The sequence below is a fragment of the Talpa occidentalis genome, unplaced genomic scaffold, assembly GCF_014898055.3.
Source record: "Talpa occidentalis isolate TD23 unplaced genomic scaffold, MPIMG_talOcc4v2.1 talOcc4.7, whole genome shotgun sequence".
In the NCBI taxonomy this organism is placed as follows: Eukaryota; Metazoa; Chordata; class Mammalia; order Eulipotyphla; family Talpidae; genus Talpa; species Talpa occidentalis.
Genome location: NW_023605083.1, coordinates 2,145,320 through 2,422,890, shown reverse-complemented (window position 1 = coordinate 2,422,890; position 277,571 = coordinate 2,145,320). Strand labels below are relative to the sequence as shown.

Below are 277,571 nucleotides of genomic sequence, written 5' to 3'. Positions count from 1 at the left end.
GGGGGGTGGTTTGGGGCCCTCCCGGGCTCTGGGGCCGTTGAGAAGCAGAAGATTTAAAGGGAAACAATCTCAAAGGTCTGGGAGGTTGGTGACTGGAATTTAAAGCAACGAGCTGGGGGAGCTGGGGCTGGAGTCAGAGAGGGAGCCCGGATTAGGGCCCGGGCTCTGGAGGGGCAGGTTCGGGCAGGCCCAGGCCCTGGTTAGTACAGTGGGTGCTGGGAGCTGGTCTTGCGGTGCCCTGCTGGGCACACTTCCCTGCCCCAAGCCCCCACCGGGCAGCCTCCTTCGTGGGGGGAGGGGGCCCAGAGGGTCCAGCCTGGCGGGAGGCCTAGGGCTGGGGATGGAGGGAGCCTGCCTCCTGCAGCGCAGGCAGAGGTCTCGAGGTGAGGTCACCCAGCTTCACAGGACCCCAAAGCTCCGGTACCAGTTCAGGACCAACCAGGCTCCTTTCTCCAAGGGGAGGTGGAGCACCCGCCCAGGAGCCCCCAGACGCTCAGAAAAATGCCAGTTCCTGGGCCCCTTCCCAGCTACACAGAGCCCAGGGAAGGCCCACAGATACCCCCGACCCCACCCCAGGCTGCAATCAGGCCAGGCCAAGAGGTCAGGACCTCGGAGGATGGAGAAGAGGAGGAGGAAGCGTGTGTCGGGCGGGAACTCCCCCCACCCCAGGAATAACACGGTGGTCGTGAGCAAGCGCGGAATCCTAAAGTGACTCTAAATGAAATCACTCGCACGGCACGTTTTATATCGCAACAGACTCGCTCACTCGACACTGATACTAACAACCTGTTAAAAACCCTCTGACTCTGAGGAGTGAGGCGAAGCGGCCAGGGCTGCAGGAGACAGGGGCTCACACCGTTCTTCTCAAGGAGAGGGTCGCCCGCCCCACCCCTCCAGCTCAGCCTTTCACCCCGGGGCCCAGCTTCCTGAGCTTTGCTTCGCTGGGCCCGGGATCCAAAGCCTCCTCGGATCCCAAGGCCAGCAAAGGCTTGAGCTGCCAGAGGCGGTCTACCCTGAGCGGGGGCTGCCCAGCCTTCCTTGGACACCGCAGGACAGGACTCCCCTGCAGCCCGTCTCGTCCAGGGAGTCCTGTCCCGGACTCTGTGCGGCCCAGGCGGGGTGTCCCGTGGACCTGAGCTGGGAACGTGGGTATTCCAAGGAGCTCGGGTTTTCCCGGAGATGCAAACATCGGCTGGGAGAAGTAGGGGTGGGGTGGGAGTGGAGAGGACAGCAGGGTCTCCCGGGGCCCAGGGCAGGAAGGAGGCCCGAGCTGAGGAAGGCCCGGGGCAGCCGGAAAGGTCCTGGTGATTGATGCCTCAGCGCCAAAGGAAAATGCACCGCGGGCCCCATTCTGGCTCTTTGGAGCGAGGGGCCCAGTGCAGTGGCCGCCAAGCCAGCGCAGGGGCTGGTCTGCACGCAGAACCTCTCCGCCGCCCTCCCGCCTCCCTGACAGCTTGCAGCCGAGCAGCCCCGGCGGTCCCCGGGGAGCCGTGTCCCAGCCTTAGCCATCGTGGGGCCAGCAGCAGGGCCGCTTCCAATCTGCCGGCAGGCGCAGGGGGCGAACGGGAGAGTGCCGGAGCCGGGGATGAGGCCGCTGCCGGCCTGGCAGGAGGGACAAGAAAGTTTCTATTCTGTCCGGTGGAGCAAAGCTTCGCTGATCTCCAGTTTGGTTGATGCGGGCGCCCCATTATTCAGCTGTGATCTTGGAAACTGAGCTCGAAACGGCACCGGGGGTGTTTTCCGGGGCTGGGTGGGAGCAGGAGGCCAGACTGAGAAAGCCTGGGCACCCCGTGGGGCGGGGAGAGCGCTCGGCCCGGGCACTTGCAGGTGTGTGGGCTCCGCTCCCCGCCGCGGGCCAAAGACCGAGTCGCCATCCCCCGCGCTGCGGAGAGGATCCGGGACCCAGGGCGCTTCAGGTCTGTCCGCAGCCGGCCCGGGCACCCCTGGCCAACTCCTGAAGGGCGCAGCGAGAGGAGGGCGAGGGGCATGTTATTCACGGCAGAGACCACACTCCCAGCGCTGCCTTGAAAGCCATTCCCCAGCGGGCTCCGGCTCTGCGGGAATAAACGCCGCTCCCCTCGCCCGCGGGCGCTCCAGCGCTCTCCTGGGCTCCGCTGCCACCTTTTTAAAAACCATTGTTCAAGAGGACACAGAGGTACAAAAACACCCGACCGTTTCGGGGGCTGTGGGTTGAGTAGGGGTCACGGCCGCCTTTGTCTGTTGGTTGCCTCCTTCGGGCCACACGGATTTCTCGGATTTCTCGGGGTCTCCCCCAACATCCCCGACGCAGCCGTCCCCTGTTGCCCACCCCGCCCCGGAGTGGAGCAGCCCCTGGGCCGGCTCGGGCGGACACCAAGCTGCGCCCTCGCCCGCGCCCCGGCGGGGCCGAGCAGGGCAGACAGAGCCGCAATTTGTCGGACGCGGGAAACCACAGAAGCCAACGGCAACGCCCCCAAACAATGCAGCTTCTGTGAAAACCCCTTCCCCGCGCCAGGAAGGGCTTCGCCAGCCGCGTGCGTTTCCCCTGGCTGAGTTCAGACCCTCCCTGCTGCCGGAGGAGGAAAAACTGCGGAGAAGAGTCCCCGGCAGCCCCGCGGACGGGGGACATGGCCAGCGCCGAGCAAAGTAGGGAAAACTTTTCAGGGAGCTCCCGGCGCAGCCGCCCGCCGCGGAGCCAGGCTGCGCCCCCCGCCCCGGGCCGCACCCCCCTGGGCTAATCACCCTCATTAGGAGCCTCATCGCCGGCCTAATGAAAGCAAACCGTGTGGAAATCGCCGGTAAACAGTTGGGTCTGTGCTGTAATTAATTCAGTGTCTCTTTTAATCAAACTGAAAGGGATCGGGCCGCGGCGTGCCGAGCCGTGACATCACCCCCAAAATCGGCCGGAGCCAATCAGCGTCAACACTCCGGGGACACGTGGGCGCGTCCCCTGGAAAAAAACACACACACAACACAACGAAAAAAAAAAAAAGAAACAAAAAAAACCCAGCCCCAAAGTAAAAGTGACACAAGTTGGCGCGGCAGGGCCGGGGGGCGCGGGCCGGCGGGCCGGGCGGGCGCTGTCCGCGGTGCTGACTCGGCGCTCCGGCCGCTGCTCTCCAAGGTGCTGACGCCGCCAGGTGCGCTCGGGGCCCGCAGGTGCGCGACGCCGGCCCGCCCGCCGCCTCCCCGGGCTGCCCCCGCGGCCCCGGCCGCCGCCCGCCCGGAGGACGCCCGCGGTCGGGATTCTGCAGAAGGCTGCTCCCGCTTCGACTCCAGCATCTCCGCATCGCTTCTGCGCCAGAGGGGCGCGCAGGCTGTCGTCTCCCCTTTTGCTTACCCCAACTTGGCGCACCCGCCCGCCCTTCCCTCCCTGACACTCCCACCACCCCCCCTGGCTCGGAGGCTCAGCGCGATGCTGCAGAAGACGCGCTGAGCCCTTTTGGATCTAATGCGCAGAGGAGGTTGGCCCAGAGCTCCCGGGCTCCCCCAAGGCTGAACTCTGTCCAAGGTGCCCACAGGCTCCCTGCCCGCCTTCCCCATGCCAGCCCGCAGCTAGGGGCAGGGGCAGCGGTGGTTGGGGGTGGGTGGGGAGCTTTTGGGGAGGACAGGTCGCAGCTTGGCTATGGAAGGCTCCAATGGCTTTGGGATCGACTCCATTCTCTCCCACCGCGCGGGCAGCCCCGCCCTTCCCAAGGGGGACCCCTTGCTTGGGGACTGCCGCACGCCCCTGGAGCTGAGTCCGCACTCGGAGAGCAGCAGCGACTGCTCCTCACCAGCCTCGCCGGGAAGGGACTGTCTGGAGGCGGGCGCCCCGAGGCCTGCTGGGGCATCGGGCCCAGGTCTGGACTCCCACCTGCAGCCTGGGCAGCTCTCGGCCCCAGCCCAGTCTCGCACTGTGACTTCCTCCTTTCTGATCAGGGACATCCTTGCTGACTGCAAACCACTCGCAGCCTGTGCACCCTACTCTAGCAGCGGGCAGCCGGCCACCCCTGAGCCTGGGGGCCGTCTTGCGGCAAAGGCCGCGGAGGACTTTAGAGACAAGCTGGACAAAAGTGGCAGCAACGCCTCTTCAGACTCTGAGTATAAAGGTAAGAAAATGGGAGATGAAAATGCAGGAGGGGGTGCGCTATTTCTAAAAACTGGCATTAAAACTTGAGGGCTCACATTTAGGGACACACGCATGGTGACTGCGAGTTCCTCCAGGGTCCGGCTGAGCAGTCAGGTCCAGACCTTTCTGCCTGTCCGGTCGGTCTGGTTCTGGTTGTGTGGCTAAGCCTTTGAGCAACAAAGAGACCCGTCCCCGCAGAGACAGTGAGCAGGAAAGAGGGATACTGTGTACCCAAGGGAGACAGTCCCCCAAATTCACAAAGCAAACTTTCTAAACGTGGGCGGGGGGGCACCCTTTCAGGGGTGCTGGTGGGCAGGAGCGGGCTCCTCAGACCGCTGGCTCTCAAGAAAGATCTTTCGGCAGCAATGGAAGAACCGGAGCCTCTGACTTCAGTGCCCTTTCTGCAAGAGGGAAAGCCTAGCAGGAAATTTCTGCTGGAGCTCTGAGAATAGTCAGAATTTTCCCACCTTTACTCTGATTTCCAGACGGGAAGAGGAACCGGGCTTTCTCTCCTGTGGGGCCCAGTGCGGTCTGGGCCCCCAAGAATCACTTCAAAGTAGCCCCAGCAGCAGGGCGGCTGGCTGGGGGCAGGTCCCGAGGCCCACTGGAGAGGGGAAGACCCTGCACCCACACAAGGTTCTGGCTGAATTTGATTTTAGGGGTATCGAGCGATCAACCTCGGGTTGTGCAGGGGACCTAGATATTTCTCGGTCACCAGCCCGGTGCCCCCCACATTGGGCTGGCGGCCCCCTCCTTCGCTTTGTCACCTCCGTGAATCTTTTCATTGTTGCTGTTCTGTTTTCATCTGCTTAGCGGGAGAGGAGAGGGTGGCAGGGGAAGCGAAAGGGAAGGGAAACACCAGAGTTTCCTTATTTTGTTCCTCGCCCGCAGCCACTACCTTGACTTCAGGCCTTCGTTGAGGCCAGGGGCAAAAGTTCTTTCTATGAAGAAGTCAGGACCCTGAACAACCCCCACCCCCCGCCCCCACCAGCAGAAACCTAGGGGCTGACAGAGGCTGTTCAGGCCTCTTTCAGTCTTGCAATTAACCCCAGGGCCCTTCATGAGACAACCCCCCTAGGCAGCAACTTCTTCCTGGTGCTAGAAGCCCTGCCTCTCCCGGCCCCTCTCTCTGCCTCATCTGCACAAAATTTTACAGAAGCTCATTTAGCGCTCTCCTCCCAACCAAGACTTTATTCGCAGGCGTCCCCTGACCTCAAGCCAAAGTCCATTTGGGGCCTCCCTCTACCGCTCGCTCCCCTCCATTCTCGCATGAAAAGGGCCGGCTGCGTCTCCTTCAGGGAGACTCGGCCAAGGGTGCCTGGAAACCCGGCAGGTCAAGTTGCAGCGCCCAGGAAGAAGGTCCAGGGGCAAGAGGCCGGGTGACCCTCAGTCCCCCGCCCCCAGGCCTGGTGAGAGGCGAAGACGTGCCCTGGAGAAAGACAGGTGTGGGCGGGGGCGGGGGAGGGAGGCACATAATATATATTCATGATGTCGTGGTTTATTATTTATAATCCCCAACAACACCCCAGCTTTGCGGCGAGGGTCAGGGGCAACCATCTCCAGCGTTGCGTGTTAATGGCTGGTGGTCAAAGAGTTTGGCTCCTGCCTCCTTCTATGTCTTTGCCCGTAGGAAGGATTTTGAGGAGAGGTTTCATTTAAGATAATTGGAATATCAATTTTCTTCTCCTGTCCCTGATGCTACCTGATCAGGGCAGCCAGGCGAGTCGGCTGTCCACGGATCGCCTAAACAGGTTTGGAGGGGGACGCGCTGGAAGGGAGCCCCAGGCCCCACCCCAGGTGCTGCCGCCTTTGCACCCACAAAACCCCCTGGGGTGAAAAAAGATAGGACTCTGCCCTGAGACAAGGTCTGGGGTGTTTCTCCAATGTGGAGGCGACTTTTTTCAGGGTCTGAGTTAAGAAACCGTGATGAGAGAAACAGACACACAGAGCCAGTTGGGGGGCGTCTCGGATCCACCCCCACCCACCCACCCACCTTCTGTGCGAAGGGGCATTTCTTCCAAGGAGGGCTGGAACGGAAGGTCAGTCCAGGCCGAGGAGCACCAAAGGTTCCTCAAACATAACATTTAAAAGCTGGACGGCTTGGAAGTCAGGCCTCTGCAGCACCTTTTTGTCGGCGGGAGCTCACGTCCATCCGTCCATCCGTCCATCCGTCAGTCTGCAGAGAAACCAAACCAGGGCTTCCCTCCAAGCAGGGGGCTGGCGGGGGGCCTTGAACCCTGAGCACGGAGCCGAGACCTCCAGGCCGCAGTTGAGGCCCCTCTTGGCGGAGCCTCTTCCCGGAGACTGGCAGCAGCGAGCGAGCGCCCAGCTTGCACGGGAGCCGGAGCAGCATTAGGGAAAGACCAACAACGAACCTGTTCTTCCTGACACCCCAAACTCAATCCCCCCTCAGACCTGGGCCCTGAGAAGTGGGGGATTTTTTGTAGATAGTGGGGCAATTACGTCAAGAGGGAAAATTCTGGAAGATCAACTTTGAGGTTTGGGTAGCTGCTTCCTCGCACTTAGCTAAACTTCACCGCCTGCCGAGGCAGAACTCAAGTTCCCTTCAGCCCAGCACGTCCCGGCCTCCCGGGGTCTGTGTCCAGCGGTCCGGCCCAGGACGGGGCAGTGCGGGCAGGCAGGAGGGAGGCAGGGGCGGCCTCTGCTCCCCAGCGCTCTCCCGGAGGCGCACGCCTCAGCGCACCCCGCGCCCGGCGCCCTCCCTGCTGCGAACCGCAGCCTTCCCGGTGGAGAAGTCTCTCTCCCTGGTGGCTCAATTAACCGGATTGTTTCCTACAGAGAAAAATCAAGTCGCGTTCAGCTGAACACCGTCACTGCCAGCGCCACACACAATGAAACTCACCATAAAGAAAAACAGAGGGAAAAAGAGGGGTGGGGGGCGCCATCAATTTTGGGGAGTCTTTGGCTATATTATCGAGGAGGAACGTCAGTAAGTTTGTTTGATCGAGGGTTTCCATAACCCCGAAGGAAAGGGGGGATCCTCCCCAGTTAGTTCCATCCTCGGGCCTCAGGGGCAAGACCGTGCTGGGGTGTCCCAACGGGGGGGGGGGGGGGGGCAGGAACTGGGCCACATGGGAGAAGCGGGAGCCAGTGGGTCTGGCGGTCCAGGGGCAAACGAGGTGCTTGTTCTTCCAAGGGCCCGAAGCTCCCGGGTCTGCATGCGCTCACCCTCGGGGCTGCCCGGTGCACCGAGGACTGTTGTGGGGCGTCCCCAATAAAGGGGGGCCCCTGCTACAGTCCCACCCACTTGGGGCCCAGGCGAGACATGGGTACAGTTCTTTGTTCTCCAGTCGATCGTCCTCTGCGGTAAACGGGCTTCCTCCCCAGACTCCAGCCCTCAGCTTCTTTCATTCCCGGCCCCCGTAAACGGGCTTCCTCCCCAGACTCCAGCCCTCAGCTTCTTTCATTCCCGGCCCCCCTCGGGGCCCAGATGCGGAGCACAGACCCGTACCCCTGAGCAGAGCCACCCTGTCCTGACCCCCGGTGCCCTTCCCTGCTCCAGCAGGTGCACCGGCCCTGGGCTCACCACCGTGGCCCCGCCGCTCCTCACCCCTCCAGGGAGCGCAGGCCGCGAGTGTGGCTGCCGGGCCACCAGGAGGAGGAGCGGAGTTTGCTCCCGGCAGGGAGGGAGCGAGGTAGCTGCAGGGAGGCCGCCCTGACTCGCTGCGCTGTCTCCCCAGTGAAGGAGGAGGGCGATCGGGAGATCTCCAGCTCGAGGGACAGCCCCCCAGTGCGCCTGAAGAAGCCCCGCAAGGCCCGGACGGCCTTCACCGACCATCAGCTGGCGCAGCTGGAGCGCAGCTTTGAGCGGCAGAAGTACCTGAGTGTGCAGGACCGCATGGAGCTGGCCGCTTCGCTCAACCTCACCGACACGCAGGTCAAGACCTGGTACCAGAACCGCAGGTGAGGCCTGCTGTGAGTGGGGTGTGGAGAGGGTCCCCCCTTTCACTGGTCCTCCCAGGGACCTTGTGGCCACAGTCTGACAGTAAGGGAGGCTAGCTGAGTTTGTGAAAGTGGGGAAACTGAGGCCATGAGGGAAGACTTCACCCAGAGTTCCTCGGGTAGGCGTGGGAGAGAGCCCAGGCTAGCCTCACCCTTGGGGCCCTGTCACCCCCTCTAGGACAGGTGGACAGACACCTGAGGTCTGAGGCCTCCCCCACCCCAGTCGGCATGCCCCCACCCCCAGCCAGGGGAGGCGTGGTGGTCTCGGGCCAGTCCCCAGGGGTGGAATCCGCACAGCCAGAGGTGAGGGAGCCCAGCCCAGCCACACAGCTGCTTGTGGGCTGGGGCCCTGGCCCGCCCGGCTCCTCCGGCCTCTGCGGCCTTTGTAGTCCGGAAACCTGAAACCTGCGGAGGGAGGGGCCGCCCAGCTCCTTGGGGACCCGGAGTGTGTCCGACACTGGCCCCGGACCTGGTGTTTCCTAGCCACCCTCCCCAGGAGCTCGAGGGACGCAGACCCACTGGCAACACCCACACCCCCACACCACCCGCCGCGGCCACACGGACCCGCGTGGGCCCTCGGGGAGGCCGGGACGGTGCTCTCCATAAACAAGCGCAGAACACATCGCCCCATTAATAATAAATACCGATTACTTCTCCGGGCATCAATAATTAAGGGCCGTTACAGTAATTACAAAATTATGATGAGGATGAATAATTCAGGGAGGGGAAGGGGGTTGGTGTGGCTGAGTCGGCCGGGGTGGGGCCGGGGCCTGCTGGTCCGACCTCCCCGGCCAGGTGCACGCAGGGGTCCCAGCCGGGAAGTTTGGCCAGGAGCCCACGTGGCCCTCCGCCTGCCCCACAGCCCAGGCAGACACTCCCCCCACCCCAGGGTCCTTCCTCCTGACGGAGGGCCAGACCTGGGCTCGGGCGCCGGGGCAGCAGGTACGGCCACGGCCGGGGCGCCAGCACCCGTGAGAGCTTCCGCAGAAGCTGGGCCCGCAGAGCTGCGGGCGCTGGGAGAATCGGCCCAGCCCTTTGGGACGACTAGGGCCCCGCCCCACCGGCTCTCTCCAGGCCACTGCCCTCGCCTTCCCCAGGCCTCCCTGGGGTCTGGTGCACGGGGGTCTCCACCCAACGGGATTCCAAGGGCCGCACCAGCCCCTCCCCAGCAGTGGGGCTGGCGGTAGCTCTGGCTTTGGGGCGCACAGCCTGGCTTCGAATCCAGGCTCTGCCCCTTTGCAGACCATCCCCAAACTGGCCCGGGCCTCGGCTTTCTAGTCTGTAAAATGGGGATAAACAAACGCCGGAGGCCGCGGGAGAGCGAGCGAGGGGCTGCTGGGGCGGGTAGCACGTGGGCGCGGTGGGGCCGGGCCGGGCCCTTCCTCCTGAACACATCCGTGGGATCCTCCCTGCGGGCGCCCTGGGCCCGGCACTCCTGAGGGGGGTCTCGGGGAGCCCTGACCCCGAACGCGTTTATTTCTTCGGTCCCCAGGACTAAATGGAAGCGGCAGACGGCCGTGGGCCTGGAGCTGCTGGCGGAGGCGGGCAACTACTCGGCGCTGCAGAGGATGTTCCCGTCGCCCTACTTCTACCCGCAGAGCCTGGTCTCCAACCTGGACCCCGGCGCCGCGCTCTACCTGTACCGCGGGCCGAGCGCGCCGCCGCCTGCCCTGCAGCGGCCGCTGGTGCCCCGCATCCTCATCCACGGACTCCAGGGCGCCGGCGAGCCGGCCCCGCCGCTGCCCCCGCTGGCCGGCGTCCTCCCGCGCGCCGCGCAGCCCCGGTGAAGCGCCCGCGCCCCGGCCCCGCCCGCCCCGGCCCCTGGGGGCGCGCGGGCTCGACCGCCCTTCCCGGGGCCCCCGTCCGGTCCTCCCTGGCGCCCCCGCCCAGTGTTCCCCGAAGGGCCACATGCCAAGTCTACTGCGGCCCGGACCCCTGGACCGAGTCCCGAACCTGCCTCGGCGGCCGCTCTCCAGCCGCTCCACCGGGGCCGCCCGCCGCCGGCCGTGCCCACGGGCGAGCCCCGCCAGGCTCCCCAGGCCCCGCGCCCTCCAGGAGCAGGCGGGGGCGCCCCCGCGGCTCCCCCCACGCCCTCCACGCTCCAGGCCACCAAGCCCTGACGCCCCGGTCGCGCCGCCCGGCGGCCCCGCGCGCCCCACTCCCCAGCGCCGGCGGGAGCTGTACATACCGTGTGCAAAGTGTATATTAAGTTATTTATTCGTGACCATGACCCGTGACCGTGTCGTGCATCCGTGAGTCCGTGGCCCGTGGCCTCCCCTCCCCGAGGGGCAGGACGGGCCCAGGGGGCTTGCGCGCCCACCCTGACCCCGGCCCCCGCCCAGCTGCCCACCCGGCCAGCGGGCCCCTGGGGTTCTCTCTTTTTTTAAATGTGGAAATAAACTTCTTACAAAGACCAGGCGCCTGCCGTTCCCACCCCCGGACCCGCTCCCCTCTCGGGAGGTCTCCCGCGCCCCTAGGGAAGCCCTTTGCTCCAGAGCTTCCTTGCCCGGCCAGGGCCTGCTGGGGCGTGGACAGGGGTCCCCTCCGGGGCCTGAGTCTCCCCATTTCTGCAGCGCGGCCTGCAGCTCCATCCCCCCTCCCCCCATCTGGTCCGCGCCGCTCCCAGCGGGCCCTGGCCGGGCGGGGTGGGCTCGGTGGCGGGGTCAGCGCCTGGGCTCCCTCGACTGCGGGCCGGGCCGCGGTGCCCTCCCCGAGCCGGCTCATCTGGCCACAACAAGGGCGCCGGCAGCTGGTGATCGGCCCGGCGAGCGGGGCTGACAGATGGGCTCCGAGGCCACTCGCCCCCACCTCCTCCGCCCCGGCCCGGGTTCGGTCGCTCGGGGGTCGCCCGCGCCGGGTAGGACACGACAAGACTCCTCTGCAAACTGGACGCCACCTCGGGCAGACCCCCGCTCCCTCCCGCACCGTCTCGCTTCCCCCGCGCCCCGGGTGTCTGCGGGAGACCCGGCGGGAAGGCCAACCCTGAGGGCGGCGCCGGGACCCAGCCTGTGGCGCCAGGATCTTGGGGGAGGGGGTTACGTTTCCAGCCCCACTGGAGGCCTCGTCTTCTCGTTCAAAGGGCCAAGGTCACCTCCTGCGGCCCGCGGCCCGCCCCTCCCTGGGGAGGTGGGCACAGGTGCTCCCCGCCCCACACCACCTGCAGCTGAGACTCACAGGGGTGGGAAGAAACGGCAGGCGGGGGAAGTTTGCCCCCCCCCAAGCCGACCCCCATCCAGTTTTGTGGGGGTAGGACTGCTCTGGTCGAGAGGCAGGGGATCGCTTTCCAACTCTACCCTCCCACCTAAGCCAGGACCCCGCTACAGTTGCCCCCCCCCCCCCCAGCCCCCAGCCCCCTCACGCCACCGCCTTTCTTTCCCGGGACGGTGCGGGTATTATTCTAATTTTGCAAAATGCACAGCAGCTAATTAAGTCAAGCAGCCCCTCGGCTTTCGAGTTCTTTTGCATGTGAATGGGGGCTGGTAAATCCCCGGCTCCGGCGGCGGTGGGGGGCGAGGGGGGCCTGTCCCCAACTCAGGGTTAATGAAGTGGGAAAGGAGTCTCTCAGAGTCTCCTGCAAACAAAACCCCTATGCAACAAACCCGGCCCAAATCCTACATGGATTGACTTAAACCCAGGGGATAAGTGCTTTAAATTAATCTCATTGAATAAGAATGAGACCAAACAAAACTCTTTAAAATCATATTAAAAATCTATCAAAGGACAACTTGCACTGGTGTGCTTTTCATTTTGTGAGAGTGGAGGAGGGAGCCCGAGCAGCCGCCCTCACATTTACACAGCGCAGCGCAAATCACAGACACATTCTCGACTATGTAATTGTCCTTGTACCTCCACGGCGACTTCATATCTTACATTAATGAAGAACAAGGCTTCCCGACAAGTTCATAATTACGGTCTTTTAAATTGTCCTGCACGTCCCACCTGCAACAGTAACTTCACAGCCTGGGAGCGAGGTGGGCGCTACCTGCATCCGCTTCCAAGGCCAAAGTGGTTCCTCGCCCAGCCCCGGGCGGGGCGCGCTCTCATCGAAACAGAGAAGAATGACTGGGCGAGGCCCCAAGCGGGCGGCACACAAGGAGAGGCACCTCCTCTCACTCCCGGCTCCCCCACCCCCCTCCATCTAGACCCGACGGGGCCAGGGCCACAAAGTTAAAACGCAGCGTAGATGTTCCGCTGAGCCAGGCGGTGCGGCTTCTGGAGACTTCTGAGAAGTCGAACTGCTTTCAGGGACGGTGCCCACACGCAGGCCTTGCTCCGACCTTCCTCCGGTTTTGGAGCAGACGGAGACTGGCCGGGCCCTGCAGGCCCGACCCAGCCAGGGAATCGCCCTTTTCAAGCAGGCGGCGTCCCGTGCGCAAGACCTTCCGTTTCTGTCCCCAGGACGCCACGGAGAGATTTTAGTGGCTCCCACTGACTGGGTTTCGGGGCGGAAGCGCCACATAGCAAGGCCTCCAGCAGTTTGGAGCACACTTGCCTGAAGGGGCCCTCATTTCCTGCCCTCTCTCCCAAAAGCCCGCGCCCAGCGCTGCAGGGAAGGGAACTCCACTGAAGCCACGGAGCCTTGTCGGAGTCGCGGAGAAGTGGGGGCTCCTTGCGTCTCTAAGCCTGGAAAATGCCACTTGCATTTCGCCAATGCTGACTTGGCCACTGGCCAAGGGCTCTTTGCCCGCCGGTGCCTGAGACTGGGGAGCCCTCCGAGGAGGTGCAACTGCGGGGAGGGGGGGGGAGGGTGTTCCCCACCAATACGAAGATGTACGGGATGCCAAAGCAGCGCTCCCCGAGCCGGCGGGGAAGGGGTGAGGCACCACCAGCACCCAGGTTCTCTGTGACTTTAAACACGGGACTCAGGCCTGTGACCCAAGTTTGGGAAATCAGAAAAAAAAAAGAGGCGCTAAAGCTCTGCCTAATGGATGCCGGAGCTGCATCACCTGCCAAGAGCCATCCTAAGAAAGATTCACGTTCAGGTTGTTTAGATTCAGAGAATGTTAACCCTAAATGTGCTAAATCTACGTGTCTTTATTAACTGGGGCAACAGACCGATTCCCAGACCCACCGGCGGCAAGAAGCCCTCACCAGGCGCGGAGAGCGCAGAGAGCGCAGAGAGCGAGGCTCTGACCCCGAAGCCGCAGCCCCCACCCACTTGGCAGGGGCCAGCAACGGGCGCACTTTAAAGGAATGCGCTGGGGGTGGGGTGGGCTTCCCTTTGATCGCCCCCAATCACTGGCATTAATCCTGTTTCTCACGCAGCTGGGTTTTGTCTATAAAGTGAACCTTCCTTTTCTCTTCCGAAGCAAGGCAACCATCACCGGGGACGTGGGGGGCAGGGAGGGGGGCAGCTGTGTGTGTGTGTGTGTGTGTGTGTGTGTGTGTGTGCGCGCGCGCGCGTGCGCGCACATGTAGGTCTCCATAGGGCTGCAGCTCCAGGTTCCCGAATGTCCTGACTCAGCCCTATGCCACAGCCACTCCCTCTCCTGGCTGTTCAGTTCATGGGGTCTATCTGGGGGACCCTCACCCCACCCTGTGGTTAGAGGAGGCGGAGGCGGGAAGGCAGGGCATGGAGACCAAGTGGCCCAGTCAGAGGTGGGGAGGCCTTCCGCCCCACTCCTCTGGACCCTCTGGAATGACCCGTGTCCAAATCTTACATTTATTGGAAAATCAATACGCCCCAGGGGTCCTCTTTCAAATCTCCCAGAAAACACAATGCGGGAGGGGCCGCCCTGGCCCGGGTCACAATACAAAGACCCTCAGACCTCTCTGGAAGACCAGATAGGATTCCATGGGAGAAAAAGCTCAGGGCATTCGTGCCTTTTGACTTCAAAGGCAAACCATAAAAAGGCAACAGTAAATCAATTAGGCCTGGGAGAGGAAGCTTCTGGAGGACATGAAAGGGAGCGGAGGCCCAGACCAGCCACACGGAGCAGCACAGAGTGCAGCACCGTGGAGCTCCCGGAGGGAACCCTGGAGGAGGCGGCCCACACCCAAGGCTCCACGGTCCTTGGTCATTCTGAACTAAACAGCTGCGCATCAAGAAAACGATTTGATAAATACTTTTTCTCTTCTCTTACAAATTCAACTGCATGTTTTAAAATCCTGCTTTATAAAATTCATGCCAATATATGCGTGGGTAGGGCTAAAGCAAAACGAAGCGTCTTCAGAACAGGGCAGGCGAGCTCCTCGGGGACGCAGGTGAGCCGGCCAACCCCCACCAGGCCTCCCTGCTAAGAGGCGGCGGCGGCGCAGGCTCAGGGGGAGGGAACTCCTCTAAGAACAGGACCACTGAGGCCCCGTCCTCTGAAGCAGAGACGAAAGCCGATTTCTGGTTAGTCCTGCGGCCCCCCAGGAAGCCCTTCGGGGTTTCTGTTCCCCGGAGAGCCTTTTCTCTTCTTCCCCGGGGTGCAGGCGGGGCGCGGCTGGCTGCCGGGCTCGGGGCGCTGGCTCTGCGCAGTGACCTTGGGCGCAGCGGCCTCCATCCCACTGGAGTATTCCGAGCGCAGGATTTCAGCAAGGCGGTGCTTGCCGAGGGTCTTCTTGTGAAGGTCAGGCCTGAAGAAGAGTAACAGCACAGGGAGAAGAAACTTTATTATTATTTTTCTTTCCCATTCGGGAAGAGGCTGACAGCAGCTGGTTCCGAGACCGCGAAGCTGACATTTTTGTATGAGCAGCGCACCCCCTTCAGCAGCGCCTGTTTTGATATTCCGCGCGCCGCAAGATTAGATACGGCGCTGACAGATTTTCCTAACGGTGGCAAAATATCATGGCATTTTTAAAAGTGAGGCTTTGTTCTGTGTTGTTTTCATGGGAAGAAAGGAACACTACACACTCGTACTCTGATGGCAAATGAGGTGTGTGATGCAGCCGTTTGCCAAGGAATGGGGGGATCTGCCTGGGACTCGGTGGCCCGTGGCGGGGAAGCAAGTTGGCAGCCCCCGGGTCCCACGGGAGCGGTGAGGACAGGGGATCAGTCTTTATTGGCTGAAGAGACTCTCCTGACCCCACAAAACCCGGGGCGAGGGCATGCTTGGCAGAGCGTCAGCGCAGGAACCGAGGCCCCGACCCAGCGCGACGGGGGGTTCTCAACTTCAGGTGTGACTCCCAGGAACGGCTTCCGACAGGCACCAGACTTACCACCTGCCCGGGGGCCACAGAAGGAACGCTGCGGAAGTTCAATCGTACATGGGAAAATGATTATGAAAACTGAAAAGTAAAGTAAGTTTAAGACAGATTTTAGCCAGACGGCATCAGCACCGCTGCCAATGCCCTGCCCCGGGCGCCTCGCGGGAGGCTGCCCACCCCTGCGGCGCGCGCAGGCGGCCAGCAGCAGTGGACATTCCCCAAACCCGGGATGGGGAGGTAATACAGCAAACACCCTGCAGCCGAGAATCCACAGCTGGACTAACACGGTGTCCCGGGGCCGACCCTGCTCCAGCCAGTCCCCGGGGCAGGCTCCAGGCCACAGGCCACAGGGCCCAGACTCCGCATGGCAGCCACAGCGGGGTTTCCTACGTGACACCAGGAGAAACTCAGAGTCCACCGGGGCTGGGAACAAAAGACTTGAGGTGAGGGGATAATTAGCACACTGAAGGGCACTGAAGGGCCTGGGGTCTGTAACACCGCAGGAAGGTGGCGCGGGTGTGGGAGCACTCCCGGGCTGCGCACAGTCCCCCCAGCCCGTCGTCCGGCGCCCTCTCTGCTCAGTGAAGCAGGTCAGATCTCCGCCTGCACTTCGGCACCAAGGAAACTAAGATGGGAGGGCGACAAGTGACCGCGGCTGTCCGGGGCCCAACCGGAAGCGTGGAAGGCAGGACACAAACGAGGAGAGGACTCGAAGCCCACCTGGCCAGGGAGGGCAGTCGGGCATGACGGGAAGGCCCAGCAGCATCCCCAGAGCCCATGGCCAGGATCTGACGGGTGCGTCCACGTGGACTCATGGGAATGTTTGGTGGAAGGATGGGGTAGAGCTGATGACAGAGGGGTACGGGGGAGAGGCAAGAGCAGGGGCGAAGACGAAGGAGACGACGCCTGCACCTCATCAGCTGAAGGACACCAGAGGGACTCTGGTTTTCTTGTGCCTCAGTTTCCTCATCTGAAAAACAGGACCAATACTTACAACAGAGTTTATAAAGTTTGGGAAGGATGAGGTAAGACATCGAAGGCACTGGCAGGTGTCTGGCATGAGCCGTAGCCCCTCATGGTTAGAATGGAGGAAACTGAGGTCCAGGGAGGTGACACGACTCTCCCAGGGCCACCCAGGAGCCAGAACTGACCCTGGGACCCTCAGAGCTGGGCCGAGGCCCCGGTGGTTGCCCCCTTTCCACAGAGCTGTGATGCCAAGAGCCCGGCCCCAGCCCCTGTCCCATGGAGGCCCAGGCCAGGCCTGGCATGTGGGCGTGACATGGCAGGGGCAGGTCTGCCACCGAGAGCGCCAACCTTGCTCCTGCTGAAGCCTGCCAGCTCTGGTGCCTGCAGCTTATTTTTAGCTGGGTTCCATGGCAGACGGAGCAAGAAGCTTCTGACAGGGAGGGATGCTTTTCCTTCCCTCTTGTTTGAAGCCAGGTACTCACAACGTGTATAATTTTAAATGCAACAACCTGAATTTCAAAATATGCAAAATTTCAGTCAAAATATCCTTCCAGTCTAACTCTACCACTTCAGAGGTTGCTCCTGCTGTTGCTAAAGCAGAAATAACCAGGCCTTATGTGGGGACTGACCGCGCAGCCGCCGGCAGAGGCACCCCGGCGGTGGTGGCCTGTGCGCCCTGCTGTGGGTCACCTAGCCAGAGTGGAAGAGCTGGGGGCAGGGACCAGCTGGGCCTATGGGCAGACGCACCTGCACTCTGCCCTGTCCACTTCCAAGCAGGGCAAGACCTGCCCCTTCCCCGACAAGCCCGCTGGCTGGGGTGTGTCCTAGCTGGTCTATGATTTTATTCCAGTCAATAGACTTGGGACCCAGATCCCAGGACAAAAGCTCTCGGCGGTGCAGGAGCAAGAAGGGGCTCCATTTTCCAGACCCAGCCTTCTTCCTTGGTAGGGGACCATGTCGAGGTCGACCACAGGGGCTTGACCTGCTGCCACAACAGCCACCCTAAGGGGACGCCCCCTCCACGGCCAGCACCGCCACCTTTTCCTTTGTTCTGAGGCCCAACGTATGGAGGGCAAGAAGAGAGGGTTTAGCCCGAGCCCGCAGCGGTGCACAAGGGCAGGGCGTCTCCTTCTGAGGTGAGGCTCTCCCAGGAACTTGCCGACTTCCTGGCCTCCTTGCCCTCCAAATACCCAGGTCCTCTCCAGTGGGCCTCCCCAGCATCCCGGGTGGTAATCCTGCTGTTACCAAGCAACAGATCAGTTTATCTAACCACAGGGAACCCCCTTGCAGTGAAGGCTGAGTGCACCCCACCTCCCCAGGCCGGATTACCCAGCAGGACAGGCAGATGCCACTTACGCTGCCAATCAGGTGAAATCACAGCCTAATTAGTAAATCAATATGCCCACAGGAGGACACTGGAGATCAGGACCTTCTCCCAGCCTCCTTGACAACCCACAGGAAGGTCCTGCTTACATGGCCCGGCCCGGCCCCCACTAAGGCCCACTCCGCAGGGCAGGCCTGGGCTGGGTGTGGCCTAGCTTCCGTGTCTCCAGGCCGAGCAGTGTGGCGCGCCTCCCTGCATCGATCGGTGCAGAGAAGCCCGCCTCACCTAGGACTTGAAGCCCCACAGCACTTGCTGTGGCCTTAGTTCTCTCCAAATTTCATTTGGGTTTGTAGTAGGATGCAGGGAATTCAATATTTCTCCTCAACCGAGACAGTCACTCAACCATAACTCTTTCCCCAAGGATTTGCAATGCACCTCGAGAACGTTCTTACCAGTGTCCCAAGCGCTTCCCGCGGGCCCTGTTTACAGAGGGGATAAGGACGACACCGGAGGCCCAGATGGGCGGGTCGACCACGTAAGACTAAACACACATTCAAGCAAATGAGGGTCAGGAGTAGATCCTCATATGAAACAGGTAAAATCAAAGCCATTCACATGGGTGTGGGCACTCGAGCATGGCTCTGCCACGAACAGGCAGCACCTTCTGTGTGCCCAGGTGCTGTTCTGTGCCCCTGTTGGGCACGAGCCTGTTAACCCTCCACCCCAACACCCCCGGGACATGGGTCTCGGCCAGGCCAAGGTGAGCATGGAGGGGCGCGGTGTGAGCCACGACGCCACCCTGGGGCCCGGGCAAGTGACGCTGCGCCCGAGAGTTCTCATCAAATAAGCCGCAAGCTCGCAGCACCTCGCTTCCCGACACAGGCCCGCAGCGCCCACGTGATCGCAGGCCTGGAAGGCTTCCGGAGCCCATGATGAAGGACATCTTAAAAGGAATAACTCGAGCAAAAGTGCAGTTAAAAAAAATCACAGGATTTGCTTCATCTCATTAAAGACCCCCCCAATACTCTCTCCGCCCCCTCAAGACTCTGTGGAGAAAGCCCCAGCACGTGCGCACCAGGGCTAAGGTGGGCTCTGAGCTGGGGGGCACTTTTAAAGCTTTTCTGTTTCCTGGATTTTTACAATGAAATGTATTATTTTTGCAATCAGGAAAAAGGCATATTCACTTTAGGTGGGAAAAGCAAACGGCGGGATTTAGGCCTATGTGGAACTACGAATGTATTATACTTCTGCTTATCCAGCCTTGGCTTCCAGTTGGATTTCATGAGGGAATTTCCTCTCGTGCTGTAATTAAGACAGACGGGACTGGCCAAGTGGGTGCCTTTCCCTGACCAGAAAGTCTCTGCTGGCAGGCCGGGGCCCAGGGCAGCAGCCCCGCGTGGAGGAGGCCGGGGTCCTGAGCGAGGGTGGTGTGGCGGAGGGGACGGGTCCTTGCGCCTCCAGGCCACCCCAGGGGTTCGCTCACTCGGAGTTGGGCTCGGTGGCTCGGTGGCTCAGTCGAGAGACAGCAAGGGGAACAAACAACTCCAGGGAGAAGGTGACAGACAAGCAGCCCCTCTGGTGCAACCAGCTGCTGCAGGGGGCCCAGACCCAACCTCACGGAAGGAAAACCATGTCAAGACTGCCTGGGACTCTGCTTCGGCAGAGAGGTCAGCAGGCAGGCTGGCCCTTTCAGGGCTGCCCTCCCTGTGATTTCTTTTTTTTTTTTTTAAAGATTTATTTATTTGTTATTCAAGCACTGGGTACAGTCAGAAGCGTGGGAGGGCGAGAGAATTCACCAGAGCCAGAGGGGAGAGCAGAGCAGGCAGAGTGACAAAGAAATACACTGCTGAGGGGAGCAGCGGGCGTGGCAGGAGAGGTTTGTTGCGCCACGTGGGACCCTCGCGGGCAGCCGGGGACCGAACTGGCGCTGCAGAGGCTGTGGGCAGCCTAGCAGCCCAGCGCTCAACTGCTGCACCACCAGGGGAGGCCCTCCCTGTGATTTTGTAGTGGCTCCAGGACATCACAGTGACATTCCAAGGTGGCTTTGTGGACACACACCTGATAAAAAGCAGGTCTTGCTGTAGGAGGCTTGGGCCAGGGTGGGCCCAGCACTGCACCGCGCAGACCACAGGCACTAACAGGCCGCTGACGCCCGACGGCCTCCTCCTGCACCGTGGCGGGGAGGAAGGAAGCAGCGCTCAGAGGCGGCCGATGTCTAACCATGAACCTGACTCAGATCCAGAAGAGCTGGGAGCGTGGGAGTCGGTGGCCTGAGTCAGAGACCTGGAGAGAAGGCCTGCCAGCTTGGGCGCAGGCAGCAAGTAGGCAGGAGTCAGCAAGCAGGACCAGGACGGACGGCCCTGCTTGGAACCCAGCTCTGTCCTCCCCAGCAATGCCCTTGCAGAGTCAAAGGCCACCGGTGACCCCTCCTCACACATCAGAAAGGACCAGCCGCAGGGGCAGCAGGCATGGAGGCGGCGCGGCCAGAACTGTGAGTAAGATGGAAACAAGGGCATTTGTAATTGGGAGGATTCTACCCTGAAAATACTGAGAGTGCTAAGCCGGGGGCAGAAATCTGGCACAATTCCCAGAGCTCAGCACCCCGCTCCCCCCTTCCCCCCCACACCACTGCTGCTGCCCTGGGCGGAATCCCTGGGCTGGGCGTTTCACCACACCTGCAGAGGAGAGCAGCCTGGGGGACAGCCCTCCGGGTAGAGGGCGGCGCTGAAAGGTGAAAAGGAGCCTGGACACATGTAGAGTTTGCTCTGGGGTCAAAGTGGGGTGTCTGAGCAGGCAGGGCATCGCTCCAACCTGAGCCACAGGAGGACCCTGAGGCAGGGCGCAAAACACCCCACCCCCAGCGGGTTGAGACTACCTGGAGCCAAGACGTGGGAAGGAATCTGGGCCCATCCTGGGAAGAGGACACAGTGATAAGAGGAGGGACCCTCTGCAGGGGCTGCATCAGGGTGGCCTGGTCCTTGCTGCCACCACTAGCCTCACTGCCAGAGGTGACCGCCCTGCTCTCTGTGCGGTCCTCTGACAAGAACCTGGGCTGAGAGGCAAGCACCCAGCACCCACACTGGCACCAAGGGGCAGCAGGAGGCGCGGGGGCTGCAGGGACAGGCCAATGGGTAGAGCTGGCCTTTCCCAGCAAAGAGCCTGCGCTGTCCATCACCCTTCCCCACGCACACTGCCACCCTAGGGTGCCCCATTTGAAGTAAGTGGCTGCAGAATGCCAGGGGTGGGGTGAGACTTGGGGGTGCCTGGCTGCAGGCGCAGGCTGTGTCCACCTCACAACTCTGCTCATGGCCCCAAAAGGAGCCACAGAGCCCCATCCGGGTGAGGCCTGAATCGTCTCTTCTCAAGCGTTTTTTTGAGACGATGTCGCATGAATGCAGCCAACGTCCGGGCTGCGGGTGCTGCCCTGCTGGTCTCCACTCACACTCTCCCCTAGAGGCAGCCGAACACCTCGGGCTTTACGTCTGCTCCTGCCCACAAAGCTCATATAAAGAAACACCCTAAACTCAATGCAAGCACCCTCGAGCTCACGTGAAGTTAACACCTGCTACTCGGCCCCACGCTGAACCCGGAAACCAGAAGCTTCCAAAATGGGCTTGCAAGGACGCTGCCAAGCGCTGTGACAGTGAACCCGGGTCTCTCAGATTCAGCCTCTCCTCACGCCGGCTCCTGGGGACGCTGCCTTGGCCACAGGGGCCTGGGGGTCTCAGTGCACATGGATGAGCAGAGGGGACACCGAGCCCGTAACCAGCGAGGCCCAGGCTGCCACCCCCGAAAAGTGTAATAAATAATAAACCCTATTATGCCAAGAGCCACACGCTGACCCTCGGGACCTGGGTTCGCACAGCGCGTCCCTCTTCTGGACTATTAAGCAGGTGAGACACGGCTCTCCATTTTGGACTGTTGCTATGACATCAGGACCAGAAGGAAGATGACATTTGAGAAAGACTTGGAGTCATTTCGGATAGGTCAGCACAAGATGGAAGGGCTCTGGCATCATTAAAGTAGACAGTTGGGGGCTGGGGCTTCACCCACCTACCGCAGGAGGCAGAGCAGCCAGCTAGACAGAAGAGGAGTGGTCGCGACTCTCGCAGGAGGGGCTCAGGAGAGCCTCACCGTGACAACAGGCTGCTGGGAGGGCTCGTGCGATCCTTCCAGATTTTTCAAATGGGACGGACTGGAGGAGGTCCATGCAAGGACCTGTGTTTTCTCCAGCACGCGGCCCCATCTGGCACCTGCCAGTTCACGCCAGGCCGGAAGTGCCTCCTGCGTCCAGGGCTCAGACAGCCGGCTTGCGTCCTCCCAGGAGAGGCGGGCAGGCTCCTGCTCTTTGTTGTCAGCCCGCCCGCCTGACTACAAGCGCGCCCTGTGCTTCCCGCCGCCTGTAGGTGACCCAGGTGTGGAGGAAGCGCCGGGTCACTGCGAAACCCCTCTAATCGCCTCATTAGCCGGATGGGAACGAGGGTGTGTTTGTTCCACAAGGAGGCAGAAAGCTGGTAACTGCACGGTGCAGGAGAGAAAAAGGGTGGTAGACGCAAAAGGCCAAATGAGGACGCTGCGTGCGCACAGCGGGGACGAAGCCAGTGCCCCGACGGCTAGAAGGGACGGCACAGACTTGGGCATGGGTCGGGTTCGCCTCTGGGGGAGGGGCCCGCTGCCCCTGGAGCCTGTGGGAGAAGTGGGTGGGCCTCGTCCTCAACAACCAACCACTGACAGACAGTCCCTGAGTATCCTCCACCCAGAGAGGAGGCCCCGCCTCGTCCGATGCACTCCCGTGCCCCTGTCCATCTGGACACGCCCGTCTCCTCAGCACCAACGGTCCAGGGAGAGGACATGAGGCAGACTCCAGTCCCTGCTCATCTGCCTTGACCACGGCCTAGGAACATGCCCTCTCTTGCCTGCGCCTGGCGGCCCCCGTGTCTACACAGCAGCGTCACCTTTAGTCCTAACTCATCTTCAAGCCCCAGCCAGCGCCTCGCTGCCCTCCCCCGTGTCGAGGACCACCTGGCCGCTTCGAGCTTCCAGGGGCTGTGCCTGGGCCTGGCTTTAGCGTGGCAGTCAAGTTCACGAGCACCTCAGCCCACGCTCCATGAGTTCAGATTTCAAGGAAGCAAGCCCCCTGGGCGAGGCCTGAGCACCTGCGTCCGAGAGCTCTTGGCAGCTCCTGCGGGCAGTGTCTGGTCCACCCTTGGGAGAGGGTCACCTGCCTCTCAGTTGCTGCTGGGGCCCAAGTGGTTTCCTTCCGGCCTTTGGGCTGAGGTCAAGTGACCTGACCCCTCAGCCCAGGCCTCAGCTCTGGTCTAGGCTGGGAGGGTGGCAGGTGGAGACCCCGATCCTGAGCGCAGCACGCCCATGTCGTGTGGGCTGAGCCCCAGCCTGCTCTAGCACAGAGGGAAAAGGCGGATGTGGGTTCTTCCTGGAGACTGCTGCTATGCCGAGGCCTGCCGTCTTGGGACAGACCGAGAGAGGCCGTGTTCAGAACAGCGGTCGCTCCGGGTACCGTTTGTCTCCTGGGTCACTAAATCATGCGGCGCTCATGCCAGAATGACCCCTTTTTCTTTCTCTCCCTTTATGCTCTTCCTCCCAGAATGGACAGCTTTCGCTTTCCGTTCATTTAGCCAAAAGGATTTCCTGAGCACCCACTGTGTGCCAGGTACTATACCTGGTGCTGGGGATGCAACGAGCAGCAAACCAGATGGAGCTTCCACCCTGAGATGCCTTCGAGAGAAGAGACAAAGCCAGAGAGCTGAGCTGAGTGAGGACAGTGGGGGCCCGCCTGGGGCATCAGAGGAGACTTCCTGGCAGCAGGGACTGAGCGGCAGAGATGAAGAAGAGCCAGGAAAGGCCTGGCCGCTGAGGAGAGAACAAGCGGAGGTGCTGGGGGAGCTGGAAAGGTCAGCAAAGGCCAGGCGGCCGTGAAAATGGGGCGTGCTTGTTGCCGTTTGTTTTCATTGTCAGAGTAATGTGACGTCACTGAAAGGCGAGGGCACGGGCAGGACGGGCCAGGGGTGCGGAGGGGCCAGTAGACTCGGGCAGCCACAGGCACAGACTGTTCTAGAAGTGCCGAGGAAGTGGAGGGCTGAGAGCAGAGTTCCGGAAGCTAAGGCAAGAACTGTAGTGAAGGGCGCCGGAGGGCGCAGCGGTGTTGAAAGTTGCCCCGGACGGAGCAGGAGTGTCCCCTGGCATGTCTTTGTCCAGCCTCTGCTCTCACGTTTGGCCAATCTGCCTTTTATAGGATAACAACTGGCTCAAAGAAATAGAGAAAATTCTCAGAGTGGGCAAGATTCCAGGTTTGCCTTCAGCTAATTAAGTGATATTAGGGAGGTTGTAAATGCCACATAAAAACTGGCAGGCAAGCTGCTCGTAATGACGAGAATATTGCTTTACAGGGAGATGCAGCTGCAGCTTCTGAGGGCCGGTCTTGCAGGGGACCAACTGTGTGCGCTCAAGGTTGTTTCCTGGGAAGAGAAGTTCAAGGGGGCTAAGAGGTGGGCGGTTAACAAAACTTGGGCCACGTCTGGTTCAGGTCGCTCTTCAGGTGAGATGAAGGCCAAGGGAGGACCCACGTCACTGGTGCTGTCCGGGAGCGGGCGGGATGCCCGCGCAGCCACATGGGAGCCCCGGGAGACACACAGACGAGGACTCGACCCTGACACGGCCTCACCATAGGGGCCTCTCGGTGGGGGCCATTTGGGAAACAAGAGGAGGGCAAAGGTGGTAATGACTGGGTGGAAGCTTCTCAATGTCCTAACTCTGACTAGTTATTTAATAATTACTGAGCAGGCAGGGCTGAGAATCCGAGTGAAACAGCAGGTTTTTTGAAGACAAAAAAACGCCTCCACGAAGCTGCGCAAACTCTGCTCTGAACTTCACCAATGCAGCAGGGGGCACTTTCAGGTGGGAAGTCCGAACACCCACCTGCGCCCCTCCCGCCTGCGGCAGGCTCTTCAGCCACTTTGGAAAAGACACTGAGTTTAGAACTTGCAGGCGCCAGAGGTCAAGGAAGCGCCCAGGCGTGTGTGGTTCTGAGGAGAGGGTGGGCCCCTGCCCTGCCCTGGGACTAGCCGCAGCTGCAGAGCACAGGCCGCACCCAGACCCAGGGAGGACGAGGGGCTAGGGAGCCCTCGTTTTAGACTGTTTACCTGGTTGAGAAAATGGCAAACTAGCAGGTGGCAGGTAAGCTAGACTGGCTAGAGAAAATTTATACAAATTAAACAAAACTGTTAACGAACGGCCAACCCTTCAGAAGGTTGTAACTCGACTCGTTTTTGGAGGGGGCTGATTCTTAACTTCAACCTGTACCACAAATGCTTAGCAGCCAGGCGGCTCGTCCGTGGAATGCAAACGCAGAGACCAGTGACACGGACCTGAGCGTGCAGACACAAACTCACATGTCTACGGACGACACACGACAAAACCGCCAAGACAACACGCGCCGCAACGCCGAGACACGACAGGGAATCCTCCCAGGACAGGGCCGGGGAGACTGGACGGCCGCGTGCGGAGGAAGGGAACCGAGGCCACGACGCCACACCATGTGCGAAATTCACTCCCAAGTGGGTAAGGACTTGAATGTAAGACCAAAACCACAAGCCCAGAGAGGAAACCAGGGCGTGCTCCGGACGCTGGACTCAGCGAGGTCTCTGTGCACCCGGCACCCCAGCCGGGGGGCAGAAGCAAAGGAAACACATGGGCCATGACCTGACGAGCTTCTGCAAAAACAAAGAAAAGAGCAGCAACACGAAACGCCAACCCACTGATGTGCAAGACAGGGGCTAGTATCCGTGACACAGGGAAAAAAACTCTTAAAACTCAAAAACAAAAGCCCACAAACAACCTGACTTGAAGAAGGGCAGAGGCGCGGAACAGACGTCCCCAAAGGAGAAACGCTGCGGGCCAAGGGCGCCAGGAAAGACCCCGCCCCCGCCCCCACCCCCATCCCCCAACTAGGGAAACGCAATTCAGAGCCACAGCAGCACAGCCACTCCCACCCGTGAGGGCGGCCAGTATCAGAAAGACAGCAAATAAGGCGAGGACGTGGGGACAAGGGGACCCACAGAGACTGCAGGTGATAGGTGAACTGGGGCGGCCATGACGGAAAACGGCGGCGAGCTTCGAAAAGTCAGTGTGCACCTGCCAGACGATCCAGCCGGTCCACTTCTGGGGGCCTGCACAAAGCTGAATGCACCCCGATGTTCACTGCAGCCTTGCTTACAAGAGCCAAGGTATGAAAACCACCCGGGTGTCTGTATCTCTCTCTCTCTCACACACACTGACATACTATTGAGCAATGAAAAAAGAGATGAAATCCTGCCAATTGTAACAACATGATGGACCACGAGGGTATTATGCTAAGTGGAATAAGTCAACAGAAACACCATTCACGGCATGACATTACTCCTACGTGGGGTATAAAGAGACAAAGCAAATGAACAAAAAACAAAATTAAACTCTTAGATACAGGACGGTTCCTGATAAATATGTTTCAGATGTTTCCAACTGCATTAAGCACATCAGAAAGACACAGATGGCAGAGCCAAAACTCAGACCAGTCAGCCATCTGAGGTAGCTACAGACTTGGGGAGCAGCGCTTGGGGAGAGCATGTAGCTCACACAAGACAGGGAAGCTCAGACGCAGACTCGCCCCTTCAGTCATGGTGTCACCAAGACTCAGGCGTCCGTTTCTACGTTCTAAACCCACCCACAGTGTCTGGCAAGAAGAGAGACTCCCAGGCTCCTTGGGTGCCAGCTCACTCTTCCTGTATGTGCTCTGCTCAGGGTGCCCCCGCCCAGGCAGACCGGCCATGGAAAACGCAACTCCGCCTCTCACAGCAGAGAGTGCTGGGTCTCAGCAGCTTGCGGAGAGACCGCAATTTTGGAAAGCATGTTACCTTTGCTTCGAAATAGCTGCATCTCATGGGAGCAAAACACTGTGCTGGTGACGGATGTTGCTGAGGGGCCATTCAATATTTTACCAACAGCACAACTACCTGTGTACACGCCTGAAGGCACTGGGTGGGGGGGTACTCCACAGGTGCGTGTAGGTGTCACAGAGGTTTTGCGCCTATGACTGTCTTTTTTTTTTTTTTAAGATTTATTTATTTATGCATACAAGAGCTGGGGTATAGGCCAGAGATGCAGGGGGTGAGAGGATTCACCAGAGACAGAGTGGGGAGCAGAACAGGCAGATCCACTGAGATACACTGCTGAGGGGAGCAGCGGGCGAGACAGGAGAGGTCTGCTGCGCCCTGTGGGTTGCTCCCTGGCCGGCTGGGGATGGAACTCGTGCTGCAGAGGCTGTGGATTGCTTCATAGTGTGGTGCTTAACCCCTTGCACCACCAGGGAGGCCCTATGACTGTCTTCTGCGTCAGGTGGGGGAAGATGTTTAGTGTTCCCTCCCCAACTGAGGACTGAAAAAGAGACCCAGTGATTAAGACCTCACTGGGGGACATCCACTGTCTTTTCTGAAAAGTGATTCAGTAAAGAAATAAAGGCCACTGCGGAGGGCCACCTCCTGCCCCCTGCCCTAACCCATCCTGACCTCATACTCTGCCACCAGCCGTACTCCTTGCCCAGCACCTGACAGGTGAGGTGAGACTTTGATCCGCAGATATCAGAAGCCCGCATAGAATGTTCCAGGCAGCAAACACCATAAAATGGAACGTGGACTGAGAGCATTCAGGGCCATTATTTTATCACCCCATACAAAAAACATAAGGATCCCATTCTCTCTCCTGACAGATGGATTTCAGAGGAGACGCCTCAGCTCAAAACAATCACCAAGGCCACAGCATAACTCGCATACTTTTTAATGGACCTTTCTTTCTAGTCCTCAAAAAGCAGCAACTGGCACTGGCGTGAGCCCTGATCGAGGTGTGGAAAATCTGTCAAGTTCTCTTTGCCACCTGCCCTGACAACAATGACACGGTCCATGTGCAGATTAGCTGCAAAGTCATTCTTGCTCCAGGAGCGACAAGATTTCCCCCAAATAAAAAAAAGGTACCTACTGTATCCGTGAGCGCCCGTCTGCGCGGGCAACGCAGAGCTGGGCGGGAGGACTTAAGGAGTGTGGAGAGAAATGCCTTCAAAAGAAGGGCATGGCCACAGAAAGTAGCTGGAACAGAGTGGTGACATGGCAAGAACAGAGAGCAGCATTGTCGCGGCAGAGTAATCCTGTGACACGCTGCTGTCACTCACCAGCCGCTCCCCGCCGCGCCAGCCAACATCAAAGGCTGCCCCATACCATCTTACATGCTCTTTACCGGCTAATCAGCCCATTCTTCCCCGAAGAAAGCCCCGCTAAATCCCCCGCTCACAGGGGGACGGCCGTCCTGGTGCCCATCTGCTGGCCAGGGTCGGCCGAAGCAGGAGGCAGAGGCTCGCTCCTCCCTGGTGGCTTCTCAAGGTAAGAACAATGCTGGCGCCCGGCCCCCTCCCCTCTGCCTCCCGCCTCCCACTCTGCCTCCCTGGATCCGGGACGGGCTAAGGACCCGCGTGAAGAGCCGACGACTGGGCTAACGCTTGAGAGCGAGACCGCAGTCATAGGAGTACCTCATCTGCTGACAACACAACACTGGGGGCGCATGCGGTTATTTGCAGAGAGAGGAAGAAACAAAATGTATCAGTCTCTCACAGGCCCCGTCCTCCCTTCTCAGAGCATCAGCACCTTAGAGATGGTGACAGAGGGTTGGGGTCCCAGGAAGTCACCGGTCCTGCGCCCCCCTCCCCCCCGGGAGCTTTGTGGTCATCACGCACTCATCAGGGTTACTCTGTGCAGACGCCACATCTGAAGACAGGAGCCCAGCTCTGCAGTCCAAGGTCACCTCGCGGAGGGCCGGGCTCCAACAGAGGGTGCAGGGAAGACCCCGGCTGCCGGAGCAGGAGGTGTGTAGCTACTGCACCTCCCACAACCCGGGAGAAGCCAGAGCCAGACGCCCCACCCTCGCCTGGCTCTGCAGAGCAGCAGCCCGGGGAAGAGCATCTGCCTCACAGAATCACCCCAGTGCTGTTCTGGGAGAGGTATCGACATGAGAAAAGCGTCAAGCAGTTCAAGAATTCTGCAACTTGACCCACTGTGAAGAGCCTGGGGGTGGCAAGGCCCCAACAGGCCAAGCTGCAGGTTCCAGCATCATGACTCACCTGGTCTCCAGCTCTCCGTCCTACGTCATGTGATCAGCATGGCCCTTTTCTGCGCAAAAGGCCACCGAGTCACCTAATTTTGATTCTCTAAACTAGTGAAAAAGCCTAAAATTTCCTTTTCCCTTGAGCGTGCAGCAGGCTGAGGCTCTGTGTCGTTAAACAAAGACAAGGTCCCAGCTCGCAGCAGAGCAGTGTGGGGCTGCAGCCCCAGGCCTGCCCCCAGAGCAGCGCCACCCCACAGCAGGTTCATCTCTGTGCCCCTCGTGTGCCTGCACGCCAGACACTGGGCCCACCCTGCCTGACAGAGTGGGCGACACTTTCTGGAGACTGAGCAGTCACACTGTGCGGACCGCGTAGGGGAGCATGGCTTTGCTGTAGGTTCTCAAGTCTGGGCGGGCAGGTTTGGCATGTGTGAAAACCACATAAAACAGAGGACACACGACGCCAGGTAGCTGCCCCAAGCCTTCGAGGCTCTGTGTCAAGCGGGGGTGAGTGAAAGGCAGGTCTCTGGTCCCAGACACCAGCTGAATGTGTCCTCCCAGCCCCCGCCACACACTCAGTAATGACTCTCAGCCCCCAACGTCCCACATGAGCAGCTCGAGCTGTCTGATCACTCTAGGGGTCCTGCGAGGGCTGGTACTGAAAGAACACCCCGTGTCTGAGGAGAGACCTTTCCCGTACGTAGCCTGTGACAGAAGTTGTCTCAGGATGCCTGGAAATGGTGGAGATGGACTCAAGGTCCAGCAGGGCAAAGCTCCAAGCTGCAGGGCAAATCTCCTCACTCTGACTGCCCATCACTGTGACCCCTGGGCAGGTCTGAACGTGCCTTTGCCGCCGGTGTCCAGTGAGCTCACGTTGAAGAATGCTGGGCACTGTGGGCACATCAGCACCAAGGAGAGCAGCCGGCAGTGCTGGGCGCCTCTGGACCACTTGGCTCTATTGGGGACAGAGCCTGTGAGGCCAGAGCAGGGCGCTCAACCCCTCCCAGTCTGCTGGCACAGGGGGAGACCGACACGAGCCTTAGAGCTGACTTCCCCGAACACACAGCTTTCCAGGGTGGACCACAGCACACGCGATGTTCTGGCCGGGGGAGGTGGGGGCGAGTCCCTGCCTTACTCTGCTGGTGGGCAGTGAAGACCACCCAACAGATGTGTCTTGTTGCTCCCATAACCCCTAATGCATCTGCACCCAGCAGGAGACACCACCAAATTTCCCCAGCACAGATGCCTTAAAACATTCCGAGGAGGCAGGTCTCTCTTGTTCCACTCAGACTTACTAACTGCACGGACAGAGGGCAGAAGCTGGTGGGCTGCAGCTCTCGGCAGCTGACGTAACAGAGCTCTCCACACGGGACAGCCACTCGCCTCAGAATACACCCAGCTCGCCTTACCTTTTCCCATTTGCTTTCCTCCTCTTTAGAGCAGAGGTGCCAAGATTGCGGGGGGCATCTCTCAGCCCGAAGCTCTTCGCCACGTGCCCAAGGTGGAGCAGCCGGACATGGAAGATGTGCTTCAGCCCCCGGGGGTAGGTTGTGTAAGCCCGGATGAAGGACTGCAGTGCTGGAAAAGAAAGAGCAGCAGGAGGATGCAGAGCGGGCCTGGGTCACCTCACCTGCCCAGCCAGGCGGCTGTGCTACCCAGGCAGCACCTGGCACACCTGGCACACCCAGCACAGCACACACCAATTGCCAAACCCCCAACCACTTTCTCGGATTCCTCAAAAACGTATCTGTGGGCCACAGTGGTCACTGGAGGAAGCCAATGTCGCTTCAGATTTTATTGTGTGGCTTGCAGCAATCCCAGGCGAGGGCCCTGTCATCCTCACCATCACAGCCACGGCCCGAACACAGTCCCAGCATGCAGCACAATAAATACACCGTAAGCGGACAGACGCGAGGAAGAGAGAAGAATCTGAGACATGGTAATGGAGGTTATCATCTGTTTATGAACAATGAGATCACTAGACCTTTATATTGCAACATTTTTTTCCTAGTTAAATTCTGTTTAGGTTTTGAATAGCTAATACATGCAAATGTGAGAAAATTCAAAAGGTTCAAAGGATTCTCTGCCCAGCCAGCAGGCCGCCTCCCCGGGGAGATCTGGCACCAGCACTATGCTGGAAAAAACAAATTCATCCTCAAGTCCCCAAGACTGACCGATACAGTGTATCTTATTCAAAGGAATGAAATGAAAACAGAATTTTTGAAAGGAGAAAGAAAATGATGAAATTTCTAATATAGTCCATGGACAATTTATTCTTTGAGGGCTGCTAAGTTTAGACAGCCCAGCACAGGCTAGACCCCAGCGCCAGCAGAGAAAGGCCAGAGACAAGCCAGAATGGGCCCCCGGGGAGTGGAGCTTCCAGGACACCTTAACTGGCCTTCCTTCGGGGAGAGATTTTCCTATACCTGGTTCCCCTTGGAAATCTTGCAATAACCATGAAAATCAGGTTGTTGGCCTGTTTCTCACTTCTGCAGGGCAGCAGGGGACTGCTCTGGAAGGCATCCCCATCACTGCTGACTTATGTGCAAGCCCTGCTCTTCTGCAGCGGCTGCTGGCAGCGGGCTCTAAACACCAGCCTCTCTCACCCTCGCTGGTCGAGCCACTGGACGGGCAAGTTTGCCCACAGCTTAAACCTAATATCCCACCAGCACCTGGAGATTGGCGTTTATGAACAGTAATAAAAAGTGTCATTTTAGCAGATCAGCTCCTGGAAGGATCCTGGGAATCCACGAAAGCTCTGTTTACTGAGCAAAGTGAACTCCTTTTCCCAATCGATGAGAAATAATAACCAAGGCAACTCCTCTGCACCCCTCTCTTAAGTCTGTGCTTACTCCCCTTTTTAATAACCGGGGACTGGCTTTCTCAAGGAAATCTTTCACACTTCAGATGGCCTGTGCTGTCTGGAGACTCCTGGCAGCCAGCGTCCCACGCAGAGTTATGTGTTCAAGCCCCCGGAGAGGAGTTTGCGGCCCATGACCCAGGAGACCAGCGCCTTCCGCAACCTCCCTTTCTGCCCCTGACCCCTGACCCTTTCCTGGTCTAAAATAAACCAGGCTGAAGCCAACACCAGCCAAACCAAAGCAAAGAATGCGGCCTTGAAAACCGCTTACTCAATTCCTGGCCAGCTCCCCATGACACCCCGTGCTTAAGCAGAGCACCCCGCGATTCCCCCCCCCTTCTCCTCAGTCCTGAGGGCTGACGAGGGAGCACCCTGTCCCAGGAGATGAAGGTGCCCAACTAACAGCTTTACAGGAATAATGAGTTTGCCAAGAAATGGCAGGAAGCGTTTCCTCCCCGGAGGACTGGCCAGGCAGCACTTCGCGCTGCAGATGTTTACGCAACCCGGGCCCTCAAGGCGGCCATCTCGCAGGGGCAGCGACATTCGGTGGTCCCCGTGTGCTTGGGTGACTCAAAATGTGGGTAATTCAGAGAAGAGTTTCAGATGCGGCAGCAGCTGTGTGTAGGCCTGTCCCAGGGGCAGGAGGTGGCTCGTGTGGGCAGGGCCAAGAGCGTGCAGAAGCAGAGCAGGCGGCTGCTCAGGGTGGCGGGAGAAGGCACGGCCAGTCAGCGCAGGAGCTGCGAAGCCCCGATTCCTGGTTAGTGGCCAGAGGCAGAGGAGTGAAGGGATGTTGATTTAAAAATAATCTCCATGGCTATTTTGCCCTTCTTTCATAAAATCACATTTATTCGTAGCCATCCGATCTGGCAGAGGGTGTCTCAGGGATGCCAGTGGGTCAAGGCCACAGGAAGGAGCGAAGTCCTGCCCAAAAGGTGTGCATGATCTTGTTCCTCCCAACTCAGCCCTGAAGAGAGGCACGTGCTCTTCGGAGACAGTCGCCCAAAAGGCTGAGTGTAAGAACGGGAGCTGTGGGGGCCACCGAGCACAAGGAGCAGGGGACGACCGCCATCACCGGCTTGGGCTTTCTGGACCCCAAGTCAGGTACTGCCCTGCACAGCTGGTCCGCTCGTCAGGGGCCCAGAGGCCTGAACCCTGTAGCATTTGCACACAGGGCTCCATTTTCTAGGGTTTTTGTTCAGGAGTCTGGAATTCAAACTTAGGGCACTTGCAAAGACGCAAAAAAAGACAGAACAGAGGGCAACTGCTTCTGGAAACTGATGACAGTGAAATGCTGGTTATTAACCATGGCTGGGTCAGAAAACGCAATAGGAAAACAAATGCATTCTCAGCCCAGTTTCCACCTAATTTCAGCCACAAAGGCAAAAACCAGCTGCTTTGTTAATTATTCATGAGGTGGGTTCTGAAAATGGCATAAAAGGAGGCAAGTCAGTGGCGGGGAATTTGCATATGCAGATCGAAATGCAGAAAACCCTATCAATTTGTGGGGTGCAGTGCTGTCCCTTGTTGTGACTTCAACACCTTTCGTTAAGTGGGTGTCTATCTCCCCAGACCTCCAGAATTCACAATCCTAAGTAACAGGAGTGACTGTGGAGAGTAACAGGAGAACTGCGGAGCTTTATGTCTGATGGGGAGACCGAGACCACAGGTGGCTGCCTCCCGGCTGTCCCCAGCCTGGTGTGGGGATCAATTAGCGGAACAGGAGCGGAGCTTGCTTCCGGGGTGGCTGCCCCGCAGTGCTCCTTAAAGAGAAGACTGCACCTGGGCCAAACACGGAAGGCAGCAGTAGAGACAGGAAGCACCAGCCCTGTTCTCCGTGGGTCACTGTCACCTTCCCTCTGACCATCCAGACACCCCAAGACAGGGGTCACCAGAAAACCCCAAACACTTCTGACACCAAAATGAGGGTTTAATCTCTTTTTGCCGTAGTCACGAGCCCTGGGGCCACAGTGCCACAACCTCTAGGGCGCGCAAGGCCGGCTGCATCGGCCTCACTCTGCACAAAGGACCACGCTCTGAAGCTGCACCGTGGCCCGTGCTCCTGAGGCAAGCTCAGTGCTTCTCCACGGTGGGTTCCTAGGAACCCCTAGGGGAGTGCCAGGCGGGACGGCACTTGACATCAGGTGGCAGATTCAAGCAGCAGCTCTGGGGCGGCTGGGACAGTCTGTTCAGTGTAATGGCAGCACCCAGGAACTGCTTTGATCATGTGCTACTGCACCGGTTTGTCCTCATCTTCCTTGTGACCACAACAGCCCACACCCATTCTCCCAGCTGTCACGCACAGTCAGGGGGTCCTGCCCTCTGAGACCCTCCCTCCTTCCAGCCATGTGGCTGCCGGGAGCCATCCCTGCAACACCGGTCCGGTCTCTGCGGAGCCTCACAGCCACGTCCCCTCAGCTTCTGGCCCCATTATCCTTGCCCCAGCCCTCTGTTAAGATCCACTGAGCTCTCTCACCGTTTCACCCACCCCGCTCTGCTTGTTCTGGTACCCACCGTGTCTCACCAAAACACCTCCGGCCAGTGTCACTCACTATGCTCATCCACTGCCCCCCGACCCCCCGTGAATGCTAGAAAGGTGAAGGTTTGTCAATTTTGATCCCTGCTGTGCACCGAGCACCTAGAACTGGGCCCAATTCCATACACGTTCATTAATGGAATTATTTAAAGAGAAAGACATTTCCATTTATGAAAAGACCAGGGATACAAGGCGCTCAGATGGGGTGAGCCGCCTGGCGTGGTCATGATCAAAGAACTATGGTCCTCACAGAGTGGCCTGTAGTGCACAGGCCTGCCACTGGCCAGGACACGGACATCCGGCCACAAACACCCCCCACGTTCTGCTCGGCATGCCAAGTAAACCATAAGTCCAGACCTGATGCCTGGGATCCCAGGAGCCCCTTCACCCCACAAACCATCCAATATTCAGCTAATGCCCAACGCGCGTGACTTTCCCAGGCATCGCGCTCTGGCCGCTGGCCCTTCCTCAGCGCTGCTTCTCGCTTTGCTTTGTACTTACGAACAGGAGCTGCTTGTGTCTAACGTGTCCAGCCCTTACCTGCATCTTTAGTGTCCATCTCTAAACTATTTCTACTAACGTGTCACTCTCCAGTTTTCAAAGGAAGGGAAAATGGATCCCTAAGATCTGCAGGGCGGGTCAGCTCTCCAGTCCTGATGTAAAGCCAAGATAAAGCCTCATTTGTGCGAAACACAGGGAAGGATGAAATTAACATTTAATATCACTTTAAAGCCTTCCGTGCCTGTCTCCAAACCCTGCAGAATTAGTGAGATTGAAGGCTTTTGCTGGTGGGCAGAGACGCCTGTTGGCTTCTCAGCTGCCTGGGGGTGTTTGGAAGAGGTGGGCGAGCTCTGCGGGGGAGCCGGGGGAGCCGCTCCACAGTCACCTAAGAAACCCACCCACCTTTCTTTGCCCAGGAGATCCTCTTCTCACTGGAGTGCACGTAATCTTCAAACACCGTCTGCAAGACTGTGGCTCGCTCTCGGATTTCCTGGGGGCCAACGGCACGGGATTGCTGGGAGGGCGAGGGGAGGATTAAAGGAGTGACAGAGTGAGAGTCAGGAATAATGAAGCAGTTTATAATAGATTTAATAACAGTAAAATCACACAGTAACCACCTAGGGGCCAAAGAGGGTAATCCTTTCAATATTACTAGGGAAAAAGAGGGAGGTATAAAGATGTTAAAGGCAAGCAAAGATGAGGATGGCTTTGTGAGGGAGCAGACCAGGTCTATTTATTTATTTACTTATTTACTTATCTCTCTTCCTGGCCTCTTACCACTCTCGTGCAAAATGAAAGACCACCAGAGACACTCTGGAATTCTCCATGTCCACTTCGGATATTTAAAATATCACCATATATAAGCTGTTTGCAAATGGCTCCAGCACCTCCCGCTTGGGCCTACATCACTTCCCTCTCCCCCCCCCCAGGGAACACCGACAACCCTAGGCGAGAACATTCCCCAGAACCTGCCTAAAATACAGCCCACCCTTGAGTTTCGGAGCACGCCTCCTCCTTCCTAGGGAGGGTCACCTTCCAGGGTTCAGATTCATTCTTTCAGCCTAGAACCACTGTGCTGAGGTCCAGTGGCCCACCAAGGACGGGCTGTCCCTGCAAGCCACATTCGCAGACCATCACCGGGTCTGGCAGCGAGGGGCCTCTGTAATAAGTCGCATCTGTATGCACCAAGACCGACAGATGCAAGAGGTGAATAGAAATAAATACCTTCTTTTGCCTCCTTTAACAGCCCCGGAGAAGAGACCCTATCCTCCCATCCCTGTACCCTGAAAAGCGAGTGGGTCTGGTTTTTTCTCTCTTGAAACAAACAGGCATGCTCTATCGAACATGAAACCAAGACCCCAAGAAACAGATTCTCCAATGCAGTTTGGCTAACATGCCTCCCCAGGGACGCAGCCCCACAAATGCGCCATCACACCTCTGCTCTCCCCCTTGCCTGGGTCACCAGGATAAACCGGCTGAACCCCAGGTCCCAGCTCCTTGCCCTCAGAGGACAGGCTGTGAGCACCTGTACCTGGCTGACCTGCCCACCCAGCGTCCTGAGTCTTCGCACTGGGAAAGCTACCAGAGGAACAACAAAGGAGAAAAAACACCTCCTTCTGGGGAGCAACACTCATCTCCGTATTAATAGAGACTTACAACCTGAGACTGTTTTTAGTTTAGTCAAATCATTCCTGCCACCTGTTTGGTTGATGACAGTCTGGCTGATTTCACGGTACACGGTCCCCCTAAGGGTTTTTATCTGCTCAAATGTCAAGAGAAAAGTCACTCAGGAGCTGTGTTCCCAAAGTGGACATTTGCTATTGTCATTAACGAGGATCTTTTTTACCCTCTTAACTGATGTGAAATGCAAACTTTTCTTGCTGCCCTCCTTTCCCTAAGCCACCTCAGCAGCGCGACTGTCACCTTCCCCGCATTTTTTTTTAATATGAATGTGAAATTAGCGAGGATGCCCTTTCCCCTGGCGGACAGAATCCTCTGTTATTAAAAAGTAAAGCACTTTAATAATGAAAACTTTTCCCTCTTTTTCCTGTGTTTTAACTGTTTAAAATTAATGAGAAGGGCAGAACGGTTGTCAAAGCAATACTGAAAGCCGGGCAGCCAGGACCGAATAAGCACAAAATCCCTCTAGAGTGTTAAATAAACAGAGCTCCAGCCCTCTCGAATCCCTCTGTTGGTTATTGTATACATTCTGTAACAGCTCTCAGAATAGATCTGAGAGCCGGGGAGCAGAGAGGTTTCAGAATTCCAATAAAGGCCTCAAATTAAAGACAGCCTGGCGCGAATTCCGGGAGAAAATTAAAGAGACCTCCAGCTTAAGTGACAGGTGACTTGCTTCTGTGTCACGACTGTCAGGGGATTTAGTGATAATATGGCAATATATTACAAAGGGCTTTTCTTATTCCCCCCTTTAGGTTTCAAAATGAGGCATCTTTTCTTTCCAACAAAAAAAAAAAAAAAGGGAAAAAAATTACACACACATATATCTAATGTGAGTGTGTGTACAAGTGAAATATGTAGAAAAAAGGCAAGAAAACCAGGTCCACACATTTGAAAGGATGAGGGCAGTTTCAGTAAAATACAAGAAAAAGTTAATGGCAGAAAACATAATTTGCTTAAGGAAAAAGTCGGTCTTACTCCCCCCCACCCCTACTTCCAGAAATACTTGATTTTAAAATTGCCCCTCCTGAGAGTGAATTGAGAGGTCTTTTTCAGTTGTCTTCTGGGGAGGACAGTCTAAATTTAAACCGAAGACTGAGGGCCGAGTGACGCAGCACCACCTCAGCACAGACAGGTAAAAGCTCCCCTAATGAGCGCGGGGCAAACCCCGGAGGGCACAGGAACACCCCGAAGGGCCGGCTCCCGCCCTCAGAGAGGCAGGCTCGGTTCTGGCTAATGAAGCTAACTCGCAACTGGTGGGCCACGGTGGTTTAGAAGACACCCCAACGGCCTTGGCACCCACTCCTTTGTTGGAAGAGCTCCAGATCCTGAGGGGCACCCCAGGGAGGTGATCAAGAAGAACTAAGCCGGGGCTACTCAGATGATTCCAATACCTCGCAAAGCCAGTGACAGCTGAGTCAAGGTTAGCCGCCTCTTCCAGGAAAAACTGTAGGAAAAGCATGCCCAGACGCGGGTGTAAGCTTTGAAGAGGAAACGTCACATCTATCAACAAGCGGCAGACAAGTTTAAGACGAGGCCAGATTATTTTTGTTATAACAGGTTTTAGGGGGCAGCAGCAGTGGGGAGGGCCGCCTTCTTTTCCTCGACACCCACGTCTTGATATGGCATCTTCCAGGGTCTTTTTAAACTAAATGGGAGAGTTTGGTTTTAATCACTATGGCCAGGCTGAGTTTTACCCCCACAGTCCCTAGAACCTTCGGAGTGCTTCCCAGTAAAGCTGAAAGATCAAATTTATTCTCTTTGTAGGTGGGTGAACATTCACACACCCAGACGTGGCTATATATATTTTATATACCTAAATATGAAATATACATTTTACAGATGCTTCACTCGCTTTCATTCTGTTCGCAGAAGCCTAAAAATGTGCATGCCAGAGGGACATCTGCGGTGGACGCGGCCCAGCCGGGGAGGGGGCATCCGTAATGAGGTGCCTGGCTCTGCGGGAAGGGGCTGCGTGCTGGGTCTGCTCCCCACACCACGTGGCGAGGCGACCGGACATGCACGTTCCCGGCATGAGACAGAACTGGAAGCTGTATCCGGTGTGTGCTTCAACCTTCCCACCACTCACACGGGCTGCGCACATGAACCACACTCTGGCTGAACACCTGCGTGGCAGTCAGTAATGGAGTTCGGCTCCTGCTTACCACAACCCGTCAGTAACGCCATCTACACAAATGCAGAGCCTTCAAACAATCCAAGAACTGTCTTTAATCCCTCTTCGCTGTGGTACCATTTAGTGACCAGATTTCACCTCTGAAAATGGCTGACGTAGCAGGGCACAGCGCAGCTCACGCTCACTGTGTGCAGGGACTGGTGTGCGGCAGCTCTGAGGCCAGATCCCCAATTCTAAGGCCTCTGTGAGCCTCAGTCCCCTCCTCTATGAAGTGGGACAACGTCTGCCTTCAGGGCGTGCTGGGAGGACTAAGGGGCCCATGCATGCAAACAGCACAGGCAGTGCTAACAGACGCTGGAGTTCCCTCTCCTGAGAGCAGGTTCCTCAGGTGCTCTCCCGACTGGAGGGCTCAAGTTAGGGCCAATCACGCAGGGCTGCCTTGGCGAGAGCCCAGGCCCAGGCAGGACAGGGGGTGCCTGGAGGGAACTCAGAAGCTCTGTATGTCTGGCGCTGACTCTCCAGTCTATCCAACTCAGTCGTAAGGAAGCGAATGCAGAATATCCAAACAATTACACTTCGCAGAGGGAGCTCGCCCAGCACCCCACCCATGTGCAGTGTGCCTGACGCCCGGCACGGGCTGGGGCAGCTGTCCAGCACGGCTGTCTCAGGGTCTCCAGGTGGAGCCGCTCAGACAGGACAGACTACTTCTTGATGACCTCGTCTTTTACTCTTCCTCTTAACACACACCAAGAAATGACTCCAACAAGTATGCGTGAAGGGAGGCCAGAGAATTCCTTTACCCGCACTGTCTGGGGCGGACAGGCCCGACCGCGTGTCCCTGCTGGTCCTCTGTGGCGTGGACCACCACTCGGCGCACTCTGGCCGGGAGCGAGCCCACCTCTCTGGGAAGGCTGCGGGCAGACCTCCAGGGCGGCGCGGCCCCGTGACTGGACGAGAGCAGCAAACACACCCAGAGCAAAGGAAAGGAAACACACAATTACGTGTTCACAGTCTGTACGTTTTGCTTAGGGGAGAAAGTGAGTCTCCTGTGCACAAACCTCTACTCCCCAGTCAGGAGAGGGTCATGGCAGTTATCGGCAAACACGGTCAGTAATCAGACTCACCTCGTTTCCCTGCCGTCTCCCTTTGAAACAATCATCCCGCGTCAGAACAGACAAAATAGCCTCCATCTTCATCTCAGACATGCTGCAAAAGGAAGGACAAGTCCCGGTGAACCTCGCATTCTCTCAGGAACACCCAGGACCTTGCTGCATGAAGCCGGCCCGTCTCAAGCTGACGAGAGGGCGCAGAAGCTTCGCCGTCACTGAAAGTGAACACTCTCCTGATCTTTCAGAATCGGAGGCAAGGAATGTCTAGGATGTTGCGCGGTAGAAGGGGTCATATTCCCAGCAATGTGCTTCCTCTCTGCTGAATCTACAGTGGGCTCCCTCTAGGATACCCTCCGTGGAGCTGCTTCTCCGAGTACTCGCCCCAGGTCTGAGTAACCATCTACACCCTGACTTGACCGGATCACGAAGCAACAAAACATCCCATTGTTCCTTCGGTTTGATAATTAAACCATAAAGGGGGTGGGGAGTGGCTTTTTCAAAAAGACCTTCAGCTGTTGGGGTAAACACCTCAGTGGAAGTTACCGAGCACCCATCACCCCATCCACACGCCCGCACCCTCCTCTGCTCCACCCCAAAAGGCCCTCACTGCCATCACTTGTGACTACCAGGCTGTGAAGCCCATCGATCTCTGGTGAAGCAGAGCTGCATGCAAATGGCTGAAACCAGAATTGGGGCTTCACTCATGAACAGAAGCCACCAGAGGCCGAGCAGAAACCAGCACCCCACTCAGCAGTGAAACCAGGAAAGCCAGACCCTCACTTGCCATCTTTCGAGGTCACAGGCGGACCCCAGACCCACGTGGCTACGCTGAGGGAGGAAAGCTGCTGGCTGTAAACAGATTCCCAGGGAGGAAGGGGCAGGGAAGGGGTTTATTGGGGGAGAAAAACAGATCATGAAAAGATAAATGACTTTCCTGTGTGTTGTTTTCTTCCCTAACAGTAACAGCAAATTAAAACATGAATGGCAGCCTCTTATGCATTCCCCTCCCCCAAAGGCTACTCTGACAAAGCTATGAATGAAAACGTCACATCTCTGACAGCCACTCACCTGAAATCTGTCACCGCTTTCCCAACACCCCAGCCCCCTCCCAACCCTTCTTGGCTGCCAGCTCAGCCTGGACCGTGGATCCTTTTCCAGCATCAGAGGCAAGCGGAGGGCGCGAGCTGTGGGAGAGGGCAGGGTGGGCGCGAGGGGTGCTCGCGAGCTCATGGAAAAATCTATTTTTCATAAGAGACAGAAATGCAAGGCGACTGAATTTGCCTCATACTTATGCCTGGGAATCTGAAGGAAGATGAAACCCTATCCTTTCCTTTGTCTGACTGACCTGCCTCTATCCGTCCCTTTTCTTCTAGAAGAAAAAAAGGAAAAATACAAAAATAAAAGAAACGTAAGAACCTGGGGGTCAAATCTTAAGGTAGGAAGAAAAAGAACAGGAATGCCATTCACAGTCAGGCACAGGGATAAGCAGGCCACAGGAAGGCGGACCCCAGGCAAGCTGAGAGAGCTGGGGGGGGGGGGGGGGGGGGGGGGGGCAAGTACATCTACTCTGCCCGGAGGGGGCCGAGAAGGGACTCCAATGAGTCACAGTTTAAAGGGGCCTCACCTAGGCTAAGAAACCTTGGCTTCTGAGGAAGAGGCAAACCTACCCTGCATTCAGGGCCTGTCTTTTGCTGTTCTAAGAAGGGTTGGTTTTGCTGAAGCATTTCCATTTTAACACACCGATGACGGCCTTCATTAGAAGAACATTTAAAGGGGAAGTGGGGAAGAGTCAGGACGCTGACAAGGAGGAAGAAGTCAAAGGGGTGGAGAAAGCCTCCGCCCGCCATCTCCTGCCTCCCCCCACCCCCCCCCCCCATCTCCTGCCCCAGCCCCTGCCTGCCTCCTAAATCTGGCCGGAGGCGGGTGGCGACTTGTTGGGAAGGTCCTTGCTGCAGAGAGCCTCAGCCTGCCACCTGCACCTCCCACAAAGCTTCAGGCCGCTGGTGCCCCGCTAGCGGCACACAGATTCTTAGGCACAAAACACACTCACACTTCCACCTGCTTTTTTTTTTTTTTAACATTTCGGAACACACCTTTTGAATTCCAAAAATGCCCAAGTCTGCTTCTTCACCCCATATACTTTGCAACCAGTTCTTACTAGATTTATTTTTGGTATTAAGTCAGAGAAGCAGTCTGTACATACATACCTAACATCTGCCCCTCCTGACTTGGAGGAAAATGCACAGCTGCCCACACACACAGGCTCCAGGCCTGCTTAGGTCAGTTCTGTCAGCCCATGAGGCCGTCTGGTACCAGCACTTAGTGAGCCCATGAGGCCGTCTGGTACAGGCACTTGGTTTTCAGGGCAGAAAACAGCAGGCGGGACACCGACAGGGCTCGCGCCCTGTTCCTCAGCCGCAAACCTCCTCCCCACAATGTCTCTCTTGCCCCTTCTGGCTTCCTCGCCCAGCCCAAGCCCTCGGCCTCCTGAGCTGTGTCCTGAACATGAGCACCACGCTGGAGTCTCACGAGTGCTGTTATGCCTGAAACTTTCCCCACAAGCAGTGTGTTTATTCAGGCAGAGGTGCCCCCGTCACCCACCACCCACCACCGGCACACACCTACAACCACTGATGAGGAGGTTGTATCAAGGTGGGCGACCCAGGAGAGGGGGCACTCAGTGAGGGAGCTGCTGGCAGGATGGGGTACAGGGACATGCACCCACAGGTCCAGCATGTATTGGCGGGGGTGGAGGGAAGGGAGCTCTGTGATGGCTACACAAGTCTGAAAACACTTCCCACAGGTGCACAAGCCCCCGGGACACACAAGAACCACTGCACTGAGGACATCGGTGACATTGGGGAATCTTCACCCCCATGTGTATCTGGAGCACGGCTGCCCACAGGGTGCTGCATAGACACAGAGGGCCACGTACATGAGTGCCAGCCCGGGATTTGGAATCTAGTGGCAATGAAGCCCTCGGGGACAAGTGACTGACTGACCTGCCAGACTGCTCTCACGAGTAAGAGGAATAGGCCATCCTCCTGAGCTAGTCTACACCACTGTCAGTCAGCAAAGTTAAGATGAGACATGTTAAGTGGTAGCGCAAAGCACTCCTGAAACCACAGAAGGAAGCCCCTTCCTAGTTCGCTGGAGCAACCTTGAGAGCTAGGGGGCGCCCCAAAGTCAGCAAGGGGAGGGAAGCGCCGCAGGGTGGGGCATACGGGACGAGTGGTGGGATGTCACGTCCGGTGCTCCAAGCGGGCACCTGTGCTTGGTCCCGTGGCCCAGGCCAGGTCCTCATGCGGCCCAGCGGTATTTCAGTATTGGTCAAGAACACGCGCCTTTCCCAGTTCTGGACTTCAGGGGGCGAGTCTTGCGGGCTCACTGGACACATCACACAAAGAGCAGAGTAGAGGAAGCGTGGCCCTCAGGTCCAGTGCACACCGAGGTATGTGCCCAGGTCCGGGTGTGGGGTCTGAGCGGCCACAGCCCCTGCCACACCTGTGGGGAAGACACACGGCTCTGTGCCTCCTGGGACGCCGACAGTGTCACCAGTCGGCTCACTTGTCGCTGAGCACAAGATGTCTGGACAAGGTCAGCGTGAACGCTGCTTGCCCTGTGACACCTGTGATGAGAGCTGCTTACTTCAGGTGCCGGAGAGTGTATGGAAAACATGAGAAAAGAAATTCATTCTTGGAGCCTGGGGAAATCGCTCGGCCTTTGGAACATGGCTCCTGGCCCAGCTGGACGGCTGCTCTCTGGATTTGCTTTGTGTATCTTCAGTGAGACCGAGATTGGGGGAGCCTGACTAAGTGTGCTCACACTGTGACCAGCTGAGGCGGTGCCCGGGCGACATGGGAGCTTAACTGGGGGCAGAAAGCGATGTTGCCTGTCACCAACACACAGCACAAGCTCCCGCAAACCTCCTCATGACTTCTCCCTGGGCCGGTTTTTCTGGGGAGATGGGAGTTGTGTGGTGAGTAGAAAGTATTATTCTTCTCAACTTTAAAGGTGGACAACTTTAACTGCAAGAAATTAAAAGCATCAACAGGAAAGGTCTTTCTGAAGGCCAGAGAGGGCCACGCACACGCTCCAGGGGGAGGAGCGAGCACAGCCCTCGACCCCAGACCAGGCACGACCCGCATGGCCCTCGACTCCGTCTGCCATGCAACGAAAACTGTCATGTGCTGATGGCATTAAGGGTTTTAGTTTTTGCCACTGGCTATTCTGGGACTCATTTAGGGATCACAAGGGTTAATGGCTCTTCGTCAGCTTACAAGGCCCTTCCGCTGTAAAAAGCGACAGAAAGTTAATTAGGTGAGATCAGCCGAAAGCCGTTCAGGTTTCTGACTCACTTGATTTTGTGAGAAGCCAACGAGTTGACATATTCTGCCTCCGAAGGAGCCAAAATGAGCAGGCTGCTCCCCTGGCAGCCAATCCGGGCGGTTCTCCCAATCCGGTGGATGTATTCGGCAGGTGAAGACGGAGCGTTGTACTAAAAAGGGCAACAAAAATGAAGGCATTCACAGATCAAGGGATTGCCATTAATTGGAAGTGCAATACCCCTCACCTGCCTCCAGGTATCCCAAGAATTAAATCCTGGTGCTATGGTTACCCTCACGCAATCACAAGGAGAAGTCACTCAGCCCTGAAACTCCTGGCTTCATCGGAAATAACAAGGCTCTGACACGCCAGCGTGAGCAGCGGCCAAGTTTCAGAGAAACGAGACGTCTCCTTGTCCCAATATCGCCCTTTTAATTTTACTTCTCCACAGGTCTCTTCACGTTCCCATTTGCATTTTTTCACCGTGGTGACCGAGCAAGGTGAACAGGCTGGCAGGTGGGGTACAGTTCTGCAGGCTGACCACACGACCTTGGCCTACTTCCCCAGCAGACAGAGCAGCGGGAATGTGGCTGCTGGACAGGGAGAGGCAGCAGGGGCACAGGATCCCTGAAAGGCTTGCCGCCACCCCTGCTGCACCCCACCCAGTCCCATGAGGAGGAGTTGCCGGGCCATGAGAAACAGGTTCCCTCACACTGGACCAGCGACGGTGCCTGGGCCTGCTGTGGGGCGAGGGCAACCTACACCGCAGCAGGATGGATGACCACAGCCTCGGACGTTCTCCAGGCCAGTCTTGGGTCATCATGAAGACAGGCTGACCACATTCCTCCTCTCCGCCCCTTCCCTCTGCGACCACGGGGAGCAGAGATCAGAGGACCATGATGGCTGCAGCCTGCGGGAGGCCAGGCCTCGCGCTAATCACAAGCAGGTGCCAAGCGATCGACTGTGCGTGAAAGGCCTCTTGCACATTAAGGCCCCACGGCCTCCTTATCTGCGACGCGCCCAGTGGCCAGCAGAGAAGGCAAAGCATGCTCCAATGCAGTGAGAACTGCAGTGAGTAGACCAGGTTTCCCAGCCAGTGGCAGGCGTTCAAATGCACGAGAACATGACTAAGCCGTAACTCACGTAAAGAGCGCACCCCCGCCCCCACACAGAAGGGCTTGAAAAATGCCATTCTGTGGACTAACAAAAAGAAAATCCAAAAGAAAAACCACCAGACTCTGGTGCTAACACCTGTACCCTCTGGCAAAGCGTGCAGCACTAGATGTATGTGTAAGATGCTGTCAAGGACTTAATTGCCCCTGGAAGTCACTGTACATGGACACGGCTCTCAGGACAGCTGAGGCCTCTCCTCCCGGACACAATGAGGCTTCCCGGGGCCTGGGCTACTCCCACTCTTTTCAGATTGGACACTGCATGTGACATGCATCAGTCTGGAAGCAGGGCCTCCTCCCGTGAGGGCGCAGGCTGGCTGTTTGGCTGCAGCAGCGAGGAAGGCTGGGTTAGGGAAAGAGGATTGTGCTGGTAAGGATGGTTGCTGCCTGGTTACCAGGGCAACGCCCAAGAGGGTAATAATAATTATTCTACTTAAAGGCAATGCACCCACTTGAGATCATATATTCCTGTTTCGAGCTCACACTTGAACAAGTAAAAAATTACCTGAACAATCCATGTGACTTGCGGGAGATCTAAGCCCCGAGCTGCAACATCCTTCAAAAGAGAAAAGAACATTGTTAAGACTGAGTTTCTAAACCTTTGGTCATGGAGCTGTTTGATACTTTAACGCAAACTAGGAGGGCCCACGCGTGCATGTATACACACACACACACACACGCACGCATGCACACACACACACACAAACTTCAGGCACCAAGAAGTCCATCTGTGGCTTCAGCTACTTCTGACGTCGGGGAAGGCCCCTGAGGGCCACTGGGGAGGCAGGCATGACCGCTTCCTAGAGGACACCACGCACAGCTAGGAAATGAAGTGCTCGTCACTGTCAAGTAAGAACTTGGGAAACTTCAAGCATGTTTTACTACTTTCACAGTTGATCTGAAAACCGTGCCACTATGCAGTGCCTTCGCTCATACCTGTCAGCAGTGTCCAGCAATGCCCGGCTCTGAGGCGTGCTTCTGGAGAGCGCCAGGGTGTCCCCTTGCGGAGGGGGTGGCAGAGTGTGACAAGGACTGTGCTCAGCGCCCCAGAGAGCAACAAGGAACAAGCGAGGGCCGCCAATTTCAAAGGCTAAACTTGCAGACCAAAGCTTGACTCTACAGATGGAAACCGTCAGAGCAACGGCACTTTATTTTCCTCTTGAGCGCGTCACCAACCAAAGAGCCAAGACTCTCTGCTTCCTTGAGTCCCTGGCTCTTCTGGCAGAGAGACTAGAAAGTGGGACTCCTCCAGTCCTTAGCAGTAAATTTACACTTGGCCTTCGCCCCGAAGGTGACCATCACCCATCGGCATTTCTGTGCACCAGATACTGCACGGGGCACCTCGCCTTTGCTACCTTGACTCAGCACCAAACAGCTCAAAACGATCGTGATTTCCTTTTGACAGAGGTTCAGAGAGATTAAGCAACCTGCCAGGGACACACAGCCGAGCAGTGGCCCTCAAATCCAGTCTGCTTTACTTTGCCTTATTAGATCACCTTGTATTCCACCATCAAAAAGATGCTGTGTCCCTAATATACTGCTGGTGGGGGTGCAAAATAGTACAAAGCCCCAACGGCAGGAAATATGACAACAGCCAGCAAAATCATACCACTTGCCCTTTGACACCCCAGAGATACACTGGCAAAAATATAAAGCGATATGTGTACAAGCTTTCCCTGCAGCAAGAAGCAGCATCCAGAGGGGTCAGGCTGACTACGGCATGGCCACGCCCGCCCCTGGAGCCCTGGGAAAAAGCGGAGGCGCCCGTGGACGGGCGTGGAAGACCTCTAGGGCGTGCTCTGAGTATGGACACTCTGCCTTTGTGCAAAATGGGAGAGGTTAAAATAAACTGTTCATATTTGAAAAAGAAATGAGAAAGTGAAAACCTCAAAAGCTCACAAGTCACCCACAAGGGAAGGAAGAGGGGAAGGGGTCAAGGACAGGCCAGACTTCCTTTGCTGGACCTTCGTACTCTGACCGGAACCAGGGAAATGTGCTGATCCAGTGGGAAGGCAAACCAGCGGTGATGCGGCGCAGGAGCCTAACTCACCCCTAGGCCTCATTCCTGCCAGAAATAAAGAAGCAGACACAGCTCAAGAGCCTGAATCTGACCAAGAGTCTCCACCCGGCTGCCGGCGGACAGTCCGTGCAGGGAGGGGGACCCGCGGAGCATCACGCGGACGACTGGCCAGACCCAGATCATGGGGTGTGCTGAAGGACAAAGGCCGTCCCGCCAAAAACCCAGGAAACAAGAGGGTGACGGAAAGAAAAGACTTTAAAGAGCCGGATGAGCGGGGCGGAACCAGCAGCCGCACGGATGCCAGGCGGCTCACCTGCAGGAAGGGGCTTCTACGTTTCTTTTCGCACTGTCCTATGTGCTTTAACAATGAACTCACATCATTTCCAAGCAAATTTTTATTTTGAAAACTTACACCCACAAAAACGCTGAAGATGACGAGTTCAGCAGCCCGGACACCTGCGTGGAAGCCCCCCAGTGCACACGGGCTTTCTCGACATACAGATGCTTCCCGAGCCATCTAAGTTGCAAAGGTCACAGTTACTGTGAAGTGCTTTTTAGCACATACCTCCTAAGTAAAAGGAGGTGCATGCACATCATCGCCCCTGAGAACTTTAGCACCGAAACGCCCTGTTCCCGAACAACCAGGTCCCAGGCACGTGTCTGCCCTGCTGATCACGGTCTCTCCTGACCCAGAGCCGAAACAGAGAGCACACACTCCATCCGCAAGAGATCCTGCTGCCTTCCGCAATCTAGAACAATACCCGGGTCCCTGATTTACTCAGTGCTTTGAGGACTACCCATTTTGAGGGTCCAGGTGCCTTGAAGAATATCCCAGAGCCTGGAATTGCACGAACGAAGCTTTTTTGAAAAATACTAACCCCGCAAAAAGGTCCCACAGGAAGCACCGTAACCCACTGGCTTCCCCTACCACCCAGGGCCGAGGCAGGACTGGAGGGCCGTGGCCCTCCATCAGATACCTCACCCGGGCCCCCGAGGTCAAGGTCTGCCTGCCTCGCTGATCACACCCAGGCTGGCTGGCTTCCTCCGAACCGTGGCTGGGTTGCGCGCATAAAGTGTTACACAGAAGTTTAAGGTATTAAACGTGTGTCAACCACCCACGAAGTGTTCAGACACTCCCACGTGCCCTGAAAGCTGCAGGCGGATGTTCCAGAGCTGATGCCTTTGAGAACACAATTCACAGTGTTCTCCACACAAACCACGGTTGATGTCTTGAGACAAACTGACGGGTTCTTAAATCTGCTAAGCTCCTGTGAAGACGTGACTTATTTTATGTAAGTGCTCTGCAGTGGGAGAGCGTGTAGACAATGGGCTGCCTGAGCTTTACAGACAGGCTTTGTAAAAAATTTAATGCTCGTCAGTTTAGTAAATTCAACCAGGAAACACAGATAAAACTCTTAAACCAGCACACGCCGGCACGAGACCTGCAGAACACGAGCGCGCGGCAGTGCTGAGGGAGAACTAGCCACCCGGCGTGGGGACAGCTGAGGTTCCCTTTCCCACTTGGGCGCCTGTGACCAGGACAAGAGGCTGGGCGTGATGTCCCCGTCCCGACTACTCATCTTGAGGCAGGAGAGCCTCCCAAGTCGCCACCCCCTACTCATACCTAAGCCAGCCATTTCCGTAAGTCCTTCTTTCTGTTCTCCATCAGGGCCACCAGAGAGAACAGGAGAAAGGCGCCATCTTCCTGGTTCAGGAAGAGAGACAACCGGACTTCAGGATCACTCAGAGGCCATATAACCTGGGCAGGTCAATCTATCTCTCTGAGCCTCAGTTTACCCACCTACAAAACAGCTGAGAGAGCCACCCTGACGAAGGTGTCGATCAGAAGCCAAAGCATATGTGAGGTGATTTGATTGAGCAGTGGCCTGGGATTGCCCCACCCTCCCTCCCTCCCCCCCAGACAGAGGACACAGAGGAGCAGGCGTCCGCTCTGCCTTCCCAGAACGCTGGCCGCCAGCTGTGTGCCAGACCGCAGGACACCGTGACCTGCCAACGGCTCAGCAAAGCCTTCGGTCCTCTGCCCACTCTCAGAACTTCGGTCCAGCCCAACTGTATTCTGTTAACCTAATTAGGGCAAAAGAATGGCTAAAGTCAGTTCTGAAAGACACGCAACGGTGAGGCCTTGAAGCCGGGGCTTGACAACCGGCCGCCTCCGTGAGCGCGAGCAGTACAGATGGAAGGCAGTGTGCTCAGGTGCCAGCCTGTCAGTTGGATTAAAATGACTCATTTATTTACCCAAGAACCTCACAAAGTGCTTTTACTACCAGGGAGAGGGAGCCTGCCGGCGCTCTGAGCAAGGGACACGGCAAACCTGCCTCTGCCGCTTCTCGGCCTGCCAAAAGTCATTATTGCCGAGTGTGGAAAGCCATCAGCGGGGTACAGGCCCCTGTTGTCCGGGTGACAGATTGGGCTGCGTAATCAGAGGAGGAAGGGGAGAGTGCAGAAGCTGTCAGAGGCGCGAGATCTTGGCTAGAGCCGCCAAAGAACTGGCAACATGAGTTAGTGTAACTGAGTAAACAGCCAGCCATCTCCAAATGATCTCGCCATTAACACGGCTGAAATCAAGTGCGAGAGAGAAACTTCACCGAAAAGCATACCCTGGAGAAAAGCAGGAGAGTCTACCACTCATTTTGGGTGGTGAGCTGACACTCTCGTCTCTCTTAGGTCTCATCTCCTTTGTCTCCTGGCCTCCTGGCACAATGGGAACTCCCCGGGAGAGGAGACGAAGGCCAGCAGACGTGACAGCGTGTTTCGGGCAAAGCAAAACCCAATCGGGACCGTGCAAGGCAGCCCGGGCGACCGGGGATCGCCTGGACAAGGCAGCACGTGCTGGACAACCACAATTGGGTCCAGCCAGCAGTCCCAGGTGGAGCGGGACGGGCCTCTCCTCACCCAGAACGGCCACTGCTCCCCATTTAACCAGGGACAAGCAGAGAGCATGGAGTCAACCTCCGAAACAGGGAGCCTGGGAGTAGCGTCCCCAAGCACTCGAGGCGGTCTCTTCGCCGACCATCAGCCTGCCGAAGGCGGCGGGCGCTCCGGTCCCCTCCCTCGGCTCAGAGGAGTTCTCTGCCATCAGCAGGAGGAAATATCTGCGGAGAGCCTAACGCCTTCTCTCTGATTCCTCTCATTTCTTAATTCCGCCAGGGAAAGCGAGCTTTGAACTTTCAACAACTCCCTCCTCCTCATCCTGGCTCCCTACTCAAGCGGGCTTCTCAGATCTAGCTTTCTTGCGGACACAAAATTCCATCGTGGGTGTGTAAAGACACTCCCAAACAGACCAGTCTCTCCTGCCCACTGGCCGCCTGGGCCCCTGCCCAGGCCCCTCTCCTCACGGCCACGTTCAGAGAGACCCAGCACCGCCCAGGCCCCGAGAGACCACCCAGCATCCTTAAGCCCCTTGCTGTCAAGATGTCTGTAATTAGATGAAAGGACACACAATGACGTGTCACTTCCTAAAACGAGAAGATAATGGAGGACGAGGCAGGGAGGGGGCCCTCCAGCAGGAAAGGAAATAGCAGGACCGGGAGCTTTTGTGTGGAGCCACAACTCCCAGCTTTCATCCAGACACCCAGCCTTCGAGCCCCGTTCAAAGGGCCCTCCAATGATAAAATGGCAAAAGGAGCAGCAGAGAGGGCGGGAGAGGCCCCCGCGACAATTAACAACATGATTCCTCTTTATCAAAAGAAGCCGGTTCTCCATCTGCCTTGTCCTGACGTGGCCCTCGTTCCTCATTAACACTAAGGAGGCTCCTGGAGCGCGCTCAGAAGGCCTGGCAAGCAACAGGCTGCTGGGAAGTGACAGCCCTCCCCCACCCCACAATGGCCTCCGTGTCTCATATGCTGCCCAGCCCTCCGACACCAGGAGCGTCAGGCTGAAGCAAGCAAGTGTGGCAGGAGCGGAAGGGACCCGGGGAGAGTGAGTGAAGAGCCCTCATCCCTGGACACCTGGGCTTAGCTCCTGAGAAGTGGGGAGACGATGAGCCTCCCCCAGTTCTTCCCCGGTAGCTGACTGCATGAAAAAGGGAACTGGCAAAGGATCGGGGTACTGGGAGGCCCCGGACGAGCGGCGCACACATGGAGAGGCCAGAGGACCGACTCAGGCCAAAGTGAGAGCTCGCGTTCCCTGGGCACCATCCAGCAGGGCGGGGCTGGGCACTGGGATCTGCCCACCATGGGGCTCCCTGTCTGGCTGTCACTGGCCTGCACACAGCAGCCAGACAGAACAAGTCATCACATGGTTCAGACCCCACTGAGAATTACATTTCAGGAAGAATGATTCTTTTCCTTCCATGTCAATCTACTAAAAAACCAAAATCCAAACTAAACAAACCAAAATCCTGACTTTTCCATTCCTGGAGTTTTCTGAAACGTCATGCTCGCTGGTATCTGTAGAAGATGGCAGCACTGGCACCAGGAGACGGGGACCAGGGACAAGCGCCAGTCTTAAGGGTGAGAGAGACCCCATGCCCCTAACCTAGCCCAAGCTCCACACATATGTTCCCACTGTCTCCCACCCAACAGACTCGGCCACAAGAACGCTCTCCTCGAGGAGCGACACGGAAACAGAGGCCTTGTCCTCAACGAGCCGGCAGCCTTGTCTCTACAAAACTGCATGCGGGTGGTTCTCGGCACCGACTTTCTTGGGCCTCATCCACCCAGCCAAGCCACAAACACCGTGGCCCACTGAGTGCCCGCTCGGTGCCAAACTCTGGATGGAACAGCAAACAAGATGGTGCCTGTTTCCACAAGCTTGCGACCTGGGGGCAGACACCCAGACTGGGGCAGAGCATCACCCTGTGACCCAGCACACAGTGGGAGAGCCCGATGGAAGAACTGGAGCTCCCAGGGACCTGCTTCCTGAAAAAAATAAAACTGAAGCTGAGACCTAAATAGGGGTGAGTCAGAGTGGGGTGCCCCAGGCAGAGGGAATGCATGTACCAAGGCCCCCAGGTCAGAAAAAACAAGACCACACATTCAGGGAACTGAAAGGGCTGGAGCAAGGGGGAGCAGGCACGAGAGGACAAGAAGGGGTGACGCTCCAGAAAGGACTGAGCATGCAGTAAGGTTCCTGGCAAATTTCAAGTACATTAGCTGGACTCATGACTTCAGATCCGGCATTTAAAGATGTTTCTAGAGCAGACGCGAGCATCTGCCTTGAGGTTGGACGGACGGTGAGACTCAGACCTCCTTGGGAGGTGAGCCGGCCGGCAGGCTGGCGTGTCTGTGAGCATGCAGGCTCACACAGCAGAACAAAGCTGCCCTGGCTCACGGACTCTTGACACAGAGCGCGATCTCTATTGCCTTTAAGACGCAACACAGAGCAGCAGAGCCTTAAAAAGTAGTCGCCTTAAATGAGACCTACACAGGCTGCCAACAGCCCAGTGTCTTTGTTCCCATCCAGCGCTGTCCGCTGGAATTCCTACTTTTCTTGCAATTTCACTACTGCATAGACCACATAGGGGTTTCTCAAACAGCCAGTTGGAGATTAAGTCACATCATCCAAGATGGCACACACAGAAAAGGCATTTTCATCTCGGGAGCAAGCAGGAGCGAAGGGAAGTGAGTCCCCAGAGAAGCGGCACGGGGAAGGTGTGTTTCAATCTCGAAAGAGCACCAGAGTCGTGCATTAAAAAGGTCAGTGCTGAGCTGGAGGAGGGGCCGGCCCAGCCTGCAGATTTGAGGCCGGATGAACTGGCCCTGAAAATTGCAGGGCAAATGATAGTTTTAGACAATAGCAAATAAAGCCTGCGCAAGTGCATCTGTTTTCCTTTAAGGAGAGGTGAGCAGAGGCAGGCAGAGCGAGCCTGTTGTGGGAAGACTTTCTCAGCTCTAATTACTCCCGATAGCTGTTAATTTACAAGTTTTTGGTAGATAGAAATCGCCGAGATTCACACATTTTCAGACCAACAGCTGCCACTATTAGTGAGCAAATCGCCAAGTCCTGTGCAGGGTGGCAGCGACTGTCTGTGGCAGTCAGGTAACAAGCAGCAGTGGAGACCAGCCACCGAGAGGCCCGGCTGACGGCGGGGCGGGCTGCAGCGTGAACAGCCGACAGCCGGCACCACAGTCTCCCTTCACATGCAGAACAGGGGATACGCACCGTGCAAAGGAGGACGCCTGTCTTGGAGTGCGCGAACTCCTGAAACACGGCTGTTCTTTCCTACAAACACAAGGGAAAAGGCCTTACAACTCTGACAGGGAATCTGTGAGGCAGGTATAGATCCCTATCTCCCCGAGTCCCACCGCTCTCAGTGTCTTCAGGCAGAGGTGCTGTCAAGAAAGGGGAAGAAGTGGACGCCCCGTCTCCCGCGAAGACCTCACACTGACGGGACCCGACCTCGCAGCTCTGGCCCGGTGTCGGGCGGCAAGGGGTTCCCTCAAGGCTCGCTAAGACCAATGCTGTGCGGGCACGGCATTCAGAATGGCCCATGCCAGCAGCCAGGGAGGCTGAGCAGGCAGGTTCCCAACTGGGTTCTGGACAGCTTCCTTCAGAAGGATCCCAGAATGAAGAAGTACCTGCTTTCCCTAGAGAGCAATTTTTTTAAATATGAATTTTTAAAGGGCCTCCCTGGTGGCCTAGGGTTTAAGTCTCAGCACTACTACAGCATGAGTCTGATCCCCAGCTAGGGAGCTGATCCCACATATGACACAGCAGACCTCTCGTCTCCCTCGCTGCTCCCCTCAGCAGTGTCATTCAGTAAAATCTGCCTGTTCTGCTCCCCACTCTGTCTCTGGTGAATCCTCTCACACCCCACACCTCTAGCCTACACCCCGTTTCATTTCTTCTACACATAAAAATAAATGAACTTTTAAAAAGAACAAAAGGTTATAAAAACTATTTATTTTATGTGTTGAAAGCTGTAAGTCAAAAGCGGAAATCAGACCACATCAAGGCAAACCAGTACTGGCAACACGCAAGGGTTTCCACAGCCCTTTCCATGCAAAAACATCACCAGCTCTTACCACACTTGGGCAGGATGTAGACATCTTTCCATAGTGACAAATACCCCCAAGTCACATTGGCCCCCAAGACTTCAGTGGAATGGGTGCTTGTCACTGGGGGGATCCAGGTCCCACACTGGAGATGGACATTTCTATATAGCAATCATGCTTAATTACCCCCTTGAGATAAAATGCCAAAGATGGACTGGCAGGAGCGTGCCCAGGGCACACTTCAGAGGGTGCTGAAAACATGGCATCGCCAGCAGTTGAGACATGGCTATGACCACGTTCAGCAGCAAGCGATATCTACCTAAGTACTAGAAATGTGCAAAAAAGAAAAGAGAAGTGGTCTCTCTTTCCATTCTGACAGAGCCACTACGCCGCTGCCTGGTTTCTCTGTCACCTCACTGGGACCCAGCGACCTCACTCAACATGGCGGACAAGGGCAACCAGCGAGGACCGAGAGCAACCCCACACCAGACACCGCCTGTACCTCACACGTCCGGACCTATCCTCCCAAAGCCCCTCTGAGCAGTGCTGTCAGCACCTCCAGTGCAGAGGGAGAAGCCGAGGCCCAGGGTCAGGTCTGAGTTATAGGCAGCACTGAATCCAAGCAGGGTACCATGTGCCCAAAGAGTCGGGCTCAGACCCTCTAATTAGAGCTGCACCTGCCTGGTGGGCCACGTGTTCCTTTTAAGGTTGGCTTTTAAAAGATGCACTGTAGGGGCCTTCCCTGGTGGAGCAGTAGTTGAGCACTGGGCTGCGAAGCTGCCCACAGCCTCTGCAGCACCGGTTCGATCCCCAGCTGCTGGCTAGGGTCCCACATGCCGTGCAGACCTCTCCTGCCGCCCGCTGCTCCCCTCAGTAGTGTATTTCTTCGTCAGTCTGCCTGTTCTGTTCCCCACTCTGGCTCTGGTGAATTCTCTCACCCTCCCGCGCTTCTGACTGTACCCAGTGCTTGTATAAATAAATAAATAAATAAATAAATAAATCTTAAAAAAATAAAAAAAGATAAAGGCTGCACTGTGGAATCAAAATCAGAAAAACTCAGGGAAGTTGACAAAAGCCAGCGAAACATCTTAAAGACTGGACATAATGTACTGAGCCTTGGGGTGAACCCCCCAACTCTTGACTTTCATTACACGATCATGCACCGTGTCTTAGGAGAAACTTGGCGACACTAAGGTCAGTCACCTCGGGAGGCCAGAGCAGGCCTGGGTGACAAGCCAGAAGGGACTGATCAGCTGAGTCTAGGCCAAGACACTGAAGCTCACTATTTACAAAATGAAGTACGGAGACAGCCCTTCCATCTGCTGCCCACGTCATGGGAGGGCGTGAAGGCTGAGTACCTAGCACAGCAGTGCAAGCAGAGTAGCAATGACTAAACTGCGGGAGAGCCCAACTACTCCTGAGAGACACAGTAAGGCACCCAACCTTTCCGGATGCTTCCTGCTGCCAGGCCTGGACTCAGCACCCTACCTGCATTAACTCATTGTCACAGCAACCCAAGGAAATACTCTATTAGGCCCAGTTGAGAGACGTGGAAACAGGCTCAGAGAAGTGAAAAGCATTCCCGAGGTCACACGGGCTATAAATGGCAGGCTGGGGACCAGCCTTCAAGCAGTCTCCCCTGAGCCCACGGCTGCTAGAAGACCACCCTATTGTAACTCGAGAGAACAGGTGGAAATAACTGTGGAATCTTTTACAGGATCTATTCAAACTCCTGGATCCTTCTGTGTCCACACCCAGCTGGTCTCCATCCTCAGACCAATGCTGCAGAGCACTCTGGTGAAGCAGCCCAGAGAATCAGGGAACCGAGACAAAAAGTCAGACCCCACAAACAGTACCGAAGCGGGGATCCTGAAGGCAAAACCAAGCATTTATCAAATCCACAAAGCCAGACTACTGGGGAAATTCTATACAGGACGACAGAGAGGAAGCTGTGTCCTTGATTGACCTTGGGCGAGCTCACTCTTCTAAAGGCTAGACTTGATAAACTTTAATGTTTCTCTAGCTCTAAAAATGTTAGACTTCTGAAAGCTGGTTCCAGGTAAACGTTATTCCGATTTCTGGCTTCCTTTCATGCCTCCTAGTTCTCCAAGCTGCTTGGTAACCTCTCTTCTAGGACAAGATGGCTCCTGCTTCCAAGCCCTGTTTGTCCTTCCTTTCACCACCCCAGAGAGCTCACCTCATGCTACACTATGCCCCGATGCCCTAATGGATGGCCTAGTTTCAAGTAGTAAAATGGGCAGCAGCTCAGTACCTAAAACAAAGGGAACGTTATTCTCTTCTTCTTAAACAAAAATATTACCCAGAGTTGAGACATAACTGAGACCCTGAAGCCCCTTTGATGCACGGTGCTCGCTCCCAAGCACAATGCTAAGAGAGCGAGCGCTGTATCTTGTTGACAAGGACAGCAGTCGTGCTCAGCAGTACCATATGGGAGTCACAATTTAGCTCCATTAATGCTCTTAATTTGAAGACATCAAGCCCTAATTACACACTGGGTACTAAAAAGGCAAAACCCTTCCCTGGTGCCAGCTACTTAGTGGTACTCTGTTGCCTTAACAGCTGGCTGAGGTAGAGTCAGGCCAAGCCCAGCCTGTGAGCTCTCTCAGGTGGAAGAGACCAGCTCCCGGGGCTAGCGATCAGGGACAATGCCTCCCTTTGCCTGCCTTGCCACAAAGTGGACTTTTCCCGTTCCCGTAGGCTGCCTCCACCGGGCTCATTCTGCCCTAGACCCGTGAGGTCTGTGAGGGAGGCCAGAGCTAGCTCTAAAGACAAGCTCAAGTTCACGGGCCCAGGGCGGCTCCATCCTGCTCGCGGGAAGAGGCGCGGCGCTCACCTCCTGCTCCAGGGCACCGTGTAACCGGTAGAATTTTAACCTCGCAGCTGCAGATGGCAATGGCCCTGAGTCCGGGGCCCCTGAGAGGCTTGGGAGGGTCTGCACGAAGAGGATGTAGTGGAACTCCACCAGTTCACAACTTGACAAAAAGATAATCATCTTCTGATCCTCTTCAAACTGTGGACGCAAAATGGGAAAACAGTCACACACTCGTAAGATGAGGTGACACTAAAACGAGTGCATCTCTAAAACACATCGTCACGCTGCACCATCTCGGAAACACAGGTAACAGATGGCTTGAGTTATTTTTAAAAATAAAACTGCTACTCCACGCTACAAAGAGCGCAGGAAAGGAAAATGACATCGCCATCACCTTGAAAGTTTCCCCTATCTGAGAAAAAGAAAGGCACTTGGAGAGAAGGGACGGGTCCGCTCTGCCCCAGCACTGGGCTGGGCTCCCCACACTGGGCCACCGGCTCATACTCTGAGGGGCCAGGGCCCTTCCACCTACTGTTCCCCCATACACCAAAGAGCGCATCACAGACTCGAGCACCAGGTCCTTTAAAAAACAAGTGCACAGGCCCATCTGCCTGGCCTCCGCTGCCCACGTGGTGCCAGCAGCAGTCCCAGGGGGCCAGCACGGCTCTAACTCCACACCACGCTGGAAGTGCTCGCTGGGACGACCTTCACGGGCGCACCATACAGTGTGGGAGCAACTCTCTGCCATGTGCCTCCACTCTCCAACCCAGTGTCCGACCCAGAAACAGGCACTTGCCGGGGTCACGAGGGCCAACCTCAAGCCTACCTGGCATTTCTGCAGGATGAAGGCCGCCAGGCAGACGAGCCTGAGTTTGCTGGGAACCAACACCACGTGCTGGTCAAGGCTCACGGGGATTGCAAAGCCGGCCTGCTGGTCCCCAGCCGGTGCAGGACAGGCTGCCGGCATCGCTCTGTCCCCGCAGGTAGATGGGGCGCCGCTGTCATCCTGGACAGAAATACTGACTGGGTCATGCAGACTGATATTGGCCAGCCGGGTGACGCCTGGGATCAAGTGAGAAGGCACAGGAGACATCAGGCACAGATGGAAAGAAACTCCAGAAACTTTTGAGGATGGACTTCCTATTCGAAGTCAGTCCATCCTCCAGCCAGTCCATCCTCACCAGTCTTTCTAAGCTGATGCGCGCAAGACCCTCAAGAGGACACGTGCAGATGCCTGCACCAAAAAGGGCTCCGTGGTCCACAAAGTGCTGAACCCCCCCACTAGCGGGCCTGATGGACACTTCCACGGGCTTGGGGCTTTACTGTGCCGAAGTGCACCGACGTGCACCGACGTGCACCTCTCTCCAAGAGGAGGAGCTAAAGCATGCCATTCCCAAACCCTCTGGGTCACAGCACCCCTCTTCAAGGACTCTCTTATAACGAGTGTCTCTGGGAACACCCCCACAGGCCCGCCGTGGGTCACGGAGCAGCAGCCGGCGTGTGCACAGCGACGTGCCAGTCAACGAGCAGGCCAGCCTCGGACACATGACGCCGCAGCCCGCAGAAGGCGCGCCAGGCAAGGGGGACGCGTGGGCAGCCCTCTTCCGCCCTGCGGCCCCAGCTACAGAACGGACAAAACTGTCCGTCTTGCGAGGGCGGAGAGACAGAAGTGAGCTCAGGCTGTTGCCAAGGGTCACATCTCTTCAGGAAGGGTGAGCACTGCGCTGACGCTGCACCCGGCGAAGCCCCCGTCAGCTGGGTCCCCCGCGCCGCCTCCGGCTCCCGCAGCTCCACGGCCGTCCAACCTCCTGGGCCCACGGGGCTGCTGGGGCTCAGCCCCTCCTCGTCCCCTAAACCTGGTGTGGACACCAGCTCCCGTCTGCCCCTTCTCGCTCTCCCATGCCCTGGGGACACAGCAGGGTCTTGGGAGGCGTCTGGAAAGGCAGTCCCTAGGGATACCCTGGTGGTCTCTCCACACCCCTTGGTGGTCGAGAACCACCGCTGGCAAACGATGCAGGTCAGGCCTTGGACCTAAAGGTCACTTCTTTTCAACTCACCTTCTGTGAGCGTCGCCGACAGCAAGACATTCTGTCGCTTCTGGCACTGGGCATTCAGAGCATTGAGTATCACCGTGACATCCTTTTCAAAACCCAAATCCAAGATTCTGTGGTTTCAAGAGAAGGAATTTTATTCCACGTGTGACATAAACATGCCATGTGGGCCACAAGAGCTGCAAGGAGGGGCAGAAACTGCTCCCTGGATGAGGCTCACCTGTCAGCTTCATCCAGAATCAGCCACTGTATCCGACTAAAATGAATGTTCTTTGTGGATTTTATATGATCCACCAGGCGTCCAGGAGTTGAGATAAGGATATTTATTCCTTTGCGGAGTCTGTTTAAAATCACACATCATAAAAGAAAGTAAATCAAGTGAGGCTGGCCGCCTGGAAAACAGGGACGTGGCAGAGGCAGAACCAAAGCACACGGCTCGGAGCCAGACGCCGCACGGCAACACTGGGCACCAAGGTGGTGTGAGTTCATTTTCCTCTGAAATGTCTCTTCCCCAGAGTGCAACTATCAAGATCTGAAGTTATGTGAAAATCATAAAGCCTTAACGTTGAAAGAAATCCTTATAATCCAATGTCCTTTTCCTCATCCATATTCTTTCAAGAACATTCCAGACAGACGGTCCTCTAGCCTGTTCTTCACAGGCTTTTACCTGAATACATTGTCAGGCCTATATGTTGTCAGAGCCAGAACCTTTTTCTTATACTGAATCCTTTTGCAACTTCTGTGCAATGGACATAGCTCTGTCCATCCCATATGCTCCAAACATCTTTTACCCCATTACTCCACAATAACAATAGTCCCCAATTTTTAACTGAGTATACTTTCCAGGTTCCCATGCAATTAAGAATGGCCATGTGTCTATAGCCCAGCTCCAGGGTGAGTGGATAAAGGGAATACGTAACCCTACAAGTCCTTTAGAGAGAGGAGGTACGATTATCTTTGTCCCTGTTGGCAGGAAATCAGCTACAATGGTGAGAGCTCCAGAAACGATCTAACACTACGAGGTAATCTTAAAAATGGAAGCCTTACTCAGTGGCACAGAAAGATGAAAGGAGGAGCCTGGGTCCATACAATGGAGGACCATGCCAGGCCTGGACAGGCTACTGTCAGGTTTTCAGAATGTAAAATAAAAATAAAACTTCCATATTGTTTGTGCACTGCTCCTTGTTATTGATGGATGAATCTAACCCTAAGAGGTATGTACTCCTCAGTGACAGACTACACACACAGCTGGTGTTACTAACGAGTATTAAGCTATAAGATAATGAATGTGTTTTCAAAAGAAAGCAGCGAATTTTGGATTTACTTGTTGCAATTATTCTTCACTGACAACCATTACCAGTCCTTACAGAATTAGGAATCAATGTATTTGGGTATAAAATGTAAGATGCAAAGCAGCATGTAAGTTTATGATCTTAGTTTTGTAAAATCAAACAAAACAGCATCCCAAATTCAGAATGTATGTAAAAGGAAGTCACCCTGAGATGTCTTCTGAACAGGGGGGCTGCAGGGTGCTGGGGTTTAAAGGTAAAGGGCATTGTCAGTGACCACCCCAGTCCTTGCAGGTTCATCACTGTTTTGAGAAACAGCACTATCAAAAGGTGACCACACCCTGCTGACTCAATCTGGCCCCACACGCTGGGCCTCAGAGGCAGATCTCAGACAAGGCGCTCTCCAGGTGTAGAAGGAGCAAATGGGATCGAGTAGGAAGGCAGGACAAATTCTAAAAAGAATCAACAACAAACCAACCTCCCCCTACCTGGCTTTTTCTGATTTTCTCTTCTCTCCTCCCATCAACACTCCGGGCACAATCCAGGTAAATGGCTAGAGAAAGACATCAGACCAAATTAATGCAAAATCCCCACGCTGAAAACAGAGACGAAGTCTAAGTTCCTTTTCCTTTAAGAAGCTGAGCTTCCCAGGAGGACCCAGGCGCCCACGAAGAGGTGCCACCACACAGACACCACGGCCACCCCAATGTCACCATCAGCATTGACTGAATTACAGTCGCCTAACTAGCCTCCAGCGCAGGGCGAGAAGAAGGTGCCTTTTTAAGTGATTCGGGGAGCTTCTCTGCCTTTCCCCGTGGACCCTGAAGGGAAAACACATTTCAATAAGCCTATTGCTTTTTTTTCTTCCTGGTTAAGAGAAAACCCAAGCACAAGCCTTCCCTGCTCTCTACGCTGGGTAAGAGGAAGATGGATTCTCGATCTAATCTGCTCGGTTGGCAGGCTTGGGCTCTGCCTCCTCTCTCTTCTCACTCAAACACACCCTACCTGCAGCTCTTTAAGTTACTTTGCCCTCGGTCATCTTAAGGTTGCACCTGTGAACCTCTGCATGTGGCTGCTCGTGACGGTGATGAGCAGATTATAGGAGTTTAAGCCCAGGAAACCCGAGTAAGCTAGCTAAGCCAGAAATCAGCCGCTATTAAGGTTTGATCAGATCGTACTGGGAAGAGCAGAGACATCCGGGGTAGAGGGAAATGACAGTAATGTCTTGCTCTTTGAAAATAAAGACAAGACAGTGGTATATTTCTTTCCTTAAAAGTCAGAAAAAAACACAAAACTGAACTTATGGCTTGCCTTACCTTCAGCAGCTTCTGGACAGTGTCAAAGCTTTGGAGAGCCAGCTGTAAATATTAAAGTTACAGATCATGAGCAAAGTCCTTTCTTCTCTTTAGATTTTTTTCACTTAGACAATGGAAAGTGCTTAGGATCCAAATGTGGATCTCACCTAGATTTAAGAAACAAAAAATCCTATACACAGAATCTACGGGAAAAATCCTATTTGGGGAGTGCGGGCAGAAGCATCACATTCATTTCCTGACAGGCACAAAAATAGTGTTTTGTGCTCCCTCTGCTGGCTCAAATTCCCAGAGAGCCACACTGACAAAAATGGAAGAAAAGGAAACAAAGTCGACCTGAATTTGGCTCTTAGAAAGAGAAAGAACAGAAAAGCTCAAGGGATAAACTGGAACAGTGACACGACAGGTTCACCTTTGGGGACGTAGCTGTAAAGGTGTAGAGACAGCATCCTCGGAACATGCAAGAGAGGAGCAGGGCAGAATGTGAGGGGGCCGCTCCCCGTGCTTACTAAGGGAAACACCCGAACCCACAAGCCAGTGGAAACCAGAGAAAGTGAAAATTCGGTGGAGGTTAAAACTCTCAACCACTATGACAAAAGCTCGCACGCAGCCCTTCACACACGGAGATGCACAGACTCCACGTGCGTCGTATTCACGCAGCATCCCAGGAGGTGGCAAGTTTGCCGCCGTAAACACCCCCAAAGCCTGGATGCCCCCCCCACTGGGCTGAGCTGAGAGGGCACCACAGGGGCTGAGCTGCAATGCCCGTGGCCATGATCAATTCTTGGTAAGGGGAGAGATAAGCACTTGCTGTAGGAAACAGCATCATCTGGAATTGCCTCCAGGGGCAGATAAAATCAGATAGAAGAGACCCACCAAGAGAGAAGCTTAACTTAAAAATTTTAAGCTTAAGTTTAAAGTTGCTGGTATAGCGGCGTGTTAAAAAAACATCGAAAAGTCCATTTTGGATTAGGTCTCATTCATTTTTCATTAAGCTGAGCAACAAAAAGTACAAAGTATAACTTTAATTACACAATATTATACCTCATGTCACAAAACATAAAAGGTGAAACCACTTTTAAGTTCAATAGAAGGTTACCAGAGGCACTTGCTTAAAATTGTCCCAAAAGCGCTTACCTCTCTCGTGGGCACCAGCACCAGGGCGTAGGGGCCATCGCTGCGCTGGAGACACAGAAGGAGAAAGGTGCTGTGAGTGAGTTGAGCAAGGTCAGCAGAAGGCAAGTCAGGACAGCCACCCGCAAAGGCTCAGATGCAAGCCCACAGGCAAAGGGAGGACATGCAGCCCCTCACCGTGGTGGAGCGCGGCCCTAGGGACTCTGGCCCGGGCAATCGGACAAGAGAAAGAAGCACATGGAAACCTGGAGAGAAGGGGCCACAGCCTCGCTACCAGAGAGCATTTTATACTGGGCGGGGGAGAACCTTAAAAAAATCAATTAAAAATCTGTTACTAAAGATAATTTAGTCAAATAGCTGAATGCAAAATTAATCCTGAAAAATCAATAGGCTTCCATCATGGAACGTTAGAAAATAGATTGGAGCACTTACAATACCAACAAAAAGTTATAAAGAATAAACCTTATAAAATGTGTATGACAAAAATTTTAAAACATCTCTGAAGGACATAAAATAATATTTGAACAGAAAGATGTATCTTGCACTTGGATAAGAAGACTTGGCATTATAGTAAAGCTAATTACTCTTAAGCCAATTCATAAATATAATGCAATTTTTTTAAAAAATGCCACAAATACATCTATATGTATACGCAAAATATATAGTATCAGGCAAACTGATTTCCAAGCTTATATGAAATGTAAATGTGCGAGAATAACCAAGACATTTCTGAAAACATGTTAAAACAGTTAAAAGTAAAAGTGTCAATAACTTGAAATGAAAAACATCTTTTGATACCAGCACATGGAGATGACAATAGTCAACGGAGTACAGAACAATCAAATACATACAGAAATTTAGGGAAGAAAATAAGGACCATTTTATATTAGTAGGGAAGATGGATTATTCAAAAGTCCTTTTAGGAAAAATAAATTCAGAAAAATAAAATCAGAATTACGCTGGCTTTTCTATAGATGGCATAAAACTCAAAAACAACAAAATACTGATTAATTTTATTAAACAAAAGATACAATTTTCAGAATGGAAAAGAAACATCGTTTTAAACAACATCAAGAGCTAAAGGACAAAGTGGGGGGGAAACAGGCCACACAAAACGAAGGGCCAGGTCCCTGAGCTCACACGGAGGCCTACACTTCAATTACAAAATAGAAATTGAAAGACAACAACTCAGATAGAAAGATGGGAAAATAGGCAACGTACAGAGAAATGCAAAATGTGACTTGTACACACATGAAGATGCTTAATTTTACTTCCAAGAGACATTCAAATTGAAACTACAACACGCCAACCTTCCCCTGTCCGGAGGGCCAAACCCCATGGCTGACTGCGCGAGCGAGGGCGTGGGCAGGCAGGAACGCTGCATTGCTGGTGGGTGTGCAAACTGGTAAGATCCCTTTAAGGTCACTTTTGGCATTATCCACCCAATGAAAAGGCACATTCCATTCATGGTGATTTCTCTCAAAGTCACACGCACAGGCGGGCATGAAGAGCTAAGCATAAGATGCCTTTTATAGATTGCAGATAGAACAGCAAAATACTGGCCACAATGTAAACCCCACCCAAGAGGGTCAGGCCCGGACAGAAGCGCGTGCAGGTGAGCACCAGGCAGCCAGCGAGCAGAGGGCAGGTGAGGCCGGCACCGAGCTGAAACTGACCCGGAAGACACTAGGTGTGCGAGAGAAAACATCACCCCTGACAAGCAGCCATTTCCACGTCAAACCAAATGAAGGAGAATCTGAAATTATGGGGGTCAGGGACCCTGCATACTCACATTTGCTTTACGTGAAAATAATATCCCTGGAGGCCAGACAAGGGCCAGGGCACCCTGAGGGAGGCTGGGCCCCTGGGGGCGGGGTGGGAGAATGACTTATTCTCGGGACTCTCCTGGATCAGAAAGTTGTAACAGTACTAACAACAACCAGCAAAGGAAACAAAGTAACCTGCTAAAGGCCTGAAGTGGGGCGTCCTGTCCCCAAGTGCTCAGGCCCCTGAAGGAAGCACAAGGACGCCAGGGCAGAAGCCAGGGCCCCCCTGGCTGCAGATTCAATTACAGGTCGGGTTTTCACAGGAGACATTTACCCACCAGGAGAAAAGGATTTGGAATTCAAGCTGGAGTCGCGGAGCCCAATATCAGCTTTGTGAGGCTGAGCTGAAGCCCGGGGAGGAACAGTAAACATGTCAGTACAGCATTCCGGCACCGCACTAGGAGGTTCTGACATTTCAAACGGTGTTACTACACAGCGGAGAAGAAAGCAAATCAGTTCCTCGCAGGCAGAGCGAGTGAAGAGGATGGATGTGATGATAAAAAATCAGAGCCAAAATAACAGAGGCAGCGGAAACACAGAAGACACCTGTTCCCGTCCACCCTAGAGTAATTTAAGACTGCTGGGCGCCTCGAATGCGCTGCTCCCTCCACGAGCGCTTCTTCTCAGGTCAAATCACTTTACGATCACCTGGACGGGTCTACACTGAGTATTAGTTTAAATAAGTGAATATAATCCGGGCGTGGAAAAACGGTTCCACAGACTATTTCAATCTTCAAAAGGATGAGCTATTACTGACATTAAGAAGTGTTTGAGCAAATAAAAGCAACTCCATTATGGCTGAGGTTCTGGATATGGCAACGAATCCATCAGCAGCCCTTCACACTAGCATGTGGCGGGCGGATGCCGGTGCCAGGTCACAGGAGATGAGCTGGTGCCCCTCCAGGTGCCACTTCCCTGCTGTCAACCCTCACTCAGGGGCTCACTCGGGGCTCACTCAGTCTTCTTGGTGGTGTGGGAGCTGGGCACTCGCGACACAGTGGAGGGAGCGGCGCAGGGGATGAAGTGATTCACCAAAGTCCACGGAGGCCAGGGTGGGAGCAGAGCGCCCCGCCCTGGCCATGAGCTCGCCTCGCTCACCCCCAGCCAGGATCTACAAACACGCGGCCAGGCCACAGCCCACAACCGTTTCACTCCAATCTCCCCAAACTCCCACTTCGCACGAGACAGAGACCTTTACTAGCAGAGGGTCTCCTGGAGCAGAGGAACGACACTTCACCACATTATCATTTTCTCTCCTTTACCTGTAGGAATTACCTCCCTGTGAAGTGCCTAAAGGCAAGAAAAATATCAGCCACCTGGAGGAAATAAAATTCCTCACTTATCTTCCTCAGAGAAAACCAGCATTAGTAGTTTGATCAATATCTCTGCCATCTCTGCATGCTTACACACACACACACACACACACACACACACACACACACACACACACACGGACGATTCATGGCGTGGAGTCACATCATCTACACTGCTTGGTAACCCTCCTTTCAATCCACAGCAACAGAGAACAAATGGTAAATTGAAAAATGTCACTTTTAATGGCTATGCAGGAGTCCATCATTTGGATGATTGTTTTTTTTTTATTAATTCAAAATTATTTAAAGTTAAATAACTTCCAACTTACATAAAGTTGGACGAAGAGTACGAAGAGCCCCCTGGCCCTCCCGGCGCCTCTGCATGGTGTGGGCTCTCAAAACCACAGGCCAGTGAGCCAGGCCGGGAAATCAACACAGACGCGACACTACAACTACAGATCTGATTCGAATCCCACTCACTGACCTGCCGCGGCCCCTCTTCAGCGCAGGACCGAGGGAGGTCCTCATGCCGCAGGGAGCTGGCACCACCCTTCACCTCTGTGAGTCTGGGGGCCCTTCGCAGTTGCCCTTTGTGACCCTGTGCTTTTGGAGAGCACTGGCCAGTTACTCAGTGCTGAAGGTCCCGGAACCCAGGCCTACCTGATGTTCACTTGTGATTAAATTCAAGTTACACAGTTTGGCAAGGAAACCGTGGAGGTGACGCTATCTGCCCCGCGCGCGCCCTCCCTGCCAGCACACAAGGGCCATGTGTCTCGTACTGGGGGCACCAACTCTGATCCCTGGGTGAAGGCGGTGAGAGCCAGGCTCCCCAGTGCGAAGGTGCTGCTTCTGCCTCCATGGTTAAGAGGCACTGTGTGGGCAGCATCCATGAGGCTGTGTAAATACCCCTTCTCATCACACTTCCACGCCTGTGACGGCTCACGCCTGACCGCAGCACTGCAGCCCGTGCCATGTGCGGGAGTTCCAGGTCCCTCACTCCTGGCCCGACCAACAGGGCTTCTACCACACGAAGGGCTTTCTCTTCTCCCCACGCGGTTGCTTACTAACTCACTTCCATCAGCCTGCACACACGGAGGCGGTTTCAGTCTGCGGGCACTGACCCAATACTGTCATAACCGTCCCGTCGCCTGAGTGCCTGGCAGGCCTGGCACACTTCTGACTCTAGGTGCTCCCGTGCAGTCATTAGCTCATGTTGTCTGTTCTGGACACCAATCTCACTTCCTATTTCCGACCCCACCATTTCCTCTCAGCTGAGAATAACCAGGGCTGCATGTATTTGTGGGGCTCCGGGCTGGGTTCTGAGGTGATGTCTACAGAACACCGCAACTAACAGGGTCCCTAGCTCCCAGAGGACACGCGGGCTGCAATTCTGCCCCCCTGGTCCAGGCACGAACTAAATGCTTCACAACCAAAGATGGATGCTACACACGAGGCACAGAGCCGGCAGGCTCCCCAGCCGGGCCCATTCTGCAGCAGAGCACGCTGCTGGAAACACGACGCTCGGCCCTCCTCGCCGGTGCACGAGGAAGCTCGGTCTCTGGAGCCAAACAGAAGCGGGGAGGAACCCAGTTCCACAGCCATCACGAGCTCCTTAACTTCCCCAAACCTCCATTTTGGGGCCTACGGGGGCAAAGAGGCGGGAAGGATTCAGGAAGGTCGCAGGCACAGCCCACAGCGCAGTGTCCATCCCACTCCAGACGGCCTTTCCCGAGATGCAACGTGCGCAAGAAACACGCGCATTACAGAGGTGAGAAGGCCGTGCTGAGTGAAAAGGGACTCGATGTCCACTCGCTCCCTGCTCCACTGTGCAGCTGGGTGACGCACCATGCACAGCAACAGAAGCGCCTCATACTCACTTGTATCTTTGCTTTCATTGCTTGAAGGGACTGGACCACAGGGATGCAATACGCAAGAGTTTTACCTTTTAAAAAAGTACAAAAGCAATTAAAATGACAGCCTCTGTAGCCGGAAGAAAGCAGGGAGGGAAGGGAGGGACTCCACGACCTCGGGAGGCGCCGGTTTCGGGAGGGAAGGCAAGTGCGCTCACATGTCCGAGGGGGAAAAGGATTCACCTGCCCGCCACTACGCAGTTTTGCTCTGCAAATTCAGCTCTAGTAGGAAACCTGCAGCCTCAGTCCCTTTAGCCACCTAGGAAGGGAGTCATGACCCACCTCCCAGATGACATAAAAGCTCAACCTGATAACTGTCTCTAGAAGCCAGAAAATTCCTTCTCGGAAGTCGCCCTTAACCTCTCAAATGAGCTTCAGCAGTCAGGGACGTGTCCTCTGTGCTGCTACCGTGAGCAGGAGTCGGTCTGAAGCCCGTGTAGCCGCTGAAGGCCAAGGATAAACCAGAACTTCAGGCTGCCATGCTGTGAGTGTTGGCCGGCTGAGGCAGGGAGCAGCGCTGACTCCCACTGAGGGTGTACGGCGGTCGCAAAGCAAGTCCAGACTACTCTGGAGCGTGACAAAAACAGCGTTCCATGTCCAAGCCAAATGCCTGGCCTCGGATCAGAGTGCCCAGTCAGAGCTGTATTTTGATACAGAAGGTACACGCCCTTCCCCAGCCGGAAGGAGGGGGGGCAGGTCAGTCCTAGGGGCGGGGCGGGGCAAAGCAGGAGACAGGAGGCTGCCTCCAAGGAATGAGCGTAGGCCTTGACTATACTCCCTGTCCGGCTCTATCCCCTACGCCCTCCTCTCCCTGGTGAACAAGGGTGCGCTCACTAAAAGCAGGCAACTAAAAGCAGGCACGGCTTTCCCTCCCCCCACCAAAACAAAGCGGCCCCCACAGACACAGCGCACACTGACCTGAGCCCGTCTGGGACCTCACCAGGGCATCTCGACCTCCCAGCAACACGGGGATGCTCTGCTTCTGCACACTTGTGCCGGCAAAAGAAAGAAAACACATTTATCTATATCGCTTGCCTGCCCCCCGCCCCCCCACCCCAACCAGCCTGCACAGAATGCAAAGGCCCCGCACTCTGGTCTATCAGCTGCCACAGAGACGAGGTCTCAACATTCAAGTGACGGTGCTGAGAGACTTTGACAAGTGGAAGAATAAAATCTCTGTTAGATTCTGGAACTTAAGCTAATTAAACTAATTAAGAGAAAAAACAAAACAGGCTGAGGGCAACCTGGAGCTACCAGGAAAGCACGCCGCAGCCCCAGCTCTGTAAGAGGGACGCGACACACCCGCCGTGAGGCAAGAGCCCCGCACACAGGAGCCAGAGGCAGGCAGGAGCTGTGGAGCTGGGCTGGAGCGGCTCTCTTCTCCAGAAAACCAGGACTGGGTTGCCATGCACGCACCAAGCTGTGCGTGGACCCACAACCACTAGCGCAGCGGTGAGGGTCCTTGTTTCACTCACTATTCCTATCAGCTGCGCTCCAGGTACGCAGCAGCTGCTGCTGGCACGCAGCAGCACGTTCTCTAGAGGAGGAAGGCCGCCTCGCACCACACTCTGTGCTCCACGGTACATAACTTTTCAGCGCTCGCTACACCCGCGGGGTACCCACTCCTGCCTGCTAGGGGAACTCTAAATTCTGACTGCTAAGAAATGGGATGATGAATTCTCTATTCCGGCAAGCTACTTGCCAGCAAGCACGGCTAGCAGTGGGAGCCTATGGGTACCGAGAGCAGCTCAGGAACCAGAGAGAGGTACGGCTTCGGGCTGAGAGCAGGGCTCCCGGCCTCTCCTTTTAAAAGCCAGGTTTGCCGAGAAGCTCAGGGACAGTCGAGTCCTCATGGCCAACAGCGGGGCCCTGCTTGCCAGTGCCAAGACAACATGGGCTCTGTCCCACACGGCTGTTCAGATCCCTCCTGCTTACACCTGCTTAACAGAATCCAAACTGGCCTGGAACGCCTACCTGGTCATACTGGACATTTTTAAGACCGTATTTATCGTGGAAATCTAAAAGAGAAAACAAAAAATTCTTTCCTTTATCATCTTTTTGGTACAAATATGTTTAATGCAAATAAAGATGCAAAAAGGGGCAAACTACTGGGATGAAATTGATTAGCATCATCAAATCAAGTTCCTCCAACCCAGGGGTTCGCAGCTGGGGGTGGTCCTACCGCCCAGCCCCAGGACATGCGGCAAAAGTCTGGAGAAACCGCTGGGAGTCGCCACCGGGGGCGCAGATGCCACTGGCACCAAGTGAGAGGCACAGACATGGCTACAACCTCCAGTGCACAGGGGGGCGGAGGCACCCACCCCCGTGTGCACAACACCGAGGCTGAGAAACGCTGCTCAAGCCGGAGGTGAGAAAACAAGCTTCAGCAACCCAGCCCCAAGGAGTAGGTAAGCGATGATGGCACGAACAAAGGAAATCCAGACGCCCCAAAAGCGAATGTATTTTCCTCTCCTTACTAATCGTTAAGCCTGGAAAGCTCGTTGGTGACGAACGCACAGGTGTCCATCTGTCTGTGAGGGCGGCGTGTTAACAAAAGCCGCCTCCTGCTTCCCGTCTCTCTAGCTGCTCTGCCCCTTCGCGGCAGACACCAGCTCGGTTTCCTCACTGCGCTGCTGTCGCATCTGCCACTCAGCACAGCCTCGGTGTCACCTCTCTCCAGTGACGAGGAGGCTGTCCCAAAATATATTCAGTGAGGAAAGTGTTTCCATCTTTTAAAAATGGGTGGGGGGGAACCACGGGTAAGAGCACGGGACAGCAGGTAGCGTAAGCCTGCGCGCGCCCTGCAGAAGTTTCTCGGCCATCTCAGTTCATCCCGGCAACTTGGAACAGGAATAACCATGCTTTGATTTTTCTAGCTAGACTGGCGCTTCATAGACATACGGAATGAGTCAACACCCCCCAAAACAGGCTGCCGACCGGAGATACTCACTAAGTGTGGGTGGAGGTCCAGTTCGTGGAAGGCATCCGAAGTAAACACCTCCTCCTGCACCTGTGTGACCGCAGGTCTGCAAAGCATGAACACCCCCAGGCGTCAGGTGCGACCGACAGGGAAAAGGGCACCCGGTCTACACGTGATCCCTTTCGTTCCGACGAGGGTCTGCCCCCGGACATACCTGTCGAGTTCAGGGATTTCGGGGTTGTTCTTAAACAGAGATGAGGTCTTAACGCCGGCTCTCTGCTCGTGGCTTCTAGCACCCGCGCTGCCTGGAGGCTGCTGCTGACAAGATGCGCCCGGTGCCTCTCCCTTCAAGGTCTTCCGCGCCCCCCTAGCAGCGGCATTCCCGGCAGGCAGAGACCACGCCTGGCTCCTCCGCTTCGCTGGGGGAGCCTCACTGGATGCCTGGCATCTTCTCTTGGTGGCCTTTGCTGGCTGCATCATCCCCGAAAGGAAATAGCAACAAGAGGTGCATCAGCCCATGAAGACAGCGCCAGGAGCGGAGCCTGGCTGCGCAGAGAACCGCATCTCCCCGCAGGGATCATCAGGCCCAGATGCCACGCAGCACTTGAGGGTCTGCAAGCAGAGTCTCTGACTGGCTTTTCCAAAACCCAAACAAAGGACCCCACAAAATCCCAGCTCCTCCTCTACCAGACCTCACCATCCAGCTTAACTAGCAGCTCCGCCAAGAGGAGGGTGAGGATCAAGAAGGGAGAAACATTATTCGGGTTCCATGTGAACAAACGGAGCCTGCTCCTAGGGAAGAGAGGCTGCCTGGTGGCGGGTGCCCCGAGTCAGCCCGCGGGCCTGGCAGCCCACGGACCCGAGAAGAACAAGGGGAAATAAATCTTGCTCCCGACAGACCCCACGGGTGACTACACCCGGGAGGCAGATATGCCCAGGAAGCGGAAATGCTCATTACCGCTCTGCCTCAGAGAGCTGGGAGCGCTGTCACGCCCCCTCAAGCTGCTCCCCCAGATTCACATGGCCGGGAGACAACCGCTCCTGGCCGTTTCCATTCCAAATGAGAATTCTGCTCCATCCATCACTTCCATTGCCATGATTTCCAGCCCTCCTTGCCTTGCAATCCCTGCCTGATGGGCAATCCGGCAACCGCAGACTACAAGGCTGGTACCTTCTCGCCTGTTGCTTCTTATTTCCAGAACATGAACGTGGTAAAGCGCCTCAGGTCCAAACTTCCCCCGGGAGATATAGCCCCTTCCTCTACCTGCTTTGGCCCTCTCTCCCCCCAGCACGAGAATACAGAAACATCTGGCAGCAGCCAGGGCTTGTTACGCTGAGTTGTGGCTTCTCCCGGAATACGAAACGGCGGTGGCTCCCGGGCTTCCACATCAGCACCAGCAGGTCGGACCCACCTCCAGGCACAAGGCCTCTGCTCCTGGCTGCCACCAGAATCCCCACAGCTGAGCGACTCAACAAATAAAGCTTCAAGTATTTAGTATTACCCAAGAGAGCACTAACCAATCGCATCTTACAAATGTCTTTTTTACAAAGTCCCGGGTTCATGAGTTTTCCGACTGAGGAAGAGACGAGGTGGTGCTCAGGTCTGCCAAACCACTTGCAAGACGGAGGGAAATGCGCCATCGGACCTGACTTACAGGACCCCGGACTCTGGGGCTGAAAAGGCCAAAGGCTACTCCCACCACACAGGGGTTTCCCATCACAGGCTCCCCCCCTCCCCCAGGGGCCCGCAACTGCTGTCGGCACAACCTCCTCCTGTTCTCCATTGCTCAAGGCAGTCCATTCTGGTCTTGACCAAATTCTAGAAGCTGGGGAGCTGTTTCTGACATTCAGGCAAGATCTACTTGCTGGAACGCCCACCCACTAGTCTGAGGCTTGCTTCTGCAGCAACACAAACTCACTTCCTCTCCTATGGATGCTCCTCATTCATAAAGCAATGCTTTCCCTCCTCCTTCCTCGGATTAAGTATTCCGACAGGACACAAACTCTAGATCCCTCATCATCCTGGTCACTCCATGCCCATGTCAACTTCTTTTAAAAGCAAGTACTAGAGTCCAGCGCAGTATTAGACAGGTTTTCTGCTGCTCTCAGGTTGAAACCCACTCTGTGCTGCAGAGCCCTCCAGAATCTGGCTGCGTTCCGCCTCAGCCTCGGCGTCACCTCTGCCCTCCTGGTCTTTACTTCCTGGAAAGCCCCTCTGTGCCCACCTCAGCGCCTTTGCACAAGTAGTCCCCACACCCCAGCCCCAGCCCCCACGTCGGCTGGCTGACTCGGACTCATCCTTCACAGCGAGACTTGGTGGCTCAGAAGAGCCTTCCCTGACCTCTCCCCCGGCAAGGAGGCTCCCCTCCTGGCTCTCCCACGCCCTTCTCCTCCGCAGCACTCAGTACAAACACAGGCACAACGTGGAAGTCATCACAGAGTGTCTGTCTTTCCCATTAGAAAGAAGCTCCACCAAGGAGCGGCCGTCTGCCCAGCACTGCACTGCAGCCCTCCCCGTGGGGCCGGCGTCTGCACAAAGTAAGTGCTCGTGAAATACCTGTAAGGTGACTAAATGACACACAATGGAAGTATCGCTCCCCGTGACCAGGACACCAGTCTGGTACCTGTTGGTTGGTTGTGCCCCCCACCCACACACCCCTCATGCCATCCTTAACAGCTCTCCAGCGGTCTGGCTGTGACGTCACGGAGCTGAGCGACGGGCACGCCCTTGAGGAGGCCACAGAACAGAGACACGATGTACAGCCGGAATCCAAGGCTCCGTCTGTACAGAGAAGAGGCAGGGCGCGGGGTTGCGGGAGCACAAGCTAGAGAAGAAACGCCACTGTGGCCTGCAGGGTTAAGGGGGGCAGAGCCGGGAGGGTGGCCCACAGTGGGCATCCGGGTCTTCTCAGAGTCAGCTGCACGACGTTACGCAAGGCCCGTCCCTCTGACTTGCTCCCATGCCTGTAACCGAGGGGACGACAGCAGGTGACCTCTAGGGCCCTAAGGGACTCGGGAGTCTGGGCGCCGGTCTCTGGTGTTGAGGAAGACTTCGAGCAGGCACTCCACGCCAGGAGGAGGCTAAGTCCTCACAGGTCCTGGAGTCACGCCACTTGACAAGCGTTTCAGACGGGAACACTGAGGCCGAGTCTGAGGCCATCTCCGGGCTCCGCCCAGGCTCCGACTCCGCAGCCAGGGCCTGACAATAACACTGTGGGCTCTAGAGCTGTTCTCTGGGAGGGAAAGCCACCAGAATGTCAACCGTCATCCCTGAGTATGGCTCTTATGGGTGAGTTTTTTAAGACTGCCTTCTGAACTTCCTGAAAGAAGTTTGTATGAACTTACTAATGCAAAAACCTTTCTAGAAAGAAAACATTCTGCACAGCATTCAAGTCAGCACCATCTAAGCCATGACGGTCTGTCCAAGTCCAGCATATTACCCCCTGGCTCCTGGCAACTTTGCTCAGCATACCCCCGATTCTCCACGCCACAGTCAAAAAAGTATCTGCACACGAGGCCGCGGCACTTGGCAGCACCACCACATCTCTGATACCCTCTGTCACAGGGGCTCGGCTGGCACACAGGCGCCCCGGGTGTCTCTTCCACTCAGGCAGCAGTGTTAGTGAGCACCTCTCCACACACACAAGCACCCCCAACGCAGCAACTCCATTACCCGAAATGGAGTCAATAGGACTTCACTTATTCTTTACCACTGGCCTTTCCTAACTGCCCTATGGGCCAGAAAACATAGTCTATGCATATTTTCACGCTCTCTTTATTATAACCTTAGAAAAAGTATAATTGATTGACCCCGTTTCACGAACAAGAATAGTAAGGATCAGAGAGGTGAAGTAACTTCCCGAAGGTGACAGAGCAGGGCTGGCCTCTAATCCCAGCGCTCTCCTCCTCCAAACCCCACCTGCCCAGAGGCTCCCACATCCCCTTCCACCCCACCCCACCCCCAAAATGCAGCCACAGCACTGGCTGCCAGAAACGCCTTAGTCCCAACCTCCGACTCCTACAGCTAATTATCAGCAAAGAAGCCAAGGAGAGAGTCCAGGCGTGGGTGTCAGCCGACCTGACCTCCAACCTCAGCTCAGTACACTCGCTGGCTAAACCGAACGGCCTGGGCCTTGGCAACAGATTTTTCCACGGGATCATGTGTTGCCTTCGAGAGGAAACGCACAAATCTTCCCTGGCCTGAGACGGTACTCCCAGTCGATGCAACTTGTGGTTTTAGGAGACTTTCACCCCTGCAGCCTCTTTTTCTAGGAGCAAACCAGGCATCCCCGCGAGCGGGCTTTCGGCTCAGGCTTGGGGGTCAGTGTAGGCCTCACCCCCCTCCCTGGGAGGGGGCGCCACCGAGGAGCGGCATTTTCTTCCCCATCACGCACGGAAGCCTCTGAAAGACGCGTCCAGACTCTCCGGCGTCGTCGTCCCCGACACAAGGGCGCTCGCGGCGCGGAAACGGGCCGCGAGGCTGAGGGACGTGGCGGGCCGAGGCCGGACCCACCCAGGGCAGCGCCCACCGCCACGGGCAAGGCCCCCCGCCCCCCTGCGCCCCCGCGGCCCGCTCCGCTCCCCCCGGGCGCGCGGGGAGGGCCCCCGCCCCGACACGTGCTCCTCCGCGGCGCCTCAGACGCGGGCCCGGCGCGGCCTCGCCGCCTCCCCGCGCGCTCGCGGGCCCCGCCGCGGCCAGGGGCAGGCCGCGCCGGGCCGGGGTCCGCACTCACCCGCCTCGCCGGGGCCCGGCGGGGTCTGGAGGCGGCGGCGCGCGGCTCGGGGAGCAGCGCCCCGTCGGCGGCGGCCATGGCGGCTGAGGCGCGGGCGCACGCGGGGCCCGGGACGGGGCACCGGCGCCGGCTCGGCGCGAGGACCCCGCGGGGGCCCGGGCCGGGGCCGCGAAGGACACGCGTCCCCGCCGGCGACGCTGCCTGAACGGCGCGGGGCCGCGCGCCCTGCTCCCCGCGGGCGGCGTCCCCAAGCCCGACGCGCAGCGCCGGGGCCGGAGCCGGGTCCCAGCAGCGGGGCGCCTCGGGGCCCGCCCGCCCAGGAGGCGCGTTTTCCAGACAGGCAGCGCCGCGGCCACCCGGCAGGGCCGGGTCGCCTAGCAACGCGGGGTCCTTCCTGGCTCGGCGGCGCTTCGGGCTGCGGCGAGAGCACCGCCGCGGAGGGCGCGGGGGCCGGCGGGCGGCGGGCGGCGGCGGCACGGCGACGCGGGCTTGGCGCGCCCGGGGGTCCGACCTCCGCCTCTGAGGGGAGATGAGCGCGGCCGACAAGGCCTGGGGGGGCCCCGCGGGCGACAGGCCCGCGCCGCCCGAGGAGGGGGGCGGCGAGGCGGGCGGGAAAGAGGCGGACGCGGCCCCCGGGCCCAGCGCCGCGTTCCGCCTGCTGGTGACTCGGCGGGAGCCGGCCGTGAAGCTGCAGCACCCCGTGAGCGGCCTGGAGCCGCTCGCCTGGTCCGAGGACCACCGCGTGTCCGTGTCCACGGCCCGCAGCGTCGCGGTGCTGGAGCTCATCTGCGATGTGCACAACCCCGGCCAGGACCTGGTCATCCACCGCACCTCGGTGCCCGCCCCCCTCAACAGCTGCCTCCTCAAAGTAAGTCGGCCCCGCGCCCCTCCTCGGGGTCTGCGCTCGGCTCGCGCCGCGGCGGCGGCCCCGGCCCCCGGGGAATCCCAGCCCCGCGTCTCGTCCCGGGATCCCCGCCTCGCACCCCGCGCCAGGAGCTGGGAAAGGAGAGTCGCCGCGGCTGGAATGCAAACAAAAAGCCTCGCAGCTGTTTGGGTCCAGTCTCCTGGATCCCCCACGCCCCCCTCGCGAGAGGGGACACCACACACGCGCGCGCACACACACACACACACACAATCTGTGTCTTGGGAGGTTCATAAGGACCCTGGTCCTCCTCTGGCGGGTGCGTCTGGCCTGTTACCGGCGCAGATCACCCTTGGTCTCGCCTTCCGAGACTCCACCCCTTCTTGACCCAACCCCAGACCTGCCTGTACCGCTGCTCCCATTGTCTGGGGCTGACTCCCCGAGGCCCTTGGCTGGCTTTGTTTACGCTGCTGCGCCCTCCTCTTATGCCTCTTTCACTCCGGAGAAGAAAAAGTGATCCTCCCATTGTCTTAACAGTTTCAGCGACTGTATTATAAATGGTTCTTGCTTCGCACCCTGGGCAGAGGGGAAGCTACCGGACCTCAGCGTTTGCTTTCCAGTTTTTCCTTAATGGCAAGGAATTGGGATGGAGGAGAGGGGTGGAGTTTGGAAATAAATGCAGTTCTTAAAGGTCAAGTCCAAGTCGCTGTACATTGAGTGCTTTCAGCTTCATGTAAACTGTTTGCGGTCCGAACTTTAGGGCTCCGACGATTTTACTGTTTTAATAATCACCATTTTCAAAATCACTGAAAAGCAGCAGTGAGTCAGGTATTTCATTTTAGTGGCTTAGAAGTAGAAAAGTTTTCTCTATCTCCTTTGTGGATCTGTGTGCACTTATGTGGTCTATCAAAGTGTAGTCTGTGTGCAAGGGGCTGCTGTAGGTTTTGGAAATAAAGCTGTGTTGAAACAAAGTCCCCACCCTCACAGAACTTACAGTGGACAAATAACAATGTAAACATCATGCGGTGAGACACACTGAAAAGATATGTATCTATACACAGAGAAGTATCTTCTGTGTTAAAGTAGGGAAGTATCCATGTTAAAGTGTTGTGGGTTTTTTTTTTTAAGATTTATTTATTTATGCATTCAAGAGCTGGGGTACAAGCCAGAGTTGGGGGGGTGTGAGAGGATCCACCAGAGACAGAGTGGGGAACAGAACAGGCAGATTGACCGAAGTACTTGCTGAGGGGAGCAGCGGGTGAGAGAGGAGAGGTCTGCTGTGCCATGTGGGTTGCTCCCTGGCTGGCCAGGGATCAAACTCGTGTTGCAGAGGCTGCGGATTGCCTCATAGTGCGGTGCTTAACCCCTTGCACCACCAGGGAGGCCCAAAGTAAGTGTTTTCTTTAACTGTTAACTGTAACTCTGCACAAAGTAGATAGGGGGCGGGGAGCCCAGCCACTTTATGGCATACTTAATTCCAGTTTTATACAGACAACTGTTGAATTAGATCATTGGTGAACTTGTATGACTAAGGCCTCCAAGATCCTGGAGAAGATATGAACAAATCGCTTCAAGTATAAACAAGTCAGGGGGACAGATGTAGGTGATGCTATGAAATTAAAAATCACTCAAGAAAAATGGGAGTTTTAAAAGGTGTATCCTCTGCTGAAAAGGAACTTGCTGTTTCTGGAGTGTTCATGCGCACATAGAGTGAAGTCCAAGTGTTAGGGGGAAAGGGTGTCCTGAGCAAACTCCATGCAGGCTTTGTGGGCTGCACCCCCACTCCATCAAGACACTGGGAACTACACATCCCACGATCCCCAAAGGGAGGGTTGCGAGGACCTGAGGGCAGAGTTAAGCAAAGATGTTCTCTGAGTATATAACCAGCCAAGTGGCCTGGGGTCGTCACCTTGGCCACATGGCGTGCTCGGTTTTTCACCAGCTCATTGGGATTCCAGGTCCGCAGAACAGGTAGGACGCATTTACGAACTTATCTCCCTCTTTTTCTCCCTGAGTTATTCATTTCCCCAGTTCCCCTTCCCTTGTAAATAAACCTTTTATCCACTTTTTGTGTGTGTCTGCAGTTTAGCATTAAGTCCCCTTTAAGCTGGCGGGTGAGGACCCACAGTCGGGCAACCCGCGTTATATCGGTGCAAAATGGAGATGGAGAGACTGAATGTCAGAGCAAGAGCAAGAATAGACCAGTCCCTTGAAGGGGAATAACACCTACCTTGTTTAGAACTTTTTTGAAGATAGAATGCATGTCTGTGGATACACACTCAACTGATGACATCCAGGTCACAGTTCCTGCCGCACCGTGAATGCTCGAGGTAAAAGACACAGCCACACAGGTATAAAGGAATAAGAGTCTGGATTGATGCGTCCCTGTAGCTGTGAAGAGCTCCAGAGTATTCTGAGAGCAGCTTGACTCCATCAGTTCCACAGCTGCCATCAAGTGATAGGAAATCTTTAAACAGGTAGCCCCTGCTTTTCGAAAAATGCCGTAATGATACTTCACTTTTACGAGTGACCTACATTAGTGTACTCATTTTTGCTGATAGAAATACAAACAGAATCTTCACTTTTACAACAAAAGGCAAAAAGTGGAAATAGCTTTTAGCTTTTGTTTTGCCGCAGCCATTTAGAAAATGCTAGTGGCGGCAGCAGTGCACACCTCGGCAAGTGAGGATGCGCTGCCAGGTTTTCTTGGGAATTACTTTGTACAGGCTTGTCCTTATGCCAGCGCTCCTGCTTTTACTCTGTGCTATTGTTACTTTAGCTTTTGTGTGTAGTTTGATGTGATTCGGCAGGTTTGCAGGGGTGGGAATGCTCAAAACTTTTCCCACATAAATGAACAGCAGTTCCTTCTTTGCTGTATGCCATTTTTGCTTGTGAAAAGTTTCATAGGAACTCTGCTTTCAGATACCAGGGGAGATTTGTCTGTCCCTCTCATTGTTGATAGGTAGCCCGACTGGTAGTAAGCAGTGGCCTCTGCCCCTCTGTCCCGCTCCTTAGTATGCACATCACGCAGACCGTAGTCAGTCAGCAGACTTGGTAGACCGGGCTGCTGGTGGATGAATGCCGGCTTGTCCCTGCAATTCTCAAAGAGGCCTCTGTGGGTTAATGCTGGTACCCTGGGGGTGGGGGTGGTGGGTGGTAAAGAAGTCTAAATCAGTATTTTGATGGCTCCACTGTGGCCCCTCCCTGGGGATTTAAATCTACTTGGTGCTGTCCAGCTTGCCTTTGCGCCACCCAAAGATGCAGGTTCTGGGCCCTCTGTCACGATTCGGGCAGAGACACTTCTAGAGGGCAGGATGCTGAGCCCCCTTCAGGCTTTGCTTCCTCATTCTGTTACATAGATTATAATCTTCTAGGAAAACCTGCAGTTATATAGTAATGCTAATTATCAGCTCTTTGCAAGTTACTGTTTGGACTCTGAGGTCATGTGGCATAAAGGGGCATAAAGGTGAAAGATCTAAATTTGCAAAGCAGTAAAATAGTGGTTTAAGAATAAGTCGCAGTTAAAAAAATAGTTGCAAATTTTCTTCTCATTGGACTGATTTAGTAAATCATCTAGATGTGTTTAGTTCCAGATTCTGTTAATGTATAACTAATTGTATTGTGTATCAGTGATTAGTAGCATTGGAACGTATTAACTCCATTTACTACGTGAAGTTAAATAGTTATTATCTGTCTTGGGAATCATCATCCTGCCCTCAAGAAACATACTATCTAATAGCTCCAAATACATTATTTGCTGGATGCTAGTTCCTAGGGTGAGGGTGGCCAGCTGGGTGGGGGGGTAGCGTGCGGTGAAATGATTGGCTGGGATGACCTCTGGGTGCTGCACTCCTCAGTGGTGTGCTCCTTGCACCTCTGAGTACTCTCTCAGAGTTGGGGGAGGTGCAGCAGGCTAACTCAAACTAATATATGCCTTTTGCATTAATCCTAAAACTATAAGGACTTTCCCTACTGGTCAGGACCCACACTGCTCCGTCCTGCTACGCATCCCGCATCCCGACTCCGGTGGGACCAGCTGGCGGATCCTCCTTTATCTCACCCTGTGCTGCTGGTTTGGGTTATGGGGTCTGTAAGTCTACTTCCAACTCAGTAGTAGTGTTTCATTGTAGCAAGTTTACCTATTCTGTGGATCATTGCTCAGTTTACAGTTTGAGGAGATTTGATGGACTTTGTATCGCCCCTGTAGTTTACATCTTCTTAAAGGTCTCATTGACATTTACTTAGCCCTTCAGAGAGTATTAATAAAAATCATCATAGCTAACATTTATGGAGCACTCACTAGTATATGCTTTACCTGTTATTTAACCTTCCTAACTGTTGACCTGTTTTTGTTTTTATAAATGAGGACATTCGGGCCAGGAGGGTTAAGCAGTTTGCGCAGGCCCAGAGCTGATATTGCTAGAGCGGGGACGTGTACCAGGCGTCTGTCAGCGCGGGTTTCCCATCACGGTGCTGTGCTTCACTGTGTCGTTTGTCACATTTCTCTCTCCATGCAAAGCTCGGGGCTTTGATCAACGTTATTTATTAACGGGCATGCACACTCTGCCTCTATTTTATTGGAATTTCCGGCATGACCTTAAGTGTATCAAGAGACTGTCTTAAATGCCTTTCTAAAATCAAGATGTACTGCCCAAGACATTATTTCCAGGGTATTCTCTAGGGTGATAAAGGATGACACTTCCCAAATAAGGTTCTATCATTTAAAGAAAGGAAACATTAAAACGAGTTTGGAGAACTCTGGTTAAGTAAGTCGCTGCAGTGGCTCCCTGGCCATGACATTTATTCCTGCCTGTTCCAGGGAGGTGAGGAACAATATGTGACATTTCCAAACTCCTCTCCAAGGGACAATCAAGGGAGCATTTTCTGGGGAACAATTTCAGTAAAGTTAGTCATTCATTAATTCGTTGGATCAGTTTCACTTTGCATGTCTAGTCTGTCATCTAGGCTTTAGCGGGAAGAAAGAACGTGATTCGGTAACCCCAATTACCCTCGCTCGCGGCCCTGGATCGCTGCAGTGTGCACACAGCCGTCACCTGGTGGCGTTGACAGATGTGCTTCCCTGTCAGGCTTAACGGTCTGCCGCTTCTGTTACCTGTGTATGATTTGGGGTCCTTCTAAACTATTGCACTCTGGTTTTCTGACACATTCTCTGTTGTCCAGGCTTTAGCAAGGAATGTTGCGAGAGGTTCTGAGGGCAGCATCTTCCAGGTTCTCGCGGTGTCTTGGAGAGGAAGTCCTCTGGGCGTGGGGACTTAGACTTACAGTGACTATTAGTGCCCACGTGTCACGGCTTGGATTCCTTTGTCATCCTGTTTGCCGTGCCCTTTCCAGTTTGAAGCTGGGCTTCTGCGTACAGGGAGACTGACACCAAAGTGCACTGACGGCTTCTGCTTGCTTTCTGTGAGCCTTTTCTCTTCCTGCTTCTGACATGACAGACACAGTGTTTCAGCTGACCTGCTCTTGTTCGGTTTTAGCCTCTTTCATGACAACTCTGGGCCACTTTCCTTTGGTCATTATCTCTTCCTCCGTCTCTCACACCCCTTGAAGCTCTTCTTAAAGAGCGCGCCATGCTTAGCCCTAAGTAAGGAGCACTGCCCGTGTGTGTTACAGACACGGAGGGGAGTGACCGGGAGTTAGGTCACTGGAGGCCTTGGGCTGCATGAGAGGGCCGGGCTCGGGCAGGAGGAGAGTGCACGGTGCAGGCCAGGCTGGGGAAGCACCAGGGTTGATCGGCGTGGGCGCTGTCCTCGAGGCGGGGTGAGCAGAACGGGCGGAGCTGGTCGTCAGCATTATTTACAAATGAAATTCAGTTGGAAAAAAGCTGGCTTTTATAGCACACAAAAAAAGTTCTAAAAGTTGAGCTATCTAATTGTATCAGACACCTGCGTAGACAGATGTGTTCATGACTCTTTTAACACCTTTGTTGTTTTGTGACTGGGTCAGCCAAGTGCTCTGTCAGCTCTCACGAGTCCAGTCCAGAGGGTGGGAGGCAAGCTGTGGATAGGGACATTCACTCGGATGCTTAAAAAAGTTGCCATTCCTGAGTAGATGCTCATTGAGCCCTTAGACATGTGCTTGGTCTGATCAAAGCACGTCTCAGCAAAATGAGCCGAACTGATACAAAACAGCGCCTATGTGGCAGGAGCGTTCCGTCCACCCCAGGACACCGAACCTGTTCCTCCTGGAGTGGAATATCTATCTGAGAGTTTTCTCTCTTCTTTGCAGGTTGGCTCAAAGACGGAAGTGGCAGAGTGTAAGGAGAAATTCGCCACCTCCAAAGACCCCACGGTCAGTCAGACTTTCATGTTGGACAGGGCATTCAACCCGGAGGGGAAGGCCTTGCCGCCCATGAGAGGGTTCAAATACACTAGCTGGTCCCCCATGGGCTGTGACGCTAACGGCAGGTGCCTCCTGGCCGCGCTGACCATGGACAACCGCCTGACCGTCCAGGCGAACCTGAGCAGACTGCAGTGGGTCCAGCTAGTCGACCTGACGGAGATTTACGGAGAACGCCTGTTCGAGACCAGCTACAGGCTCTCCAGAAGCGAGGCCCCGGAGGGCAACCTGGCGGATTTTGCCGAGTTCCAGAGGAGACACAGCATGCAGACGCCCGTGCGGATGGAGTGGTCGGGCATCTGCACCACGCAGCAGGTCAAGCACAACAACGAGTGCCGGGACGTGGGCAGCGTGCTCCTGGCGGTCCTCTTTGAGAACGGGAACATCGCCGTGTGGCAGTTCCAGCTGCCCTTCGTCGGGAAGGAGTCCATCTCTTCGTGCAACACGATCGAGTCGGGCATCAGCTCTCCGAGTGTCTTGTTCTGGTGGGAATATGAGCACAACAATCGGAAGATGAGCGGCCTCATCGTGGGGAGTGCCTTCGGACCTGTGAAAATTCTTCCCGTCAACCTCAAAGCAGTTAAAGGCTACTTCACTCTAAGGCAGCCTGTTGTCCTGTGGAAAGAGATGGACCAGCTGCCAGTGCACAGCATCAAGTGCGTGCCCCTCTACCACCCATACCAGAAGTGCAGCTGCAGCCTGGTGGTGGCCGCACGGGGCTCCTACGTGTTCTGGTGCCTCCTGCTCATCTCCAGAGCTGGCCTGAACGTGCACAACTCCCACGTCACAGGCCTTCACTCGCTGCCCATCGTCTCCATGACTGCAGACAAGCAGAACGGGACGGTCTACACCTGTTCCAGCGATGGGAAGGTCAGGCAGCTGATTCCCATCTTCACGGATGTTGCACTAAAGTTTGAACACCAGCTGATCAAACTCTCGGATGTGTTCGGCTCAGTGAGAACACACGGGATCGCAGTGAGCCCCTGCGGGGCCTACCTGGCCGTCATCACAACGGAGGGCATGGTCAACGGCCTCCACCCGGTGAACAAGAACTACCAGGTCCAGTTTGTTACTCTCAAAACTTTCGAAGAGGCAGCTGCTCAGCTGCTGGAATCTTCGGTGCAGAATCTCTTCAAGCAGGTAGATTTAATAGACCTGGTGCGCTGGAAGATCCTGAGAGACAAACACATCCCTCAGTTTTTACAAGAAGCTTTGGAAAAAAAGATCGAAAGCAGCGGGACCACCTATTTTTGGCGTTTCAAACTTTTCCTTCTGAGGATATTGTATCAGTCGATGCAGAAAACGCCTTCCGAAGCCTTATGGAAGCCCGCCCACGAGGACTCCAAGACCTTGCTGGTGGACTCTCCTGGGATGGGCAACACCGAGGATGAGCAGCAAGAAGAAGGCGCGTCTTCCAAGCAGGGGAGTAAGCCAGGCAGAGACGGGGACCCGGACGACCCCACCGACGACTCCCTCGCCCAGTCTGGCGATGCTGGGGGCCGGGAGCCCATGGAAGAGAAGCTCCTGGAAATCCAGGGGAAGATCGAAGCTGTGGAGATGCACCTGACCAGGGAGCACATGAAGCGCGTGCTGGGGGAGGTATACCTGCACACCTGGATCACGGAGAACACCAGCATCCCCACCCGGGGGCTCTGCAACTTCCTGATGTCTGACGAGGAGTACGACGACAGGACGGCGCGGGTAGGTGTCCAGGCTCACTGCCGCTGAAAGTGTGTCTCGCGAGAGAGTGCCCGGAGCTGAATTCTTGGAGTGCAGCTTTTGCTTTGATTGTGTAGATAACTGGGGAGTGTGAGGTGCCGGGGAGTGCACGGGAAATGCGGATTAGTGCTGGGGACACCCTACTTCTGCCCCTCTCTCACTGCTGCCTCATTTGATGTGCAGTTTGCAAGGTGAGGCTCGTGGATCCTGGAGGGCCTGGAGCAGAGCTGAGTGCTTGGGGTCACCACAGCAGGGGAGGTGGGTGCCCAGAACTGGCTCCCTGCCCCTGCTCTTGCCAGAGGGTTTTGGCGGGTGGAGAGGATTCAATTTGAAAGGACTTGAAGAGGCCTTCCAATTTAGTCAAGGCGCATATAAATTACTGTTTTTTTTTTTTAATCTTTTTTTTTTTAAGATTTACTTATTTATACAAGCACTGGGTACAGTCAGAAGCGCGGGAGGGTGAGAGAATTCACCAGAGCCACAGCAGGGAACAGAATAGGCAGACAGACGAAATATACTGCTGAGGGGAGCAGCGGGCAGCAGGAGAGGTCTGCGCGCCATGTGGGACCCTTGCCATCAGCCGGGGATCTAACCGGTGCTGCGGAGGCTGTGGGCAGCTTCGCAGCCCAGCGCTTAACCGCTGCGCCACTGGGGAGGCCCACTTTTTTTTTTTTTAAACAAAACTAGGCAGCACGATTGTATTTGATGTTGAAACAATGAGAGGTATTCAAAATATGTTTCACAGAACACTAGGGTTCCAAATGTGGGGAAATACTGCACACCCTGTACCTCACTTAAAGGTTCCCAGTGCACCCTGCTGTTCTGAGAGTCCCTGCAGAAAGGAACCCTTTGAGTAGCACTTTGAGTAGCTCAGTGTTAGACATACATGTCAGTCAGGGGCCTTTCAGCTGGGGCCTTACGGCTGCTGAGTCCTGAAGCGCGGCCCGGCACCACAGAAGCCTGCGCTCCTTCTTCTTCCGGGGTGGACGCGGGTCCTCATTGCCCAGAGTGTCTCACCCCAGTCACTGAAGGCGGTAAATTTACATGTCTTCGTCCCCAGCCCAAACCTTCCACGCGCCACTTGTCGGGGGCGGGGGGAGAGAGAGCGTGTGTGTGCGTGTGCGTGTGCGTGCGCGTGCTGCTCGGAGGCTGTCGGCTGTCATCTCAAGGGCGGCCGAGATGCTCTGTTCACGCCCCTGACTTTCCAGCTGCGACGGCTTTTAAATACCAGTTCAGTGTGTACTGCATCTGGTGAGAGTTTCCTGGTTCTTGCTGTTTCATAGGACTAGCAAGGATATTTTAAGAGTCGATGAAATGTCAACAGAGATATTTAGAAAATCGGCGGTGGGCGTTGGTCGGGATGATCGGCCGCGCCAGGAGCCCAGGCCCAGTGCCTCTCCCGCCCGGCGCCCCTTACCAGGGGAGGGTGTGCCCAGCCCGTCGGTCGCACCTGAGTTTTGACCTAAAAAAATGTATTTCATGTCTTAAAAATTCCCAGCGCGTGCATGAAATGAAGACTGTCACGCCTTCCCCGGGGAGCATAAATTGTTTCTGCGCTACTCAGCGCCGCGTGCCGTGAGAGCGCGGCGTGTTGAAACTCATTGTCAGCCGCCACCACGTAGACATCGTCCCTGTCACTGCCCACGGCATGTTGGTGCCGCAGATGCACTGCGCGCCTGTGTATGTGCTCCAAGAACCTCTACTTTATCCATAAAAAGCGTAAGAAGTTTTTGTCCCCCAGGAACCAGTATGCGCCCCAGAGGACGGGCTGGCGCCCCACCGCAAAGGCAGGGTTAGCGTGGCCCAGCGAAGGGCATGCCAGGCAGCAGAGGCAGTGCTTCCGTAGGTACAGGGTGGGCATCGACGGCAGGATCCTGAGCCGTGTCTGTCCCCTCTCGGGGCATTCGGTCTGTCTAGAAAAGGCGGGGGCTGGTGGTTATCCCTGCCACGAGGACCCCTAAGTCCACATTCTTTTTTTTTTTTTTAAGATTTAGTTATGCACACGAGAATGTGGGTACAGGCCAGAGGTGTTAGGGGTGAGAGGACTCACCAGAGACAGAGTGGGGAACAGAACAGGCAGATTGACTGAAATACACTGCTGAGGGGAGCAGCGGGCGAGACAGAAGGTCTGCTGCGCCATGTGGGTAGCTCCCAGACTGGGGATCAAACTCGTGCTGCAGAGGCTGCGACAGCCTCATAGGTTCGTAACCCCTTGGCGCCACCAGGGAGGCCCTAAGTCCACACTCTTAAGGCTAATGATCAAAAAGATCAAAAATTAATCCGCTTCAGATTTGCATGTTCTGTGCAGCATGGGTAAGTGACTGTCATCCACTTCTGAGCTCTGGACAGACACTCTCAGAACGTCAGCGGGCTAGTGTCGGGTTCGTGGGCTCACAGGGCTCCCCCAGTGCTGAGGTGCGCGCCGAGTCTTAACAGGGATGGCAGGTCCGCTAGCAGGACCGGGTGGTTCTGAAGGGTCAGTGTGGCCCTCGCCTCCCAATGGTAGAGCCCGCGAGGGGTTTGTCAACAGAACAGCGATGCGGGCAGCGAGCTCACGGGCCGGGCCCGCCCCTTCCCGCTCTGCGTGGGGCTGCGGCCCAGCTCGGCCTCTGCGCCACCCAACGGCAGCTGCTGCTTTTTTGATCCTAATCATCTTTTCACTTTGCACATCTTCCTTGCAGAACAGGCATCTGTACAGCTCTGCAAAGTTAGTATCTCGTGTAATGCTTTGCCTATACAATTTTGCTTTCCTCCTTAAAATCAAAACTATAAATAATAGTTAACTTTGTCTTCTCACAGAACGCGGAAGTCTTTGTTTCGGAGGCAGCTAGAACAAGGCAGGTAACGAGGTGGCGGGTTTCAGAACAGGCCCCCGCAGTGGTCAGAGCTCGCCCGCACCGCAGGCCTGGCGGGGTCGCTTCTCAGCCGGCGAGATGCGTCGCAGGTTGTCCAGCGTGCCAGGCCGCGCGGCGCTGCCGGTCTCCTGTCTCGGGCACGCTGCGTGCGCCCTCTGTCCTCGTGCGGGTGGGCTGCTGCCGCAGGACGCCACCCTGGCCGCTCAGGCACTCACCGCTCCGTCTTGCTAGGTGCTGATTGGACACATCTCGAAGAAGATGAACAAGCAGACGTTCCCCGAGCACTGCAGCCTGTGCAAGGAGATCCTGCCCTTCACAGACCGCAAGCAGGCAGTCTGCTCCAATGGCCACATCTGGCTCCGGTAAGCACAGCCCGTGCCTGGCTCTGCCCCGCTTCCAGCTGTGGGCATGAGCCACCGTCAGGCCGACCCGGCACCCGTGCAGTCCAGGGTGAGTGGGAGGAGCTGGGAGGAGCTGCTTTCTGCGTCATCCGTATGCAGGCGCGCCCCCGGGAGGTCGGTTTATTTTGGCAACACTTTTTCTTCAGGATAGCATTAATTTTTTTAAAACTTATTGGGAAAGTAATACCTGTTAGAGTAGAATAGAAAAACGCTTATGCCTGCTTTTAATTTTATAATAAAAGATAGGCGTTCTCATTCTCCTCAGCCTCTCTGAGAGGCGGCCTTGTGTCCACCTTGGACGGGTCTCTGAGCTGCTTTTGAGATGGGGTCACCCCTTCCTCCCATCACCTGGCTTCCTGGACACAGTAGCTGCCCGACGTGCGTTTGTCATGGTCCAGTGTCTCTTCTGGGACAGCACATCATCTCCACGCTGGTGGCTTACCCCAGAGCTTTAGCCCACATCTCCTCCCCTAGCCCACAGACACCTGCCACCTCGCTAGCGTTGGGAAGTTACTGGGCATCTCAGGCTCAAAGCCAGCCTCTCACTGCCTGCAGTCCCAGTCTGACACCCCGTCATCTGCTTCCAGAAGGCTCAAGAATTTTCCCACATAGATGTATGGCAGTTGCTTCTTTGCTGAGCGCCACTTTGCTTCCTGCCTCCATCTTGACCCTCTGGTCTTCCCTCAGCAGCGCTGTGATAGATCCTGCTAGAACTCATCAGCTCACCCCCGCTCAGAACTCCCTGGGGCCACCTGTTTCTGATGAGGAGAGTCACGGAAGTCTTCCAGTCACTGACGAGACCACACTGCCCGGCCCCACCCCGTGGCCCTGTCCAGGTCTTGCTCGCTTCCCTCGGGCGAGATGGCCTCAGCCATTCCTGGAGTACGCCCTCCAGCCCCCGCTCCCTCCCTCCCTCGGCTTCAGGGTGCTGGGGGGTCCTCCTCTCTGCCTCCATGCTGCGCCAACGGTGTCTGCCCACGCCTCGGGCACCCTTGATCGCTAGGGCCTTCCTGCCCTGCTGCCTGGGCACCCCGCTGACCCCCGCCATTTCTTCCCCCTCTGCTTTATCCTCAGTAATAATTGCTGTAGTCTTTACTTTCTGTGTTTCTTTCATCTGAACTGGAAAGTTCCATGAGCACAGGAAATTTTGTTGTTTTCTTCCTGTTTGTAGTGCAGTGCCTGACACGTGGTCAGCACTGTTTTTCAAATTAATTTTTAATAGAACGGAATTGTGCTACACACACTACCTTAAGCACTTGCTGGTTTTTAGCAAAATACCGTTGATGTTCTCCACACCGACACATGGGTCCCATTCTTAAGGGCTGTAGAAACTTCCATTGTGTGGACGTTCCAGTATTTACTCCCTCACTGATGGATGTTTGAATTTTTTAGACTTTTTATTGTGTTCCATAGTTTTCCTAATTTGACTTTTCAGACTTTTTTCTTAAGGGGGAAGTAGGAAACAGGCCGTGTTGGAGTAGCTGCAGTGGTAACAGCCACACACGACCAGTGCGACCGCGGCGTAGTGTGCCTGGCTGCCTGCGCAGTGCCCCGTCCAGTGTGGGCATCCTCACGGCCAGCCTGCGTGGGTGGTCATGACAGTTCCACGGGGGAGGGAAGTCATTCCTGAGTTCTTGGTAGGTGGCAGGGCTGGGTCCGGGTTTACGACACATTTCTGTGTCTCAGGTTCTTCCACAGAAGTTACTTCCATTTTTGCTGATTGAAGTTGGTGCCGGAACACCTGGTGGGTTTCTCCAGTGAGCAGGGGTGCTTGCTTTCCCCTAGACGTGACCCTTCTTCGTGAGCCCAAGTCTGGGCCCTGGACCATCCCCACTTCTCCTCCCCTACTTTTCTGGTCCTTGCTTATGTGGCTTAAGTGATTAACAGCTTTCGGGAAACTGTCCCCGCAGAACCCAGCTGTGGCCCCTCGTTGGTTATTCCTGCTCAGACTTGCCTGGTCCTTGAACGGTCATCACGTGGCCTTGAACTCGGATGTTGTTAAAACCCCTTTTATTGTGCCACTAGTTTTGTCTGCTGTGTCCTTTGGGTTTCCCCACTGTACTGTCAGGTTAAAGAGAGTGCCAAGACCACTAACAAGAATAACTTTTAATATACGTTGCCAGGTTTCTTAACATATCAAAATGCAAAGTACATCGGGGTCCGGGACAGACCAAAGACTCCAGGCTGCACGTGCAGGACGGAAGTGGCAGCGCCTGCAGGATTCGTGGCTTTGTCTCTTCGCTCTGTGGCCCGACATAGCCCCTTCCCCTTTACTTAATGGGGGCGGGGGTCCTCCGAGCTTCGATATGCACAGCGACACATTGCTGCCCCGAATCTGTGAACTGTTTTGTCCTTTCCCTTGTTTAATGAGGGGTATTTAATTAACTGCAGAGTCCCCAACATTCCCCTGCCTTCGCAGTGCTGGCCGAACTAACTGTAAGCCCTCTCTCCTCAGGTGCTTTTTAACCTACCAGTCCTGCCAGAGCCTGATATACAGGCGGTGTCTGCTCCACGACAGCATCGCCCGCCACCCAGCTCCAGAGGGTGAGTGCTTGCCCAGCGGGCGGCCGAGCGGCCAGCAGCGCACCTAGCCTGCGGGTCCCGGGCCCAGCTCTGACCCCACCTGCTTGGCCTCCTGCCGTCAGGGCTGCGAGCAGGTTCATGCTGCTCTTTGCCGTGTCACTGGAAGCCACAGTGATGACCGGAATGTGGTGTGTGAGAGCAGGTGGGGCTGCACTTGCCGTTCTGTTACTGTTAGCCACCCCTGAAAGTGTCCCTTTGTCCCAGGTGGCACACGTTCCGGTGAAAACTCAGCAGAGACAGTGCGTGCAGAGACGCTTCTCCTGGGGTGGGCGTGGAGGGGGTCAGTGTCTGTGGCTCTGCTTCCTCTCTCCTGAGAGCACACTGGCGGAGCCCATGTTTCTGAGATCACTAGTTGGAAATAAGACCGTAGACGTGAGCAAGGAATCAGTGATTCAAATAGCCATGAATGTCATATTTACGAGCTGAGATCTGTTAATCATACACTAACCAAATGAGCTCTCAGTAGTCAGACCCCAGCACATAGAAGTGTGGATGCACGCCCAAGTGTTAGTGGAAATTTGTGGTCCAAGTAAACTGAAACACGCATTCTAGGTGAAACTGTGTCCTTATTCGAAATGGTTGTCTAAACTGACTGCTACCGAGGTGGTAGCTTCCGACTCCAAGCTTCGTGGTGGCGCCTGTGCCATGTTGCCTTTGTGCGCTGGAGAGCGCTGCCTCCTAGAGGGCCAGCGGTGGGAGCCAGCCCCGGTGCCCCCGCCAGCTCCCAAAGCCGCACCTAGTCTCCCGTGGTCCCTGCGCTGCCCCTCTGACTGCACTGTTTGGAAGCTGTTTTGGGACCTGCCAGAGGCTGGCTGGGCCTGTGTGCCGTCTAGGCAGGACGCCGGGAGGAGCTTGAAACCTATTTAAAAAGCACCGCACCCGCCGAGTGATGGCTGGGCCTCACGCAGCCTTGAGAGAGGGAGCCCATTTCCGCCCAGAGTCGAGGGGGGCTGTTGCAAGGAGCCGGCGTCCACAGCTTTTACTTCTAAGAGTCTCTGTTCACCTTGACAGTGGAAGGATGTGCGCTGATGACAAAGTACAGTTGGCCCGTGGACAGTCTGAACTATGGGCTCCACACAGACACAGATCTTTTCAGTGAATAGGCCAGAAATTTTTTGGACAAAAACTTGAAAGTACTCGCACGAGAACTTGGTAGCCTGAAAATATCACAAGAATGAAGAAAAGGCTAGATGTGCCACCGACGCTGGTAGTCTGTTGCATCCTTCACGCGCTGCAAACGTCAGAACTCACCAGAAGGCCCACACAGACACCCCACTCGGCACCCGGTGCAGCCCCCAGCCGGTAGCCACATTATCGGCAGGCTGTTCATGGTTAGGTTTGGGGGAGTCAAAGTTACATGTGCATTTTTGTCCACACAGCATTCCGCACCCCGCCCCACAGGGTCAGCTGTGTGTTGTTCTCTCTCCATTTCAGGCTTGCTCGGAGTGTCCGGGTGAGGCGCTTTGCCCTGGGTCATGGCTGGGGCCAGAAGGCCCACGGCTCAGCCCTCAAGCCCTGCACTGCCTTCCCCAAGCTAACACTCATGCCGCTTGTCTCCTCCGCAGATCCTGACTGGATCAAGAGGTTACTGCAGAGCCCCTGCCCTTTCTGCGATTCCCCCGTTTTCTAACGTCGGAGCGGGGCAGCGGAGAGGGCCGGTGTTCTGCCACCGAACATGCCCCGAGCCTGAAGAGCCGGGCCACGGAGCAGCCTGGTGGACGTGGACAGGCCTCTTCCAGACTGTCAGCAGGGCCTGGGACTTACTTCTGGAGTCATGCCCTGTCTCCAGGGACTAAAGGGGAGCTTCGAAACGGCTGAAGGCAGGGATTTTAAGTCATTTTGAGAGGAGCATTAGGCCATGCACGCTTCTTAGCCAGTGAGGAACACTTATTTTTCAAGTGTATTGACCGAAACAGTTTGAACAAAAAGAACGCCCTGTTGCTTGCAGGGGCAGGAGGATTTCCTCCAGAGGGTCGGATAAGCACGTGGCTGGGCCGAGCAAGCTCTCATCCTTCCCTTGGTCTGGAACTGCCCCGTGGCAGTTAGATGACCTCGTACGTGGTATTCCGTGTACCGACAGCTATTAAAGTTGTGTAAACAAAGCCTGGGCCTGAGATTTTGTTCTTAACAAATAGCTGCAGACCTATAACCGCCCCCCGCTGTCTCCATGTATATTGAAAATGTTTTCCTAAAACTGTTTTTAGGAGGTTGATGCCAAGGCTGTAGACAGCTTTAATGTGTCCAAAAATCAGGTGACTCTTACAAGTCCCTAAGTTGTGGCTTGTGTTTAACAATCTCCGTGTTTCCAGACCTCCTGGCCCAGCTCCTTTGTGTGCGTGACCCACAAGTGTCCAGTCTCCAGGTCGCAGCCCTACTTCAGACTGGCTTGTGTTGACCTAGAGGAGATTTGTAAAAAAAATAATACTTTCCCCTTTTAGTTTAAATGAACACTTCCAGGATTTTTAAGGTGGACATTTCACGACATTTCACTTCTATACGGTACAGTAGCATACAGATTCCAGAGACTTCCAGAAAGGGTGCTCACAAGCAGATGCTGGGACTCTGGTGCCATCTCTGCAAAGGTGCTGGGGCCCATGATACAGGTTGTTGCCTGCGGGCTGTGAGGTGGTGGTGGCGGATGTTGGTCTGAAAACCGAAAATAGAAGCTGGGCCCTGTGGCGTTCCAGTGCCCCATTCCTGGGTTGTTTAAGGACGTGCCTTGGGGTCTGTGCTGGCCAACGGGCATGTGACACGCACGTCTTGAAGTGGCGCTTATCTCTGGAAAACCTGGTGGGAAAGGCAAGAAGTGAAATTCTGAGTCATTACCAACTGCTGTCGTGATTCACTCTTCAGTGCTTTCCTGCCCTCCTCAGCCTCCTCAGTGACCCGGTGTCCTCGCTGTAGGACCAGTGAGCGTTGGGTGACCGGAGAGCTGCGCCCCTTCCTGGTGCCAGGCGCCCCGCATGAGGATGCCTCGTTTCCTGGCCGCGTGTGTTTTGTCTCATGTGTTTGTGTTTGCCGGTGTCTTCTGCTTTCTCGCCTTGGTGGTGATTTCAAGGATACTGAGTGTGCAGGCTTGCTGGTCAGCGTGTTCAATCGATTTTTGAGAGAGAACCAGGCAGCGTCGCAGTCAGTCCCGAGTCCAGCGGGGGCCGCGGTGGTGGTCATGGTGGCGAGCAGCGTCTCCTCACAGTGAGGCTGCCGTCGAGGCACCGCTGCAGGCTGGTGATCCTGGCATAATCAGTTTCACTATTTTGTTCTTAATTGTTGACCTGTTCTTGTCGGGGAAGGTTGTGCTGCCACCACTATAGTCTTTACTTAAAAGAAGCTGTGCACTTGGGGGAGCATTTAACTACTAGGAACTAAGCTAAAAAGGCTCCCCCGAATTACTCATAGGTCCAGGAATAAATGTGGCAACCACCATGCCGAAGACTGGATCTCCCCAGGGGGCGTATTGCGGTTCGCGGGGCGGATGGCAGTGGTGGGTGTGACCCAAGTGCAGACTAGCCCCTCCAGGCTGTGCGTTCATGCCCTGCACGCTTGCCCCACGCCTGCCTGACCTCCGTGCGGGTCTCAAGTTTATTCCAGCAGTGGCTGCATGGGCGTGGGAGACGCGGCGGAAGCGACGTCGCTGTCTGCGGCAGCTCGGGAGCAAAGGTCCCGAGCAGTCAGACCTTCCAGGCGCCACCCGCCCCGGGCCCGCCGCCCGTGGTTCGCTTGTTCCCCTGTTCTGGATGAGAGGCGGATGGCGTGACGCTCATTCCGAAGTCCTCGCGTGTCTGCCGCCCGGACTTCCAGCAGCCTCTACCTGCTGTTACAGCTGCCCCAGCGACCGGTCACTTTTCAGTGTCAGAAGCATCAGAGCCACTGGCGCAGCGTGACATTTTTCTGCTTCTCCCGCCTCAAAAGCTTGAGACCGTGGCTGCTGAAGTGTGTGGGCTGGGCCCGTCCCGGAGCCTGACGGCTCAGTTAGGTCGAGGGACGCAGGGCGGTAATGGAAAGGGAACACGTCCTGTGGTAACTGCCGGGGTATCGGCCATGATGAGAAAGAAACGGGTGCTTGGGGGTCCTGTGACGAGGAGCGCAGTGCTGGTTTCAGGGGCGCCTGCCCGCCTTGCAGCAGTGAAGCTGCTTCGGAGTTTAGGGGGCTGCAGCACTTCCGGGAATGAAACCAGGAAATCTGCCCCAGGTCCGTGTCTGGGGGCCTGTCCTGTCCCTGACCCCCCCTTGCCTTTTCAGGGCCTTCAGGGATTCCCCTTCCTTTGGGCCCCTCCCCTTGAGGACGCCCTCAGAGCTAACAGTGCGTCTGACGTCGCGGGTCTCCCTCCCCAGAAGAGAATGTTTCAAGGTGGTAGTGTCAGCTGTTAACAGCATCTTAGTAAACTGTCTGGTTTTCTCCAAAACTCACACCCTTCCTGCTTCCCTGTCAGGGTGTCCATAACCCACAGCTGCACGTGGGACTGGCGTGTGCTAGATTTCACCCTGGCCAGCGCCCCGCCCCAGCCAGTGTTCTTGTCAGGCAAGAAGTCCAGGTAGAGCGAAACAGCGGGGCAGAGGGGCAGAGGCGGCAGACCGAAGTCAGGGGAGAGGTGCTGGCGTCTTTGGCGGTGGGGCAGCGCCCCCGGGCGAGCGGGATGGCGGCCGGCGCTCCCCCTCCCGGGACGGCCGCGGCTCTGCTCTCGCTGCCTTTCTCGGACCTGCTGGAGCTGAGCCGTGAGCGGGGCTGAGCCGTGGGGGAACCCGGCTTTCCTCCTCGCGACGTCACATGTGGAAACTGCCTCTGAGGCGCTAGCTGAAGTGAGTTGCTTTCATGTCAGTTGTTAGTGAACGTTCTAGTTGGCAACGCGCAGCAGAATTAGACTCACTCTCGGGTTCCTTGTTACTAAACCCAGCAGCTTTTTCTGGAAGCTAAATGAGGATGTTGGAGTTAAGGCCGTGACATCTGCTCTGCATGCCCACCCCAGCTCGCGGGATGCCGTCTGTCTTTGGGAAGCGTAAGCCCACCGGGCGCAGCAAGAGTTGTTCCTGAGGCGCCCGCGCGCAGCTGGGCTCCCCGCACAGGCGTCAACCCGTCACCAGGGCTGGCGGCCGGGCCGAGGCTGCTGATAAAAGCAGCCTCCTGTCTGCATGCACAGTTCTTTAGACCAGACTGTTTCTGGAAGTTGGCTGTGGAAAGCAGTACATGAATCGGGAAAGACGGTTATAAAGATGTTCTGTAAAGCAGTTCGTCCTTCTGGCATATGGATATTTCTTCTCCAGCGTCCTTCTGATTATATGACCCAACCTGTTTAAAATTATTTTTATTGAGGTAATCCAGCTATTCTTGTCTTGCATGTTCTTGGCATTATAACCATACTCTAGAGGGGAGACAACATATAATCGAGGTGCCAGTCAGCCTGTTCACTTAACAGTGACGTCACGTTGCTTATCCACACGGTGCTGGAGAGAGGGGGAGGGTCTTCTCACGCTGGTATAATTAATTACAGGTGTGGACCATCGGGTTGAATTAAATTTCACAACGCTCAATCTTACGTCGAAGGTAAATTCATTTTCCTCACCATTATGAAACCCTTTCATTAAGAGATTCTGTGAAATGGTCACAGTGGTGAGGGCTTGGAAACCTTTTATACTTTATCAATTTTACACTTGACTAACAGGCTGGTAAGGTTTAGAGCGTTTTGTTTTAGGCACTAATGCAAAATTAAATGAATTATGTCCTTTTCAAGGCTCCGATTTAGATTTGTACCTTAATGGATGAAAGGAAAGTGAATCTCAAACTTGTTTATACGGAAATAAGACTTTATAGGAAAATAAGTGTGTTGTGCATAGTGATATATATTTTATGTTTACCCAGTGCCTGTGCTAACCTTTACACTTGGCTTCACATTCTGTGGATGTTTACAGATGGCATTTTTAAAATAAAAAGAGGCATCTAAAAGCTTAAGGTTGTAGAAAGGAGATGGTCTTTTAATTCTTACCATCTGAGTAGATGGTGTGTTTTTAGACTTTTAGTGCTTAAACTTTAAAAAAAAGAAAAAAACACTTTCATGATACATTTGGGTTGGAATACCCCCCCAAACCAGATCGGCTGTTTCTCTTCTTTGTATATATGTACATAGCGTTCACGATTAGATTGTAAGCTCCTCAAGGGCAGGGACTGTCCACCTCATCTTGGTAGTTCCTGCAGCACCTAGTGTAAAGTGCCTTGCACAGAGCAGGTGCTCATGATGTGTAGAGCGAGTCACTTCCTGCCACCTTTAAGATGAGGCATGGCTCGCTCTTGCCAGTGGGTTCAAAGCTGCAAACAGTTAATGACCAGAGGAGGGCCACATTCTCTCTTGGCCTGAACTGAGTTTGTGGGTTGCACCAGACCATGCCATATTGTTAGCACTGTTTAGCCTTCTTCTCCAGTGCGTAAACTTCGGCCTAATTTTAGGACAAAGGCTTTAGGAGAAATTTGAAGTGGGGAAGATGATCAAGAAAATAAAATGAAAATTTGAGGTGTCTGTCAACACACAGTTGTGGGGCAACCTTACTTTATTTTAGTTGCAACTAAAGAAAATGATAACAGATCCTCTTTCTTTGCCAGTTATCTGGCCAACCATCTAGTTAAAGAAAACTTTAACTTGTTTACAGTTGGATTTCCCCTGCATTGCGCATACGATTCTGGTAAGAGTCTAACAGAGTTGCTGCGGGTCTCCAGTGCTGTACATAGGGCCATTTTGTACATGTGAGATGACTTGGAATCTGTTGTGTTTTGTATGCAGAGCCATCAGTATTGTTATCTTGGCCACTTTTTTATTCAAAATAAATAAATAACAGGATTGTTTGTACATTGTGTGCATATTTTATCGGGTTCACCTGGTTTGTAGCAAAGCTTAGAAACATCTTTCAGCCTGCCCTTCACCACCAATGTTAAATGAGGCCCAGCAATGGCAGAAGTCAGTGTTAGAGTAACAGCCATCAGCAACCACTTCAGCATTCATTAAGTCTTTGGCTGTTTACTCCAAAAAAAGTATGAGAAATATAAAGGGGAAATAACCAACAGAACTTCAGTAGCACATCAAACCACGTCATCTTAGCAGTGTCAAGTAATGTCTGGTGAGTACTTAGATGAAGTACGGATTGCGGGGATTTCAGCAATGATAAGCATGTCATTCAGACAAACACCAAACAGGATAAGGAAAATGAAAAACAGCACTGCACATACCATAGCAAAACTGCTGAAAGTCGAAAAAAAAAATTAAGCAAAGAAAAAAAGACTAGTTACAAGAGCTGTAATGATGATGAAAGTGAAAGCAATAGATGATGTTTACCAGGTGATGAAAGAAAATCACTGCCAACGTCGACTTCTATACCTAGCAAAATATCCTCTAAGAATGCAAATATAAACATTTGCAGACAAATGGAAATGGAAGCGGAAGGAGTCTGAATGCATAGTCAGAAAGTCTAGAACAAAATCAGGTTCCCGATGAAGACTGACATCTGGGATGGGATTCAGAAACATTGAATCCCAGGCCTGCAGATGGTTCCTTCTCCCTCAAAGGAGAGCACCTCTCACTGCCTAGACATCAGTTAAAACCACCTGAAGTCTCATAAGATGATATTTTCCTCCTTAGGGCCACCTCCACTTGCCCTTATTAACCTCTTGGTCAATAACAGGCTAGTTTCAGTCTTGCCCTTTGAGAAGTTCCGTCCCTGGTATGGAAAGACATTAGGTACATACCAAAGAGCTGCACTGGCTCAGTGTATTGTGTGAACTCCAAATGGACTTTTGCTACATTACAGCCTCATTCAATGGCAATCTTAAAAGGACAGTGATGAGGGAAAGTCCTTCCAGTGGGTGGTGCTTTGAACAATACACTTAGCTCTTTCCCTCATGTGGAGAGGGAAATGGTCTGACACAACGGAGAATGGGCTTTGGTTGGCTAGGCAAGGCCATGAAAGAAACAAAATCAGATGGGAAGCAACAAATGCTGGGGAAGAGGCCATGTAACCTCAGACCATGTAGCCACATCTCTGGGAGCGAGCCCAAAGTGAGAAGATCGCTGCATCTCATACCAGTACTCACTAGGGAGCACTGCCACAGGGAAGGCACTGACACCCAGCTGGACAGACAACACAGCCCGTGGCAGTTAGCCAGCTTCCTGCACCCAGGATGGACACCATGGACCACTCATAGCTTTGATGGCAAGGATGGAGGATCTTATGGCCCAACAGCAGGGGTTTTCTTACACCAAGACTGATGTGGCTTCTGCTGCTGAACACCCAGTGTATGGGGAGAAGCCAGCATGAGCCTCAGAACTTGCCATCCTCCTGGGCCTCCCTGGTTGACCGCAGCACTGTGAAGCTGTCCGCAGCCTCTGCAGTGTGGGTTCAATCCCAGCCGGCCAGTGAGGGTTCCACATGGCGAAGCAGACCTCTCCTGTCTCACCCGTTGCTCCCCTCAGCAGTGTATTTCATCAGTCTGCCTGTTCTGCTCCCCACTCTGTCTCTGGTGAATCCTCTCACCCTCCCACGCATCTGGCCTGTACCCTGGTTCTTGTATAAAAATAAATAAATCTTTAAAAAAAAAAAAAAGAACTTGCCATCCTCCTGCAAGACTAGTCAGCCACCAATGGCAAGTTGACTGTGTTGCTCCCCTCCCACTTTGGAGTGAGCAGCAATTCACATTGGAGTCATTGTATTCTGGAGGTGGGTTTGCCTTGCCAGAAGTGCCACTGCCAGCCCAGTGACCCAGGAGCTGACAGAGGGCCCAATTTACTGAAATAGGATGCTGTACAACCTCACTTTGGACCAAAGATCATGTGCAACATAGGCATGTACCCGTGAGATCCTCTGGTCCTACCACCTGCCCTGTGGACTCAAAGCTGCCAGCCTGACAGAACAACCGAATGGCCTTCCAAAGACCCAACTGGACTTGATACCAACCCTATGGGTTGGGAGCTCTGCCTCCAGAATGCAACAGCCATTTAAACAACAGCCATTATTTTGTACCATGTGCCCAATAATTAGAATTCATGAATCTGGAAACCAAGCAGTGGAAGGACTGACCCCTCCAGTCACCCATTCCCCAAGATCCACTTGAACTCATGCTTCCATTGCTGCAATTTTAGGTGTGGTGGCATTTGAGTTCGGAACCCATAGGTTAGGACTGTTTCCACCAAATAACACAGCAAGAGGACTGTGGTTGCTGCTATCACTTGGGCCCTCACACTGGCAATCAGCCAACAAAGAAATGCATCGTTAGGCTAATGAGGTTGAGTCAGATCACAGGAAGGCGGGGTCTTCAACAATGCACAGAAATGGGCTATAATATATCAATTTTGACTTTGTGGATAGCTACAGCAGGTGAGAACTGGGGCAGCTTCTACTAATCCCCTGTGGTAAAACTCATGTTAAAGATAGTGCTGGTGATGGCGCTGGCCACAACAACAAATATGGCTCGATGTGGGTGGTGTAAAGGGCAGACAGTAGCAAAAACTGTTTGCACCTCTCACAGCTTTCCCTTGGCTCACCTGACATGCCACAGACCGCCTCAGTATTTGACATCTTCTCCACTTGAGCATTTGTGTCTCTGTCCTCCGCTGCCTGAGGGCTTCCTCTGCACTCCAGGGACCGCTTGGTTGTGAACTGGCTGCAGCATTGAGGCACCAGCTCCCCTTGGGGCAACTGCAAAGCAATGGGAAATGGTGGCTACATACCCCAGCCTCTGGGAGGGGTGGTCATGAGGGTGTGCTACACGCTGTCAGGGTCCCTGGTGGGATCACGCACTCTATTCCCGAGCAGTATCCTGCCTGTTACCTAGGTTTTACTGGATTTCTCTCATTCCCACATGTGCATCCTGGGATCACCTCCCAAATAAACTGCTTACAGCCACATTCTCATTGCAGGGCCTGCTTTGGTGGAGCCCAGATAAGTCAGCCAGTCTTACTACTAACAAACATAGCTGCAAAAAACCCTAACAAAATATTATCAAACTAAATTCATTATGTTTGATTAAATAGTTAACAGTCATTAAAACTTGTAGCACAACCAAAGTGGTTTACTGTAGGAATCAACCTGGAAAAACCAATCAATGTAATTTTATGAATATCATTCATTAAAAGAAAAACTATCTCAACAGCTAAAAAAAAGATAAAATTTATGATACTTGAAAAGATAAACTTAGCAGTCTTAAAATAGGTGCAAATTTCCTCATTTAATAAAGTGTATCTAAATTTTTTTTTTACAATGAATGTTACACTCAGTGGCAAAATATTGAAAAACCTTTCTTCTGGAATGAGGAACAAGAAATAGACTTGATATTAACACTTCTATTTAATATTGTAGTGAAAGTCCTGACCATTGCGATAAGATAAGAAAAAGTATAAAGGCTGGAAAGAGTATATCATATTCTCAATGATGAGGTATGACGTGTGAAAGAACCCAATGATAAAATGGTTGAATTAAGTGAAGTTAACAAGGTTTGTGGATACAAAGAGGACACTCAAAATTAACCAGCAATAAATTACAGAAATGGTAGTTTCTCCTAATACCCCCAAAGCTGTAGGTAGCTCAAATGCCATCAGTAGAGAAACATAGGAACAAAGTGTAAAATACTACTCAGCAGTAAAGAGAACAGGCGCTTGTGCCTCCTGCTGACACAGCGCCCGGCCCCGCTCTGTTGTGACGGGCCGGATTCTCCCAGCATTTCCCCCCTGCAGAGACCCAGTGTCTAGCGTTGCCAGTAGAGGGTGCTCCAGGGACACCCAGAAGGGCGGGGATTCTCGGATCTGGTGGGTTTCCTCCCTCCCTCTCTCCCTGTTCAGGTTCTTCCCTCCTCCTTCCTGTTCCTGCCAAGGGTGTAGAGGCCCTGCCCCCCCCACCCACCCCGCCCCACACACACACACACACCAGCCCCCCACAGGGTGCCCTGGCCCAGGCTTTGCTGATGGCCCAACCTGGAAGCAGCTGGTTCTGGGATGGTGCAACTTGTCCCAGTTTGCCCAAGAGGAACCCAGTTTATAACTGAAAACCCCATGTCCCGGGCACTCCCGCCCCCGGGACGCTATTCACCCTGCAAACCAGACTCCTCAGATTGATTAAATTGCATTTTAAAGGGGGGAAGTGCAGAATGTCAGCGCCTCTCGCCTCCGTTGGTGGGAAGGCCCTCCCCACCCGCTCCCCCTAGCAGCCCAGCGACACTGGCGGTGACACGGCCGCCCTTCCGCATCAGGCCCGCCGCCTCCCCGTCCTGAAACAGTGCCGTGGGGACGAGGGCAACCGTGTGACGCGGGACGGTGCCCAGCGGAGGGCAGGTCACCCTGGGTGCTCCCCTGTGCACACAACGGCAAGACGGCTCAGGCCCGGGGCGCGGCGGGGTTTGCTGAGCGGGAGACAAAGCTCCCCAGGCCGCAGGAGGCCGGCGCTCGAGCCCGAGAGCGCCCGCGGTGCCCAGAAGCCCAAGGCCGCTCATCCAAGATGGCGCCACCCCCCCCACACACACACCAGGGCCTGAGCCACAGCCTCGGGCGGGATCCACTCACCGCGGCGAGAGGCGCCCAGACGGGGGCAGCCCCGGCCCTGCCCGAGGTCGGGGTGGACGGCACCGACGCTGGGCCGGGCGGCCACGGGCAGCAGCCCAGGGAGGTGGCGCCGGACCATCAGGAGCAGCTCTCAGAGGGGCCCCGGACACTGAGTGCTGGTCACCCGTCCATGGTGCTGGGCGCGCTGGCCAGTAGTGCCGGTCACCAGGCTCGCAGCTCCGGGAGACTGGTGGGCCCGCATCACCAGCAGCGCTTGGAGCCCCAGGCGGGCCCAGAAGCAGGCCGGGCCTCTGCGAGGCGGCTCGGCTGCTCTCCTTCGTTGGAGGTCAGCGCGGGAAGCGTCCTTCCTCGGCAGAGGCCGGAGGGGAGTGAGCGCGAGAGCCCGAGTGTCTCCACCTGGTGCCTGCCCCCTGCATGCTCTTTCCGCCCCCTCCCCAGCCGGATTGGAGCTTTCCAGCCCCCGGCTGATGGGCCTTTGACCCACCCGCTCCCAGCCGCACCTGGGGGGTCCCTCCACGCCCCCGGCGCCGAATCCACCAGCCCCCCTACAGCCTGCAGCTGGAGGGGCCGCGGCACTGGAGCTGGCAGCGCCTCCCGACGTCCATTACCAGGATGAGGTGCGTCTGTTCTCGACGCCGGAAGCGCCGGCCACTCAGCGTGTTCTCTGCACAGACGCTGGGCTCGCAGCCACGAGGCCGTTGTGGTGCGCTGTACCCTGGGATGGTGTGGCCGGCGCCGCGGCCCTGGACAGGTGCCCGCTGTTTGCCGTTTGGGGCCAATATTGAGAGAACGGCTATTACCATCCACGGATGGCCCTGGCACCCGTGCCCTCGCAGCCCTGGGTGTGCCGGGGCAGGAGCCGACCCTGGGCTGGGTGTGCAGGGTCCACACTGGCTGTTGCCACTAGGGGAAGCATTTCCATAGCCAACTGACATGTCCCTCTGTCCAGGCAGCCACACCTGGTCCCACGTCGCCTTTGGTTGCTTACGTTTGGGTGATATTTAGGGCAAGACCCTAAACATTTAGGATCTTGCCCTCAATATCACATGTGGCCGTCAGTCCTGTTTCACTCACTGCATCGTGACTCGTCCAGTGAGTCTCTGGGCCAGCGGGGACTCTGCCGTGTGACCCACCAGAGGCCACTTCAGCGGTATCCTGGGTCACCCAAGGGCACAGACCGACCCCCGGGCCTCTGGCTGCCGCTGACTCTGTCCCTCCGGAGCCACTTTTTCTTGCCAGTTTGGTTATAATTTTAGTAGCTTTTTTTTTCATATTTCATTCATAACTAGTTGGGTCTGTTTTGTTTTTTTTTTAATTTTTTTTTTTTAAGTTTTATTTATTTATACAAGCACTGGGTACAGTCAGAAGCGCGGGAGGGTGAGAGAATTCACCAGAGCCAGAGCGGGGAGCAGAGCAGGCAGAAGGACCGAAGGACACTGCTGAGGGGAGCAGCGGGCGGCAGGAGAGGTCTGCGCGCCATGCGGGACCCTCCTCCGGGGGCCGGGGAGCAGCCGGGGATCGAACCGGCGCTGTAGAGGCCGTGGGCAGCTTCGCAACCCAGCGCTCACTGTGCCACTGGGGAGGCCCTAGTTGGGTCTGTTTTAAGAGGGGACATGTGTCCATCTGATCTGCCTCTTTACCAAAGGGGAAGACTCCAGTTACTTTTGAATGTTCCTATTTCCCCAAAACAACTCGCGGTCTTCAGGTGCTGGTCCACAGGCGTGGGGGCCCCGGGGCTTGTGGCCAGTAGGTCCAGCCCGTCCCCCTGAATTTGTTGCATCTCCAGGAAGGGAACCCAGGAATCTTCATTTCCATAAGAATCCAGAGGATTCCTATGTGCTGAGCCATTGCCCTAGAAAAAGCACCTTGGGGGGCGGGGGCTGCCTAGAGACAAGTTGACATTCCTGCAAGGGCACAGTCCTGCATCAGCTCACAGCGGGTGGAGACTGAAAATAGGCGCAGGTCTCTGTCACTTGGGATCGGGCACAGGCTTCTTGGATGTGACCCCAAAACAAGAGACAAAAGAGAAAGACCATTTGCACGTCATCAAAATTCAAAACATTTGTGCTACAATAAAAGGACATGTTGGGCTTTCCCCCTCTGCTGTGTTCCCGTTGCCATGCACATAGTAGGTCCTCAAAACTGGGCTGCATGAAGGAGGAGCATGTGCCTGCATCACTCTCCACCCCTGGGGGTGAACTTGCTCTGCTGTGCTGTGCAGTGAGGGCCAGACCCCAGGGGCCTCTTCTCCTGCAAACCTCCAGGAGAGGGTGGCCAGTTCCTGGAAGGGAAAAGTTGAGGGGCCCAGCCTGAAGTAACAGCCGGGGTCACCCTGGTGGCAGCTGCAGCCAGGGTGCAGGTTCCTGTTATAGGGCAGCCCCGATATTGAGCGGGTTGCCTGGCTGTGGGTCCTCACCCGCGCGCTTAAAGGGGACTTACGAATACTCCACTACAGGCGCACACAGAAGGTTCATAAAAGGTTTATTGACAAGGGAAAAGGAAATAAGGAAAACGGACAACTCAGGGAGAAAATAGGGAAATAAAGTCTTTCATGCGTCCTACCCGATCCGACGACCTGGAAACCCAAAGGCACTCTCCGAGCTGGCCGGACGCTGCGAGCTGGCGGGGAGCCAAAATGGGGGACCCCTCCAAAGCCCACGTGTCTGGCTTTATCCCAACCTGGCTGCTGAACCCCACCCTCAGGTCCCAGCCACCTTCCCTTGGGTGGGGATGGGATGTGGAGTTCCCAGTGTCTTTGGCTTGGGCCTGGGGTGGGGGTGGCGTCCACAAAGCCTGTATGGAATTAGCCTTAGGACAGCCTTTCCCCCCTAACATTCCCACGTGGAAACACCTGGGCAGCTGCAGGGTGGGGCGGGCAGGTGTTGCCGCCCCAGCATTTTCCCTGCTAGAGATGGGGTGGAAGGGGATGGACGAACCCCAACATCATCCGGGAGGCGTGCTGGGAGTGGCGTGAAGGGGGTGCTCGTGGAGAGGCTCCTGGTGACAGAGACTGAAAATGAACCAACGAGCCGCTTTAGAGCCGCTTCAAGGATGAGCGTTGAGAATGATTTGTTCTCTGGCACGGCAAGCGGTCAGACGAGGTGGTCAACTCCCCTGAGGGGCTGATCTGGCAATTAGCAAGATGTTTGCCCTCCAGCCACAGGAGAGGGTCTCACTGGGCTGGGAAGCCCTATAACACTCGGACCACCCTCTCGGGGACCCAGCCTGGGAGCCGGGAGAGGGGCGGCCGTGCTGGGCACAGCAAGGGAGGGGCACGAGGTGGGACTCAGTGGCCAAGTGCTCCTGTGGTTTCCAGGGGGCACGATCTACACCAGCCTGGGCCTGTCGGGCCAGCCCTGCGCATGCCCAGCGCATCTCAATGAAGCCAGGGCTGTCCCCGTGGCCACACGGAGCAGGAGCCCAGAGGCAGGCAGGCCGCCAGGAATCGTGCCGCCTGGAGCTCCTGCGGGTGGGCTGCGGGAAGGCAGGGCCGCTCGCTGGCCAGCGCGTGCAGTTCAAGGGCAGGCACAGCTGGCAGGTCCTGTCCCCTCGCTGCCACTTACCAGGTGGGGTCTGGGGCTAATTACTAGACTTCTCTGAACCCTAATTTCCCCCCTCGGGGAAGACCCCAGTGCTAATCTCGGGGGAGCTGTGAGAGTTCGGTGAGAGCAGAGGTTGGCATTTGCTGAGCAGGTGCCAAGCCCCAAGGTGCTCCAGCCCTTCCCGCAGCGCTGGCTCGGGAGGGCCGGGAGGCAGCGCCCGCTTCGCCTCATTGTTCAAGGCCCTGGAGAAGTTCAGTAACTTGCCCGAGGCCACAGGGCAGCAGGAGGACCCACCTGGGCCTGAGGCCCTTGGCAGCGACATGGTTCGCCTCACAGGGCGGGTACGGAGGCGGCGGGTAGAGTGGGGGGGCTCGTGGCCGGTGCGGGGGTGGCGGGGCAGCTCAGAAGGCGGGTGGTCCCAGTTAGCCTGGCTGGGGCAGCTGAGTCGATGTCTGGTGTCCTTACTCAGCTCTCACGGCACGGAGAGCCCGTCCAGGGAGACCACATTCTCCAGCGTCGCAGTGACGGGCAGGGCGGGGGGCGGACACGGGGGAGGGCGTGACCCCTAGCCAGGCCTGTGCTGCCCCCCAGTCTGGGGCGCTGGTATACACGGCAGGACTTTCACTGTGAGCACTGGAGGGTTTGCAACCCGGCCAGGGGGTCTCAAACTGAACCCTCTCGGCCCCGGGGGGCTCAGGGGCGAGGGGACCTTCGGGGGTAGATGCCGGCTTCAGGAGGTAGGGCCTGCCCAGCGCATCCGCGGGGGTGGGGGCAGCTCAAGCACAGGCAGCCCGGGGACTCGGCGGGCAGCCCAGGGTCACCCTGCCTGTAAGCGGGCAGGCTGGGGGCAGGCTGGGCTGGGGGCTTGGCTGGGCTCACCACCCGCCGGCCGGCAAGGTCACAGGTGACCATGGCCAGTGCCAGGGTCAGAGGTTTGCCGGAGGGCCGCTGGGCCAGCGCAGCCTAGAAGGGGCTTTAGCCATCAGGCCCTAGTCCTTGCATCCTTGGGGACCCTGCATCCTCGGGGACCCCTGCGTCCTTGGGCCCAAACAGCCGGGCCTACAGACAGCACCCTGGCACCCGGGGCGGCCCTGGCCATGGATTCAGATGACCGTCAGCAACTCACACCCTCTCCCGCCTCCTTCGATGGGGGACTCCCTAGCACCGGCCTAACAAGGTGACGGGAAATGACCAGAGGAGGGCGAGGGTCTTGGAAGGGGCCCGAGAGCTCAGCCCGAGGGCCCACCTGGCTGGCAGCTCCTGGGCGGCCCTGAGGCCCGGGAGGAAGGACTCGGGAGGAGCTGCAGGCCGGCCCCTCAGGGCCTGTGGTGTCGGCACACTGCTAGGTCCTCCGGAACCGCAGGCCCAACAGGCAGTGAGTGGCTGTTTCATTTAGTGAAAACCAAGTGAAATCTACACGCCATCTCTCCGGCGGCAGGAGCCGCCCCCACCTCCCCCCAGCACCCCCTGCCTCCTGCTGCGAGCCCCTCATCCCCAGCACCCCAGGAGGAGGCCGGTTCAGCCCCACGGCGCCCCCGTGAGGCGGCTGCTCTCCTGGCCCTTTTTGGGTTATGAGGAAAGAGAGGCCTGGGGGTGACCGCCCGCTGCCGCAGGAGCCCCCAGCTCAGCGCTCTGCCCACTGCCCCCTCTCCTGGGCCCCCAGGTGCTGTTCCCGGGCCCCTCCCGGCACCTCCCCCTCAGACACAGACTTGACCCAGCACTCTTTATTGGCTTGGCTGGGGCTAGAAGTTGGGGTGGGGGCTAGCTCTGTTTCTGGGGTGCTCCTGGCCTGAGCCCCTCAGGGGACTTTCTTGGGCAGGGGGTTAATGATCCCACTCTCGATGTACTCGAAGACCGTGTACGGGTCCTGGTCCCCGTTGAGGGTGATGGCCTCCCCGTAGAAGCGCTCCAGCTCGGCGGAGCTCCGGTAGTACAGGTCGACCTTGAGCTTGACCTGCTCTTCCGAGTCCTTCGGGTTCTGCAGCAGGCGGCCCTGGACCTCCATGGTCGGCGGCGGCTTGTACATGAGGTGGTACCTGCAGAGAGGGGGAGCAGGTGACCGCCCTCCGGGACACCGGGCCGGCCACCCTCCCGGCCGCCACCGAGCCTTTCCTGGCACCAGCTGCACCCGCCCTCGGCTGCGCCCTGGAGCCCCCGAGGCCCCCCGAGGCGCCCCCAGGGAGGGGGCCCAGCCCAGTCCTGGGGGCGGAATATGGGAACATAGCAAGAGTCATGTTCCTTTCCCCCTTTCTCCTTCCTTCCAAACAACGTCTACGACGCGCCTGCTGTGGGCGGGCTCCTCGGCCCGGGTGAAATGCGCGAGGGGCACGGAGGACACCGGCTGGTGGGGAGAGGCCCCAGGGGCTGGGCGCCAGGGACTAGGGCAGCTGGGAGGAGGAGCAGCCGCCCTCCCGTTGGGGAAGCCTGCCCAGTGCGTCCTGCGCCTCCTGCAACTCCGAGTCTACACCGGCACTCGGCACTCGAGGGAGGCGCCGCCGGCTCGCTCAGGGCAGGACTCGGAGTGGAGGCTCAAGCAGAGCGCGGGGGTGCATTGGTCAGGCTGCAGGGAGGAGCTCGGAACCTGCCCCTGCACGACGGGGCGCTGGAGAGGCCCCGGGGCACGGCTCCGGCAGGGGAGCAGCACGCGGCCTGCCCGCCCGCCCGCACACACCTTTCTCCCGTGACGGGGTCCGTCCTTCGCAGAGTGAGCCGCTCCATGACCGAGTCAAAGGGCACGTTCAGGAAGAACACCCTGCGGGAGGACAGGCCCAGGTCAGCGGGCGCCCGGGGGGCTCCTGTCACCCAGCCAGGGCGGCCCCCCAGCCCGGCCCGGGCACCAGGCCATAGGGAAGAGGCAGGCGGGGCTGCTGCCGGGAAGCTCTTGCACCGGATCCAGGGACGCCCCGAGCCCCATTCTCCCGGGGGTCCCGGCGGGGCAGGGGTCTCTTCCAGGGGAGCCGCTCGGGAGCAGACGCATCCTTGCCACCTGCGCTCCGCAGTCACGCGGGCTTGGCCAGACTCTCGCCGCACCGGGGACTTGGTGTGACGGGCACTGGCGCGCTCACCCAGACTCAGCGCCCCCCACGGCAAAAAGCGGCCGACACAGGTGCCTGGTGGCGAGGTTGGCGAGGCGCTGCGGGCCAAGCGGGTCCAGAACCAGCAGCGGCGCTGGGCTGCGCCCCCGCTGTCAGGGGACGCCCTTCCGGCCCAGAGGCCCTGCCCTCCCGGAGGGGGTGGTTCTTCTCCCTCGCCAAGGAGTGCGGGACCCAAGCCAGCAGGATGCCCGAGGGCCTGCGCAGGGCCCGGGTGCCCCGGTGACTGGAGGGAGAGGCCAGGGCTGCTCAGGCACTCAGGGGCCACCCCCCCAGAGAGCGCAGTGCAGGTGAGGGGTGCGGTGGCTCGGCTGGGGCCGGGGCCGGCCCTCAGCTCTGACCAGCATCTTCCAGCCTTGGGCCATCTTGGCTTGTCTTAACAATAACTTCTGGAACAGTCCCTCCTTCCACCCTGTCCACTCACCCTGTCCTTCAGTGGAGGTCCACACGCGCGTCCGGAGCGCCGGCTGGGGCCAAGCTTGCAGCCAGCACCCCTGTCCAGGAAGGACACTGACACCCCATGATCTGCCACTGTTGACTGGGGGACGGGTGTGGGGTGTGTGTTCCACAACCGATGTGCATTCCCCCCAACCCCATGCCAGGGCCACGCCCCCAAAGCAAGCACACACTGCCGGCCCGAAGCCTGTTCATGTCACGTCCCAGAAAGGAAGCTCAGTGAGCAGCGCCCCCAGGCGTACGAGAAACACGCAAACATGGGATCCCCACCTTCCCCCTGGGGCTGAGTGTGAGGGAGCCTCGGACGTGGCCAACTGTGTGCCGGCTCCCGGCTGCAGGGGTTGGGTCAGGACGCAGGGCTGATCTGACACAGCCCATGGGAGGGGGTGGTGTCTGCCCTGGGCTTGCTGGAGAGAAAGGAGCTTCGATTTTGCCAGGGCTGCCCTTGGGGAGCCCACCCCGAGAGAGCAGAGAGGTGGCGAGAGGAGCAGCTGGGTCCCCGATCAAGCCACGCCTGAAGCCAACTCCCCTCCCTCAATGCTTCCCTGACAGGGAAGGATCGGCCTCTTCTGTTTCAGGCCTTCGGAGCTGGGCTTCCTGCCACTGCTGTCTGATGAAAACCCAACACACCAGCCTCTCCAGTCTGCTTCTGGAAAATGTGTGAGCTGTAAGAAGAATGGGGGTCCCTGAGCCCACAGTCCCCTCCCCCCCAAGGCCAGCTTCACCCAGTGCGCTCTTCTCCCTCTCTCGTTCTGCCGTGCTGTTTGCTGGGCCCTGCTTCTGCCCAGGCTCCAGGCCGCCCCCAGCTGCAGTGGCCCCCCAACGAGCTTCCTCAGCAGCTAGGGGGGCGCAGGGGCCACAAAACCCATGTCTTCCCTGCCACGCTTTCCAGAGTGATTTCCCTTGGCAACATGCTGCACAATAACAGCCTCCAAATAAAACATGTGAGATCGGGGAACGTGCGAACACGGGGAGAACAGGTGTTTCACTGCACTTTTATCCCTTGCACTCGGAACACGCTGGGCCCCCCGCACTTCCAGAACGCGCAGGGCCTAACAGCATCACCAGCGCAGGGCTGACGCCGAGGCTGGCGGCTGGCGGTGCCGCTCCGGATGCCGCCGCAGTGGAAAGGGAGCCAGTTTGGAGATCCTGGCAACTGAGGCTGCTTCACAAACAAACAAGCCCCAACCGCAAGGTTTTCACCCCAGCCTCTCAAGACCGCTTGTCGTCATTCAAGGGGATGGCTGGCGAGAGGCTGGCAAGATCAGAAGCACAAGGGCACCAAATTGGTACTTGAAACACATCGCTGGGAAGAGCCTCGCTGGAGAGGAGCTGAGCTCCATGCTGGAAGCTTCTGATTAGTCAGGCTCGTGGCGCCCGGCCGCAGGCGGCTGCTCAGAGTCAGACGGCCCAGGTGCCCCCCACCTGGCTTTTTGTTCTCTGCATCTCGTTGGCAATAACCATGGGTCAGGGAGACTGGGGAGAGCGGAGACAGCAGAGGCCCCTCAGGCAGGGCCTGCAGGCAAAGCACCCTGGGGTGTGTGGGGATGGGGTGCGGGGCTCACCTGGGGTGAGTGTAGCATTCCAGGCAGGTGGATGGCCCAGCAGGAGGTGGACGGTACCCCGGGAGGCCTCTGAGTCCCTCACTACTCAAAGTGGGGTCTCAGAGCAGCAGCAGCACTGCCGGGAGCTCCAACACCCCGCCTCCGTCCGAGGCTTCATTTTGTGAAGAGCTGCTCGGGCACACACACAGCATGGCTGAGGCGCTGCTCTGACCTGCGCTCCGCACCTGCCTGGTGGAGGCGGTCATCTGGAAGGCTTGTCTAAACCCAGACCCCGGTTCCCTCCTAGAGCTACAGAGAAACCCACAGGCCCCAGGGGGGCTTGTGTCACAAGCCAGCAGCTCGGCGATGGGGAGCCAGGGCTTTCCCCCAGGGTCCCCCTACAGCCACTGGGGGGACTTGAGAATACGGAGGCCTGACCCTCTGTGTCCCTGGCCCAGCTGGGACCTTCTAACCTGCCCTCAACCTGCTCCTGCCGACCAAACTCCTCGTGGCTCTGTTTACGGAGGAAGGAGCCTCCCTCCTCGGAGGCCTGGGCGCTCACCCCTGATTCACTGACATTGAGGGGCAGAATTTTCTGTGGGCCCAGGGACAGATTTGGTGGGCTGTGAGGTCTGACGTACACTAACTGACTTCAAAGAGGGCAGGGCCCAGCCCTTGGTACCCCTTGATCTCAAGCAACCAACAAGTCTCCCGCCTGCACAATGCTCCATGCAGGCACCTGGCGTGACTCCCGTGAGCTTGCGCCCTTAGATGCTAGGATAAAAAACAAAAACAAAAAGCCAGCGAGTCCTAAGTGCTGGCGAGGATGCGGGGGAAGCGGGCCCCTTGGAATATAACAGGGAGCAGCCCTGCGGGGGAGCCGGCTGCCCCCCAGGGACACACCCCCAGTGAGAGACAGCAGGGGCGGGGCGGGCGGGTGAGACCTCGTTCACAGCAGAGGTGGTCCCAGTAGCCCGAGGGGGCGGCGGCTCGCGTGCCCACCGGTGGGCCTCGGGAGGGCGGCGCGGGCTGTGCTGGCACAGGAGGTCCTCACCGACACAGGAACCAGCCCCAGGACTGGCCCTCGGCCTCCGGTCATCTTGACCCCGGAACATCCGGTGGCGCCAGCGTCCGGCATCATCCGGGCATCCGGGGGCGGGAGTCTCAGTTCAAAGCAAGAGTTTTAGTTTGAAGAAGACAGATCATCGGGCACACCGTGTGCCCGTGCAGCCGCGCTGTGTGCCGGCAGGTTCCTGCGCCTGGTGTGCGCCCGCCCTGTTCCCGGCCCTCTCCAAGAGGCCACATCCTGGGGAGAGGCGGGAACGTCGGGGGAAGGCCTCCCTCGGTGCGGGTCACAGACCTTGGCGCTGGGGCAGGAAGCGGAGTCCGTGCCCGAGATGCCACCTCCCCGGGCCCACGACGCCTGCCCACGGCAGGAGGCATGTGTGTGACCCTGACCGGCCCCAGGCTACCCGGAGGAAACATACCCTGGTGCTTCTGGCCGAGGTCGGCGTTTGAATCAAGGCCGCAGGGAACAGATGATCCTCCCCAAGGGGGCTGGCGTCCTCCAGCCCACTCAGGGTCTCCCTCCGTGACAAACGCTGCCTCGATGCCTGCCCCTCGTCTCACGCTGTTCCTCAGCCACGCGCCGCTGCCCGCCGGGGCTGCTCAGACCCCGCCACTCGGTTTCCTCAGGTGCCGCAGCAACGCTTGGCTTCAGGCCTTTCCACAGCCAGCATTTTCCCTCCGTGAACCGCGGAGCCTCACTGCTTGGCTTCACTTTTCACCCTGTGCTTCCCTTCAGCCGGCACCGTCACCTCCACCATCGCCTCATCGTCACTGCAGACTTCACGCACCCACTCTGACGAGCCACGCGCCGGCACGAAGCCGACCACACACGTGTGCGCCCCGTTAGCCCCTGTAAGACGCACGCGGCCTCGGGGGTCCTGACATCCTGCCCCTCTGGTACGCCAGCCGCAGGCCCCCGCAAGGCCGGGTGGTGGCCCCGGCGGTGCGCTGGCCCAGCTGCCCCGAGAACGCCTTTGCTGCCCTGCTAACCTTCCAAAATGCGAGATCACTTTCGGGAGAATTCCCGAAGCCTCCGAGGCAAATCAGGATGTGGAGAGTGAAGTCTGAAGCAGTTTAGAAGGAGAGCTAGTGGAGTGGGGGGGCCAGTGCCTATGTACCCCCCCCCCCAAGGCTCGCTGGACCCCCCTCTCGGAATCCTTGGGGCCAAAACCACCACCTCATCTGGGTTCTACATCACCTAAGGGAACACCCAGCTCCCCGGGGGGGCAGGACCCCATGCTCCTTGGGGGCAAGACCCCCCCTCCAGCAGCTTGCCTTACCAGGGACACTGAACACAGCTGCCTGTCGGGCTCAAGATAAGTCATGCAGATTCCAGATTCTTCTGGAATCTCCACAATTGCAAGGGCTTGCTTAAGGAATCCGCCGCCGTGTTTGTTAAACCCACACTTTAATTACTCCAAAAATTATGTGAAATCCTTGCATAAATACGGCAGCGACTGGCGTCTCCCAGAGGATGGCATTTCAGGGGGCTGGGGGCGCCAGAGCTCGCGACGTTAAAAGTGAGGGGAAGAGGCGCACGCAGAAAAGATGGATGCTCTTCGCAAAATCAAAAGGCGAGGCCAAGCCGTGCCAGGCAGCCCCGGGGTCAGGGCGCCGCCGTCTTGGCGGGCGGAGGCCTCCCCCTCTCCAGACCGTCCCCCCGCATCGACTCGGTTTTACTTCTCGAGAAACCCAAATCTGATTAAATATTGATATGCAGTGGTGTTAATTAAGGGGGAACAGTCCATCAAGAGAACCTCAATATGTTTACAGTGTCCCCGGGAAACTGGGAAAATTCACAATCAAGTGTGTAAATGTTCTAAAAAAGGGTCCTGAATATTTTATGAATATTTGTCATAAAACAGAAATAATAACCACTGTGCAGAGCTATTAGAATTAATATTTATGCCGCCCGCCATGAAATATTCATGGGGACAGAGAAAGGGGGGCCCGTAAGACAAGAATTAATTTACACCGGGCTCGCTTTACCGCTGGCTTGATGTTTAAAGCCGCCTGACAAGCCCGCGTCGGACCCGCCAGTCACTCCCGCGCCAGGGCGGCGGACGGGGGCCGGGGGTGGGGCCGGCCGGCTGTGACAGCCCGCAGATGGAGTTTCTGACAGCCCTTAAAAATCCTAAACGGCCCCCCACCTTCTTCCCCTCTCCCATCGCCCAGGGCGCTCTGGTCCGCCCGCCCCGCTCCTTCCAGCTGCTGAAATTAAGGAATTAATGAGCGCGATTCGCTTTACAGCGGGGCCTATGAATGTTTACGGGCGATTAAATTATAATGCGGGCCGGCTGTATAATTCATGAGCCAATTAAAGGAAGTGTTAGTTGATTTGATGGGATGAGGACGTACAAAATGCATTTAACTAATGGGGAGCCGCGGGCTGCCGAGGGCCGGCTGGGCTCTCGAATTACGCAGCTAATTGCCGCGCTTTGCGGGGCTGTCACCGGCCGCCATGCATATTTCATTGTTCTCAAATACTTGAGTCGGGCGGTCCGCGGGTCCGCGGCGGCGGCTGTGATGTGGAGAAGCCAGGCCAGCCCGGCGGTGCTTGGGCTGAAGCCTGAGCTCGGCTCCGGTGTCCCCGCCATTAGGTGATTAAAAGGGCGCCGCCCGCGTCGCCCTGTCTCGCGAACATTCCGGCACTGGCTTTAGCACGGTGGCAACGCTGGGGGAGGCGGGCAGTCCCCGTTTTGTTCCCACCATGCGGGGTCCAGGGTAGGGGCCCCCCCAGGCCACCCAGAAGCCCAGATTCCCCCAGGGCAGATCACCTGGGGTGCCACCGGAGTTAAGGGCCTCCCCAGGCCTGACTCTGTCCACTCACAGGACATGGCCACTCAAGGCTTCATGAAACGTGGTTAGTGGCAAATCGGACCTAAACTCGGGCTCTGTCACCAGCCCCTTGGAAAGGAAAGCGTAGAGGAGAGCAGAGAAGGGGCCCGGATGGCGGAGCCAGGTCACCCTGCTCTGGGAGAGAGGGCTTGAGCACCTCCCTGAGGGCAGGGCAGACAGGACAGCCAATGCCGCTGACCTCCCTGCTGGGCGGCGGGGAGTCTAGAAGCCACCACCTTCCCATCAACACCCCGTGCGCTCCACAAGCCCCGGGGCGGGTCCCCGCTCAGCCCGGGCAGCCAGAGCCAGGCTCCCGGCCCGGCCCGCCGGCCATCTGGAAGTGGCTCTGTGCATGCTCCGGCTTCTCAGCCAACTTCTGGCCTCACACAACACTCACACCACAAGATGCACGAACTAAAGACTCCATGGTTAGAGTCTCCCAGACCCGTGAACGCCTGGAATGAAAGCCTTTTGTCCCCTGCTGGCACCCAGCGCTGTGAGGAGGGGCTGGCCGGTGGTGGCCGAGGCGAGGGCTGGGGCTGCCTCCCGATGGACACCCCCCTCCTTCCTGCACGCCCCGGAGCCACAAGATCCGCAGCGAGCGGAAGGCCACCTTCCTCCTGTACAAACACACACACACCGGTGTGGACGCAGCAGAGACCCTGTGAGGGACACACCTCCGTGGTCTTCGCAGCACAATTCAGAGGACTTTCTAGAACATTCCACCTGGGGAAATCCCCTCTGTTTCCAGAAAGCGTCTCCCTGTCTCTCAAATTTCTAAGCATGACAGGCAGCCTACGGATGGACTGGTAAAGGCCGCTCAGAACAGACCTGGTGGACCCATGACCAGCCTTCCTGCGGGCAGCTTCCTGCCCCGCCCCAGCTGTGTCGGCCCCGGCTCCGGCGGTTCCCAGCCTGGGGTGTGCCCCGAGCAGGACCGAGGTCCACGCTGCCCCGGGACTTGCCAATGTGGTGGGAGCAGCCACACGGGCCTCACCCAAGGACCAGCCTGGGCTGGCGGGGCTGAGCGGGGACTCCCTGACTGTCCCTGCCAGGAAAGTCGGGGTTAGACTGTTTCTCTCCCGACGCCCCTGCGTTAACCTTCTCACGTGGCCCTACCAAGAGAGCGACCCCGAGTCTCCAGATAACGCCATGCCCGTGTCCACCACTGGACACCCAGGTCTGCAGCTTAAAACTGGGTCCCGGCTGTCATCTGCCAGTTAGAGCCGCGATGTCGGTGCACTGGGGGGCCCCGCCCAGGGCGTCTCCCCACAGTCATCCCGGGCCTGCGCACGGGCACCTGCGGCTGCCAGCTGGGCTGGGACGACACCGTGAACGCGGCTTCACAGGTTGAGAGTGGGGGCAGGGCAGACAGGAGGTGAGCGGGACGGCTGTTGGCAGAGCAGTTTTCAAAACCTTGGACCACAGGGCGCCGAAAAGACACCAGGACGCCTCGTCCATCTCGCGGGCCCGCTCGGCTGCAGTTTAACTTTTCCACAATAACTGGGATCTCTGTGGACTGTCCCATTCGAAATGCACAGAGGTGCACACACAATAGCCCCGGCCCCGCCCCACTGCCCCCGCTGGGACCGGCTGCCCCAAAGCAGGAGCACCAGGCACATGTCCGGCTTGCAGGCCATGGGTGGGACACTGCCCCACAACGTCCTTTTGGCTCCAGGGCGGAGCGGCTACTTGCACGTCCTGTCTTTGAGTGCTTCTCAGACCCCCCCATGGAGTCTTATCATAGGGGAGGGACCAGGTGACTTTGGGGACCAGAGGACACCAGCTTGTGGGCTGGGCCACTCACCCTGATTCTGATGGAAGAAGTTTCTAGATGAGTAAGCATGCAAACTAGGGCGCCACAGGGCCCCAGCCCACCCACTAGGTGGGACTGTCCCAGAAGCCCCGCCCCTGTGACACCTCGGGGCACACCCCACTCCCTGCCTCCCGCCTTCCCAGGGCTGCTGCACCAAGGCTCTCTCCTGCCCCAGCCAGGCCTGTCTCGCGCGACAGTCCATCTTTTTCCAATTTGATGCTATTTTCCCTCCAATCACTTAAAGAAAAGGCCTCGCAGCCCGGAACACCGCTGACCCGACCAGCCGTCCTCTGCCGACATTCTGGGGGCATCGCCCCCGGCCTGGGCGGGCGGGAGCAATTGGACACAGCTCGGTGTCCTGAAATGCTGAGTGGGTTTTCATATTTTCCACACATCACAGCCTCACTGTGATGATCTCATCAACTGTTTAACCATTCAGACTTTTACTCCAGGGAACACCTGTCACCTAATTTATTTCTCACCATACCCTGGGGCAGCCACCGTTTATTTCAGGCCCGTTTTCAAGAGTAGGTCAGTGACTTACCCAAGGTCATGAAGCTAGTAAACGACAAAGCAGGCCTTGAACTTGGGCAGCCTGGGCCCCTCACGGCCACACCCGGTGTGGGGCAGGTGCCCCATCCTGCCCATGCAGCTGCCACACCCAGCCGAGGGACCACCAGCGGGTGGGGTCGGGTGGGGTGTCAAGGCCTGTTCCCCGCCTGCCAGCTTCCCTTGCTGCCTGTGGCCTGACTCCGCACCGCGTCCCTGCCGGCTTCCAGTGAATGCTCCCCGGCCAGTCTGATGTGCAGCCGGCTGCACCCCCGCCCCCTTGACTCACTATCCGGAGGGCAACTTGCTGAGAGGTGGTGTGATACAGCTACGGGGGTGGTGCTGCCCTCTGCGCCCCATAAATTAACGTCTGCAGCCCATAAAACGGCTCACTCAAGATCATTACCGACCCAACATATGTAACTCGCCAGATTGGTATCTGGAGAATACTGCCTGGCTGATTTCCTCTGTTCTAACTACTCCACAACTAAATGTTTTACAAAGCCATTTCCTCCCCAAATATTTATGTTCTCAAATGTTTATTAGCCTCTTTATCATGATCTAGGTTTTACGAGCACTCTACACCGACTGTGAATTAAAGACCATCATCTCGTATCCATCGAATTCCAGTTTGGCGCTACATTTGTCTCCATTATGCCACATCAGGCGTGGGGGCGCCCGGGATGGCAACGGAGCGGCCCGTCCAGAGGCAGCCCGAGGGACGGACCTTTCAGTCCGGAAGCGCCACCGGGGCGGGGCGCGGCGCTGTGCAGGGAGAGACGTTTCCACAGTTCACTGCTCAGGAGCGATCTGGCTCAGGAGGGCCCCCCATTTCCCCAGAGCCCCCTCCAATCCAGCCCTCTCGGGAAAGGAGGGCCCCCCTTCTGTGGAGACGGAAGAAGAGAACAGCCGGCGCCTCCCCGATGAGCCGCACCAACTCGGCAGGCCAGGCTGAGCCAAGCCTCTGCCGAGCAGCGCCCCAGGCCCCGGCGAGGGGAGCGGGAGAGGAATCCGGGTTGCAGCTCGCCTCGCCCGGCGCGGGGCTGCCTGGGTCACTGCTGCTGCCTGAAAGCTCTTCATTTTCGTGCAGTTTTCAGACTCACTGTTGGTGCTTTGGGCCTGGGCTTGGGACGTCTCTGTTCCGGGATCAGAAAGATGGTCCCCGCGGAGTCTTCCTAGCACTTTCAAGATTTTCCTTTCACACTTAGGGTTTTTAACTGGAACTGGCTGACCGTGTAGGGCGAGGTGGTGCCTGATGTCCTTCCCGTGGATACCCCGCCGCACCAGCGCAGGGGCTGGCGAGCTGGTCAGCTGCCGCCCATCTGGGACGGACCAGTCATTACCAAGAGCCCGGACAGGGCGAGTCTGTCTCTGGGCTCCCGTTCCCGCCCCCTGGTCAGCGGGTCTTTTTTTGGTAAAGAAGTGGGGTGTAGGCCAGAGGTGTGGGGGGAGAGGATTCCCCAGGGACAGAGTGGGGAGCAGAACAGGCAGATCCACTGAAATCCACTGCTGAGGGGAGCAGCGGGCGAGGCGGGAGAGGTCTGCTGTGCTGTGTGGGTCCCTGGCCGGGGATTTACCTCAGGCGCAGCGGTGACAGCACAGAGACGAGTCCCTGGGCCGCCGGGGAGGCCCCTGGTCCGCGGGTCCTAATCACCAGAGTTTCACAGAGAGTGGGTCTTGGAATTTGCTGGGGCACAACTTCCTCTCGTCTTTCTCGAGGAGTGACGGCTGCTTCTGGAGATTTTACCCACCGGTATAAAACGCGGAATCAGCTTAGCAGGTGCCACCCAAAAAATCCAGCCTATTTTGGGATTTTAATTGTGATGTTACTGAATGTCACTGCGCTGTCACCGACTCCACTGGGGAAGAGGCGGCATCTGTGTGGCACCAGCTCCCCCGCTGCCAGCTGCGCCTCCTTCCGGGGCCTCCTCGCTGCTTCCTAGGAAGCTTTATGACTTTCTCCATAAAGTCTCACACAGATTTTGTTGTGCTTTTTATTAACTCTTTCACTTTGCTCTAAATATAGATGTAAATCAATTTCATTATAAATTGTCGATTTTTGTCTGAACAGATGTTGATTTTGCATCTTCCAATTCTTCGTCGCCAAAGAAAGTGTGACTGATTTTGGGCTCCTGATATCATAGCCGGCACCTTGCTGAGCTCACATTGAAACCAGCAAGTCTGCCAGAGCCGCACTTTGGCCGCGTCGTGCAGACAACACAACATCGGGGTTCTTCCTCCCGAGTCTCTGCCTCACTGCGCTGTTTGCCGCGTCTCCTGTCCCCTGCCTGGCTCTGAGGGCGGCTGCTGGTGCTCACCACCAAGGCTTCAGTCTGCTGCGATGTGAGGATACTATTTTCTCAGGCTAAGGATACTCAATTTATGGATAGGAAATTTAAAAATAATGAATGGCCACGAATGGTTCACCCAGTGTGACGCACACCCCCCGGGAGGGAGGATGTCCACTCTGTTAAGTGACAAAGGGGCAGATGCGTGACTTCTCTGCCAGCTAGACTGAATCCTCTCCCCGTCCACCCGGCGCGGTGTGCACAGCAGACGTGCCAAAAATGGTTGCTCTTTGGTTACGGCTGCTAAACAGGTAGAAAGGATTTGAGAAAACCATAAGCTTTACTGGATCTCAAGGCAAGAGACTGTCAAGTGATGGAGCGTTTACATGTTTCATGTTTATAAACAAGGTTGGGTTAGAGATTGCTAGAAGGAATAACGCTTATGATAAAGACAGCGTTTTGAATGTTTCTTGAAATGGTCGTTCTCTGACAGGGAAAAAGAACTGTCTTATTTTTTGTTAATAAGATTCGGTATGTTAAAGCTTATTGGAAAAGCACACGGGTCTGAGCGCTCACCGCCCCGCTGCAGCGGTTCCTTAGCTGGTTCCAACACCTGTTATCGCGGCGAGCACAGCGTGGGTCCGTCTCCCGGGCAGGAAGGATGGCCAGGGGGCACCTGGACACAGCTTAGGGGTGGCGAAAGCACCGGGAGGGGTTTCTGGCACTTTCTCCTGGGAAAGAACCCCTAACCTCTCAGAACACAGCCCACAGGGACTCAGCTGGGTGCTGAAAAGCAGAACAGCACTCTGGCCAGGGGCTGGAGGCAAGGCCAGGGGCATCGCCCCTCCCTGCCACGTCCTCCCTTCCAAGTGTGTTAGAGGAACTGAGAGGAGCAAACTCCACGCTCACGAACCATGTCCTAAGCGGACGCCACCCCCCGACACCTTCGGGACCCCAGGCCTCTCTCCATGCCAGTGAGATCTCAGGCCCTAAGGATCACAATTCCCAGCACGCCGTGAAGCGCTCGTCCTGAAGAGGAGTGGCTGCTGGGAACTAGGGGTGAAGGTCAGAGGTCATGTTGGGCTTAAAAGAATGAGCACGTGTGTGGCCACTGCTGCTCTCACAGCTCAGCTCACTCCTCGGTCTCAGCTCAGACAGTGCTGGTAGGACAGACGGCACCGGGCCAGGGCCGCGTACTGGTCACGAACTCTCTCTGCCTCTCTCTCCTCTCCCTCTCCTCATTCCCCCGTAAACAAAGCTTTGAAAACATTTCTCTCTGCATATCTGCTTTGATTTTGTCCCAAGGTCTTAAGCCCGCAGGGGAGGACTCAAAACCCTGCTCACCCCTGCTGCCCCTAGCAGGGCCGTGTAATGTGACCTTGACCTCCAGATGCTCGGCCTCTCTGAGTGCCACATTTTTCCGGGGTTAAAATAAGAGACTTAAAGTAGCGAACATACTGTGGAGTATTCTAGGCGCCTCCCCTCCCCGCCAGTGCAGCAGGCAGGAGAGCCCCGTCCTCTGTGGAGACGGAAGTCCGTGCGGCAGTTATGCAAAAATCGTGGTCTGCGGGAAAACCAGCATTTCCAATCCCCACTAATAACCCAGCAGCAGGTAAGGATTTAAACAATGGGAACCAAGCTTGCGTCTCCACGGGGCGTTCTTCAGAAACCAGGGAGGTAACTAAAACCCCAGCATCGCCTTCCTCTGTGTGCAGGTAACATCAGCCTATCTTCAGGTCAAAATAACTTAGGGCCAGACCACCGCCCCCCACCCCCCCATTACATTTTTGTGATCAGTGAGTCACTGATTCAGTCCATCTACAGGGCACTCAAACGCGGGTGTTTGCTGGCTCGGCTCTCACAGAGCAAAGTCGCCGACTGCTCGGGGATGGGGACCCAGTCCTCGTTCTGATTGTCTCACGAACGCTGTCGAGCATTATTTCAGCCAACCTGACCTCACAGGATTCCTCAAACTCTGGGGTTCTCTGTAGACATTTGCCAGCAGCAGGGTTGACTCGGTGCCACATCTGAAACCTCTGGGGGATTTGGGGAACCAGCGGTGGTAGGTCTCTGACCCTCAAGCCAAAGGATCCCCCTCCCCAAGCACTCCCGAAGGCAGGCGGGCCAGACACCCCCATACACGCGTGTGAAACGAGAGTGAAAGCACGAGATTTTAAAGGAAGATTTTTCTAGAAGAGTTCTCCAAGGCAAAGACCAGCTTGTCTCAAACACAGCCAGACGCAGGGAGAGGGTCAGCAGAGGGGCCGCCTCTCGTCTCCCACAAAGTCCAGCCTTTCCGCCCGGCCCGGCCACTCCTGCCAGGTAACCAGGTCACTGCTCGTTAATAAAGCTGTGAGATGCGCCCTCCTCGCCGGCCATCAGTGTCTTCTGTGAAAGAGGATCCTGCCGCCACCACCCCACCCGCCCCGCTGGCAGCACAATTAACTTAGTGCTATGCAAATGAGAGGCTCTGCTCCTCATGAGCTCATAGCCCGGGAATGTTAATCACATAATTGGGCCTTTGGCAGGGTAATTAGACGCGATTTCATCCATTAGTCTTACAAGGCTAATCACTGTCGAGAGGAGGCAGGGACACTCCCAGAGCCCCACGTGGAGGGGGCATTCCTTAGAGTGAGCAGAACAGAGCTCCCCCAGGTCCCAGCAGGGTGGGAGGGGCAGGGGGAGTGGGGGGACCACACTGCAGGGTGGACACACTCACCTCTTTGCACGAGGGGCAGAGAACAAGAACCTGGCGTTTAAAAGCAACATAAGGGGGCCTCCCTGGTGGCGCAAGCGGTTAAGCACCCTGTGAAGCAATCCGCAGCCTTGGCAGCACGAGTTCAATCCCTGTCTGGCCAGGGAGAAACCCACATGGCGCAACGGACCTCTCCTATCTTGCCCGCTGCTCCCCTCAACAGTGTATGTCAGTCAGTCTGCTTGTTCTGTTCCCTGCTCTGTCTCTGGTGGATCCTCTCACCCGCCGCATCTCTGGCCTGTACCCCAGCTCTTGTATGTATAAATAAATCTTTAAAAATAAATACATAAAATAAATAAAAGCAACATAAGGGCCCCCCACTAACTGCATGCAGAAGCACAGTCCCTTGGGGCCTCAGCTGCTCCCCCTGTGACACTTGAAGTCCTCGCAAGGCCCCGCAGGGCCCTCTGGGCTTGCGGGCATGGATTTGGATCCCAGAAGGAAGAACAGAGGCCCCGAAACCAGGGGCTCGGGGGTGGGGGGGGGTGGGGGGTGGGGGGTGTGGGAAGCCTGGCCCAGAATGGGGAGGGCGTGCAGAGAGGCGGGGGCTCCTCAGGAGTTCATCCCGGCTGCACTTGCTGCGCAGGCGGCGGGCACAAGAAGGCTCACTTTCCGGACCGAGTCAGCGCAGCAGTGAGTCCTGTGCGGTGGTCAGATGAGCTCGCTCTAACTCTGCCTCTAACTCCGGCCTCCCTTGCCTGGATGGCGCCAGCGGCCCCGACCTGACACCCTTCCTGCCGCCTTCAGTCAGTCCATCTCCACCGGCAGCCTGAGCAGTCCTTTAAAATATAAATCAGGGGCCTCCCCAGTGGCGCAGCGGTTGAGCGCTGGGTTGCGAACCTGCCCGCAGCCTCTGAGACGCTGGTTCAATCCCCAGCTGCTCCCCGGCCACCAGAGGAGGGTCCCACATGGCGCGCAGACCTCTCCTGCCGCCCACCGCTCCCCTCAGCAGTGTACTTCGGTCCTTCTGCCTGCTCTGCTCCCCGCTCTGGCTCTGGTGGATTCTCTCACCCTCCCGCGTTTCTGACTGTATCCAGTGCTTGTATAAACAAACAAACAAACAAATAAATAAATAAATAAACATGCCTCTATAAAATTAAAAATATATAAATATAAATCAGATCTCCTCGCTGATATGCTCAAACCCCCAGGGGCTCCAGGACCTTCAGGCCATCTGCTTCCGCCTCCTGTGTTCCAGCAGCCACAGACTCCTGATGCCCCCAATGCTTGCCAGTAATTCGCACCCCAGGGCCTTTGCACTTGCTGTCCCAGGCCTGGGTAGCTCGCTCCAGCTCCCACGCTGCAGGCCCCTCGCTGCAGTCAGGCACTGTGCAGACACCTCTCTCAGCAAGGCCTTCCCTGGCTGCCTTCTGTCCGTGCACACTGCGCTCCCCTCCACTGCTTCCTGCCCATCTAACCGTCCCTCCTGCCCCTACTCGACAGTCTCCACGGGACCCGCCACATTACAGACCTGTTGTGTATTTACTGCCTTTCTCACCCCAAGTGGAGTGTGAGCCACGTGATGGCAAATGCTTTAGGTTTTGTCTCTTTTTGTGTTCCCAGCATGCTAGCCGCACCTGCTTGTGACGGAGGTGGACTGTAAACTTCCGCTACATAGCCAACTAAGGTCATGCCCATCTTTCCTGAGAGGACACTGAGGTTCAGAGGTGTCAAACAGCCTGCCACCTCACACAGCCTGTAGGGGCAGAGCCAGGATTCCAGAGGCTCTGTCTTAGCCACTATTAATGACACAACTACCTAGCCCGACAACAGTGTGGAGTCCTGTAAGGGGGCAGAGCAAGGGGAAGCATCAGGGAGGGCTTCCTGGAGGCGGCGGCACTTGAGTTAAGCCTTGTGAAAGCCACGGGGCTCTGTGAGCAGACACGTCATGAGCAAAATCTCAGTGTGGAGGAGGCAGGAAGCAGGCAGATGTGCTAAGGTGTGTGGATCCAGGAGAGGGGTGGTGGGTGGGGACAAGGGGTGCTGACCCACCTCTCTAATCCGTGAGGGGGCAGCCCATGGCCAGCAGGTCTTTTCTCCACGCAGACCATCCTGCCACAGGGTCTAGACCATGAGGCAGAGGCCCAGAAGAGAAAGGCGGGCAATGTTGTCAAACAGGGTGAGGAGCCCCCCCACATGACTGGGGTGCTGGGTGGGGCAGAATGGTCTGGGATCTGCAGGAACCTGCAGGAGTCCCCAGGGAACCAGGCCCAGTTCCACAACCTCCAAAAAAGTACAGCTGAGCTGCTATTTGTGGAGGGAGTTCTTTAAAAGTTGGTTATCGTGGTGATCAGCATCATTACTGTTATTAATCACCGCCGTGATATTTAGGAAGGAGCGCGCCGCCTCTCCGCCGCCTCCCGCCTGGCTCTGGCAGAGGCCCGCGCCGCAAAAGCAAGCGCCGGGTTCAGCAGTTCAGCGCTTTATTTATGCCTCTAAGGAAGATGGAAAATTGAAGTATACTCTCATGTCTCGCAAAGGCTCCTGTGGGTAAAGAAAACAAATATGATTTCTCCAAAGTCATCCCCAGCTCCGTCCTCTTGCCTTTCTCTGGGAAATGGATTTAAGCTGGCGGCCGGCCCCGCGCCTGCCCAAACGGGGCGGCTCCATCAGGCGTGTGCTCAAATGCCAAGCACCCCGGGCTCCGGCCGTTAAAGGTCACCTGTCATTCTCCACCGAGCCGCGAGATTGTGGGGTGCCTGAGAGGCGCGCGGGGCGCGTTTGCCTTCTTGCCCCGCGAAGCCCAACTGTTACTGGTCGGATAAAGCCCCCGGGCCCCTAATAAGGGCTCGGAATCCACGGGGGCGCAAGACGGGCAAGCCCCGCCAGGGACGACAGCGCTGGGAGGGGGCGCGAGGGGAGGTCCCCCTGGAAGGTGATCAGGTGGAGAGGCGTTGTTGTCGCTTTCTCCCCGCGACACAGGCACCAGGAATGAAGCGCTAGTGGCAGCGGGTGGGGCTGGCCCGGGAGAGGGTCCCCAGACCCGCAGCGCGGGGGGCGGCGGGCAGGCACAGGCACTGAGGGGCCATTCCGGGCGGCTCGTGAGCTGAGTTTGGGGGCAGATGACGGGGGAGGAAGGGCCAGCTGGACGGTGGAGCCTGGACTGGGCTCTAGCGGCGACTCAGGTGCGGATGCGGAAGGACGAGCCCCTGGAGCTTGTGTGACGCGACGCGTCCTGCGCTGACAAGATTGTTCACCCAGAAGAGAGCAACGCGCAGTCCTCGTCCGTGTGGGCTGCGCGGTCTCTTCCTAAAAATTAAGCTACCGGACCCTCAAATGCCCCGGCCCCCCACCTCTCCACGGCCCCGGCTGGAGGGGCCCCTGGTTTCTGCTGCTGCAGCGACCCGACTCGCCACCAGAAACCTTGGCTGCCCGGGGGCACAGCGGAGGCGCCTTGGCCGCCTGGACACCCTCTCTCTGGGGGTCACTGGACTTCATACTCGGAGCGCCTGGAGGAGGCAGGCAGGGAGTGCGAGGGCAATGATGTTCTCCGTGGCGCGGCTCCACGGGTAACTGCCGTGACGCCCTGGGAGGCAGACGGTGCAGCTGGCGAGAAGAGCCGAAACTGAACCCGGTCCTGACCCGCGAGACAGCGGCGCCGACGCCGCCTCAGCTCAGCGCCGCCCTCCCCGCCCCACGCGGCGCTGGAGACGCGCGGTCAGACAGCGCCCGGCCCGGCCCTTCGCTCCACTTCAGTTCTTCACCCAGAGTAAGATGCGCCGGCCGGTGCGGGAACGGCCCATGTGGAAACAGCCTGTCCCTCCACTCCCGGCCCCCGCCTCGGCTGGCGCGGGTCCCTCTTCCCTGCAGGCCGGGCCGCCAAGGCACTGGACGTCGGAGCTGGGGCAGCGGCTGTGAGAGCGCTGGGAACGGAGCCAGGGGCCTCGGGCTGGGGGGGCTGGTGTGTGTGTGTGTGTGTGTGTGTGTGTGTGTGGAGGGTAGGGAGGCGCAGGCCAGGGGCTTGTGAGAACAGTGCCCAGGCCGGACAAGAAGGCGGAGCTCCCAGAAGCCCCGGAGGCCGCCTGCTGGAGGGGTGAGGGTCGCGGGCTCAAATGGCCCTTGGGTTGAGTCTCTCTCCAGGCCGGCTCCTGGTGTGCCTCGGGGGGACGCAGGAGGAGCTGGCCAGCTCAGTCCAGGGGACAGGGGCGAGGCCACCCTTCACGGGCGCTGTCTGCACCCAGGCCTGAAGTCACGGATGGTAACACTCGGGACCTCTTTGAGGCAGTTTGCTAAGGCCCCACTCGGATGGCTGTCCCGTGGGGCTCCCACTCTGCGGGCAGCCCCCACGCCCTGCCCCCCCCAATATTTTAACAGCCAATCCGCAGAGAGCCTGCATGACCTCGCTGCCCCCACACCCCTCAGCTGCTCCCTTGTTCCCGGACAACCTCCCGCATGGCCTGTGTGATTGCCCCTCCCCGGGGCCTCCTGTCCTCCCCAGGGGGCGTGTCGAGTCCTGCCAGCAAAAGAGTCTTTAACTCTGGGCCTCCCCAGTGGTGCAGCGGGTTGAGCGCCGCACTGTGAAGCTATCCGCAGCCTCTGCAGCGCGGGTTCGATCCCGGCCGGCCAGGGAGAAACCCACATGGCGCGGCAGACCTCTCCTGCCTTGCCCGCTGCGCCCCTCAGCAGTGTCTTTGGTCCGTCTGCCTGTTCTGCGCCCCACTCTGTCTCTGGTGAGTCCTCTCACCCCCCGCATCTCTGGCCTGTGCCCCAGCTCTTGCAGCATAAAATAAATCTTAAAAAAAAAAAGAATCTTTAACTCTCATAAGACAAGACGGGGCAGCTGATGGGAAGGTCTCTCCTGAGCGTTCCCTGCTCGCCAGGCTCCTGGCACCTCCGGGGCAAGGGCGGGTTTGTCCCTGGGGAAAGGGCGGCCCAGAGGCGCCAGGCCACCAAACCCGCCCCGGGCTTTGTGGAGGGACTGGCTGGCCTTTCTCTGGGGATGCACTGGTCCCCACGCAGGCGCGGGGCTCCCCACGTCAGGAGTAACCAGGGAGCCCCGTCAGCAGACTCTGTGCAATGGGCTTCCCGGGTCACCTCATTTGACCCTCCCAACTGGCATACTAAATGTTACCGCCCCTGCTTTTCAGTTGAGGAAACTGGGGTGCGGGGCAGTAACCTGCTGCAGGAAACCCGGGTTCTGAGTTCTAACAGGAGGGTAATGTGATCTGGGGGGTGAGGAGCGTTTCCGATGCCTGAGTTCGCCCGTCCGCACCTCCCAGCAATGCAGACCTGCTGACCGTAGCAGAGGGAGGCGGGAGGGCGGGTCACGAGCTACGGGATGGTCAGGGAAACTGAGGCCAGAAAGAGCTTGAACGCCAGCAAGCAAGCTGGGAAGGGGGGCAGGAAGGGCGGAAGAGCACCCCAACACCCCACTTTCTGTTTCACCCTGGACCCCAGCCTAGACACACGGTTGACGTGGCGGCCACTTCCCCGAAGGCAGCGCGACGCTGAGCCTCACGACCCGCCTGGACCTGTGCCCAGGCACCCGAGTCGGAGAGACGGGGTCCGTGTCCACGCCGCCGAAACCGCCTGCCGGCCTGGGGGAGCAGCCCGCGGGCCGCCTCTCCCCGGAACAAAGGCGCCGGCGCCCGCATGATAAGTATTCCGGCCCATGCCTGGTAAACTCGCAGACGGCGGCAGCCAGGCAGGGTCGCCCGGGTTCTATTAGCTCAATTAATGAGGAGTAAGAGAAGGCTAACACCCTGGCCGCCGGGCGGCTCGCTCCTAGCTGGAGTAATGGAGTTATTAACCTCAGTCAGCACCGGCCCGCGCTGCTGATTCCAGCTCCATCTCCCAGTTCAGGCCTCCATTAACGCGCTGTTTATCATCCCTAATCCGCCGAAGGATCAGCCGCGGGGAGGCGAGCGCTTCCTGCAAGGACCGAGCGGTAATAAGAGCGCGCGAGGGAGAGAGGAGCCAGAATCCTCCTGCTTTGCATTTTAATTTTCCCGGGGTCCCCTTAAGAGAAGGGGGCGTCCTCTCGTTTCAGAACATGCAGGAATCGCCAAAGCCCACGCCCTGTCCCCCGACAACGCAGTGTCATGTGGCCCCTCGGGGCAACGTGCCTTCAGGTCAACCCCGAGGCCCCGGCTGGGAACCGCACGCCCGGCCAGCGCCCACGTTCACCGGGGCTGCCGCATCCTGGCGCTGGACGCTGGACGCAGCCGCGACCCAGAAATCAAACCATCCATCCCGCCGCTCAGGGCCCAGCGCCCCTGCCAGCCCCGCCGGCTCCGGCCTCCCGGGCACAGGGGGCTTGCGGCTGGAGCCAGGGTCGGGGGAGCGAGGAGCCGCCTTCCCAGCCACACGCCTGCCTCAGCAGAGAGAGCCAGCAGCCTGGGCTCGGAGGAAGGGCGTTCCCAGCGGCAGGAAGACCTCGGTGCTCTGCTCGTGTTTCCCGACGCGCCTCGCTGGGGTGTGAGCGGCGGTGTGGGGGAGCCGCACATGGGCCGTCAGGCCCCCGCGGCCAGCTCAGGGCATCCCCCGTCACAGCACAGGCGCCTGCTCGCCCTCCCCTGCCAGGGCTTGGGCCGCAGGTTCGGACCAGAGGTTGCGCCCAGCACTGAGGCGCCCAGCACTCGGGCCAAGCACTGAGGCTGTGCGGCTTCTTCCAGCCCACAAGCCCGGCTGCAGGGGAGCACCGCGCGCGGCACACAGGCAAGAGCTGAGCCGGGTAGGGGCTCTCCCCTGCGGCCCCGATCAGGGGCCCCACTTCTCCGCGCCAGGTGCCTTTTACTGAACAAGCCTCCACGGCGGGGCCATACAGGGATCCCCGGGGTGTAGGGCAGGCGTGTCCCTGGCTCCCGCTGAAATGGGAGCATCCGCCATGGTCACGCGAGCTGTCAGGGTGACGGAGACCGGGGGAGGCAGGCCGGGAAGGGGCAGTGTCGGCAGGGTCGGAGCTTCAGGGCCCTCCACGGGAGCAGGTGGAGGGTGAAGAGGGGTATTCTCGGCACCGGGAGTAGCCTGGACAGATCATTCTTGGCCAGGCCCTGGAGTTGGCCGGTCCCCTGAGTGGCCATGTCCCGGGTGGAGACACCAAGACTGTTTTCCTGGCCCTAGGAAACCAGAAAAGCTTCCTTCCTGCTGGCCTGGCAGGGCTGGCTCACACCCGCAGGCTGAGCCCGGCTGCCCCCCGCCCATCTCTGCTCCAGGAAAGTGTGTTCAGCAAGAGCCAGCAGCAGCCCCATGCGCCCGCTCCAGGTGGGAGCCCAGAGGAGGGAAGAGACCCGCGGGCCTTCCCAGGACCACCGCCCAGGGTCGGGCCTGCAGGCACGGGACGCACAGACATTGGCTCAGAAAGATAACAGTGAATAAAAACCGACAACCACCATGCTCTCCAAGGAGCCCGCGCAGCCATTTCCAATCTGCACAAAGCCTGGGGCTTGAGACCCCACGGAGCTGCCCTGAAGGGTCCCTCTCAGCAGGCATTGTCCAGAGCCCAGATTGCTCAGGGGAGAGAGAGAGAAACCCACAATCCCACTTCTGAATCCAGTTGCCCCTGCGGGGCCCCTCACTGCTTTCCCAGCGGTTCCGCCAGCTGCAGCAGCGGCTCTGACCAGGCCCGGCCCGGGTACCGTTGAAGGCCAAGGTGGGGGCCGTGGACAGTCTGGCCCAGCGTGCGGGGGTGCGCCGGGGAGGGGTTCGGGCGGCTGGCCCCGCCCTCCCCGCAGGCTCCGGGCGGTGTGCACACAAAGCCTGCGGGCTTGCCCACATCAGTCAGAAGCCCACACTCCCGCTCTGCAGCAAACATTAATTTTGAAAGAAAACACGCGCCACAGCTGGCAGCAGACAGCGAGCCGGAGCCGGGCAGAGGCAGCCGCCCCTTCCTTCCTTGCTTCTTCCTCCTTTTCTCTCTCTCTTTTTTTTCCGAACTATTATGATTAGGTTTTAACAAACTTTATAGCCCATTTTATTTGTTCTCAAACAACTTTCTCTCCTTCTGTTCGCCACATCAATTACTCGGTGAGTTCCCCTGGCCGCGTGATGCTGGGATCAGGAGATTGATACTGCTCAGCGGAATATAATTTAGTATTATGTGCCCCGGGTTTATGAGGTAGGAGTCAAACAAAACATTGCATTTGAACACTATCCATTTATTAGCTCTAAGAAGAGATTTATATTTGACAAGGAGACAATAACTTTGTTTTCTGATAAGCCAAAGAGGGTCTATTTCTGTGTCCAATCCACAGTAGAGCTTGTCCTTCCCCGATAACTCTATTTACTGGTGTGAATATATTTTAATAATAAAATTGATATATATGTAAATTTATTTTAATCTAATTTCATCGAACACTCCTAAAAAAAAAAAAAGAGCCTTTGTAGATTGTTTTCATATCTGAATTATAGATTTCTGTATCGTATTCCCAGATTGATTTCCAGGCTATAATTCTGTCAAGCTTCCCTCCCGGTGTCGAGACGCCGACACCACAGCTAGAGCACTTTATAATTGGCATCACAGCGGCCAGAATTACAGCTGGTATTCACGCGGAGCCGAGCAGGCGCGCTGGAGACTGTGTCTCTGCTGCTTAGCCGATACCTCGACTCCAAGGTTTACGGCTAAAATTACTTTCTGAATTCATCATAAAAATGTTTAATTGAACACCTAAGGTGGGGGAAGCAGAACCGTCAGAGATGAGAAGGAGGAGGGGAAATAGCCCCTCGATGGAACGGGAGAGAAATCCGGAAGGAGGATCTGACAGTGGCTCGGCTTGAATCCACACGGTGGATAAACCCTGCCACCGCCCCGTCCTCTGCCAAGGGTCAAATAAATTAAACCGGCGTCACCTGCTAAGTCTTTAGAAACTGGTTCTGACTCCATGGCGGATGGAAAAATATCCACTTGCAGGCCCGTCCTAAATCAGAGACTCTTGAACATTCTTCCCTGTTCGCTTTGGACCACCCCCCACCCCCAGCCCCACCACGGTCTGCGCGGTGCATGGGGCCAACAAATAGAACACGTGTCCTTTTCCTCCAGGCTCAGGAAAATGAGCGCTGGACGCTCTCCCCGCCCTCCCCAGCCCGGCAGCCTCCTCCATGAGCGTTGCGTTTGCCCCACCTCATCTCAGGGAGACGGGGAGTTGAACAGGCCTGGTCCAGAAACCGAGGGTGGAGACGGCCCCACGTCACTGGAGATTCAGGGGCAACGTGGGTGGCAGGACAGGATGCCGGGGCTCCCTCGGAAGATCCAGCTGCCCCAGGACTAGACACGCCTCTCGCCGTGGCCCCCGCTCCGGGCATGTGGTTAAACCCAATTTGAGGAGAAACCAAGCGTGGAGGGCAGAAGCCAGCCCTGCCACGACAACCACCGCTGACCCCAGGGCCGGGGAACACGCTACTGGACACTGCAGTTGGGGTCACATGAAGGCCCTGATGTGCAGATTGTCCCAGCTCTGATGGGGGCGGGGTGAGGGCGGATGCGTCCGCAAAAGAAGGCGAGCACGCAGCACGCCTGGCTCTGATCGGGAGGACAGGGCCACGATCTGAGGGATGTGGGCAACCAGGAGCTGGAGCAGCCAGGAAACAGGTGCTCCCGAGAGCTGCCAGAAGAATTTCCTCACAGCTCTGCTGGCGTGTGTTAGCCTTCCTGGGATTCAATGAACTGTGTCCCACCACCCGGGCTGAGGGTGTATTTGCACCCAGTGCTGATTAATTACGGCAGCTATAGAAAACTGACATGCCAGATCACAGCATCCTCACACCACCGGTGATGGAGAAGCTACTCAGTGTGGGAACCAGGGGAAGGTGTTCCCAAAAGAGGTCATAAAAGTTAGGGGGAAAAAGACAATGAATCCCCTTTGTTAGAGAAATTACTCCAGGAAACAGAAGAATTTTTTAGATAATTTTTTACAAGAATTTTTTAGATATCATATGTGTGAAATAATTTAGAAGAATAGGCTTCTGTGATATCAGAAATCAAAGAAGCCATGATGAGATTTAGTAAGAAGGCAATAAAAGAAGGCTGACAGGGCCTCCCCGGTGGCGCAGCGGTTGAGCTCTGGGTTGCAAAGCGGCCCGCAGCCTCTGCAGCTCCGGTTCGATCCCCGGCTGCTCCCCGGCCACCGGAGGAGGGTCCCACATGGCGCGCAGACCTCTCCTGCCGCCCGCTGCTCCCCTCAGCAGTGTCCTTCGGTCCTTCTACCTGCTCTGCTCCCCGCTCTGGCTCTGGTGAATTCTCTCACCCTCCCGCGCTTCTGACTGTACCCGGTGCTTGTATAAATAAATAAATAAATAAATAAATAAATAAATAAATAAATAAATCTTAAAAAAAAAAAAAAAAGAGGCTGACAAGGCTGGGGGAGTGGTCAGGGAAGTGGGAAGGCTTTCTAGAAATGAAAAACCAATTAGAAGCAATAAGAAACATGTATGGGGCCTCCCTGGTGGCGCAAGGGGTTAAGACGCAACCTATGAAGCTGTCGCAGCCACTGCAGCACAAGTTCAATCCCTGGCCAGGGAGTTACCCACATGACGCAGCAGACCTCTCCTGGCTCGCCCGCTGCCCCCCTCAGCAGTGGATTTCAGTCAGTCTGCCTGTTCTGCTCCCCACTCTGTCTCTGGTGAATCCTCTCACCCCACCACCCCTCTGGCCTGTACCCCCATTCTTGTATGCATAAATAAATAAATCTTTTTTAAAAAAAGTGCATAATAGAAAACAGTTAAATGTATCATGAAGGACTTGAGGTACAAGGCAACAAAGACGAGGAAAAGAGAAAAGAAAAAAATTATAATAATGGAAACCAGGTGATAAATGGCCACACATACCGCTGGGCCCCGAGGCGGAGGCCACGTCAGGAGTAGGACACCAGTGCACAGACTCGAAGAAAGCGCTCCTGAGTGAGGCAGGGACGTCATCACGTCCCAAGGAACAGAGGCCAAGACGTGGCCTGGCGAATGTAAGTGAGCAGAGAGCGCGACCCACAGACAGAGAGAGAGACAGACAGAAACCCTACGAGCAGCAGACAGAAAAAGCACATTACCTATTAAAGGAAAATATTCTCATGGCCTCAGATCTGCGTTCTGGAGAGGCCCACTGAGCGATGACGTGGTAGCTGACGTGGTAGCAATGTTGCAAATGGTCAAGGGGAGGGGAGGGCCCTAAGAACGCTTCGCCTCGCTGCAAGTTGCTCGCAAGCAGAGATAACACACAGACAGTCTCAAATACGCAAGGCCTGGGAACGTTAGCCCTGACAGACTCTTGCTGAAAAGGCCTCAAAGATGCGCCCCGTTCAAGTGCACGATGAATCCACGTTCCTGCAGGAGAGGCTGACTTGGGCACTCAGCTGGTGCTGAAATCTGAATCTGGTTCAAGAGAGAAATAAGACCTCATGGGGGCTGCACTTATTGCTTAAAACAGAATGTAACTGTTGTATTTCTAGAAGGAAAAACTGAGTGATTTTTTTTTAAACTATGTTTTTATCTCTTTAGAACATTTTCTTTCTTTTTTTTTTTTTAAAGATTTATTTATTTTATTTTATACAAGCACTGGGTATAGTCAGAAGTGCGGGAGGGTGAGAGAATCCACCAGAGCCAGAGCGGGGAGCAGAGCAGGCAGAAGGACCGAAGGACACTGCTGAGGGGAGCAGCGGGCGGCAGGAGAGGTCTGCGCGCCATGTGGGACCCTCCTCCGGTGGCCGGGGAGCAGCCAGGGATCGAACTGGAGCTGCAGAGGCTGCGGGCAGCTTCGCAACCCAGAGCTCAACCTCTGCGCCACCGGGGAGGCCCAAAACTGAGTGATCTTAAAAAGAATAATCTGTATAAAATAGACTGGGGCAAAAACATCTCCGTGTGCATCTCTCTCTCTCTGTCCCTGCCTCTGCACCCACAAATGGGGAGGTGGGAGGGGTTCCACCCACGCGTTGCCTCTTACCTTTCACACAACAGGTGAGAGAATCTGTTCAGTTTAACATGGACAAACTGAGAAATACAAATTTAATCAAACCACATGGTGGCGATGAGTAGGACGAGAAACAGGTTATCTTCTAAATTACTTGGGCAGAGGGGAGAAGCCAAAACAGCAATAATAAAACTCCAAGAAGACAGAGATCATTTTATAAAGACGGAAAAGCAAGCAAAAAACGATAATGACACCTGAAGTGAGACGGGAAAGTAAGTGGGAGAGACTCAATTATTCGAGGAGAAGGGGAGTGGGTGAGGGCCTCTATCAAGCCCACTGCATCCGGACCACGGGCCAAGCCGCAGGGAGGGGCGCCCGCACCCCGGGGTCGAATCCCAGCAAGACAGAGGCGCAAACAAGCCACGCTGGGTGTCCTCCGTGGGAAAATGACACGAAGAGCATTTGACACCCAGACTCACAGGACAGCGAGGGCTGTCAGCCTCCGAGGCCACAGAAGCCAGGCCCCACGCCAGCAGCAGGAAAGGCAGAGACCCCACGTCACCAGCCAGTCCTCAGAAGACCCGGGCACAGGCACCACGTTGGAACTGGGGCCAAGATCAGGACTGGCTGAGATCTGGGTAAAGCGAGTGAGGTCTCAGATTCCTTGACTCCACCTCGCTGAGGGAAAACCTGTCCTCTTCTTGGGCAGAAGCTAAAGGCTTATTCTCTGGAGAAGACATAGTACAGGCTCATTGGACCAATGAATTCTAAGCACTGGTGAGAGTCTGAGCTTGCACCCAAATTAGGGGCAGTAGGCAAAAATAAATGAATAAATAAATGAACAGACAAATAAATAAATGCACACGGCCTGTGAGATAGGCCAACCTCCAGCTTCCCACTGCCTTACTTCCCCCCAGGGCCCTTTGCCCTCCAGCAGGAGACTGGAGGGATCCTCTCTGGGGAACCTGAGGGGTGCAGCGAGAAGATGAAAGAGTCGACCCTGACCCACGGCTCGTGGCTTTGCACAGGGGCTCCGAGAGACCACCCCGCAGTCTGTGGGCTCTGCCTCCTGAGAGGGCTCTAGCCACCCACCGTCATGTGAGCAAACCACCAAGGATGACCCAAAATCCGGAGGAAAGACTCCACTGAGAAAGAATGAGACCAAGACAAACAAAATTCAACAAAGACAGACAGTGTAGGAGGGAAAGAAAACCTCTCCCAGACCCCAGCCCCTCCCGGGAAAACAGGTCTGTCGGGTCCGTCACCACCACTTGCAAGAGATAAAAAAAGATTCATGAAACCAAGAAATTAAATAAAGATATTAAAAAAAGAGGATTCAGAGAACAAAGTAAGAGCTCTTAAATATTACAAAAAAGAAACACACAAGGGTTGGAAGAGAAAGTTCAAGAAATCTAGACAGAGCAAAATAAAAATAAAAATCAACCCGTTACCCCCAACAGAGACACCCCCCTCCAAAAACCAAAAGAAAGGAAAGAAAGGAATTTTTAAAAATGTACAAGGTCGGTCCAGGAGATTAATACCCACATAGCAGGTTCCAGGGAGAATAGACAGAAGTAGGAATCACCAAGGGTGCGTATAAGACGGGGGCACAGGGAACAGGGCCTCTGACGCAGAGAAATGCAAAGGGGGTTCTTTGGTTATGGTGAAGAGAAGCCCTAAGTAGTCACCCTACAAGCCCGGAGAAAAACCAGTCCAAAAAGACAGGGACGGGGGCAGCCCAGAAAGCCCGCTGGTGTCTGAGAAGATTCCGTTTTCTCGCGTCCTCACAGTTCACAGGACCAGCCACTCGCCTGATTCGAGCCGGTGGGGTGTGAGCCAAGAAGGACCAGAACTGAGGGTTGGCAAATGAGGAGCCTTGTGGGAAGCGTTCCGAGGGATTTTAACTTTTAAAAAGGGCTTGGAAATAATCAGTGGGCAGAGACAAAGAAAACCGGACAAGTGAAAAATGGCAGGGGATGAGTAACTCCAAGAAAAACGAAACAAGATAAGGAAGGCAAAAAACCAGAAAACCACACCAACCAAAAGGAGCTTCTCCCTGCTGTGTGAGGCCCTGACGGTGGGTCTTCTGCAAGCACAACAAACTGCGCGTACACCCCGCCGGCAGGACTCGGGCAAGTGGCTGGTCCTACGGAACTGTAAGGGGACAAGAAAATGGAATCTTCTCAGACACCAGGGGGCTCCATTCAAAGTTTCTGCTTTGTTACCAGGGAGGAGAGGCCGGATGAATGCCGGAGTAGACGGGGGCCAGTCCTGTCACTTCCACGAAGATGACATTCTGACAGGACACCATAGCTAACATAAACTTTGACGAACTAAATAACATAGTACCAAAACATAGAAAGCAAAAGGGGCAGGAAACACAAGAAAAGTGAATAGAAATACAATATTCATGAGAAATTAACAAATCTCTTAGTCCTTGACAGGTTGACAGACTCCTGGCAACAGAAATCAACAAAAAAGTCAAAATTATAGGGGATTTAAAGTACATAACTAATAAATCTGACACTACATATATTGAATTCTAGCATATGTACACTCAGTTCTATAATTTTAAAAGTGTCCATTCCTTTCAAATACAGTTGAAAAAAAATCCACAGAATAAACTTCAGTCATTAAAACAAAATTGGAGGTTGGACTTACATTCTCCATACTCTGCACTAAGATAAAAATTGAACCATGAAAATTGAAATATTAACAAAATATTAACAAAATGCCAGCTGTTGACTTTTAAACTCTCCCAAAACAACGCCTAGGCACAAGAGGAGATTAAATCACCCCTTTAAACAAGCTTTTAGACAATAATGAAAACACCATACATTAAAAAATATGAGACACAGGTAGAGTCGTTAAGAGAGGACAATTCAAAGTCTTAGCCATTTTTAGTGACTGAACAAGAAATTCAGAAAAATAAACGAATTACGCATTTGACGTACATTTTGAGAGAAATAAGCCTAACACAGGAGAAGTCGTTAATCAAGAGGGGAAAAAACAATCACGAATACAGACGACGGGCAAAGAGTAACAGAATACTGATAAATACATCCCAATTTTACTTGGTGAAAAATATGGAACACAGTTTGACTCCTCAAAAAGGAAGAAAACACAAATACAGAAAATTAACAATAATAAAGAAGCGATAACCACAGAAGCGGAAGTAGGAGAAGCCCACAAGACACGCAAGTCACGGTAACACGCGAAAGACACAGGGAGGGGATCATGTCCAGAAAAAGACTAACTGTAGGAGAGAGAAGCTCACATTGGCCCAACACCAGGAACAAAACCAATCAAAGTATTAACCCAGCGCCAGCGCCCAGGACAGTGACGGCTGGAAGCTGAGACACGAGTCCAGATGTGGAGAAAGAACGAAAACTGAAATTATCACACGGCTGATACCGAAGCCTGACAAGGAGCAAACGAAAGGGAAACCCCAGACCCGTGCGATGCATGCAGATGAATGCCAGACAATCTAATCAAACACAGCCCGTACCGCGTGCTTCCGTGGCTGCCGTCACGAGTTGCCCCAAACCTGGCGGCACAGACATGCGCCAGCGCGCGCTCTCACATCTGGCAGCAGAGCTGTGTGGGTCTCGCCGGCTGGCGCGGGTGCTGGCCAGGCTGCTGCCCTCCGCTGGCTGTGGGATCCCCTCCCCGGCTCCCGGGCCACTGGTCCGAGTCTTTCCTTTCTCCGCCTTTCCATGGGCTCCACCTTTGCACTAGCAATGGTGCGTCAGGTGCTTTCCGTGTCTGGACTCTCCCTACCTCTTGCCCCGCCCTCAGGCAGGAGGGAGCTCTGCTTTTAGGGCTCACGTCTTTCTCCCTGGATGTCGGGGTACCTCCCCTTCCACGGCCAACTGATCGGTTGCCTTGACTGCATCTGCAAAGTGTGACATCACGCTCACAGGCGCGGGGGAGGGGTCACGGGGTGGGGGACACTACGCGGAAAGAATGACAGACCGAGACCGAGTGCGCGTCTGCCCGGGGACGCAGGGCTGGCTGCGTCAGAAGGCCGTCACAGAACTCCCCCCCTTTGCTCCTCGCCAAGAGAAAAAACATTTGTCTGAAAAGAAGCTGCAAACTCTTCCATTAAGTCCCACACACGCCCAGACCCCTGCGGCCCGCAGAGCAGCCTTCAGCGTCATACAAAGTGCATCATCGCAAACCAAGAGCCAGCGGCCCCGGTGGCCGAAAGCCGGACGAGGCTTCAGGTGGGGGACCCTGTCCACCGCGGCCCCCTGGCTCCGATGAAGGCGCCTCCGCAGCAGACGCAGGCTGAGGCCGGGCTGTTTCCAGACCCGCGTCCTGGCTCAGACCCCAGCCCAGCACACCGGCCCCCTGGAAGTCCATCGCGGCCTCCTCCCCTTCGGGGGACACCCCCTTTCTAGCCGGCGCCTCCAGCATCCTCAGCCTTGCCAGGCACACCAGGGCCTTCCCTGCATTCCCCTCTGCCTGCCTCTGAGGCTCGGCCATGAGCACCCTGCCACAGCAAGCTCATGAGACTGGCCACCAGCCTCTGTGTCCCCGATGTCCACAGCTGCCATGTGCTCTCAAGCTCACGACGGTGGCAGAGGGACAGAACGGTGGCCAGCCCTTGGGGGGATAGCAATACCTCCTGCACGCCCACATCTAAACAAGTGCCAGATGCGGCCGAGATTCAGCTGCGAACAGTGACACCCATGACCCAAGGAAGCTTGGCCACGTGCACCCGGGCCCCAGGGGTGATCTCACAGAGGAGGCCCCGGGGCCGGCCCGGGCGGCCGGGGAGCCGAGTTCGCAGGGCAAGTGGGCCGGTGTGTGGCACAGGAAGGGCTCCGGCGGCTCGGAAGCTGTTGGAGGGGGCTGCCGGAGCCCCAGGGGAGAAGCCCACGGCGGAGGCCCCAGAGGGGCAGCTCACCTGTTGGGCTTGTGGCCCGTGCTGGCCAGCAGGTGCGCCTGGTCCAGGTCTCGTGGGAAGCCGTGCAGCACCCAGCCCCGCTGCAGGCAGTCCTGCTGGCTCAGGCGCTGGCTCAGCATCTTCATGATGATGCTGTCGGGGACTGCGGAGGAAGGGAGACAGGGTCACTCTACTCCCCGGACCCACACGTGGGAGGGCCCGTGGCCCCTGTGGCCCTCGAGCTTCCCACTTGGCCATGGCGCACGGGAGTGAGGAGACAGGCTGTGGTGCTGTGCCGGGGGCGTCCCGGGCCCCAGCAATGGGCAGAGACAGGGACTTGCGGTGGCAAGAGCAATGGGTAACCCTGACCTTGACTCTTCCCTGACCTTGACAAGATGCCAGGTGCAGCTGCAGCTGGGAGTGTGCCAGCCCTCCCCCGGGGGTCCCCCACCCTGCCCCCAGGGGTCCAAGACTTTTCAGGGGAGTGCGCTGGGCCCCATCCTCCCCTCCCCCAGCGCTCCCCTCCCTGACGTTTGGAACAACCAGGTCCCCCCAAGAAGCACAACACTCGCTGGTTCCACCTGGAGGCTGAAATAGACGACGGAGCCCGAGACGGAAACGCGCCTGTTTACATTCCCACGCTGACATTTCCCGGAAACTCGCTCCTCTCAGACTCATTAAACGCCCGTGTTGCTAACGTGCCGCGTCCCAGCAATTTGCACTCATTTTTCCAGAAACACTTGGCAAATATTCTGTTGTTTGCTGTGAGTGGGGCCCCACGTCGAGCCACTCTTGCTAAAACTGCACCGACCGAGTCTTGCGCGGCTTCTCTGGAGATGCTCGGCCACCAGCCGCCCGCGGGCCCCCCTCGCCGAGGACCCCGGGTGGGCCCGGGTGACAGACGCAGGAAATCGCCCGCTCATACCTGCTTCCCGCTGCGGCCTCAACACGCCGGCACGGACTGTCCCTGTCCCCGGAGGGCCACACGACCCATCCCAGGTCACTTGCATTTCCCTGAATTTGTTGTCTCGCCTCTTTGGGCCTTTCGGCCCCAGCCTCCAGACAAGCTCCCGAGGGCTGCGGCGTCCTGGATCTCCGAGGACACCATCTTGTGCTGCCCCACAGCAAGTCCTTGGAGCCCCGGGCGGCGAGAGATGCCCTCGGCCCCAGCAAGTCCCCCAGAAGAGGGGCCGGCTGTGCAGCCCCGAGTCCCAGTGCTGCCCCAACCAGCTCTGCTGCCCTGAACCTCAGTCTCTTCTGCCAGGAGGCCTGAGCGCCAAGGAGACCCAAGCACAGCTGCGTTGGGAGCGACCTAAGAGTAAGCCCAGGAAACTCACCTGTCAGCCCCCAGCTCCTTTCCTAGAGCAAGCGTGAGCCGAGGGCCCTGGGCTCTGCCGGCCGCCGCAGCCCCGGGCCTCAGTGTCCTCCCCTGGGACGCCACCTCACTGCCTGCCGGGCCTGGGATGACTCATGGGAGGTGCCAGAGCCACAGGGGGGCTCCCCCGAGGTGTGCAGAGACCTTTAGGTCCCTCTGAAGTCCCTCCAGATTCCCACCCGGTGGCTACAAGAAAACCGTGAGAACAGGTAATTCTCCCTCACAAGCTGCAGCTATGCTGAGCCCGACCTCCCCCCACCCCCCCACCCCGCCCAGAGCCGCGTGCGGGAGGGGTGTGGGAGGGCGTGTTTCTATCACGCACGCGCTCCACGCCTCCGCTGGCTCCGGCTCGCCCCTGGCTGTTCCTTCTGCCCACCCGCGCCTCAGGCCCACGCAGGCCCCGGTGTTCGCAGCGAGCCTGGGGGCCGGGATTTCCCGACTGGCCTCTGCAGGAGTCGAGGTCCGCGTGAAGCCAGGTCTCCCGGGGTCTGAGCTGCCCGTGGCGTGTCCGGCGGTGGGGGCTGCGGCGGGGTGGCGGGGGGAGGGTCAGTGTATTGACCACGGGAGGGGGAAGGCCTGGAAGGTCAGCCACTGGCCTCCCTCCGTCCAACACTGAGAAAACAAGGCCCCAAAGGTCCCCACTAAGGGACCCTCCCAGCCCACTTCTCGGCTCGGGGAAAAATCCGAGTCTGGGAACCGAGGAGACGAAGCAGCCTCGTGGTCCTGGTCACTGCCGCCGGGCTGGCCAGGCTGGCCGGGGTGGGGGTGGGGGGATTTCCTGCTCTGCATCGGAAGTGAAAACGACGTGTCTTTTTATCTTTTTAAAATTTGTTTTAAATCTTTTTTTTTTTTTCAAAGAGGCATGTATTTTTATTTATTTATTTGTTTGTTTGTTTATACACGCACTGGGTACAGTCAGAAGCGCGGGAGGGTGAGAGAACTCACCAGAGCCAGAGCGGGGAGCAGAGCAGGCAGAAGGACCGAAGTACACTGCTGAGGGGAGCAGCGGGCGGCAGGAGAGGTCTGCGCGCCATGCGGGACCCTCCTTCGGGGGCGGGGAGCAGCCGGGGATCGAACCGGCGCCGCAGAGGCCGCGGGGAGCTTCGCAACCCAGAGCTCAACCGCTGCACCACCGGGGAGGCCCTTAAAATTTGTTTTAATTATTTATTTCCCTGTCCCCCTCACATCGTGGCAGCCTGGACGTCCTTCTAGCCAGCAAACCGATTGTCGAGAATCGACAGCCAAGTGGGGCAAAGGACGCCGCTGGGCCCCGGGGCCCCCATTCTGTCCCCCAGTCAACGCTGAGTGGGGAGGTTCAGAGGATGGCGGGGGGTGGCTCGGGGGGTCTGGGCTGGGCCTGGCGTCTCCCAGCAGAGGCTTCCGCAGAGAACGCGAGGGGCCTTACGGGGAGCGGGGCCGTGTCCCCATCGGGAGGACGTGAAGGAAGCCCCGCAGAGCCCGGGGTGCTGCTTCCCAGGCCCCGCGCTGCCAGGAGGGCCCTCGGAGGAGCAGGGCGGCCGCCTGGGGCTCTCCTGACTGGGTTCCCCACTCGGGCCCGGTCGGCCGTCACCTCTTGCCAGCCCACGCATCTGACCAGCCCCTGCAGCCACGAGGCAGCCACGTGGCCCAGAGCCGGCTCCCTGCCCTGGCGCTGTACCCGCCCCACAGGGCCGTGCGCCGCCTCCTCCCGGAGGCTGCACGGCTCAGCCGCGGGCGCCTCGGGATTTCTGGGCTTGGCAGCAGCCTCTTGCCCGTGCAAGCCGCCGCCAGGGGGCTGCCTCTCTGGAATGTCCCGTCAACCCCAAATTTAGCAAAGTGCAAGGAATGATTAGCCCATTATTTCATGAGGCCACACCACATTGGCGGGGGTGGGGGTGGGGGTTTGGCCCTTTTTTTGAGATTCAAGAGCGTCTATAAGAGACGGAGCCCTTGCATTGCCCGCGAAGTCATTAAGCTCTCGATCCACGGGCCCCCCCGGCTGAGTGTGCAGCACAGGGGCCGTGGGGTGCACAGCCGCAGAGGGAGGCCCCGGGGTACCACGACCCCCCAGGACACCTGGCTCGCCCCAGTCTTGGCTGGTGGGGCATCCTGTTGAGAGGCTGGAGCCACGTCAAGCCCCTCCTGCACCTCGACGGCAAGTGCTGAACGGGAGAAAGGGCAAGGCCAGCCAGGCCCCCCAAATGTGAATGTGGACTGGACGGGACAGCTGCTTCCCGGGCAGGTCTGGCGCCATCCTTGGCCTCGTCCAGCTCGCAGAGGCAGAAAGGGACGGGGGGGGCAGCTGGGGGGCGCTGCCCATGCCACCCCGGGGCAGCCGCCAGTGCCCCGACCAGGGCTGGGCCGGGAGGGAGGCACTTGGGTAACAGCGAGGACAGAAGTGGAGAAATGGAGATGGCGCCCTCAGCTGGTGCGCGGAGGCGGCAGGACCCAGGGCTGGTGATCAACCCAGAAAGAGCCAGGAAACCTCCTGCCACCCTCAGGCGACCCCACCCCACACCCGCTGCACCCCGACACTACACCAGCGTTAACACCGCCCACACGGCACTCCCCTCACACACAGCTACACACACGTGCGCCTGCACACGCCTACACACGCCTATACCCACACGCACGTGCCCCTGCACACCCTGTAACAGGCACACGGCACTCTAGACCCCACACCACCTACACACCACACATGCCCCTATACACACCCCCCTACACACACCACACACGCCCCTATACACACACTTGCCCCTACACACACACACACCCCTACACACACACACTCGCCCCTACACACACACTCGCCCCTACACACACCCCTACACACACCACACACGCCCCTATACACACACCCCCCTACACACAGATGCGCCCCCCCCAGTCCTGGGGTGGGGGGCACCATCTGACGGTCAGACACAGCCCTGGCGCCCCGGGGCGCGGGAGGGAGCGGCCCGGGAGGGGTGGGGCTCCGGCCTCCGCGGGGAGCCCGCCCCCAGGGTGGCACCGGGTTGCTGGGGCGCCTTGGACTGTGGCGGGGCGCCGGGCTGTGGCGGGGCGCCAGGGGCTGTGGAGGGGCGCCGGGGCTGTGGAGGGGCGCCGGGCTGAGGCGGGTGCTGTGGGCTGTGGCGGGGCGCCGGGGCTATGGCGGGGCGCCGGGGCTGTGGGGGGCGCCGGGGCTGTGGGGGTGCCGGGGGCTGTGGGGCGCCGGGGCTGTGGGGGGCGCCGGGGCTGTGGGGGGCGCCGGGGCTGTGGCGGGGTGCGGTGGGCTGTGGCGGGCGCCGGGGCTGTGGGGGCGCCGGGGCCCGGGGCGCCGGGGCTGTGGCGGGCGCCGGGGCTGTGGCGGGCGCCGGGGTGTGGCGGGGCGCCGGGGCTGTGGGGGGCGCGGGCTGTGGGGGCGCCGGGGCTGTGGCGGGCGCCGGGGCTGTGGCGGGCGCCGGGGCTGTGGGGGGCGCGGGGCTGCGGCGGGCGCCGGGGCTGTGGGGGGCGCCGGGGCTGTGGCGGGCGCCGGGGCTGTGGGGGGCCGGGTGCGGCGGGCGCCGGGCTGTGGGGGGCGCCGGGGCTGTGGCTGGGTGCGGTGGGCTGTGGGCGCCGGGGCTGCGGCGGCCCGGGGCTGTGGCGGGCGCCGGGCTGTGGGGGCGCCGGGGCTGCGGCGGGCGCCGGGGCTGTGGGGGGCGCCGGGGCTGTGGCGGGGTGCGGTGGGCTGTGGGGGCGCCGCCGGGGCTGCGGCGGGCGCCGGGGCTGTGGTCTGCCGCCCCTGCCGGCCCCGCGGGGAGGAGGCGCCTCGCGGCTTCCGGGACCTCGCGGGCCCCGCGTCCTCGCCGGCCGCTCGGGGCGCTCCCGGGCGCGTCCTGGAGTCGGGGCGCCCCGGCCCGGGCTCTCACGGCTCGGGGCGTCTCGCCGCGCGCCCGGGAGCGGCCTCCCCTCCCCGCCGCCCGCGCCCTCCCTGCGCTGCCGCGCCCGCAGGAGCCGGGAAGATGGAGGCGCCCGCGCCCCACCGCCCCACCGCCCCCACCCCCGGGCCGGCCCGCCCCCCTCAGCAGAGGGTTTCAGGAGAACACGGGGCGCCCCGGCCGCCTGCGCCCCTCCTCCCCGCCGCCCGAGGCCCCCCACCCCCGTGGTACCCCCACCCCGGCCACCAGGGCGGGCCCCAGAGTCCAGGGACGTTTCTCTCACTCGGGGGAGCCTCGCCCCAGCACGCGCCGCACCTTTCCCTGGGCGGCCGGGGAGCGCGACCTCCCGCCTTCCTTTTTTTTTTTTTTTTTTGCGTATAAGAACTGGGGCGCAGGCCAGAGGCGCGGGGGTGAGAGGACTCCCCAGAGACAGTGGGGGGCAGAGCAGGCGGATCCACTGAACCCCCTGCTGAGGGACGGGTGGCAGGAGGGGCTGCTGCGCGTGGGCAGCTCCCTGGCCGGCGGAGGCCGCGCGGGGACAGTGCCGAGACGCCCCCTTAGGCCACCGGGAGGCCCAACTTCCTTCCGTTTCTGTGACCTCCGGGCCCAGGCCAGGTGATTCCCCCCATCTCAAGGTCACTGGGTGCCGCGGGCAGGGAGGAAGGTCCGGGACCACAGGGAAGCCGGAAACAGCCCGACCCGGGTTCCTGGGGTGGGAAGGGGCAGCGGCGGTGCCCACCCAACACGCCCGGGCGTGGACACGCACGGTGAACTCGGCCCTGGGCTGAGCATCTTTTTATTCTACTCTAGAAGTTACTTCGTGGGATCTCTCTGTAACAATCCCACTTCACAGACAGGGAAACTGAGGCACAGGACGAGACACGCTCTGCCCAGGGCTGCACAGGCCTGGGCATGTAGGCGGTGGCGCCCTGGTTTAAACGCAGGCACGGGGGCTCTGTGCTCTCTGCCTCCGCTCCGCAGCTCACGCACGGCCCGCTCCGGGTCACAAAAAGCCTCGTAGCTGGCCCCACCCGCCACCTTGTGGGCCCGGAGGCTCCCTCGGCCGCGGTGCTGTGAGGAAGCCCCATGAGCCCTGTGAAGAGGCTGCCGGAGACAGGCCGGCAGCACAGCGGTTCCAGGCGCAGGTGTGGGGGTGCAGGATCTGCCCCAGCAGATGCCACAGAGAGAAGAACCAAGGAACCAAGCTGGCACCGGAACAGAGACGCACTGGTGGCCCCCATGAGCCAGGCCGGTTATCCCAGCCTCCGAGCCAGGGCAACAAGCACGCCCCCCCAACTCTGCCCAATACCCAGATCCACAAGTCCAGACCTTAGTCAGTGAGTGGTCATTTTCTGCCACCAAGTTGTGGGGTGGGTGACCGAACGCCAGGGGGTGGCTGGCTGGCTGTCCCCGCCGCGGGTCCAAAGCCAGCAGCAGGCTCAGGGAAGCGCGAGAGGTGCAGGAGTGCACGCACGTGCCAGCCCCGCGTGCCCGAGAGGGCTGTGCTCTGCCGTGGCCGCCGTGGCCTTGGGGACGGCAGCTACGAGTACAATCAACAGTGTGAGCCGGGCCGCGCCCCACTTCTACACACAGTCCCGCCCGACAGGTCACAAATGATGGTGCCACCACAATGAAAGGGGGGGCTGCCAGCGAGGAGACGGCAGCACGGAGAGGCCGGTGCTGGTCCAGGACACACGAGGGGAGAGTCCGTGTGGGATCCAGGCCCGCAGGACCGGGAGTGAGGGTCACCTGTCGCCTGCCTAGAAACCTGGCTGCCGCAGCCTCCTACTACCTGCTCTCCCATTGTCCCCGCAAATGGAATGGGGTGCCACCTGTGTAGAAGTGCAGGGGCAGAGGGAAGCTTCTGGGCCGGTGCCATGGGGCAGGCCTGCCGGGCAATGCCAGTTGCTGTGTGTTCGCTTGTTCATTCATTCATTCAGACACTAGCTGAGCCCCTGCCGGGGCGACCTGACACGGGGGCTGGGGCAGACGGGAGCAGACACACAGGTAGGCGGGTTCACCCACACCCCTCCCGCCCCCCTCCGCCCCGGCCCTCTGCCCCTCCGCTGGGAATGGTGTGGACAGTGCAATGCTGGAGGCGCAGGGCCGCGCTGCCCTCCCCGAGCAGCTGTGCCAAGCCCCCTCTGGGCAGCCCCAGTGCCCCCTTCCAGCTGACAGCCCCCAGCGTCCTTGATGTGTTTCGGAAGCAGCCACTGTCCCAGGTGCTGGGGCTGCAGAAGGTCGGGGGCGGGGTGCCAGGGCCTCCCCTGCTCGGCCTGCTCACAGCAGAGGAGGAAAAAGCAGCTGGTGTCAGCCCCGCCGAGGGCACTCCCAGAGGGGACGGGCATCGGCCTGCATCTGCCTGCGGGGTGTGAGGCTGCACCAGGAGACCGCGGCAGAGGAGCCGGCGGGGGCCTCGGGTCTGGCCTGTCGCAGCCGATTTCACGGCTGAGTGGGCTGGAAACCACCGGGGCTGCCCATGGAGGAGGAGACACTTCCAGAAGGTCTGGCTAGAGCACGAAGGACACCTCACACTTCTGGGCCCATCCTGGCCATCCCAGAAATGTCTGGAGCCTGGATGCCTGCTCCACAGCCAAGGCGTGGGCGGGGTTGCAGGGGGGACTCTTTGGCGCAATGCTGGGGGTGCTCCCGCGGGGGCCGAGAGGGTTAGGTTAACCCCACTCTGTGGAGCAGAGACCTCTCATGGAACGGACACAAAGGGATTGAGCGCCCTCGCCTCAGTTTCCCTGCTGAACTGGCTGTTCAACAGACAGCTGCCACCTTTGGGTGACACCCCAGCACAGCGCCATTTGAATAACGGAGAGACAGGCGGGCTGTGAGCGCCCGGAAGTCTAGTTTAAAAAAGCAAGGGGCTGGATCCTTGGGGGCACGAATCTGCTGATAAGGGGGTGCTGACCCCCTTACCCGACGTGCTCGCAACCAGGCCCTCTGGCCTCAGAAGGCGACCCCCACGTGGACGCCCGCTGCTCCGTGGCCAGCAGGGCCTGGCTCCCGCCCGCGCTGAGGAAGTCTTTGTAGCGGCCCCAGGGGAGAAGTCGGAAGTTTGACTTGAAAAAAGGAGCTACTTCAAAGGCATTGTCAGGCCGAGGTGAGGGTGCCTTTAAGCTGCATACATTACAGGGGGCATCCACTTATCAACCGTGGGGCTCTGGATGGGGGGCGCCAGAGGGATGAGGGGGGCACAGTGGGGGTGGTGAAGGGGAAAAATACACCTTGAATAAGAGAGTAAATTAATGTGTTTATTACTCACTGTTTGGACTACGTGCGGGCGTGTGTGCGTGTGCGTGTGCGTGTGTGTGTGTGTAGAAAAATGAAAGAAAAATGTAGAGTTTTTTCAATAATAAAAAGGGAGTTTGCACTGCGGGGCCCCTAAAGCTTGTGAAAAATTAAACTCGACGGATTCAAACTGTCCTATTTCCACTTCAAAAGGGAAGAGGCACTGAGCTCTTCCGAACTTAGCTTCAAACGCCCAGCACCCTAGAAAGTTTCTTTAAAAAAATAAAGGCCGCTGTTCCCCCAAGCGCCGTGCCGGTTACTGTGCCCGCCGTCTCTCCCTCCTCTAATTATACCCCTGTGAGTCTATTAATCAACTGGTAAATTATTTAGAGCGCCCCGCGCTGTCTTCGGCGAGTGCAAACACGCGGCGCAGGCTGGCTGCGAGCGGGCAGGGCCCCCAGGGCCCGCTCCGGCTAAGACGGCGCCAGCTCTCGCCACGGCAGCGCCGCTGCCAAGAAACCGTGTTCCGCTTCCCTCCTCCGACGGGGAGATTTAGTGCCTTTCAACCCCGCGCCTCTTCGGCGGTTTTAACAAAAGAGAAAAGCTGGGGTATTGTCGCACCTTTTGTGTGCATTTAGTGACGAGAATATTAATTCCCCTAAAAAAAAAAAGGCGGCCCTCGCTGGGCCCTGACGCCTGTCTCCCGGGACGTGGACGGGGAAGGCTCTGGAAAATGCTGGTAATCAGCCCAATTTGGGGCTGCTTGGGCTCGTCTGCGATACGTTGGGGCCGCGCGGTCGCTGCGGTGCCGACTCATTAACAGAGAAGTGCAAATTAGAGCCTTGACTCTCCCTCCAGCCTCCTGCCCGCTCGGCTGCAGGAGGCCATGAGGGACCGTCTCCAGCCAGAAATGTTGAGGAGAGCCGGGCGTGCGGGAGGGGCCGGACGCCACTGGGTAATGATCTGGCCTCCGCGTTATCTTTTCAAACATCGGGCCCTGCGCTTCTAGGGGAAAGTTACGGTGCCAATTAAAGAGCTGCGTCCCCCAACGACTGTGTCTCCTGGCAGCGCCCCCGGGACCGGCCTTCCCGTGCTAGACATGCTGCGGCAGCTGGGGGGGGGGGTAGGAGGAGAAGCGAACTAGTGGGTTCACTGCAATTTGGCCGCGAGGGTGGGGGCAGATGCTGGGGATCTCGGAGGCTCTCTCCCTGGAGAGGCAGGAGCCAGGAAAGCCCCAGTCTGACACAACTCCCCCCCCAATGGGCATGGGCACGCAGCCTCGCTCGCACCCCCACCTGCAGAGAGTTGAGACCCAGGGCGGACGGAGGGAGGACAGGGCCGGCGTCTCCGTAGTATCTACAGGCACAGGGGGCCCAGCAGCCCGGCTCTCTGGACTGCCCGGCCAGGCTGCGGCCGAGCATCTAGGATGGAGTCTCAGGATGCGCTCAGGGGAGGCCTTTGCGCAGGGAATGTGGAGGATGGACAGCAACGGGCACTAATTTGGCTGCTGACTCAAAAGGTGTTGTCAGGACCTGTGAGGACAGAAGGGCGCAGCGAGGTCTGCAGAGGTCACCACTGGGATGCAGCCTGGGCAACCCCCTGGGGGCACAAGAGGAAGTGGGGGCTGGGGCAACCCAAGGTGCCCCCTGAATCTACTGAGCAGAGCCGAGATGCACCCCAAGAACAAGACTGCCCGGCTCTGGGGCACGAGGCTCCAGGGTGAGTGCAACAAGCAAGGGCTGGGCCTGGAGGAGGCCAGTGCTCAGGGGGCTCCGCCTGGCTTGGGTGGGGGCGCCAGTGGGGTTTTCCACACTGGTTGGCTGCATGGGGTGGGGGCTGTCCCACAGGGAGGTGAGGCTCTATGTCGCCACCCCTTTAGTGGGGCTCCTGAACCTGGGGGACTTCTGGATCCCACATGTCAATCACGTGCAAGGGACGAGGTAAGCAGAGGCCCCCAGGAAGCTGGGGAAACCGGGATCTCAAGAGTGCCCTTCCTGTGGGCGGGCGCCGGGAACACCTTCAACCATAGACCACAGAGGAGTCTGGAAAGGTCCTCTGGTCCTGCCTTCTCCCCCACACCAAACAGGTAAGTGTCCAACCCCTGCCGGTCAGCTCTCGCAGCTGCGGAGCTGAACCTCTGGCTTCTCACTGCTAATTAAATCTGGGCCTTTGCCCACAGGGTTTTTCACACCAAAAAGCAAAGGATGGGGCAGCTCAGTGACCCCAACCGGGCGCCAGTTCCAGGTGTGACCAGTCACGCACGCAGGCACTCTCCAGAAGCAGAAACACTCCCAGGCGTAGCGCCGGCCCAGCAAGTGCGCCAGCCCAAGGGGCCTCACCAGGACAAGCCAGGAGCTTTCGGTGGCCAAAGAGGCAGTGTGGGTTCCCGGCCTGTCCCGGTCTGAGCCCCAGGCCTGAGGTTCTGGGAGGAAGTTTCCCTTCAGAGCCCGCGGGGTGGCGGCAGCTGAGACAGCGAGGCCTACCTGTCCAGTGCTTTTCCAAGTAGTCCTGGATGACCTCGCCCAGCTTGCTCTGGTCGGCCACGGTCTCCTTCAGCAGCTGCCCGCAGCAGACTGGGGGACAGAGGGACGGGAGGCAGCGTCACATTTTATAGAAGCAAGAACGAGAAAAAAGGGCCGGTGCTACGGGCCGGGGGGCAAGGAGGGGTCGCCGAGCGAAGGTAAATAGCAGATGGGACTTGGAATTAAAGGTCGAGGAAGGAGGCTGCCGAGATGGCACATTTGGTAAAGAACAGGCTTAACGTGGACAGTGGGGGCAGATGTAAGCAGCCCCTCCCCCGGAGACGCCAGCAGGGAAAGGTGGCACTGTAATCACTAAAGGGGGTTCTGGCCTCACCCTGGGGGGCAGCGTCCGCCCCTGGCCGGCCAGCCCACCACCCAGACCTGGGAGCCTGTGGCTGGCAAGGCACGTGGACAGGGCGAGGGGTCCACAGGCGGGAGCAGCTCCTGGGAAGGCCCAACGGGGAGGGAGCTGGCCAGTTGCTGCGCTCAGCCTTCACAGGTGGGGGCCGTTCTCCCCACATCTGCAGGCCCCAGCCAGGCTGAAACACAGGCGTGTCGGTCAGCAGTCCCCCTGGAGGTGGCCACTCCCTGGCTGCGAAGGCGCTGGGGCCAACGCCAGGGGTTCAACCCACATCTCAGGGGCTGGTCATTGCACAAACTTGCTTCCTCCCAGCTAGGGAGGGGCTTTCTTCCTACATTAAAGAAACCAAAAGACAATCCCCCAGTGAACTGGATAGAGTGAATGTCCACGGCATTCACCAAGGCTGTTCCTCGGTAAGGATGTGCTGAGTCACCGTGGCCACGAAGCCGTGACCGTGTCCAGCTGGCGGGCGACCTCACCCGCAGCCTCAATGATGTTGACGGTTCGCATCACCACTCAGGGCCCGGTGTTGCCATGTGGGGAGGACGCGGACCTCCCAGCAAAGTGACCTGCTGCAGGCAGCCCAGCTGGAATTCACAGTGAGTGACATGGCACCACGGCCAGTTTCTAGGAAGGAGAATTGGCGTCCAGTCTACCTGCCGTCACCGCAAGCCATTAAACTGGACAAAGCAGATCCAGCAACTCTTTTCCAGCATGTGCGGACAGGCAGCCTGGGGGTGCTCCTCGGCAGAAGGAATGCCCCATGCACCCAGGATCTCCACCTACCAGCACTTTTCAAACCACGCACAAGGGTTGAACCCTAACAGAGCTGTGGAAACCAAGGCCGGAGTGTGGGACGCAGAGGTGCGGGGTCAGAGTGCAGGGCAGTGGAGAGGGCCTCCCGGGACCTGCGCGGGGCTTCACTGGAGTCTCTGGCAGATGCCAGGCTGCACGCTGGAAGGCGGGGCTCCCGAGATGCGGTGGTGAGAAGCCTCCGGGCACTTGCACCGAATGTAGACTCCCCACCGGAGACACTGCCTTCCAAGGAGAAGTCCTGCTGACCTCCCCGAGCGCTGACCACGACGGGGCAAGGCCGACCCGAGCTGTGGGATGCTGGCGCAGAGTAGGAACCGGAACCATCACAACAGAGACGAGAAACAGGCCCCCGCCGGCGCAAAATGATCCTCCAGTAAATTAACCGCCCGTCTCAAGTCTTTGAAACTCAATATTCTTAAACTGCACCCTGCCATCCAGACTCTCAGCTAGTAGGCACCACGACTCCAGTATGAGTAATTTTTAAAAAAACCTCCTTGAGGCACCAAACAAAAGACAGAACAGGAAAAGGTGACCTCTGCTGGGAGAGAAAACAGGCCATAGAATTAGACCAAGAGATGACACCCAGGTCAGATTAGCACACAAAAAACTACAAAACCAAGGTCCCAAACATGTTTAAAACTTCAAAGGAAAAGGTAATTAAAATGAGTAAACAGATGGAGAATCTCAGCAGAAAAGCAGAAATTCTAGAAGTGGAAAATACAGTGTCTTGAATGAAGGAAATCTCTGGGTGGGCAGAATCAGTGAATCTGAAAACAAGAAAACAGGGGGTCCAGACTGAGGCAGGATGGGGGGGGCCGGGACCTCAGGAGCTGGAGCGCATTCCTGAACAGTCGAGCAGACACGCTCTCGGAGTTGCAGAAAGAAGGGGGCGATATCTGAGGAAAGCGTGGTAGGCGAATGTCAAAGTTGAGAAAAAGTCCCCTGCAGATCCAAGAATCTGAGATCCCAGAAGAAGAAACACAAAGGAAACCCCAACTTGCTACGGCCCAGCTGATAAAGAAGAAATGCTGAAAGCAGCCGGGGGGTGGGTGGGGAGAAGACGCTTTACTACGGGGAACAGCGACGAAACCGCCTGAGTCCTCCCGGGAAGGGAGCGCACGCTGTGAGGCAACGGGGTGCATCTTTCCAGCACTTAGAGGACAAAACCCGTCAACATGGATTTCTACTTGTGGCGGCAATCCTTCAAGAAGTGAAATAAAGACGTTTCAGGCGGAGGCCAGCTGGGGTGTCGCGGGCAGCCTCGCGCAGCTAGTGAGGTTAAAGGTCCAGACCCCATCAGTGTTGTCTAGACAGTTAGAAAAGAAGACATGGCTTAAAAGCAAACATGAAATCTACTCCCCCCAAATGTGCAAATACGCGTATCTGTACAGCTCTCCAACAACACACACCCCACACAATGTGTGTCCATGCGCACAAGGCTACCCGTCCACCTGTCTGTCCGTCTATCCATCTGTCTGTCCAGCTGTTTATCCCAACCAGAAGAAGGATCAAGCTCTCGTTTCAGCAGCCCACAGAGCGGGTGGGGGTGCTGCCCTGGCCTATCCAGGGGGGGCCTTGGGACAGTGGCCCAGCCTCTCTGAGACCTGTTTTCTCACTCATGCTGGGGGGGGGGGGAGGCTAACACCAGCCCCACCTTGTGCTGGATGCTGTGAGGAGGGGCCACAGCTCCTGGCAGGAGGTGGCGCTGGTACATGTGAGTCTCCCGCATCCTTGCCTGGGCTGGGCGCAGCCGCCATTTGGTGGTTGCTACTCTGAGGAAAGGCAGGCCCCCGCCTGAGGCCAGGAGGCCATGCGGGGCTGGGGGGTCAGAGCCTAAGTCCCTCCCCCCTTCCAGTCCTCCATCCACCTGAAGGCACACAGGCACCCAGCCCACCGGGGACCGCCTGGGAAGGACCCAGAGAACTGATGTCAGTGTTTTCTCTGGTCCTGGTAAAATATTTATTGAGACTATGCCAGGCAGGGGTTTGCCCCTGGTTCAGAAACTGCTCCCTGCGAACACGCTGACCTGGGCAGGGACGGCCAGAGGAGCCGATGAATGAACCGCACCTCTGGTGCTTAAGGGCCACGGCCACCAGGAGACGCGGGGCAGGCCGGGCCCCCGCTGCTCCGAGGACAGGAAGGTGGCCACTGGAAAGAGCCTGGCTCCTTGGGGGAAAGCCTCCTCCCTGCAAAGGCGCGCTAGCTGACAGCCCCCAGAGCAGAGAGCAGGAGGGCAGTGAGCTGACACACCTGCTCCACACACCCGGAAGGCTGGGGGGCGGCTGGGAGGCTCTGGACAGGGGGGCACTCACTGTTGACGAGGCCATACTTCTGAGCCAGGAGTGCGGCCTGCAGACTCTTGCCGCTGCCCCTGGGCCCGCACAGCAGCACCCGGGGGGTGAAAGGCGCGTTCGATCTGCGGTTGCTTTGAACGAAGGTCAGGGCTAGGAGAGAGGATGAAGGATAACAGCTCTAGGCCCTGTTAATTATTCCCATTTACGGCTACCTGGGAGCCCTGCCCACCAGCCAGTGGCCCCGGGGGTGAGGCTCAGCGAAGGAATTCCACTGCAGGCCTGGCCCTGGGGCTGGAGGGCCCTAAACGGCTCACAAGCCCCCTGGAGTCCCTCTACATCACAGCTGGAGCAGCTGCACTGGCCTCCTAGCGGCTGAGTGTATCACTGGGGGGCCGGGCCAGGACATTCCAAACTGAGTGCCCTAACCTGGAGCCCCAGGTGCAGGCCGGCCTCCTTTTGTGGATCACAGGCCTTGGTAAGTCTGAGGCCATGGGGAGGCCGGGCCCCAGGGCACTGCTGAAGGACTGGGGAATTGGTGGAGGATAATTTGCACTGCACTTGGTGACGCCAGTGCGTGAGTCTCCAGAGAGTACACAGGGCCGCAGCGCGACAGAGGGAAGCAGCCCACCAGCCTGGGCGGCGGGGGGGGGGGGGGGGGTGTTGGGGGTGGTGGTGGAATGAACCTCAGCGGGTGGCCTCCCCCGGCCCCCTGCACAGAGGAAGGAGGTGTGAGAGGAGGGGGGACAGCTCAGCTCCAGCGAGGGTGGGCGCTGCCTGCTCGTGTGGTCAGGGCTGGGGTCAGCGTTCCCCTCAAACAGGGCCTCCCTCCTCAGACTGGCTCCTAAGGGGACCCCTGACCGAGGGTGCGCCTGACCCTGGACGTCCAGGGTTGGAGGTTCCCGTGTGTCCCAGGGTGCTGACCACATCCCTGGGGAGGGCCAGGCAGAGAAGTGCTGGGTCGGGTCTCTGCACTCTGGACACCCGAGCTCTGGAGGGTCTTTACTGAAGCGTCCCTGGAGAGACCCTGAACCCCTCTGTGACCTGAAGGCGCGGGGAGTCCACCTCCTGGTTGGATGGGGAAACTGCCCGGGGCACCGTGCCTGTGGCTGCTCAGCTAAACACCCTGCAGGCATCACCCTGGCTGAGAGGCCCTGCCTGGGAGGGACGGGCTGCGGGAGTGGCTCCAGGCCCACGGCCCAGGGACCGCCGGGCACCAGCGAGGCCGGCGGGAAGGAGAGGAGCCAGCCCTGCTCCCCAGGGTCCTCTGCAGCCAGCGCCTCGGAGCACACCAGGACGGGGCGAGGCAGCCTGCTGACAAACGACGCTTAATTTACAGTAAATAACTAAGTTAATTAGAAGTAATGATCCCCCAGACAGTCTCCACATCTAATTACTCTTTTCAAAAATATGTGGTTGCTGGATTCACTGCAGAGAGATTAGAAAACAACACAGAGAACTCTGCGTTCCAGTTTTCCATTTCTCTCTCTGCATTATTAATTAATAATAATAATATTCAGACACTCACACTTTTATTTACAATTCCAGGCATGAATTCTTTATGAACAATCATATGAACTTTTAGATTTAATTAAGTCATTTGGAAGTGATTAATGTGCAGAGGCAGCGTCCAGGCGGCAGATAAATGCTGCTGTGTCTACCTCCAGGGCGTGGCCTGCGCTGCTGAAGACCCTTCCAGACACCCCTGGGTGTGACGAGCCACTCTGAGGCCTGAGGTTTCCTCCCACCGTGGTTTCTAGACCCCGCCGTTCGGTTGCTGACCCTTGGGAAGGGGAGGCGGTGGGGCTTGGGGGCAGCAGAGCAAAGCCACGCCGGCCAGTGCAGGGAGGACAGAACCCCTCCCCGCAAAACAGCTCTTCAGACGAGCAGAGGGAATGTAGCAGAGAGGGCGCTGTCGCCCCTGAGGGCCTCGCTATCTGGTGGGGTGTCCCTTGCTTGCTTCCCCTGGGCTGGCCCGGCTACTAGCGTGGCTTCTGGGAAGCTGCAGACGCCGAGGTCATGGCTGCTCTGGGGCTGGGGCCCCTGCGTTGTCTCGCGGCTTTGCTGCTGGGCTGGTGGGCTCGTTTATAAATTTTCTCTCTCTTCTCCCTCTCTCCAGGACAAGACGTCCTGCTCCCGTGTCCCCCCACCGCAGCGTCCCTCACGGCGCCTGTCCCCACTCCAGCCACTGTCACGTCTGCTGACCACGCCGCCCAGGGGCAGCAGGGAGCGGGTGCTGGGGGGCCCCGCGCCTAGCCGAGGGGGGCCCCGGGCTGACCTGACTCCCGGGTGGCGCTGGGTGGGGAGGCAGAGGCGGGCCGGCCGCCCGCAGAGCTTACCCTGGTAGAAGACGTCCACGCACGGCTGGTCGGCGCTGATGACCTTCAGGATCCTGGGGTAGGAGGGGATGACCCTGACGATGTTCCTGTGGTATTCCAGCAGCCGCTGCGCCGTCTCCAGCTCCGAGATGCCCTCGGGAATCTGCAGTCGGCTCTGGATTTCAAAGTCGGGGGGCCAGTCAAAAGTGGTGTGGTAAATCTCTGCGATGAGAGGGTACGTGGTTGGTGACTGGCGAGGCCTCCGGGATCCCGCAGCGTGTGGCCCGGGTAGCGCCGGGGCAGCCGCCCACCCCAGCCGTCTGGCCTCGGGCTCCCGCCTGCTCCTCCTCAGAGGAGCAACCACAAAACGGCGGCTGCGCCCAGCCCAGGCAAGGACGCCTCCCGCCGGGCGCTGGGGTGGGCGGCGGCCCCTCCTCACAGCATCCAGCACAAGGCGGGGCTGGTATTACCCCCCGGGCACCGGGCAGAAAACAGGTCTCAGAGAGGCACCGTCCCGGGCCCCCACTGGACAGGCCAGGGCAGGGCCCCCACCCGCCCTGTCGGCCGTGGGGCCCGGGGAGCTCTCTGAGAGGCCCGAGGGCCCTTGGCTGTGATCTCTGGGGGCGGGGGAGGTGGCTGTACCTCCAGTTTTAGGGTCGATTCTCTTGCCCAAGTTTCTCTCGATCAGGACTGTGTCCGGAGCACTCAGCACAACTGGCGGAGGAGAGAGCAGCAAGGCCGGCGCTCAGAGCCCGCGGCCCTCACCCCTGCGGTGGACCCACGTGGACGCCGTCCCGCCCACAGGAAAGGCCTCTCCACAAGAGACCCGGACTCCTCGGCACCACCCAGGGCGGGAGCGGCCGGGGACACTCTCCTCGCGGGCACCGCGGGGGACGCCTTTGCCACATTTTGGATTCTTTCCTCCGGGGGGGTGTGGGGTGCGGGATCCCCGGAACACAGCCGCCGAGGCCCACACAGAGCCCACGTCTCTTAAGGACAAGCCCGAGAGCTCCCAGCCTGTGAGAGCTGCAGTGGCCGCCCTGGGCCCGCTCGGCCTGGCCCTCGGAGGGGGGCGCGCCGGCTACTCACTGACGTGCCTGGGGCTGATCCCGCAGGTCTGGATCATCAGCGTCTGGTCCCGCGTCTCGGGGATGCCGTCCAGAATCCAGCCCTGGGCAGAGGGGTTGGGGAGGAGCGTCGAGCTTTACTTGTGGGTTTGGGAATGATTAGAAGAGGAACGTAACGGCTTTCTAGAAAGACGAGACCGTGTCGGAGAAAGGGAAATAAAGGTCTCCGGCGGCTGCGCCCCTGCTTCACCCCGGTCCATCCGCGGGGACATGACGCTGTCCTGGCCGCTCGTGCCTGACCCCCCTGCACACGCCCCAGCTCCCACAGCTCTCCGACGAGGCCCCTTCACTGTCACCATCTTCAGGGGGTGCCGCGCCCCACAGGGAGGGGGCCCCCAGCCAGCTGCTACCACTGTGTAAACAACCACGTGTCTGTGCACACTGCTCTTGGCATAACTGGGATTATTTCCTGGAGTTTCTCAGACGCGGATTCCTGGGACAAGGAGCCACAGGGACAAGCTAAGCCTCACTTTTCTTGGTACAAGTCCCGAAGGCAGGCGAGGACCTAAGCTCCTGCTCTGCGGAGACCCCTTCCTGGTCCCCCTCGGGGGCTGGTTTACTGACTTTTCTTCACGGTTAGATGATGCACATCCGGAACTCACAGAATGTTCCAAGACACTGTTACTTCGATTTAAAAATGGAAAAAAAAAAAAGACTTTCATGAATTCTTGAAACCCGACTGTGAAAATAACACACCGCCGTCACGGGCCGGGAAGCACCATTTAACACTGCAACTCCACAGCCAGGGAAAGCAGGTGGGGGGAGCTCTGGAAGGTGAGACAAGCCACACATGGCCGCGGCCTCCACCTGCAGCAACGGGGACGCCATGCGCAGAGGCCAAGGCTTCCGACGCTGGCTCCCAGGAGGGGACACCCTTGCGGTAGACACCCCCGCGGTAGACACCCCCAGGCATGATGAGAACTCGGTGGCTTCAAGGTCAGAGGACGGACGGACGGAGGGGTGAGCCGAATTCAAGGTCCCGATCACTGTTGCTTTGCAGGATCGTGGTGGGGTCGAGGTCAGAACTGCCTTCCTTAACACGAGCAAACAAAAACGAGCCCGCACACCCTCAGTATTAAAGTATTTAGGTTCCAGTCGCCTCAACTTACCGCTTAAAAAAAGGTAAACAAATGTACAGAGGAAAGAGTGCTGGGGAACAACCAGGCATGCTCTCATTAATTTCTTAAATTATACAGGAAAACCCACTGCCACAGAGCCTCCGGTTTCTAGAACTAATGAAGCAAAAGTGCAAAAAAAAAATTGGTAACAGCCTTTCGCTCCCCCAAGTCCCTGTTCCAGCCAGCCAAGCGCCGCTGCAGCACTTAAAAGAGCCATCGTGCCCGGGCCACAGGAAGCGGGGGGCGGGCGGGGGCTCCCTCCAGCTCTGCCAGCCTAACCGGCATCTCCTGAGCTTCATCTAATTCGGACCCCTTATTTTTTCTTTATTTGAAGGGGATGGTTGGGGAGCCCACAATTGCTCCTTCTAGAGGGAGGGTCGGTGACTCTGCTCGGTCCCCTTTTCAAGCTGAAGGGAGGCTGGCGCTCCGGCTGGCTCGGCACCGAGAAGGCCCCTGCTTTTAATATTGCATTACCGAGCATCATTATCATCTCGCCCATAAATTTGCAGCTGCTATCAGTATGTGGTCCAGAGCTTTTAGAACTATTCAAGGGAACAGCTCCCACCGACTTCTCGCTGGAGAAAGCAGAACTTCCAATTACACAGGAAAAGTGCAGCAAAATGAGGAACATCTCCCTAATTAGCCTGGCCTCACTGGTGCAGAAGTGAAATTTAGAAAAAGAAGAGGGAAGGGTCTGAGTGGATTCCAGGCCCCCGGCTCCCCAGCTCTCCAGTGGCGCCTTGCTTCCCTTCCCCTGCGGCCCACAAGGCGAGGCCGGCACAGTGACCACCGGCTCCCGCAGGGCTCTGCCAGGGCGCGGCGGTCCTGAGCGGCCGGCTGGCGCTTGGGAAAGACTGTCTTTTACAGCCATTCTGTGCCAGCCCCCAGCTGCGGAAGGGACTGCACCTTGCAGGGGCGGCAGCAATTTGGGCTGAGAACCAGTTCATGGTCACAAACTCTGGCAGAGCAGGAAGTCGTAACTGGGTGAACAGCACCCGTTGCTGCCGAGAGGGGCCGCCGGGCCTTGGGGACGCGCCCTGCATCCTCGGGCCTGCCGCCCCGGCGTGGCTGGTGCAGAGGCGGCAGTCCGCCCTAATTAGAATACATATCCATCGAGCTGCCACTTCCGAGCGCGTCTGCTGCGCTCGGCTGCGGCTTTGTTTGAGCAGGTTAATTGATATTCTGGTGCCTCCGCGCGCCGTACCCCCGCGGCTGGGTTCTGTTTTATCACACATCAAAAAGGCCGTATGCTCAGGGCACCCCGAGCACCAGCGCAGTGCTGGAGGTCTGCACAGCTGCGAGGGGTATGGTATCACAGGAGGGACAAGCGCCGAGCAGATGTCACAGATGAAAAAAAGGAGAGAAGCAGCCAACCCGCCTGGGAGCCCGCGCGCGGCCCGCAGGGCGCGGCCAGAGCCCGGCCGCTCAGCCGCCCTCCTGACTGCTATTAAAGCGGGATTAGCGCCTTCACACGTCGGAATCGCGCCCTCTGGGCCCTCTGCCTTTGTGATGCGTTGCCCCGTCTCCTCCCCTCTCCTCCAACGATCACAGCGGGGCTGGCTGGGATCCCCCAGGACGCCCCCAACCAGCTCCAAGTGCAGATGCGGGAGGCTGCGCTGGAGGCCCTGCCTCGCCGGTCAGGAGGCAGCTGCAGCTCAAGGCCCGGCCCCCGCGTGAGGAAACCACTCATGCCTGAGCCAGGGGAGCAGCACTGGGTGTGCCACAGGCCCCCGGCCAAGCCTTCTTTTCCTAAAATAATATAATGTGGTTTCCCAATATGTGAAAGAGAATAAAAGGAGCCAGAAAGGAAACGCGTCCTAAGAGACAGCGCTCGTGAGACGAGTGTTCTGACGGGGGTTGGAGAGAGTTTGGGGACATGTCAAAAAGTTGGCGCTGCTCCATGACCAGACACTGAGAGCCTGCCCTCAAAGCTGGTGACGCCCCCATAGCAGACCCCCCCAGGCTGCTCACGCCCCCACACCAGCCCCCTCAAAGCTGGGGATACTCCCACACCGGACCCCCAAAGCTGGCGATGCCCCCACACCAGACCCCCCAAGATAGTGTCGCCCCCGCCCTGGAGTCCTCCAAGCTAGCAAGCAAGGATCTGTATTTCTGCTTAATCTCGAACATAAGCAGCACCGCTGGCTCCGGACACGGGGACACGCACTGGTGGGGGCAGCACCGCTGACTCCATGCATGGACGGGGACATGCACGGGTGGGGCAGGGTGGGCTCCCACCAGGACCTGACCCCACAGTGCCCGCTGCTCCTGGGTGCCCGCCACACACAGGCACAGAGGGGACATCTCTGAGTCCCGCCCCGGCTGGCCAGCGACACATAGGGCCGCCTGTCTCCTGGGCCTGCAGAAGGGCTGGCATTTAGCAAAGCACAGGCGGAAGAATTCAGAGGCCTTTTTATTGGTTCGCAAATGGCTAAAAAAGAATATTCTAAAGTCAAATCCGCACCCAATGTCTCCCCTGAAGCCGCTCCTCGGAGGAAGGAGAGTTTGAAGACACACTGCCCTCCCCAGATGGGAGGCACCGTGATGTAGAGACAACTGACTTCTGGTCCACATCTGGTTCCGGTTCCGATGTGGGGCCGGAGGTCCTGGTTGACAGAGATATAGAAAATCTACCCAGATCACGGGTGCAGGGCCTGCGGAAGCCTCGAGCCTGGGGTGCAGACCCAGCTCCTCAGAAGCCTGAGCCCTTTATGGGGTGACAGCAGCTCAGGGGTCGGCAGCCCAGGTGTGACTTCCAACGACCACGTTCTTGTTCTTCGGGTCTGGGGACCCTGGGGGCGCTATTCCCCTCTGCCGGGAGGTCACGCCAGGACTGGGGCGAGCACACAGCCACACACCGGGGAGCAGACACATGATGCAAACACATGATGTGCAAACACTGTGGCTGCGGGTCTTTCCCGGCAGCCACAACTCTGAGAAAGTGAAGTGCGGGGCTCCCCGGCTGCTTCCAGGAGGCTCTTCTCCAGGACGCAGAGCTTCGTGTGAAGCGCACACCGAGAAGGCGTCGAGGGCATCGGGCATCCCCTACCGCCTGCAAGGTGTCTTCCGAGCAGGGACCATAAGCGCCCAAGCACAGCCGAGAGCGCAGGGCCTAGGAATCTGCGCAGGATCTCTGGAGGCCTCCAGGACCATCGCCCGCCCCCAGGGGTCTTTGGACAGAAAACATCACGGGTGGTGGTGCGCTCGTTGCCTCGTTTGGGTATGGTGTTGGCGTGCGTGGCTCAGCCACCTCAGCTTCCACGCCCAGGTCCTCTTGGCAGGCGATGCTGGATCAGATGGGGAGCCTGGCCTCACTTAGCAGCCGGGAAACCATGTCCCGAGCTGAGGGATGGCATGGCCAGGCCTGCGTGTGAGGGCTCAGGATGAAGAGCCACTGCATAGACCACGGGCGCCACGTGTGGCTCAGCCTCCGGCATCATGTGTTTGCACACGTAACACTAACTGCCCAAACCCACTCTAGGCCTGCAGGCGGGGCTTGGAGCCCTGGCCTCTTCCTCTGCCCTTCCCTGGGGGTGTCCCCAGCTCCGGCCTCTGGACCCGGCCCCACTGCCCAGGGTGCCCTGACTGCGGTCTCCAGTCCAAACCCCTTCCTGCTTCACAGCTCCTGGAGGGATGTTTCTGCCCACATATGCTCAAGGCGCGCAAACATCTAACCTGTCTCGCGTCCGGGCACCCATTTTGCAGTCCCCACTGCAGCCACAGGGGCCAGGGATGCACCCGGTGCATCCGACACCCTCAGGGTGCCTGGGCTGAGGCTGCTTGGCACACAGACGGGGGCCAACCACCGCCTACCCCGCCAGTGCAGAAACGCCCACACAAGAGGGAGCTGCCAGGGTGTCACTGGGCTGCCAAGGGGCCGCGCAGTCCCCAGCCCGACCTGGCCTGACGCCTGTCATAAGTTTTCTGAGCGGAGTTCACAGCTCCCCGCCGATGCCCTGCAATCCTAACAGCCCCAGTATTAGAGGAACACACAGCCCCGGGCCTCGGCAGAGCTGTTGATCAGTAAAACCACACTCCTCAGAGGACGCGGTGACATCTATAAACCCACGAGTGTCAAAACAACGGCAGGAGAAGCCCGTGTTCCTCCTGTCAGGGATGAAAGCCGGGTGATTAACGCCGCCCAATGACGCCATGAGGAGAAATAAAACAGCTGGAGATTCTGCAGACCAGAGCGGGCTCCGCGCCCTGGAGCGTTTCCGCTATAAAATACCAGCTCACATTACGGGCAGGGAAGCGTAAATCCGCGGCCAAAGAGAGCGGGAGAGATGCCAGGAGCCCGCCAGGTAAATTTTAAACTTTGGTCCCAGAGTCAAGCGCCCACTGCTTCCTCCTCCTCCTGGTGAAAGGACACATCTCCAGGGGGCCCAGCGGGATGGAGGCAGCACCCAGGCTGGCTGCGGCCTGGCCCTGCACCCACAGGCCGCCCACTGGGTGTCCCCGCGGGGCTGCGAGGTCTCGCCTTGTGTGCTGAGCCCACTCCCCAGCTCCAGGAGGGGGAGCGTGTGCAGCAGGCCTTCCAATTTTGAAGGAATTCCTGAAGGTCTGTTTTTCTTTTGGGGTCACGCTGACCTGTTCTTGGGAACAGCCATTGGTTTCCTACACTGCAGCCTCCTTTTCTGGAAAACAGGAGCTTGCAGTACTCACCACCCCCCTGGAGCCCCAAAACAGGCACTTGCCTCTTTCCTTTGCTCTGGTTGTCACCCCAGGGCCTAGGACAGCACAAGGGCCCCCAGAATTAGCTGGTGAAAAATCTCAGGGGGCAGACAGGCCTGCGAACTGGTGGCGGAGCTGCCCCGTGGGCCTCGGCAGCCTGAGCTGTGCCCCTACATCCTCACGGCCCGGCCCGCTCTCCCGCCGCATGTGGGCTCAGGGGATCCCTCTTGACTCTCCCCGATCTTTACAGTAACGAGACGGCAGCTTCGTGAGCTCTGGGCCCAGGGCCTTTTTTTCTGAACTCACCGAAGTAGAGGCCTGTTGGCATCACTGGCCACGCCTTCTGCTCTCCCTCCTTTGCCTCTGGTGGAGGCACCAGGAGACCTGGTGACCAGCTGCTGGGGCACAGCAGTGCTGAGAGCTCAGTAAGCCAGGCGCCGGTGGGCTTCCACTGGGGCACCGCGGAGGGCGCCCGTCGCCAGGGCTGCGGCGGCAGGAAGAAGATGCCGCTACATGGAACAGAGCTGACCAGGGCGCGGGCACAGGCCACCAGGCGAGCATCGGGCAAGTGGGGTCCGGCCCAGCCCCAGAGGCTCCGCTCAGCACCCAGCCCCTCCGAGGGGCCGGCAGAGGTGCCTGAACTGGAGTGACTGCCCGGGGGAGCTCGCAGAATGGAAGAAAGAAAAACGGCGCGAGTGGCTGGACCCGGGGCCGGCTCCCAGGGGGCTGAAGTCTCACTGATTTTTCCCTCGGGCTGACGTCGGAGAGAAGGCGCCTCCCGCCACGCACCCTGTGGGGCTCGGGACTCGCCCGGCCGTCCCGAGGGCCTGGACGTGGGGAGACACCGGGTGTGCTTGTTTTCTCCCGATCTTCCTCCTGGGCAAAGCGGCCTCCCGGGGCGGGACCTGGGGCACCTGGCTCACAAGTCTCGTTTCCTCAGGGAGGACCCGAGGGCCGCGGCCTTTGACCCTGCACTGTGTGGGCACTGCCCAAGAGCCACACCCAGGCCGGAGCGGCCCTACCTTCCTCCTGGGCCTCTGTCCATGCCCGGGGCGCGGGGAAGGGCGTAGGGGGTGGACACCCCATCTGCAGAGCCCATCCATCCCGTTCCTGACGCGGGAGGCCTCCGCCTTCCCAGGGTGGTCAAACGCCATGGTCTGTGGCTGGATGTGCCGTCGCCATGGGGTACAAGCCTCTCCCTGCCCCACAGCACTGGAGGAGGAGCCACGCGCGGCCGCACCTCTGCTCTTAGCCAGATATCCTCCTGCCCAGGGCCTGCCAGCTCAGGCTGGTTCTGGAGACACAAAAAGGCCTTTGGCAGGGGCTTTGCCCACGGTGGGGCGCGGGGCCTGCCCAGTCATCCGGCAGTAGGCACCAAGAACCCCGCGGGGCGGCGGCACAAGGCCCCGCTCTCCTGGGCCACGGGGCCTCTGACCTCAGCTAAGCCCCTTTCTCGTCTGGGCCTTGGGTCGCCCTTTCATACAACGTTTTGGGCGAGATGATTTCTAAAGAGAACATTTAAAAAATATATTGATTAGACAAATTGGAATTCATCCACCAAGCACAGGGACTGGGGTCTGCTTTCATGTGAGATTTTAAAATCAACCCCTGGGGGAGGGTCCCTTAACAGCCAAGGACCAGCGTGACAAGGGCGGACTCAGGGGGCCTGGCACAGGGCGGTGAGGGAAGCCGGAAGGAACCGGCTGCCGAAGCCCTGAGCCCAGCGCTGCGGTGGCCGCCGCCCTCCCTGGTCAGGCTGCGGTGGCCGGGGCCAAACGACCCTCGAAAGCTCCAGGAGGGAAGCAGCTTTAAGGTGTGACGGGGAAAGTCCCTGAACGGATCCCCACAATTCACGCGAAGCCAAGCCTGGGTCACAACCGAGACCTTCCGCAGGACACTGGGACCTGACCACGCAGCCCTCTGGGACTGCAGACCCCTTCCCTCCGTGGCAACAGAGCGGAGAAGACCTCAGGCCGCAGGATGGAGGGATGGGGGGTCCGCCGAGTCCTTCGCTCACTCCCGGACACCTCCCGGGCTGGGCGTCTGTGCCCGGGGAACGTGAGATGCTGGGGACCCGCCCTCACGGAGCCTGCACACCCCATCACAGCTGTGGATGTGCCGGGGATGCCAAGCCTCCTCCGGGCTGGGCTGGGGGTCAGGGCAATGACTCAGCCCTGAGCTGGAGGCGTGAGGAGATGCTGTCCAGCCCGGGGGGCGGCGGCAGGGGCGCAGCCGCCAGTGAGAAGGGCCAGAGCGCACCAGCTCTCCAGCGCTGTGCCGCGCACTCCCCTGCCGCGAAAATAACACGTGTTGGCCGTCTCCTGGGGTCCCCAGCCAGGCTGCTGCCTGCTGGGCCGCGTTCCCATCTGCAGGTTCAACTGAGGAAGAGTCACTTCCCAGCTCCCTCCAGCTGCTGCATGAATTCCCTCCTGGCACCGGCTCCCTGCTGGCCGCAGCGGCCCTCAGGGCCCAGAGGCTCACGGTGCTCCTCCAGCCTCCTCCAGCGGGTTCTAGGCCAATGCAAGGCCACAGGGCGGGGGGGGGGGGGGGGGGGGGGTGGGGGGGTGGGGGGAGGCAGGAAGGGGTAGCGGGGTGGGGGCGGGGCATGGCTGCTGACTGCAAGGGCCTTGCTCTGGTGCCCACCGATCCATCCCCCAGATTGGGAAGGCCACTGGCTGGTTCTGACGGAGGGACATCTGCTGAGGCTCACGCGCCGGGTGGGGACACGCGCCCTGAACCACTCTTTCGGCCTGACAACCGCAGGGGTCCTGGCTTGATGGCGTTGAGTGGGGTGTGAAAGGCCATGAGGGAGGCGGGCAGTCAGGGGGAGGCTGCAGGGGGCAGCGGCCCAGCAGGGAGCGGCATGGGGGACGCGATACATTTGTTTCTAAAGACAAACTGCCTCCATGGAATCTTCAGAAGGAGGTTCTCCCATCAGGCACCGCCAGGCTGGGGACCATTGGCTGGAGGATGGGCGTGAGGAGGGCTTTTGAAGTTGACCCATCTGAAGAAATGCCGCCAAGAAATAAATGCATCCATCTTCTCACACGATGCCTCTTGGGGGCAGGTGGGGAGCAACAGGGAGCAAGGACTAGGAAGAAGCCCAGCTAGCTGGGGGAGATGCACTGGGACAGGGTGGATGGCTTTGGTATAGCGCCTCCCCCCAGATGCCCCAAGCTTGTCACCTTATTTCTTAGGCACCCCCTTAGCCCAAGAGCTGAGGTCTGCATGAGTGGGCCCCGGGACCCCAAGAACTTGTCTGTCCCCCACAGAGGCCCGGAGGCCCCCAGCAGGCAGAGCCCACCTGCTCTCACACTGAGTGCTAATTTCTCTTCCCCCAGCACCTTTGCTGGTCACTTCAAAGGAATTCTTCAAAGAGACTGCATTAGACCAAAAAAAAAAAAGAGAGAGAGAAAGGAGAGAAAACCCCCCAACATTAACTACAGAATCCTGATGGGCTGCGCTTGCATTATTTTTCCCTGAACACGCTCCCTGCATCCTTCCTGTGCTCTGAATCACCAACTCCAGTCCCTGTGCAGCTAAATAATCATAATTACCATATAAATGAATATGCATATGTGTCATTTTTCTCCCTTAAAAGCAAGAAAGCCTGTTTATTCGGGATGAGAGTTTGTTTTGTTCCTGAACAACCAAAGCACATAATTAAGGCACCTCTCCTCTTCCTGCCGAAATCCTGTCTCCGCGGGAAGAGATGAAAAGGTGCCCGGTTGCCCCTTGAAACTCAGAAGAGATTTTAAAACAAATTAAAGGAGAGATGTCTTTGCTCTGCGGGCAGCAGTGGCTTGGCCACCATCAGAGTGGAAGGTGAGGCTGGAGGGGCTTTGATGCTCATGCGGAGCCCCTCGCTTCACAGGTGGGAAAGTGGAGGCCCCAGGAAGTGAAGCCCGCGGGGGAGGGGGCACACGTGTGCCTCGCGGGATCAGAAGGCAGTGGGCCAAGCGGGACTCCGTGTCCGCATCTCAGTTCTGGGACTGTCCGTGACCCCTGAGCAAAATACACAACCTCTGCAAGCCTCTGATTCTGCACCCCTCAGACGGGGGTCGCGGCCTCCTCCGCTGGGCTCCGTTAAGATGAGATGAGCTCACGGGTGAGCTCACAGGTGGGCACTCGGCCCCAAATGCCCAGCCCGCCGTCACCATCACCAGTGACAGCCACAGCCCCACGCCCTGGGGCCCCTCGCCAGCGCTGCTCCCTGGGAGGGGGGCTGAAGCTCGCCTCGGGTCCCAGGGGTGTGGTGCCTCAGAGCGCTGTACCCACAGCCCCACTCCAGGAGCTTAGGGCACAGGGTGTGCCAGGCCGAGTTGGCCCCAAGGTGCTGGGGGCCTCCGCCGAGGCGGCCAGACCTCGCGCTGGCACTGGGCCGGGTGGGACGAGCCGCAGGGGAGCGGCCGGCTCACCTCCACAGGGCGCAGAGGAGGCGGCTGCGCCGAGGTGTCCACCCTGGTGCTCCGCAACGCAAGAGTTTAATTCAACTTGGCAAACTCTCCATCAATTATGGATTAAGGCGGAGAGCGTTTTGTAGAGAAAGTGCTGGCAGTTTCCAGTCGCTTCCATGCTCTCCCCTCCCTTCATTCCAGGGCAAATGGTTCCGTCAGCATCTCCCAGATGAAAGAGGGGGAAACTCTTCAGAAGGTGACGGCTGGTTGGGGAAGCATACGGGTGTGGGGGTTCCCGCTGCCGAGCCGAGCCCCCTACCCCCACCTCCAGAGGCTTCCCTGGGCCCCCTTTGCTCCTTCCCCATCCCCCTCACGCCCTGCCTCGCTTTGGCCACGAGAGGCTCCTTCCCCAAGCAGACGCTGCGCCGAGGCAAAGAACTGGAAGACAGTCGGACGCAAGTTATCAGATCTTATCAACAAAGAGAAAAAAGGGAGGGGGTACAGCTCCAGGGACTGTGGGACCATCACAGAGTCCAACACCCGTGCTGGGGGCTACTCAGGAGAGAATGAGAGGTGCAAAAAATCGTTCGAAGACATAATGGCTGAAAACGCCCCAAGTTTGGAGAAAAACAGAAGATTATAAATTTAAGGAGCCCAGCAAACCCCCAAAAGCGTAAACCCAGGAGATCACGCCCAGGCAGAGCACCATTAAACTGCTGAAAATGAAAAACAAGGTTCAGAGTAGCAGGTGAAACCGACGCTTTGCTTAGAAGCGGTTGAGTGACCGGATTTTCTGTCAGAAGCCAGAGGCCCGATGTTAGCGGGACGTTTGTGACGTGCTGAAACAAGAGGCTGTCCGGCTAGGATTCTGAGCCCAGAAACGATGTCCTTCAGGAAAGCAGGAAAACAAAGACGAGGGCGAGTAAGAGACTCCTTGCCAGCTGGCCCGGCCTGCAAGACGGGCTGCAAGAAGCTTTCCCGAGAGAAGGGCACCCGGACGCTGGGAATGCCAGGAGAGCGGCGGAAGCGGGCCACGGCCGGGTAAGGAGAACAGGCGTCTCCTCTGGGGTTCTCTGAAATATGCTTGACGGTTGGAAGCCAAAATTACGGCACTGCCTGATGGGCTGTGCCACATACACAGGCGTAAAACCCCAGACAAGCGCGGGGAGGGTGGGGCCGTCTGACGGCGAGGGGGCAAGACTGATTCTGAACAGAAGGAAAAGTTAAGTCTATATGTTGTAACTATTAGGCCGGCCAAAAAATTAAAACCCACACAAAGAGATGTAGAGACAGAGCAAAAACCACAAAGCTGAAGCTGTCCGGCACTCTGAAGCTGTCCGCGGCCACTGCAGCATGAGTTCGATCCCCCACCAGGGAGCTACCCACACGGCGCAGCAGACCTCTCCTGACTCGCCCGCTGCGCCCCTCAGCAGTGTACTTTGGTCAACCTGCCTGTTCTGTTCCCCGCTCTGTCTCTGGTGAATCCTCTCACCCCACCACCCCGCACATCCGGCCTACAAACCAGTTCTTGCATGCATAAATAAAACAAATCTAAAAAAAACCCCACAAAATAATTACAATGGAATACTCAAAAAAAGCCAAATTGTTGACAAATGGGACTTCACTAAAACTGGAGACATCTGCTCTGTGGAAGGTGGCTGGGCGTGAGCTGGACTCGGGGAAGACATTTGCAACCACCCAGCGATCCTGTTTCCTCATCTGAGACGCGGGATGGTGCAGCAAGAGGGCGCCTGAGGGCTGAGCAGAGCCGGTAAGGCCCCCGGAGGGCCCACCCGCCCGTGTGCAGGCCACAGTGGCTGTGCCTGTGACCCCTTCAGTCCTCCAGGCCCCCCCTCCTCTACCCCTCCGGGCGCCGGGGCTGACCTCCATGCACTGCTCCACCGACACGCTATCCTCTGGCTTCCCTGGGTCTGGCCAAAGAGGCACTGGCAGGAGATCCGTGGGTGCCCCTAAATTTTTCCCCCACACTCCGACCCCATCCAGGGTGTCCAGCTCCCTCCCTGCCCCCTGAGATTCTACTGCCATCACTCTCCCCGAGGAGCCCCGATGGACATGCCCGATTCTCCCTTATGCCTCCCCCAGGCAAGGTGACCTCAAGTCCACACACTGACCTTTAGCCACTGGCGGCTTGTCTGTTTCACCCTTCTCTGCAGACCCCTGGCCCCCTGCTCCCGGAGGGGCCCCCAACCCAGGTCCCGGGAGCCCCAGGAGGGTCTTACCCGCTGGACACAGTCCTCTTGTGCCAGGCGTCTCCGGATCATCCTGATCAGCAGCAGGTTGGGCACTTGCTGAAGGGGAGACGGTGCAGAGTGAGGCCCGCTGGCTCGAGCCCCAGAGGCCCCTCAGCTGCAGGCACGCGGTCTCAGCTGAGGCCTGGGGACCCGACTGTGCAGACGGGAAGTTCCCACAAGTCGCAGACTAATGCTCCTCGGCCTCAGTCCCACCCAGACACCCGCCTCCTTCCGCCAGTCCCACTGCCGCCACCCTTTCCCCTGAGCTTCACTCCCTGACAACCACCTCTCGACTGCCACCCCCGCAGGGTGAACCAGCCTCCATGTCCCTGCCAGTGGCTGTCCCTCACGCCCACCTGAGTGACTCCAGGATCCCTCTGAGCCTCAGGTCCAAGTGCCATTGCCTACAGGCAGCCCTCCCAGATGCTCCTCAGGCTGGGTTGAGGGCTCCCATCATCCTCGATAGCAAATTCTGTTCTTACCCTAACTGCACAGCATTGCAGTGGCCCATTCACCATCTGTACCCCATTTTGTACCCCTAGACAGTGTGTGCGGGGGGACTAGTCTTACAGGCTTGTCCACATGCCTTCCCGCTCCGCTCAGGGTCTCACTATAGCTTGAAATCGGCCATCATGGGAGGAGTGTTTGTACCACAGCAATCGGCAAGGCCTACAAATCAGGGCTCCCCCAACCAGCCAGTTGGTAAATACTGACCAGCACCCCTCTGCCCCAACACCAAAACGGGGGTCAAGGACATAGGAAGCCCTCACTGAGCCAATGAAACTTCATTCTCCTTAATTCACTCGGCAAGCAGTGACAGTGACAGCAGCTTCTGCTGAGTCTCCCGGGAGCCAGGCACAGCCCGAGCTCCGGCTCCACCACGGCCGCGGCTCTACAGCCTGTCCACCTTTGCCTGCTCCTTGCAGATGTTGGCGGGGCCTAGTGGCGAGGGCAGGCCCCTCCCCAGGGAGTGGCACAAGCAGAGCTGGGGTGGCAGGGGCACTGTGGGTTCAGATTCCCCTGGATTCTCAAGGCTGGGGCCTGACGCCTTCCCCTGAGCGTCCCCGGGGCTGGCAGGACGAGGGCCTGAGGGTGCAGTGCAGGATGTGGGACGTGGCGTTCAGCGGGACTGGCTTACAGGAGGCGGCTGAGGCCTGGGGGCGAGCGATCCTGATTCAGGAGGATGGGCTGGGTGGGGACAGAATGGCTCCTAGAGACCCCTGGTGGACCACCAGGGTGGCCTTCATAATCTGGGCCCTGGCTGCCCACCAAGCGCTCCGAGCCTCAGTTTCTGCACTTGTGAATGGAAAGGGGACACCGAGCTCCCCAGAGCCGTCCTGGAGATTAAATGAGATGCTGCACGTGACAAGTGGGCGCTTGCCTGGCCCCAGTGGGGGCTCAGTGCTGTGGCAATTGTGACCCTGAGTACCCCCAATAACCCCACACGTTCCTTCCTTAGAGGGGGCTCTGCCCAGGGAGTGCACGAAAGCCTGGTCTGTGTCACCTCCCTTTGCAGTGCACAATCAGGGGCCAAACTCCCCCAACTCCCGCTCACACAGCTGATAAAAGAACATGGGAAGAAGAAAGAAATCCCAAGCACTAGGCCCACTGCCTGGGGGCTGGGGTGGGGGAAGGAGGGTGCCCGGTACAGCATTTCTGTGGCAGAGCAGAGACTCTTCAACATCGGAATAACCATCAGGAGCAGAAACCCCTGCTTTCCCCTGGAGCCGAAGCCGAGAGGATATTAGAGCTGGAGCCCCAGCAGCCACTTTGCAGGCAAGAGGCACTAAAGCCAGCACAAAAGGAGAGAGGCCAGGCCTCTCAGCCCTAGCGGGGCTCTCCAGGGATGTGGAGGTGGAAGAGGAAGACAGAGTGCAGTGAGAGGAGGAGGGAGGGGCCACGTCTGTGGGGCACCTGACTTGTAATGTGTCCACTTGGAAGTTATGGGGCCACGATGGCTTCTACAAGGGGGACAGTCAAAGTCAAGAGCAAGCGTGGCAGGAGAGAAAGTGAGCGAATAAATGCTGCATGGAGGAAAGAGGCGAGAGGGGCTGGCAGCGTCCAGAGCCTGGTTTCACACCCCCCCAGCCACCCCTGCATCCTGTACCTGCCCCCCTGTCACCCCGCCAGCTTCAACCTGAACATGTGTCCCAGGAGGGCTCATTAAGGCACAGATGTCTGGCTCCACCCCAGGGTGGCAGGGCTGGGAATCTGCATTTCTAACATGTGAACGGATGCTGCTGTGCTGTGAGTCTGAGGCCTGCACCTGAGACCAGAGGCTAAGTGAACTCCGGCCCCCAAGAGCCCGCCCATGGGGGGAGCGGCCGGACAGCAGGTGCCAGATCCCACCAGCTGTCCCAGGAAGCTTCCCAGGCTGCCCGGCCCCTCTGTCCTTTCCTGTCTTCCCCCCACCGCGCAGATCGCTCTCCATCCTGAGCTGGGGTCACCAAGATTCTTCTCCTTCCCAACAACCCCTTCAGGAGGCAGCGACCAAACAGGTACCAGGAGAGGGGGGGTGCCGGCCCATCAAAGAACTCGGGTTGAAAGGCGACAGGCCCGGGTGGGGCACAGCACCCCCAGCAGCTGGCACGGCGGGGGACGGGCTGGCGGCTTTGAGTGTGGCCCCTCCCAGCGCCCATCGCGGCTCCCTGCCTGGCGCTGTCTCAGTGCCAGCTTTGATGTGTCATGTCAGCGGCGGGGTTTCCAAGGAGCCACTTCTAGAAGCCCTGCCAAACTGTCTTTGCAGGCATCAAGCCTCCTCCTTCCAGAGCTCAGTGATGCTCTCCCACCCCAACCCCCCAAAGCCTGGCTTTCGGGGGAGAATCAAGGACCAACTGAGGAGCCGGGTGACGTCCCTGCTGGTCACAGAGAAAGCCCAGCAGCAGGAGCGGTCCCTGGTGCCCCCTCTTGGTGGCCACGCCACACACCCAGCCTGCACTTGCCCACAGCCAGAACTGGCTGCCCTGCTCCCTCGGGCCAGCCCGGGGCCTGCATACCCCTCCCCAAAGGCTGCAGCCAAGCGCGCAGGTCCTCACCTCTGCCCTCCGCCCATTAACTTCTCCAAGTCCAGGCCCCTTCGCAAGAGGACATGGGCCTGCAGGCCCCGCCCTCAGGACACTGGTGTCCCCAGTCCCCTTTGGGTGTCACTGCTTGGGAGTGCGGCATTTTGACCTCCCCCTTCCCACTAAAGGGCCTCCAGGGTGGAGGCGCTGGACTTGCGCTCACTTAGAGAGCAGATCCGAGTCCAGTAGAAACAACTCTGCCAAGTTGCGGCTGCTTCCCTGGCGGAGCAGATGTGTGGGGCAGCGACTGCTGGTGCGCGCTGTGTGGCACCCCCAGGCCTGGGAGCTGCGCAGCCCGGGGAACGGAGGCAGCCGCGACTGACAGCTGGGGCACTCGGGCATCTCGGGGGACACTGATTTTCCATTTGGAATCAGGATGGAAAACTGAAGTCAGGGAGAACTCAGCCTGGGCCCTGCCTGGCCGACCAAGCCTTCAAAGCTTGGGTCACTTATTCATTCAACAAACACAGGCTGTTCTGCTCGAATGCAGTGGCACTGCCAGAGTAGTCACTGCAATGAGAAGAGGGAGTGGATCCCAGGGGCCGCGTTAGATTTCCGTGGGGGGCATTTTTAAATGCTGATGCCAGGAACCTGCTCCCTGGCTTCAGCCCAAAAGATGCTGGTGGGGCCCAGGGCCACCAACGTGCTGCAGGCCGCGCGCCTCTGGACCAGGCCGCTCCACAGTCAGACCCAGAGAAGGCTGCTTTTCTGTTCTCTGAAAAGCAGAACCAGCGCTGCTCCAGAGCGGCCAGGCCAGCTCCACCGCAGAGAAATGTCCTGCCCAGGGACCTGCCCCCTCCCCGTGGCCGCTGGGCAGCTGGAAGCCAAGACTCAGTGTTGCCCCCCATTTCCCACGCGGCCAGCTGGGGCCTGGGCTGGGGGAGGCTCGGGCAGTCTGGGCCTCTCAGAGCTGCTGACTCATGCCTGCCCGCCACGGCACCCCAGGGCCCCCCTCCCGGAGCCTTTTGCAGTGCTCGGTGAGACAGGTGGGGAGCAGGCTGGACCAGAGGAACAGGCTGGACCAGAGGAGGCAGGAGGGACAAGAGCACAACAGAAGAGAAAACCCCATTAACTCAGCAGAGAGGAGGGACGGGGCCCGGGGCGCGCCGGGGCCCAGACACGCTGCCTCCGCGGGGACAGCGGAACACTGACCGGAAGGGGAGCGGTGGCCGGGAAGTCTGCTTCCCGGTGATGTGCACGTGCGTGGTGAAAACTGAAAAGGCCCTATCCCCGGAGGGCGGAAGGCGGCGAAGACCCCCGAACGGGGCAGAGGCTGCGCCGGGGGAGCCGAGGACCTGGCTCCGGCTGGGCGCTGCCCCCACGCCTGCACCGGCCCGAGACACAAAGGCACAGGGCAGGGCTGCCTAGGGGAGGCGGACGCCCTGTCGCGGCTGTGGCGCCGGCGAGCTCCGAGTGGGCGGACTGGAGGTGGGTGACCCGGGTGACGGGCGAGGCGAACCCGCTGGGCTTTCTCTGGCTGGTCACTGAGTTAAAAGCGGGGTGGGGGATTTAGGGAAGACGAAGGTATCTATCAGGTCCTGGTCATCTGGGCCCGTTGTCACTGGGGGTCACTGTGGCCTCCCTGGAGGGCAACAGAGACGGCAGCCCCCCTCCCGGGGCTTCCTGGCAGGTCCCAAGGATCTCCCGGGCCGAGGCCACCGCTGCAGTCTCAGAGCATCTCCGGTCAGGGCCCGCTCCTCGTCTGTCCAGGCTCTCAGGGACACAGACCGAGAGTCACGGCTACCACACGCGGTCCAGGTTTGCTTGCAAATAACCGGCGCGGGCGGCCATGAAGCTGGCTTGCCAGGAGTCGAGGCTGCAGGAAGCCCTGGGAGGGGGCCTCGCGCTATTCTCGCGGCTTCTGAGGATCTCGGCCAGACTTCACAAGGACAGGAACCAACAGGCACGTTCCGTCCGTTCCCTGTGGCTGTGGACCCCCAGCAGCCTGGGGCCATCCCCACCCCACGTCGCAGTGGAGCCCCTCGGGGACGCCTGGCTCAGCACCCCTGTGGCTAGGGCTCCCCAAATCCCGCAGCCCCTCCCTCTCCCCGGCCTAGAGCTAGCGCCTGGGACTTGGCAGGGCTCAGAGAGCCCTGGGGAGAAAGTGAAGCCGCAGCCCCCAGGGACCGAGAAGGGCTTCCTGCTGGGGGCCTCCTCCCCGCTGGCCGGAAGTGCCCAGGGCACGAGAGGCCTCCGTCTGTGGGTCTCCACACACAGCTGGTGACCGGGAAGTTTGTGAAACCTTTAGGAGACGCTGAAGCACCCCAGCAACAGGAGAGAGTTCTGCACAGGAGGGGAGAGCCCAGGTCGACAGCAGAAAACCAGGAGTTTGGAGGAGCTCTTGGCATTGGCAAAAAGAGCAGGGAAGGTTGCATCAGCAGACCCGTACGGAGGGCCACGGCGGGCAGCCCGGGTCCAGGCCACCCTGGCCACTCAGCCTGCACTACCTTTTCCGCTCAGATCAGCCCCAGTAGCCTCCCCTCTCACCTTCCTGCCACTGAGCTGTCGAGCCAAGGCCCCCAACAAGACACCAAGACACCCGGATGCGGCCTGAAAGATGCTGGTAATTAGTGAAATGAAACCCAGGAGGAATTTCCTTAAATTCCCTCCTCGCTGTTGAGTTTTTCTAAATTTAATAAACGTGTTTTTATCCTAGAAACGCGCCGGCCTCCCCACCTTGGAGAGCTGGACTTCTGCAGAAAACGAGAAAAGCACTTCTTCCTAAAGCCACAGACTCTGACACCGGCCAGACTCGGCCAGACTCGGCAGGTGCTTGCCAGACAGCCTGGGGCCGGCAAGCCTCTGCATTAAGCAAGCTGAGAACTGGCTAACCACGTAGTCCTGGAATCCCGCTGCGAGAGCCAAACAGCCAAGGCACTATGGGGCCCCCAGGGACTCCAAAGACCTATGTCAAAGTTCCCATTGTATTTAAAGACAGAACATGACCAGGCCTCCAGTTCCCTCTAGTGAAGGGCGGGGAGATTTTAGAAACAACCTAATGCTCCCAGGGTGCCACCTGGGAGGGGGCCAGAGGACCTGGCCACCGCTCCCCTTCCGGTCAGTGTTCCGCTGTCCCCGCTGTCCCACTCTGGTGAGGGGGCCAGAGTGGGTGGGTGGAGGGGTGGCAGGGGTGCTGCAGGGAAATGCCCCCCAAGATGCAGAGGCAGTCCCCCTGCCTATAAACCCCGTCAGCTCAGGTGCCTCATCCGTGGGGTGCAGCCCGCCGCCTGCACCCAGCACGCTCAACTGACCCCAAGCACAAGGACCAGCCTGGCTCCATTGCACACGCGCCTCCCCCCTCTAACAGCCATCCTTCTGTTAGGGGGAAAAGGATGTCCCAAAGCAAATTCCATACAGGCTTTGTGGACTCCACCCCCACCCCAGGTCAAAGCCAAAGACACTGGGAACTCCACATCCCATCCCCACCCAAGGGAAGGTGGCTGGGACCTGAGGGTGGGGTTAAGCAGCCAGGTGGATACAAAAGGCAGACACGTGGGTTTTGGGGGGCTCTCCATTTTTGGCTCTCCGCCAGCTCGCAGCGTCCGGCCAGCTCTGAGAGTGACTTTGGGTTTCCAGGTCGTCGGATCGGGTAGGACGCATTAAAGACTTTATTTCCCTATTTTCTCCCTGAGTTGTATATTTTCCTTATTTCTTTTTCTCTTGTAAATAAACCTTTTATTAACCCTTTTGCGTGTGTCTGTAGTAGAGTATTCATAAGTCCCTTTAAAGCGCGCGGGTGAGGACCCACAGCCAGGAACCCGTTTAATATCAGGGTTGCTCTATAACACTTCCTGGCCGACACAGGCCACTTAAGGATCTCCTTCCTCCCATCATCCCCTGCGCGGGTCTCAGTTTCCCCGGCACCGTCTCACTTCATCCAAAAGGAAAGAGAGAACAAGCTGAGCCTGCCCTGGAGGGGCCCTTGGGAGCTCGGTCCCCTGGGGCCCACTCCCGCCCCGAGCCAGGCCTACCTTATTTTTCTGGTAATATGCCTGGGCAGCTGCAGGCAGAAAAGGGAATTCCTTGGCTACCAGGCTGTCCATGGTGATGAGATTGCTGCTCAGGTGTTTGCAAAGCCACATGGCCTGGAGAGAGGAAAGACGAAAGTTCCAGGCTTAATTACCCAAGTCTTACTGGCAGAGCTGCCCCAGGAACACAAGACTCTGGCTAGAGAAGGCCACCAAGTGAGACGAATCTGGAGGTGCCCTGGCCTCAGAACTCAGCCCGTGGGCATCCCTCCTCCACCCAGCCAGCGAGGCCCCCGGGGCCCATACCCCGAGCACAGCTGCCCTCACGGGCCTTGTCAAGCCTCGTCAAGCCCTGTGGGGTTGAGCCGCCCACTCCAGAGGGGCCCCTAGCCAGGAAAGCAGGAACAGGACCTCAGTGGGGCTACCTGACATATTCTGGCCACTGTTCATGCATCCTGCTGTCCACAGTCCACAAGGCAAGAGAATTTAAGGAATAATCATGCAATAAGATGTTCTCAATAGCCGAATTGTGCTGACACTCATCAGAATGACCCAGCAGGGCCTGAAGATCCCCCAAGAGGGGCAAACCCTAATTCTCTCTGTCCTCAGCCTGGGAAACATCAGCGATGATTCCAGCCAATCCCCCTTTAGTGCCCTCTGGAAATGGCCCCCTCTCTCACTGTGAAACCAGCGGCTGCCGGGCCCCAAGTTGTCGTGGGTTGGGGCTGGACAGTGAATGCAGCAAAGGCCTGTGGCCGAAACACCAGCTGACCTCACAGGGGGCGGGGGAGACAGAGTCCCTGGCCATGTTGGGACGCAGCGCAAGGTGTCAGCGCTGAGTCGCAAGTGCTTTCTGGTCCCACCCAGCAGCCTCCTCCCACGCTCAGAGCAGAGCCAGAGCCAGCAGGCAGCAAAGGCCTGGAGCGCCCCGTGGCTGCAGAGGCACCCCCACAGGAGCCCGGACGCCGAGCCCTGTAGCACAGTGCCGGGCCTTGTCTTTCCCCGTGAAGTCGGCCACCCTGGATCCTGGGGGGCCACCATTGGGCAGTTTCAACTGGTTTTCTGGGCCCTGCCCCAGGAGATTTGGTGGAAGGGCTGGAGAGGAGTCTCGACCTGCTTTCCCAAAGCACTCTGGTAATGCTGCCGACTGCCTGGCCTGGGGCCCTGGCTTCTAAGAGTGAAAGAGATTCAGGTGGGAACAAAGTAGAAAGACTCTGGATGGATGGATGGATGCATGCATGCATGCATGGACACATGGAAACATGGAAACATGGATGAACAGAACAGCAATACTAATGCCAAAAGCAGAGCAGATATAAGTGATTTTCTGCAGGAAGCAAGCACTTTGATTCCTTTGAAGACTACAGCAAGGTGCTGGGCCACCAGGGAAAGCCTCTGCCACCTCACCCCAGCCCGTGGCAGCTGCTCCCAGCATCGACGAGACCCCGCAGGAAGGGTTAGCCAGTGCTCGCCGATGCTCAAGGACCAGAATGATTAAAGGACAGAAAGAAAGAGTCCGTGGCAGGTGATTAAAATTCTAACAAGTGCCTGGCACTTTAAATAGGAGCTTCATGATCAAATTGCAACGAGAACGAAGTACCCAGGCCCCAGACAGCAGCAGCACTAAGGAGGAAGACCAGAAAAGGGTGACAGTGGTGGGTGGGGTGTTCCTGCCCCTTTAAAACTGTGTTTTCTTTAATAGAAAGAGAATCAAATGGAAAGCCAAAGTGAGAAATTCCTATAAAATCTGGTCGGGCACGTATCTCTCCTGTAGCTTCTGGACCTTCCTGGTAGGTGGAGACATTTCAGGGTTAAACTTTCAGGCGTGAATCAGAAAACACAGAAGACTCAGCGCCCAAAGTCTTTGAAATGTGTATCCTGTTTGCCCAGCATGCCTACTTCTAGCAACTTCTAAGGCTATAGCCAACGTATACAAGGATGGTGTAAGGACGTCCTCACCAAGCCTGGGGAGTCACTCCCAAAGTGCTAAAATAAAGCTTGCCCCCGGAAGCTTGGGGATTATATTTGGGGTTGTGGTGGGGTGGTTGTATTTTTTGGGAGTGGGGTGGGTTGTTTTTTTTTTTTTGTATTTTCTAGGTATTTTAGGTGTTTTCTATGACCACATCCTGCCTCTAGTAATAAGAAAATAAGTTAGGAAGCAGAAGGGAGAGGAGAACAGCTCGGTGGCGCTGGGGCCCCGCGGCGGCCCAGCTCATCGGGCTCTGCAGGGTAAATGAGATATTACAGTATTACCCGCGTAATATGATGCACTTACTATAGTTGTTTTCCCGGAGGCGGGTGGACCTAATATTACAATCCTCGGCACTGCGGAATAAAAAGATTTGAATGTCACCGCTCGATATGACAAATCCACCCCCCAGGTCTGCTGTACTCGGGGCGTATTTATTTGCTCCCTCCCCCGATTTCATTTTCTGTAAGTGACACGGTCGTTTGTAACCCCGCCTCGGAGATGCGCTCTCCGCGGAGCACGGTCTCCGTGTTTAGAGGTAAGCGATCACTGATATGGTTTATTTTTCTGTCTCCGAGGGGACATGGACACAGTAACTTGTTTGCCAAACTAATAAATATCAAAAACAATTGGGGTTTCAAACACCATAAAGCATTTTAAACAGGGACTTTGTCTCGGGGACGCGCTTTCAAATAAAGCTGTATTTTATGTAAATCGACCTTCGAAGCTCTTTTTTTTAATTTATGCCTTTTTATTTAGCAAATTGTATTCCCCATCATTTTACAGAGGGAAATAATGGAGAAAAGCCTGGAGTGTATGGGCCAGATTTATAAAACCCACGATGAAAAGTCTTTGTTTTCAAATATGGACATTTCTATGCAAATGGAAAACACCAGCTGCTGGCTCTGGTGTTATGCTCATGGCTCTGGAATGTTCTTGGGCCAGCAGAATTCTAAAGCACTACCTGCCGACTGAGAGGGGGTTGGAAAGAAAAGACCAGCACCTTACATAGAGTCTCCTGCTTGTCAGAAGGAAGGAAATGTCTGGACAGACAAATCTCTGGATGCCAGCTGGGTTCCATCACCCCCTTCCTGAGGGTGGGGAGCCGGGACCCTGACTACAGGGGATGACAGGTGAGCACTTTGAGCCGCTGGGCCTGCACTGTCTGCATCAGGGCCCACTCCTGCAGTCCAGGGAGGGGTGCACAGGGATGGAGCCCTGGTCTGAGGGTGGCTTGCAACCTCATGGTCAGCAAAGTTCAAGCTAACTTATCGATTCACCCCACCAACACTCACTGAGCCCCTCATCTGCAGGGGCTAGATGCCGCCAAGGGGAGCGAGAAAGACCAGGGCACCGGGGACGGGCTGGCGAGGAGCTGGCATAGACGGGACTGGGGGGCACCAGGGCGGCTCACAGCACGAACCTGAAGGCTCAGATGCCCGCGGCCGCTTTCTGCGGCTGCTTGGAATTTTAGGGTCTGGATGAACTGCTTTGGAAGGACGTTGTCTTGGTGTTTCCACACCGTCACAAATCTGGCCCATGCCCCACCCCCCCTTCATCCCAGCCACCCCGTGCGAAGTGCAGGTAACTGGCTTTCCCATGGGTGGTGCCATGAGTGGGAAGGTGCTGCCCGGGGTGCCCCAAGAGCCCCCCTCCAGCCTGGCCTCCAGCCGAATCAGCCCAGGGTGCTGCCAGCCTCCAGCGTGGCTCCCGAGACCTTCGGCCCAAGGTCTCCTGCCCCTTTAAGTCTTCTTGGGCCCAGAGGGGCCATCCAGACCCCCTTCCCGCTCATTCCACCAGAGGCAGCCCTTCCAGGCTCCACCTGGCGCTCTCCTTGCCTCAACCCCCTCAGCGTCCACCCTTCAGCCCCGCTAGCCTCCTCCTGGGAGATTTTGGCTGAGGCTACTGAGCTTTCCTTGCTGCTCAGCGGGGTGCTGCTGTCCCCACAGAGGACGCGCTCCCTGGGGCGGCCAAGCCTACCCTCCTTGACCGCAGCCGGAGCACTAGCAGCCACGCACACAGCAGCACCCCAGCGGCCTCCTCCTCTTCTGCCCCCACCCGTGGCCGCCTTTGCCCCCCACAAAGGCACCTTTCTCCCTGCTGGCATTCTCAAACGTGAGCCGCAGGGCCCAAGCAGCAGGGCCGAGCAGAGTAGGGGGTTGCTCAAAGGACAGCAGGGTAGCCCAAGTCCTGCACAGGTAGGAGGCAGGCCCGGGGCACCTCATCAGGAACGATGGCCCCATGAAGGTCCCCAAGAGGTGTGGGAGCTGAGCCACGCCGGCACCAGACACTGGCTGCTCACGTCTGTGGACCCCAGAGCCGCCACCAGGGCCAGGCTGCGCAGGGCCACCATGGAAGTGCCCCCAGGCTGCCAACAGAGTCTGGGCCTCCCTGGGCCTGTGAGCTCAGGACCACCCAGGAGAAGGGCACTTTCGGTGGCTAGGGTGGGGGCCAGGGCAGGCATTCTGCTCCCCGTCCCTGCCTGGGATGACTGGGCCAGGCCTGCCAGTGCCCCCACCTGGACAGGAGAAGCCGCTGCAGGCAGGAAACTGCTGGGGGAGGGAGGGCGGCGGAAGTCTGGGAATGAGGCTTTGGGGATACGTGGTCAGGTGAAATAATGAGGGGGACTGGAGTTGGGGTGCCACAAAGGTGGGGGAGGGCAGCATTACAGAAGCGGAGAGGGGGGCCTAGAGTGGGGGCTTTCAGACCACGGGGAGCGCACCTGCTTGCCAGAGGCAGAGTAAGGGCGCAGCTGGGTGGGGTGGGAGGCGCGGGTCTGGCTCCTGTCGCCGGCCGGCTGTCCCCCCACCAGGCTCAACCACAGGCCTCTGCTGAAACTGCTGGGAACCCCGGGCCAGACCCAGACCCACGGGGCTCAGGGCCCGCAGCCCAAGAAGGGAGAAGCAGGCCCAGCGCCCTGGGCCGGAGCCCACTCCCCAGGCCCACCGTTCGTGTGGGAGGCCGCAGGGGACGCCCTCCCTGGGCTCCGTACGCGACACCCCAGCTGCACGCATCGAGGAAAAGACTTTAAAAGGGGAACATGCGCGGCCTTTCTCCCCACCTAATTTCTCCCCACACTTATGTGATTAATTTCAGTTTCTTCAAATCTAACACCTTGAAACTCCAGCCCTGCTCATGAGTAATTATTTATAAACAGTGTCATAAAAGGCTGCTTGACTGCCAAGAGTAATCAACTTCTTCCAACCACTTCAAAGGAAATCAAAAAACCTTTCCATCCGCAGATCCTTTTGAGGTTTAACTAGGAGCATGATTTAAAATTCACAAGAAAACCCCCAGGTATTGGAGCTCTAATACACAGCTTTCTTGGACAAACGTTTGATAAAAAACGAAACATACAATTATATACACCGTCGCCTGCTTTAATATTGCCCAGGGCTACTGTAAATGCTCACTTTGTACTAAATCTGCTTTCCTCGCGGTGAAGGGGCTGCCAGCCCATGTGCCAGGGCCTCCCCTCGCCCCTCGCCCACCAGGACGAGTCCAGCGCCTTCTCCCCCTCTGCTCCCTCCCCGGGCACACTGGCTGCCCAGCCCCCGTGTCAGTGAGCCGCTGCCCATGCAGCACCCGTGGCGGTGAGCAGAGGGCCGCGTGGGCTGACCGGGAAGCCTGGCCTCTGATGCACTAGCCCAGGGTGGTGGAATGTTTGCAGGATGCCGGGCGGAGGCCCAGAACCACCAGCCAGGGGCCTCCCCACCCCGCCAGGGCTTGCAGGGACAGTGGAGGTCCATTCTTCTCATTCACGCAGTTGGGATGGGCGCTGCAGGGCAGAGGTGGCCCAGCTTCCAACAGGGCTGCCGGGAACAAATCAGCCCCCCAAACGGAAGTAATGCGATCCCACGACACTACTTCCTGGGACAGTAGCTGGACCCCAAGCTTGGCCTCCAGCTCACCACAGTGGGCTCCAGGACAGACCAGGCCTGCCTGAGCCGGAGCTAAGACAGCTGGTTTCTGCTGTCCTAGCAGGGGAGGCCCTGGCACGTAGGCTGGCAGCCCCTTCACCGCGAGGAAAGCAGATTTAGTAGCATGTGCCATGTGTGACGTGTACAATGTGCCGGGGACGCATGAGCCAGGCGGTCTGCAGTGTGTGAGGTGTGTGATGCGCACGAAGCCTGTGACTCGTGCACGGTGAGCGATGTGGGGTGCGTGTGACTGTGTAATGTGAGCCGCCGCGGGCAGCGTGAAGCTGCGGGGGAAGGGGAGGGGGCGGCAGGAGGCAGCGGCCGCTGCGCTGCGCCCGGACAGGAAGCTGCCGTTTGCACGGCGACCACAGCTGGGCTGTCTGCCTGACAATGAGGTCTGCTCGCCGAGGACCGAGCTGCAAACACGGAAAACCGGGATCAGCCTCAAATCTCAGGCTCTGGACTCCCAGGCGGGGGGGGTGGGGGTCCAGCCCCGGGCTGCGCTCCGCCTCTGAGGGCACACGGGGCACAGACGCCTCTCAGGAGAGTCTTTCAACCATCGCACCCCAACTTCTCAGGGCTCAAGTGAGTCGGTTACTAGCAAGTACAATTCCTAATTTGGAAAAATCCGAGTACAGTTTTCGTAAGTGGCAACTCGACCTGCACCACCCACTTGAGCCCTCAAAGCATCAGGGCCGGCACCCCGAAGCCTGGCCAGTGGCAGAGGCGCTTCCTGCGGCCACCACCCACAGGCCGGGGCCTCAGCGCCCCGCCCCATCTCGGTGAGTCCCCAAAGCCCACTGTGCTAGGAGGAAACTGAGGCCCAGAGGGCAAGGATCTCTCACCATTTCTTTCTAGAATTTGGGGGATCCATGAACTGTAGGGTCCTGAAGGCAGAAAGGGCGCAGCCGCAGAACCTCAAGTTCACTTTTGCTCTGCTCTCACTTTCCTTTCAGTTTTATGTCAGCTTTTGCTTCGCTTTTCCCTTCTCTTTGCTCGTTCTTTGCTTTCACTGTCCCCTACTTTCACTTCGCTCCCCTGCCCTGCTCGATCCGGAGCGGCGGGAAGAGCAGTGGGATCTGGACAAGGGGCTGCAGCGGCGGTGGGCACGGGCAGTGCTGCCCCCTCGGGAAGGGCAGGGGGCATCAGCCCCGCCCTGTCCAGGCACGGGGTGGCCCCTGAGGCCTGCGAGGTGGGCGACCGCGGGGCGGCCGGGACAGAGGGAGGCGCAACACCCACCTGCGCGGCAGGTGCGCCTCCGCCTGCTCGTGACAGGCGACCGGGCGCAGCGGCCGCTCCGGGGTCTCTGGGGCAGAGATGCGTGGAGGCGGGGAGACATCGGCCGCGGAGGGGGACCCCGCGTCTCTGAAGCGCGCACGGCGCTGCCAGCATCAGCCAGTAACGCGGAGACAGGCAGAGACACAGTCCCCAGAGCAGGAGAGAAGGGCACGCACAAGAGGCAAAGTGCCAGCCCGAGAAGGGGGCTCCCACCCTGGGCACACCTCTCTCCACGAGGGTTTGGGGGCTCACTCACCCCGCCTTGCTGCCCAGCCAGAGGCTGAGAAAGGGGCTCTGAGGGGGCTCTTGAACTACCTGCCTGGGTCTACAAAATGGCACCGGGACCAGGAGGCCCCTCCCGCCGGCTCTGCAGCCACACCTGACGCGGCGGTGGCCGGGCAGGGCGTCCTGGCCAGGCGGCTGCACCTGCAGGGACTCTCTTCCACATCAGGGTTTTGGGTCGGCTCCTTAGCGTCCTTTCTCGTCTTGGGCGTCCTGAGCGCCACGGTCGGGCATCTGGGGCTCTGTCCTCAGCTGCGCCAGGTGCTCCCTTCACTGATGTGCTGGCAGCTCCTTCAAAGCGGCTGGTGGTCCAACAAGAGCCGCGTGCAAGTTCAAGGACGCCAGTTTCCCTGACGGCTCTCACGGGATGGAGACGGTCCTCGCCTTGGCGAATCCGCCCGGGGAAGGGAACCCCTCTTCCTTGGTCCCTGCTCCCCACACTCTGGCCTGGGGTCCAGCCGACCTGTGCCTCGGTGGAGGTTTGGGCAGCACCAGACTCATTAGTGGGCAATGATACAGGACGGTCAGGAGCACCCACGTGCCACTGCCCAGGCAGGCCAGACGCTGAACTTTGCACCTGCCACATGGAGTGATCACAGAGCTTCCACCCGGCAGGCGGCATCAGCTGGGCACACGGAAGCATTAATAATTGATTCCATGGGCCAGTCTCAGGTTCTCATTTTAATAACTTGCCAAGAGAATTTTGATTTGTTCTGCTCCAGAAGAAATTAAGGTGTTTTTAATTAACTACCACCCTGAGTTGTCCAGACCCGTCCCCACGGTGCTCTGACCTCCCTTCAGACTCGGGAGGATACAGCGGTTCCCAGCTCTTCCCGGCAAGAGAAGGGAGGGCGGAGGTCAGGGGAGGGGGCGGAGGCCGACCCCAGAGCTCCCCAGTGCTCACCATTATCGTTGTTTTGTTGCAAGTGGCTGATGAGGAACGGGATGGGGTCCGGGGGCTTGTGGATCAGGAGTTGCTCCAGCATCGCCTGCAGGCGAGAGGCAGACAGCAGGGTTACCACCTGCACAGACAACCAGGCCCCAGGCTAGGTGGCTCCACAGCCCCCTCGACATGGATCCTGCCTATGGGGCCCGATCCCTCCCCTGCGCCCCACCACACAGGCCTTCAGTTTGGGACCCTGCCCCTGCCCTAGCGGGCTCCACTGGGGCTCCCGAGAGCAGAGGCAGGGTGGGCAGGGGCACATGGCAGTTGCTGGAGAGGCTCCTGGAGGGAGGCCGAGCTGGAGGGGCCCAGGCTCTGAGCTGGCTGCCCGGGTCCCTCCCCCTCGGCCTACTCATGTGCCCTGCTCCCTCACCCCCAGAGCTTTAGTAAATGCTGTTCCCTCCGCTTGATACTTTTCCTCAGCCTGCAGAGGTCAGTGGAAACTGCCTTCCTGGTCATGCTCACCAGGTACACCTGTCACGTGCTGCTGCAGCCCCCTGCATCCCCGCTGTTGCCTGCCCTACCCCAGTGCCTGGCACATCACCGTAGGTGCCAATGCAGATGTCTGCAAAGGGACAAGCCATCACCTTTGTCCCTCCAGAGTATCTAAATAGTCTTGGCTATTCGGGCCTTTTCATGCCCAAAGCAAGCAGATGCCATGGCTCCAGAACAAATGGCAGTGGACAGTCGGGTGGCTGTTAGGGCCGGCTGGTGGGGTAAGGGGCATCCTTCCATTCTCAGGCCAGCGGGGAGGGGCTTCAGCTGGGGGGGGGGTAGGGTGAGTATAGGGCAGTAGAAAGAGGGCTGACACGCGCTCACCAGCAATTCCTTCCCTCCCCTGGGCCAGCTGCCCACTGCACCCGAGAGGAAGAAATCCCGGGTTCCATTTCACTGGCAGGATGGTAAGAGTTCAGATGGCTCAGACCAATATTTTTTAATTTCACTTTTAAATAGTTGTATGTCCTGTGATCTCAGCGGTGGTGCTCAGGAGGAGGTAAAAGTAGTCCTTTTTTATTATGTTAAAATGGAAGCGGGCACTGGGTCTGTGACTCTCCCTGTGTCGTCGGCTTCACGGAGCCAGAAACTCGAGTGCAGGGGAAACGGATGAAGCCAAGGCTGGCGCCCAGGTAAGAGCGGCACCAGGGTCAGTCGCCGGGTCGTGACGTGCACTGCTCAGGTGTCCTCCCTGGGGGAAGCCGGGCAGAGGGCAAACCAGAACTCTACTATCTGTATAAGTTCCTGTGGGGCTAAAATTGTTTTAAAATGAAAATGCTCTATTTTAGAACAGTGGCCGTGGTACATCCACAGAGGGACACACATACAGAAGACAAAAGGCCGGACCTCCTGGAGTAGAGGCTTTCTCGGGTGCCCCTTCCACAGCCCAGAGCAGCCCACAGCGCCTGGGGGGGCCGGGAGGCCCAGGGCCCAGCAGCTGCCCAGCTTCTGATCAGCCAGACATCTTCTTTACTTAGGATTCCGGCATCAGGAGCCCCTCCCTCCCTGCCAGGTCACACTCCCAAGGGAAGCCTGTCTGCTGAGAGTGGACACGCAGGGTTCTCCAGAAGCGTGAGCTCTGCTCTTGCGTGGACAGGTCAGAGGCCCAAATGACCACAGGTGTCGCCATGGCACCTGCTGGGGCTGGGGCGCGCCCTGCTCTGCTTTCCTTCCCTCTAGTCCCCAGAAGCCGAGTAGCTCAGAGCTCGCAGCCCGCCAGGAAGCCTGGACCTCCAGGCGGTGGAGAAGGGACCCTGGAGCACACGCAGGGGCTGGGCTCTGCCTCAGTCACACGGGGAGCGGCGCCCTTCGGGGCAGGGGCCAGCCTGGAGTCCACCCGAGGGGCGCGGCGCCGGGGAAGGGCTGCGGGGCTGCGGCCCCCTGAGAAGCGGCGCTGCAGACGGCACGGCCGGCGCGGGGTGCCCCCCGGGGGCCGCCGCCCGCCCGCACGGATGGGGCCCTGCGCCCCGGAAGGGGCCGGGTCCCGGCCAGGGGGCCCGCGCCCCCTCCTCCCGCGGGGCCTGCGGGCGGGCAGGGCCGGGGCGGGGCGTCTCCGGAGGCGGCCGTCGGGGCGCGGGGGGCCTCGCGGGCACGACGCGCCCCAGTGGCGGGGGCCGTCGGGGCGGGCGGCGGCCGGTCACCTGCATCATCTCGAAGACGTGGTTCTCCTCCCCGTACTGGGGCATCTCCGGGGGGATGCGGTGCGGGGCGGTGGTCGCGTCCATGTCGCGGAGCCGCGAGGCCGCTCCCCGCGCCCCGCGGTCGCTAGGGGCGCCGTCATCAGCGCGCGCCGCTCCCTGGCAACCGCCGTCGCTAGGGGCGCCTCACGTCATCAGCGCGCGCCGCTCCCCGCCGCCCGCGGGTCCCCGAGGCTGGCGCCCCCGGCCGGGGTCTCCCCGCCCGCGCCCAGCCGCCGGCCCGGCCTCGTCCTCGGCTCCGGGGCCCCCGCCCCCGGCGTCCCTGCCGGCGGGGCCCCTCGGGACCCGGGAGGAGCGCCCCCATAGGCACGTCGGCCCCGGGGGGGGCCTGGTTCCGCCAGCGCGCCCAGGCCCGGGCACGAGGAACTTCGTGGGTCAAGCCCAGCCCCGGCCTCCGGCCTCAGTTTCCCCGTGCTCGACCCTAGGGCGTCGGGGCGGGCGCTCGGGCGGGAGGGGCGTCGGGGCGGGCGGGAGGGGCGTCGGGGGCGGGAGGGGCGTCGGGGGCGGGAGGGGCGGGAGGGGCGCCGGGGGTGGGCGCTCGGGAGGGACCGGAGGGAGGGGCGTCGGGGCGGGCGGGAGGGGAGGGAGGGGCGCCGGGGGCGGGCGCTCGGGAGGGAGGGGCGTCGGGGGCGGGCGCTGGGGAGGGAGGGGCGTCGGGGGCGGGCGCTGAGGAGGGAGGGGCGTCGGGGGCGGGCGCTGGGGAGGGAGAGCCGTCGGGGCGGGCGCCCGGGGAGGGAGGGCCGTCGGGGCGGGCGCTCGGGGAGGGAGGGCCGTCGGGGGCGGGCGCTGGGGGGAGAGGGGCGTCGGGGTGGGCGGGCGGGGCGGGAGGGGCGTCGGGGTGGGTACTCGGGGAGGGAGGGGCGTCGGGGCGGGTGGGGAGGGCGGGGCAGGCGGGGCGTCGGGGCGGGCCCTCGGGGAGGGAGGGGCGTCGGGGCGGGCACTGGGGAGAGAGGGGCGTCGGGGCGGGCGCTCAGGGCTCAGCCGCCCGCGGCCGGGCCGGGCCGGGCGGGGCCGCCACGTGACCGATTGCTATGGCACCGACGGTAACAATCAGGCCGCGGCCCCGCCCCGGCCCCAGCCCCGGCCCCGGGAAGGGCCTGCAGACCCCGCGGACCCACCGAGCCACTCGGACTTCAGGACGCTCCGGGAGGCGAAGGCCGCTCTAGAACGAGCAAGGTCAAAGCGGGTGCGAGGCCGGACCGTGGGGGGCTCGGAGAACGAAGGGGCCCTCCCTCCGCTGCCGCCCCGGGCCGGGGAGGTGGGATGGGGGCCACCCAGCCTCTGACTCATCGCCGAACTGGGGGCGCCAGCTCGTGCGCCGCCGTTCTTAGTGGGGGCTGCCGTGTTTGGGCCCTGGATGAAAGCGCGGGGTTGGGGTGCTTTGTGGAGAAGGAGCGGTAAAGAGTTCTGGGCCTGGCTGCACCACTTACTGGCCTGAGAAGTTGGGAAACTTGCCCTGCCTGTGCCTCCCGTCCCTCCCCGGTGACACCCCGCCTTCCACGGGGTGCAGGCAGGTGGTGAGCCGCCCAAGCAGGGGCCGCTGTTAGCAGTGTTGGCATTTCCCCTGCCACAGCCCCGAGGAAAGGCTTCTCCAGCCCCGTTACAGAGGGGGCTGTGGGCGAGCATCCCAGTGCCGGGGGGCTTGGCTGAGGGGGGAGGAGGCGCTTCCCCTTTCGGGGCCAATTGCCTGACTAGTTGATCATGGCGCATTAGCATCACGAGGCCCCCTGAAAAGCCCTAAACCAAACTCCCTCACCTTACAGGTGGATAAACCGAGGCCCAGGCAGGGGGACTCGCTGGGACCAGGTCTCTGCTAAATCAAAGGCAGAGCCAGGCCTCTAGCAGGTGCCCTGAGGCCAGCGAGGGCCTGTCCCCCGCCCACAGCCAGGGAAATGGCCTCTGACAGTAAAACCCGGGGCGCTGCCTCTCCGCCTCAGATCTGCCTCCTCAAAGCACGCCCGCCTTGGTAGGCTTGTCAAGCCCAACTGCAAAGCCAGCTGGGAAGAGACGGAAGCTGCCTCCCCGGAACAAAGAGCACAACCACCGAGTCTGCACGGAGGCTTCCACTCGCTTCCTGGACATTTCTGAAACGACTTGCCTTTCTCCTCATTTATTTTCAGCCCTAGGCGCTTTTCATACCTCGATTTCATCTTCTTTCGCAGCCTGGAAAAATACAAATCAATTAAAGCCTAAAACCTATCGGGTAATCAGTTTTCCCCTCCTCCTCCCGCAGACCGAGCCGCCCGCGCCCCGTGCCTTTCATCCCGACTAATTCGGCGGCAGCGACGCTCGTTCCGGGACGCTGGCTTCGGAGAGCTCGTTACAGCCGCGCTCGCAACATCCCTGACACGCGTGTCACAAGCTGCTAGGATCAAGAACCGAGTCAGTTTTGCTCTCGGGGCTCTTGGGGCCACCAGCCAAGGTAGTGCTGTATCCCTGGAGAGCCTGGCAGCCCCGGGCAGCCCGGTGGGGGCGGGGAGCGGGCACCCGGGGCAGCCCCGCCCGCTCGTCCTCATTACTCCGAGAGGGGAGCAGGGAAGTCCCGCGGCAGTGGAAGCCAGGCCCCGGGGCCCAGCCAGCCGGACCCTGGTGGGGGGGCTCGGGCAGGGCATCCACCGTGCCCACGTGCTCCCCCCCTTACCGCATGCACACTGGTCGGTCGTAGGGCTTTGACCGCTCCCGCAGGCCCGGCACGGACCCCCTGAGCTCCGGCCACTGCGCCACACACTGCTGTGTCCCCTGCAGTGCTGCCCCGGGCTGGACGCTGAAGCTGGCGTCTCCCCGTGGGCGGTCGGGGCACGGAGGCTTGGGGTGACCGGCTGACCCCGGACCAGCAAAAGGTGGAGGGCCTGAGATTTGAACCCTGGACGGTGGGACTCCGGAGCTTGGTTCTCACCCACTGGCCCCCAACCCTGCGTGTTTCAGGGGAAGGCGGGCTCGAGGCCCCCAGCACCCGCTCTGTGCAGGCTCAGAACTTCCTAGGTCTTCACGCCCCAGCCAGCCTGGCCCCTGCTGGGTGAAGCAGGTCAGGCAGTTCCTCAGCACAAAACACGGGGCGCCCGGAGCCCCATAATCAAGATAGCGTCATTTAATGCAACATTTTAAAAATTGGAATTAATGCAAAAATCCACTTAGAATAAAATATCAAAGCTTTAAATGAAGACAGGGCCGCGGTGACTGCTTCGGCCTCAGGCTCCAGCCTACGCCAGCGCCGCCTCGTCCTGTCTGTATTTAAAATTCTGACGGCTTGTTCTCGTGGGCGGCTTGCTGGTAACTGATTTTCAAAAACAGTGCGCTAGATGTCCTTCTCGACCTCGGCCACCCAGTGTCCTGGCGTCCCCTTCAATCTCGCCCTGAGGGGAGCGCCTCCCTGGCTAGCCCACTGCACCCCAAGTTCACTGTGTCTCTGCCTCCTTTTAAGGGGGCAGGCCGCATGCCGAGGTGGTGGCAGGTGTTCAACGAGCAGTGCACCCCCTTCCCGTGAGTCCCCTTCAGGCGAGCGTGGAGCTGCTCTGTCGGAGACACTGGCGTGGGGCTCCCGGGGTCACCGTGGACGCCGCTGGGGACGCAGGCTCGATTGACTTACAGTAGCTGGCACAGGTTTATGAGGTCCCTTGTCAGGGCCCCTCCTGGTGTGACTCCTTTATGGCCGCCCAGCTGCAGCTGAGCCCCCAGCCCCCAGCCCCGGCTTCCCACCCACCCCGCCATGGGGCACCTTCTGGTCTGTCACCCCTCTGGCCTCCTCTAGCTGTGGAGCCGCCTCTGGGCCCCAGCCCAGCCCTGGGCTCAGGACATGCGGGACACTCGGCTCCATCCTGTTCTCGGGGACTGCCAGGGAGCCTGGCACGCCCCTCCCCACCCCCATTCTTGCCAAGTGTTCTGGCTCCTTCCACCTGCAGCATCTTGCTGGGGCCGGGTCCAAGGCGGGGCTGAATGGGGTGCCGCATGGCACCACCTGGGCTCTTAGAGGCCCCTGGTCGGGAAGGTAGGACCTGGGTGTGTCTGGCACACATTTGTGACTCTCTGGACCCTATCCCCCGCCCCCGCTCCCATTGGACCTTAAGGGGGACAGCACACAGAGGCCCTTCCAGCTCCGGGGTTCCATAAATCTGTGACCTAGAATGTGCTCAGCAGAACCGCGAGGTGACGGGACGGGCCCGCAGCCTTTTGCTCACAGAGGCGGTTTGGGGGTGTGTGGCTGCTGGGAGCCTGGAGCTCTCTGCAGTGTGAACGTCCTCGCAGTTAACACAGGTGGCCGGGAGGAGGCGCTGGCAGCCAGTGCTGGGGGTGGGGGGGCGGGGAGCGGGCCAGCCCCAGGTCCGGACTGCTGCCGCGCACCGCCTGAGCAGGGAGCCGAGCAGGGATGGCAGCTTCTCAGAGACGAGGGACGGCTGACCCTCCCTGCCTGCCCGAGCGCCCCTCAGCTTCCCCGCCAGCTGCAGTGTCACGTTTTACAGCAATTTGGTCCAAACGGACAAAATCACAAGTTTTGTCTGCTGGGCATCAGCCTGCTGCTGCTGGCCACACAAGGAGGCCTTGAAGGCCGAGAGTGCGTGTGCGGTGTGTGCGTGTGTTTCCACAGTTTGAAGAAACTGAGGACCAGGGAAGTCCTTGTCCACGGTTGGGCAAAGGAAACCGCTTTTGTGGCAAAGGGCATGTCCCTGACGTGGATGGACTCGGGGTGGGCTCAGTTCTGCTGTGGACAAGGGTGGATCGTGTGTAAACGGGCGTCCCCCTGGGGCTCCTTTGCGCCCCTGAAAAATGGGGCTGGAAGCAGTGCGCGTCCCTGGGGCCGCGGGGAACGGCTCCGCCTCGAGGGGCTGCGGCACCCTCTCCGATTCCGGAGCCCGGTCCGCGGGTCCAGCCCCAGGACTTCATGCGTCCCCCCGCAGAGTCCTCTCCACGGTCACCACGACGGCGGCGACGATGAACGAGGTCAAAGAAAGCCTGCGGAACGTGGAGCAGAGGTACAAGCTCTTCCAGCAGCAGCAGTTCACCTTCATCGGTGCCCTGGAGCACTGCCGCGAGGACGCCCACGACAAGATCCGGCCCATCTCCAGCATCGGACAGGTGGCTCCTGGCGGGCGGGGGTCGGGTGGTCCCCCAGACCGGAGGGGTCGGGCGCACCGTTCCCCGCTGGGAAGATGAGGAGACTGAGGCCCAGGGAGGGGCAGCAGGCTTGTGCCAGGCCAGACTCAGACCCCGCCTTCTGTTTCTCAGCACGCGTGTGCAGGTACTGTGGCTAAAAAGGCGGGCTGGACGCTCGGCCAGCCGGGAGCGATGGGCCCTAAAACCTGCTGCAGCCGGGATCGGGGCCACGGTCACCCCTCTGGCCTCAGTCTCCTTATCTGAGAGAGACACGCACCGCCCAGGGCTGGTGCACGGGCCGAATGAAATTGTGTGTCTGGGTCGTCTGCAGCCCCAGGCTCAGGACAGGGCCTTGATGGACACGCACGGCGCAGGGTGTCCAGCTGCGCCGGGGTTGAGATTCAACACGCCAAGCATGTGGCTTGTCACGTCTGCAGACACATCCTCGCCTCCACCCACCTGGCGGGTCAGCTGCCGTCTGCATCGAGCTGGGCGGCCTGGAGACCCAGCCCTCCGGGAACACACAGCCAGGCCGGGCCTCTCGGCAGAAGCGGTGTCCACCCGGCAGTCAGCTCGCGGAGGCCGACCCCCACAGGCTGCTGCGGCGGGGGGGCCGGGCCCAGGACTGCCCGGAAACACACAAAGCCCCGAAAACAGCAGCCTGGCAGGTGGCACCCTGTTACAAACTTGCACAAAAGTTTCTCCCAGTTTCTGGAAACACTTTGAGCCCACAGGCACCCCTACCCTTCCCCAGCTTCCCCAGGGGGCACCCTGCCGGGCTTGCTGTGCCTACAACACGCCCTCCCTCCCCCTGAGCTCGGGAAAGGAAGTTGGCGATCCGCTCTGGCCCGCCTCCCAAAGCTCAGGCTTGCAGGGGAACCAACAGGTGTCCAGGCGTGGAAGGAGCCCCGGGAACCCTCCAGTGCTCAGCACCATTCCCCCTGCCCGAGCACCGAGGAGCACCCTCTTGCGTAGGGCACGCGGCCACGAGGTCTGACTATCCATGGGCAGACTCGCCCGCACGCCCACCCAACGGCAGGGTGGCAGAGGTCGGGGCACACCCACCTGTCGTAGGTACCCGGGGCTGCAGGTGCTCCTTTGCCCCCACGGCCCCCAGCACGCCCCCGGGTGTCAAAGCCTGTCTCCCGCACCAAACTGCACTCGGCTCCTTGGGAAGACGTCCCCTGGCAACCAGGGGCAGCTGGGCAGCGGGAGAGCCCGGCGTGGACTCGGCTGGCTGGGCGGGGGAGGCAGGGCCGGCCCCTCGGGTGCAGGGGGAGAGTGCCGGGCTGCGGAACCGGTGGCTAATCTTGCCTGGTCCGGAGCCAGGCCCTCCCCGGCACAAGGTCACGCCCTCCTTGCCCGACCTCAGAGCCAGCGTGATTGGGTGGTCACCGGCCACGCTGGGGGACGAGCCCAACCCAGAAGGGCCCCACTTCCCACTCCCCCGAGGAGAGGAGTTGAAAGCGGATCGGCGGACCCACTGTCGCGAGCACCTGTTATGACTGACCGTGCCCGGCTCCTGCCTCTAAAACGCACCCCCATTCAAGTTTTTGTTTGGTTTTGGGGCCTCGGAGCTCTTCTTTCTAGAGCTGGTTTTGGCCTATGACGTGAGGTAGAGGCGGGCGTTTCCCAGCTCCGAGGCCATCCTGCCCCTCCCGTCCACGCTGCGACCCGGGGCGGTGGGGGCGCGCTCAATACCTCCGCGGGCGCCTCCATCTGCGAGGCCCAGCTGGGTGGCTCTCAAAGCAGGCCCTCTAGGGGGGCTGACGCGTGGACCTGGAGACCAGCTCTCTCTTGCCTGAGGCCCGGGAGCACGGGGACTCTGAGGGTACAGGCAGGGAGCCGGGGCGGAGCCCAGCTGGGCCCCCCCCGAGGCGCCTGTGCTCCCCTGTGAGAGGAGGACTTGCACAGGTACCAGGAGCACAGGGCTCAGGGGCAGAAGATGGAGAGCAGGACTGGGGAGCCCCCGGCCCAGGACCTGGGCCGCTCCGGGAGGCTGGCAATCTTTGGTGGCCCAGCGGGCCCAGCTCACGCCCCGGCCCTACAGGTGCAGGACTACATGGACCACCACTGCCACAGCTCCACCAGCCGGCGCATCCTGCGCATGTTCCTGGACATCTGCGCGGAGCTGAGCAGGCTCTGCCAGCACTTCGAGGCCCTGCACACTGGCACCCCCGTCACCAACAACATCCTCGAGAAGTGCAAGACCCTCGTCAGCCAGAGCAACGATTTAAGCAACCTTCGAGCCAAGTGAGTGCACTCTGGGGCCATTCTGCAGGCCTCCACGGGGCGGGGGGGCGGGGGCACGGGCAGGACAGCAGGGTGTCCCCAGGAAGGAGCAGCCTTCTGCCCAGAAGGCAGGTGAGTCTGGGCTGGGGAGCCGAAGGGCCGCTGCCAGGCTTTCCCAGGGCAGCCGGCCCGCTGGCACCCTGGAGTCGCTCCGAGCGCACCAACTTTTTAAATCTCTCTCCTCGTCCTCTGCCCATTTCTTCCTTGTACCTGAGGCTTCGCAGGCAGAACGCAAGCCCCGGGCAAGGGAGGGGGCCACAGGCCCGGGAGCCTGTCCCTGTGGGGGCACCACGGTGATGCCTGACTTCCAGGCCCGGGCACCCACAGCACCAAGCGCCAGATTCTCGAGGAAGGTGGTCAGCTAGCAGGGTCAGACGCGGCCAAGGGGCTGAGCAGATTTGGGGCGGACATACAGGCGAGGGACCCGTGGAGCCCGGCCCCGGCCGAGCCAGAGCCGCAACGGAGAGCCTGGCCTGGAGCCGGCTCAGCCCCCAACCCCCCCGGGGCTGTCCTGCTCGCCGTGGCTGGTGGCCCTGGCAGGGCTCACCGGCGCCGCCTCACCCCGCAGATACCCTCACGACGTGGTCAACCACCTCAGCTGTGACGAGGCCAAGAACCACTACGGGGGCGTGGTCAGCCTCATCCCGCTGGTCCTCGACTTGATGAAGGAATGGATCGCCCACTCGGAGAAGCTGCCCCGCAAGGTGCTGCAGCATGTGAGTGTGCCCCAGGCGTGCCAGGAGGCCACTGGGGCCGCCGCTGGTCCTCACCAGAGCTCAGGTGCCCAGCCTTGGCTCACAAAGCCAAAGAGTAGGCACCTCACCAAAGACGGCCGCTCGCCCAGGGGGAAGGACCAAGCACGTTCCAAACCTCCCTGGAGACCAGCTGGTGGGAAACTCTGACCCAGCCGAGACCTGCTCCTGCGTGGGGTGCTTTGTCGCTAGCTTGCTTTCCGCTGGTTGATTCCCTTTCGGGGGCACCCACAGTCCCGGCCACCGACTAAGCCCAGGCAGTGACGAGAACCTCCCATCCTTGCTTAGCCACTCACCTTTCCTCTGAGCGGCGGGCTCTGTGCCCCTGAAGAGGACCCCCAGTGTGTTGGTAGAGGGTGTCCAGGCAGGCCGGGTCCCATGACTCCTCCGTGCACCCACTCCCACACCCAGGCCCAGCTGCCATCAGCTGGGCTTCCAGGTGGAGGCACCGGGACCGGCTCTCTGCAGACAGGGCTGCTCCCGCCTCCCCGGGGCACGCGGGGGCTGCCCATGGTCTTCCTCAGTGCGGTTAGGTGTCCGAGCCCCTCCCCCTGCTGTCCACGGAGCGGGGATGCGGAGGAGCCGGCAGCCTCTGATGACGTACAAGGACAATGGCCTGGTTTCCAGAGCAGCCACAGCCCAGATGTCGGCTGACGTGCCACGGGCCTCGGAGCTGGCCGGGGGTCCTGTCTGACTGTTGCTTTTTCCCTTCACAGGGGGAGACTTAGCTTCTGTATTCTTGCTTCCTCGGGGGCGACGGTCAAGAATAAAAAGTGTTCTGCCACTTCCCTGCCTGGCTTGGTTTCCTGGGATCCACCCCTTAAAGAAAACCACGTGCCCGAGGCATCAGGGGGCCCCCGGAACACCACTGCCACGGCCGCCCCGCGGACAGGAGGTGCTCAGCCGAAAGTTTGCCCCCAAGCACTGCCTGCTAGAGACCCCGGGCCAGCCTGCACCCCCTGAACAGTGAGGCACGGGCTCAGACGAGAACATCTGAATTTCCCAGACAGAATTAAGGATGGCCACTGCCGAGTCTTTGCCTCCAAGGAGCTGCCTCTGCCATTAACATGGGCAGCACGCGAGTCTCCAGGGCAGCCGCGGAGGCCGCATGGCTAACAGCGCGCCCGCCCTCGCCGGGCCGTCCCAAGCGAGCCACGGTGGACCTAGGTCACTTAAAGGCAGTTTCCCACAAACACTTGCCCAACTGGACGGCAGGGTGGGCAGCGGCACTTGCCCTCCACACACAAGCCCCAGCGGCAGGGCCCGGGCCCACGCCAGCGCCCCCACCAGGGCCCGGGGGACACCGCAGGTGGGGGCACACTCAAAGCGGCAGGATGGCAGTGGCCACTTCCTGGCCTCCCTCCCACACCGCCAAGCCTTCTGGGGGAAGGCGGAACCCGGCAGATGAAGCAGGTGGGGTGGCTGCTGGCCAGATACCACCAGCACAAGGGGCTTAGGGACCAAAGCCAGACCCCACCGGCCAGCACCAGCCAGAGGTTTCCGCGTCTTGGTCCTGGCTCTGCCTGGAGGCCCCTCAGAGGCCGGAGTCACTTCATGTCAATAACACAGCAGAGTAGTGCAAAACAATAAATTTTTATTTGTTCACAGTTAAACACAAGCAACTCCCTTGACATTTTAGAACATTCTAAGAAGGACAGCAAACCTTTTGACTCCAATTTCCATTCACTAAGATTGTACCATTTCTCTTGCAGTTGGCGTCTCTGGCATCTCGTGGATTGTTTGACATGCTTTTAAGATCGCGGTGGGAAGCTTTAGACCTTTTGACAAGACGACTTTCTTAACTTTAATGAAAAGCAGTCCTTTTTAAAAAAAAATCTGGTTTTCACTGATGGGACCCCTTTAACTGCAAGTTAGCCACACAGGGTTGATCATGATTGAGTTATAAAACTAGATTATATCTTAGCAAAATCTGTTCCTCCGTAATATATTTATTATGGTCCATAGAAGGCGTCGGAAAAGTGACCACTGATTCTTCCTAGTGCAAACGCCTGGCTGCGCCCGGACGCGCCCAAGCAGCTGCTGTGCAGAGGAGCCGGCCCCTCCCGGCCAAACACTGCGCGGAGGGGGCGGGGACGGGCGGTCTGGGGGTCTCAAACTCTCAGGGGTCTCCTCTAAAAAGGGTCTACCCCCTTGGTTCAACTAGCTAGTACCCCAGAGGACGGCGAGCCTGTGGCATCGGGAGGAGGGGACAGAGCTCCTCCACCTTCATCAACGCATCTCAAGGCCGAAGGCAACTGGGGGCACAGGTGCCGGCGGCCCAGCGGGGTCCGGGGCAGCAGCTGCTCTCAGGGCACACAGACGCGGGGCAGCACAGGAAGCATGGCCACACGCCGCCCGGACACAGCAGAGTCAAGAGTGGGCACACGAGCCGCACCACACGGGCACAACGGTCACAGCAGAGCCCAGCGCCAGCCCCGACCAAACTTGTCCTCTCGCCTACAGAGCAAGCTTCATGTGCAATCCTGGGGGGCACAGAACTCCTATGTAAACGTGCACGGACACCCCAGGGGTGCGGCTCCAGGACTGCCAGCGCCGGTCGACACGCGCCGAGGAGGGACGTGGCAGCAGGGCGAGGAACACCGACTGGGCCTCGCCGCAGACGCGTCTCTCCTGGGAGGCCGCCGCTCCCAGGACCCCCCGAGAGCGCGCTGATGGCGCTGAGCGCGCCCACCCGGGTCGGGGGCACGCCCCTGTCCTGCGTCCCGGCCGAGCCTGCTCGCTGCCCGGCCCTGCCCGCCGCCGCTCACCCTTCCCGCCGCCTTCGTGCCTCCGGCGGGAAAACCACCACGGCCGCATCCTTGTTCGCTCTCGGGCCGTTTCTGGCCGAGTGGTATGTTCTCGTCCGGGGGGAACTTCACGCCGGCTGGCGCGGCACGTGTGTCATGTTCCCTACACAGACGCCCCACATTTCCAGTCCCAGCTGTGAGGGTTCAGCCCAGGACCCCCTGGGCACCAACATGGCTTTGATTCACCCTCGTCTACACCACTGCTCGAGCGCCACCTTTTTCGACCAAAAGACGGGACGCCACACATGCCTTTGCCTAAGGGGACAGCCCAGAGCGTGGCGTGCGGTTGTGGCCCTGGGCCTGCCCAGCAGCACTGCTGGCCTGCGGCCACAGGGGCGCAGGGCCGGTCTCCCTGACTGGCAGTGGCGTCCAGGGCCTTTCCCGGATGGCCACCACCACCACCTGCTTGGAACAGCCCGGCTGTCTGCACACCGGCTGGCAAAGCACATCACCCCTCCCTGCTCAGCGCCTGGCCAGGTCACGCCTACCCACGCCCTGCAGGCTGGCCCAGCACCACCGCCCAGGGCCACTCAGCACCTCTCCCACCCAGCAAACGGCTGCTCTCTCCTCCCACCTTGGGGTGCCGTCTTCTTATTTGTGACCAGATTTCTCTCCCAACCCCGTAACAACTCTACAGCCCTCACGGCGGGACCCTGTCAAAAGATTTTTAAAAACCCGTGACAGTCCCGCTGGCTAGAGATGCGCCTGCTCAGCTTCCTGCAGCACACCAGGGACCTCATCTTCTCTGTCGAGACCAGGCTGCACCCCCACATTGTAGTGCTCCTTTTAAAACTAACTCCAAGCTGCCCAAGCAGACTCCAGGGCCTGTGCTGACCTGGCCAGCGTCCACCGGAACTGGGGGGGTCATATGCGTTGGCCAACAGCTTCAGGCTCTGACTGGACCCCACCCTCTGCCTCTCCCAGGCCACAATTCTCCCTGGGAGTCTCCCTACTCGCATCTCCACACCCTTAAAAACATGCCTATAGCAGGCCACGTGACCCCTGGCTCTCGGGGCTTATCCTGTCAACGCAAAACCAAACCCTCTGGCCCGAGTCCTCTGCAACAGAAAAGCCGACATCGTCGGGCTGGGTCACTTCAGCAGGACTTCAGGCCCAATCCCCCAGCCTGGGCCAAGTGACTCCCACACCCTTCTGGCGCCTAGAGGAAGCCAGGCCACACCCATAAGGGTGGACGGTGGTTATGAGGCTGAGCCGGCAGACCCCCGGGAGAGGAGGCCAGGGCCGAGCAGACCCCCCAAGAGCCTCCGGCCTAGCCTTGGCCCACTGTACCACCGGCTCCTGCTTCCCGCATCTTCCCAACCTGCCTGTGGACCTCAGAAGTGTCTTCCTTTTCCCCACAGGCCTCAGGCCCGCCGCGGGTGCGGGGTGGGGGGGGGGGGATGCCCCGGGGTGAGCAGGCACCTGCGCTGCAGCAGATCTCCTGGGCTGGGCGAGGGGGCGCACGAGCAGCGGCTTCTGTAGCCACCCCGAACACGTTTTCCTTTCTGAATTTGTTCGTGTTTTCCTTCGCTAAAACTAAGCCCACTGGGAGACGAGAGCACACGCGACTGCAGCTGTCCTGTGGATACAGCTGCTCGGAACGTGTGGCACCGCCCCATGTGGGCAACAGCAGCCTCCCCAAGGGGTGTCTGCCCGCACCCACGCCGGCAGCTGGCAGCGGGCTCCCGCATTCAGGGACACCAGTGCCCGCGCAAGCGGGAGGCTTCGTACCATCACGGCCTGTCTCTCCCACCACCCTGGGGACTGAGAGGCCGGCGAGGACAGCCGGTACTCGGCTCCCTCCCAGTCTCCCCTGGTCTCAGCGGGAACGCAGCCACGGCTCCCAGGTGTCCAGCATGGGAGTATTCGCTGGGTGAGGTGCTCCATGTGCCCAGGCCTCTGCCAGGTATCACCTTGCGAGCGTGGGCAGTGGAGCGGGCCTGTGGCAGGTAGCCTCTGCCAGCACCCCTGGACCCTGCTCACAGGCCCCCCACGGCTAACCGGGGAGGGCGGCAGCACAGAGCTCCCCTGCAGTGGGCCCTGAAGTCAGCACTGGAGTGGAAAGCCGGCCTGCAGCCTGGGGCAGCGAGGCAACTAGCAGCCTGAGGGACAGTGGGAACTCTTTGGGCCTTTGGGATTTTTCTGCAGCGTCACAAAGAATCTGACGCAGACTCGAGGCCTTGGGAACCAAGGGGCAGGTTGAGGGCAGGAGTCTGACCATGGCTTGCCACGCGGCCTGCCGAGGCCCCAGTCCTCCCACAAGGGACTTGGGCTACTGCTGAGGCACCGGCCTCCCATCCTGCCTGGAGCAGGCCGAGCACCCCACAGCGGCCTCTGGATGGCACAGAAGTGGCTCCCAAGCAAACACCAAATAAATACAAGGGACTGGGGTGGGAGGGGCAGGGCGCCCAGGGGAGACACGGCCTCCACAGGGCCAAGCCCAGACCTTCCAGACAACACAGGTTCACGCGCTCAGAACTTTCTAGGAAGCTTCTCAGAACAACCAAAAGAACATGAGGGTGCACAAACCGCTGTTTTTCTAGATCTGCTGCTTTAGCTGCTAAACTTCAGGACCACATAGCTGTGAAAACGTCTCCATCGAAGCTTCTGGGGGAAGATGGTCAGTGTTCACGAGACATCCTCCAGAGAGGGACAAACTGGACTTACCTGCAACGCCACCAACTACCTGGGCCGACCCAGATGTCTGAGCCTCAGGAGAGGAGAATGGTGTGTTAGATGCACAGACTCAATTTGGCCTCATATTGCACAGGTTCAGAGGAGGCGACCGTTTGGGGAAAAGGAAAACAATAAAGCTAGTGAGGACGCAAACCGCCTCGGCTTTGAACACGCTGCTGGGGGGTGGGGGAGCTGGGGCAGGGCGGGGGAGGGTTGAGGCATTTCAATGCCAGATCCAAAAACCGTTCCACATCCAGTCAACTATCCAAAGGACCTCCTTCCCGCTCCCACGGTGCGAGCTAGCCGCCCGGCCCCGGGAACGGGAGCACGCGAGACGTGCGTGCGTGCGTGCCTCTGCGCTAGGCAGCGCTACCGAGCTAACACTGAGCGGCCGTCCCCCTAGCTGTGTTCGTGCTGAGTCTCGTTGTAGTCCATGATACGGAGCTGTCCAGCACTGTCCGGGTTAGGGGGAGACGGGTGCGGGCCACCTGGGCCCAGGGGGGTCTTGGCTTCCGCACCCAAGTCTGTGCCCAGTTCCGTCTTTGGGGTCTCGGAAAGGCGACTGATGGCCACGCCGTCCTCATCACACTGGCTCTCGCTCTTATTACGGAACAGCTCTCGGGCCTTCATGCCCAGGAAGCTTTTGGAACTGGGAAGTGAGCCGACCGTCGTGGGGATGCTGGTCGAGGGCTCGGCCACACTCGTTTCCCACCGACTGCTGAACGGGCCCGCCCTCTGGCTGGGGGGCTTCTCCGGGGTAGAGAGCTCACTGCTGCTACTACTGCCCCGAGTGCTGCCAGGTCGGGGGGGCTTGGTCTCACCATTGCGGCCAGGGGCCTCTTCGCTGTGCCCAAAGGTGGACTCCGAGCAGCCATCATGACAGCAGTCGAGCCTGTAAGAACTGGGGAGGGAGGAGGGGGTGAGGCTCAGTGTCTGTCTGGAAGGCGACCCTCACTCACACTGACACTGAACCCCACGCTGTCTCGTAGCAGCGGACTCCACCGTGGGGAGAACTCTGGCGCAGCTGGGGGCAGGAGGTGCAGTCTAACAACAAACACTCCCATGACCACAATGAGTGGCCCGAGGCCCGGGGAAAAGGCCGTTCGAGGTCACAGGCGTGGCGAGGACAAGCGGGCCGGGCGGGTGCTCCGCATGGGGGCTGAGAGCTGCGGCCTGCGTCCTCCCCACCCCACGCGGTCCTTGCTGTCAGCACAGCCCAACCACAGAGCCGCCCGCGCCCACTCCCTATGCCTACCTTTCCTCCACTGCTTCGGCTGCTTCTGGTTTTTCTTCTTCAAGTTTTTTCAGGAGGCCATCTTTCTCCAGCTTGCCGTATAAATCTAGGATCTCCAGCTCAAACACCTGTGTGATCTTTTTCTGAGCCTCGTACCTGCTCTCTGCAGCCTGCAACTGGTCTCTGAAAGACACCGACCACTACAGATTAGGGATGTGCCACTGAAAAAAGAGCACATTGGGGCAAGCACCTTTTCTGACCAAGGTTACCTTGCCTGGGCCTTGACATCCTCTAAGTACTTCTTCTGTTCCAGAAGAAGGTGGTCTCTCTTGGCCAGATGAGATTCCAGTTCCAAAATCCGCTTCTGGGCGGTATCAAGCCTCTGACTTTGCTGGAGGACATGACTTCTGTTTTTTTCTAGTTCTTTCCGATATGCCGCTTTCATCATTTCCACTTCCTACAGAAAGGGTTGGAGGAAGAAGTACTTTCAGAAAATGCACATGCCACACCCCTTCTGAGGCATCAAGGGGACAGCAGAGAAGCCGCTGCAGGACACTGCTTGTGGGACATCAGCAAGTCCAACTTTCCAGAAAGGAAGCTGGTAGTAAATAGTAACCTAAAAACCCTTTCTGGAAATCGCTCCCTAAGGAAATCATTTGAAACAGGAAAAGAAATAAAAGACACAAAAGTCATCAGGGCATATTCTTAAGAACAAAAACCGGAAAACACTGTTAAATCTGAAGTCAGGGAGTTGCTGCTCACGCTTTACATTTACCAGTTTTTAAGAGCCAGACATGTCAGAACTAAAAGGCAGAACGTGATCCTGAGATTTCGGTTATCAACCACATACACACCCACATTCACCAAACGGTGCATGAAAACTAAGCCGACGGCGTCTCGATTGCAGTGAAGTGTCCGTTGGTCCTCGGCTCCCAGCTTCCCCCGACTCCTACCCAGCTGAGGGGGAATGGAGGGGCACCATGCAGGTGTGCAGACAACACGGCACCTGCAGCTCAGGTGCTGACGAGGTCTGCCCACCGTGCATCTGCCCAGCTGCTGACAGATGTGAACAGCTTACAATCCAGCGCAAGCATAGACCAAGGCTGAGAGAAGGGGCGGCCAGGACACTACTCTGACAAGCACGTGACACTGACAATGGGCGTTTCCCATGGTGGGGAGATAAATGCAAGAGGGCGCCGATTATTTTTAAGATAGTAAACCCAGGGAGCAAGGAGATGAGCATCCCCAAAGGGGCTCCTGCCCTGACAAGTGAGCCCACTGCGCCCTCGGGGCAGAGAGTAGGGGACTGAAGCCCAGTGGGTGCCAGTGACCACGGGCCAGCCAGCTGAGCTGAGGCCTACAGACCCGCCCAGGTCAGGCGAGCACATTTGACCTCGGCCGGCTCTCGGTGAAGAATCAGGCGAGGTGCAAGGAATGTCCCTGTGCAGACACCCCCACATCTCAGACAGCCACCCTTCTTCCCATCTGACTAAGCAAGAGGAAGCCCCACACCAGGGCCAGGGGCAGGCACGCAGCACCATCCTGGCCAGTAAGAAGGCGGGCAGCCTGGCGGAGGGCCTCTGGGAAAGTGTTCCTCGCCGCACGAGATGGCAGAAGGACCGCTCTCCACGGTGTCCGCCCACAACAGCTGTCGCTGCCACATGCCTTGCACCCACAAGCACAGCTGGTCTGAGGACATGCGACAGGACAGGTCAGACGGGGCAGAAGAGAAGCAAGAGCCAGGCTCTTGCTGCTGCCCTCAACTGTGAACTTGACCAGCCTGGAACTCCGCTGTCCCGCACTTCTCATCAAGAGAAATGACGCAGCTCTACACGGGACCGGCCAGGCCCGCTCCCTCGTGGCCGCCCCCAGCGGAAGGCCGCTAACCACCGCTGTCAGCAGCGTCACTTGCTGCAGAAAGTAGGAAGAGCCCCAAGAGGGCAGGCGTGCTCCGAGCAAAACACAGACCCCGGAGGCCGACTGACCAGGCGCCTCTCGCCTCTCGAGTGGTAGGAGGAATGGACTTGAGGAAATTTTTTTTAAGGTTCCTATCTTACAAGTCTGTTTCCCCTCGTTTTTCTTCTCCCAAAGCTATTATACTTCCAGATAAAAGAGAGAAAGTTCTCCCTTGCCACCCTCCTAAAGCGAGCCCGGAGGTGAGTGCTGAGAGGGGCGAGAGACAGCGGCAGCTCCATCGTGGAGACGACAGCTCTGCTGAGACCACCCCCTCCGTCTGGCCAGAGAGGCACGGCGCAAGCGGCTCTGGGGAGCAAACCTGTGTGTGATGGAGAAGCTGGTGACAGGGTGCATCTGGGCATTCACTAAAGAATTCCGTTCCCAACTCACCCACCCCATCACTCGAGGCTATGACGCAGGTACGTTAAAGCCCTCAACACCAGTCGTGAATTACTGCAGGCCTGCCCCAACCTGGCCTTGTTGCCACGACTGCAGCTTCAGTAAATTCAACAGTAAAGGGAAGAGAAGTGCTACATCCACCTGGGCCAGGAGAGACGCCGCCCCCAAGGCAGACCCCAGTCCTCACTACGCAGAGCAGCGCTGGCTCCCTCCCTCTCGCTCCCTCTCCTTAGAGGGGCCTGGGTGAGAGAAGGGTACTCTCATATTACCCACTGGGTACTGAGTCTCACTGAGTCCTTTTTAAATACCTGACTTGACTTCCCGGCGCAGGCAGGGAAGCAAGCTCAGGGGAAGGACCCAGCAGGGCTGCGCCGGCTGAGGAAACTACCTGTGAAGCCGCCCGTGGCACGCTGCAGGCAGAGCACCCCAGTGCCCCCACCGGCTGGGCCTGGCCGGCGTACCTTTGTGGTGTCCGAGTGCTTGTTCTGCAGCTGCTCCAGGTACAGCTCGTTGACCTCCCCGAGAACCAGCAGCTGCCTGTTCAAGAACTCCATCTGCTGCTGGACCGACTCGCTGTTTGAGAGCTGACAAAGCACAGGAACAAGCACGGTGAGGTCCCACGGCACCAGCGCAGCCAGCGCAACTAGGCAGGAGCCAGGAGCCACATGCTTTTTCAGAGCTGGGGCGGAACAACCAACCAGCTCCCGGGGCCTCAGACTCCCCGGCACAAGGACTGGCCGACGGGAAGGCCTCCGTGGGCGGCAGGGACAGACAGGAGCGCACTCTCAACAGTACCATGCCCAGGGGAGAAGTGCCAGTGCGCCCCCTCCAAGCTGGCTCCCCAGGGCTCCTGGAGCACACGGACGTGTGTCCGCACTACAGCCACCACACGGGGGGACGTTAGGTCTGGGGGATGCAGCCCCAGGGAAAACCACCAGCATGGAGCAAGCAGTCTGGGGATGCAGTGAAGGATGAGAGCTCAATGTTCTGAGCAAGCCACTCGCGTCTATGCAACTAAGGGGCTGAGGAGCCACCCCACAGGACAGGCACAGCCCGGCGCAGGCTGCAGCTCGGCTGCGGATGCCCGGCCCGTGCAGCGCGGGGTGTTCGGCGGCGTCCCGCCTGCTCTCTGGACGCAGCAGCTTCCAGGAGGTCAGCCTGAGGTACCTCTGGACAGCGCCAAGTGTCCCCGGGGCTGGGGACAGAGTCCCTCCCTGCAGGGAACCCTGAGAAGACACACGGTGGCCTGTCTGTGCTGGCTGAGGCAGACCAGCAAGGGGGATGCAGGGGGACAGGGCGCCCCTTTCCTTACCTTCTGAGAAACCTGGCTGAGCAGCAGCTCCGTGTGGCACACCTTGCTGCTGGCTTTCTTCAGCTCCACGCGGAGCTCTGCGATCATGTTCCTGCAGTCCTCCAGCTTTGTCTGCCCGGAGACACGTGCGCGTGACATTAGGGGGACCAGCAGGCCAGGCGCCAGCCTCCCAGACCATGGCCCGAGCGGAGGGGAAAGCAGAGTCCTCAGTTGCTCTACTATTCTTGGGCCAGTAAGATTTAACTCGTTAGTTTTAAAAAGTTACGGCTGATGTTTGAGTTCCCAACCAATTTAAAAACAAGCCCTTACACGGCGCCAAAGAGCCGAGGCTGGGCCAGGCAACAGGCAAACGTGTTGTGCGCGCTTTTAAAATTTTTGAGGGAAACACAGCGCCCCCTGTTGGTCACTGGGTGAACAACGAGCTAGAGGAGGTTCAGTTTGGTTCTCGGCTACTGCTGGTGCCAGGGGAGAGTAAGGTGGTCTTTGCCAACCTGGGCTTTAAGGTGGTTGTCGTGATAAAAACCACCATGCGAAAACCGATGTGAAAAAGGGAATGAAGGTGTCAGTGCCCGGCCTGACTCCAAGGTCTGACACCCCACGCAGGGCCCACCGTGAGCACAGGCAGCACAGCTGACAGCGCTTCCGACGGTCGTTTACCAGCACTTTTAGACATATTGTCAACAGCTCCTGAAAATAACAGCATTATTTTCAAACAGCGACTAAGTTATCAGGACATAGACACTCAAAGCTGTCCAGGTCTGCCAGGTGAGCAGAACTGGTGGTGTTCCTTCTGGCCGCGAGTGCCAGGAAACCATCACTGAAGCGCTAAGAGAACCAAGAAGCCAAGGAGCCTCTGCCCTAACTAAAGGCGCCTGCCCAGCACCGCCTGCCAGGACTCCAGAGAAGCACTCCGTCTCACTTCAAAGAAACAGGCGCCCCCGCCCCTCCAGCACACCGGGTGCAGGCATACCTGCAGCTCCTGGCTCTGGTTGTAGAACTCCTCCCGGTCGTGCTGCAGCTGGCGGATCTGGCTATGGAGCTGGGCGACCACCGTGTCTCGCTGCTCCTGCAGCTGGCTATACCGGTTCTGCTCTTTCTGCAGACTAACCTTCCATATCTGGATGTCCTTCTCTTGAAGCTTCAGCTGGTCTTTCTAGCAGAGACAGAGGCACCCCCCTTCAGCGGCCTTTCAACACACGCAGCAAATGTCCCACCTAAACAGCCACATGCCCCCCTGAAACTCATGAGAGGCCAGAATCTGGCAGCTCACCGCCATCTAATCCGGCTTCAGGTCAAGAACGTTTAAAGGTCACATTAGCAAAAAGATACGATGTTGCTGCTTAAAAAGTCTTTCCCAGGCTCCAGAGCCACGCTCCACCCTCCAGGAACCGGTGCCTTCCCAGGAATCGGAAACGCTGAACACCCACCGAGCCAGGCGTGGAGCCAGCGCTTACCGACATTCCATTAACCAACACAGTGGGAAAAAGTTGGCGCTGATCTTACTGTTCCCACTTTTCAGAATGGGTGACAGAGGCTCCGAGAAACAACGCCACTTTCCCAAGGAGACAAGCCGCAGAGACGGCCCCAGCTCCAGCCTGACAGGCTTCGCTACCGCGCCCCCAGTTTATGCCACCATACAGGCTTGGCAGAGCTATTCCACACTGGGGAAACCACCTCTGGGCGACGCCATGGCCGTTTACAGATGCACAGTCACCTCTGCACCCCGACCCCTGGCCGCGCCCAGCAGCTGAGAGGGAGCAGAGACCTCGCCTCAGACCTAGCCTCAGAGCCTCAATTCACACCAGCAGGCAGAGGGCGGGCTGAGAGGCTGGCTGAGCTGCTGCTCTTTGCCAACCACCATGCTGGTCCGAAGTGGAACCAAAACCCACATCCCGGCGCCCCGCGGCCAGGCTCACCATGGCGGCATTGTGCTCCTCCAGCGCTGCGGCCTTGATCACCTTCCGGAGGAGCCGCCTGTTCCGCAGAGCGTGCTGCTGCCTCTTAAAACGCTCATAGAGCAGCTGGTTGTGCAGTAAAAGCAACTGGTTCCGCAGGGTACGGACCTCGTCTGAGGGAGGCGAGCCTGAGGTGAGAGCAGAGGGGCGGCAGAGACTCTTTTACACAGCGGCCAACCAAGCCCCCGCCCGTGGTCTGTCAGCTAAAGAAACACATTCTCTCAGGAAGAAATCGCTACTAGCTCTGTGAATGGCCACTCGGCCCTCAGGCATGCGTGGGCGTGGGGAGGGACCCTTCGCTCTTTAAAGCAATGGGTATGACGTGGGATGGCTCTTTAGCTGGCTCTCCTCTCCCCCAACACCTGGACCATACACATGCACGTTTCTTCAGGCCTCTCCTGTCTCGTCACTGGCAAGCCCAGTACCTCTTGGGTGCTGACCTCCCAGGGGCCCCGCTTCTGCATGTCCAGCTCTCAGCGCAGGGACGTGGCACCCGTCACCACAGCCAGCGCCGACTGCAGCGTCGAGAGGCTGCTGGCTGGAGTGGGGTGTGGGGAGGCACTCCCTAGGGGTACTTCCTCCAAGGACAGGAAAGGCGACCAGCCTGGGGGGCCCAGCGGGTAGATCTGGCGCTAAAGAACTTTACCTCCAAAGTGGGTCCAGTCCACAGACTTGCTGGGTAAAGACAACCTAGGAAGAAAGGTTTTGAGTAACAAAGTTATCAACTTGCCTTAGCAAAACCTATCTGGACTTCTAAGTGCAGCAAGGTTAGCTCACTTCCTGGGGGTCAAAAATGCAGCGGCATGAGGAAGTCGAGCTGGCGTGAGGATGAGCCTGACAGGATGGAAGGGCTGGTGCCTGTGACGACGACTGGCCCCGGCTCCACTTGAGCAGGCGGTGGTCAGCTCTCCAGGGCAAGTGAGGGGCCACACACACACACACACACACACACACACACACACACACACGCCGAGGGCTGTCCCCCCCGCCCCTGCTCTTCTCAAACCTCTCCGCAGAAGCATGAGAGCAGTAGCCAGGTCTAATGGGAAAATGCAGGTAACTTTCCTACTTTGACTTCACCAAATTTCACTCAAAAAGAGATCTTAAATATCACAATCTCCGTCACAGACCGCCTGAGGTTGTTATAAAGATGAAAACCAGGACCGCCACCCTCCAGGAGCCCGTGTGCTCTCTGCACTGGGACCGCGGGCCCTGTCCCGAGAGCCTGTGAGCAGGCTACCAGGAGGGCCGAAAGGGTCTCAGAAAGACTTCTTTCTGGGAAGGGAATGGAGGCATCACACTCCCAGACTTCAAACTATACTACAAAGCCATAATCATCAAAACTGCATGGTATTGGAACAAGAACAGACATACAGACCAATGGAATCGAATAGAAAATCCAGAAATAAACCCACAGATTTATGGTCAACTAATCTTTGACAAAGGAGCAAAGACTATGCATTGGAGCAAAGAAAGTTTGTTCAATAAATGGTGCTGGGAAAACTGGGTTGCTACATGCAAAAGAATGAAGCTTGACCACTACCTCACACCATACACAAAAACCAACTCAAAATGGATTAAAGAACTAAACATAAGACCTGAAACCATAAAATATATAGAAGGAAATATAGGCGAAACACTACGTGATTTGCACATCAAAGACATCTTTACAGATACATCACCCAAAGCAGTGATAGTGAAGGCAAAGATAAACAGCTGGGACTACATCAAATTAAAGAGCTTCTGCACAGCAAAAGAGACAATAACAAAAACAAAGAGAAACCCCACTGACTGGGAGAACATTTTTGCACCCAACACTAATGATAAAGGACTGATCACCCTCTGTGTGGCTGGGGAGGGAGACACTGGCAAACCCCTGGTGTTATCTGCAGCACCATGACTTCCTGCCCACGTTCTCCGCGCCAACAGGATCAGTTGGCAAAAAATTTTTGATCAGTTGATCAAAAATCTGCAAAGAGCTGATGAGACTCAACAACAACAAAGAAAATAATCCAGTCAGAAAATGGGCAGAAGAGCTAAAAAGAAACTTCTCTGAAGAGGAAATGCAAATGGCCAACAGGCATATGAAAAAATGTTCAACATCACTTGTGATCAGGGAAATGCAAATCAAAACTACAATGATATACCATCTTACACCAGTGAGAATGGCACATATTAAAAAAACTAGCAACAACAAATGTTGGCGAGGGTGTGGAGAAAAAGGAACTCTTCTGCACTGTTGGTGGGAGTGCAAACTGGTCCACCCACTATGGAGAGCTGTGTGGAGATTTCTGGACCTACTAAATATTGACCTTCCATAGGATCCAGCAATTCCACTCCTAGGTATTTACCCAAAGGACACAGAAACATCCATTCCAAAGAGCACCTGCACCCCTATGTTTCTAGCAGCACTGTTTACAATAGCTAAGCTTTGGAAACAGCCCAAATGCCCAAAAATAGATGACTGGATCAAGAAGATGTGGTCCATATACACCATGGAATATTACTCAGCATTCAAAAAAGATAAACACATGCAATTTGCAGCAACATGGATGGCGCTGGAAGGGATCATGCTCAGTGAAATAAGCCAAAAAGAAAAAGAAAAATACTGGATGGTCTCACTCATAGCAGGAATCTAGAAAACTTAAATAAGGGACCAGGAAAACGAATAACTATAAGAAAGTGAAAATCAAAATCAACAAAAAACTATGAACCAGAGACACTTTTTGGGGGGTGGGGGGCGGGAGGGGAGAGATTGGGGTCAGAATGGGGGGGTTGCAATTGTATGGGGAATATAAAAATAAAATTTATAAAAAAAAAAAAAAAAGACTTCTTTCTGGGAAACCTGTGTGCCCCTGGGCTGGATCGGAGAGACACTGACCCCGCCCCGAAACGTGGATGGTCTCACTCCACCTAAGGAGTCATGCTGCCAAGAGGGAAGACCCTCTGTGTGGCTGGGGAAGGAGACAATGGCAAACCCCTGGTGTTATCTGCAGCACCATGACTTCCTGCCCATGTTCTCCGCGCCAATAGGAGTGCAGCCAGGTGTCCTCAGAGCGGGGGGCACAGAGGGCCTGAGCAGAAAGAGCCCCCTACAGCCGCACCAAGGGCCTCAGCGTGGCTGGCGTGCTGAGTGTGTCTGACGGTGCAGCGAGGGCGGCTGGGAGCCGCGGCCTTACTTGCTCAGCTCCTTGCTGTGGGCGTCGGCACCCTGCTGTATCAGCCTATCCAGCACTTCCGCCGGGGAGGTAGAGGGCGTGCAGTCGTCCTCAGCATTTCCTTTTGCTTTCTTTAAGAGTTCCTCCGTCTTCTTGCTGACAAAATGATGGGCAGTCTTTGGCAAGGCCACCTCAAAAAGATGATCGTAGGGGGGAGGCTGCCCACTACCAAACCCCACTCCCCTCTGAGGTGGAATTTTACAAGGGCTGGGAGTAAGGATGCTGGTCTCCAGGGAAGGCTGGCGCTCCCTGCTGCCGGCCGGACTCTCGTCAGCGCCGCCACAGGGCAGGTCTATGGGAGTAAAGGCTTGCTTTGGTGTGTCAGGCCCGGGCTTGTCCAGGGAGGAGTTTAAAGGCTCAGGGTTCACACTGGCGCCGGGCACACTGGAGGCGGCCGAGTGGGTCTTCCGCGGACAGCCCGGGACACTGTCTCGGTAGAAGGGAGAGTCAAACCCTCCTCGAGGAACCAGGGGCTCGGTGTCAGCGGTCGTGAGCTCAGAAAGTTCTTTAGATATCGCCGCTGTGAAAGAAGAGGGGAGACAAGAGGCACCCCGGTGAATAAGCCAGTGTGGGGGGGTGGCTGTGGCCACCCAGAGGGACCAAGACAAAGCTGCACCCTGTACCTGGTGTAGGACCCAGAACAGGTCTCGCATCTTCCCCCAGAGGAGAAACGGCACCAGCCTGGGAGCACTGGCCCCAGAGCCATTTTCCGGCAGCAGGAGACCTGGCCATGCGGCAGCCCAGGGCCCACATTTACCTTCTTCTTTGTCCTTCTCAATACTGTCCTCCTCAGAGGCCAGGCCACCCAGGAACCCAGGAAGGTCGCTCAGCGTGACGGAGCCTTTGCCACCAGGGAGCTCTTCTAGAGGGGGAGAGAGAGAAGGAGCTCGCAGGGCCACACTGGACCCCAGCAGGCCCTGCTTCCGCACGCCTAGCCACGTCTGGGAGGATCCCTCCCGCTGATAAGAGAGGCTGGACATGCTCTCTCCCGGGGCTACAGCAGAGAGCCCGGGCATCCGCAACAATCTCACTCAAGGGACCAAAATCATAATCCAACAAAAATACTCTCTGCTCGTCAGGTCTCAGAGAACAGATAACACCACAGCTTGGTCAGCTGAAACGCAGGTCACTTCACTGCAACAGCTTAAAATCTCTTTTTGATGGTACTAGGTTGGCTGTAGACTTAATTACACATCGTTTCTCTAGGTTTCCAGAATCCCTGGTTCCATGCACACAGGGCCTCCCGTCACCTGGACTTTACCTAATCCTCGGTCATTCGGAAGATGGGGCTGTCTGTGGAGACAGGGCCTGGCAGCGTCTGTCTTCTCTTCCTGAAAGACAGGCACTGGTCACACCACGAGGTGAATCGCTGGACGTGTTCTCTGACCCGGCCTAACTCTCTGAAATGCCAGCACATCACAAAGGAGTCTGAAAGTTAGCCCAGTGGGGGGCCGACTCTTGGTCTCCGGATACCTTTATATTCTTTTTTTTAATGTTTTTTTTTTTTTTTTTGAAGATTTATTTATTTATACAAGCTCTGGGGTACAAGCCGGAGGCACAGAAGGGTGCGAGAATTCACCAGAGACAGAGCAGGAAGCAGAACAGGCAGAAGGACCGAAATACCCTGCTGAGGGGAGCAGTGGGCAAGACAGAAGAGGTCTACCGCATCATGTGGGTATCCCTGGCCAGCCGGGAACTGAACCGGCACTAGAGAAGCTGCTGCAGACAGCTTCACAGCGCTGCACAAAACCCGCTGCACCACCTTGGGAGGCCCACCTTTATATTCTTTTTTTTTTAATTATTATTATTTTTTTTTAATAATTTTTTTTTAATATAGGCATGTTTTATTTATTTATTTGTTTGTTTGTTTATACATGCACTGGGTACAGTCAGAAGCGCGGGAGGGTGAGAGAATTCACCAGAGCCAGAGCGGGGAGCAGAGCAGGCAGAAGGACCGAAGGACACTGCTGAGGGGAGCGGCGGGCGGCAGGAGAGGTCTGCGCGCCATGTGGGACCCTCCTCCGGTGGCCGGGGAGCAGCCGGGGATCGAACCAGCGCCGCAGAGGCCACGGGCAGCTTCGCAACCCAGCGCTCAACCGTTGTGCCACCGGGGAGGCCCCCACCTTTATATTCTTAAATATCACTGATAATCTCAAGAGTTGTTATTTATGAGATTATGTCTATTGGCAGTTATAGTATTTAAAATTATAATAGAAACTTAAAATATTAATTTGCTAAAAGACAACAAGCTTATTACACGTAGGCCTAAATAATGCATTCTCATGAAGAACAGCGATGTTTCTCAAAACAAAAATAAAATCAGTGAAAAGCACAGTGTCGTTTCACATCCTAGCACTTTCTCTGGAATCTCTGGCTTAATGGAAGACAGCGATCTGCATCCACCCTGTGGTAATATATTCTTTTGCTAAAGGACACGCAGAAAATTCGGGCCCTGGGATAGGCAGCTGAGAAAGTAAACACAAGTTAGTGACCTTTCAGGTGACCGCAGATAACCGTTTTGGTGGTTACACCAAATGTGACAGACAAGTGGTCCTCTCTCAAGGGGCGGCCCCGGCTGGCCAGGGAAGCCACGGCCATCCTCGCTCCTGCGTGTCAGGGCCACTGGCCTCCTCCCTCTCTGGGCACCCTTTCACCCACACGCAACACCATGACAGCCCACGGCCAGCGTTGACCGATCTATGGAGAACTTTCAGATGTTGAAATATTTCATTATTTTACATCACACCACAAACTCAACACATTAACTAAGCTTCCCAAGACTTCGGATCCCATCTTACAGTTCCCAGGGGAGTGGACACGCTCAGGAGGCAGACGCAACCAGGCTCATTTCCCCTGAAAGCTGAACTCTCACTGGCGACAACCACGGTCAGCTGATGACCCAGAAGTGGTCAATCGGTTCAGCAGCGAGCGCTTGCCAAGTACTCAAGTCTGAACTACCTGGCGTGTCAGGTGTTCTTCCGAATAAAACTGACGTGCCCTAAGAAAGGTGGCTCACTGGGTGCTCCCGGCCACCCGCCACCCCGGCACCGGGCGGGCCACCACCCTGCAGTCTGCAGTGCCCGTGTGAGTGCCTAGTTCCCACTGGACACAAAGACTAAACAAGAGGAGTATTTTTACTGCCTTCTACAGGAGCTCTTAAGCTGTAGGTTTTGTTCTCTCCCTTCTTCCAACTGCAAGAGCACAAGCCGGAGAAAGAGCACCGTGCTGACCAGGCACAGCACAGTGCCTGCCTCAACTCGTGCTGAGGGACTAGCCATTGCCTCACAACTGCTGCCCCTGTACACAGCCATGCAGCTGCCCCGGCAGCCCGAGAGCACATACTGGGCGTTACTACAGAAGTGTTCTGACCCCAGGGAGCTCCCGGGAGCCACAGGAGTCAGAGCCCATGTGCTGGGAGCAGCTGGTCTGCTTGCAATTGCTGTGATTCAAAATCATCGCATCTTGGGTGAAGAGACAGCCTGCTGATGGGCTTCGTGGCCAGAGGGGGCCAGGTCACTGCACTGGGGTGAAGGGTAAAGCACCGCGCCTACCTTCTTGGGGGCCACAGCTGGGGCCTGCGGGAATGCAACGTGCATGCAGTCCTCAGAATGGCAGAACGGGGCTGGAGGAGGAGAGGTCGCTGGGGTTCCCAGGGGGGTTCCTTTTCCACCTGCCAGGAGAGGCGGACAGAAAATACAAACTTGCTTAGCCTGGTAGGAAACTGGCCATTTTCCCTCAGTTTATTACTGCAAAGAAAGCTGCTAGAGTTAAATTTCTGGGAATCCAGATGAGTTGGGTTTTTCTGTCTTGTTTAGGGCCCACCTTACGTGTTCTGGAAGCCCCTAAGGCTTGCATTACATGTCAAAGGCAGGTTTACTACGGCAAGCGCCCCCAGCTCACCACTAGATCTGCGAGATAGTCCCTCGTCACAAGGGCAGGCCGGCCCAAGCCAACCAAGCAGGTGCAGCCGAAGACGTACGTACCAGCTGTACCAAAGACTTTACTGTAAGGGTGGGACAGATCAGGTGGGACGTTTCCAGGAGAAGTCGGAGGAGTGGTCATACCACAAACCGTAGACGGGCTCCAAAGAGTGGCCTGGAAGTTAACGAGGCACGTCAGTAATGAGGAAGGAAAACCCTGTCACCCAGAGTTAGGCCTACGACGTGAGCCACTTTAAAATCACGCCTTTTCTACCAGAAAAGGGCAACAGAACAGAGCTGACACTCTCCCTTGACGTGGCTCCTGAGCCGAGCAGCAAGGTTTCCCCAGCGCGTGCTACAGCCTGACCCCACGGGCAGCCTCCCAGCCGCAGAGGAGAGAGCAGGCTCAGCCTGACACCGTACTTGTGGTGGCTCAGTTAACAGCCGTGTCGAGGGGGAGCTCAGAGTCTGAGGTAGCTGCCCTGGAGTATTTAACATCAGCCGAGGAGTGGAGTAAGGGGTAGAAGCAGCACTCCCTAAAGTGAAGGGAGAGAACACAGGGGTTAGCGTGCGGTTTTAGACAGCCCTGATCAAAACCAGGGTCCAAGAACACTGGAAACATTCCGTCCTCTGGATTTAAAACACCTGAGTGGATGCCTGGCCACATTGGGGTCAAAGTACCATGGAGAAGGACCTTTAAACCTGCTTTGGAAATACAGTTCAGTAAGTCAGGCCTACGTCAAGCTTTAGGGTAACCTGGACAAGCACATATGGGAGACACTGTCAGGGCCTGCGCTGAAGCCTGGGCCATCTCCGTCTATCTCTGAACTGTGCGGGCTCAGGGCAAGTTACGTCAGTGCCACGGCCCACAAGGCCTCCCAAATGTCTGGGACCAGAACCGCTTCTTCAAGACCAAAGCCTTGGAGCCAAAACTTGACACCCTCTCCCTTGTTCATTGTTGCAGACACATCCCCAAGGCTGTTGGCCATCTCACCGGCCGCAAACCAAGGACATGACTTTAAATTAAACTCGAGGGAGAATTAATCAGGAGAACATGGGTGTAAGTTCAAATTTTAAGCATTTGGAAACTAGCACATAGGAACTGATCTAAGTCTTAATCTAGGGAAGGAAAATAACATCAACAAAAATCAGCAAGGCTTTCTACAGACAAAGCCATAAAGCAGACAGCAGCAAAGTCACTTTTTACCACAGCTATTCTGGGTGTCGGCGGAGGGGCTGGCGGTGACATCAGCACAACGATGAGGAAAGCGGGTGGAGAGCTGGAGAGACACTGAATAGCCCTCTTCACACGAGGCCTCCGTGGGGTCCAGTGAGACCTTGGCACACTCGATCACAACGTCGTGCGTCTCTAACCTCCTCCACCTGCCAGAGCAAAGAGCGTCAAGACTGTAGGCTGGCGTCCATGTCACCCCACGATTGGGTCCTTATGGGGGCCAGCTCAGTGTCAGCCCCTGAGCTGTGATTAGCAAGGCACAGGTGGCGGTCCGAGGAGCACACAGGAAAAGAGCCAGCATTCCTGTGATACACGCTACCCTCCCAGTTTTAGACGGTCGTACCAAGTTATCAGAAACTGATCTGAAACAAAAATTTCATCAACAAAAGATGAGGCATGGCCTCAGAGAAGAACACAAGCCATGCAGCGCAGCCCCAGGGATCATTCTCCTGGGGAACAAAGAGTCACAAAACAGGGAGACCTGGGAGCTGCCAGGTGATGGGATCCATCTGTAGGCCAGAAATACGACTCAGAAAGATGCAAACTGAGAGAAAGCAGAGTATCTAAAGCACTGTCTGGAGCGCCCCCTCACGCTCCACTGTACCACTTCTGGGAGCCTGGCCAGCTTAGGCCACTGAAGCCAACGTTTGATCCCCGGCCAGGTTGCTGACCCACATGGCGCAGTACACCTCTCCTGTCTCCCCGCTGCTCCCCTCAGCAGCGTATTTCAGTAGATCTGCCTGTTCTGTTCCCCGCTCTGTCTCTGGGGAGTCCTCTCACCCCCCCATCTCTGGCCTACATCCCAGTTCATCTATGCATAAAAATAAATCTTAAAAAAAAAAAAAAAAAAAAAAAAAGAGCAGGGGGAGGGGCTGACCAGGAAAGGCACAAGCAGATTTTCTGGAGCAAGAAATGTTCTTCATCATGGTTGTTAAGATGTAACAAAATCATGAGTTTTATGGTATGTAAGTCATACTTTACTAAAGTTATTTTGAAAATCATGCTTTTGAAGGCTAAACGGCATGAAATGCTTAGGTGATAATCTTATATGAACAAAACACACAAATCTACTTTGAGACACTCCCACAAGAGCCAGGAGCACAGGAAGTGCACAGGTGACAAGAACAACGGGGTGGCGCCTGCGTTCCTCCTGCCGCCAGCGCCCACCCGGCATCCCGGGGCCAGCGGTCCCAAGGCTGTCTATGGGATGGACACCTGCTTGGGCGTGAGCCAGCTGCAGATGACCTGATTCTGCTATACGCTGCTAGAGGTTCTCACCCTCCTGTTCCCCCCAGAGCATACGGGGCACAGCCAGCAGCACCGGCTGCATTCCGTGGGTCTCCGGAAGCTAACATTCGATCCTGCACAAATCAGTCGAGGACGTTCATCATTAAATCTTAAATGCCAAAAGTGTGACACCGAATACACAGTGAAAGAGTTCAGGGTGTGGGGGTATGTAGGTGCTTCCCTAAGGGCAGAGCCTGCCTCTGAGGTCACGCGACATGCCCGTGCGCCCGCATCATGGGTGCCTGTCTCCTCTTGGGCAGCCTCAGCCTGACTGGAGGGGACTGAGTGAGAGCGAGCGCCAGGACGCACGGCACCCAGAGGCGGACGGCTTCCAGAGGAGAGAATGCGATCACAGTGAAGCAGGAAAGCCTTTCAATGACTTATTTTGATTAAAATAACACGCACTTAAGTATTTCCTCTATTCTTTTTTTTTAAAGATTTATTTATGCATACAAGAACTGGGGTATAAGCCAGAGGTGCAGGGGGTGAGAGGACTCACCAGAGACAGAGCAGGGAGCAGAACAGGCAGACTGACCGAAATCCACTGCTGAGGGGAGCAGCGGGGAGACAGGAGAGTCTGCTGCACCCTGTGGGTAGCTCCCTGGCCGGGGGTCAAACTCGTGCTGCAGTGGCTGCGCCATCAGGGAGACCCTATTCCTCTATTCTTAAAGGCACTTTTCATAACTTAATAATAACTGTGAAACTGGAAAGTATCCTCTGAGGTGTTTATTTGGCACTTTTTTCTTCCTCAGACACATACATCCTATATTTAATGGCATCTGAGAGGCAATAAAATATACTTTAAAAAGCTAATACAGTGTTAAAAGCTGCCCGCATGCCTCTCCCCTATAGCCCTCTGCCAGTTGTTCCCCATTCAGCAAGCTAAGCTGTCACCCTGCCCTCATACTTCTAAGGAATGTACCTTCAGTTTCTTGACTTACGAATATTAGACATCATCAATTAGCTTCCTGCTGCGGTTGGTGAGGATCTGGGTTGTGTCCATCTAGCCTTCCCTCCTCCCCAGTGCTCTCAAGACAAGTATATCACTATTTTGTTTCTTTTTAAAGACAACTTTCAGCAATTAATTATTATGACTGTAGTGCTCATCCCGACTGAGCTGAAGAGGATACCATGGTGGGTGTCCAATTTATGTCCATGTGTGTTCAATGTAGCTTGTCCTGGAGTTCGGGTTTTTCTATCTCAGTTCCTCAGTCTTCCGTGTATCTATTAATTCTTCTCCAACTTATTCTGTAGCTTTGAAACAACACCTAATATACAATGTTACACGAAGAAAGGCCAACAGCCTGCTAGGATCATCCCCATCTCACCAGAAAACCCCTCTGGAGCCCCTCCCCCATCAGCCTGAACTGATGGTTCTCAGCACTGCACCCCAAGACCTCCCTGATCACAATCCTAAGTCAGTGCCCCCTCCGCTTCCTGAATTGTGTCTTTGCTTCCTCCTTGATTTGCTTTTGGTGGATCATGTGCTCTGTGGTTAGCTGAAGAACGTCCATGGGAAGTAAATTTAAGTCCCTGCAAATCCAAAAATGTATTATGCTTTCAGGCAATTTGGCTGGATATAAAAGTCTGAGTTGAAAACCCTTTCCTCTCAGTTTTGAAGGTGTTTCAGAAATGAACACCATTCTGACTTCTGGCCCTCCCTGGCAGGTGAGGCAGGAGTCTTTCTGGGGCCCGGCAGGACAGTAGCCTGCACATCGCACCCTGCACCAGCCTGCTCAGGGCACCCTCCATCCAGGAGGAAGAGCCTTAGGCCCACGCCAAGCTCCCATGCCTTCATAACACAGTGATTCCATGAGTAGGACACCAGGGCTCCCCAGCCAGACCTCAAAATGAGCATGTCCCAGATCACTTTCTACCTCTCAAGAGATCCTGTACAATTCTGTGCCACAAGCTTCACTTCTATACCTTCGAGGGTCCAGTTCGTGGTCCTTGGATCCAGTCACTAATTCCGGATGAATTCGCACATGCTCCATCATTGGCTGGAAGAGTTCGGGTTGACAAATTATGAAAGGCTTCATTTCTGTACTGTCTCTATACCACAAATATTATTTGACAATAAAAGGAATGAACTACTATCACAGGCCACGTGAATGAATCTTGAGACATCATGTTACGTGCAAGAAGCCAGACACAAAAACCCCATATTACATGGCTCCCTGTCTGCCACATCTAAAGGCAGAATGCAGAGCAGAGCTTGCCTAGAGCCGAGGGAGGGGGCAAGCTGAGAGGGAGACTGAATTTCTTTTCAAAATTTTCCTACCATTTAATACAAAGGTTATAAATGCAGCTGTGCTCCCAGTATGCTAAGGGTCAAAGGAGCAGTTCATTTGCTCTTACCTTGACCACTTCTTCAAAAGTCTCCAAGTTTTCCTTCATACTGTAGTGAGAACGTAGAAAGGAGACAAAGTTGCAAGGGTACATTCCATAGAGGCGGTGGAAGAGAGCATAAACACTGGCGTGGAGATGGACAAGGTAGATTTCTGTCACGTGGCCTGAAAAGGAAACCATGGAGAGGAGACGTAGCTGGACACAGAATGACGTGTGCAAGGCAGAAACGAACAAGCCAGGATGACCTCGTGCATGTGTGCTCCCCAGTGGCCCCCGAGACAGTGGGAGCAGCCTCTAAAATGCAAGTCCCTATCCGGACATCCTCCTGTGCAACAGCCACTGGTGGCGCCTGTGGCCCCAGACACACGCCGGTCTACTTACACAGCCCACGCAGGCTCTTGCTGAGCTGGCCTCTGCAGCCCTCCCTCAAGAAGGACCCCAGCATTCTCAGCACGGTGAAGCACCTTTATAATGACAGCCACTGTCCCCCGAATCGGCAACTGGACTCCCCGTGCCCCTGCTCAGAATATGTTTCTAGAGAACAGCAGTATCTTTGCTTGCTATATTCTGCACGCCTGACCCTGTGCTCGGTGCCTAACAGGCCCGGTGCCAGTGTGGCGAATGCCTGCCAACCGTTACCAGTCACTGTCTAGCATTAGCTATGCAAATTTGCAACTAAAGAATGAAGAAACTTCAAAGTTAACTTCAAAAGCTAGGTGTGCAAAAGAAACTAGTTCCTGTAAGCTTACCTAGACCCTAGGGAAACCCCCAAATCCACCCTAATGGAGAGACCATTCCTTTCTCCCCATAAAGGCCTCAAACATGAGCCAGCAGCACATGGATGGACTTGGTCTGTCCACAGGGCTGACCCATCTCATCATTTCAACATGAACCTCTCATGCTGGGACCACCACAGGCCTCTGAGGCTCACAGGCCTCTGAGGCTCACATGCCTATTGTTTCAGAGTCATTTTGACAGTGATGTGCTACCTGGATACAGGAACCCCCAGCGCTGGGCCAGAAGGCGCCAGGACATGAGGCATCTCCCTTCCCCTTCTACATAGATGTGAACAGGCCCTTAGACCAGGAGAGAGAGATAAAAGCGGTCACAAGCTCAGTCCTGCACTGCTGCCACCCAGGCGGATGCTGCTGTCCAGTCCCCTGCAAGTCGGGAGCTCCACACCCCATCACTCAGTTTCTCTGACAACTAATTCTTTTAAGTCACAGATTAAGGGAAAACCTTAACAGTCACGCTTCTTACACATGCCTCCCACCTATTTCATTAATAAAATTCTACACGCCCTTCCCTTACAGCTCTGACCAATATTGACAGCATTCAGGGGGCAGGGTGCGACAGGCAGAGAAGAGGGTCTTCACCTGGCTTCTTCAGGCACAATGATGAAAGACGGCCAAAAATATCAAAGAAATCGTGAAGGTGCTGTTTCCCCGACTGTGGGATCATCGGCAGCAAGGTTATCAACACTAAGACGCCTGTTGTGAGGACCACGACATCGGTGTCCACCTGCAGGAGGAACGGTGGGGTGCAGTATTAGGGTCCAAATTCCGAGGAGGCTGCAGACTGGAGGTTCACCCCTAGACTCACTTCCCGCTCCCTAAGGATTTTAGAGGATCAACACGGAGACAGACTCAGGAGGGAACTGGGGGTTGGTCTGCAGGACTCCTATGCAAACTGCTTCGGGAGATGAGTCTCAACTTGGCTTGGCAACCCCCAGTGCCAGGGTCTTAGGGTGCTTATTTACAGCACATGGGTTGGACGCAAACAAGCTGATATTTAACAGAACAAAGGAACTGCTCCGTTTTGTTCATTCAAGCAAATCCTAAAATATTTACTTTCTTTTAATTAAAAAAAAAAAAACCACTACTACTGACAAGTCACCAAATTTAAAGGAGTATAACAGAAGTATTATTTAAGAGGAAAACGGGGCAGCATAGAAAGCAGACTTAGCAGCTCACCTTTGTGGCAGGATTTAGAGACCAGCAAATAAAAGATGGTGACCTCTGACCAAGTCCGTAGTTCAAGCATCAAGGTCTATGACTTCAGGCTAACTGAAGACACTTAATACCCAATGGATAATGCACCAACTCAGGCTAGCTACAGTGGCTCACTGGACCCATAATTAAATCATGACTGCCTGCCAGATTCAGAAACAAGATATTAAACAAAAGACTATCATGTCAGCTAAGACTGTCATCCATCCCATTTAAAAACGGAACCCATGAGTCTGGAGATCAAGTTTTAAATATATTTAATTTTGTATCAAGCACCACGCCATCCATTATGGCGGCTACCCAGGCAGAACAAGATGAGGTGCCGGTGGGAGAGCCAGGAGTGGGCATGGCCCCAGCAGAAAGGCCTAACCCGATATCACGTGTCAGGACATTCGAGCTGGAGTGACAGTCCGTGAGGCATTTTCCAGGCTTGCCCTTCTGGAAAAGGTAATTGTTTTGCAATCTGAGCTACATGGTATACCTCTAAATTAGATTATATCCTAACCAACCCATTTGCTTTAAAAGGAAATTAAGTTTTTTAAATTGTTCCTAAGTGTTCTTAACCTTAATACCTACTTTTATGATAGCCTACAAGGTGACTCCTTGGGACCCACCTCAAGGGATAAACAGTCACCCCTACTGGCAGAGACAAAAGTCGATTTTCATGGTGCTGCCTCAGATGGATCCAAAGGTACTGTCACCCTGGGACAAATACTAGAGGCTTGCCATCTCTGCGGGGTACAGGCAGTTAATGTTAACCATGTTTTCTTATTTCATAGGTAGGAAACAAGCCTAGGCGCCAACACAGAGCAAACAGCCCTGGGACTTCCGCCGCCACTGTCAACCCTGCAGCCAGGAAGCTCCGTGCATGTTTTGTCCCCATGTCGAAAACTGCCCGAAGCTAAACTCAAGCGGCAGAGAGCACCGCAGCAGGCCGTGGGTCAACAAGACCCCAACTTGTGCTGCAACCAGAACACCTGAAAGAAGAGCCTTTGGCCATTTTTCTAGTAGCTAGAAGGAGAATTTAGAAATGAGGATTCCCCAAAAAGAAACCAGTGTGCTTGCCACTGAAGGAAGAGCGGACACTGATACCACCAAGGAGGGCTGGGAGAAGCTGGCCCTGCCAACCTGACCGTCCTCGCTTGGACAAGGATACCTGACAGCCAGAGCCAGGCCCCAAGCTCTCACCGGGACCAACCACGGTCCACAGCACCCTTGAGGAAAGCCAAACACCTAGAGGTTTGGTAACTCTCAGACCTAAACCTAGTGTGCTTGCTGCCAGTTACTCACTATGTCAGAAGCTATTCACAAAGCCCTTTTGTTCAAACCCTTAGGCATGTCGTACCTTGAGACACTTGAGCAGAGAAGGCAAGAGAGGCGCTTGGGAGAGCTTGTGCTTCCATGGCGGCTGCAGCCTCACCACGTGCCCCAGCAACGCCAGGGCAGGCAGCCGGGAGGCAGCTTTGCCCACGTACTCATTCATTTTGTCCAGGAGGTGCTAGACACGAGAAAAACAAGGGGAATCAGTTTCAGCAGAACTGGAAGGCTGCGAGTCGTGCATTAAGGGAAATTCTCGCAGATGCGTTAACACAAATAAAGGCAGCAGCCACGCACTCCAGGCCCTAAACCCTCTGATGGGACACAAGGGTCAAGCAGGTAAAGAGGTCAAGTTCAAGATGTTTTTAAAACCTTGTTAGCTGTAGGCCTCCCCAGTGGCGCAGTGGGTTGAGCGCCACGCTGTGAAGCTGTCCGCAGCCTCTGCAGTGCCAGTTCAATTCCCGACCAGCCCGGGAAAAACCCACATGGTGCGGTAGACCTCTCCTGTCTCAACCGCTGCTCCCCTTAGCAGCGCATTTCGTCAGTCTGCCTGTTCTGCTCCCCACTCTGTCTCTGGTGAAACCTCTCACCCTCCCACACCTCTGACTGTACCCCAGTTCTTTTATAAATCAATCTTTTGTTAACTGCATTTGGTTGGAGAGAAGGCAGTCAGTTTGCAGTTCCTGAGAAATGGGATCCCCACAAGACAGGTCTAAAGAGGGAGGAGACCCCCTTAAAAGCCCTCTTTTCAGGGGGCCTCCCTGGTGGTGCAAGGGGTTGAGCACCTCACTGTGAAGCAATCCTCAGCCTCTGCAGCACAAGTTCAATCCCCAGCCGGCCAGGGAGCAACCCACATAGCGCAGCAGACCTCTCCTGTCTCGCCCGCTGCTCCCCTCAGCAGTGTACTTCAGTCAATCTGCCTGTTCTGTTCCCCACTCTGTCTCTGGTGAATCCTTTCACACCCCTCCCCGCCCCCCACATTTCTGGCCTGTATCCCAGCTCCTGTATGCTTAAAAAAAAAAAAGCCCTCTTTTTAAAGTACACACAGGCCACTTCATACAGCAACCACTGGGCTGGGCCTGTGGCTGTGGCTGCGGCTGAAGCTGTGAGAGGCTGGAGCTGGGAGCTGTCACTTATTGCCAAGGTGGCCCAGCGCGATGGTTGATTCCCAAATATCAATCAGGCAGTAGAGGTTAAACTGCAGCCAGGGGGAGATGTACTGGAAAAGGCAAATGATGCAAGGCCCTCAATCCTAACGAACTCGCTGACACAGAGAACCTCAAACCTTACCAAGGCTCCAGTTACAACGGGCCATTAGCTACCTACACCAGCAAGAATGAAAGCAAAAACAAAACACAGGGGAGCCCAGAGCGTGGGGTGTCGGGAACCCTTCAATAGGCCCCTCTAGCAGCCTGCACTTACAGACTGATGAAAAGCCTGAACTTCCCCCTTCAAAGCATGGGTTTAAAGATGTCGGGACCTTAGGGGTCAGAGTGTCAGGGGCACATCTGCAGCACCAGAACTACGCTTATTTCAACCACTATGGGCTTTAAATGCCTGTTTCATTTCGTCAACTTTTCAGGAAACATCAGTCCTGCTCATAGTTGTGCGTGTTGTTACCGTGAGGAGCGATGGCACCTGTGGCAGGGAGAAGTGGAGAGGCGGCCCGGGCAGATGCCGCGCAGCACCTGCAGGGGACGTTGGCACGCCCGGCCCCCGCCGGTACCTTGTCGTGTGGCTCTTGCAAGGTGGTCAGGATGTGCAGCACCGGCTGAGAGCTGGTTTCCAAGTAATAATCCACCAAGGTGTTCACAAGCATTGGACCACGGTCTGAATAAAGACAAGGCAAACCAGTAACAGTAACTCCCTTTGACAGTCTAACTGACCTCCGGGGGTCGCCTGTCACCAAACACCAAACTTCACTTTAACGCGCCACCCAGACCTGCCCACCCCACCCCCGCCCCCCCCCACACACAGGCCGTTCCTGCCTCCTGACAGTTACTTAGGCTGGACAGGCTACGTCCAAGTTTAGCTTGTGAAATGCTATCGTTGATTTTTTTTATTGCTGTTTAATGACCAAAAAAACCCTCATACCTGCCGTTAAAGACTCAGGGTACGTGACAGCGCTTACACACAGGCGGAGTCCCCCTTCCCTCGGCCTGCCTGGGGTCTCGCACTGTGGGTATGACGCCCACTTCACAGGGTGTTGTGCATGCCTTCCCAGGTCAGCGCCTAGCCTCGTCCTCTGCACTGACTCCCAGGGCACCCCAGCATGGCTCCACGCGGCTAACTTAACCAGTCCCCCAGGGAAGGATCTTTCTTGGTTTTTTTCCAATTTTTCAATGTACTTCATTCAAAGCTACCATGAAATACAGATTCTTGTAACAGGCCAAATGGTGCATGTTTTTAAACTAATGACACCCCAAAAGGCTGCCACCCAATGATATACTAACAGTGGCCCTTTACAGGATCAATACTTAGTTTTTGCCAACCTGGTAAGCGAAAAAGGGGACTGTTTAAATTTGTATCTCTCTAGCTAAGAGAAGGTAAGCACTTTTCATCTTAAAAATCACATATATGGGGCCTCCCTAGTGGCACAAGGGGTTGAGAGCAGCGCTGTGAAGCAGTCCACAGCCTCTGCGGCGCGAGTTCGATCCCCCCGGCCAGCCAAGGAGCTGCCCACATGGTGCAGCAGACCTCTCCTGCCTCGCCCTCTGCTCTCCTCAGCAGTGTATTTCAGTCAGTCTGCTTGTTCTGTTCCCCACTCTGTCTCTGGTGAATCCTTTCACCCCTTACATCTCTGGCCTGTACCCCAGTTCTTATATACATAAATAAATAAATCTTTAAAAAAAATTGCATATATGGTTTACAGATCAAGGACTATATCTGGGATTTTCTTTAAAATGTCAGGGGGGAGGTCAAGGAGGTAAATGAAGCAATAGAAGTAGAAACGATGAAGTTGGGTTGGTGGGGTTCACAATGTGAACCCCTACTTCTGAGCGTATGTTTGAAAACCTCCATAATTAACACTTTAACCTAGAGGAGCAAACACTGGTATGAAAACATACACGTGCCCCTACGTTCACGCCCACAATGCTGCAGCCAGCACAGAGCAGCCTGAAGGGCCAAGGTGGGCCTGGACAGAGACCGGGGGCAGCGACTCACTGGAGTACTACACAGCTGTTAAAAATGATACAGTCGTGACTTTGGGAACAAAATGGATGGACCTTGAGGTGCTGCTGCTGAGTGAAATGAGCCAGAAAGTGGCAGGCAGTTTCCAGACGGTTTCACTTATATGTGGCACATCAATAGCTATAAAAAGCAAGTTGACAGAGCACAGCAAAAGGAATTCTTAGACCCCCAAAAAATATTCTGGTGGCCAGTGGGGATAGAGGACAGGGAGGGAGCAGGGTAAGAAAAGGGAGAGGCCCGCAGCTCTGGAGTGGGGTAGGGTACGCTTATGGAGGGGTGAAGTTATACTTCCAAAATTAGTTATGTGACGAACCCAAAAAAGTAACTAAAAGTACATAAAAGAGCATGTAAACAAACAAACAAAAAGCATAACAAGGAGCAAACCCAGCAGTGCGTGCCGTCATGGTGGTTTTAAAGACTCCTTCTAGAAGATGAAAACCCAAACCAACCAGTGGGATGGAGTCAGCTCCCAAGCAGCCTGTGGCATGCGGGCCGGTGGGAGGGGAGGTCTGCCTACCAGAAGAGAGGTTCTCCTTAAAGACGGTCGTCACGTCGTCGCGCACACTCAGCACAGGGGAATCCAGCATGGAGAGGAGCTCCCCGATATTTGCTTGTTGGGCCATTCTCTCTCGCGATGTGCTGCGCCGGGGCCAGGACGAGCATCAGAGGCTCTGAAGGCGCTTCATCGGTGCCACTACCAGACTGCAGGGAAGAGGCACAAATGGCATGACCGAACATGCTCACTGTCCCCCCAAGAACTCCCTGCAGGCAAACTTAAATCTGCACCCAGATCTCCTTGACCAAAGCCCCAAACCCTAGGATATGACAAGAAGCCAACGTGTGGTTTGGCCACTCCAGAGTGGAGCAGGTATGACCCTATTTGCCCGGGAGGATGATGGCAGCTCTGCCGTGCCTCACGGTCAGCAGGGCATAGGTGGCCAGCCCGAGCCAGTGACTGCGCACGTCATCTGAAGTCAAGTTCAGGTGTGTCCTCCTGCTCCTCTTGCTTTTCCTTGAGTCAGTCACACTTCTCAGGCATTCATGAGTATTAAGCCACCCAGAATCTTGTGAGAAATGCAATTTCCTGCACCCATTTCAGAACTGAGTGTTGAGCTCAAGAAACTGCATTTTAATAAGCACCCCAGGTAATTTTTATCCAGGTGATCCGTCAGTCTTATTGGAGAAACACTGTTAAAGGAAAGTCCTTCTAAAGAGATAAGCTCCTTCTGCCGGGACACAAAATTTAAAGGAGCAACATCTCCAGAAATGGGCAAATACTAACTTCTTATTAACCACACTCATTTAATTATAGCTTAGGGTAGTTACTGATTTGGTTCTTGGAGAATCAAAAATCATTAGCCACGAAAAAAAAATCTATTAAAATGTCTAAATTCAGGGCCTCCCCGGTGGTGCAGCGGTTGAGCGCTGGGTTGCGAAGCTGCCCGCGGCCTCTGCGGCGCCAGTTCGATCCCCGGCTGCTCCCCGGCCACCGGAGGAGGGTCCCGCATGGCGCGCAGACCTCTCCTGCCGCCCGCTGCTCCCCTCAGCAGTGTCCTTCGGTCCTTCTGCCTGCTCTGCTCCCCGCTCTGGCTCTGGTGAATTCTCTCACCCTCCTGTGCTTCTGACTGTGCCCAGTGCTTGTATAAACAAAACAAACAAACAAACAAACAAATAAATAAAACATGCCTCTATAAAAAAAAATGTCTAAATTCATTACTGACAGCAAATCTCTTACAGGTGAATCAAAAAGGAAGTTAATTTGAAAGGGCTCCGAATGTGTGACCACAACGGGTAAGACAGCATAAAAGAGTTCCAACTGAAACCGAAACAATTTTCACCTCATTGTGAATTGGATTAGATCAAACCTTTCTGTGAAGGTTAACATCAAGCTGCCGGCCTCCTCGCTCACCCAGGACCCCGCGGGATGAGGACAAGCACACGTAGCACCCTCCCTGGTGGACACCCACACGGGCTGCGCAGTGCGCACGTGGCCCAGCGGCACGCCAGCCGGCATGGCGGGCCCCACTTTCAAGAGGCCTTTTTAACAGCGCATTGATCCGGCTGGTGCAGCTCAACTTTAGACAAATCACAAATGAACGCAATTCACACATGTGAGCGCATCTGTCCCCAGTGGGGTTCCGTTCCAAAAAAATTGCTCCCTTCCTCATCTCAGCCTAGGGCAACTGAGTTTGTCTCTGGGCTGGGAAGACAGCGGCGCGAGTGCGGCCGCTCCTAAGGCCGACAGCCCCTGCTGGGCCACCTGAGCGAGGCCACGAGGACGGACGGCGCCCCGCACAGCAGGCGGGCCAGGGCTGACCAGCCGGGCCTCTGCACTTCCTCTGCCGCCGGGAAGTGTGATGCAGGTGTGCAAGTCAGGTTACTGGAGTCTCGCTTTCCAAATGCTTCATATAGGTGGCAAAATTAAGGTTTTATTTTAAAACATATTAGAACAATTTGTGGCAACAAGTTTTCTCTTTGGTTCTAAAACCCTAATCACAGTTTCCAAAATAATAAAGTTTGGACTTTGTGTTCAAGTCTTCATTTAAGTGACCTGAGTGCAAGGATTTTTGACGTTTTAAAAAGCTCCCACAGGGGGGCCAAAAAAAAAAAAAAAAAAAAGGCAAAAACCTCCCACAGAGTCACATCATCCTGTGGCTGGAGTGTGCCCCTTCTGAGACTCAGGTCATCGTCCTAGGGGTCCAAGTGCAGGGTGCTAGGTTGGGAAGACCGACTTATTTGCGAGGCCCCCAAAGAATCCTACGTTTGTGGGTATGGTTGGGGGCCTGAAGGCGGGAAGGGGCCTGCCCCCACAGGACACGGCGTGTGGGGAGATGCACGCGTACAGCAGGCGTCACAGCAGGAGACGGCTGGGAGAAGCCACTGAAGGACAGCCCCAGGGAAGCAGCTCGTCAGGGACAGGCAACAGGAGACAGGAAAAGCCAGGGGTCTGCATCCGGGCTCACACATTTTGGAAAGCTTCGACCTCAAGAAGCGTTCCAGGCAGTGTGTTATCACCTTTAGGGACCACGTCTACCACACACAGTGACAGGTGCCCCTATTGGTGTTAGGGAGCCATGACTGCCAATGCCCACATCCCGCCCCAGCCCTGTCACTCTGCCAGTCTCCTGGATCCCAGACAGAGGCATGACCATCAGGCCACAGCAAACATCTAGCTGACACCTTGACTCTTCCAGCCATGCCCACCCCGCATCTGGCCTGTCCACACACCCTCTGATTTCGCCTATCCCTTGGCTGTCATACCTCACCATCTCCTCTTAGAGACAGAAGCCCCACCCCCCGCCACTCCCCAACCCCCACCCCCTGCACTGTTCATCACTCACCTGCTAGAACTCATTCACTGCCAAACCACCACAAGAGACTCTGAAACGTGGAAATCTGAATCTGCCACCCCCAGTTTAGCATCATCCCATGGCTTCCCAGGAGCCAGAGGAGCCCACCCAGGCGCGGCCCCCCACCCCGCCATCCAGACAGCCAGGGGCTCTTCTCGTGCCACTGGGCCTCCTCCTCTCTGCTCTACTCTCCGTCTTCTCAAGCCCGGGACACTGCTCAAGATCTGGCGCCTGCTGTGCCCGCTGGCCAGCTGTGCTCCCCTTCTGGCCCCTGCCTGGCTGACTTTCAGGTCTCCACTCAAAATGCCACCATCTCAGAGAGGCCCCCGAGCACCCAATCTGAAGAGTGGCGTGGCTGCCAGTCACTACCTTTAAATAAAAGATACTTTCCAATTCACAGAAAGAATCTTGAACCAAGCATAAGCTCCACATCAGATGTGATCCAACAGAATACTGAGTACAATCTCCACAACCATGGAAAACAGAGGTTTACAAAGTCCAGTTTTAGTCCCCACAAAGGCCCAAACCTGGCATCTGGCTCCATCTGGCCTTGACCTTTAGAAGGCATCGACTGCCTACTTGAGCCTCACAGCTGGCAGCCTGGAGCTTGCGTGTGCAATCAGTGACCGCACGGCCAGTGGCCGCCCTCACTCGTAACCCGGGTGGTGACGTGGGGGCACGCAAGCACGCTTGTGCTTCCGCTGATGCCTAGACACTCACTTCCAAACAGAGGGAAGGCTTTCTCCATGTAAAGTCCAAGTTTTGTGTTTTATAGGCTGAAATTCTGCTGGTTTAAGTGTGAATGTATACTTGTTATTTAAAAAAAAGAGCTTCAACGATAAATGTTTATATTAAAAAACAAGAAAATTCAAATATATTAACTAACAATATGAGTATGAGGAGAGCAGATTAGTTAGATAACTTTACAAATTGCAGTTACCACTCTGAGCCAATGCTGATAAAAATTCTAACACGTGGCTAAATAACAGGAATTAAATATTTTTATTTTAACATTTATAGAATTGTTTTATGATGTTTATTACAAACAAAATAACCTTTAAGGTCTACATTTAGTTTGTACTCTTGTTGTCTTACAAGAAAAATCTTATTTGGGAATACTCCATATTCTGTGACGATGAATTAAAAAAAAGAATATCGACTTGTGACCTCAATATATGGCACAAAAAAAAATCTGAAACCACCACTAACAATATCCATGACAAGTCATCTTCAAATCAAACATAGCGAACACAAGGAAAGCTATGTTCCAGAAGGAGGCACGACCAGACACTTGTGCATTTGCCAACTGACCACCAGACAGGCCTTGCAGAAATGCTTTAGGAAGATAATTTCTTGTTCTTTTGCAACTATGGAGACAAACCAGAAACAGAAAGTTTGTCTAAATGACTGCTACAGGCCACCAAGCTTTAGTAACCAAAGGCCTGCCCAAGCTCCAAGTTTCAGCTACAGGTTCATCCTAGAAAACAAAATCTGCCAGAAATGCTGCTGAATAACATTCTGCTTTGCCTAAAAAGGTTAGTGATGGGACAAACCGTGGCAGCTGAAGACAAATGCCGACCAACTTTTTCCTACATTAAAACCTCAGGGCGGGCCTCCCCGGTGGCGCAGCGGTTGAGCGCTGGGCTGCGAAGCTGCCCGCAGCCTCTGCAGCGCCAGTTCGATCCCCAGCCGCCAGGCGAGAGGGTCCCACATGTCGCGCAGACCTCTCCTGCCGCCCGCTGCTCCCCTCAGCAGTGTACTTCCGTCCCTCTGCCTGTTCTGCTCTCCGCTCTGGCTCTGGTGAATTCTCTCACCCTCCCACGCTTCTGACTGTACCCAGTGCTTGTATAAATAAAAATCTTAAAAAAAAAAAAAAAATCAAAGTCCTTTAAAAAAAAAAAAAAAAAAAAAACCTCAGGGCCTCCCTGGTGGCGCAGGCAGTTGAGCGCAGTGCTGTGAAGCTGTCCATAGCTTCTGCAGCGTTGGTTCGGTCCCGGCCGGCCAGAGTCCCACATGGCACGGCACACCTCTCCTGTCTCGCCCACTGCTCCCCTCAGCAGTGTGTTTCAGTCAGTCTGCCTGTTCTGCTCCCCACTCTATGTCTGGTGAATCCTCTCACCCTCCACACCTCTGGCCTGTACCCCGGTTCTTGCACACATAAATAATAAAATATCTTCTAAAAAAATAAATAAAACCTTGAACCTGAAAAACCTGGCTACTTCAAATCAACTGCAATAATGAAAACGTCTGAGACAATTCGAGATTCATGATGCGTGATATTCAGCGCCTCACTGATAGCGACACCTGGCCACACATGACAGTGGGCTCAGTCACGTTCAGCGGACTTGTGGAACAGGTACAGTGGGAAGAACACACACGAAATTTTAAAAATTCAGAGTCAAACTCAGAAAGCTCCCCGTCTCGGTGACAAAGTGCTGCGACCCCTCTGGTATGGTGTCCCCGGGTGTAAACAGACATTGGCCTTCAAGGCAAAAATCCTGGCCTTATTTCACTACTCCTCGAACATACGTGAGGCAGGGATGGACGACAGTGAAGGGTGACCCAGCAGACAGGACATGCGGGCCATCAGCTGGGCAAGCGCCTCACCTGGCGTCCCTACACCCTCCCCATAGCCACGCGGGGCACTCCTGCTGCCAAACACACTGCAGCTCAGCGGGCGGGCGGGTCTCTGAGCCCGGTTCCTGCAGCCACAGATGCGCCCCAGCATTTAGGACAACACATCCTGGGTCAGACCCACCAGTGCCTAGAAACCCTGCAGCAAAGAGTCACCCTTAGAATCTAATTAACACAAGGGACAGGTAAAGCTATCTTAAGAGGCAAGTGCTAATTCAGGGGTTCCCAGAGTCACCTACAGCCTGGAAGAGATCCGGAGCCCCGGTCCCGCCCCGAGCAGATTAAGGGGTGGCTTCCAGTAGCACACTTGGTCTGTTCCATAACCCAAGTGGATGTCTAAGGCACAGCCAGGCTGAGAAGCTCTGCACTAGTTCAGAGTCCTGCCCGGGACACAGGGCTCAACTCAGTTTCCAGGATACCTCTGTGGTCTGCTGCTGGACGTAGGCGACCCGAGTCACGGGCCGCCAAGTCCTAGCATGTGAGTCAGGACAGGGCAGCATCTCAGTGCCCGCGCGTGGCCTGTGAAGGGGCTCACCAACAGTGTGACTGTGAAGGAGAAAGTGACGCACACAGTGCACCACACTGTCTGGCTGGGCAGCAGCCACGAGCACAGTGTCCTGAAGTGGACAAGGTACTTTAGGCCACAGGTGGTCCTTCCCGGCAGGCAGCTCAGGCCGTCCATGTAAAGCCCTGACCACCGCACACTTATGCCCAGCCCACCACTGGGCTGAATGGACCCCTTACCTGTGCTGGGGACAATTGGTACGTCAGTTTCCAGTGCTGTCAACCTGGTGTCCTTCATGGTCGCTGGAGGGGAAAAACACACACGTGATCACCTTACAGTGAAGGGAACCCCAGATGCAATCAGGGGGAGCTCAGGGGTCATCTGCGGGGACCTTCTCCCCACCGGGCCAGACAGGGGTGGCTGGTTCCCACCAGAACGAACACTTGTGTCCCCTGGGTACACGGCCTCTCCCTGTCTACATTTCTTTTTTTTTTTTTTTTTAAAGATTTATTTATTTATTTATACAAGCACTGGGTACAGTCAGAAGCACCGGAGGGTGAGAGAATCCACCAGAGCCAGAGCGGGGAGCAGAACAGGCAGAAGGACCGAAGGACACTGCTGAGGGGAGCAGCGGGCGGCAGGAGAGGTCTGCGCACCATGCGGGACCCTCCTCCAGTGGCCGGGGAGCAGCCGGGGATCGAACCGGCGCTGCAAAGGCTGCGGGCAGCTTCGCAACCCAGCGCTCAACTGCTGCACCACAGGGGAGGCCCATACATTTCTTAAGATCTGGATGCTGGAATAGTCTCTACACAGGCTGACCTTGTACTTGCTGCCTTTTGTTAACTGTTTATTAGCGCTAGGAGTGAATGGGCAGGGCAGGCTCTGGAGTGGCGTGCCAAGTCGAAACCCAAGCTCTGCCACTTATTAGCAATGTGACTTGGTTATTCATCGCAAGTCGCCGACGTCTGGGCTTGTGCATCTATCTCATCAGTAAAGCAGGAGACGGCTGGCACTTCTGAGCTGCGTGAGGACAAAGGGTGACGAGGCCCCGCGCAGTCCCACTTGAGCTCCCTACGGTAGGGGCCATCAAGTGCTCGATGGGCCTGCAGCTCCTCATCACCCACGTGCCCCTCCTTCCCGACACCCCATACCCCTTCAGCACTCCCCTCAGCCCAGCCCCTGGGTCCCCACTTCAGTCCCTGCTGTGGAAGCATGTGCATCCCTGTGCCGGACGTGCTGTCCCACCCCCACCCAAGTGGCCCTTCACCCTTCAAAGGCCTTCACCCTTGAAGTTTCACCTTCGCCCTCGCCTCGTCAGAGAAGTAAGTCCTCAGGGCCCTTCACTCCCAGGCCAGACTGGAGCGGGTCCCCAGTCCACTCTCAGCACCTCTGTTTCTGTCACTTACGATTCTTTGTGGCATAATCCAACTGAGTCACTGAACATGTCCCCTCACCAGACCAGAGGCTACACTCAGGGAGAGGCGGCAGCTACAGAGTCTGCTCCTGGCTTCCGAGTGACTGGGAGTTATGGTATTTCGTAAACGAACGTACAGGGCCCAACTTTGCCTTTGAAACAGCACAACTGAAACTGAATCCCTCTCCAGGACCCGTGCACAATATTCCTGACCAGCTAGCTGGTCTCCCTCTGTCTACATCATCTCACATTAAACGCCCACGTCAACTACGCGGCTGTAAAAACACCGCCGGCGCCCTTCAGGCAGTCTGACTACTGGGCTGTAAGCTCCCGAGGCGGGTCACCTGCTGGTCCTCCCATGAACACCGAGGGCCCGCCTCAGGGTCCGGCGCACGAGAGGTAAACAGACCCCACTCGGGTCAGCCAGGCTTTCATCAGCTTCTTTGGTGGCCATTCTAGGGCAACTGGAGTGGGAAGCTGAGCCTTGAACACTGCTCGTGCCGATCACACGAGGCAGGAAGCGCGGAGAGGCCCTCCACTGACCATCCCGGGCCAAGTCAAACTAGTGGCTGAACGAGCAACACTCTAACAAGTAACGCCGCCGCCAGACGACAGGGCCTCTACTTCCTTGGGAAGCACCTTCTGGGCCTGAAACACAATGGACCTGTGGTCCGGGCAAGCGTGCGTACGGCGGGCCGGCCTTGCGGGAGGGCGCGCGAAGCTTCCGGACAGGGTGTACACGCACCGCCGCCACTCCGCTGGGGCAAGAGCCTCTGTCTTCAGAACTATAACATCAGCTGGTAGTTTAATGAGTCATGTAGACTTCCTCCTGCAATTAATCCCAGTTGGATCTATTAACTGAAAAGGAATATCTGAGGCGAGGATAGAATTAGGAGAGACACAAGACGAGATCCTGCAGCCTGTCACCACGCTCGCTGCCCTAGATACAGACACCGGCCCAGGAACCCAGTGACTGCTGTCGAGTGCCGGCATGGAGGCCCTGGGCCTTCCCTGTCACTAAAGAAACGGCAAAGTACTGAATCGGCCACAATTTAACATGGACATGCCAGAGGCTACCTGCAGTGCTTACACTTCTCCATGTCTAGCTGTCGGCGCCCACACAGCCCTGCCATCGAACAAGCACCGTTACTCCGCTCAGTGGCGTGAGCTGGGACCTGTGTGCTTCCTGCTCAGAAGTTGACACCCGAGGGGTGGGAATGAAAGCAGCTGTCAGAGCAGAAAAGGGTCAACCCACATTCTCTTCAAGGGCCAAAGGAGAAAAGACACTTACCCCAGACCTATAGTTTCCCTTTTTTAAAAAAAGATTTTTATTTATTTATGCATACAAGTACCGGGGTGTAGGCCAGGGATATAGGGGGTGAGAGCGTTCCCCAGAGACAGAGTGGGGATAGAACAGGCAGATCCATTGAGACACACTGCTGAGGGGAGCAGCGGGGAGACAGGAGAGGTCTGCTGCGCCCTGTGGGTCAGCTCCCTGGCTAGGGTTTGAACTCAGGCTGTAGTGACTGGTGATAGCTTGATAGTGCTGAGACCTTAACCCCTGCGCCACCAGGGAGGCCCTAATTTCCCTTTTTGTTAACTGGCCCAAAAACTGTGTTCTCACCTAAATGCGGCGTTACAATTGTAATTCTACAAGCTTTTTTGAATAAAAATAAAGGGTAGCTTCGAGGAAGAGGCTGAAGCTCTGTTTCAGCACTGCGACATTAAACAGAAGCTTGGGTCCATTCTCTCCCAGGAGTCACTTTGATTAACTTCATTCTTTCTGTTCACAGGTGGTTTCTGTCGCTGGGATCACACAAGAACTGCAGGGAAGTGACACGCGATTTCCCGACACATCACTGCCCCGGCAGGATGCACGGTGCACTGCACGGACCAGGGCTACATGCTCCAGGTCTGCAGAGGAGCTAAGCTGCCCTTAGAAAATATCTGCTCTGAGAGTATCGGTGGAACATTCAGACCTTTGGAAAGCCAGGGTGGCCTCCCGTCCGCTGGGGCTCGTCAGAACTTCCAGTCACATGAAGTGGGTGACCACATCGCCTACTGCCTAAGATAAACCCATCCACCCTGCTCTGTGATGTAAAAACAGAGCCACATGTAAAATATTCTTTCAATTTTTCAATATTCTTCAGTATAGCCTGTTCACGATACCATGTTTTTGACACTCAGGTATTTATCTAAAAAATTCAAAGACGATTCGGATACAGTTCAGGTACACAGACGACTTTATTATCAAGTACAGAAGAGGCAGAGCAGAAGCAGCACATCATGTTACCGGTACGGACACTGATGTCACGGTGATAACACACCATTCTGCTCAGCTCAGGCTCAGGAACCTCAGGGCATCTCTCTGAATAATACTGTATCAGGTGAACAAAGTTGCCTTCAGCACAAATGCATCCAAAAGGGTTAAGGACGTGTTGCAACTCTCTCTTCCTGCCCATGCACAGGAGGAATGGGATGGGGCAGGAGATGCTACTTAGCATGTGAGAGCAAACAGCTGAAAGCAAAACCTGCCAAAACGTGTAGTCATGTGTGATTTCCACGGTCTCAGCAGCTGCAGTCCCTCCCAAGGTCATATCAACTGGGGCAGGAGAGCACCAGAGTCTCCACCCAGAACCTCGGAGCTAGGGACCCAGATGGACAGCGCGCTGGCGCTTCCTCGCCACTGCAGAAGGGGATCCTCCAGGAACCCACCTGCAAGTGTGGCCGAGCACCGATGATGCTCACTCCTTTTACAAATGTTTCTTAGGTTTTGCCTTTCTATGACATGAGCAAATTATTTACCAGGAAAATACAGGTCAGACAAATTACATGTCTCCAAAGAACTCACTATACCAAGTGTCCCCTAAAAGAGAAAGAAACCTAAGTAAACTACAGATTTCTTCAGGTTTCAAGTTCGCTGACCTAAAACAGAAATATCCTGGGAAATAAAGGCGCAGGGCCTGATGGCCTACAACAGCATTTCTCAGATGGTCCTCACACCGGCAAACAGCAGCGTCACCGGGGGCCTGTTAGAAATGCAGATGCCTGGGCCTGGCCCCAGACTTATGAATCAGAAGCTGTGGGAGTAGGGCCTGGTCCTCTAGGTGAGTCTAATGCCCACGACAGGCGGAGAATTATGGGAGTAGGAAGAAGAAAGGAGGATGAAGGCACGGAACATTAAATAAAGACATTTAAAATTTAAAAATATGTATACACACTTTTAGGTTCAAAGGGGAAAAACAGCTACTGCAGAGACCTTGGAAGAAAGCCCAGTGGAATTCAGTCAGGTGTTAAAGGTACCCACATAGACTAAGTGCCAAGGCTGACAGGCATTTAGCAAGCCACATACCTGCATTCCCACTTCTATTTTTTTTTTCCCAAGGTGGCACCTAAGGCTGCCTTGCCAGTGAAGTGTTAGGATCCTTCAATAGAAAGTTTAACAAAATGATTTTTAATACAGTGCAGACACTCACCTCTAAATGACTTGGGCCTTTCCTACCTACTAGTTTAAAGAAAAATTATTTTTAACAAAGCCCAAATCCCTTTTTTTAAAAAGATTTATTTATTTATGCATACAAGAGCTGCGGAACAGGCCAGAGGCGCAGAGGGTGAGAGGATTCACCAGAGACAGAGTGGGGAACAGAACAGGCAGATTGATCAAAGTACACTGCTGAGGGGAGCAGCAGGCGAGCCAGGAGAGGTCTGCTGCACCATGTGGGTAGCTCCCTGGCGGGGAATCGAACTCGTGCTGCAGTGGCTGCAGACAGCTTCATAGGTTGCGCCTTAACCCTTGCGCCACCAGGGAAGTCCCCAAATCCATTTTTAAAAGCAGTTATTTATTAGAAAAGATCAGCTGGACTTCCATCTGGGCTCATGAAGCTCCTGGAGCCACAACCAAAACATCTGTATGGGTCTGTTGGCAGTGACAGGACAAGAGGCATATCTGGCCCCTAACTTCCCACAGACTTAGGGGAACTGAAGCCCCCAAAAAGTTCAGACTCGCTGACCTAAAAGATAGTTATGAGGGCCTCCCCTGGTGGCGCAGGTGGTTGAGCGCAGCGCTGTGAAGTTGTCCGCAGCCTCTGCAGTGCTGGTTCGATCCCAGCCGGCCGGCGAGGGTCCCACATGGCACGGCAGATCTCTCCTGTCTCGCCCGCTGCTCCCCTCAGCAGTGTATTACATCAGTCTGCCTGTTCTGTTCCCTGCTGTGTCTCTGGTGAATCCTGTCACCCTCCCACGCATCTGGCCTGTACCCTGCTTCTTATATAAATAAATAAATATTTTTTAAAAAGAGAACATAATATAGCTTTAAAAATAAAAGAGACAGCTTATGAGATCAGCAGTTTGGGCAGTTTATCACAGTGCAAGATGAAATATCTGGGGTCAATCAACAGGGTGCCGGTCCCAGCTGAGCCCCAGAACGGGCAGCCTAAAGTGACTTACTTCAAGAGCCCCTAAGCCTCAGGGTCCCCGCCTCCCCAAGCCATCTCTAAAGGGAGGGTTATCAGGCTCACACATGTTAAGCACAAATACTCCATAAAAGAAACTGTGTTATAACAATATCACTACTAAAGAAAATGCAGTGCTGGGGACATACTGCTTAGCAGTCTACCATAAGCAACTTATACCTGAAATGTCACTCTTGGTCAGGATGGATACACTGCTGGGTCCTGCTGGGTGGGCGACTTCCAGCAGCCAGGTCTGCAGACTGTGGAGGGGTCACAACACCTGTTCTTCCCTATCACTCCCCACTGTGCCTTCCATTACCAACACAAGGGTGAGGTGCTCCCATTACTCAAATGTCATGGTCCCTACTGCCATGACAGGTATTTGAGAATGAGACCTCTGAGTTCTAGGCCAGTGACAAAGGTGACTTGTTTTATGTCAAAACTACATTTTTTTTTAAGGATTTATTTATTTATGCATACAAGAGCTGAAGTACAGGCCACAGGTGGGGGGAGGGGTGAGAAGATTCCCCAGAGACAGAGTGGGGTAGCAGAACAGGTGGATCTACTGCAACACACTGCTGAGGGGAGCAGCAGGGAGACAGGAGAGGTCTGCTGCGCCATGTGGGTCAGCTCCCTGGCCGGGGATCGAACTCATGCTGCAGTGGCTGCGGATAGATTCACAGTGCTGTGCTTAACCTCTTGTGCCACTAGGGAGGCCCAAAACTACATTTTTAAAGCGTTTTACTCATTAGATGACAATTTGAACTCATTCAGCCTTAAAAAGTATCCTGTCACCTTCTGCTACATTCCTGTACAGAACTAAAGCTGGCATTACATGAGAAGGGACAAGAAGAAATTAGCAAGGTCCTGGTATATTCCATATATGACTTTTCATTCTCCCCCATAAAAACAGACAACAGACTTTGAATTATTATTTTCTAGTAACTGTAGTCTTAACAGTAAATCAGAAAAAGAACAAACTAAATTGCTAATGACAAACCTCTTTCATATCTATTTAAATGGGAAAAATGAGTATTTCATGCAAACTGAATTACATTAAATCATTATCTACCAATGATCTGAGGGGGAAAAGTTCAGTGTTTGAGCATATACTAGATGAGTATAAGAAGCCACATGTTTGAATGCCACGAGTATACTTTCCTGTCATGCCTTTTTTTTTTTTAAAGATTTATTTATTTATTTATACAAGCACTGGGTACAGTCAGAAGCACAGGAGGGTGAGAGGATTCACCAGAGCCAGAGCGGGGAGCAGAACAGGCAGACTGATGAAGTACACCGCTGAGGGGAGCAGCGGGTGCAGCAGGAGAGGTCTGTGCGCCATGTGGGACCCTCGCCGGTAGCCGGGGATTGAACCAGCGCCACAGAGGCTGCGGGCAGCTTCGCAGCCCAGCGCTCAACTGCTGCACCACCGGGGAGGCCCTCCTTTCATGCTTATGGATGAATGATAAACAAAATGATAAACAAAGATGGATGAGTGATAAACAAAACTAATGCAAATAAAAGTAAGCTATCAGAGGGCCTCCCCGATGGCACAGCGAGCGGTTGAGCGCTGGGTTGCGAAGCTGCCCACAGTTTCAGCGGCGCCGGTTCAATCCCCGGCCGCCGGGCGAGGGTCCCACATGGCGCGCAGACCTCTCCTGCCGCCCGCTGCTCCCCTCAGCAGTGTACCTCAGTCCTTCTGCCTGTTCCGCTCCCTGCTCTGGCTCTGGTGAATTCTCTCACCCTCCCGCGCTTCTGACTGTACCCAGTGCTTGTATAAATAAATAAAATCTTAAAAAAAAAAAAAAGTAAGCTATCAGAGATTTGTAACATGAAGAACATATAGGGAATTGCCTTTTAAAAAAGAAGATGGGCCTCCCTGGTGGCGCAAGGGGTTAAGTCTCAGCACTGTCAACCTATCCTCAGCCACTGCAGCGTAAGTTCGATCCAGGGCCAGGAAGCTGACCCATAAGGTGCAGCAGACCTCTCCAGTCTCTCCCGTTGCTCCCCTCAGCAGTGTATTTTAGTCAATCAGCCTGTTCTGCTCCCCACTCTGTCTCTGGTGAATCCTTTCACCCCACCTCACTACACCTCTGGCCTGCACCCCAGCTCTTACCTGCATAAATAAATAAATCTTAAAAAAAAAAAAAAAAAGAATGTGACATAAAAAAAATAATGAGAGGATAAGCAAGTCACACCCAAACCAATTCCAACTGTCAGGCTAAAAGTTTTGCTTTGTTATTTTAAAACCATTAACAATGACAGTTTTGTCAGGACAGTTAATTGAAGGCCCCAGAGGACTTCAAATCACAGAAACTTAGAAATACTCTTCTTTACCACCCAACTCTCCTTTCCCAGATGAAGAAACTGAGGCCCAGAGAACCTAAGTGACTTGCTAAAAGTCAAAAGCTGACTTTCAGGAAAGCTCGGAAGGATTGGCGTATTGCTGTATTCAGCTCAGCTACAGCCAAGAATATCCAATTAATTCCAGGAAAAGCTAATTTTAGTCACTATGGCCCTGGAACCCAGAAAAGAACACACCTACACCCTAACAAACTTTAGAAGACAGAGCTGTAAGATCAGGTCAGCTGTAATTCACAGTCCTAAACTCACCCACCACCACACACTCCCGAGGCTAGAAGCTATTTTTAAGAAAAACTTCTGCAATAAATTATAAATTAAAAGACAAATGCCAAATTGATCCTTTAAGCCACTTGTCCTCATCCTCTGCTGCACATCAGAATCACCTCTGATTTCTTCCAAAATGTCCCCCCAGAGCGAATATGCAGGACCGCTTACATCTATGGGGCAGGGCTGAACTCCATGGCCCTAGATCTCGTTTCCAAGGACATCCTTATTCTGAAACGCCACAGACAGGTATGGACTCCATTTGCCCCAGTAAGACTGTTCAGTTTCATCTCACAAAAGAAACCAAGCGTGCCCAGGGGCTTCCGACTACACAACAGCCTGTCTTCCGAAGCAGCAAGGAAGAGTACAACTGAGTCACAGAAGTTGAGACACTCTGATTTTAAGACAAGTGAGGCGTGCAGTCGAGGTCTATCCAGGAATTTAGGAACATACCAAGGCTCAGTGACACCAGGAAATGCATGAAGCAAAGAAGGCTTACATCATCCACCATGCCAGGCACGTGGTGTCAGAGCGTTTCGGATAAGATATTAACTTCAGTAAGAGGATATTTTCCATTTACATCGTCTATAAATACCCCTTAAGTTTATACCAGGTGGTTAAAGGAAGATTCTGCAGCTCCCCAGGGCAATAGCAAAGAATGTTTCAGTGTTTCTGAGGAGCCTCATTTGCCTGATGCATGACTGTTAAAGGTGCATTTCCCTACACCATCCTAAATCAGTTTTCACATTTGCATATTCCAGGTTTACTCAGCAATGTTCAACTTAAGAATCACAGGTGGTTGCTCAGTAAATCAAGGGCTCCCAGAAGATTCACTTTTATAATGCTTGTTGAAATTTACAGCCCCACTTTTGCATGTTTGAATTCAGATGACTCCAAGTTGATCCCAAAATTATAAATCAAAGTCTCTCAGAAGAGTATTATTCTATTTTAGCACTTTTACAGCTTACTCTATGGAAAGTGAAGTGCTATTTCCATGCTTTCTATAAAAAATTCAGCAAGGATTGTCGCAGGACTTCTTTCTGCAGACAACTCATCCCTTTTATAAAAACATCAAATACTTTCCAGCCTAATTTAGACTAACATGTTTATATGCCCAACCCTGCCACCCCAAACAAAAGCCAAGGCGCATTAGCAAGTGCACCCCTCTCCAAAATCCAATGCACACACAGGGACTTGTGCTGGAACACTGGCCAACTGATTAACTCTAATCTCTTAGAATGACAGGCCAGCTTTGATCAAATAACAGATAACTGAGTCATGTGAGTAGAAATAATGGCCAGGCACACAGGCTCTGGAATCAATCGGACCCCAGTTCCAGTCCTAGAAGTGTGATTTCAGGCCTCAGTTTCCTCCTCCAAGAAAGGGAGCTACTAACAGTGGCTGTGGCTTCCCTTTGTCCCCAGGACTACAGGAGATGATGGCTGCGAAGCACTTGCACAGTGATTACTCCATCAACAGGAGCTGTTATTAGTTGGGAGGGCCGAGCCCCCTCCCAAGTTCCAACCCCCCCCCCATCCCAAACACACGAAGCAAAACTCTTTTTACGTGATACACAAAGAAAGGGCTTTAGTGTAAAAAGGTCTGGCTCTCATCTTGGTCCTCGGGTTCCTCCAATGAATGAATGAGCGTCTAGGAGCGGCTCTGCACATAGCTGCCTCTTAAGAATCTCCTCTGCTGACTTTAGGGTAACTGTCTTTCCCCGTCAATCACACACCCACAAGCACCCCCGGAGCGAGGCTCTCCGGCCGTGCAAATTCCCGCGGCGACACCGCGTCCAGGCGAGCCTTGGAAGCCCACAGGCGGCCTCCATTCATTCTGCCCCGACCCCTGACCCCTCTGCTCAGCCCTGGGACCAGCCCCCCCACCCCACCCGGCCCTTACCCTCCCGCCGGGGGTCCCTCCCCGGTGCCTCGGCACCTCGCGTGACCCTGTCACCCCAACAAGTGAGGGGCTGGCGAAGGACCCAGCTCACCCCTGCCCTCGGCACCGCGGCCCGGGGTGCAGCCGTCCCCTCGGCCGCCGAGGAGGGGCGAAGAGCCGGCCGGGCCCGCCCCTCCTCCCCAGGGACCCGCCAGCCCCCGCGGGGCCCCGCCGGAGAGAGCGCGTAATAGAGGGAGGGGACAGCCCCGCGAACTCCCCTTCCCCGGACCCCCTCCCCAGGCAGCGGGCCTCTTGCCCTGGCCCCCCAGGGCCTCCCAGACTGGGGTTGTGGTGCCCCGGCTGCCCCGAGAAGCCCCTATGAGAGAGAGGGGGCGACACCCCCATACTCACCCACCGTCTCCTCCCCCTCAGCTGTTTACCTCACAGTTCTTCCAGCCGACAGGGCGCCGCCATCTTGGACGTACAGCACCTCCCCCGGGCGTGACGCGTCCACGGCGGCCGCCGCCTCCGCCACGACAAAGAGTCCCCCGCGCGCGCTCGTCTCCAGCTCGAGTCCAGCGACAGGCGACAGCGGCCGGCCGCCCCGCTGGACGGGCGGGGCCGTCCCGCTCATGACCTGGGGCGCGATGCCGCGGAGGAAGAGCGAGGAGGGCTGGGACGACAGGGGGCGGGGACGGGCGGAGGGATCCCGACGGGCGGCCGCTGAGAGATCTTGTGACTCCCAAGGAGGCAAAAAGAAGGGCCGGCGCGGTGGGAGGAGCCGCGCGGCGGCGCGAGGGGCGGGGCGGTCACGTGGCCGCGGCGGGGGCGGGGCGGGGCCGTAAACAAGCGCGCGGGCGGGGCGCGGGCGGGGGTCCCGGGGCGCCCCCCCGCCCCCCTCGCGGGCGCTGCGCGCGGGCCCGGGGCGAGCCGGCTCCTCGGCGCCGTCGGGGCCCGCGCGGGCGGGGTCTCGGGGCCCTCGCGGGGGGCCAGCGCCCCGGGCCCAGCGCCCCGGAGCCCCGCGGCGTGGACCTCGGCCTGCCCGCCCCTCGGACCCGGCCGCGGCTCGGGGCGAAGCCGCCCTGAGGGGGCGCCTCCGAACGCGAACCCCCGAATGCGGCGCGGCGCCCCCGCTTCCCGGCCGTGGACGCGGGCGCGTGCGGAGCAGCTGCCCTTGCTGCGCGGGGGCGGCGTCCGGGGGGCGTCGGGGCGGGCCGGGGGGTGCGGGCGGGCCGGGGTCCCCTCGCGCCGGGGGGCGTCGGGGCGGGCCGGGGTCCCTCGCGCCGGGGCCGGGGCGCCCAGTGGGAGGGGCGGGGGAAGGAGGGGCCCGGCTGGGCGCGGAAGGACGGGTGAGTCCCGCGAACTCCGGGGGGGCGAAGGGGGCGAAGGGGGTTCCCGAGAGCGAAGCCCCCGAGCGCCGGGGGGTTCTGGGAACAGCAGGTTTTGTCGGGGAAGCCCCCTGGGTCACGGGGCAAGGCCGCTGGCGACTTAAGGGGTGCATGTTGCGGGGGAGGGAGGCCCAGCAGGGCCCCCCCTTATGCAAACTTTGTGAAAATTAGAAAAACACATCCCCGGCGCCCACAGCCCCCGCGAGCAGAGCCCAGCAGTGCCCCCGCCACCCGCGGGCCCTGCCCTCGCCCGCACCCGCACCCCCACCGTCACCCCCACCCTCACCCGCAACCCCACCCGCACCCCCACCGTCAGCCCCACCCGCACCCCCACCCCACCCCACCCTCGCCCTCACCGTCACCCCCACCCCCACCCCCGCCCGCACCCTCACCGTCACCCCCACACCATCCCCACCCGCACCCCCACCCTCACCCCCACGCCTGAGCACCGTGGGGAGCGCGGTCTTGGCTGGAAGGACCGGGGTCCTTCTGGGTGAGCCTTATTTTCCTCACCCCCAACACGGAGGAACAACAGGGCCCCCCTAGTGGGGACTTGGGGGGTGGGCGAGCCCTGAAGCAGCAGCCCGAGCGCCTGCGGCAGTGGCCTTAGTCGGGCTCTGGGTAGCGGCAGGCAGGGCGGGGGCTGCGGTCACCCCGGGCTGCGGTCACCCCGGGAGCTGCTCCGCCGAGCGCTCCATTCCGTGTGGCCGCCATCCCCGAGGCCCAGGGAAGGACTAGGGGCAGGGGGGACAGGAGCGTCCCCTGCTTCCACCGCACCTGCCGCATCGGCCGGACTCCCGCCTTGGCTGCCGCAGGGACTCCGAGTGTCAAGGTTCCGCGACCCTGGTGAGGGAGAGCTCGGGTTAAGGGTCGGAGTTGGGGGACAGCTCTGTCCCGGCCCTGCCCCCAGGCGCCCCCTCCCAGCCCCTGGCTGCCCCCGGCTGGCGTGCTGTCCTCTGGAGGCAGCAGGGATGCAGGGGGGCTCCTCAGCTGGCGCCCCGCGCGGGCCATGGCCTTGTCACGTTGACACGGTGTCCCGAGAAGGGTGGCAACGGCTGGCTGGATGGCGGCCGCGGGGCCGTGCGGGAGACTGGAAGGCAGGGGTGGCGCCCCAGGATCTCCTGCTGCCTCCCGCTCTGCACACCCACTGCCTCGCTGCATGCGCCTCTTCAGGACGGACTGTCGCCCCTGCTAGAGCGCGGTGCTGGACAGACGTGATCACACCTTCCCCGCGCCACCCTGGGGCCTCCTGTGCTCTCACGCTCACTGCCCGCCTGTCTGGGCAAGATGGCAAAGGACAGGGCAGAGCCCATGCGGACAGGGGGTGCTAGCTCCACCCCGTGAGGGCTTCCCTGGCATGTCTGCTCAGCGTCTCCCCCTTCCTGGGGACAGCCACGGTACCACCCGCAGCCCACGGGCACGTGGACCCGACCTAGCCAATGCGAGCCGGGCCCCGAACCCACGTGGCTGGCCAGGCGGCTTGACTGGGCCAGTAGCGCCTGCCGGGTCTTTCCCTGTAGATGCCGAGTGCGCGGTTTTGTCTGCTCTGGGGTAGCTTAACGGGGTGAGGAAGCGGTGACCCTCCTGTCCCCACTCCGCTTCAAGGGCTCTGAGGAGTGTGGCCAACAGATGGGGGCGAGAGAATTAGGCAAAGACGGAAATGTAGGGGGGGCATTTCCTGAAGGTCCTGCTCCCCCCACCCCCACCCCCCGTCCTCCAGGCCCCGCAAGGCAGCAGCTGTCTTAGCTGACGCATTTGGGGTTTCTGTCCCTTGCAAACAAAAGGCCCTGCAGGGGCCATAGGACTTGAAGGCCTTTGGAAGGGCCTCCCTGGTGGCACAAGGGGTTAAGACGCAACCTGTGAAGCTGTCCGCAGCCTCTGCAGCGCCAGTTCAATCCCCGGCCAGGGAGCTACCCACATGACGCGGCAGACCTCGTCTGTCTCCCCGCTGCTCCCCCCAGCAGTGGATTTCAGTCATTCCTCCTGTTCTGCTCCCCGCTCTGTCTCTGGTGGAGCTTCTCACCCCCCACACCTCTGGCCTGTACCCCAGCTCTTGTGTGCATAAATAAATGAATCTTTTTTTAAAAAAAAAAAAAAAGGCCTTTGGAAGGACCCTTGTCCAAAACACTTCCGCCTTGGAGTCTGAGGTCCGGCCACTGGAGTTGTCTTCTTGCTGCAGCTCTCAACTTCCGGTGTAACAGCCCCACCCCCCAGCCCCCCAGCCTCGCATCCCCTTCACTTCTGCAAGATCGGGCCCCAGCTCCTGACAGTGGCCCATGCATGCCGAACCCCTCTGGCCATCTCTTCGAGGTGTGGCGCTGTGTCCAGGTGGGCTCAGACACGCACACCTCTGCTCCTGCAATAACAAGGGGCTGCCTGTGCTGGGTGCGAGTATTTTAAACTCAGGTCAACAGTGTGGATTGTGGATTGCTGTGTCTTCCCCCCACTTGATGTCACGTTGTACAGTTCCCTGAACACTGCTGTATGCGGCTGTCAGGGCTCTGCTGGTGAGTCACAGGGATGTAGATTCCCCCCCACACCCCACTTTCCTGGGCACAGCACCCATCATACCACTGGAGGCTGCACACGGTGAACCCTGCCCCTCCCGTATGGCTCCAGCTGTGAATTTCTTGGGGATGCCTAACTAGGGGCAAGACTGGCGGCCGCAGAGGGCACAAATACACCTTTTGTTCTTGTTCGAGAATGTTTGTTTACCTTGATGAAGAAATAATCGGGCACACGCCCAGCACTCGTCACGCCTGCACCTTGATGATTTGGGACATAAGTGTGCAAAGGGGTGGCCCGTGATGCACCTGCACAGCCCAGGCCCCACACGTATTCACCATGGCCAAAAATGTTGCATAGACTTACTGAACGTACCCGGTGGTTCCTCAGGACGGCGGCCCAGTCACTCCCAGTGGAGGCCCGCGGGAGTGCCAGCTCCCTGCCAAGGCTTGGCACTGGCCAGCTCTCCTGTTTCCAGGAGGGTAGCCAGAATGACGTGCTGTTCTTCGAGCTCCCTCTCTAGTGACGAGAGGGCACCTCTCTACTTGCTTGTGCGTCTTGTGGGGTTCTTCCCCTGGAGATGCTGAGGCTTCTCTTTGGACCACCCATCCAGGGGGATCCCTGTCTCTGTCGACGTGCCTGCTGCGTTCTAGAAATGCCTCCCTTGGTGGCGATAGCTACCTCAAGTGGGTTCCTCAATCTGATCTATCTGTATTGTACTTCAATAAAAAAAGACATTAATTTTGATGTTCCCAACTTCATCCTTTTTTGACTAATATTTTGGGCTTTGAGTTTGTTGAAGCATGCCAGAATGAGAGGCGGTAATGGCATTGGAAGAATCGCCATGTTGCAGCCACCCGTGAAGTAATCCATTCAGGCAGAGCCGTGGTAGTCCTGGGTGTGACGCATCAGGGCAGGCTGCGGGGGACAGGAGGCCGCTGGTGCCAAAGTCCGGCCGCACAGGTTGCTTCTTAACTCCTCTTTACGGCGGAGGGCGCTGGCCTCCCCACTTTAACCCAGCACCCCCGAGGTGCCACGATCTGACGTTCCGTCCCACGGAAAGACAGCATCCCCTGTGGAGTATCCGAGCTGAAAACACCTCACCTGGATCTGTTCAAGCCTTGAGCCTAACTTCCAGCGGAGAGGGGCTGCAGGAGCAGGTAGGACAGCACAGACGGGAGACAAGGGCACAGTTCCAGAGCCGGAACCTGGGCCACCTGGGCCCCCCGGTCTGGGCTGTTTTGACAAAACCACAGCTGGAAGTAGGCGCAAGGGGGCGCTGCTCCCCCACACAGCAGGCGCGCCGCCCGCTGCTTTCAATTCCGTGCTGGGACTGCAGGGCCTTGATTTTAGACGAGCAACTCTGGGAGAAAATTGGGAGCCGTGGCAAAACCGTGCCCGTGGATTGGAAATATGACAATATTAGCGAATCGTGGGTAATTTTCTTAGGTGTGCTCATGGTCCTGGTGACCTGATGAAGTCGGAGCTATCTGGACCTTTCTTTACGGGGCACGTGCTGTTTGTGGGGGAGACGTCATGATGCCCGCAGTATGTTTTATTTCTAGATATTTTATCAAAACAAAGCCTGTTCCTACAGCCAGAGGGGCCTGCAGAGAGGAAGCCTATTTGGCAAACTCCAATTATTGCTGGATGCAGCTGGGGGGCACATGGGGGCCCGGTAGACAGGGTTCATTCGCTTTGCTGTTTGAATTTTTTTTCTATTTTTTTAAAGATTCATTTATTTATGCATACAAGAACTGGGGTACAGGCCAGAGGGGTGCGAGGATTCCCCAGAGACAGAGTGGGGAACAGAACAGGCAGAATGACGAAATGCACTGCTGAGGGGAGCAGCGGGTGAGACAGGAGAGGTCTGCTGCGCCATGTGGGTAGCTCCCTGGGATCGAACTCGTGCTGCAGTGGCTGCAGACAGCTTCCTAGGTTGTGTCTTAACCCCCTGTGCCACTAGGGAGGCCTCACTTTCCTGCTTGAATTTTGCATAATAAAAACTTGAAAAAATATTCGAAGATGAAAAAAAGAAGTGGAACAGGCTGTGAAGGCACAGCTGAGACCTGGGTGGGTTGGTGGGCGAGGTTCTCTGGGCTCCAGGTGTGCCTCCACCTCCCTGCACCTGCACTTTCCCGCCATGCAATGTGGCTGAGCCGGGCAATTCGCTTGGAAATTGTGGTGAAATGCCCATTCCGCAAAGGGCACCAACCTAACCCTATTTAAGGGCCCGGGTGGGCGGTGTCACGTGCACTCACACTGCCCTCCCCACTGTCCCTGCCGTCCCTCTCCAGAACCTTCTCATCTTGCAAAAGTGAAACTCTGCCCCCATCCAGCTCTCACTGCCGCCCTCCCCCACCTGCCCTGGGTGCCTTCTCCTGCCTTTCCCTGTGCAGGTGGCGCCTCAGAACCTCATCTGGGTGATGCTGGCCGGCATTTTTCATTCTGTGACCGGCTGGTTTCACTGAGCGTCGTGCCCCGCAACCCATCCAGGCCCACGTCACCCCTACCTGCCGACCACTGCAGTTGGCCCGCATTCCGCTTCTCTGTCCAGCCTCCAGTGGACGCGTGGGTGACCGCCACCTCGGCTCCTGTCCATGTGCCTGGAGGACGACGGCAGCACACATCCTTCTGGGTACCTGCTGGCAACAGGGCGCGCAGGTGAACACACCCGGGGGGCTGCCTGCAGGTGGGCGCATGGGTGGTAAAGCCCCTCGTCTGTTTTTCTCAGGTAAGCTGCTCACACCTGTCCTTTTCAGCTTGGAGCCACCCTTCTTGCAGAAATGCATCCACAGAGCCCTCTGCAAGAGGCGGCCTGATGCCACCAGACCGCTGGCCCTCGCCCTCCCCCAGCGCCTGCAGGCTTTTTTCCATGGCGGGGACCTCCCTGCATGCTCACAGGTTGACAGGATGCAAAGGAGAAAAATGCTTGTCCTTGGGGGGACTCTGATAACCAGGTAACTTAGAAGTCTCTGGGCAGCCAGAACATGCAAGTAGATGTAGACCCAGCGCAAATCCTGGTGCTCGCCAGGAGCCTGAGGGTTGCCCTGCAGAGCGCTCATGATTTGAGCAGCATTGAGCAGCGCCCATGGGAACAGAGCGGGCGCTTTCCCTGAGCCCTCGCCCTCTGCCCAGACGCGCATCCCGGGGTGCCCCCTGGCCCCCCTCCTTCTGAGGCCCTATTTCTACTGGGCTCCCCTGGAGCCCAAGGACCTTATGAAGGGTCCCCTCGCCGGCTGCCCCCGGGGCACGGTCTCCCGCGGGGGTTGCCCACCCCTGTGCTGAGAGTCAGGCAGCAGGACCGAGGCCCAGCGCGGCCGGGAGAGGTAGTGCTGGCTCGGCAGCAAAGGGCCAGGACCCCACACGCACAGGTGCCGCCGAGCTTGGGGGGGGTGGGGGGAGACGGGGAGCAGCACTCAGAGGATGCACACACGGCGCATGTTCTGTTTTTTCCTGCTCCTCTGATCACACATCACTCCTGTGATTTGAGCCGTCATGACGGGGGAGGGACCTGCTTTTACTGTTGTCAGGTTGATTTTTGTTGCGTAAAGGAGGCCAGGGCGCCGCCGTGTGGCGACGGCGTGAATTGCTTCCTCCCCGGGTCCCGGCCGGGGCGCAGGGGGGGGGGCGCCCGGGGGTGGGGGGCGCAAGGGGTGGGGGAGCGCGCGGGGGGTGGGGGGCGCCCGGGGGTGGGGGCGGGGGGAGCAGACTGAGCCCGCGGGGTGCGCCACCCCGGAGCGGGAGCGGCCGGGCCCCCGCCACGCCCGGCGAGTCCTGCCCTGGACGGCGCGGTCCGGCGAGGGACGCTCCTCGCGGCGGGACGGGCGGGACGGGCGGGCTCCGGGCCCCGAGCAGCGGCGGGTCCGGCCCGGCGCCGCGGCTCCCGCCCCCCGCCCCACCGCCGGCGGGACCCCCGCGTCGGCTGCGTCCTGAGGCTGCTCCGCGCCCCGCGGCACACCCCGGCGGACCCCGCCGCTCGCCCCTGGCCCCGCGGAGCCGCCTCCGAGCCCTCCGAGGGCCCCGCCCGAGGGTCGCCAGCCTGGGGGTCCCGCCGGCCGCAGCGAAGTGGCCCCGGGGCGCGGGGGGCCGCGGGGGCCCGGGACCCGGTGGGGCTGCAGGGGGTTCGCGGGCCCGCGGGGGGTACGGGGGGGCCTCGGGCCCACGGGGAGCACGGGGTGGGGCACGGGGGGCGCGGGGCCGCTGCATCGGTCCTCGCGTGGGCAGCGAGGATTCTTTCCATGAGGACCAGGAATTACACTGACCGACCCCGCAACCCTGCAGCTCGGAGCCCAGCAGGGCGCGCGGGAGCTGCGGCGCCCGAGCCTCACGTCTGACCCTCGCGGGGGAGCGCGGGCTCCGGCCCGGCCGCCCTGCCCAGCCCGACACGCGCGCGAAATCAAAGGGAACAGCCGGGCAGGGCCTCCCCTGCGCAGGCGGATGAGCGCCCCACTGTGAAGCTGTGCGCAGCCTCTGCGCCGCGGGTTCGATCCCGGCCGGCGGGGAGAAACGCTCAGGGCGCAGCAGAAGCCTCCTGCCTCCCGCTGCTCCCCTCAGCAGCGTATTTCAGTCCGTCTGCCTGTTCTGCTCCCCGCTCTGTCTCTCATGAGTCCTCTCACCCCCCCACCTCTGGCCTGCACCCCAGCTCCTGTGTGCATAAATAAATAAATCTTAAGAAAAATTTTTAAAAAGGGAATACCTAATCCAATAAAAGTAGTGAAAGGAGAGTTGGGATAATGTCTTTTCAAAAATATTTAGGAGATAAAGATCTTTCACAGTATATGTTAGCCCAAGATGGTAAAAAGAAAGGCTGACTTGAATTACCAAAAAGAATGTTTTTGTTAGAAAAGTTTTAAACAAATTTTATATACATCATTTGTAGGATATTCCTACTTATATTAATGCCTATTTATACATAATATAAACGTATGTAATAATATATAATAATAATAATATAAAATTAATGTCAAACATTAATTTTCACTAGTGGGCAAAGAACTTATAAACTGATGAGTCAAACGATGTCCGATTCCAATAGAAAAATAGAAAATGGGCAAAAAAGATAAACTCATGCCATTCGCAGCAACATGGATGGAGCTAGAAGGGATCATGCTCGGCAAAATAAGCCAGAAGGAAAAAGAAAAATATCGGATGGGCTCACTTACAGGAGGAATACAGGGAAACCAAATAAAGGATCAGGGAAAAAACCATTTTTTAAAAACACAGCAAAATAAAACAAAAATAAACAGACAACTATAAATCAGAGTCATTCTGCAGGGGAGGGAGAAGGAGAGGCGAGGACACCTGGCAGGGGTGGGAGGAGCACCGGGGAACTGGGGGTGGAAATTCTAGGGGAACTACACCTGAGAAAAGAAAGCAAACACTGTAAAAAAATGAAAAATGAATAGTGATGTAAAATATATATAAATAAAAAAGAAAATCAAGTTAAAAAAGAGAAGATCGGAACAGAAAATTCATTGTCTAATACTTGCAAACAGAGAAATGCAAATAAAAGCTGTCGTAAGTTTCTCTTCTGGGCTGGCCAAGACCAGACACCTAAAGCACCCCCAGCACATGCTCTGAGAACGCAGCAATTGTAGAAAGTGAAATAGACACACTTTTTTTTAAGTGAATAGATGTAAGAATTACCAAGTCAAAAAAAACACGTGTGGGCCTCCCCGGTGGTGCAGCGGTTGAGCACTGGGTTGCCAAGCTGCCCGCAGCCTCTGCAGCGCCAGTTCAATCCCCGGCCACCGGTCGAGGCTCCCACATGGCTCGCAGACCTCTCCTGCCGCCGCCCGCTGCTCCCCTTAGCAGTGTACTTCTCACTCTGTCTGTTCTGCTCCCTGATCTGGCTCTGGTGAATTCTCTCACCCTCCGGCGCTTCTGACTGTACCCAGTGCATGTATAAATAAATAAATAAATCTTAAAAAAAAAAACAAACATGTAAAATAAATCTCTAACAAGGACAAACAGAAACAAGAACTAAAGCTACATTGTAAGTTTTCTTTTGCTCATTGCAAGCTTCCATAAAAAGAGTTACTTATCTAACATTTATCAATATGCTGAAAAAATTAGTCAAATAAATGGTGTGAGAAGTAAAGATGTGGCAAACTGTCTCTGATTTTGCACCCTTCTCTACTTAATTATGCTGAGAAGATAAAGCCCACCAAACAACTCAGGTGATCTTGAAGTTGGCTCAGCTTTGTTGAAACACTACCCTCCAGATACCTTAAGAGTTGAATTAGGGCCTCCCTCGTGGCGCCAGCGTTAAGTCTCAGTTCTATCAAACTATTAGCAGCCACTGCTGCACGAGTTCAATCCCCGGCTGGACAGGGAGCTGCCCACAGGGCGCAGCAGACCTCTCCTGTCTCCCCACTGCTTCCCTCAGCAGTACATTTCAGTAGGCCGCCTGTTGTGCTCCCCACTCTGTCTTTGGTGAATCCTCTCTCTCTCTCTCTCTCTCACACACACACACACACACACACACACACAAGCGTGTGCACCTCCAGCCTACACCTCATCTCTTGTATTCTTTAATAAACACAATCGTTTAAAATAACCCAAAGATTAGGGCCTCTTTGGTGGCGCAAGGGGTTAAGCACTGCACTATGAGGCAATCTGCAGCCTCTGCAGCACAAGTTCGATTCCCGGCCGGCCAGGGAGCAACCCACATTGTGCAGCAGACCTCTCCTGTCTCGCCCGCTGCTCCCCTCAGCAGTGTACTTGGGTTCATCTGCCTGTTCTGTTCCCCGCTCTGTCTCTGGTGAATCCTCTCATACCCCACATCTCTAGCCTGTACCCTAGCTCTTATATAAATAAATCTTTAATAAATAAATAAATAAATAAAATCACTCAAAGATTAAAAAAACAAATCAACAACAGATTTTCAGATAATTATGAATGCCAGGAAGAAAAAGGGGTAGGCCGATAGAGTAGAAAGTGAATGTGGTGGGTTGGCATCCTCCTGCATGGGGAGACCTGGGAGGTGAGCCATTCAGGCAGAGTGGGTACAGAGGCCAACGTCCTGAAGCAGGAATGACTGTGCTTCCAGATACGATCATTTGTGCATCTGAATCCAGCTGTGCCTGAAGCTGAGGTTGTCATTGACATGAATGAACTGTGTTGTTAATAAATTGGGTTATTGCAACTTGCCCCATAAAGGTGCAGTTGCGTGGAAGGGGGCTGACCCTGCGAAAAACATCCAGCGCCAATCTCTAAAACTGTCCTGAGTTGCTAAAGGCATTTTTGTTGTTTTATAGATTATTATTATTATTGATTTACTTTTTTATTGCAGTGACGTTGGTTTACAACCCTGATCTCACGCCTTCCCCCTCTCCATGCCCCGCCCTCACCCCATCCTCCAAGCTTGGCTGCTGTCAGTGCCCCTCAGTCAGGCCTCCAGCTCTTTACACAAGGCCTTCCTCTCTGCAGACGCCCCTTCTGCCCTCCCCCCAATGAGGGCCCATTTCCCAACTCTGGTCCTTTGCACACCGTGTTTACACCAGCCCTTGTCAGCCCAAACTGTAAATCCCGGGGGGTGCACGGAGGCCAAGGCCTGGGTGAGTGAGGCTGCATGGGGCTCCAGGCTCCATGGGGTGTGTATTCAGGGCATGGGGGGAGTTGGAGGCCTGCAACGGCCCGCAACGGCCCTACAAGGGAACCAGGCTGCTCAGGGACTGCCTGCCCTTACTCCAGGCCGGGATCCTGGTCTAGGAGGGAGCCCTTGAGCTGGTTACTCAGGGGTGTAAGGACCCTAAAGTGAGACAAGAAACTTAGTCCAAGCAGCTGAACTGGACAAGCCTGGCCTAGCAGCCTCATATGAGAAAATCCCAAGCACCTGGGAAGGAGAAAGGCCTTGCTAAGTAAGTCGCAAAAAAAGTCAAACTATTAAAGACATTAGTAAAATCACAAGAGAATTCAGAAGGTGCTGAAGTCAAATACCACATGGGAAAAGAAAGAGCCAGACCTGCTGGTTTCCACTAGTAAAATGTGGGGTGTGCTCAGAAAGTGAGGACCTGGAGAATGGGGAGCCCTCAAGCGCGGGGAGACTGGTTTTCCTAATGGCCTTGAGTTCTTTTTGAAGTTTTCTGCACAATGACAAACAGTCCAGAGTTGACTGTGGGAACATGCAACGTCCAAAGAACATTCCAGATGTTTCCCCAAATCACCCTCCACCAAGAAGAGAGATGGGGCGGCGAGTGTCCCTGCGTGTGGCCCGGGCCCGGGACCTTCACCCTGCAGCCTGGGCCCGGGAGACCCGCACTTTAAGCTGGACTTTCCGTCACCAAACTTATTTTATTTCCGAGGGAAAGGTGATCTCTTGGCGCGGAGCTAGAGGCGCATGCAAATCAGCCTAACAGTGCCGGTTCTGTGCAGCCTCCCGTATGCAAAACCTCCTGAAATAAATCAGTCATCCCGTGAGCCCATAAGCCCGAGGAGGTCTGAGGGGCTGAGCAGGAAGGAGAAAGTGGGGGCTCGGGGGACCGGGTTCTGTGCCAAATGGGATAGGGTATCCCAGACTGGCCACCCCAGCTTTCCTCCGGTGACCCCAACACCCTTGGCTGTCCCGGGTGGGGCTCCTGGCCTCCTGGGCCAGCAGGTGGCGGCACAGGCAGGGGTGATGGATGGACCGCAGGAGGGTGGGAAGGAGGCGCGGGACTGAGACCTGGGTGGGGGAGGGAGGGAGCAGGGAGCAGGGAGAGGATGAAAGGGTGGGGGGCGAGGGAGGGAGGGAGGAGGAAGAGAAAAGAATAAAACGAAAAGGAAGAAAATTAAAGGAAAAAAATGGAGAAAGAACAGGCAAGAGACAACCCCACAGAGAGTCGGGCGTTCTCTGCACAAAGCCGGGTCCGCAGCAAACGTACTTTTCCGTGGCAGTGTGGCCGCTTCGCCCCAGCGGCTGGGCCTTCACGGGCCGGGCGCTCACACTGGCCCGGCCCGGGCGGCCGGCGGTGCAGCGGGTCGGGGAAGCCTCACACTCCCCAGCCCGGGCGGCAGGCGGTGCAGCGGGTCCTGGGAAGCCTCGATAGGCAAATGCAGCCCTGCGCCCCGGCTCTCTATTGGCTGAGCTTTCGCCGCCAGATTTTGACACAAATAATCAGATTGAAAATCAGGGAGGGGAACAGAAGAGGAAAAACACAGAGAGAGGAAAAAAGGAGAAGTATCTCTTTGTGCCGAGAGTCACGGACTGGACGGAGCCGGCGTCACAGAGTTGACGGAGCCCGGGGCAGGCGCTTCCCCCACAGCAGCTCCCCCAGGACCCGCACGCCGGGACAGGTGAGCGGGGCAGGTGAGCGGGGCAGGGAGCGGGACTGGCACACGCGCTGCTTTCTCATCTGCACATCTCCTTGATTGCCCCCAGGCCCTGTGGCCAGACCCTTTTGCAGTTCCAGGCAAGAAGGTGGGCTGGGAAATCTCCGGCAGCCCTGCGAGCCCTGCGTGACCTCCGGCCCGGGAGCGGGGCCGCATTGGGGTCTGGACAGTGTCGGGGTGTGCGTGAGCCTGAGCAGGAATTGCGCCGTGCCCCAGCTGCCCACAATCACCTTTTCAGAACTCGATTGTCGGCTGACAGCTGCCACCTCCGCGCGTCAGAGTACACGGTGCCAAGCCCACACCCCGGCTCTCCCGGGACCTGGGCAGAGCCAGGCGGGGCTCAGCCCTAGATGCCCGCAGGCACCCCCCATATAAACGGGCCTTGTCCCCCACCCCAAGTCTTTCGGTCTCTAAGATAAGAGTGGGGTTGAGAGAATGCTGAGGAGGCTCTAGCCCGGCGCCCCCAGGCCACCATCTCCGCTGCTCCTGGGACACTTGAAGTTCCCGCACACTTTGAGGCGCTGTCCCAGAGCCTGGGGAGGGCAGGAGGCCACTGCCCGGGCCTCCAGGAGCAAGAGGGCTGCAGGGGCTGGGGAGGAGGGTTTTGGGGGGAGTGTCTCAGCCTTTTCTACCGTTTTCAGAGAAGACAGAAAGCCGAGTTGAGGCTCTGGGAGTCGGGGGAGAGTTGGTGTCTGGGGACAGGCGTCCTGGGGTAGAGGCGTTGTCGGGGAGTCGGGGAGAGGCGCTGGTTCTACAATGCGGGTGGGGAGTCTGGGGCGCGTCCTGCACATGGCGTCATGTCACCCCAGCTTGCAGAGACTGGGTGTGGGTCTGCTAGCTCTAGCTAAGCAGCATCGCCCCCCAGTATTCCTTCGCGGAGAGTGGGGGTACAACTTAGTCTCAGGGATGGTGAGTCTCTTGCCCTCAGAGGCGGTGCCGGAGGCTCCTTTGGCTCAGGAGGGGCGTCGTGTCTCTCCCAACTCAGGCGTGGGGGTCTGTGTGCCGGTTTCCCTGCAGAGAGTTCTTGGGGGGCGTCCGAAAGCCGCCGCTGGGCGAGGCTGGGTGGGTGGTGCCACTGAAATGCAGCCCTTTGCAGGAGAGCGGGCTGGGGGCCGTTGGGGAGGGAAGCCCTGGGCCAGATGCGCCTCTTTACCGTGACACTCTTCAGAACCTTCGTCCTCCGCCTCGAGCGAGTTTATTGTTCATTTGTTTGAGGATTTCAAACCCATGGGCGCTGCTGAGCCTTGCGCACACTCTGCGCAGAGGCTGCCGGCTGCTCTCACGGCAGTTCCCAGGCGCTGAGCCCCCGCCCGCCGCGCGCCCGGCCTCATCCTCCCAAACTAAAGCCTCGTCCCCACTCAGCACTGCTCGCCCCGTCCCCGTCTCCGGCAGCCACCGTGCTACTCCGCGCCTGTGAACTTGGCCTCTCTAGGTCCCTCAGGCAAGCGGGATCCCGTGTCTTCTCGCGCTTGGCAGAAATGTCCCTGGGGCTCACCCACGCCGTCGCTGTGTCAGGATCTCCCTCTTCCTCCGTGGCTGCGCGATAGTCCACCTCACGCCCAGGCCGTGTTGTGCTCACCCAGCCACCCAGTGAAGGACACCTGGGCTTGTCCTGCCCCTTGGCTCTTGTGAGTAGTGTGGCTCTGCACGCAGGTGTGCAAAGATGGGCTCTCTTCCCCCTTTCGCCTGGGATCTACACCCAGAAGCAGATCCACTCGCTTCTGACATGGTATCTCTTCACTTCAGGGGAGACTTTGGAGAACCCCAAATCATGAAGGTTTCAAAACCTGCCCACTCTCCACTGGAGCCCCCAAGATGACAGGGCTCCGGTCCCCCCACTCCTACGTGGAAAAAGGTTTTTTGTTTGTCGGTTTGTGCTTCCCCTTGAGTCACGGCTCTAAACATAAAGGAAGTCCAAGGGTCCCCGCCGCTGCCTCTGAGAAAATGGTCCGTCTTGCCCAACCCTCCCAAAAAGGGAACCCGGGGCTGAGCTGCTCCGTCCAGGTGGGTCAGCCTCGCGCCGAAGGTCAACGGGCCACGCATGGGATTTGAGAACAAAGGGGAAGTCTAGAATTCTCCAGTCTAGCCATCCCTGTGAGAGATAGGAAAGCCGAGCCCCAGGTTGGCGGCCGGCGCCAGGTCAAGTTCAAGGTCACAAAATCAGACTCGGCCCCACGGCCGGCCCAGGTGTCTGGCTGCGTGGAAATCACAGGCCTTCTGCCTCAACCCCACCTGGGAGTTGGGGAGCAGGGCCATCCCCGCCAGGAGCAGCCGCAGTGATTGGGAGTCAGGGCCAGAGGACCCTCTATCAGGATTGGGGTTTTGTTGTTTTTTTTTTAAGAGATGTTAACACTGAGTGTCTTTCCGGAGGTCCGATACCATCAAGACCTCTGCTTCGTGAAGAAATCTTGGGGTTCTTTCACAATCTCTGCTCTCAGCTCTTTCTCAGAACAGGTTCGTGTGAATCAAAACGGTGTGGTTGTTAATTAACTACCATATAGGTGATTGGTTCCTGTTTTTTTTTTTTCTTTAACTCAGCTCACAAGGGCCAAAAGGAAGTTCCCTGGGTGCACTCGACTCCACAAGGGGGTGAATTGAAGGCTTGGCCCTGGGACTGGCTGTGCCTCGGTCATTGTGCCAAGCTTAGAGGAGAGAATGTTCTCAGAGGGGAGAAGGGAAAGGGATTGTGGGCTCCGGGGCTCACAAGAGTGGGCCCCAAGAATTACCACCCTTCAGCTGGGGGACTCCAGTAACTGGGCGCCCTGTCTCCCCCGGGTCAACACGCATGAACCCCAGAGCGTGCAGTTGGGCCCTGGGTGCATAGCAGCTGGCATTGAGGGTACCCTCCAGGTCCCAGCCAAAGGGGAGTGCAGAGCTTCCTAGTGGAAGGCTGCTCCCTCACCTGCCACTCCACCCAGGCTCTTGTGCACCCACATACCTTCTGGGTGCTGCAAAGACTGGGGGGTCGGGGGGATTTGGTTCTTGCCCCCCCCCCATTCCTGAGGGGCTGTTTCCCTGGTGCTGAGAGTCCTAGAGGTGGGCGTGCAGAGCGCTGGGCCAGGTCCATTCCTAGCAGGTCAGGGAAATGTGCCTCAGTTTCCCTTGTGGTGTGCGAAGACAGTCTCCGCCGGCAGGTGTTGGGGAGCACGCATCACGGGCTAGGGGGATTAGGCCCTGCTCCCCTTTCCTCCTGAGCAGCAAAGGGGCTCCCACCCCCCTTCATCTGATGGTCCAGAGCATGGAGGCCTGGGTGGATCGGGGTCCAGTCTCTAAGCTCGGCTCCTCTGTGAAATGGGCTGACAATGACCCAACCCCAGGCCAGCAGCCGAGGCTGGGCCCACGCTGGCCACAAGAGTCTGTCTCGTGCCGCGACACCAAGTGTCATGCTGCCCTGGCTGCCAGTCGGCCCGCTAATAACACGCTACTGGGAGACAGTCAACCACCGGGGCGTCTTTCCAAAGAGAGACAAACCGCAGCCCTCGGGGGCCCCTAGGGAACAAGGATGGGGGAACCCAGCCCCCTACCCTCTCACAGCATGGGGGGTCTCCTCCAGCTGACTCTGCCACCCTTGGGGGGTGCTGAAGCCAAGAGGCAGAAGGAGGAAGGAAGGGGTGTGCGGAGCCCTGGCCGGGCGGGGAGACGCAAGAGGACAGTCCCCCGGACATAAGCGCTGCGGCGCTGGGGGAGGACCGGCCGAGCCCTGCGAAGCAAGAATCTGACAGTGGGGATACCCCGGGGGCCGCAGGCCGGGAGGGCCTTGGGGCGTCCTCAGCTCCTGGTTCAGGACTAGTCACCCTCCTTAGGATGTACCACAATGGGCAGGGCGCTGGGCGGGGCGCTGCCTCCAGAAGCTTCTCCCCACAGGCCGGGCTTTGCGCTCCTCCAGCCCCGGCCCAGCACACCCCACACTTGTCTGCTGTGACTGAAGCCCCTTCTTGCCCCAGCAGCCCCACAGTTGTGGGCTTCATTAGGTAGACCCACCCACGAGGCCCACGCAAGGTAGGGCGAGCTGGGCTGAACCCCTGGGCCCAGAGGCCACCCCAAACCCTTGCTCTCCCATCAGAGTTCTAGCCAGAAGTTGGGGTGCCGCTCCGGCCTGGCCCTGGGTCATCCCCTGGGGCAAGGGTCTGTTGCCAGGCCAGAGCTCCAAGCTGCCCTCTCTAATCTCCCTCCACCAGGCCTCCCAGCCTGCCCCTCGGCTGTCTTATCGCCCCGGGGCCTCGCTGGAGTTGAGCAGCGGGCCTGATTCCTTTCCCGCGCTTGGTCCTATCGCCCCTGCACCCAGCCCTGCGAGGCGCCTGGCCCGGGAGTGGTTGGGGGCCTCCTCCTGTAAGCCTGGGGGGCAGGGAAGAGGAGCCATCTTCAGGGGGTCTGCTCTCCTCCCTACCTACCTGCATCATTTCCTGGCTTCAGCCTGGACACAGGCGGGTAGGGAGGAACGCAGACCCCCTGAGGATGCCTCTGTTCCAGGAGCCCCCAGGAGATCCTCAGGGGCTGGAGGGCCTGAGATTCTTTTTACTCCAGAGGAGTCTGCACGGGAGGCCAGGAACCCTGGGTGGGCTGGCTCTGCCACTCTGCCTCCCCGCAGGGCCTCCCCCACCGACTCCTGGGCTCAGTGACCAGGCTGGGCTGGGCTGCCCCTGGAGTTGGGAACAGCCACGTCTCTGTCCCCATCCACAGAGACCTCAGGCCCCCAGGTGGGGCAGAGTGGGGCTCTGCTCCTGCCTTCAGTCCCCCCGACCCCCTGCACAACTCACACCCTCCCTCCAGCCCCCAACCAGAGAGAAGGTAGCTCCCTCTCTGGGGACCACACTCTGGGCTGGAGCCGTGGGTGAGCGCAGCCCTGCTCTGGCCCCTGGGGCCCGGCTGGCACAGCGAGGTGGATCTGCACCCGAGGCCTCCTCAGGCAGCCAGTCTGCTGGGCGCCCGACAGGCAGCGGCGCCCGTGATGGACTTGCCAGCGCCACAAGCCCAGATGTCCCACCTCACAGGAAGGGAGCCCAGCCCAGGGAGGCGAAGCACCTGCCTGAAACTGCACAGCAGGGGAGGTGCGGTCCTAGCCCACAGGCATCAGACCCCAAAACCTCAGCTCAAATCTCCCCTTTTGGTGGATCCCACCGGGACGCAAATACAGCTTTCTGGATGTGGGTGTGCATGTGTCATGTTGTTATAGGACAGGGAGAGGGGCAGCCCAAACCCCGCAAACCTGCCTATTCTACATGGGTTCTGCCATCCGCCGCATCAACACAAAACATATGAGACTAATGGGAAGGATCTTTAATAAAACTAGGAAACAATACAGGTAAGGCAAAGAGTCTAGTTTCTAAATGAAGCACCCAAAGTGACCCGTCCCCTCGTGGGTAAAAGTCCATCCAAATGGGATCGGCCCAGAGCAAGGCCCCAAGGCCTGCCCCAAGTCTAAAACATCTTCCAGTGGGGACCCACAGCAAAGGGTCACAAACAACCGGACAAGCCCGGAAGGAAAAGAGCAAAATCAACATCCAGATAAAAACTGCCATGGTCACCTCCCCACGGGTCTCACCCACATCTGTGTCACCCCATCCATGACCAAAAGACAAGCGCAGTTTCTTTACGTGTCTCTAGGCTCCATGCGCCTCCTCCAGGTCTCCTTCTGGCTCCATCCTGCTTCCTTCCTCAGTCTCTTCTGCAGCTTCTTCTCTTCCTGCTCAGCTCCACCCTCCCTTGGGTGGGGCAGGGAACCTGGAACTTCCCCCTTTCCTGGGGACCACCCTGTTACAATGTGGGGATGCACCCCTGCACTCCCCCCAGCTCCCCTGCAGTGGCACGACCCAGGGCTGCTGGAGGGCAGGTGACAAGCAAGGGAGCAGGAAGGGGCTATAGGACTTGGCGCCGCCGAAGCAGGGACACAGAGGGTGACGTAACCCTCTCCTGTGCTGAGTCTGGAAATCCAGGGGTGGCAGCAAGACCGGGTCCTCCCGGAGGGTCTGAAGGAGGGTCCGTCCCGGCTCCCTCCTGGTGCCCTGGCTGGCCGGTACCCCTTCTGCGAGGACGCCAGTTTTGCTGGGCCTGGGGCGCGGCCCATTCTGTCGGCAAAGACCCTCCGTCCAGATAAGGTCACATTTGGGTTGCCAGGCAGAAATGAACTTTGGGGGGCAGGAGTCAGCCCCCGACAGCGGGTATTTGATTACAGGAGGACCTGCGTCCCGTCCTGGAGGAGCCGCCCCCTCCCCTCGCCGTGCTCACGTCCCCCCTGCAGGCCTGCGGCTGCCTCCCAAGATGCCACGCTCCTTCCTGGTGAAGAGCAAGAAGGCGCACACCTACCACCAGCCCCGCGGCCGGGAGGAGGGACTGGTCTGGCCACCTGCCCTGAGCCCCGGTGAGTCAGAGCCCCAGCTGGCCTCCCGCTGCCCCGTGACGGGGACGCAGCACCCCCAACCCCGCCCCAAGGACCCTCACCCACGCCTGGAGTGAGAGGAGCTCAGTGAACGCCAGTGGGAGGATGAATGAATGAATGAATGAATGCCTCTCTCCTGAGCCCTGGGGGGCGAGAGTGCCACCTTGGGGTCGCAGCAGGCCCTGGGAGCTGACAGGGACTAACTGGAGGTCCATTCTGGGGCTGAAGTCGGGTTTCGGGCTCCTCCTGGCCTCTGCCCTGCCGCCACCAGCCTGGGCAGAGCAACCCGGGATCCGGTCTCTGGGACCCTCAGCCCGTCGGGGCTGCCCAGAGCTGCCGCTGGGGTCTCTGAGAGTCTTCTTCCCACAGCGGCCAGGGACCAGGTCCTGAGCAGCGACCCTGTCCTCGGCACCCTGTTCTCAAGCCAATGTCTGAACTGGACCGACCTCAAGCGGGAGCCAGAGCTGGCGCTGGACCAGAGCCTGCCCAGGACGGCCTCTGCCCCAGGTGCCTGGGAGTGCCGGGCCGTGGGGCCGGGCGGCTCCTGGGAGGGGACCCCTGTCACCGGGGGGGCGGGAGGACCCACAAGGTCGTCTGGATGAGGTCCAGCCCTCTGGCTTCCACTTGGACGCCTCTGGGATGGGGTCTCCCTGCCAGATGAGGCTTCTGGGGGGCTAGAAGCCATTCAGCCGGTGGGCTGGCGCGCGGCTGGGGGGGGAATGTCCGGGCTGAAAAGCTGGGGAGCTACAGGGAAGACCCAGACCCTCTCCACAGTAAATATTTGGGGCTACAGACCAAACCCTTCAGCATGATGTCACTAAGTGGAGAAGTGGGGGGGGAGGGGACCCCGTCTTTGTGACTCATCAGGTATCTGCCACTTTCCGCAGAAGGGCCTGTTGTGAGGTCCCGACCTCAGGAAGGAGACTCGCCCCCCTCCGACTCACCCCCGTTCTACAAGCCCAGCTTCTCCTGGGATGCCCTGGCCTCGTCCTACGGCCACGGCTACCGGCAGGCCCCCTCCACCATGCAGTCCGCCTTCCTGGAACGCTCTGTCAGCCTGTACGGCAGCCCTCTGGTGCCCAGCGCTGAGCCGCCCCTGGACTTCAGCCTCCGCTACTCTCCGGGCATGGACGTGTACCACTGCGTCAAGTGCAACAAGGTGAGCGTGGGGGCTCGCAGCCCTGCTCTGCCGCCTCTCCCCAGCACAGCCCGGCAGCGCAGAGGTTCACAGCCCCCCCCCGGGGGTCCTGGGGTCCCCAGTGGGGTCAAGGATCCCCAGGGCCTGTCTGCATCGCCGTGCACTGAGCCTTGAGGGGCCGTGGGTGAGCCCTTGACTCGCACGGCCCGGGAGGCGGAGGCAGGGCTTCGGCCCGGAGAGGTTGAGCCACTGCCCGAGAGCGCCAGCGAGCAGGTGTCAGAACCAGCGCTCGGACCCGGCTCAGGTCAACTGGCTGTAACCGCTGGACGACTCAGCCTCTAGATAAGGCTCGGAGGAACCTTCCAGATCCCTCTCCCAGGCCCAGCGATAGATAAAAACCGAGCCACGGAGCAGGAAAGGGCCCCGGGACACAGCGAAGCCTCAGAAGCGGCCATCTGGGGCTCCTCCCCCGCACGCTCACTGTGCCGGAGCTGGGGGGGCGCCTGTCTCCCCGCTGCACCCCTGCAGCCTCCTGCTCCCCCACCCCAGGTGTTCTCCACCCCCCACGGGCTCGAGGTGCACGTCCGCCGCTCCCACAGCGGGACCCGGCCCTTCGCCTGCGACGTCTGCGGCAAAACCTTCGGCCACGCCGTGAGTCTGGAGCAACACACCCACATCCACTCTCAGGTGGGTGAGCAAGCCGAGGGGCGCCACGCCGGCCCGCGCTCCCTCTGAGGCCGGAGGCTGCGGGGCTGACGGGGCAGGCCCCGCGCCGCTCTCCCCCTGGGTCTTCAGCACCCACCCTGGACTGACCGTGGCAGCTTCCCGGGCCGCGGCCGGGGGGACGTCAGGGGGGCCTTGGCGTCTGCACGCTCAGAAGGAGGCACCCCTGGTCGAGCAGGGCGCCCCTGGATGAGCAGGGCAGGGCCCTTGGCTTTGAGGCCTGGACTGGGAGAACCTGGGAGTGGGGCTTGCCAGCGCAGGACTCCGCTCCAAGGGGCGCACCTGAGCCTGCCCCCAGCTGCTGACACCTGCGTAAATATCACAGGCCAGGTGGGGAGGCGGGAAACCGGGCGCTTCCGTCTGCAGGCGTGGGCCGAGTGCCAGCTGCCGCGGCCTCTCCTCCAGCCTCCCCACCGCTCTGAGGTCACGGCTACTGTTCAAAGGGCAGGGGAAACTGAGGCCCAGGGCTTGACTGATGACTTGCTTGTGGTCACGGGGCCAGTAAGAGGCAGAAGAATGAGCTGCAATAATTCAGACTCTTGTGAAACCACCACCGCCCATGACTCACGGGACTCGCCCTCGGCTAAGGAACGCGAACCCAGGGGACGCTCCCAGGCGTGTAGGTCCATTAGTCAGTCAACAAACAGGCATCGAGGCTTATGTTGAGTGGGATGCAGCCAAGGTCACAAGGGAAAATCCCACGGGAGGCCACGCAGACCCCAAGTCTTGGTCTCTCCTGGGATACAGGAGTGGGGGGTTGGTCCCTGCGCCTGCTCCTCCAGGCTGTGTGCTGGAGGTCACCCCAACGGAGTGTCCTGTTCCTCAGGGGATCCCGGCCGGGTCCAGTCCTGCGCCCAGCGTGGCAGTCCCGGGTCGCGAGGCCCCAGCTGCACCTGACCCCCCGGGGCCTCGTTTCCTCCGGCAGGAGCGCAGCTTCGAGTGCCGGATGTGCGGCAAAGCCTTCAAGCGCTCGTCCACGCTGTCCACCCACCTGCTCATCCACTCGGACACGCGGCCCTACCCCTGCCAGTTCTGCGGCAAGCGCTTCCACCAAAAGTCGGACATGAAGAAGCACACCTACATCCACACAGGTGAGCCCCGGCCCCCTGCCCGCCCACCCAGAGCCCCTGGGCGCCCCCACTTCCACTGTTACAAGGTCCTGGCTTTCAGACAGGGGCAGGGGTAAGTTTCAAAGGGGGGTGCACTCCCCTCCAGCAGGAGGGCTGGGCACGATGTTACTGAAGCACACTTACTGCCTAGAAAAAACAAGGGGCCTCCCTGGTGGCGCAAGGGGTTAAGACGCAGTCCACAGCCTCTGCAGCACGAGCTCCATGCCCGGCCAGGGAGCTACCCACAGGGCGCAGCAGACCTCTCCTGGCTCCCCGCTGCTCCCCCAGCAGTGGATTTCAGTAGATCTGCCTGTTGTGCTCCCCACTCTGTCTCTGGGGAATCCTCTCACCCCCACACCTCTGGCCTGCACCCCGGTTCTTGTGTGCATAAATAAATCCTTAAAAAAAATAAAAAATAAGGCAGGAGGCAGCAGAACGTGAACCCCAGTTGTCGGTGGGCAGGAGGGGGTCAGCAGGGGATTTCTGGTCACTCGCTCCTGCCACTCCCCTTTCCTCCTCCTCAGTCACCCCTCCACGCGCTTATCCATTCCTCCTCCGCTCCTCGGTGCTCACCCAAGTGTCTCTTTTGCCTGGGCCCTGTGCAGGGGGCTGCACTGGGTGGGTAGACGGGGCGGATCCAGTCCCTGCCCTAAACAGGCCACAATCCCTTGGCGGGAGGCGGTCGGAGCTGGCTCCTCTGCGCGGCCCCTTTGTTCTGATATCTGCTGAAGGGCGCGTGGGCTGGCTGTGACACCTCACAGAAAGTTTTGGGGAACAAATGCAGAGCATCGGGTTGCAGGCCAGGGGGCTGCCCTGACTCCCTCCTTGCTGCCCTGCAGGTGAGAAGCCACACAAGTGCCAGGTGTGTGGGAAGGCCTTCAGCCAGAGCTCCAACCTCATCACCCACAGCCGCAAGCACACGGGCTTCAAGCCCTTCAGCTGTGAGCTGTGCACAAAGGGCTTCCAGCGCAAGGTGGACCTGCGGCGACACCGCGAGACCCAGCACAACCTCAAGTGAGGTGCGCCCGTGCCGAGCCCAGCCAGCCTGCCCTGAGTCCCCGCCACCTGGCAGGACCAGCCTCATCACCCGGATCCCCAGCCCACTGGAGGCAGCACCCGACGGGAGTCCTACCTAGCTTGTTGGAGACTCAGGAAGTTGCTGTGTGACCTCAGGCAAATCGCACTCCCTCTCTGGACCAGCATTTCATCTGCTGCAAAGTATGGGAGCTGGGTCGGGTCTTTCTGAGCGGAAGTTGTCTACAGGTGTAAAACTCAGGTGCCTTCCCAAGAGCAAAGCCCAGGCGAGAGTCACCCCAGGTGGCTGGGGCAGCCAAGGACAGACTGACCGAGCCAGCACCCACAGAGAAGCCCCTCCGTCCGCTGCTACTCACAGAGCCAAAAGCCGGTCGCCCTCCTTTTAATTGGGCCTCTTTCTGGCTGCCGTGGATGGCCTGACCCCCCGACACTGCCCGCTGTGGGGACCTAGCACCCCTCTGCTTTTGCCAGATATGCTGACTGCCCCCCCTTCTGCCTGGCACAAGCTGGCCGGTGGGCTCCAGGTCTGCTGTCAGATCATGAGGCCGGAGGGGCCAGCAGTTACTGCGATCAAAGCCTGTTCTGTAAATAAAAATAAAGACAGATTTCTTTACCTTTGACCAGCATTTCATTGGCACCACTGGGTGCAGCTAGCGCAGGAGGCCCTGGGGAGGCCTGGCGGGGCTCTGAAAAGCAGGAAGAACACGGGCTTGTTCACGGACACGCATCCCCAGACGGAACCAGCCAGTGCTGACGCCAGCGCTTCATACCCCACCTCCCCGCCGCGTGCCGTGCCCGGGAGGCCAGGTGGAGGCGGCCGGGCGGGAGGAGCTCCCGGGGCTTCTGTAACAGATGCCTTCAAACAACCCAAGTGTGCTCCCACAGTCTGGAGGTCAGAATCCCAAAATGAGCCTGTGTGGCTACACCCCAGGTGTTACTTAGGGGGTCTGAGCTCCCTCTGGAAGCTCTGGGGAAGCACTCAGCTTCTGGAGGCACCTGCGAGGTTGGCTTGGGCCACTCTCTCGTCCCTTAGTAGACGCTGGCGACCACAGCCGGCCCACCGGGGCGGTCCAGGTGGTCTTCCCACCACCACCACGGGGTCTTCAACATACTCGGTGTTCACCATGGACACTGAGTAATGGCCCCCTAAGATGGCATCCCTGTCCTCACCCCTGCAGCCTGAAAGTTGGCCTTATACGGCAAGAGGGCCCGTGCAGATGTGACTCAGTGAAGCGAGCCTGGCCATCCCTGGCTGTGCAGGCTTCCTCCTCTATGAGCTGGTCTCCGCACCAGTGCCTTCCTGAGGGTCCTAGGGAGGATCCCCGTGTGTGCCCAGCAGCTGCAGGGCCTAGTGCATGGTAAGCGCTTCCAGGCTCCCCAGGCCAGGCTCCCCTTTTGAAGTCCTTAGGAGGCTGGCTCAAAGGCCGCCTCCTCCACGAAGGTCCCCTTGGTCATTCCAGTCTGTCCTCCCACCCCTGCTCCCTGAGCTCCTAGGGTTCCTTGCTCATGGCTCAGGGACCCTGAACCTGGAATGGGTTCCCTGTGGGTGACTCTGCTCTCTTCTAGTAGAAATTCATTTTCCCTGCACCCCAGACTTCAGCACCAGAGCGCCTGCCTGGCTCACAGCAAAGGACACTGCTGAGTGACCCACTCCTGAGTTCCAAGCTGGGCCCAGGGTTGCCACACACAGCCCCTAGCGCCAGCAAAGGAGGTGCCGTTATCCCACCTCACAGATGAGGCTGTGCAGGCGCAGAGAGGGTGACCAGGTTGCCCAGGGCACACAGCAGATCTGATCCCAACTGGAGGCTGCCTTTTCTTTCAGCCCCGCCTCCTCTCCCCCCACCCCCTGCCCTGAGTCCCTGGGGTTGGAGGCCCCTGGGGAAGAACAAATCCCTCACTCTCAGGCTCTGGGTCTGGCTGGATCCAAACGGGACTCTTTACCAGAGTCTCTTCCGTCTGATTTAACCAGAACTCTCCTGAACAAACGTGACAGGGGTGCAGGGAGCGGGTGGGGCTGGGGATTTGCATGGGGGCGGTCTGGGCTCCTCAGCTAGGTCCTGCTCTTGCAGGCAGGGGCAGGACCTCCAGTAGCAGTGCAGCAGAGCCAGCAGGTCCATGAGAGGACCACCTGCTCCCTGCCCGCTCCTGTACGGGGGAGGGGGCTGCCCAAAGCCACCCAGCAGGCCAGGCCTGGGTGGGCTCCTGACTTCAGCGAGGGGCGAGGGCCGCCAGACTCCTCAGGGGAATGGCGGGAGCTGGAGCTGCTTTGCATGCTCCTTGTTTGCTAAACAAAACCACAGCAACAGCAGGATTTCAGCGGCTCCCACAGCAGGGCGGGCCTGGAGAAGGAGGCCTTGGGGGTGGGGGGTTGACAATAGACCTTTCTTCCTCTGCTGAGGTTGGGGAGATCCAGATTTTGCTTGCAGCCACTCCCCTGGGGGGAGCGGGACCTCTGAGCCGTGGGGGTTGGCGCCCTGTGTGTACCTGGCAGGGAGTGGGGGCCAGTGTGTGTGTGTGGGGGGGGTGTGAATCCTGTTTCCCAGGGAGAAAAATCCTCAGGCTATGGAGGGGCCTGGCTGGGGGTTCACCGGCCTGGAAGGCAGGATTGGGGGCTGTCAGGTGCCCTGCTCCCTGAGCTGAGAGCAGCCCACTCCCCTGCCCGGCCCGGCCCTCACTGGGCGCCAGCACCCCAGGGCTGTGGCAGGAAGGACAGCAGCAAGCGGGGAAGGTTCCCTGATGTAGCTCAGCGCACCCTTATCAAAGCTGCCTCCCCAGGCTGTGGGTGCTGCGCCTGTTACGCAGCAGGTGTGTGTAGATTCCGCTACAGCTGACGTGGAGGGTGTCCTGGCTGCCTTGGCCACAAAGGGCCCAGAGGCTGGGAGAGGGGAGGCCGTGGCCCCAGTCCCCCCAAACCTTTAAGCAGTGACATCACACAGAAGTCAGGCTGGGGGTTCCACCAGGCCCGTGGGGTTCGTTGCCCACACCAGGGGACTCTGCAGTGCAGATGGTGACCTGTGAGGCTGCCGGAGAGGCAGGTGGCCGGGGCGGCAGCCGTATCACCCACCCACAATGTCACCGCACTCCGGTGCACAGTGAACAGACACTGGAGTGTTGAGAAGGCTCCACCAATGTGCCATGCAGCTTCTGAGCGTTACTCTGAAGCGCCTAGTGGGCCGTGGCAACTTCAGGCCCCAGCCCAGCCCCCAGCTCTGCATGCTCCCTGCCCCAGAGCAGCCTCCCAGGCAGGGCAGCAGGGCCCTCCAGCTCGGGTCCAGGGCCCTGAGGGACAGACTGGGAGAGGCCCAGCGGCTTGCCATGGAAATCACTGATAAGGATGAAAATGCGTCTTAGGCCAGCCCAGACAGTGGTGTGGGTGGCTGCTTGGCACCAGCCTGTCACCCCCACCCCTGCCCAGAGTGGGCGTGGGCGGACTGAGGCAAGGAGGCTGGAGCGGACACCGGGGTGGAGGGGGAGCTGGGTGGAGTGGGGAGCGGCTCCCCGGAGAGGGAACAAGGCCTTCCCCCCTAGAGCATCCAGGCCCTGGCCAAGCCTGTTCTCGCCGCCCTGCTGAGCCCTGCTGAGCCCGGCTCCATTCAGGCAAACGCTACTCCAGAGGGAATAACGCAGTGTCCGCCTGGCCAGAAGTGGACCAGGCTGGGCTGGCCGCATGTGGGATGGAGGCTGCCATGGGCGGGCTGGGCAGCAGGAAAGACCCTGGAGAGTCTTTGAAAGGCACCCAAGGCCCCGTGGACAGCTTTGGGAAGCCGGGGTGGGGAACTGAAGAGTCAAAGAGTCAAACTTTAGACAGACTGCCCCGGGGTGCATCGGAGTGCGGCCGTGCCCGGGGAGAGGGAGCCCGGTGCCGAGCTTCACGCCACCTTGCACAAGGCCCTCTGGCTCCCTGGCAGGGCAGGAGAGCTCCCGGGGATGGGCAGAGAGACACACGGAAGAACAGCTCACCTGGACTTCTGCAGGGCAGCGAAGTCCTCCCTGTTACCCCCAAAGGGCCTTTAGGGGGTCCTCCCTGCCATGTCTCACCTTCCCAGGAACCCGTTCAGCCTGGAAACCCAGCTCCGTGCACAGCAGCTGGGGGCAGTCATGGGTGGGCCTGCAGATTAGCTCCAGGGCCCCCCCAATGCCCCGAATGGGCAAAACAAACTTAGTCTCCCAAACGCCCAACTTAGCCGCCCAAACGCCCTAGAGGGGGCCGACAAGTGCCGGGGTCAGCACCCCCGCGGGGGAGCCAGCGCTTTGCAGGGGCAGGTAGCCCACCCTGGCTGGTGGGGACAGCGCTCCCGGCCTGGCAAAGACCCCTGGGGGCCGCGCCTGGGGGCTGCTCAGGAGACAAATCTGAAGATGGTCCCCAGCAGCAGCGTCGCCGGGGCTGGGAGGGCGGGTCACTGCGGGGCTCTCCACTGAGCACCGCGCGGGGGCTGTGCGCGGGCTTGTGGCGCGTGTTGCTGGGAACGGATGCAGAACAACTGCGTCGGCGCAGGAGGCTGTGCGTGACATCGCCGGCGAGAAGGTGGTTTGAAGATCAGTCCACGAGCTGCGCCGGGCTAGTTGCACGCAGGGGAGGCAGCGAGGGGGTGCAGCGTGGCACGCGCTGTCCCCCTGCGCTGCCCCGGGCGCTGCCCGCCAGCCCAGGGAGCTGCTGTGCGTGGCCCCCTCGTGTTTCATGTGGTTTTAATTTTCTGCAACCAGCGCACACAAGAGCTTTATCACGGGCATTAAAAAAGACGCCCTCCTCCAAGCACCCCGCGCTTGCTGGAGGTCCCCGTCCCTTCCCTCCCTCCGGCTCAGGGGCAGGGTTGGGGGGGCAGGTTCCTTCTCCTGGCTGACTGGCCCCCAGCCCAGCAACCCCCTCTGGCAGAGTCTGGGTCCAATCCCTTGGGTGCTAGCACTTAGCTTGGGGGCCAGCAGAGAGCAGGTCCCCAGCTGCTGGCTCCTCCTTGGCATCCGGGGTGGAAGCCCCCGCTTCGGAGTGGTGGGTGGACACTGGATCCCCAGGAAGACCTGGCCAGCGGGTGCCCTTTTCCTCCTGGGGCCCAGCTACAACAGGGTCCCGTGGGGAGCCAGGCGGGCCCGGGGCTCCAGCGGCCGCGAGGTGGGGGGCTGCAGGAAGACGGGAGGGAAATCTGAGGCAGGACATGAGCCGAGCAGGCCGTGCTCAGGTTTGGCCTGATAAGTTTATCAAAGGGTGCCGGCTGCCAACCGTCGGCCGGGCCCGCGGCAGGACGCTCCGGCGATAGGCCCTCCGGTGCTATCAGCGGCTGGAGCCCGAGAGCAGGAGAAGGGAGCAGGAGTCAGAGAGAAATCCAACCACTTCACCCAAAAGACAAGAGCCAGGGAGGAAGAGGCCTCCGAGGCTCCTGGGGGCCCTCGCAGCCCAGCTCTCAGCGAGCGTAGCGGGGGCCGGTAGCCCCCCTCGTGCGGGCTGGAGGCCCCCGGCTCCCCCACCCCACTTGCCTGTCCCTTCCAGGCCTCGGAAGGGGCTGATGCTCCCCAGGTCTTCGGCAAGACCTAAAGAAAAAAGACCCCTTTCTGGAAGGTTCCCCGAGGGCTGGTGGCCTGCCATCCATTCCCATCGTGCCTTCTCCGTTCAGCCTGGGGCTGAGAGGCAGGATCTGTTCCAAGCCCCCGCTGTGTGCCCCCCCACCTCCCGCAACGTCCAGCCTGGCTCGCACAGGGACCCGCGTGGGGCCGGGGTCCCTCACCGTCCCTGCTGCACGGATGAGAAACCGCCTCAGAGCCAGGGCAGGCGGGGCAGGCGGGGGAGGCGGAGACCCGGGGCAGGCGGAGGACCCAGGAGGCCAGGAGCAGAAGGGGGAAAGGAAAGTCCCTCTCAACCCGTCGCCCCCAAATTTGTAGGTCCCACCAGAAGCTGCTCCAAAGAGGCTGCACGCACCTGGGCCCAAAGAGGGAGAGGCAGACCCAAGGCCCTCAGGGGGCATCATGCTGGGCCTTCTAGACTGTTCCTGGGTTCCCCTGATTTCTGTAATAACAATGTTGGGGGGCAGGGGCTGTGGAGGAAAGGGATTTCTTTGTTTTAAGAGGGGGAGCGGGAAGGAGGGTCCGGACAAGAGAATGCTCGGCTGGACCTCCCAGCCCAGGAGCCAATGCAGGCGCCCACTCTGCCCAGCCTGGGCCAGGCCACCGTCTGCAGAGTGACATGTCCCCAGAGGCCGTGGGTAGCCCAAGCTCGGCACCCCTCGGCGGCACAGGGATCACCTTGTGCGCAGGAGCGCACCCATTCAGGGGCTCGCTGTGCCTGCCACGGGCCAGGCGCCCTCCCGGGGGTGAGGACAGGGTGCCAGGAGAGACTGACAATGCCCACCCTCTCCGGGCCGTGAGGACAGACAGGCCAGGCAGGAGGAGCAATGCAGGGAGGCTGCTGTGACTCCGGGTGCGTTAGCCTGGGTGGCCCAGGTGCCGGGTCTTCCCTCTGGCAATGGCGGGGGGCTTTGGGGGGGGCCTGCTCTGGTGTCTGCGGTGGGGCTGTCACTGGGCTGTCAGGCGTGTGCTCCGGGCTCCATCTCTCTCCCCTGTGAGCTGTGAGATGACAGCTCTGGCCCTTGACACCCCTAGACTTAGCCTGGGTGCTCCGGGCTTCCACGATTTCCAAGGTGTGATGTTGGGGGTGCGGTGCCAGGGCGCAGAGGAGAGCTCAGACACGGGGGGCACTGGTTGAAGCTGGGGATGTAGAAAAGTGCCACGTGGCAGATTTTGCGACATGGACAGCTGTTGGCCGCCGCCGCCACAACCTCGCGCTCACAGGGCTGGAGGATGCGGGCGCCCCGCAAGTGCCCGACACAGGGAGCTCCTGGGGGCGGGCTTGGTCCCCGCGTCCTGCCCAGTGCACTCCTCGGCCGGCCCGTGCTGCCCGCGCCTACGGCTCTGACCTGGAGCACGGATCCTGGGTTGGATCCCCCCAGGCCCAGGTCCCCCCTGTTCCCGCAGGGGGAGCGGACCCCTGCAGCACTCATGGGCTGTCCCCACTGACAGCTGGAGCCCCGACGGCAGGCTGAGGCTCAGAGCTATTTCTGCCGAGGGTGACTTGGGACTTCCTCCCGGATCTCTTAAAAATAAAATGGTTATCATGCCCCTCAGGCCCCTTCCTCCGCAAGCAACCCGACATGATTTCTGGGGCAGGCAGGAGCCCCCAGGCCTCCCTCGGCTCTGCAAGGACTTATCTTCAAGCTCAGCTGGGCAGCAGGAAGGGGGTGAGGCGACCACCGCGGGCAGCTCTTCCTGCCCCAGAACCCCCTTTTGGGAGAGCAGGGGATGTGGCCCCTGACTCAGGGTGTCAATCACCCCTCTACCCGGGGCTGCGGTTGCCCACCAGACTCTGGGGGGAATCAGAAATCAGGGGGGCAGAGAAGCCTCCAGCACGCCCTGCTGCCTCTGCGTCCAGCAGGACCTGGTCTCTGTCTGCAACCTGGCACCAGGCAGGGAGCCCAGGCTTTGGGGGAGGGGGGCAGGGCCGCAGGTCCTCTATGCAGTGGAGGCCTCGCCCACCCCCCTCAGCAGGCCCTAGACCCCAGTTCCAATAGAGGGGTTCCTCCAGATTCCTGAGGAGGTAACCCCAAGACTCCATTCAACTAGCATTTGCTGGGCCTCTGCTCCAGGCTGGCCCCAGTAGGGCAAGATACAAGACAGATAATGCCTGAGGACCCTGGGAGGCCGAGGGGCCACCAAGTGCAACCCCAGTATCAGGGAAGTCTTCCTGGAGAAAGCAGCTGTTTGGTAAAATAAGAGAGAGAAGAATTTGATCTGTCAAAAGTGGACCGGGCCACCCCAAGTCAAGAACACAGTAGGTGCAAAGGTCCAGGGGGACCAGGGCCCCCCACCTGCCTCTAGCTCTGCTCCTGAGTGACTGGAGAGCCGGGGGCCAGCCAGCGCCCCTCTTGGGGCCAAAGGAAGACCATATACAAAGGCGGGCGCAGGAGGCCACCTGCGGTTGGGGGTCTGGGTGCCCAGCCGCACTCGCCTCTGGTCCTCGCTGGCTCACAGGTGTCCCGGGGCTTGCCACCTACGCCCTGCCTGCTATGGACCCTTCTGGGAGGGTCAGGTTCCTAGAGCTCAGCACCCCCAGGCAGCACTGCAGAAGCCAGCAATCTTAGCTGGAAACCGTCACAGTTCGGGGTTTCCTCCAGGCTGCTCCCCAGCACCCCTCAGCCCAGCCTCAGACTTATCACTGCCCTCCAGCTGCCTCGCCCCCAGCCCCCTCCAACCACCTCCCCTGGGTGATTCAGCAAATCTTCCCTCCCTGGGGGGAAAAACAAGGGTGAAAAATCACAATGTCAGATTACAAAGCCCAACTGTGGGGCGGCCCCTGGCAGGGAGATAAGAGTCCTGCCCCCGCCCTCAAGGGCCCTCTGACAGATAAACCTCCTCAGCACCATAGGGGGGGCACTGTAGGTGAGGGGAGCCCAAGCAGGCCTCCAGGGAGCCCCACGAGCGAGACCATCTGTTGGGTGACCCTGGCCGTTGGGTGACCCTGGCCGCGGTGCAGAGAGCTGGGCTAAGAGGAAGCACCCTCAGCCACCTCCACCCAGGCACCTCACCCCCGCCGCCGGAGGGAGAAAGAGAAGGGCAGGGCTTTCTCAGAGTTCAGTGGAAGGGTGCCCACAAAAGCCACCCACCCTGGCACCCCTCTGCCAGCTCGGCCTGCAAACCAAGCTCTGGGCGGCCCCGCTCTGCTGGGGAAGGGCCGCTGTCCGCCAGCGGCCGCCGGAGGGAGAAGCTGGCGGCTGCCATCTCTGGCCGAGCCCCTGGCAAGGGCCACTCGGGCACATCACATCGGCCCTGGAGACCTCTCCAGGGAGAGCCGGGCCCCAGGCTAGTCACAGTCCTGGAGACCCCCTGGGCCCCAATTCCTCCTCCTCGGAGGCCACACGCTGGCTTCCCCCAGGAGATGGGGGAGGGGAAGCCAAGTCTCTGCTCTGGGTCCTCTGCTCTTGTGACACCCCCACCCCTGTGGCCCCGTCCTGGGCAGTGGCAGTGGGGTGCAGGCCCCAGTGTCCCCAGCCTCTGCTCTCCATGTCCAAGGCTGGGGGGTCAACCAGGGATTGGGGGAGTGTGGCTTGGGGACAGTGCTTGACACACAGGGTTGAGTGTCTGGCTATCTCCCCCTTTATCTGGGGGAGCTTTGGGGTGACCTCTCAGGAATTGATGAGCACGTCAGACGAGGTGTGAGCAGGCCCTGGTGCCGGCTGGGCTCCAGGGCCCTATTTAACCCCCCCCCAACCCCCCCAGCAGACTGGGCCTCCTGGGCCTCCTCAGCCTCCAGGGTGACTTTGGGGAAGTCCTTTCCTCCCCGGGGCCTGGAGGTGGTGGAGCGAGGCCCGCAGCAGCTCCTGGGTGCCGCATGGATGGATGGGTGACGGGCGATGGGTGGTGGATGGAAGGATGGGCTGGGGCCTGGGTGGAAGGAAGGGTGGGCGGCTGGAGGAAGGCAGGGGAAGGTGGGCGGGGGGTGGGGTGGGTGGGGGGGTGGGTGATGAGCAAACACGTTCCCTGGCCTGGCTCCACCGCACACGAAACCTACCTGGGCGCCGTGACAGCCCAGACCCAGGCGGTAGCTGGGGTGGGCCCCGGCCCGGCCCCGGCCCATCTGAGGCGCCTGGGACGCCTCCCCAAGGGCGCCCTCCTGGGCTCCTCCCAAGTAAAGCCTGAGACCGCGCTCCCCGCGCTTCTGAGGTGGAGCCTGTGCTGCGCTTGCCCAGGGTTTGAGGGTTCGGGCACCCCCGCCCCAAGGCCTCCCGCTCTCCGGAGGGTGCTCCCGGCCCCCCCAGCCCTGGCCCCAGTCCGGGCCTCCAGCTCCCCTGGGCGGCCGGGGCCAGGGCTGAGGAAGGGCGGGGGACCCAGACGGCGCCCGCCGTGCCCACCTCCCTCTCCTCCCGGCCAGCCAGGCGGGGCGGGCCGCTGGGCTCCGGGCCTGCCCCCCACGCCAGGTCTCCGGCCCGCGGGCCCTCGCGCGGCCGCCTCGGGGCTCCCGGGGCCGCGGCGGTGGGGGACGGCGCCCCCTGGTGGGCGCCCGGGGCGCGCTGCTCCGGCCCCTCGAGGACGCGCGGTTCCCCGCCGCCCGCCGGCACCCGGGGCGCTTCCCAGAGGGGACCCCGCGCGGGGTGGGAGGTGCGCGCAGGGGGTGGGGTGGGGGCACCTGGGCGTGGCGGGGGGAGCCGCCAGGATCCGCTGGAGGGGCGCGTTTCCGGCCCGCTGCGGGGAGCCCCGCAGGTGACCCGAGGGGGGCACATCGGCCCCGCCCGGAGAGCGGCGCCCCGGCTTTTGCTGGGGGGCGAGGCAATCGGGAGCCCCGCGCAGGCGGTGACGTGGCGAGGATGGTCTGAGGCCTGGGGGTGCCCTGTGACCCCGCCGCCTGGCCTCGTGGGGGCGGATTGTAAGTGCTCGCACCCCACGCCCCCACCCCGCGCCCTTTGGGGTAACCCCGTCCGTGAGGGTCAGGCCCGCGGCGTCGCGAGCTCAGCCCCCCGGGAGGAGGCGCGGGGGCCTGACACGGGCACTTCTCCTGCTGTGCTGTGGAGGGAGGCCCGCGGCCTTAGTGGGGTGCACGGGGTCTGCTTCACAGCCGGGAGCCCCAGGGCCACCGCCCCTCTCCAGGGGAGCCCGACAGCCCCTGCGGTCGTTTGTGGCGGGGACAAGGGCCAGCAGCGCCCGCCTGCCGGGTAGCCGGTCACTCTCCTCAAGGCGAGGAAGAACAGCCCTGCCTCCTGCCTCTACCTCACCAGCTCTCCCGAGGGGCGGCAGGAGGCCCCCAACGTCAGCCCTGGAGAGCCCTTAGCCTCTGCGGAGAGGGCTGGGGCCCCGACCCACGTGAGTCTAGTCACCCACGCCCCTGAGAGAGCAGTAAACGTGGGGGTGGCCGAGCTGCCAGAGGGTGTCAGCAGGGGCCGCCCTGGTGGCACGAGGGACACAACCTAGGAGCTGTCCGCAGCCTCTGCAGCGCGAGCTCCATGCCCGGCCAGGGAGCCACCCCCAGGGCGCGGCAGACTCTCCCGTCTCCCCGCTGCTCCCCTCAGCAGCGCACTTCAGTCAGTCTGCCTGTGCTGCTCCCCGCTCTGTCTCCGGTGAGTCCTCTCACCCCCTGCATCTCTGGCCGGTGCCCCAGCTCTCGTATGCATAAACAAGTAAATCTTTTTGAGAAAAAAAAAAAAGGTGTCTACAGCAGCGACCTGCATGTGGGTGCGGGTGACCAGGGAGGGTGGGAGGATGGATTGCTGAGTTCAGGCCCTGACCCCAGCAGAAGCTGAGTGTGGGTCAGGGATGGGGGAGTCCAGGGTTTCCCCTCACTTCTGGTGCTGCCCTTCCTGAGAAAGAGAACTGCAGAGAAAGCAGATGGGGGCAGAGGTGGGAGAGCAGGGCTGAGTCCAGTCTGGGCATCCTTTATCCCCCTTTGTCCACCTTCCTGTTGGGGAATCTTCTCCTGGTGGGTGCCCCCTGGGGAGGGCAGCTTCCAGACCACCCCTGCATGCCAGTGAGCCCTCAGGCAACCCCTAGTCACGTTCAGAGTCCGGGGTCCCTGTCCATTGGTGAGATGACCCAGGCAGCTGGGGATTCTTTGGGCGCTGGGAATATTCTCCATCCCAATCGAGGCAGCGATTACATTCGTGCATTTGCGGACCAATGAAACCACTTAAACTTGGTGTATTTTATTGCGTGTAAATTATACCCCAATAAAGCTGCTGTAAAGTACGTATGAATATATCACGACACGTGACGGATAAGAGCAGTGCAGAGGGCAGGAGGGGGATGTGTCTGCATCACTCCCAGGGTGGTAAAAGATCTCATTTAAAATTGCTGTGACTAGGGCCTCCCTGGTGGTGCAAGGGGTTGAGGCGCAACCTATGAAGCTGTCCACAGCCTCTGCAGCACATGTTCGATCCCCAGCCAGGGAGCTACCCACATGGCGCAGCAGACCTCTC

At 57.9% G+C, this 277,571-nt stretch overlaps 7 protein-coding genes across 14 annotated transcripts; 4 read left to right on the top strand and 3 right to left on the bottom strand.

The window, feature by feature from the left end:
• The first annotated feature begins 3,418 nt into the window (after positions 1-3,418).
• Positions 3,419-9,848, top strand: BARHL1 (BarH like homeobox 1). Its single transcript, XM_037492957.1, has 3 exons — positions 3,419-4,070; positions 7,792-8,014; positions 9,546-9,848. Exons 1-3 carry the CDS (start codon positions 3,605-3,607, stop codon positions 9,838-9,840), a joined length of 984 nt encoding a protein of 327 aa, XP_037348854.1. The 5' UTR covers positions 3,419-3,604; the 3' UTR covers positions 9,841-9,848.
• Positions 9,849-11,760: 1,912 nt separating this feature from the next.
• On the bottom strand, positions 11,761-75,301 carry DDX31 (DEAD-box helicase 31). 2 transcript variants are annotated; one of them, XM_037492930.2, is made up of 20 exons: positions 75,224-75,301; positions 70,705-70,961; positions 70,521-70,596; positions 69,545-69,588; positions 68,489-68,559; positions 67,538-67,602; positions 62,525-62,569; positions 61,391-61,432; positions 60,563-60,627; positions 59,006-59,125; positions 58,792-58,898; positions 57,561-57,796; positions 56,756-56,932; positions 53,069-53,128; positions 45,431-45,481; positions 43,786-43,925; positions 39,443-39,524; positions 34,910-35,021; positions 30,023-30,191; positions 12,406-14,614 (listed from the first exon to the last, which is right to left on the bottom strand). In XM_037492930.2, the coding sequence occupies exons 1-20, from the start codon at positions 75,299-75,301 to the stop codon at positions 14,392-14,394; spliced, it is 2,220 nt and encodes a 739-aa protein (XP_037348827.1). In that variant the 3' UTR covers positions 12,406-14,391. The 2 variants fall into 2 exon arrangements, with proteins under 2 accessions (XP_054545189.1, XP_037348827.1); XM_054689214.1 differs by lacking the exons at positions 34,910-35,021; positions 39,443-39,524 and having other exon boundaries at positions 11,761-14,614; positions 43,786-43,901; positions 45,432-45,481.
• A 451-nt stretch (positions 75,302-75,752) lies between these two features.
• Positions 75,753-97,316, top strand: GTF3C4 (general transcription factor IIIC subunit 4). The gene is made up of 5 exons (XM_037492924.2): positions 75,753-76,091; positions 82,332-84,143; positions 87,248-87,378; positions 89,873-89,961; positions 91,566-97,316. Exons 1-5 carry the CDS (start codon positions 75,753-75,755, stop codon positions 91,628-91,630), a joined length of 2,436 nt encoding a protein of 811 aa, XP_037348821.1. The 3' UTR covers positions 91,631-97,316.
• Positions 97,317-106,778: 9,462 nt separating this feature from the next.
• AK8 (adenylate kinase 8) lies at positions 106,779-186,239 on the bottom strand. Of its 2 annotated transcripts, XM_054689223.1 has the most exons (14): positions 186,121-186,156; positions 184,805-185,171; positions 183,947-184,031; positions 177,869-177,918; positions 175,597-175,710; positions 168,552-168,620; positions 156,085-156,166; positions 155,638-155,709; positions 155,017-155,217; positions 152,699-152,830; positions 149,171-149,260; positions 138,222-138,363; positions 107,742-107,822; positions 106,779-107,106 (listed from the first exon to the last, which is right to left on the bottom strand). In XM_054689223.1, the coding sequence occupies exons 3-14, from the start codon at positions 184,026-184,028 to the stop codon at positions 106,869-106,871; spliced, it is 1,353 nt and encodes a 450-aa protein (XP_054545198.1). In that variant the 5' UTR covers positions 184,029-184,031; positions 184,805-185,171; positions 186,121-186,156; the 3' UTR covers positions 106,779-106,868. The 2 variants fall into 2 exon arrangements, with proteins under 2 accessions (XP_054545198.1, XP_037348836.1); XM_037492939.2 differs by lacking the exon at positions 184,805-185,171 and having other exon boundaries at positions 186,121-186,239.
• Positions 186,240-187,261: 1,022 nt separating this feature from the next.
• Positions 187,262-196,257, top strand: SPACA9 (sperm acrosome associated 9). 3 transcript variants are annotated; one of them, XM_037492969.2, is made up of 7 exons: positions 187,262-187,353; positions 188,411-188,599; positions 191,070-191,247; positions 193,316-193,518; positions 194,126-194,273; positions 195,026-195,204; positions 196,022-196,257. In XM_037492969.2, exons 3-6 carry the CDS (start codon positions 191,104-191,106, stop codon positions 195,035-195,037), a joined length of 507 nt encoding a protein of 168 aa, XP_037348866.1. In that variant the 5' UTR covers positions 187,262-187,353; positions 188,411-188,599; positions 191,070-191,103; the 3' UTR covers positions 195,038-195,204; positions 196,022-196,257. The 3 variants fall into 3 exon arrangements, with proteins under 3 accessions (XP_037348866.1, XP_037348864.1, XP_037348865.1); XM_037492967.2 differs by lacking the exons at positions 195,026-195,204; positions 196,022-196,257 and having other exon boundaries at positions 194,126-195,019; XM_037492968.2 differs by lacking the exons at positions 195,026-195,204; positions 196,022-196,257 and having other exon boundaries at positions 188,411-188,602; positions 194,126-195,019.
• A 2,256-nt stretch (positions 196,258-198,513) lies between these two features.
• Positions 198,514-242,561, bottom strand: TSC1 (TSC complex subunit 1). 4 transcript variants are annotated; one of them, XM_037492904.1, is made up of 23 exons: positions 242,449-242,561; positions 231,903-231,965; positions 225,692-225,876; positions 223,709-223,812; positions 222,011-222,163; positions 220,033-220,177; positions 218,666-218,820; positions 218,234-218,307; positions 214,994-215,169; positions 214,210-214,322; positions 213,850-213,961; positions 213,418-213,536; positions 211,128-211,197; positions 210,624-210,728; positions 209,828-210,386; positions 207,295-207,338; positions 206,610-206,776; positions 205,664-205,846; positions 204,694-204,804; positions 203,843-203,965; positions 201,296-201,483; positions 201,048-201,209; positions 198,514-200,693 (listed from the first exon to the last, which is right to left on the bottom strand). In XM_037492904.1, exons 3-23 carry the CDS (start codon positions 225,795-225,797, stop codon positions 200,192-200,194), a joined length of 3,471 nt encoding a protein of 1,156 aa, XP_037348801.1. In that variant the 5' UTR covers positions 225,798-225,876; positions 231,903-231,965; positions 242,449-242,561; the 3' UTR covers positions 198,514-200,191. The 4 variants fall into 4 exon arrangements, with proteins under 4 accessions (XP_037348801.1, XP_037348803.1, XP_037348804.1 ...); XM_037492906.1 differs by having other exon boundaries at positions 242,453-242,561; XM_037492907.1 differs by having other exon boundaries at positions 242,478-242,561.
• Positions 242,562-261,500: 18,939 nt separating this feature from the next.
• Positions 261,501-265,609, top strand: GFI1B (growth factor independent 1B transcriptional repressor). The gene is made up of 6 exons (XM_037492945.2): positions 261,501-261,603; positions 261,991-262,128; positions 262,509-262,780; positions 263,309-263,446; positions 264,408-264,573; positions 265,431-265,609. The coding sequence occupies exons 1-6, from the start codon at positions 261,504-261,506 to the stop codon at positions 265,607-265,609; spliced, it is 993 nt and encodes a 330-aa protein (XP_037348842.1). The 5' UTR covers positions 261,501-261,503.
• Positions 265,610-277,571: the final 11,962 nt, after the last annotated feature.

Coding starts and splice junctions, on each gene's coding strand:
- DDX31 (XM_037492930.2), bottom strand. CDS start 75,301: ATGGCCGCCGCCGACGGGGCGCTGCTCCCCGAGCCGCGCGCCGCCGCC. Junction 58,899..59,005: donor ATTCTGGATGAAGCTGACAG/GTGAGCCTCATC, acceptor TTGAAACCACAG/AATCTTGGATTTGGGTTTTG. Junction 35,022..39,442: donor GGAGACGGCAGGGAAACGAG/GTGAGTCTGATT, acceptor TCGCCCTCCCAG/CAATCCCGTGCCGTTGGCCC.
- TSC1 (XM_037492904.1), bottom strand. CDS start 225,797: ATGGCCCAACAAGCAAATATCGGGGAGCTCCTCTCCATGCTGGATTCC. Junction 201,484..203,842: donor AGCACTCGGACACCACAAAG/GTACGCCGGCCA, acceptor CCCTTTCTGTAG/GAAGTGGAAATGATGAAAGC. Junction 200,694..201,047: donor GCCGAAGCAGTGGAGGAAAG/GTAGGCATAGGG, acceptor CTCCCTCCCCAG/TTCTTACAGGCTCGACTGCT.
- BARHL1 (XM_037492957.1), top strand. CDS start 3,605: ATGGAAGGCTCCAATGGCTTTGGGATCGACTCCATTCTCTCCCACCGC. Junction 4,071..7,791: donor TTCAGACTCTGAGTATAAAG/GTAAGAAAATGG, acceptor CTGTCTCCCCAG/TGAAGGAGGAGGGCGATCGG. Junction 8,015..9,545: donor ACCTGGTACCAGAACCGCAG/GTGAGGCCTGCT, acceptor TTCGGTCCCCAG/GACTAAATGGAAGCGGCAGA.
- GFI1B (XM_037492945.2), top strand. CDS start 261,504: ATGCCACGCTCCTTCCTGGTGAAGAGCAAGAAGGCGCACACCTACCAC. Junction 262,781..263,308: donor ACTGCGTCAAGTGCAACAAG/GTGAGCGTGGGG, acceptor CCCCCACCCCAG/GTGTTCTCCACCCCCCACGG. Junction 263,447..264,407: donor ACACCCACATCCACTCTCAG/GTGGGTGAGCAA, acceptor TTCCTCCGGCAG/GAGCGCAGCTTCGAGTGCCG.
- AK8 (XM_037492939.2), bottom strand. CDS start 186,204: ATGGACGCGACCACCGCCCCGCACCGCATCCCCCCGGAGATGCCCCAG. Junction 184,032..186,120: donor ACGTCTTCGAGATGATGCAG/GTGACCGGCCGC, acceptor TCTCGCCTGCAG/GCGATGCTGGAGCAACTCCT. Junction 175,711..177,868: donor CCTCCGGGAAAACAACTATA/GTAAGTGCATCA, acceptor TCCTCTCTCCAG/GCCATGTGGCTTTGCAAACA.
- SPACA9 (XM_037492967.2), top strand. CDS start 191,104: ATGAACGAGGTCAAAGAAAGCCTGCGGAACGTGGAGCAGAGGTACAAG. Junction 191,248..193,315: donor CCATCTCCAGCATCGGACAG/GTGGCTCCTGGC, acceptor CCGGCCCTACAG/GTGCAGGACTACATGGACCA. Junction 193,519..194,125: donor TTAAGCAACCTTCGAGCCAA/GTGAGTGCACTC, acceptor CTCACCCCGCAG/ATACCCTCACGACGTGGTCA.
- GTF3C4 (XM_037492924.2), top strand. CDS start 75,753: ATGAGCGCGGCCGACAAGGCCTGGGGGGGCCCCGCGGGCGACAGGCCC. Junction 76,092..82,331: donor TCAACAGCTGCCTCCTCAAA/GTAAGTCGGCCC, acceptor TCTTCTTTGCAG/GTTGGCTCAAAGACGGAAGT. Junction 84,144..87,247: donor ACGACGACAGGACGGCGCGG/GTAGGTGTCCAG, acceptor CCGTCTTGCTAG/GTGCTGATTGGACACATCTC.